This window comes from Topomyia yanbarensis, chromosome 1 (assembly GCF_030247195.1).
Source record: "Topomyia yanbarensis strain Yona2022 chromosome 1, ASM3024719v1, whole genome shotgun sequence".
Taxonomy (NCBI): Eukaryota; Metazoa; Arthropoda; class Insecta; order Diptera; family Culicidae; genus Topomyia; species Topomyia yanbarensis.
In genome coordinates, this window is record NC_080670.1 from 187,061,704 (window position 1) to 187,284,828 (window position 223,125).

Genomic DNA, 223,125 nt, shown 5'->3' on the forward strand with positions numbered 1-223,125 from the left:
AATTTTTTCTGCTTCGTGTATGGCCAATCAACCGTTCGTTAAAAATGTTTCCGACAAAAAACATTCAAAGAAAACACTGCTTTTTCTTAAATAAAAAAACTGGTTTTTTAAATTATTTGAAATTCCATCAATCCAATCAAAACCAGATTTTATAGATACCTTGGAACTTGGACTGAAGCTCTTCTTAACATTGTGAACTTCTGAAGAATTGTCCAGTGCTTCAGAACATGAGGGAGCTTTTGGTAAAATCGCATAAATTTCAATCTTTTTTTCCTGGAGGCATTTAGTCCTGAAATGCATTGAATTCATTGTCTCTTCCGTAATGAAAGCCTCGTAATACGAATCAGACTATTAGAATGAATCATCAGCCCCAACAGAATATCGTCCAAATCTTCGTTCTCAGATGGAACATATAAATAAAACTTTCTTCCAAATAAACGTCGCTATCAAGACCGCGATAGCGGTAAAAGTACACAATTCAAATATACATTCTCTGCGGTTTGGTTACGTTTACAGTTGTAATGTCTTCTGCGATAAGAATAAATTGGAAAGCTACAAATGCCGACCGACCGACTAGCCACACGTTAAACCCGACGGGGACCTTCTATAGGGTGACATTTTCCCCTTTGACCAACGCCGCCCATCTCCCCTGCGATGGTCAGCTCACTTGTCCACGGCGGTGGTTAATTACAAGATAAGCCCATATGGGTGATTGCACATAAAATCGCTGTGAAATCGCTCCTTCATCGCTGCCGCCAGTTGCCAGGAAATTAATTAAATTGGTTCGTTCTGTTTGGGGTCTTGCTAAAAATGTGCAACAGCACTTAAATGTGCCCGGGGAAGTGCCATTTGTGCGCGGCTCAATTCGATTGCAATAAATTTTCCCCTTCGCTAGTGTCACTTCCCGTTTTCTGCTTCTCCTCGTCCGAACTATCGTCCCGAAAGGCTGCCATGTCAGGCAGGCAACCCCGATAGAAATCCTCGCGAACGATGATGGATCAAATCCAAAAACGCTTTGCTGCTTGCCACCCAGTGCAAACATATACATTTTGGCACTTTATGAGCCCCCATAACAATAATAATAATAGTTAAATACAAGTTTCTGTTTTGGCCAGCCGAAGAAGATGCCGAACCCGTTCCGGCAAGCATGTCGTGATGAGCTGGACCAGCAGAAGGCGCGGTGGCGGCGGCGATGAAAATGACTTTTGCGGGGTGTCATCGCGTATATGAGATGGCAATTTTGTTATGTTATGTACATTATTAAAAATTATAAGATTAATCCAAGCTTCGCTTTTTGGTGCCCCATCCGTCGCCATCCGCCCGCTCGCCCTGGCCGTTGGTCTGGCAGCCGTCGCATGCTTGAAATCGTTTTGTTTTAGTGGCCCGAATTGCGTTGGCTGCGATGAAACGTTTTCGTTTAAATCTGACACTCGTTGCCAAATGAGCTCAAGCAATGAGGCATCCCGGCTTCGAGCATGAGCACTAATGATGTAGTTAAGGTGAATTATATTGTCGAGAAATCCGGAAGGATTTCAGCATACTATTGAAAATGTGTATGGTTATATTTACTGTTGACCAGTCGGCTAAATCGTGCGCAGGGAGGTGAATGTAGTTAGAATACCAGGACTGCATAGTTAACCCTCAAAAAGGCAAGCTAAAATTGTGACTTCAAGAAGCATCGCTCCTGAGACCCAATGAAATCGAAAACTTCTTTTCTGTAGTTTTATCAGTGAGAGAATCGAAAGCACGAAAACACTCGATCATTTGTTTTTTTTTTTTTTTTTTTTCAAAATACAAGTGCATTGACACTAGAGAATTGTAACTAGCTGGACCTCTGAGACCCGTTGCCTTTTTGAGGGTTAATAAAAATTGTCGAGAAAGATCCGGTTCGCGGTGACATTTACTTTTTCCGCATTGCACGTCCTGTCACAAAATTTCAAAAATCTTGTGCAACAGCTCTGGCAAAGACACTTCACTTCTAAATAGTAGCAATCTTGAGATTCAGAAATCATGAATGTGCATGTCTGCTAGTGCTACCTAGTGGCAGAATCGTAAACTATTCAGTGTATCACTTCGTAGGTTTTTATCTCTTGTGCAATTATATCGAAGACACCGCCATGCTAACAAATCAGGAATTTGAGATACAGTAGGCCAAAATGGCCTGCTCGCTAGCGCCACTTAGTGGTAGAATATAGAACTATTTTGCACCTCGTAGGTTTTGATATCCAGAACAACATTACCGAAGAAACATATCTGCTGAAAAATTAGACACTTTAGATACAGTAAACTGAAAAACAATTAATGCTTTCTAGCGCCACCTGGTGGTAGAATTCCGTCTTATTCATTAACACATCCGAAGGGCCATAATCTATTGCCTAAGTTTGCAGAAGAAAATAGTGCTCCAAATGATGCGGATCACGAGGTATACTAATAACTATCTATGTTGTACGAAGTGAAATCTCATGGGGATGGTTCCATTCCTTGAACAATGGATTTAAGATTAGAATCGGATTTCTCTTCGGCTATTTTGACGCTTGATTTTAAAACATCCAACGTCATACGAATCAGATGTCGGTAAGCCAAGTTGCGATAGTTCGTTTCGTATCACTGGATCATACACTACCTTGAAATCCATACACAGATGGTGAGTCCGCAAGTTGTATTCCCGGGATTTATCCAGCAGTGGTCGCAGATTAAACGTATGGTCCGTCATTGATCATCCTTCTCGAAACCCGCTTTGGTATTTGCCGACAAATGATTCAGCCAACGCCTCTAAAACCTGCTAAACAGAACACGAGAATAGTTATTACACGACATCCAAGCACTTCGAAGGTTTTTCTTCTTCCTCCCAGATCATCCCAAACACGCAGTGGCTTGTTTTGTGCAGCCAGTGGCTTCCGAGTTTTTAGAAGTCGGGAGTGGCGTTGTTACGATATGTTAAGATTTGACTGTAAGATACACCCTAAGCGAAAAATTGCAACTGTTATATTTGCCGTAAAACCGTTCAATCAAAACACCCAGCTCAACCGTCAATTCAAAATGCTATATCGAATGTGTTACGATTTGCTTTACGACTTCTACGCGGACTCACATTTCACTATATTTAACGGTACACTAAAACACGAGCATTTGGGTCGTTTTACCGCGGTCTCCTGGAGAATTTCACACGGGTGGACTTTCAACCCTACCGATGGTCTCTGGGCAAAGTATAATTATCAAAATGAACAAAATAGCAGACTAATTCACTTCAAGGACGTCACTAATTATACAAAAACAGCTTATATGGACAAGACCTTACATTTTATTTAGACAGACACAAAATACTTGCGCATAATACAATTAATTCCACTTTAGCTGTGTGGAATATCGTTGCGGCCGGGACGAACGTTGGTCGACTTGCTGCTGCGATGGGTTTCCGGGGACTACGAACTGGTACTGGAACTGCAGACGAGTGTTCAGACCGGGTGCTTCCGTCGGTCGGGATCCAGATGCGGCGGCAACTCGGCCGTGTAACGTGTGGCCTGCGTTTCAATAATGGTCCGGGAGTGGTACAATGGCTCTACACTTTCGCGCACTTTTCGACACCTATTGTGGCATCTTTTGACCAATAGTGCACTCGCGTCGCTTGTGGTTTTTTTTTTGCCTTTGCCAGCGAAACACTATACTGGGATCCTAAACCGTACCGAAAAATAACGGGGGGATCGTTCTTCGGATCTGTCTGATCCCACTTTTTGTGCAAACTACAAAACGGATGAAACGCACAGTCCCGGTATTGCGATGGGACGACGCTGCCGCGGTTCTTCACTCCACGGACCGAACTTTAGAGATTGATCCCGTTTTCGGCGCGGGAAGCCCTTTTTATTTCCCCGCGCCCCCGGAAACCATCTCCACTCGCGATCGATAACCTCTTCTCGTATATCGCGTAGCAAAAGCAAAACATTATTTACAAACATGTATGGGTTGGTGCCCCGATAAAAAGTTTATTTGAATTTTTAGATCGGATTGGTTGCATGCATAACCTTTACATTGTATAATTTTCACAAAATAAATAAATAAATAAATAACAAGCAAATAAATAAATAAATAACAGGAAAATAAATAACAAGCAAATGAACAAATAAATATATAAATAACAAGAAAATAAATAAATAAATAACAAGCAAATAAATAAATAAATAAATAAATAAATAAATAAATAAATAAATAAATAAATAAATAAATGAATACTGACGGGCACCAACCGAAGACTACTAAACATGAAATAAACATCCTTCAAACATGTAAACATGGAAGCTATGACATTTATTTCACATTCAGACATTTACTGACAATATTTACAAATATAACAAAATTTCTAGGGGTCAATATTAAGCTGGCCCAGTGACCACGGATTTATTGTGACCAACGAAACACAGGTCACAAATGCAAAAGGCCTTTCACAAAACGCCATCAAAAACACCGCAGCGAAAACATAGCATGAAACAGAGCGAACAAAAAACACTCACACAACCAACGATGCATAACGATGGTGCTAGAAACCGCCTCAGCATTTGTGCACTGCCGCCAAACGAAAAACGTACGCCGCTGAAGAAGGACGAACAAATTTGACTCTGTTCGTTTCTTAATCCGCAGTAGCGCGGCAAATGATTTTGCGGTTTTTTCACGAACAGCAGCCGTCGGGGAACCAGTACGGACTAGATTCACGGAGACCGGATTTGGTCCACCAGGCCACAGAAGCGGTAAGAAAAATAAGGACGCAATGAAAACCAATCTAAAGCTGTACAATTTCCAGCACTTAAACGACGCCGTCTAAAGTGGCTTGCCTCGAGTGGCACGAGACAACGAAAGTGCACGTGAACCACACCAGGCTGGAAATAACCAGAAAGGATGCGGCAGAGCCAGATCGACTGGCATTCCGCAATTACAGTGAGAGTGAAGACTCCTTCTTGAAGGGTGAGTAAGCGAAAAGAAAACGCAACGCGGAAGACTAACGGCATGTGCCCAATAGGGTCTTTTTTCGACCATTGTTTTCTAGCATTCTGCATTTCGTAAGACGGTCAAGGTTACAGAGCCAAAAGTTCGACGAAGGCGAGTTGGTGTTAAAAACGGAGGCTGGCCGGACTTCTGCTCGTGAACAAAACGCATAATTAGAGTGCGAACGGATGGAAAAGGAAGCATAAAGGCTGCTAGTCTGCGAGAACGACGTACAGAAACGCCAACGTCGTACAGGAACACGAACGACGCGCAGGAGCGTGGGCAATAGGAAAATGGCGGAATAGTAAAATGTAAGAAGAGTGCAGTAGGAAGAAGAGAAAAGGCATGAGAAGAGGTTAGGGTGTAAGCATGGTGGAAGAGAGGAAGTAAAAAGAAAGAAGTCATGGTAGAGGCATAGTAGATAGGAGCAAACAAAGCGAAAGGAATAAGAGGAGGAATCGTGAAGATGGGAATAATATATGTTTATTGATTTGAGTAACACACATTCTTTTGATTTAAGTTGGTGCATTTTGTCCTTAGTGTTTGCGTTTGGATTCGCTTTTGGTAGTTCTGCTCTACCCGCAGCAACGTACCCGCAACAGCGTCACTGTTTTTCAGCTCTTAAATAGCCTTTCGCACTATGTCTAGCCTTGGTGAATCCACAGCTTGTCTAGCATCCTCAATCCTCGTTCTGTATGTGTCTTTTCTACTCGATTTTTCGAGCAAAGTAGGTGCTACCTTAGGCCATTGTCGTTGGCGATTGAGTGGAAGCTCTCCATGATAATAACTGATCGAAAAAATTCCTCCCTTTCAACTACCAGGACGGAGAGTTTTATGTCGTGTTTTAAGCATTCTCCGTGGGCCTTCTCAAGAACTCATGTCGTGTGTAGGTGCGCAGTATATTTCCTTTTACTGCCCATTCCGGGACAGACACTGTATAGAGTCTCCCTTTCTTGTCTGCACTAAGGTTGCTCGTATTCCAGCAGGCACCACGTATCAGAGCTGAATGATCACATAATAGGGTCTCATGCGGCACAAGATACAGGTTCACTCTCCGACCTATGTAGTACAAAAATGCCTCGATTTCTTAATACATTTACCACGATAGAGAAAAATGATTTTAAAATTTTTTTGCAAACATTATCGAATTACAAAAGCAATCCGAATATTCAAACTTACAGGTAGTTCGATCTTGGGCCGCCAGACACTTTTGGCGAAATCCAATATCGGTGTTGCTCTCGTTAACCTGTCAACGAACCGGCGCCAATAACTGCGTTATTTGACTATCATCGCACTCTTTTTTACTGCTTCCAATGTCACGTACTTTCTGAAGTTGTCAGGCGTTCCAACCTCCAAGAAGACTTGTTCGTGTAGACGCCTGAGCGTTATTTGTCCTTTGTTTGAGATGCGACACCGTCCACGGATGTTCACGTAAGGAACGCGTTTTGTTTTTGTTTGGATGGCGCAGTTGAGTATCAAGCTATGCAAAAGTGCGTACTCTAGAGGAAAGTTCTTAAGTGCATTCGATTTTGTTCGGATATCAAGGTCGCGTCACTCTTCCACTCAATGTTTCTTAGTGTGACTTAGTGTACGTGGCCATTAAACTGCCTCAAAAAGAAGGCTTTGAAGAGAATCAGATATATTGAAAACTGTAAAAATTTAGTCCACGATGTCAGAAAATTGCATTAGTCCATTACTGGACAGAGTATATCTGTTTTATTTTTGATGTTCCTGGAAGTGCTGCGAGTACTCCTTATTGGAACTCAATTACCGAAGTCCGGTAGTAACTTGCTTCGAGTTTAAGCTAGTACCTCCATGGAATGTATTAGGTATTCCTTACGAAGCCGTCCAGGAGAGGAAAGATTTCTTCTCATCCTAGACATTCCCGGGATAAACAAACCATGTTCTCTCATATGGATCAGGATATTGCTTATTAACACGAGTCATGAACGCATAGGGGTTTTCGGAAAGTACGGGTGGCACGGCATTCTTTAGCAATTCAGCATTGGAGCGCTTCAAGTGTTCCGTAACCGTTTCATGCGTATTTCTAGGGCATATAGGACTTCATAACTAATTTTCCGTAAAACTGCAAGCCAACGAAATGGCGAACGAACCTCATTTTTCGCCGTTAACTGAAACTGTGCCTGGTGCACCATACGAACTGTGTCATGGATTAGGATATGTTGATCGCCTGCCTCTAATCAGAAGATAATAATGTCTGCACTGACTTCCTAATTCTTCCGAATCTTGTAGTTAATGTTAATATTCTTATCGGTCACGGCACGGTAAGTTTGGCGCGCTCTTATCACACAAACCATCAGGCACTGCCTTAACGAGTATTGCAAAGACTGAGATTCAAATGTCTGGATTTTATTGTTAGAAGGAGATTCTTTGTCCCTGTGAGGTGCGCATAAGAGCTTCTACTTATGGATCCAACCCCTTTTGGGCCCTTCATACGGCGATGAATTGAATGTAGTTTGTTAGAAACATTTGGCTTTGCTATTAAAAGCAGCTGCAGCCACAGGCGTAACTCTAAAACTTCCTCTGGCAGCACTGCTTCAACGAAGCTCAACCAGTTTTAATACAATAACTTCTGTTCTACTGATAATACTAATAACGGTGTGTGCTCAAATGAAAGCCAATAGCCGCAGTTTTCAGCCTTACTTGTTTCTGTAAACAAATTTTGGCGCAACCAAATATTATAGCTGTTTTTGTTTACAATCCAGCGTTCCTTGAGGGAGCGCCTGATTTTATCCCCACTAGAGTGACAAGAAAAAAATGACTCCTATCGGCCCATCCCTGAGACGATTTTTAGTCCTACCAACAGTGCTTGCTCCAAATTTGAAGCAAATCGGACAAGTTTAGCTACCGTACCAACGTGCCTGAAGTTTGCATGGGATTTTTCGACAATGTATATGGAGAAAACCTACTAGCTCACATTTTTGCCGCTAGGTGGCACTGTATGCATTGAATTATCACTATAAGTGAAAATAAGAAAGATAATTCTCTACAACTTTGTTGAAGACTGCTAGAAAATCCGCCCTTGTTAAACTAAGTTATTAACTTTTTAGTGAAGTGATGACTGATTCAGTTTGGCATGGGGCCTAGCAGTGTATCAGAACTCGATTACCACGAACTAAACATGTTTGTGAAATAATGGTTAGGTTTAGCTCAATAGCTTGATCAGAAGAATTATAGCAAATAATACGAGCAATGTCCTGGTTAGAAAATTTTAGTTCCACCTGTTACCGCATAGAGGACGCTAATACTAACTTTTCAATGGGTAGAGATAGAAATTAGGTGTCTTCTACAAAGTTGTATAGCAGGCAATTTTCAATAATTCTTTCGAACATTCGATTTTTTTTTGGTTCAGTGTATTTCTACCGATTAATTGTTTACATAAATCGCTCCAACTATTTTTACTTTTTGACGAGATTTGTGAAGTTTTTATCGTTGTTTGTCGTGTTAATCGACTGAGAATTTTGTTTTTAACATTGTTATTGTGCAGTGTGAAAGTGTCTCCTGTTTGTCTTTGTGTTGCGAAAAAACCAGCGAAGAACGGAATTGAGTGAACTTCTGTGACTTAACCACCAAAACTTTCCACTGAACGCAGCGCCATCTATATTTCATTGTTCGCATTCTCAGATCGGTACGCATTATGGCAAGTGCATGCGATCACTGCGCGAAAACCGTCAAATCGGATGACGACTTAATCGAATCGGTTTTTACAAAAATGTGGTGCATATGCAGTGCGAGAAACAACTTAACAAGCCGTTTTTGAAAAAATTTGCGGAAAACCCAAATTTATTTTGGATGTACAATGAATGTGTCAAGCTGATGAAGTTTGCTCGCTTTCGCGACACCGTTTCTTCACTTGGATGTGTTATCGCTGCTATCGCTGGGAAAACGGATGACGTCTGTGCTGAACTAAAGGCAGAGTTATCAAAAAATAACCAGCAAATTTCGCACCTCGCCAGAAAGGTTTCAACAGCCACTCCAGTCCGGCTAAATTCCGGTACATCTCGACCACCTCAGAAACGTCGTCGCAAGGATGGCCCTGATCCGAGCAGTATTCTTGTCGGCGGTCGAAAGCTAGTCGATAATAGCAACATTGTTACGGTTCCACCTCCCGCGCCGTTGCTCTGGGTGTATCTTACCCACTTTCGTCCTAGCGTTAGCAAAGAGACTGTCGAAAAAATGTCTAAAGAAGGACTAAATTGTAACAAGGAGATAAAGGTTATTCCGCTTGTTAAAAAAAGCATAGACGTCAGTACTTTGAACTTCATATCCTTCAAAGTTGGAGTTCACCTAAAGTGCCGAGAAGCAGCTCTTAACTCTGACACATGTTCGCAAGGCATACTGTTCAGGGAATTTGAGGACAGCCCACGTACCCAAAACATTTGGAGCCCGCCGACTGATTTTCCACCGCCTCCAGCTCTAATGCAACCCGGCCCATCACTGGTTCTGCAGAGGACTCCGCAACGATTGGCCAAGCTACACCGCCCTTTTGAAGGAGTATCGATGCCGATCGCATACTGGGATGCAACGCAGTTGGTACTATGGAGCCTACAGTCGAGCCCTTGCCGCCAGCGTTCAGCAGTCGTCCCGGTCCCGTGTGTGGGATGGGGAAAAGGGTCTTCCAACCTGCCGCAAATGGCAAGTATACATCTGTTCCGAACACTTCAAGCGCTGATGTATTCTTCGCTTCTAATTTTTTGCATTTTGTTCAGACATGTTGTTGTCAGATGCCAACCATTTCTCTCGACGACGACGATAGTAGTATTTTGTGGCGCGACGCAGTTGATTCGGGATGCCTCGAATCCCTTACCACAGTCGACCAAGCGACCGTGAGCCGTTCCAATATTGTTCGTGGGATTGACGAAAGGATCTTCCTACACGGCAACATGGCTTCGCACTCTGCTGTACCTGATCCGTCCTCCAACAACATCGAGGTTTACTACCAGAATGTTGGTGGCTTAAATTTATTAACGGACAGCTATTTTCCGGCGACCACGGGTTGCTGTTACGACGTTATCGCCTTGACCGAGACGTGGCTCGACAACCGTACTCTGTCTCACCAGGTCTTTGGTTCAACATTCAATGTCTACCGCCGTGACCGCAATGCCCTCAACAGCCACAAGACATCAGGCGGTGGTGTTCTTATCGCTGTTCGCCATGGTATAAAAGCGCGAGTGATCAACGATGACCGATGGGTGAGCTCTGAGCAAGTGTGGATATCAGTGAAACTTGCCGATCGCAATCTGTTCCTGTATGTTGTGTATTTTCCACCTGACAGAATTCGTGATTCCAGCCTGATCGATGTACATCTTTACTCCGTTTCATTGATTGTCTCGATCGCCGCCCCGTCTGATTATATTGTTATATTGGACGACTTCGCCTTACCTGGCTTGACTTGGTGCCAGGAAACTAATGGATTTCTACGATTGGATATCGAAAAATCTGCGCTTATTAACAATGCCTGTTGTATTTTGGACAACTACAGCAGCGCAACTCTTCGGAAAATTAATAATGTCACCAACGATAATGGACGTACATTGGACTTCTGCTTTGTAAGTGCCCGGGACTACGCTCCGTACTGCTGCACTGCACCGACTCCCTTAGTCAAGCAGGTGCGTCATCATTCCCCACTACATTTTGTATCCGCTGGTAACCTAGGAGTGAATTTTGAAGACGTCTCAAGATCATTCGTCTACGATTTTAATAATGCTGACTACGACAGCATCGTTAGCACGCTGTTTGATACAAACTGGGACGAAAATCTTAACAATGACGTTTTTTTCCAACGAGCGCCTTCCACCACAACAAGTCGCTGCTGCCGCCAATTTAACTCCTTCTGTAGGACAAACCATCAACCGAATTTGTGTCGATAATGCTGCCATTCTTGCAGCAAAAGTCAAACTGAAAGCATCTTGTTCCCCGGGTCTAGATGGCGTTCCCTCAATTTTTGTCAAAAAGTGCATCAGCGTGTTTCTTGAACCACTTCGGCGAGTCTTCGAGCTATCACTCACTACAGGTACATTCCCTTCCTGCTGGAAAGCAGCGCACATGTTTCCAGTTCATAAAAAATCGAACATTGACAATTATCGGGGAATTCCATGTTTAAGTGCTGTATCAAAACTGTTCGAACTGGTTGTTTAAGACCCTATTTTCTCTCACTTCAAGCAATACATTGCAGATGACCAACACGGCTTTATGACTAAACGATCGACAACGACAAACCTGCTCTCGTTCACAAAATATGTAATGGATGGATTCGCTGACGGATTGCACACCGATGCTTTTTACATGGATCTATCTGCGGCTTTCGACAAAATCAACCATGATATCGCAATAGCGAAGCTGGACAAACTCGGCATTCATGGACAACTTCTGCGCTGGTTTCGTTCCTACCTCGATGGAAGGCAACTCGAAATCAGCATTAAGGACTGTCTATCTGCACCATTCTTCGCTACATCCGGCATCCCACAAGGAAGCCATTTCGGTCCAGTAATATTCTTCCTCTACTTTAATGACGTCAACATCAAATTACAAGGACCCCGCCTTTCTTTCGCCGACGACATGAAAATTTTTCGACAAATGCGAGATAAAACCGATGCCGAGCTGGTTTAGAGGGAACTGGACAGCTTTAGTATGTGTGATCTAAACAGAATGGTTTTAAACCCGAGCAAATGCTCAATCGTTACGTTCACGCGAAAACGCCATCCGACTCAGTTAATTTAGCATTTTTTCTCATTAAAGATCTCGGAGTCATCATGGATTCGGCACTAACATTAAAACCACACATGTCATACATCGTGGATAAGGCATTACGACAGCTTGGGGTCATCTTCCGAATAGCGACTTCAGGGACGTATACTGTCTTAAATCGCTTTACTGCGCGCTGGTTCGCTCAACACTGGAATATTGTTCTGCTGTTTGGAACCCTTACTACCAGAACGGCGTTGACAGAATCGAGGCCGTCCAACGCCGGTTCATACGATTTGCACTCCGACATCTTTCTTGACAAAACAGATTTCAGCTGCCAAGCTACGAAAACCGTTGACAGTTAATACAGCTCGATACTCTAAGCATCCGGAGGGACTGCTCTCGAGCCCTGTTCGTCTCGGACTTACTGTCTGCCAGGGTGGATTGCCCTACAATCCTCGGACGCCTCGATCTTCAAGCTCGCGTTCGAGCTCTGCGCAATAACTCTCTTCTGCGAGTCCCGTTCAGAAGAACCAACTATGGGCTCCAGAGCGCTGTTACCGGACTCCAGCGTGTGTTTAACAGTGTGGCGACGGCGTTTGACTTCAACCTGACAAGGAATTCGATAAAAACTAAAATAATGCGTATTCTGAAATGTAATTAGTTTAAGTAACCACCATTGGGGCCAAGGGGTCTGTTGGTGACGGTACAACAAATAAACAAATAAACTTCCGTGTCATAGTCGTGGTTACTGCCTGTATGATCGCGAACATCTGAGAGATCACCACAGTAAGAAGGTTCGGGAAGAAGCAGAAAGCACACTGCGTATCGTAACCGATGTTTTGGTGGCTCGAGATAGCAATCTTCCTAAACATTTTCTCATTAATTTGTTCAAAGCAAATGAGATATAAATTTGTGAAGAGTCCGAAAAACATGTTTATTTAAATTATTTTTCAAAAAACTGCAGAAGCGCCCCCCCCCCCTCCACCCAACTCTCAGGCTACGCGCCTGTTAATGAGGGTGCCGTACTATTTTGTTACTACTCTGCGATTTGTTCGTAAGAAACAGGTTAAAAACGAGTGATCTGAACTTTTTTCTGGATGTCCAGAGTGACTGGTCGTACGAAGCAATCCACTACGTGTTTGAGGTGATCTGGGTGAAATACAAAAAAAATATCGAGCCATATATTCTCAGACTACTGTCAAAATTGAACTATCCACGACGAGACGAGCTTCCTTACAAATTCCGCGTTGGCTTTCTTATTCCACTCGAGGGAGACGACACTCCTTGATTTGTTGATGGAATAAGCTTATAATTTATGATTCAGAACGGAATGATAAATATTGGCAATAGTTAGTTCGGACTGTATTCGATTTCAAACAATGCTTGAGAGTGGTTTGATATGTGTCATGTAGAATAGAAATGAATTCTTGAGCGTTTTTTCAAAACGTCATATCTGCAATGAGTTACTCTCTTTGTTTACTTTCTCTTTCGATTTTTACGGCGTCACTTCAACACTTTTCACTTATTTTACAGTACAGATCGAAAGACGGTGGTTTTAACTAGCATATTATGCAAAGAGTTGAGGGAAAAATGTTAAAGTGACCGAATTATTAACAGAAGAGAAAGTAAACAGAGAGAGTAACTCATTGCAGATATGACGTTTTGAAAAAACGCTCAAGAATTGCTCGAAATTCAGGTTTTGACAGGTTCAATGCACAATGACATCAAAACAAAACATTTCCAGTAGCATATCTGAAGAAAGAAATCAAATCGAAACAGAAATGTTGTTGCCAGAATTATTAAAAGATTCGGACATAGAGTATGCAAAGTGGCCAGTTACATCAAATTGGTCGGAACTCGAGCAAAACTGGATTGTGATTGAATAAAATTGTTGTAATTTCTTCGAATTTTAGAAAGTTGTTTGAATGTTCTAAAATTAGCGGAAAAATTCAACATATATAGGGTAAGGTGGGGCAAATCCGACCGTTGGGTAAACCCGTCCCCCCTCTGTTACCGAAAATCAGAAGCACTACGCGAACTAATATCAATGTTGTCGTGTAGAGCATCGAAAATAATCATGATGGTGGTATGACAGCATTTTATTAGTCTACATTAAGATGCTCATACGACAAAAAGTGTGTTTTTACAATTTTTGATTTGACTTCTGTGCATCATTGACTACAGGATATTTCTGATTCTTAAAGTGATTACATAATAAATGCAAGTGGATTTAAATTCTTTGATTTAAGTTCTACAAAGTGCATAGATGAATTTAGTTCAACCTTTTTCATGTATTTTTTAATTGCATCGTAATGAAAATGACGCGGTGGGGCAAATCCGACCTCAAAATATTGGGGTAAATCCGACCGCTTTTTTGCTAAGAAATTTTTTATTTATCACATTGAAATATCTTTTTATTGGTATTATTTTTTATTTTTATGCAAAATGATTCATAATTACAAACGAAAGACACAAAAACGTGATGATTATAGTATTCGTCGAGCAATTGCTCCGATGGAAATGGGAATATCATTACGTGCTACTGCTCGTAATTTTAGCATTCCAAGATTGATATTGAACTCCATTTTCTTCATGTTACAATTCAATAACACAACATTCATTGATTTATCATTGAAAACCCATAAAATTTGAGTAATATCTGCACTAAATCAACCAAAAACATAGGGGGTCGGGTTTACCCCACCATTTTTGAAAACAGCAAAAATGAACATTTTTGTAAAACGCTTGTATCTCAAGATATTCCGAAGATTTAAATTAAATGCTATATACAGAAAGTTGCCCAGGAGTCTAACCTTTAATTTGGTCTATAAAACGACTTGATCCGATGTAAAATGAGCATTTTACAGCCAAAACCATTTACTAGGTCGGATTTGCCCCACCTTACCCTAACAATTGTTCTGAAGTGACGTTCCTCGTTCATATGCATATGGTACCCGGTATTCACATAAAAAACTAAAATACCTAAAATTTCAACTTTCTATCACCATAATAGTCTATCCTGCGCAGAAAAGCCTTCCAAATAACCATGTAAAAATTACGGACTGAATCGTGTACGGAGCGATATTGTTTGGTCAATATTTATTTATTTTGACATTCAAAAAACTTTTCTATGCTAAACAAATATATGTTTAAAAAATGCGCAAAAGATAATTTGTTTCTCTTGTTGCTTTCATGTTCAAAAAAAAACGAATGAACCACTTTTTTATGAGTCACTAATGAGGAGACCTTCTTAAGCGTCACAAATTTACTAGTTTAGATTTATCGTCATTCTATTTTGTTTCCTTTACAGTGTAAAACATTTTTGAATAACTGTAATCTGTTTTGGAGTAAAAGAGAATTTGGTGGCTTAATTTGTTTGTTCCGTCAAAAAGTGACGGCTCTTTTGTATCGGACCATGGCGTATTTACTCTGTATTTGATCTTACTTAGTTTGACCTTAACCAAAAACCGCATGAGATTGTCTATGTTTCAGTTTACCAAGTGAAGAGGTTATAAGCCTATATGGGTTTGAAGTTTTTATCGGATATACTTTTAAATAAAATTCATATACTGAAATCCCGTTAGTTGCGATAAATGCTACCATGACTGTACGTGGCTAATGACCGTAAGTTACCGAATCCACTACTCACTCATCACAAACCAAGCAGTAGAGCTTCTTCCCGAATGGAAGAAGAACCAGAAATGGAACACCAAAATAAACAAATGACACTTTCCCCACTCTAAAATTTGACAATTAACCAAAGAGTGCGGCGGCGGCGGCACGCAAGTGGATGATGCTCAAGACGCGCACCAATTTGGTGACACTTTCCCACACGCAAACGCAAAGCCAGACAAGCAACCCTCGCGCAGTGAACTGAACATAATTACGAAACTGCGATATTGTATTTAAAAATGGTGGAGTATGTTTTATTAATTATCGAATATATTTTCCTCTAGCGTCACACACACGATATTTTTCCATACGTGGGCTCTGGTGAAGAAATCAAGATCGAGGTGCTGATTGTTGCATTGTGAAAACGGCAACAAAGCAGTCCTCAGCCGTCACCGCTTGCTGAGGTTTAATTGAATTGCTCTGTCCACGAGGTGGCACGCGACGACACAAAAGGATGCTGATTCCAGTCGTCTTTTTTTACCGCTGGCAGAAGCAGAATGGAAATGAAGGAATAATATTTACCCTAATTTTATTGTTTGTATGCCACGATGGAGGTAGCTAGCACGTGATATAAAAAGATGGGTAACAATACGGTGGTTGTATCTCTGTGATGAGAGTGAAGGTACAGTTTCGCAGCCCACGGACACAATAGCGTCAATAATTGCAATAATCTGTCGCAAAGCCAAAGCGTCACAGCAGGAGAGCACGAGACGCGAAGGAGTCCCTGGCGCTTGTGTTCGGCATTTGGGTGACAGACTGGATTGGAGGGTAACCGGTACATTCACCTCCGGTAAAGCCATGGGAAATATGCAGCCGCACGAAGAATTTCATCCAGCCCGCAGCATCTGGGATCAGGGACTTGCTTCACCCTTCTTTCACCCCGCAAAGGTACGTTCACGCACACTAGCACGGAACGGTGTACCGCAACGCAGCACAGCAGCAAGGTGACAGTGAGGAATCCGAGTGTCACCCTTTACTTCAACGCTAATGGAAGGACACGGTAAATAGCATTCTCTGAATTGTTTGCCTCTTGAAAGCCGATGCCACGCACTGTGTACATATAGTGAGGGGTGTAGAGGAAATCTGTCCCTTTAAACGCGACCCGATATTGTCATTTGTTTTTTGGAGGACAGGATCACACGGTGCTTCAGGAGTAGATCAAAAGAATCCGTTGTTGTAACGATTGGAAGAGTTTTGAGCCGATATTGGTTCAATTTTTAGAAAAAGTGGTCGCAATTTTTCGACGAAAATGATTCGAGAGTAGCAGTTGTTGTTACTGTAACAAACGTCAATCATTCTTCCGTGGTTGATTTTGAACCATCTCTTGGGATTGTGCTTCAACGCATTTTGACAGGAACAGTTTCATTCCGGAATGTAACGACAGAACCGGAAAACAAATTGTTTGCGTTTATTCATCTTGTTTTGTTTTTCACAGGAAAGACGCCCTGGATGTTGCATTGCAGTAAGGAAAGGAAGTACTCTCATGTGATTATAGAGTGACAAGCTTGCTTGATAAAGACAACTCCCCCAAAGTAACACGACAGAACATCCAGGAAATATGATTGGCGAGGCAGCTGCGGGAGTTCCGTGTAACGGAACAGCTGACCTGTTATTTTCCCAAAAAGGGAAAAGATGAGTTGATAAACCTTGGATTTGAACTAAGAATCAGAGCATCAATCCATCAAACAACCTGGTGCCATATGTGCAGTTTCACACCCCCCGAGGGATTTCTCCCCTCGTACATTTTTGCCAAATCTTCCAGCCCCGGCTTGGCTTAGCCCGGGAAAGAAGCGGGTCCCGTGACAGTTTTTCGGACTTTCATCCCTTGACTGGAGAGCTAGCTAGCTGGGACAATAAGAGTGAAAAGGTGTTCAATCATCTATCCCGCGGGCGTCACGTGCCACTGTTGATTACTAACCTGGAGGGTCCCGGCGAAAAACCTGAATAATTTCGGTGATAATTAACACCGACGTGTGCGGCTCACGTCCATTAGCTGTCAGAACTGGATCGACGTCGACGAGCATTAAATTGAGAGTCTGGCACGGCGACAAGATCTGCTGGTTCCTATCATACACAGGTTAGGTACTAGCCCCGGCTGATGAGTGGGAAATCTTGTCTTGCTTTTTGAAGGGGACCGTAATTGAATAATGATCCCTCGTCTTGTCGTGGCACTGCTGGAACGGACAAAGGTTTATTTTTTTTTTTTTCGTTCGTTGCCGCTGGTGGCACTTGGGTCTGACAGATGAGGTGATGCTGGTCCGGTGGTCGTACCTGTTTCCCTCCGGTGGATTATGACACCGTCACGGCACCGCGTAAGACGGGGCTTCGTTGTTTTGCGACGAGATGCGGGTGGCAGAGAATTATTGTTATACATCGTATAGACGAATGAGGGACAGAGGTAAATTAGATCACAAGACGAATATGCGGGATCCGCTCGGGGACGCTTTGTAAGGATGGTTAAATACCTTTAATTGATTTCAATTAAAGTTCACGGATCGCTGAAGCACAAACAACAGGGAAGTCTGGACAGTTGTCGCTTTTGAGCACAATTTTGGAAGGTACTGCTGCATCACGGAGAATAAATCAATATAAATGAATGACTTGTTTGCGTTAGAGCGGCGTGTGTTTTGAATAATCGAGGGGATCTGTTTATTGAACCTATTTCCTTTTTTGTTGCCTCAACCTTGACACCAAGATAAATATGCATGCTGTAAAACATTTTAAATTTTCTTATACATTAGTAGATAATGCTATTTTTTCATTTGCCAAAAGGTCTCCAAACCGGCGTTAGACTGCCACGGTCGCTTCACAATCTAATTACGGTAAAATCAACAGAAGGAGTAACCGAAATTTTCGAGACGCCACCGTCGACAAAATTAACAACAGTCACAATAAAGCGCATCAGCTAAAGTTGGGAAAATTTTTGCCCCGACTGCTCACGGTACGAGTTTTATCTCCGCGAGGAACTTCACGTGCCAAAGTAGAAAAACAATCAAAGGGTTCTGAACGGCGTTTTTTGCTCTTTGCTGCTTCTTTACTTTTGCAACGTTGGAGGTGGCAGTGCCGAAGTTTTCTTCCGAAAATCTAATTATCTGAAATAAATTAAAGAAAAACATCTTGCAAACAGATTCGGGTCTTACCTCTCCCGAGCATTGTTCTTAGGTAGTCGGTTCCAACGCCCCCATACACACATATCTAGTGAGCCGTGCATAAATTAAATAGAATAGGTACCCAACCAGTGTACGGTGCGCGTTTATGCTACTCGACCTTTTTCCTGGGCGATTCCAACCGAAAAAGGAACGCTCGTCGGGAGGTCCAAGTAGGCGCTAGAATGCGATAGTTCACTTCACACATGTGTTGCACAGCCTTCGTTGACTTTCGATGCGGATGCAGTTTTGCACTTTTTGCTGACCTTCGATATATGCGTAGCTACCTACCACCATCACGTGCGGAAGTGTAGCATTCGAAGCGAGTCCCTCGATTAGGAGCTAAGTTAATTTTAAGGGTCTGCGTCAGATGTAAACAAATGATTTTCCTTTCTATCGAAGGTTTTAATTTTGCTTAATCCTCAAATCTTGAGCGTTTTTTCAAAACGTCATATCTGCAATGAGTTACTCCCTTTGTTTACTTTCTCTTTCGATTTTTACAGCGTCACTATAACACTTTTCACTTATTTTACAGTACAGATCGAAAGACGGTGGTTTTAACTAGCATATTATGCAAAGAGTTGAGGGATAAATGTTAAAGTGACCGAATTATTAACAGAAGAGAAAGTAAACAAAGAGAGTAACTCATTGCAGATATGACGTTTTGAAAAAACGCTCAAGAAATCAGTTTGTTTTGGTTGCTTGCAATGATGGTTTACGATAAAGTTTTCATACAAACTGGAATGTTTAAAAAGCTGAATTCATAAAAATGTAGTGGTACAGATATTGCATTTCCTGGTGCGCATTATCTCAGTCTTGTTCACCTTGTTGGTGAAACTCGCTTTTTTCTATTCTTTCTCTAGTTTGTTTCTTTCGACTTCTCTAATTCTTCTCGACATTAACTGAACCAGCTCCTAGAATTTGACCCGAAAGTGTCTGAACGAATGTGCCGCACCGAACGAAATTATGACGAGGCAAACAAGTGAAAGGATCTATAGTGCTCGGCAAGTCAGGGCCGTCTTAAGACCACTTGGGAACCCTGGGCACAACTGAGCTGAGGGGCCCCTTTAATTGAACAGATTTAAACTGCTGTTAAGCAGGATGATCAAAAAATGATCCCCAGCATCAGGGAGCTATGCCACCTTGAGATTTATTTTTCAAATTTCAATCAAATCATTCAACCATGTAAAAGTATTAAACATATCGTAGGAATCAAAATATATGGAGAAAATTTTTTAGATTTCCATCACTATAGAAATGTAAATGTCCAGGCACCGTCGGAAAAAGGAAAATGATTTTGAAAGACCTTAAAAAGATATTCGCATTTCTGACCAATCTGACCGAAGGGGGCAAAGGGCCCAACACACTGCATGCGGTTGTGGGAGTTCGAAAACAGGTGAGCTGCGCACAGTGTTATGGACTTACCAGTTTGCGCTATTCCCTCCCCATATGATATAATCTGACCTTCCTAGCTGTAAGACGTTGTTTAAGACAAAAGAGTGCCTCCGTCAATAATGAGGAATTATGGAGTTAGGCGGGTTAAACGTCAACATTACATTGTCGACGATTTATTCAATAACTGTCCTTACACTATGACAATCTTGGAAAAATAGACGACGACTACGTGATTTACAAAAGTTACAATGATTCGCACAACGTTGTTCTCAATTTCTTACTGTTCCTGATATGATGCAGCTGGAAAAGTCAATTACCAGCTTTAAAAAAAGCCATATTTGTTTCAATCATAATTCAACTACATTTACAGATGACAATATCGAATATTGCAGTCATTGAAATCAATCGATATTATATTGAATCTGAGTGCGCGATTCAAGGTTCATTCATTTAGATATTCACATTTTTCGCTGCAGGAATAGAACGATTCTTTGAAATAATGTCACTTCATGCACAAATTGTTGGTGAGGTAGATTTTTGTTATTTGTTCTAGCAGAAGTTTTGTGTTTTCTTTTATAGTGAACGGTTCAGAGAGGCGAAGATAACAAACAAGTGCATTATAAGTAATATTTACATTTTCATATTCAACGGATTAGTATCTTAAAGACGGCGCCGGTAGTTAAGTGGCAAGTCTAGGGTTTTGATGGAAGATTCGCGTCTCTGGTGTTGGTGATAGGCACTCAGTGCAGAAAGAGACTGCAGGAAACAAAATAAAATAATAACAACAATTACCTTTTTCACCTATGTACAAATGTGCAATACCTTTATTGTTATGTAAACAAACAGCGAAACATAAAAATTACTCGAATCTATTAATATGAGCAAAACAATTCATTTCAACAACTCACACCAAAACTAGTGTCACCACAAACAGAAATGCAACCATTTACCAACGAAGCTCATCAAAGACGAAAAGCAAATGCTATAACACTTATAGCCGTAAGCACAAAGCCGTACTAACTGTTTTTAAACCGGACTAACTTTTAACCCGGCCTAAAATATTTGGTAAGCTTTAATCGAACGATGCTGTCATTTATATGGCTGCGTTCTGATCTGCGTTACACGTCAACGTTAAAAAACAACAAACTCAAGTTAAAGAAAATGAGTAAATTCATTCCGATATTTTCTTGCAGTAAAATAGCTTTTCTTCGTCAAATATCTCGTTCCATAGGGTTTGAGAACAATTTTGTCAACTTGTTGCCGATATGTTTCTGAACATAGAACTTTAACGTGCTGGATAGTTGAAAGTTGGCCGATGATGTGCAGTACTTTGTAGTGACATAATATGCACAAAAGAAAATAAATTGATATACATATGCATGTTTTTATTCAGTTTGAATAGACGCTCGTCGAGTTAGAGGTGGCTAAATATCTGTGATTGGAGAGTAACGGTTTGTCTGGAATTCCCTTTCAAAGAGAATTTTGACAGTTGGCTTTTAAGCCGGAATTATATGTTTGTCGAGATTTCATACTTTGATTAAAAAATTGGTTAAAATATTTCAATTTGAATTTAAAATGAACTGTGAGTGTCATTCTAATTGAACATGATACCTATCGACGTGGAGGAGAACAATTATTTTCGTTTCAAGTGAATTTTCACAAGTTTGGAATAAAGATCAATTATCAAGGTCTGCGAACTAAAATTAAACACGTTTTTCAGCGAGGTTTAAATAAAAAGTAAACAAAGATCAAACAGAAAATTAAACTTTGACAGAATGATCATTTATATTCACGAGCGTTATATTAAATTTTTGTTTGCACTGTGGCAGACAGAATATAGATATATTTCTATAATGCATCAATGCAAATTGGAACGATTTATACCAAAAATCGAAATAAATATATTGATCACCGTTGTGTTCACAATAAATTTCAAAACATTTTGTACTCAGAAGTTTTATGTGATTTTATTCTTATTGGAACATTGCACATATTTGAATTCAATTATTTACTCTTAGCTTAGGGTATTTGTGGGGCTAATTTCTAAGCTGTTAACATTCTGATTCAATTTGCTAACAACCAGTGTAAGTAAATTCATAAAATATTGCATTTTACGATCCATATCCAATTGTCATTTGTTTGGATCTATCCCCTAAAAACAATAATTTTCTTCCGTTATTTACTTTCTTTAATGTGTGATACAATAGATATATGGGCAATCATTCGTGAAAATATGTTATCGATTTATATTAACGAATTAAATGGTCCCGCTTATTCTCTTAGCGTTAAGCAAAAAGAAAAGAATCAAAACAATTCTTATTGTAGTTCTGTTTCTAATTCACAAAAACAACTTTGATCTGAATTGATTGAACAGATCTCAATTTATTCAAACGTGCTCTACTGTAACCCTTTGATGTGCAATTGGAATCAAGCGTGTAGAGAGAAGGAAAGAACGAGGAAATAAAAAAAATGCGGGTAGATAAACACGGTAAAAAACTTTACCCATTTTATGTATTCAAATTGGCCATTTTCGGAAGTTATTCGAGTTGTCAAAAAATGGGTATTTTATTGCTTATAACAATTGGTGCTTTTTATTCATTTCACAACTACTCGATGAGATAATGTCAATGGATATACTGATCTTAATAATGAGTCATTAAGAATTATTTTAAGCGAGTTAACCTGCAAATTAAGGTTCGTAGCGGAAGCTGCAAATTAGCGGCCTGCATCTGAGTACGTGGCGGAAACGGAACATTTCGGCAATGCTCATAAAAACGGCTGTTTAAACTACTGAGGATGTTGCAAATATGCGTTTGGCATTTTTAGAGCAGCCAAAAGATCCAGCCATTAAAAATATATCCAGTTGACGGTTTTATTTTGTTAAGTAGTTAAGGAGACAATAATGTGAAATGAATGTTATTTTATGTTTTTTTTTTAATTCAGAAATAATTCTATTGACAGTATTTTTCATTCTGGCGCGATTTTCATGAATGGATATTTTTACGCGTTTTGTTGTAACAGTTCTGCGAAAAATAAAGGGTTAAATATACCCAGGTTGACGTGCAAGATCTGTATTCATTTATGGATACGAACTCTTTACCCACCTAATGGGTTATTCCACTTTTATTGAAAATGCGTAGTTTTCTACGCATTAATTGGCATTTTATTTTATTAGTGTAGTTCGACAGTGCTTGTCTTTCCTACCTGATAAACTGGCTTATTTATTTCCATCTTTATTGCGAGCAAAGAGAGCCATATTTATCCAGAAAAAAGCCGAAGAGAGGATTGAAAATAACGAAATGTGTGCAGGAGAAGCATCACAAATTTTTGCATATTTTGTCTTCTTCCGGTAACATGATGCTGCCATTTGCATTGCTGCGTTCTGATCAGCAATACACGGCTATGTTAAAAAACTGTACAATAAAGTTAATTTAAAATTCACTGTTTGTGCCATTTAATAGTCTGATTATTTCGAGAATTTTTTATTGCTCAATAAAATGGTGAATCGAGAATCGACATCTTGTTGAATGGGATTTATAACATAAGTATTGTATCAAATAAAATATTTTTTTCGAGCAATTTCATCACAAGATGGCGGCTCTGCAGCATTTTCACCTCATGCGCGTTTTTTTGGAAGGGGTCCACGGTCGGAAATCTATCCGTGATTTTTAACCTTGCGCCTAAAACTAAAGTTTTTCTGATTCCTTATGTCAATAGCGATGTACGTAGGATTTTTTTCGATATTTTGATTTTAAGCGAAATGGCGCAGTTTTGAGTGAAAAAATGTAGATAATGTCATAAAAATCTACACAAAATCGTTAATCAATAAAAAGGTAAGCAATAAAAAATTTAATCCTGCGTACGTGACTAGAAAAACCAATTTTGAATATACTGTGAAAATTTCAAAGCTACCAAAACTCATTTGCTCGAGTTACATTTCCGGCCAGTGGTTTCGAGAAAAACGCGGTTAAAGTTTGCAGTACACATGGGTTATACATAAGAAGCGTTGCGGCAAAATTGAAAATTATATTTTTGAATTGTGTTCGTTCTCCATGTTTTGGGATATCCTTTTTTACATCCTAAAGCACATTTTAGACTAATAAATAAAAAATCGATTGTTTTAAAATTCTACAGTGGAGTAACCGCTTAAACAATTTATTATTTAAGATCCATAATTGACTAAAACGTTATTTTGCTAATAATGGTGCATACTATCGAGAACGTCATAGAGTTGTATTGTTAGGCGCTAGGCACTCCAAGGGCTTGAAGAGCTTTTCTAACATTACACTTAGTAGTTTGTCAGTTCAGCCAAATCTGACTGTTCCAAAATAAATCAAATGCTTATAGAAAAACAGTGGAAGCTTACATCTTTTGAAAAAGTTTGTATCAGTTGCTGTTCTGCAACACATGAAAAATGCCATAAAAATTATTTATTTGCTTCAAATAATTATGTCGTCCATGGAATGGAAATCTGAAATTTTAGCCTGGTGGGGCTTATTATCCTACCCAACTAGTCTACTAACCATGCATATAGAATTTGGCAGACCTACTTTGCTGAAAATGAAGTAATTCAAATTATCAGCATGATTATCCAATCATGCCTGAATTACCAAAAGTCCAGTAATTTTAATTAATAAAAATTATAATTAGTTACTTCCTATAGTCTGTCATCTGTCTGATAATGAATTGACAATTTTAAATTTACAAATTGAACCTGATACTGGATGCAGATCAAATTTCTTGGACCAATCGTTCTGAATTTTGCACAATTCTCCTTCTTCACATCATTGCCCAGGCAACTACAAGAGCTTTTTGCAACCTGCTAAATATTATTATTTTACAATAACATGTTAATAGCAATAATCGGACTTTGGTTTCAAAGTACTACGAAAAAATCGAAAATCGACCAAAACATAAAAGCTCCCTTAATTATTGTGAAATGCTGTGAAAAACAACTGTGCAAATTTATCAACGTTTGTCCAGTAGATTTTGAGTTATGGTGTATACCGCAAAACAAGATTTCGATTTGGCGCCTGACTGAAAAGACAAAGAATCTTTGCATAAAAAAAAATTAAAGTGTCCAATTTTTTGCCGATAACACTTACACAACCCCCCTTAAGTTCCGACACGATTTAAGCGATTTTTCCGTATTCAACTTTTTGCGTCATTTTGCCAAGTCATCTGTCTAGTCTCAACTTTCACAGCTCTTTCATACCCTGTGCATATCTGTTCTATCATAAAGAATTAAACGAAAATTTTTACTACAGCGGAAATGCAAATCGTTCAAGATATGCTAGAAAGTTATAAATTACGAAACAATACAAGCAAGCTCCGATAACATTTAAATAACGATCAAAATGAGAATATTTGTAACAGTTTGTTTGCCGTCATATTTAAAAGTGTTACTTAGGTTATATGGCATGGCTTCATTTACAATTTTTTATTCAATCTTAGTTTTGAACTCTTTCAAAAGCAGTAAAAATATAAATAAACTTCCACTTGCTTATGGTGTTCTGTGTAAGAAGATACAACTAGAAAAGGGAACAAGTCGTGATTATATATTCTTTTCCTCATGTAAAAATAACTAAAAAATTTTGAGCAAATTAAACTTCACTCATTTTGATAGCCATAGGTAAACTAACGAACGAAAACAATTTTCATCTCTGGATCCAATTATAAAATTTCGTTCGACAGTTTGTTTCAATATGATTCGACTTCTGCTAACCTGCAATATAACTCTTCGATGTGGCGTTTTGAAATGAGCGTGTAGCACCTTCTAGATATAGGACGATAAAGAATATTTTAAAAAATGCATTTAAAATTCGATTACACCTGTTTTTCGTACGGGATAAAACTTGTTTACTTGCCCTTATATGATTTGTGTGCAACATGGGCCATAATATTGCACATAAAGTTCGAAAAGTTGATTCAAACTATTGAGATGTATGCAAGAGGAACATGGCGGCCTTTTACACTGTTTTCATTTGGCTTCAGGATGCAGCCATTTCTGCAATGACAGGTACTAACGTCTTAGGCCGGACTAAACTCAGGCCTAAAATCAAAGATAGTACCGTGTGGCGGTACCAACTAGATTCAAGCTTACCGCTATTAGACTGCAATATTATACAAAATTTTACCCAAAACATAAATGAATAAAAAGTTAAGTTAAAAAAATTCATTTCAATACCAGTCATGTAAAACACCTCGTATGCACGCTGCCGTGAGGCACAAAACCTCGATTACCTACAGGATACGTTCCATTCGTGTCAGTATATTCTGATTCCTGATTCTGATGGCCTAACATATTTTTGATAAGGTGGAGTGTCGTACAGAAATAACATTATTGGTTCTGTACCAGACTACGACGGCATAGTGGAAAATGCCTAAGCTGGCCCGAAATATCGTGAGACCTTAAGTAGTCCAGTGGTCATTTTTAGAGGTTTTCATGTAAATTTGTCCATTCACAATCCCTCAGAAGAATTTGAAAATTTGCCACATGCGCGGATCTCTTGCTGAACAAGGATTGTGTAAGGTGCAATGTGCGAATCCGAGTAACTGATCCATTGTTACCCATTGCTAAAGAGTACTAAACAATAAAGTGCTACTATTTTTGGAACATAGCCTTCAGAATGATTCTATATTCATCCAGTTGGGGGCCCCTAAAAGCCCGGGGCCCCTGGCCCTGGCCCAGTGTGCCCATGGGTAAAGACGGCTTTCAAGCTCATTAGCGAATGTCAATTTTTCTGAGCTCTGCACCGGATGTTATTTTTTGCTTCTGGGGCTTTCGGATTATGGCTGCGTATTCGCACGGTTTTTTTTGCTGGTGGGGCTGGCTGTTGGTTTCAAAGTACTGGACGCAGCCCTTGCTAGATGTGCACTTATTGAGCAAACAGAACACACTCAGAAAATATGAGAAATAGTATCAATATTCAATAACTCCACTATTCGTTGAAAAATTGACCGAAAGAGAATTATGTGCATTGAAAATATCTCATGAGTTGTTTTGCATATTTCAGCCCAAAATTTATTTTATTTTATTGATTATCTAACCTAGTTGGTCTTAATGAATATGGGGATGGGCAAAAGCCAATTTGAGTGAAACATTAACTCTTCTCAAATTGGCATAAAAAACCCATATCTTTTCAATTGAATTTACACAATACAGAACTTAACATAAACAATAATAATTTAAAAATAAAAATAAAATAAAAAACTACAAGGGGCAGCCCTATGGGGTTGCACGAACTGTAGACGTAGGACTATACTACAACGTGTAAAATATTTATTTTCTTAGTAAATTTAGAGTAATAATATATTTCTTACGTATGGTTTAAGCCCAACCAATCAACATCGAATGCTACATATTGAACCAAACCTTCTTGGTTATCAGGCTATTTCCTCTGTAGTAGGTGATCGAATCCAAATAAACTTATTTGAGAAGATCTGAAGAAAGTAGACAGAAATCCGCGACCGAACTAACATCTGGAACTAAATCTTTACAGCACAAGATCAGCTTCTAAAAATTGTAAAACCATTTCGATAGAGTGTGGTAAAAACCCGGACCGGTGAACAAAAATCAAATTTTAGACAATATAATCACATTTCATGTATAGACCAAGCATTCTAGTTATATTTTGCCATTATTGTAACTTTCCTAAAATACGCATACAAATGTAGCGAAATCAGTGGTCTTAATCATATATCGAAACTATAAATATACAAGAATCGAAAACAATTTTTTATATAGGCTAAGATGCGTTTCTACAACGGTTTTTCGAGTGGCAGTGTATTCATTAATAAATATTCTGTACCTATTAGCAGAATCGAAATAAAATAGGCTGAGTGCAAATAAATCACGTGAAGTGGAAATGAATCAATAAATTGATCGAACGTAAATAAAAAACTTTCGTTGTGCTTTCCATCGATCCGCGTAAATTTGTTGCCAAGAAAGTTTTCGTTGCGCAACGAAAGCACAAATTGCTATCATGCATGCAACCACTAACAAACAGGGATTCCACATTGAAATCTATGTTTCGGCCAAAAATATCTTTTTACCATCTGTGATAACTGAAACAGGAAAAAAAAATCTGTGATAAATTTTCAAACAATCTGTGAAAATCTGTGATATTTTCATCAAAATGCCAAAAATCTGCCATCTGTGAAAAAGAATCTGTGATCAAAAATCTCCGACATTTCAGAAAAATCTGTGAATATGTTAACCATAGCAGGCTTACCAAATTATATATACCTACCTACACATTTGCCTCAAATATTGAACCCAAGCGCGCAAAGCAAAATGAGTCAACGCTGATGATGCTGGGTAGAGCGAAAGAGGCAACTAGTACCACGACACTATGTTAACCGTGTTTGCAAATGGAGCTCGAAGGTACAAGGGATTTTGTGTACGAATAATTGTGTTCGAGATTGTACATAAAATTGTGCTGGAAACGAGCACAACACAAAAACAACATACTGTTTGAATGGACAAGCTCAGTCGCGCGTGGGACGACACTGGGTTACGTACCTCCACAGCCAGTGTAACGGACTTCTAACTCAGTTACACTGGCAGTGAAAATACACAGCGTAGTGATCTGCTCTGCCTGCCGTTCAAGAGGCAACTGAGCTTGTCCGACCAAATTCGTTCTTTAGATAGTCGATTTATGACGTCATTCATAGAAGCGTAGCGCGCTAGGTACACAAATCTGTCGTGCCGGACTTGGGAAGCGCTATCTTCTGTATGTAAATGCGCGATATTTTGACTAGGTTGTACATTATTTAAATTTTTAATGCCATTATATCAAAAATGTTTGGGTTTATCTATTGTAATCTATTCTTAGAAGTATTTTGGGGCGATATGTGCAAAAAAATCGTTATCGTGAGATGGCTGAATTATATGCGTTTTAAATTGGACTACTTTTCGTTACACACCATTTTTGTAGAATTTGCAACGTGCACCCTTGTATCGAAAACAAAGACGTAGTCCTACGTCAAAAATGTAACAAAACAGGCTAATACAAAAAGGTAAATAAAAGTAATAAAATATAAAAGAAAAGTAGCAAATTAAACTACAGATTAAAATGCGTCGGTAAATATCTGTCAAGTCAGAAACTTCTTAGCAGCCGGTTCTTGACAGTGGTGGATGACACGTTGAAATCGAAATCCGCAAACACATCGTTGAATATGGCAGACATAAAGCGAATGGGATCATCACCATCATATATGGAGTTTCTATGTTCCAACAGCAAAAAGCTTCGTTGACGGAGCACACGTTCCGGTGCATAGATGTGGAGTTGACCCAATAATTCCGACTAACTTACCTAGAAGAATCTTAGCGACAAAACAGCTTGGGCTACTCTCCTTCTTGTTTCAAGCGTGTGTAGACCTTATAATCTACAGCGGTCTTCGTATGGCGGAAGATTAGTAGGGTCCTGCCACGGAAGGCGAATTTTCTTTGAATGGCTTCAATTCATGCTATCCATGTTGCTGGATACGGACACCATACTATGGAGTTAGATTCCAATATCGACCGTACCAATGCGCAGTACTGTGAGCGAAGACAAAGAGGGTCGTTAAATTCATTCGAAATTTTAAACATGAATCCCATCTGGCGGTTTGCCTTGTTAATGATATAGTCGAAGTGAGGTCGGAAAGTGAGTGCAGAATCCAAAGTTACTCCAAGGTCACACATTTGTCGTACACGCTCAAGATGCTGATCTTCAATACAGTAGTCGTATGAAATTGGCTTGTGCTTGCGATGATACGATATTACACTGCACTTGTGAATACTAATTGTAAGCGAGTTTAAGGAGCACCAGTCATTGAAAGTGTCCAAGAGCTGTTGTAAAGCTAAGCAATCCTTGATGCACTTGACGGTCATGTATAATTTGACGTCATCAGCGTAGAATATATGACAACCCGCTGGTACCATGTGAGTGTAGAGTGTGAATAAGAGTGGGCCCAAGTTACTTCCTTGGGGAACACCCGAGCTGTTCGTCGAAGGGGCAGAGAACACACATCCAATTTTTACTGCAAGTGTTCGATCTCTCAGATATGATTCGAGCCAACGAATCAGATCAAGAGACACTCCTAATAACTTCAGCCGTTCCAAAAGTATTGCGTGATCAACTCTGTCAAATGCTGATTTCAAGTCGGTATATACAGTGTCAATCTGACCACCAGCGTCCATATTACATAAGCAGAATGACACGAATTGAGCGAGATTCGTGGAGGTTGATCTTTTTGGGATGAATCCGTGTTGATCCGGGGAAATGTAGTTTTGGCAGGATGCAGAAAGCACATCGTTTATTATGATCTCAAAAACTTTGGAGCAGGCACACACTCAGAAATCAGCTCGATGAAAGTCAAAACCAAGATCATTCGGGATATCCTCAAAATAACAGGTTTCTGGTGGATGATTTGCATCAATAACACAGATGGATTCGGCAGGTTCGCGGATCTGACAGTCGGCAAGTGCTGTCTCATTCAATAAGGCAAAGTCCAAGATACGACCGTAACGGTTTTCCATTAATTTGTGTGAGACAGTTGAAGCTGAATCCATCTAATAGCGCAGCGCAAGCGGTAGAAATGTAAGATCGAAGTACGTTGACTACTGGTGCGACATTGTCATGTGTGTCCCAAATGAGGCCAGACTGATTGTAGTCTCCAAACAATAATGCGCAGTTATTACTTCCGAGGCAAGAAAAACAGCATCAATTGATCGGACATGCTTGTTTGCACTGACTATAGATCACTCTTACGATCTGTTGGTAAATAAATTACACCTATGCTGACAAAACGATCATGTAACTTCAGTTTAACGAACAGCTGTTCAAGCGAAACGTCAACAGGTGTTGGATCAACGAAACTATTCAATGCAGTAGATACGGCGATGAGTACACCCCCTCTGCATGATTTACGGCTGTTCACAAAACTGCGATCGTTTCTATAAACAACATTTGTATCGTCAAAAAGCTGACGAAAATGAATTCTATCATCTAACCAAGTCTCGATGAGAACAATTATGTCGCAATGGAAGGAAGAGATTGCTAGGAAAACTTCATCAATTTTTGTGCGTAGGCCTCGGACGTTCTGGTAATAAATCGTCAGTTTACCATTCAAGTCTGCGTCGAGAGTCAATTCCTCAAATTCCTCCACATCACTCCAAAGATGATCGCCTGACGGAGTAACGCTGCAGGCTTGAAGACCAAGCAGATCTGATTTTTAGTGCGTCCCGGTGAAGATAAGTCTGCCAGCTCTAAACGTCCAAATGTGACGGCTCCAGCGCCGGCTCCATATGCGATGTGGGTTTCCTTTCCAAGGGTACCGCCGATGTTAAATTCGCTAGTTTTGTAAGACATAACGATGGTAATTTTGAATTAAATAAAATAATTTCAACTCACTCGTTTTAGCCCGTTTCGTATTGATTTGCATTTCTATATTTACCAAATATGCGACTCTAAACAAAGGATGAACTAGTCACAACTTATTTGTAACGGTTCAAACTTGGTGTTTTTGAGTAATTCTAGTATGTTGAATTAAATTATTGATGTAAAAGAATAATTACAAGTAAACTTTAAGATACTTTTTTGGATGCGTCGCATAATAAATATACCATTGCCATCCTAATGGATGGTAAAAAAAAGTGGGTAATGTCATACAACCACAATGAAGTAGAATACAGTTAAGTTTTTCCCTCAGTCTGCTTCCTCAACCCGTACAGATCAGAAGCCAAAAAGCGCACCGCTTGCGAACAGCATACAAACAAAAAATACTACCCGCGCAACACCGCTCTAACGTGTAACATATAGCTACAACAAAGCTCCGTTGCGCCTAACTGCGAGTGAAATGAGTGAATTACAAGATAAATTTCGCCCAACTAAGGGAGAACACAATCGCGATTGGCTTTACGCAGACCCGTCGTAGACCTGCAGTGCGCGAGATTGAACAATTGATCAAGGTGAAAATGGAATTTGTGCTTACAGAAGTGTCACACATACAGCTACATCATACGAGGCATGTAGTACTAATAACTTTTAACTACTTAGCCGAGGTAGAAAGCTTCGTAGCGAAGAACAACATACCACACGACATCGAATACGAAAACGTCAAAACCAAGATCCCCGTGTATATGGACCATGATCTTACGGAAATTCGCCTCTACGATTTGGCATCGTGCACTAGTACGGATTATATCAAAATGACAAATGACACTCAGAGAAACTTTTTTCCTTGGCATAGTTACTCAACGGTGTTCGGGTGGTGCGAATGCGACTGAACCTCTCCTATACCTTCTTATTTGACCTTCGAGGGCAGATCATCTCAAGCTGTTAACTACATCCAAAGAACACTATGCACATATCCTGAGCAAACGCTTTCATGTCAGTTCTGAAACAATTAATACAACCAACACTAACAAACCGCCTTCGATATCTGCTGATAAGCCACATACAGCCAGAAAAACGACATTCCACGGTATCCCCAAACCAATAGCTAGATGTGCTAGGTGTGGTAAGTTATAGACAAAAACGAAGACGGCTATACCAGAGTCACTCGAAAACACAAAAAGCATCAAGCATCTAACAGCGAAAATCAAGGCTCTAGCGACGACAACATGGACACAAACACAAGCGAGGGAGAAGGCAGACGGAACGATCAGCAAGCAGCAGAGAGTAGAGCTGACCATTGCTCACCGCCGAGAAATAAATGTAACACAAAGAGTGGAAAACAAATTTGATTATTCATTTGCGTTTTTATCTGTTTTGAACTGTAAATTGTATTGTATACTGGAAATGTGAAGTATTTTCAATAGGGACGAATGGCCTTCGAGATTAAAGCCTTAAAAGATAAATAACAGGAGATGAACCACTGCGATCAGTATTTAGATCTATTGTGGTAATTATCCAAATTGCTCAAGACTCCAGATAACAATTTACTTTGAATTGTTTCTAATTTCTAACAATTTGCTGAGTTTTCTTAGGATTTCGCTTGACGATTGCTCAATAGCTTACTTAATTCTGATAAGTTTGGATAAGTTTTGTTCTTGGGCACGTTATTGGAGGGTACTATTCCTGACTATTTTCCCGTAGTGACAGCAACCTAGGTCTGACCAAAACAGCGCGGAACAATTGTTTTTCCTCAAAAAAGATAACAAGAGTTTTTGCATAAGCAAATCACGTACCAAACCAAATATTTTCTGGAGAACTTTGACAAATTTTTCGCTTAATTTTGTTTTGAACCTCTCCTTCTCCGGTAGTCGTGTAAAACTCTTGAGGTGGGAGTTGTTCGCATTGACGTATGCTTCATCGTCCATTACGACGCAATTAAACTTGGTCAACAATGTTGAGTTAGCCGTGGTGTTCTGCTTGTTATCACAATTAGGTGTCACTTACATCTTTTGCGTAGACAGCCCGGTACGTTCCTTGACTCGTCGCACTGTTATGTAAGTGATATCCCCAATTTGGTACCGACATCTCCGAAGGAAAGGTTGGAAAGGCTGGTCATCATTTTTCCAGTTACAGCGAAATTCTGACTTTGATCTCTTCCTGATCGTGGTTCCCTAACAATCGCCAGACGTTAGTAATTTTTGTCAAGGTCGATTTGATGTGATTTTGTCAAATCTGGATGGAAGTATTTTGGATTTTTCTTGAGCGCGCACAAAAATTTGAAACGCTGTTGATCATGCTTCGACACCATTTTAACAAGTGAATTGAAAGCCGTCAAAATAAAATAGAGGTAACATTTCGTACACACTAACCTAAAAATGATCAAGTTTTTAAATGCGGGATAGAAAAACACGCCAAATTTTTTGCCGTTCCACCATTTAGAACAGATTCGATCAACGGGGTAACCAAATAACCGAGATTATCCACTTTTTTAAGATGCTCTGACAAACAAATTTGTTGTAATTTGTAAATAAGGATTTACCCACAACATGGGTTCTTATTTTTACCTGTCCGGCAGACCCTAAATGACAGGGCGGCCAAGATATCTTTACCGGTAATTTCGGTTTTACGTAACCACGAGAAAAACAAGGAAACAATCTATATTATATATTTTCTTAGTGGGCAAAAATTTAGGTAATTTAACTAAACTCATTTTACTCTACCTTAATCTGCTCCTTTCTCCTCTGCTATGTCGGATAGGCGGGACAGATTCACAATGTTACCCAGTGGACAGTCTAATGCGATCCGGAAAGGCACCGAACCACGCGTGTCGTGAAAGAAGGAAAGAATCGTTTTCGTCTATATTGTACGGGTTTCTCTAATGCAATGAACTTATCTAAAAGAGCTTTTCTCACGCCACTTACAACCGGGATGCCAGTTAGTCAGCCAAATGCATATCGTTGTCGGCGGGGATTAGGGCATCGCAAAAAAAATTTTTTTTTTGTATTCTCGAAGGCCCCCCCCCCCCTCTCATATTGTGACAAATGTCAAAGCAAGCTCAGATGCCAAATTTCACATCATTTGGACAATTTTAGACCCCGCCCACTTCGCTTGAAATTTTTTGAAATGTACCAATTTATGGGAAAATATGGAGGAAAAATACATTAAATGCTATAACTTTTGAAGTAGTAATCAGAAAATTACAATTTATAACTCTTTTGAAAGAAAATAATCTTAGTATTTGAATGGTTATATTTTTGTTTCTAGAAAAATACGGGAAAGTGGGGTACTCCGTCATTTTTGCCCCAAAATCCCCTATTTTTAATGATTTTTCTGCTCCGTTATGCAAATCATACATATTTTGTAGTTTTCTAATGTAAAAAATCGATCGGAGCTTTTTTGACCTTTGTCCAAATACGAGAAGTTGGGGTTAAATGACCTTTTGTCATTCATATTAAGCTTCATTTTCTCGTCAATATATCTCTATTATTCTTCATTCAATTTTAATAAACTTTACCTTGTTGAATGTGGAAAATCCTTAGGATTATAACAAAAATAGATTCGTTACCGGTAAAATTCAGAAACATCAAATTATCTGACATACGGCGTCCATTTCACATTTTTATCATAAAATCGCACACATTAACTCCATTTAACAACAAAATTATTATTTAATTTACTACTTTTAGTGTAAAATATGCTTAGGGATCACATGAGAAAAGTTTCATTTCTGGAAAAATAGGGGAAGTTGAGGTATTAGGACAAGTAATGAAAAAAAAATGAGATTTGTAAAGTAAATATCAAAAAGTTTGATGTTTCTGAATTTTACCTCTAACGTTTTTATTTTTGTTTTATTGCTCAGAATTTTACACGTTCAATAAGTTACATTTTATGAAAATTGATTGAAGAATAATAGAGATATATGCATGAGAAAATAATAAAATTTAATATGAATGACAAAAAGCCCTATAACCCCAACTTCTCGTATTCGGACTAAGGGTTCCGTTCGATTTCGGAGATTTTTTCACATTAGAAAAACTACAAAATATGTACGATTTGCATCATGGAGCAGAAAAATCATTAAAAATATGGCATTTTGGGCCCAAAATGACCCAGTACCCCACTTTCCCGTATTTCCCTAGAAACAAAAATATCTCTATTCAAATACTGTGATTATTTCCATTCAAAAAAGATATAAATTGTAATTTTCTGATTGCTACGTCAAAAGTTATAGCATTTAATGTATTTTTCCTCCATATTTCTTGAGCGTTTTTTCAAAACGTCATATCTGCAATGAGTTACTCTCTTTGTTTACTTTCTTTTTCGATTTTTACGGCGTCACTATAACACTTTTCACTTATTTTACAGTACAGATCGAAAGACGGTGGTTTTAACTAGCATATTATGCAAAGAGTTGAGGGATAAATGTTAAAGTGGCCGAATTATTAACAGAAGAGAAAGTAAACAAAGAGAGTAACTCATTGCAGATATGACGTTTTGAAAAAATGCTCAAGCTTTCCCCATAGTATCAATTTCAAAAAAATTCAATCGAAGTGGGCGGGGGTCTAAAATTGTCCAAATGATGTGAAATTTGGCATCTGAGCTTACTTTCACATTTGTCACAATATGAGAGGGGGGGCCTTTGAATGTATTTTTGAAATTTTTTTGCAATTCCCTAGCGGGGATATATCGCACAGATCATAGACCTCCAACATTAACGAAAATCCAGAACGAACATAGTGAATAGTGATGAGTTATGATGCATAAACATTACACTCTACAGAGAGTGTAACACTAATTTGGGTATTTGCTCATCCAATGCCAAAATGTTACCCTGATGGGTTACAAATTATAATGAAATTTTATTAGTCTATATTTACATTTGCTTGAAATGAAATTTAGAAAAAAAAAGCAAAAATTCTTTCTACGTCCTTTTTGGCACACCGAATTTTAAAAGAAGGAATGGATTAGATCCTAAAGTTGTCCTAATCTCTCACTCGTGTATTTGATAACAATAAAAATGCAGTAATTTTGCCAAACGTGAAATATTTTACTCAAATTAGTTTTAACCAATCAAAACTACTCCACAGAACTCATGTTGTCCTTAAAAAGACAGATTGTATTGATGGGTTAATCCAGTTGAAGATGATATTACTCACTCGAGAAAATTGCTGTAATTTACATAAATTCAATTTTTTTTCAAACCAGTTTTAAATGTTAATTGTCAATATTTTAAAACTAATGCTAGGCTGCAAGATTATGTTATCTTGCAACATCCAATCGAGTCACCGACCGCTCCTAGTTAGAAGCAGTCCCAATCGTGACACATGTGTGTAATCGCGATAATGAAATTTGTACTCACGTGCCTTAATGTGCGGCACCCTCATCGCAGTCACTATTAATACCTGACCCTCCTGCTGGCCGTGTATCGGGAAAATTTTAATCGAGGGAAACGGTGTGTACCTTTACTCTCACCCTCATCCCGTTGGCGTTTGCGAAGGATTTACAGCATCAGCCGGTTCGAAGCCGGTTCGAAGCCGGTTCGGTCCTGCACAGCAGCGTGCGGGCCGTGAATGAAGACAGTTTGGCTAAACACCTCTGCACGTAACACTTCGGTCCCCTTTTTTTCCCCCGAACTACAAAATAAAGTACACACAAATGTTCAAATACAGGACGTAAGACCTCACAATATTCGCTCATTCAAAACTGCACTCTAATCGCAGGAATAAAAGATTTATACGTGAGCGAACTCTGACGACTCTGCATCCGACGATAACAACAACAACAACAACAACAGCAACGAGAGGGAAAGGAAATCCAATTACTTGCTCGGCCAGAGCCAACTACGATTCCTGTGTGCTATTATAGCAATAGGAAGCGCGACGCAGCTCACCGGTGGCCATTCATTCATACGTGGAAATTGAACAGATGACGTTTATGGGTTTTCCACCTTGGGCTGCGATGTGCCCATGATGCCGCACCGGTATTCGGAACCCGCTATTCATCGGCTTCGTCACGGCCGGGTGGTGTTTACGAATGAATTTACCGAAATTACAAGTTTACCGATGACTTCTTAGCCATCTGTCAGGATTGCGGGTGACTCGTGTTGGGATGCACTGTGGCAGGTTGGGATGTACTGGGTTGATTTCAGGTTGCGGAAGATGATACGACGTTTATAGGCGCAAGTAATTTTGCTTTGTCGGATCAGTACAAAGTCGATTCTTGATTGATGGCGGCAAACGCACATCGACAGAAAAATGAAGAAAGATTCTGTTGTTGTTCACGTTTCTGCTAGCTAGGACCGCCTTCTTTTTTATTCTTTTTTTTCTCTCTCGCTGATAAGAGCTGTCGTTAGTTTGCAAGCCGCTGTCGGTTCGTTGGGCGATTGGAATGCATATTTCACCGGTCCGATCCTTCATTCATCGGATCGCTTGTCGTGTGTTGTGCAGATGTTTACTCCTCACGCGCGCTGTGCTTATTTTGACGCGCGAAGCCTCGTTCTTATTCTTTCACGTCTTATCGCGTCAACACTTCCGCTACAGGGTTGTTTACTTTGGTTCCTTCTTTTTAGATGCAACAATACAAACGATTGGGTTGTAGTCCATTACTCTCCTGTTTCTTTCTTTATTGCGCTATCAATAAGAAGAAAGAAAAAAATGAACACGACGGAAAGGAACAATGCTCCTGGCATCTCATTAGTATGAGATTGTGGTCGGGGAGGTTGATTACACCCGTTCGAACAGAGGCAGTAGCCGTGCCGAGGTACACAATGAACAAAACATACAATATATGGAGTGCACAAGGTTTCTTTATCAGTAAACTACGTTTCTGTTTTACATTTCCCGGAATTTTCGCTTCTTTCGATTGTGTGTGGTCGACTGAGTCACAGGTTGCACTTTGTGTAATAAGAAGAGCTTTTATTTTGTTTTAACTGGTCGAGTGCATTACGGTTTGTTATCGTCCGATTCGTCATCAGGTTTGGAGGACCATGGCAAATAAATCTAATATTACCATTTCAAATTGAATGACTTTATTTATTTTATCACAGTAGGTCATGCCTAAAGAAATTGTGAAAATTGTTTCGAAACAAGAACTTTGGTTTCCCTCTATATAAAGACTTCTGTTTTGGGGAAAATTTGTTTCTAAGCTTTGTTTAAAAAAAATTTCATTGTCAAACGCCTTTCTGGTGTTTTTGGGAGGTAGCTAGAAATTAGTGGCTGGATGTTGTTGGGAACAGCATTTATGGTGGTGGGGGAGATGCAAAAGCGTGTAATCGGATGATGGCCGGTCAGCGACAGAATGTGCAGGTTGAGGATCAAGGGCCGGTTCTGCAACATCAGCATAATTAACGTGCATAGTCCCCACCTCGGATGTAACGATGACGACAAGGACGAATTCTACACGCAGCTGGAGCGTTAATACGATCGCTGCCAAAGAAATGATGTCAAGATCGTTATCGGCGACCTTAATGCTCAGGTTGGCCAGGAGGTGGAATACAGAACGGCCTAAGTCTAATCGATTTCGCCACCTCCAAGAACATGGCCATAAGAAGCACCTTCTTCCAGCACCGCCTCCTGCACCGATACACCTGGAGATCACCGCAACAAACAGAGACGCAAATGGATCATGTTCTGATTGATGGACGGCACTTCTCGGACATTATCGACGTAAGGACCTATCGGGGCGCTAACATCGACTCGGACCGATATCTGAAGATGGCTAAACTGCGTCCAAAACTATCCGTAGTGAACAGTGTATAACCTAGACCGACTGAGGGAAACCAACGTCGCGACAACGTACGCACAGCATCCTGAAGCAGCGCTGCCACCAGAGGAGGAGGAGCTCATCGATGCTCCCCTTGAGGACTGCTGGACTAGGACTAAAGCAGCCATAAGCAGCACTGCGGAGAGCGTCTTGGAATACGTACAGAGGAGTCGACGGAACGATTGGTTCGATGGCGAGTGCCAATAGATAATGGACGAGAAGAATGTTGCTTCAAGCCACTCGTCAGAACGTGGAGTCATATCGACGGAAGCGAAAACAGCAGAAGAGTCTGAGAAAAGGAGATGGATCTGCTGTATCACTCTCAGGAAACACGGGCGTTCTTCAAGGAGCTGAATGACTCTCGCAAATGTTTTGTGCCACGGGCCGAAATGTATAGAGACAAGGACAAGGACAATCTTGACGGACGAACGTGAGGTGGTCGAAAGGTGAAGGCAGTACTACAATGAACATCTGAATGGTGCGCAGGTGGACAATCGGGCGTTCGAGGAGGACGATTATGTCAGTGTCGCAGCCGACGGGGATGTACCGGCGTCCACTATGAATGAGGTTAACGAAGCTATTCAACAGCTCAAAAACGACAAGGTAGCTGGTAAGGATGGCCTAGGAGCGGAACTCTTCAAGGTGGGTCCAGAGAAACTGAGGGAATGCATGCACCGAATAATCGAAAGAATCTGGGACAGAGAACAGCTACCGAAGGAGTGGAAGGAAGGGGTCATCACCCCGATATACAAGAATTGTCGCCTTTCTTGGACTGTGAAAACTACAGAGCGATCACAGTGACAAATGCCGCTTACAAAGTGCTATCCCAGATTCTGTTCCGGCGCCTATCACCGCTGGTAAATGGATTTGTCGGGAGTTATCAGGCCGGTTTCATCAACGGCAGATCAACAAACGACCAAATCTTTACTATACGGCAAATCCTCCAAAAATGCCGTGAACCAGGTCACCAACACATCACCTGTTCATCGACTTTAAAGCCGCATATGACACGGTGGACCGTATGGAGCTTAGGAAAATGATGGACAAGAACGGCTTCCCTGGGAAGCTGACAAGACTGATTAAGACTACGATGGATGGTGTAAGGTATGGTGTAAAAATTTCGGGCGTCGGGGTTAAACATGCAGGGCACGATTTTCACGAGGTCCGGACAGTTCGTGTGCTTCGCTGACGACGTGGACATAATGGGTAGAAACAAGGAGACGGTAGCAGATCCGTATACCCGACTGCAGCACGAAGCAGCACGAGTAGGACTGAAGACAAATGTGTCTAAGACGAAGTACATGCTGGCTGGCGGAACCGATCGCGACAGGAAACGCTTGGGCGGTAGTATTACGATCGACGGCGACAAGTTAGAGGTGGTTGACAAGTTCATCTATCTAGGCTCATTGGTGACTGCGGACAATAACACCAGCCGGGAGATCAGAAGGCGTATTATCTCTGGAAGTCGTGCTTACTATGGGCTCCACAAAACTTTGAGATCCAGGAAGCTTCACCACCGCACGAAATGCGCCATGTACAACACACTGGTTAGACCGGTGGTTCTCTACGGGCACGAAACGTGGACAATGCTCGAGGAGGATCTGCAACCACTCGAAGTCTTCGAAAGAAGGGTGCTGAGAACGATCTTCAGTGCTGTGCAGGAGGATGGCGTGTGGAGGAGAAGGATGAACCACGAACTTGCGCGACTCCTTGGTGAACCAAGTATCCGGAAAGTAGCTCAAGCTGGAAGGGTACGGTGGGCGGAGCATGTTGTGAAGATGCCGGACAACAACCCCACCAAGTTAGTTTTCACCTTCAACCCGGCAGGTACAAGACGGAGAGGAGCAGAACCTGGCGAGTATCGGGCACCTGAAAGGTTGGAGACAAGCAGCAACTGACAGTTTGCTATAAAATTAGTGACACGTGTAAAAATCCTTTAAATCCAAAAATCCTGGCTTTATCAGAGAAAGCTGTCAAAGTTTCCGAAAAAAATATTTGGTTTGGCAGGCTATTTGCAAATGTAGGTTGAAAGCGAAATTTTCGTGAAAACTGATGCTGTCAAGATTTCAAATATTTATGTCAAAGAATGCTTCGCAACGCTAGTTGCAATTTTAGAAGAAACACAGTTGTTCCGAACTGTTTTAGCCAGATCTAACCACTTGTCATTACGGGAAAATGGTTCAGGAATGGTACACGCCCGACAACGTGCAGGTCATACCCAAGGACAAAAAAACGTCAAAACATGGCAGATTTACACCCAATTAAAAATATTGCGTAATCGTTGGGCGGGACCATAAGAAAGCTCATAGTTTGTGCTATAATCAAGGAATCCAGAATTCCAGGAACAGCGATCACTGGGTCCATGAGCTCCAGTAGTTCCAGAATAATAATACACCAGGGTCAAGGATCCGAACCAGGTGCCTCAGTATCGAGTAATGTACATCTGAATCAAGGAACTGATCCTACTGTATGCGATCCTGCGGTACCAGAATCAAGAATACGATCGTGGTTTACCAAGATCAAGTATTCTATCATGGTGTACCAGGATCAATGATCCGATCCTGGTGTAGCAGAATCAAAGACCCGATTCTTGCGCCAGGATCACGGAACCGATCCTGATGCACCATAATCTAGCATTCTAGATTCTGATGTACCAGACGCAAGTATCCGATCCTTTTGCAACAGGATCAAGTATCCGATCCTAGTGCACCATGATCAAAGATCCGATTCTTGTCCTCCAGGATCAAGAATCTGATCCTGTTGTACCAGAACCAAAGATCCGATCTTGATGAACAAAGATCAACGACCCGATCCTGTTGTACCAGGATCAAGGAGCCTATCCTTTTGTAGGATTCGATCATAGTGTACCAGAATCAAGTATCCGATCCTGGTACACCATGGTCAAGGATCCTATCCTGGTGCACCAGGATAGGATAGGTCCGATTCTGTTGTACCAGAATTAAAGATTCGATCCTGTTGAACCAGAATCAAGAATGCGATCGTGGTGTATCTATCATGGTGTATCATAGTGATCCGATCCTGGTGTAGCAAAATCAAGGATCCGATTCTTGCGCCAGGATCAAGTATCCGATCCTGGTTCACCAGGATTATGTATCCGATCCTGATGCACCATGATCTAGCATACGATTCTGATGTACCAAAAGCAAGTATCCGATCATTTTGCACCAGGATCAAGGATCCGATTGTGGTCCTCCATGATCAAGGATCGGATCCTGTTGTACCAGAATCAAAGATCCGATCTTGGTGAACCAAGATCAAGGATCCGATCCTGGTGCAGCAGGATCAAGGTTTTGATCCTGGTGTACCAGGATCAAGGGTTCGATTCTGTTGTACCATGATCAAGGATCCGAACCTGGAGTACAAGTATCAAGGATACGATCCTGGTGTACCATGATCAAAGTTCCGATCCAGATGTGTCAGGATCAAGGATCCGATCTTAGTGTACCAGGATTAAGGATGCGATGCTGGTGTACCAGGATCAAGGGTCCTACTATTTCAGGTTCAAGGATCACCAGGAAAAGCCAGATCGCGATGTGATGGAGTGTTCGCTGAAATAACGGTAGAAAATCCAGTTTTGTGTGCTGCTTGGGAAGAATTCAACAGAATCTTATTGAATGGTTCAAGAGGCCTTTTAGGAGTCATGCATTTTAAAATCTCATTGCAAGTGTTCAAGGCGGCCCGAGAAGAAGTCACTGACAAACCCTGCTATGGACACACAACAACAGCTCGAATTGAAAAAAGTCCAATGTGTGAGGGAAATTTTATATCTTAACAAGACGTCTTCAGGTTCCACCACGACAATGCTTCCAATCACACGACCTCCTTCTTCGCTAACATCCTAATTCGGATGAAGACCGCCGTTGTGCCCCACTCCCATTACAGCCCTGACTTGGCTCCGGTTTACTTTATTTTGTCCCCCCGATTGAAGAAAGCTGAAGGAAATGCAGTGGAAGTCGGTGGATAATATCTAAGCTCATGGTACAAGGTTCCTTAAGGAAGTGTTCCAGGGTACGTCACAGGCGTGGTAGAATCGTCTCATCAAGTGTATTGACATAGGAGTACTTTTTGAAAAATTTCAACCATTTGTGCCAATAGGGTCAAAAAACCTATTTTTCCCAGAATATGCGTACTACTTTTATAAAGCATACTTATTTCTACACGAACACTTAGAACATATTGCAGTATTCGGTAATTTTTTCAACAGCTGAACGTTCGGTACTTACTTCGGTTAAGTGAGTTATTTACAGAGCGTTCGGTAATGCATTTTTCAACTCATTTGTCAAAAACTACCAACTAGTTCGGTAATTCCAGAAAATAGCTACCGGATCTTTTCGGTACTTTTAGTTTTCATTTAGAATTAAAAACGCATAAATTCAAAGGTTTTTCGGATTTTTGTTTAACATTAACTATCTTTGAAATTTCATCTTTTGTATTTCTTTATACTTTGGCCAGAATTCATGAATTTAAAATTATTGAACACAATTCACTATCATACAGTTTACGCGTGCATACATGATTTGTTGAAGTTGTGTCGAATGTTTAGACACCAATAATCTACTCAAATAACAGAAACTTATTTTTTTTTGCTGATTGTTGATGTGCTGGTGTGATTCAGCTACATATTCCCAGCAGTTAAAACATATTATCACGGCCTTGAAGAAAATAAGAAAGATAGAAACAATAATTGAGTACTTACGGAAACATTGGATGAGTTGCTTATTTTGCTCCTTCTGTTCTATTTCCGGCACTCACCCAATATAAAAACCGCAGCTACTAGCACTAAATAACAAAAACGAACGGAATCTACAAAACAATTTACAACTTTGCAAATGGCCGCGGTTTGACAGTTCATTTTCATGAATTCACCAAATTTCGGTAATTGAGCGTTAGTTTTACAATCCGTTTGGTTACTTTTTACCGTATTCGGGAATAATCTGGTTTTACCGTATGCATTGCAATTTTATTTACAGAATTTGGTAAAAGAGATTGTATCTAACAGACTGTTCGGTATTTTTTTACGAAACGTCTGTAAAATAAGTCATGGTTACCGAATCATCTGCTATTTTGTCTATTTACCAAAATATTCCGTCAAAAAATTTACCGAACTTCAAAATCAAATCTGAGTGTGGCAGCTTTGTTAAAGAATAGCGAACTACTATTATTAAACATTGTTGCTGACATGAAGATGAAAAGATCCACTCTTCGCAACGTAGGTTAGTAAAAAAAATTATTAACTAATGATTTTATCGAGGATTTTAGATTATCAAATAAGGTTCTTTTGATTCGATTAATTAAAAGGCAAGGGAGTATCACACGATTCCCTAGGAAATGGCTTTTTTTTCCTGAATCCCGGGAAGCTGATACCCGTCAGCTCTACCTCGGATTGAGCTGAAGAACTTCGTGTCGGAGGCCTTCTTTTGGTATTGACCTTGGCCTCTATTCTTCCTTCACGTACTTCGGGATTTTTTTGGTTGTCTGTGATTTCTGCTGTCTAGTCGCTACATGTGCTTTCGGTTTACCAAGAGGTCTTGGTGACGAGCAATTTCGCTACGTAATTTTTCCCTCTTTCGCCTGCTTCGTTGTTCGAATCTATTCCTGTTTTCCGACCAATGAAACCTTTGACCGGTTCACTTTACACGATTCTAGCTAATTCCTTGAAAAATAAGCTTTTAATATAGTTTGAAATGTTTTTCGCAAAAAAAATATCCGCACAGCCTTGCGATAATCTGATCAGAATCAGATGTCACAAATCCAAGTCCTCTTTTATGTCACTTTGTTTTGCATATACTGCAATAGGCTTACTGATTTATCCTACACTATTACTAGTGATTATTCAAAAAATTTAAAAAGCTGCCAAAAAATATCCGAACGTTTAGTCGCAAGGCTCAACCGCCGATTTATAACGAAGGCTTTATCAAATATCAGCTTCCAAATAAACTAGAAATCTGAAACCGGCCCTCTCATCAGTGTTCGTTACGCTTCACCCTCTAACTAAATACACAACGATGAACGATTTAGCTAAACCTACATACAAACATATTCGAAAAGGTTTCACCGGTAGTGCAGTATCACCTTACCATGCTCTCTCTTCTCTAGCTGATGCATGGATTTATGTTCCAACGCACGAAAAAATAACCTCCAACAGCTTTCAACCCTCATCTGCGTGCACCCTGGATGTTGTAGCGTGCCTATTCTATCGAAAACATAACGGACGGGACCAATTCAATACGATTTATCGCCAATTTACCTACACACTTTCTGGCCGCATGAAAACGAGAAGTTAGGAAATATATTTTCGACTGACCGTTTTACCTTGCGATCGTGTTTTGCGCTGAACAATAACCTGTGCGCAGTGATGGAGAATGGGGATGTTCAAATTAGAGTGCGATATGAGATTCAACTTCCAAAAACTACTATGGAGATCACGTTTAAAGCAAAAAAAATACATTCTTACCGAGAAGCGGGCATCCCTAACCATCAAACCACCCCTCACCTGAAAAAAACGCAGCCCGCAGATCACGGCCTGCTCCGATCCGATCGGCGTTGTTTGTTACCCACGACGGACGATGAGCAACTATTTGAAAAGGAATAAATCATCCCTGTTCTGTTGCAATGCAAGCAAGGTAGGGTGCAACCGTGATACGACAACGACGGTCGACGACGTCAACGACGATAACGGTGGTGGTGGTGGTGGTGGCGGCGGGTGAACGACTTTCGCCTCGCTCCCGCGTACAGTGTTGTATACCACCACACCACCGTACTAGATACGTACACCGGCGAGGTCTCTTTTTGTGAGGGATGATGGGATTTAAATTTTTACCGGTTTTAACGACCACGATGCTGATCGACGGTCGTCGAACGGGGTTGAGGGGGACAGGGAGCAAAAAATAGCAATACCGATCTACACAACAATGAGTATTCATTCAGATGTGGCAAATCAGGCATTCAGCGGCCAAGTCGACCTGACGCACGGTAGGTAGAAGTTGACGGTTTGGTTTTTAATCGGATGGTTCTGCTATGTGAGTGTGTGTGTGTGTGCGTATTTAAAAGGTAACCGTTGTGCACAATGCCAATAAATGTAAACTGTAGAAAGGACGCGCGCCGCCGACCCGAAGCCGACCGAACACACGGGGGAAGGTGCATCTAGTAGGCCGTGGTAGATGGAGGGTGAACAAACGAGTGAGATATTGGAAATTGATGGGATTGTTGGCTGGGATTTGTCTGCCAAATGCGATCAGTGCACGGTGTGAAAGGTATTGTCAGATTTTTTTGGTGTTGTGTTCGGATGACGGCAACGACGACGAGGGAGCATTTTCGAAATTATAACGCTTCCGATTCGCATTGTTCCGCTTCACGTGGATGTGTGTATGGGTAAGACAAATTGGTTTGTGTTCGCTTTTGTTCAAAAGAAGAGCACGTGCCACGTCCGTGTAGCGAATTGATTGCTCTTTGAGCTGCGTGATAATATGGGAAAAAAGGAATTCACTTTTCTCGTGAGACAAAGGTGTACTGAGATTGACTGTTGGTGTAGTATAAAGGTAATATTTTATTAAATCAGAACTGCACTAATCAATATTCATTTTAGCCTTAAAGGATTTTTTCTTACGGAGTAATTTTTGATGTTTTCTTCCCTGAACTTGAACTTCAGGTTCGGGTGGAGAAAATTGACTTAAGTCACTTTGTTCCAGCGTCAATTACCCTAGTCGACGAATTATTTACTGTCAGAAACCTACCCGAGTCAGATCACATGGAAGCTTCAAAACTGTTGTCAGTGATTTATAAGGTAAGTATCGCAAAATGGTAAATTTCGCAATTCCTGTTTCTTTTACGAATACAGTGTTCTATAAAATTAAAGTCAAAATGAAATCGTAAAAACAATCAATTCAATTCCCACAACTACACTCTCAACGAAAGGTTTTTTTTTGAAAAGTACCCTCACATCAAGAGGGATAGCTAATCGAAATTGATAAACACTACCCATATTTCAGTAGGCAACGGCACCGCTTCACTCACGATTCCGTATAGGATCACTCAAGCAGATGACGATACCGTCTTCCATTTCTTTTCTTACCGAATGTCACCGGTTTCGACTGCAGAGAACAAGAGCCGCACAATTTGTTGAATTCTTCTCTACTGGTGTGGACGATGTGGTGTATGCTGGATCAGCCACGGGAACGGCCTGCCTGCCTGCTGCTGCTTATGTTGCTGCGGGAAAATATGCTGCTGGTAGGAAGTACACTGCTGGTTCTGCAAGCATCCCGAAGTTGCCGCACGGAACGTGAGAGTGGAAGTTAATTAAATTCAATTAAAATCAATTTAGTACTAAATGAAGGTATACTCGTAATCATCAATAACCATTCCGGACAAAACGGAGACCGGGTTTCAAGAGAGAGAGAGAATCCCTTTTTCAGGCACATACACACAGTTTTCCCCCCGTTCACTAACGGGTGTTTGCCTAGGACGGATCATTGGCGGTCATTGGCACCGTCACTGCAGACACTCGGATGTGAAAACGGCGAACCTGACTGTTGAGTTAATTGGCAATGCGGGATCTTTCGTTTCGTAGTTGAATTGGCTGAACAGTGAAATCAGATATGAAACTTTGTTATTGAGAAGATCGGACACTCATGTTCGATTGAGTCTCCGATCTAACCAAACAAAGAATGTTGAGTGCCGAAAGAAATGACCTTAACGAATTATAGTGAGGAACACGTTACGTGTCTGGATTTGTGATTTAAATCGCCGAACGCTACATATTCACATATGTTTCCAAGCATTAGAGCAACGTGCTCATGGTGACAGTAACTTCTACTATTATGCCGAACTTTGCCGGCATTAACTGTATCCTGATGTGTTCAGTGTTAATGATTCCAAAAAAAACTATCTGACTGTAATAATAATAATTTTTAACACAAGATTTAGGACTGTTTATGGCTTAATATTTCTTTCCCAATAAATTAAAATATTTCGCTTCTGAACTAATGAATGCATATTCATTATTCGAACCTCGTTGTCAACGCCAGCAAATCTACGCATTTCATTTGAGCTTGTTTTCGTAAATAAGGAACATTCTTCAGGGGACCTTCTCTTGGATTCGGCAGAAAATCAAAGCAATATTGGAGAATTTTTTATGGAAAAATGAAGATATGCGAACTTCTACTTTTGATCTTTTATTCGTTATTTACCGATAATTAGAAAATAATTTATTTTCCAAAATTCAAAATGGCATTTTTCTCGAAACCATGTTTTTCTTCTAACGTCAAAAATAGGACTCAATTGATCTGATTTCCTTTATTTAAAAAATGTATGGAAGTATACACTTTTTATGTCTGACTTGTACCTAACGTTGGAATGAAAAATTATTTATTTATAACTTTTAAAAGAAAGTACAGGAAAAATAGAGCCAACTTTCACTTTTGGCTTTAATGTCTACGAAATTGTTTTTTTTTCATCAAAATTTATTGAAATTAGGTGTCAGTCAGAAAATTTTATCTATTTTAATAAATTATACCCATTTCTCATTTCAGTTAACTACGAGAGGCCCTGCACTTGACAAAGTAGGACTATATTTCGTGTGCGGAGGCCGACGGTATCTGCTTTTTGAAGACGCCTTTTTGAGTTTTTGAAAAAAACTCATTTTCCAATTATCGATCAATAACGAATAAAAGATCAAAGGAAGAAGTTCGTATGTCTTTTCATGTCAAATATTGCTAGATTTTCGGCCAAATCCTGAAGAAGATCCCTTTAATAATTTTCAGCAGTACGATTTACATCTGCATTCAGAACTTTTTTATGTTAGTAGATTAGTAGAAACCGGTATACTTTCGTCTGGTAAGCCATACCCATGTTCTATTCGTTGCTAACAAGACGTCTGAAATTAAATTTTTCTAGCCCTCGTACTTCAATTCTACCTAAGGTGATAAAAAACACACACACTCTTTAAAGCAAACAATCACCAACAGGGATTACCTACACGGTAATTATTTTAATCGAAATTCCATAGTTTAGATCTATATATCGCGACGGAGCAGGACTTTACATCACTACATTTGAAGTTTCTATTCCCATGTACTAGACGGCTACCGTGATTCATCAAGGCTCCGGTACATTATTTTTGCGTGCGAAATAAAGGAACTGTTTTGAACTATTACCGCTCAACACTACTGCCCATTGTTTGTGCTAGCTACTAGTGTTCTGTCAGCGACGAGTTGATTGATATCAACAACATCCAGTTGTTCATCCAGTAAAGATGATTTACTTTCCCCTGATTCGTCTTTTAATTTGTTGTATCTTCCACAATTCCTGTCTCTCCGATCACATTATTTACGTTCCCACTTTGTGCCGGGTTCGCATATCTTTAGCAAAAGACCCACCGGATAGTGAAATGGATGTTGAATAAGATTCATCATCAAGGGCTCCATTAAATTAAGTATTCCGAAAATCTTGAAAAACCTGACGAGACAATCAGCCCGATTCTCTATTCCGACGGATCCGTGTTTCGTTCGAAACTAATATTTCGTTCGACTTCGAAAGTGGTACTCTCTATTCCGTTCGTTTAGCATGTTTCGATCGATTCATTTTCGGGAGCACTGCAAATTTCGAACACGTTTGGAAATGTCAACAGGTTCTCATTTCGTTTCGTAAATAAACCAACCGCAACAGTGCCAAATTATTGTTTTGCATTAAAAATAGAGAATCAGGAGCAAAACTATCGATATTCTTGATGGATTCGTTATTGATACCGATTTTGGCAGCGCAAGAAGAAATCGGTTTACTTCGCCAACACCGGAGAAACCTCCGTTTATCATCCGATCCGATGGAACTTTCAGATGATGCGTAAGTATCCATTTATTTCTCAACTAAGTATTTTGATATATTTTGTCTACGGATTTCCTTTATACAGATTCATAAAAAGTTTTCGATTGAATAAGGAAGCTTTCCGGTACGTTTTGACTGAAATTCAAGACGAATTTACTTATGCTAGAAAAAGCAGTCTATCCGCAAAGGAGAAGTTGGCAGCGTGTTTCAGATTTTTTGCTGAAGGAAATTATCAGCATGGAGCGGGACGAGATTTTCATGTTTCGATTGCTCAACCAACATTTTCAAAAGTACTGGCTGATATGCTCGAAATATTGGAACGAAAACTTTGCCCAAAGTGGATATCCCTGGAAATGTCTCCAGAAGAACAGTGTCGTGCCAAACTGAATTTTTATCGGAAATCAGGGATTCCAGGAGTAATAATGTGCGTGGATGGGACACATATTCGAATCATTCCGCCTGCGCAAGATCGCAATTTGTTTTATAACCGGAAAGGTTTCTACAGCCTTAATGTTCTTGTTGTAAGTTGCGCTCCTATATACAACACACTTTTGAAAATATTTCCTTTTGAACAGGTATGTGATGATCAACAAAGGATTCGTTTTGTCGATCCGAGCTTCCAGGGATCTAACCACGACTCTCACATATGGCGAGTAAGCCCAGCTCGAGCCTATTTTGAGCAACAACATCGAAACGGTGAAGTTAATACAAAGATTCTAGGTGAGTTGAAATTGAAACCTCTATCAACTGACATCTACCTGTATATATCCTACACAGGTGATGCGGGCTATCCATCAGAACCATGGCTAGTAACGCCGTTTAGAGCTGCTGAAGAAGGAAGTGTAGAGAGCGACTTCAACCGTAGACATGCATTAGGCAGAAATATTGTCGAGAGAACTATTGGTGTTCTCAAGAATCGCTTTAGGTGTATCCTGGGCGCCAGGCAGCTCCATTATGCCCCAAAGAAAGCTGCGCAAATTATAAATGTCTGTTGTGCGTTGCACAATATATGTTTGGAGTTTGGTTGTTATCAGTAATTTTTATGAAATAAACCTTGTTGTTCTATTATATATAAAGTTGAGTAAAACGATCGTACTTGAGTATGTGGGAGAAATAAAAATCAGAATTCAATTTCGAGTAACTCTCTGGTTACCATTTGGGCCCATCTATGTATCTGAGTTAGGAATTGATCCACTGCTTTCCTTCCATTTCCCAGTAGATGACAAACCACCCGGTAAGTCCAATCCTGAATAGAGTCAGTATGGAACCTCGAATGCAACAACCGATTCCGAAATGGGTATAATTGGGCAGGAGACACTAAATCTAGATGTACCCATGAAATTCACATACTAGTTGTATTTGTATGCTTATTTGTGACAATAGCCTGTTAGCGTATTTACGTTATATCAGGTCAAGGAAATATTAGTGGATGTATTTAACCCATTATAACCCAGCTATGTTAAAGCTTTTGGCAATTTATAAAATACTTCGTGGGCCCTCATATTATGCCGAATTAAGTATGGGAAAAATAAAATATCCACTTTGGAACGTTTTGTTGCGAAAAAAACTATCGTATGAAATTTCATACGCTGGGCTGATAGGGTATCAAAAAATCATTAAATGAAAAATTCGGCTAAATTCTTTATATTCAGCATAACATCGAATAATATCTTCAACCTTGCGAGATCATTCATTTAGCAGCTTTTTTGAATGATTTTAATACTTCTCTCCTCTCTCGTGCCGTTTCGTCACATGATTGGTTCGTTTCACCAAACCATCTTTCCCTCAAACTTTGTAATTATTTTAAGAAAAAGAACATTTTCCAACGAGAATTTATATAAAAAATATTCTGGGTAGAACCAGGTATGATTTGCTACGTATTAAGCATTTGTTAGCCTTGAATGCACTGACTCAACGTTAAAATCAGCGAGAAAGTTGTGAATCCCCTCCTGGTCCTAAAGAGGATATTATTTTGCCTTAGGAAAAAAGATATCGGTTCAGCCTAGCGTATGAAATTTCATACGTTGCACTACCAGCAGAATTTTCGCAATTGTTTCACCAATTTCTTCCATTTTTTCGCACTGAGCCACATCTTTCACACCTCTCATGGCCATTCGTTTACAATCCGAAACAAGAATTAGTGATTTAGAAGAGAAAATTAATAATATGTATTGTTCACATTTTGGTTTGAATTTAGTCCAACTTTGTCATTAGAAAACACAATGGAATTTTATAAAAAAAGATTATTGAGCATACACAATTTAAACTATAGAGTATTAATTGACGTTCACAGAAGACCAGAAGTTTTAAAAAGCCTGTATTGTATAACAAGTATGATCCTGAAATGTGTTGTTTTTGCGTATGAAATTTCATACGCTAGGACATAATGGGTTAATGGTTTACATTGTGTGATTACAAGGAATCAGTAGCAACTGGCTCAAATGGCACGTTCCCCATGTTGATCGGAGATTTGTCATGATTTGTCCTTTCATCATTTCCCTGATGGGAAGGATTGGGGAAGGTAAGGTAAGGGGTAAGGAAAATAGCGACACAGAACAATTAAAACGGAGCATTCTGCACCCCCGGAAAGGTGCTGAACGATCTGCAGTTGCTACAATAGTAGGAATAAAACTTCCAACCCCCGCAGGGATTTAAAATTTTTATGTAAACAGTGGGCGGAATATCAACACCCCCGAGGGCATATTGAGTTAACAGAACGACAACACCCCCGAAGAGACATTGTCATTCAAATACGGCTTAAACTATAGCTCAATACCACACTGGGTTAGGAACAATACCATATCCTTGAGTTTCAGCTCTCTGTACATAGGTTTATCTATGTATGGAGAACCACAAATCTTTGATTGAACTGTCAATTGAACTTCTCCCTTCTGCCACCAAACAAGACACCCCTATACCAGTATTGGTATAACAATTGTTGTGTACATCCACTGAATATACTTGGGTTTGAGTCCCCAAGATTTGCCGAAAGCCCGTCTACATTGGCCGAAGGCCATGCAAGCTTACTTGATTCTGAAATCGATGTGAGCTGTCCAGTTAAGTTTTGAGTCAAGAATTGCCCTTGATCTGCTACAACAACTTCAGAGTTAAAGACGGACGAGCTCTGGTTGTAATCCTTCGTTGCGTGAAAAGTACCATTGATATTTAATTTGAATTAAGTGATAGTCCAACATGACACCATTGCTCAAGGCTTGTTGCATCATATCAAAAAGTGTGTTAATGCAAATACCGGTGAACACTATATGATAATCATCTGCGAAACCCAAGCTCAATAAGTTTCCTCAACAAGCCATCGGCGACAAAGTTCCTTAAAAGTGGCGACACGCTCCACCTTGAGGACATCCGCAGACACTCAGTTTCCTTATCTCTAGTGTCTTAAGGGGTTGTATATGTTGAGATGCAGGAAAAAAAAGGAAAAGTTTGAATTTTTGTTAAGGGATGTAACCATATTTTTATAAAATACTTGTTATACGTCTAGCGTCGTACAATGGTCAATTTTCAAAATCCACTTGAGAACATAAAAATATTAATAATTGTCCAAGTTACAGCAATTTCTGCAAAACGAGTTTTTTTAAAAGAGGTTTGCTGTGACTACGATTCCAGTCCAACAGCTCAAAAAAAAAGAAAGAATAAAACTAAAACAAATTCATTAGTATATGTACCTGTGGCATCGTTGAAGGATTGATTAAAAAAAAATTCTTCAAAAGCAATGAAATTGAAAGACGGATAGGTATTCTAAAGCCAATCAGCTATAAACTTAGAACGGAAAACTAGGACTAGGCAGGCGCATATGGACATGATCGAAAGGAAATGTGAAGAATCGTTTGCCAGGCGGAGTTGGGCGTTGCACCCAAGTCTACCGCATGATTTTTGATAGAAAATAGCTCATCATCATGTTTTACCGCCGACGGCCGTTCCAAGTTTATAACTGATTCGCTCTTGAATACCTATCCGTCTTTCAATTTCATTACATTCGTTTATCTTAGTCTTAAATTTGCAGAAAACAGCCAACAAAATCGATACAGTAGAACCTTGCGGCAATTAAAACATAGTAACAAAGACATTTTTGGGATACACGATTTCGAGATAATCGCGTTTAAAATTTCAAGTATAAGCCACACCTCCGTAAGGGAGCCAGATTGAAAACGCTATAACTTTGCGTCCACTGCTCCGGTCTCTATAAACATTTGAGATAACATTCTTAAGAACCTAAACTTTACGATAGAAGAATAAATATTTTTTTGAGTTTTTGACCTCAACATATATAACCCCTTAACGATGGGCACAGACGTCGGTTGCTAAACATTGCGTGGTATATGGAGGTACTCCATGACCATGTGCTGCTTCCAAAATGGATTCGAAAGACACGTTGTTAAAAGCACCTTCAATATCGATGTAAACTCTGGAGAAAATTTTGAATAGGACGTAACAATTAGAGATTCACTTTGGGGTCTTTCTCTACTATTCATTACTCGGTCGTTTCAACATTTAGTACTCAACTCCTTGCATAATATTCTAGCAATAACCATCGGCTTTCGATATGTACTGGAAAATTAGTGCAAAGTTAACACTGACGTCGTGACGTCGTAATGAACGAAAGAGAAAGTAAACAAAGAGAGGCTCTCAATGTTACTTACGTCCTAATCTAAATTTTGCCACATGTCCTCCAAAATTGTTTTAAATGCCTACACCCAGGCAAAACGTATAACGAAATTCATAAGATATATCTTATGATGCATAGAAAAGTAACAAAACTATGTTTTCATAAGATTAACATGAAAAACATACGGCTTTTATGATTATCTTATTACTTTATAAGGTATTGCATATGCCAGTCATTTGAATTTCATACGAGCATCTTATGATTCTCATAAACATATGAGAAATATATAATATTGTCTCATGATAAATCAAAGATGCCTTATGGAACATGAAATCATAGCAAACCGATTTGACAAAATAAATGCCGTTTCATAAGATAATCTTATGATTTTCATACGTGCTACTTGTGGCTAAAAAGTATACGATATTCCTATGAAATTCGCTGTATTTTTTGCCTGAGTGTGCGATCATCTTGCAAAGCTCAATAGATTTTTTTTGACATGTCGCATGGTGATGGTTTGCGATAAGATAAAAGTGACCCTTTGGGACCATATTCGGAATTCACCGAAACTGACCACCGCGGTCAAATGGCCTCGAAACTTGTTTTAAATACTTTCGTCCATCTTGTGAAGCTCATTAGATGTTTTTCGATACGTCTGAAGATGAAGATTTGCGATTTCGTACGACCATTTAGGACCATATTCCGGATTCACCGGAATTGACCACCGCGGCTAAATGGCCCCCAAACTTGCTTTGAATGCTTTCAAATATCTTGTGAATCATAACCCTCCGAGCTCTCGATCGAAGCAGTTCGTTTTCTGGTGCTGTGCATAAAGTGAACAAGAATAAATTGTCAGTGAAGGTCAACCATTGTTCGAGGCAGTCTTTGTTCGCCGGTGCCCAGGCTGGTGAAGTGAATACCAGAATAGCCGGAATCGCCGCTATATAAGCTAAGTATTTTTTTTTCTTTCATTTCCCTTTCCCCGATCGGTCTCTACTTCTGCCCTTTCCCCTGAATATAAGTTTCATCTCTCGTTTACACCACGTGTTATCCTCGTGCCTAAATGGCCGAGGGCGAAGTAACATTGGATGGGAATGATATTCCCATGGATATACCGGATAAACCCGAAATTACTCCCTCCCCTGATTCCCCCAGTCCTCCCCGTATTAAAACATACCCAGCCAGTTCGACTGGACCCTGGGTGGTGTATTTCCGGCCCAACACGAAATCGCCCAATATTCTAGAAATCTCACGGGAGCTGACTGCCAACTACCCGTCCGTGGCTCAGATAACACGTGTTCGAGCTAATAAGATACGCGTTATAGTAAATGACCTCGACCAGGCAAACCAGATTGCTCGCAGCGAACGTTTTACGAAGCAATTCAAAGTGTATGTGCCTTGTAGAGTTGTGGAGATCGATGGGGTCGTCGCCGAACCGGGTCTAAAGTGCGAAGACCTGTTGAAGTACGGGGTTGGCTGCTTTAAGGACCCTTCACTTCAAAAGGTGAAAATTCTGGAATGCAAGCAATTGTATTCCGCAAAAACTGAAGATGATAAGACAACTTATTCTCCGTCAGACTCGATTCGGGTGACTTTCTCCGGATCTGCTCTTCCCAACTATGTCCTCCTGGATAAGGTTCGCCTACCTGTTCGCCTATTTGTACCGCGGGTAATGAACTGCAGCAATTGCAAGCAACTGGGCCACACAGCCACTTATTGTGGCAATAAAAAACGGTGCGGCAAATGCGAGGGAGAGCATGAGGATGACGCTTGCGGTGGAGAAACTGAGAAGTGTATTTACTGCGGGGGCCCTCCGCATGCTCTTAAGTCATGCCCGGCGTACAAGCAGCGCGGGGATAAAATTAAGCGCTCCCTTAAGGATCGCTCGAGGCACTCTTATGCAGAAATGCTAAAGAATGCTTCGCCATCTGTCCCTTCCGAAAATTCCTTTGCTCTTTTGGCTGGCGTTGAGCAAGAATCTGACGACCCACAAGAGGGAACATCATTGGTTAACCCAGGGGAATCCAGGAAGAGGAGAAATCTAGCCTCCCCTACATTGCCTCGTAAGGGTGCCAAGGTGTCGTCCACTCAGAGTGCGCCAACCGCAATCAATAAATCCAACGGAAGTGATGCACAAAAGCCGAAGCAATTTGCTCCAGGACTTGGAAATATTAATTCTAACAAGGAGTACCCACCACTTCCAGGGACACCAAAAACCCCAAGTGTCCCCTTTTTTCAAACAGATACTCAGTCCAGTAGCGGACTAATGAAATTTTCTGACATAGTGGACTTAATTTTCACAGCTTTCAATGTTACTGATCCTCTTAAAAGCATTCTGATACATTTTCTCCCTATGGTGCAAACATTTTTGAAACAGTTGACTGCTAAATGGCCCCTCCTTGCAGCGATCGTATCCTTCGATGGCTAAGTCATCGAACGAGGTCACCGATTCGATCACTGTTCTACAGTGGAACAGCAGAAGTATCCTCCCGAAAATCGATTCCTTTAAATTTTTACTAAATAGTCTAAAATGTGATGCTTTCGCATTATGTGAAACTTGGTTAACTTCCGATATAAATCTCAACTTCCACGACTTTAATATAATTCGTCTGGATCGAGAAAACCCCTATGGAGGAGTACTTTTGGGGATCAAAAAGTGCTATTCTTTCAACCGAATTAACCTCCCTTCGACACCAGGCATTGAAATTGTCGCTTGTCAAGTTTTAATCAAAGGTAAAGACCTTTGCATTGCTTCCATCTACATTCCTCCTAGAGCCTCGGTAGGGCACCGAACGCTTTGTAATATCACGGAATCCTTACCGGCACCGCGGCTAGTTCTGGGAGACTTTAACTCGCACGGTACGGTATGGGGCTGTCTTCATGATGATAATAGATCAACATTAATCTAAGATCTTTGCGATAATTTCAACATGACCATCTTAAACACGGGAGAAATGACGCGGATTCCTACACCACCAGCACGCGCAAGCGCGTTGGATTTATCGCTTTGCTCGACATCGCTACAGTTAGATTGCATGTGGAAGGTGATCCCTGATCCCCACGGTAGCGATCATTTGCCTATCGTGATTTCAATTGCTAACGGTTCAAGACCATCGGAAACAATCAATGTCTCGTATGACCTCACACGGAACATTGATTGGAAGAGTTACGCGACCGCGATATCCGTTAAAATCGAATCCACTCAAGAACTTCCTCCGGAGGAAGAGTACAGGTTTTTGGCTGGCTTGATTCTCGACAGTGCGAATCAAGCTCAGACTAAACCAGTACCCAGCGCGAATACCCATGGACGGTCTCCCACCCCGTGGTGGGATAAAGAGTGCTCAGAGCTGTACGCGGAAAAGTCCACTGCATATAAGGCCTTCCGGGAAGACGGGTTACCCGCTAGCTATCTACAGTACGCGTCGTTAGAAAGGCGAATGAAGAGTCTAATGAAAGCCAAAAAACGTAGTTATTGGCGCCGGTTCGTCGACGGGTTAACGAGAGAAACAGCGATGAGCACTCTTTGGGGTACGGCTCGACGTATGCGTAACCGTAATAGTACCAACGAGAACGTGGAATATTCAAACCGTTGGATATTTGCTTTCGCCAAGAAGATCTGTCCGGACTCTGTCCCGGTACAGAAAACGTACCGCGCCGCGTCTCCTCACGATACCGCGAACGAAACACCGTTTTCGATGGTGGAGTTCTCACTTGCTCTCTTATCATGCAACAATAACGCCCCAGGGTTAGACAGAATCAAATTCAACTTGCTGAAGAATCTACCTGACACTGCAAAAAGGCGCTTGTTGAATTTATTTAACAAGTTTCTTGGGGGCAACATTGTCCCTCATGACTGGAGGCAAGTGAAGGTCATCGCCATCCAAAAACCAGGAAAACCAGCCTCCGACCACAACTCATATCGGCCGATTGCAATGCTGTCCTGTATTCGGAAGTTGTTCGAGAAAATGATCTTGTTTCGCCTCGACAATTGGGTTGAAGCAAATGGCTTACTGTCAGATACACAATTTGGCTTCCGCAAAGGCAAAGGGACGAACGATTGCCTTGCGTTGCTTTCTACAGAAATCCAAATGGCCTATGCTAACAAAGAGCAGATGGCATCAGTCTTCTTGGATATTAAGGGGGCTTTTGACTCAGTTTCTATCAACATTCTGTCAGAGAAGCTGCACCAGCATGGTCTTTCGCCAATTTTAAATAACTTTTTGCTGAACCTGTTGTCTGAAAAGCACATGCACTTTTCGCATGGCGATTTAACAACATCGCGATTTAGCTACATGGGTCTTCCCCAGGGCTCATGTCTAAGTCCCCTGCTCTACAATTTCTACGTGAATGACATTGACGATTGTCTTGCCAATTCATGCACGCTAAGGCAACTTGCAGACGACGGCGTGGTCTCTGTTACAGGGCCCAAAGCTGCCGATTTGCAAGGACCATTACAAAATACCTTGGACAATTTGTCTGCTTGGGCTCTTCAGCTGGGTATTGAGTTCTCCACGGAGAAAACTGAGTTGGTTGTTTTTTCTAGGAAGCATGAGCCGGCGCAACTCCAGCTTCTATTAATGGGTGCAACGATCAACCAGGTTTTCACATTTAAATATCTCGGGGTCTGGTTCGACTCTAAAGGTACCTGGGGATGTCACATTAGGTATCTGAAACAGAAATGCCAACAAAGGATCAATTTTCTCCGAACAATAACTGGAACATGGTGGGGTGCTCACCCAGGAGACCTGATCAGGTTGTACCAAACAACGATATTGTCGGTGATGGAGTACGGGTGTTTCTGTTTCCGCTCCGCTGCGAACATACACTTCATCAAACTGGAGAGAATCCAGTATCGTTGCTTGCGCATTGCCTTGGGTTGCATGCACTCGACCCATACGATGAGTCTCGAAGTGCTGGCGGGCGTTCTTCCGCTAAAAAATCGATTTTGGGAACTCTCATATCGATTGCTCATCCGATGCGACATTCTGAACCCGTTGGTGATTGAAAACTTCGAGAGGCTCGTCGAGCTTAATTCTCAAACCCGATTTATGGCCTTGTACTTCGACTACATGGCACAGAGCATTAATCCTTCTTCATATACTCCCAGCCGTGTTCGTTTCCTAGATACTTCTGATTCTACTGTATTCTTCGACACATCCATGAAGGAAGAGATTCGTGGAATCCCGGACCATATACGCCCGCAAGTGATCCCCAATATATTTTATAATAAATTCCGAGAAGTCGACTGTGACAAAATGTTCTACACTGACGGATCAAATCTCGATGGGTCCACTGGCTTCGGTATCTTCAACAATACTATCACCGCTTCATTCAAGCTCAATGATCCCGCTTCAGTTTACGTCGCAGAGTTAGCTGCAATTCAGTACGCCCTTGGGATCATCGACACTCTGCCCACAGATCACTACTTCATCGTTTCGGACAGCCTCAGCTCTATCGAGGCTCTTCGTGCGGTGAAGCCTAAAAAGCAATTCCCGTATTTTCTGGGGAAGATACAGGAGTCCTTGTGTACGTTATCTGAAAAATCTTATCAGATTACCTTTGTTTGGGTCCCCTCTCATTGTTCTATCCCGGGCAATGAAAAGGCCGACTCATTAGCAAAGGCGGGCGCATTAAATGGTGACATATACGAAAGACCAATCTGCTTCAAAGAATTTTTTAGTATTTGTCGTCAGAGGACACTCAACAGTTGGCAAACCTCGTGGAGCAATGGTGAACTTGGACGATGGCTACATTCCATTATCCCAAAGGTATCAACGAAGCCTTGGTTCAGGGGGATGGATGTGGGTCGGGATTTTATTCGTGTAATGTCCCGACTTATGTCCAACCACTACACCTTGGATGCGCATCTGCGGCGTATTGGGCTTGCGGAGAGTAGTCTGTGCGCTTGTGACGAGGGCTATCACGACATCGAGCACGTTGTCTGGGTATGCGCCGGGTACTTGGACGCCAGGTCTCAGTTAAAGGATTCCCTTCGGGCCCGAGGTAGACCACCCAATGTCCCAGTCCGAGATATACTGGCAAATCGTGATTTCCCCTATATGTCCCTTATTTATACTTTCATAAAAACGACAAATATCCCAATTTAGCCCCTCTCTTTTTATTTCTCGTTTTAGAAGCTTTCTCTTGCCTTGTGGGACCGATCAGCTCCAGACTGCAACTATGTAACCGCCGTCGCACTTACCACTACGGAAACTGAAGCGAGAGCGACTCAAGGTCCGATGACTTTTGAAGGATTCCCCGCGGGTCCGAAGAATACCATCCGCTAATCCGACCTACTAGACTGAGGCGGTAATCTTTCGCTGATCTCCCGTTTGAGCGAAAGTTGCAAGTTTTGCTCTTCTCTCCTGGTCACCATCTACGCTTTCTCTCCCCTGTCCTTGATACAACTGCTTCTACAGCCCCCCTCTGAATATCTTGACCAAGCATAAATCTGCGCTAAAAAAGTTCAAATTTGTATTCTGTATTCCTAGTTTTAAGATAGTTGTAATTTTACCTCTTTGTTAAAACTATTGTCCCCCATCTTGTAAATAGAATTGTATCCCTAGTCTTAAAACACCTGCGAATTTTCTCATAAATATTTGTTCCCCCTTTTGTGTACCAAACTATATTGTTAGTTTTAAGATAACTGTAAATATTTCCTAAAAATTATTACTATTGAATTCCTTGTTTTAAAATTTTTTCATAAAAAAATCTTTCGCCCCCTCTCTTGTATATAGAATCTTATTTCTAGTCTTAAGATAGCTGTAAAATTTTTCTTTTTTAAAAAAATATTTCAACATTGTAACCTCCTAGTTTTAAAATATACAAAATGTAAAAACAAAAGAATTTGGCACCGCCAAGCTAACGCATTTGTGCCTATCAAATAAACGAAATGAATAAAAAAAAAAAAATATCTTGTGAAGGTCTTTAGATGTTTTTTTATATGTCGCATGATGAAGGTATGCGATTTCGTAAAAGTGACCCTCTGGGACTAGATTCCGGATACACCGGAATTGACCATCGCGGCCAAATGGCCTCCAAACTTGTTTCGAATGCCTTCAATTATCTTGTGAGGCTCAGTAGATGTTTTTTGATATGTCGCGTGATGATGGTTTGCGATTTGATCAAAGTGACCCTTTGGGACCATATTCTGGATTCACTGGAAATGGCATTCGTGGTCAAATGGCATCCTAAAATGTTTTGAATGCTTTCAAATATCTTGCTAAGCTCAGTAGATGTTTTTTTATATGTCCCATGATGAAGGTTTGCGATGTGATGAAAGTGATCCCCGGGACCATATTCCGGATTCATTGGTGAACCGGTCAAGTTTCCTCGTAGTTTGAAAATGGTTGGAATGATTCTTAGACTATCTACTGCCACCTACACTGTTTTTGTCATTTTTGGAGTCATTTTCTCTGTGGATCCAATGAGCAATGAGCATTCATTATTGGCCTTTTGTTATCGGTTCCAGGGTCTTCGGGGAATATTGGCCAAACCTCAAATTACTTTATTACGTTCTTTAGTAAATCCTACAAGTTTTAAAACAGTTTAAGGTTAGCCCCATAGAAAATTTCTATGTTATTAATGAAAAACCCCAAATGTCAAATGTTTGGAAAAGGAAAGTCGCTTTGGTTTGGTCAAAATTTATCAACCGCTATGATTTCGTTGCCGTTCCGCTTCCGTCGCCAGTGCATTTTGGCATTTAATTCACAATACAATATAAATCTCTGGATATGTTCCGATGTATGCATACATACAAATACATACATAATCTACGGACAACAATGTCCAGAAACTGCTGAGGAAAGATCCTACAAAGAGAAATGCCAACACCCACCAACTCAACAGCTAATACTATTAGTAAGGAAGCTACTAGCAATGACGGAGGATTCACGCTCGTGACCCGAAAGGGAAAGAAATTAGGAAGAACATCTGATCGCGAACATCATAACTACAATGATATGTGCGACGGTGACAGATATATGAATGACCCCCAAGATACAGTTCGCGTGGGCGTGAATGCGAATATTTCCCCGATGCGAAAAAAGATCTATGCTAGATCTGATAAGGCAACCTATAAAGTCGTGCAAGTCGCATTGGTTTGGATGTGTTATTGTCCTAAAAGGAAACAAACTAAAAAAATTTTTTTTTTTTTTTCAATAGTTTCGGGCCTAACAATTGGAAAAGGACTGAGATATTAACTCACGGTACTAATCTGTACCAAAATATGCCTTAACTCGAACACCCCTAAAGATCCCTATTGTCCTATACAACAAAAATAACCAAATAGAAGCTAACGTTCCTCATCTTAGTATCACTGCTGGCGGAATCCTCAACAAATTCTTATGCCCAATTTAGTCGAAAAAGAACCGATTGTTTGATCTCTTTCAAAAAATATATTTAGAATGAATATAAGTTTTGCGAAGTTTTGTCCAGATATCCTTAATTTTTCCAGAATTAATTTCTGTCGAACTAAAGGGAAAGAAAATAAGATAGCAAGCATTTTATTGCGTTTATTTAAGATATCAACATATTATTAATTTGCTTCCGAAACATAAGCTATTTGCATTTCTAGAATTCTTCTCTTCAGTTCAAGCTTCTCTGAGGTAAGCCTTTCCATCTCCTTGTTGTGACGCTGTTGTTCATGTGATTGTTGCTTAAGAGTCGCATCAATGGATATCAACGCTTTCGCTGATTGGCGCTGGTAATGTATCAGATCATCCAACTTTTTGTTTGAGGAACTCATAACTGATTTGACATCTGCGTGAAATTGTTGTTGTTGCTTGACCTGCAATTCTAGTAATTTGCCAGTAGTTTGTCTAGGCCGTCTAGACTGGGAATGCTGAGAAAGACCAGTCTCATTAATTCCACTTATGGATTCCTCGGAACAGCCACTGTTAATGTCAACATTCTCTTTGTCGTACGCCTTTGGAGCACCTTGCGAGGAACTACCTGCTATTCCATCCACCGTTGCTGTTAATCCGGTTAGCTGCACAGCCTGTTCCTCCAGCTCAGATAAATGGATCAACTTGTTGGGTCCTCCACCGGTCGCATTTAGCTCCCTTTTATTATGAGACAGTTTATGTTTCAATGCTGATTTATAGTCAGCCCACACCTATATAAAAAAGGTATTACCGTTGTGTTTTCGGATCAATTTTAGCAACAATTACCTTTTTCCATCCAGTGTCGTCGCGGCTGGGCGGTCCCAAGCTGTTAAGTTCGGCTCCCAGATCGTCCCAAAAGGATACGGAACTCGCGGAGTTTCCACGAACAAAACCCTTTGCAATATCAGGTTTTGCATCCAGTAATTGCACCATCCTCTCGAATTGTTTTTTGTGGTTGTCCTGTTCGTATGTTTTTCCCTGTAATTGTAGACAAACGTTATGTTGAGCGGAAAAAATAAATGATAATAATTCAACTTACATCTTTACATTCACTGTTCCTTGACCAGTGTGAACGAAGAGAACCGGACTACAGCTAAGATTTCGATTATGCAAATCACACGAATCCGCAATAAAAGTTTGTCGGATAAAATTGACAGCAACCAGTCTCTCGAACGAAAACAGGAATGGGTCTGGTGGTCGAACGTATGATGTTCGAAAAATTACCAGCTCGAACGGATGATTTTCGGATTTCAAAATAACTCGAACGAAATGTAGGATGCAATTTAACTACTCGATCGAAATATTTCGATTCGTTCGGAATACAGAATCGGGGTGAATATTCGACCGTGACCGAAGTTTCAAGAGTTCATCCGAATAAGTTCAGGATTGTGGTTTTCTATCTAAAGCAGGCAAATGGCATTGCTGGCGATAAGTGTTTCGCGAAAGACTATCGCGTCTACGTGTCTGCTTACAAAGTGTAGATCGATGGAGTAGTGATAGATTCGAGTTCAACATGCTGAGGTTGGGATTGACTGTTTCAAGGACCACCTACTCCAGTCAGTGAAATATTTGAATATTAAAAAATTGCATTCAGAACCTGTCTCACAGAATGGGACAAAATCAAATACTCATTCAGTCTCGTATCGGGCAACTTTCGCCGGGTCTGCTTTGCCAAATTTTGTCCTCTTCGAAAAACTTCGTCTGTCTGTCTGTTTGCAGCTGTGTCGAGTCTCAGAGTTTACATTACTGGGGGGCCTTCTATACACCTACGTTTCTAAATTTTGAATAGGGAAAATGTATGCATTCAACTGTTTAGATCAAACGTACTGTTACTGTTACTGTTGAGCAGATTCTTATTGTGCTAGTATATAGTGCTTCCTTATAAATGAAAGAGTTCAAGGAACAAAAGCCAAACATAAGTATATCTGCGATTGGTTTTAAAGGCTTCGCTACCTGTCCATCAATAATTGGCCAAAATTTAACTAAAACCTGAGAATGTTCGAAAAGTAATTACATACATTTTCATTCCTTACATCCGATTCACTTCACTACTGTACGGTTTGGCACTGAACCTTCTCTCCCAACCTAAACGTCTTCAACCTTATTGAGTTTAGGGCAATGGTAGGGCCAACTTGTTTAGCCACTTTCGACCACATTCTTGACGATTGTCGAATGTTTGCCTTTATGATCGTCCAAAATCCCACGTATTGGGAGGGTTTTACCTCTCATAGTACTAATACTAATTTATTGATTTTATACAAATCGAAGACTGTCCGGGCACAGTGGGAGAATAACAAATCAATTCAAAACTTCGTGAAACCTTCCACGTCTTCCATCTTGTTATTCAACGGGCTGATCGCAGTAAATCTGATAAAATTAACTATGAAGAGCTACATCACGTAACTGACACTATTCCTCATCGGTCCAGAGACCTTTGAAGGCAGTTATCAATTGATTAAGCTACATAGATATGATTAAGGTTTGATTCAGTTTGACACAACCGCAGATAACTTGCCAGATAGGCGAATTTCGACAGCTCCTTGTTCCGTGGTAGTAAAATCAGTAAAAGTTGCCATAGTTTAGAGTTTTTCAATTAGCGAGTATCCCGGTATACTGTCAGCCTGTTTAAGGTTTTTTACGAACAAAAAACGTGATTATAGGTACGCTATGCCAAATCGTGTATTCGCACCTCGATTGTATCTTCGCCTATATATATACAGATACTGACACAGTGCTGCATTTTGTTTCACGTCTATTACTATGTTCACACTACAGAGTTAAAACACGTTATAATAATTGGCAACAAGAAAAATGTCATCAAGACAGCGTTTAAACACGTTTTAGCTCGTAGTGTGAACGTAGTATATGTCTCATGTGGTAAAACTGAAAAAAAACATTTATGTTATTAAACGATACCCCAAAATTAAGTCAAAAGTGATTTAATATCTAATTATTTGAAAAATTTTCATTGCCGTGTAGATATCACATTAAGGTTACCGGTATTTTGATGAACAATCTGGTAGACCATGCACGTATCTGGCGAAATCTGTCATTTCCCCATATTCTCAAATTTTACTTCCAGTCTACTCTCTCATAGCTCAATCACGAAAAATCAGCTTAACAGTCCTTTTTGCAGCACGTTTTAAACTAATCTGTCGATTATCAGTGATAAGTTTGTGATTTAATGTCTATTTCCGCCTGGTGAATCCGGCAGCCCTAATTATAAGACACACATACACAGCCGTGAGAATAGTATCTTTGTAATGGATCTCATTGTGTTACCGACCAACCTTTCACAATTGCTTCGTTAAACACTCAAGGCCGATCGATCTAATACACTTCACGAAAATGCTAAGCAACGCTCCTCAGTCCCATTGCAGAAGTTGAACTGCCTCGAAGTTGACCTCTTCCAAATTCTCTGAAGAACGTAACATTGACTAGTCTCTCTTCCGGCATTCGTGCTACATATCCAGCCAACTGCAGTTTTCCATTTTTACCTCGAAAACAAAACTCGTCGGACTGCTTTGTTCTCTACCGGCTATCATTCACTTTGGCTTATAAAAGTTAATATTCAGTCCGATACGCGATGTGAGCTGTGAAAAGAATGGGACGTTTCGTTGTAATCCACAAAAAGATGGAGAGTTTGCATACCTATACCTCTCTCGCGAGTTGTGCATGCAATGTCAATTCAATATTAATTCGTCAAAAGGGCGAAAGTGTTTTTTGTAAAAAAAATTGTTTCGCTCATTAGTCTGCTGCAGAGTAGAATTTCATGAAAAATATGCGTTAATGTAAATTTTTACCCTTCGTAGAAGTAATTTCAATTGTTTTCTGCTTTGAAATTATAGTAAATTAAGAGAAATCATCAAAATAAAAGTTTGTTTACAAATCTTATTCGCCCTTTTGCAAATTTAGTATGGAATTCTTTCCGACTTCGGAGAGTAACGATCCCAGTGAAAGTGAGCATCCTCTCCTTTCCCATTAACCTTCATAAACCTAGGGATTTATCCTCTCACCATGCGAACATCAGGAAACTTTTCGCTACTTTTCGATCCTAGTACCAAGTTACCCAGTGTTGCAACCGTAAAAAGTAAACCTTCCTACACTGTCGCAAGCACTCACATTCGACTCTCTTTCCGTGTAAGTTCTCACACTGAGACACCAACATATAATTGAATACTTTACGGTGACGTCACAAATGAACTGAGTGTTCATTTCTCACAGTTCGCTTGTACAGTTTACATGGACTTAGAAAAATTCTTTACGATTTGCTTTGAGCGTAAACAAGCGAGTCGGTGCCTATCAACGTGGCTTCCACATATCTTCACCTTAACCTTACTTTTTTCATATTTCAGTAGTTCACTAGTACTATTTACATGGATTCGATTTTTTATCGACTATTCGTTTTGCTAAAAGCAAATCGCAAAAATTTTGTTCTAGTTCATGTTACCCGTACTGGTGAACTGTCAAGCATGAACATTAGCCTGTGCACGTTGACGCAAGTCGACATAAAATGACTTTTACTGTGAGCCATGTTCATCAGCCTAATGGCAGTGTTGGTAAACACGGCTCACAGTAAATGACATTTTATGTCGACTTTTCAGTCGACTTCGTCAGCGTGCGTGCTAATTCGGGTTCATTTAACAGTGCTACCCTACAGTTAAAATAGATTTTTTTTACTGTGTGCAACCACGAAATCAGCTTTCAAAAATTGTTTGAAGTGAAGCATTAGTCGTGATTGTTTGCGTACGCATATTCAAGTAATCAAACATATTCCATGTTATGATTAAAAAAAACTTCTGCTTGCCATCATCGTCTACGGAAAAACTCAAAAAACTCAGTAAGCTTTGAATGGAAGTGACGTTTCGGCGCATCTTTGCTGCCCAACAATTTTTAGTGCCATTTTAGCGTGAAAAAAATTAATCGTTTTCCCTGGAACCAGTACATACTTACTGTTTTCCACCACATCCGGCTTGAAAGAAAAGAAAGAGTGAACATTGTAATGTCATAAGTTGTTATCTGGACGCAGCTTCAAGGGAATCAGTATTTGCGTTTCATCGACAAGGTCGAAAAGGAAAGAAATGCAGTGTGAGGTATTGAACAATCGAAGTGGATTACCGATTTGCAGGAAGCAAAAGAAGTTTCTGAATTAGGTTCTTTACAGACACAGTTAACCTCACATTTCTTGACAGTTCGCTTGTACTGTTTACATGGACTTTACGTTTTGCTTCGAGCGAATCTAGTCGTCCACAAATTTTTCTAAGTCCATGTAAGCAGTACAAGCGAACTGTCAAGAAAAGTGAGGTCAACTGTGTCAGTAAAGAACCTAATACTGTGACGTTATAATACATACAAAGAAGTCAATCCTTCATCCTCCTTCATCCAAAACCTAAACAATAAATTAAGTTTTCCTAAACATTTGAGGAATCAGGTACGTTTCAGATTTGCCTTCGGTGGCCGATCTGAAACTTAAACAAATTCATAAAATAAACGGAAGAGCATACGGATCTGCGCGCATATGGTCAGCACATGCCGGAGCCTTCCTTTAGCAAGCGGAAGTTGGCCGAACAAAAACAACAGAACAAGGCAATGCAAGAACGGACAACAACCTTGAAATTTGTGAATGGAATTTTCAATACCTAATTTACCTACCGTGGCTTTCAGGAAAGGTATCACCCGCAAGAGGTGTGAACATAATAATTGACTTAAGAATTACTGTAGTCCCTTTAGGAAGGCGCTTAGAAGCGCCTTTTTTACCTGCCGAGGCGCTGTTTGTTTATAGCATCCCGACTTCTAAGATCAATATTTATGATTTTACTTTTTAAATTTTGTTTGCACAGCGAAATTCGTTTCTTCTTCCACGATTCTTCACACGATAGGACTCTAGTTAGAAGGCGAGAACCGACATTTAATGTTGGGCGACTTTCAACATCTGCCGTCCGCTGCTGTATAGAAGAACATTTCGATGGAACCGCTGATGAATCAAGTCGTAATAACAATGAAAACTGTGTAGACAATCTGCGCCTTTACGTTTCTGGGTCCTGAGCGATAAGCGCTTCGTCACGCCTGTCGTGGTTTGGATTGGACGGTGGCAGCCAGCGGCGAGCGATGCCCGGCTTTCGTGCGATGGTACAATAGTTTGGCTCTCAACTGTCCATGCTGTTCGGTTTACGATTATTCTACATCGGGATGAATTTTTAGTGTCAGTATAGGATCATTACAACGGTAGCGGTCGGTTGCAAAATTTGTCGATATAGAAGGGCACAATTTCGCAACGGGATCGTAGTAGGCTTTGCACGTTTGATTTATTATGTCGTTTTCACTTGAGAACCCGATACCGAAACAACTGTCAAACAGATATTTTCGATGAAACTGAGTTGAGTTCCTGCAAAAGAGCTGTGCTGTAAGTGAACCGGAGTGAAGATCAGGTGAGAACCAAACATTGTCATTTTTTGAATGGATATTGTAAACATCGCATACAAAAACGAAAGTTTCACCCTCATTCAAAGAAGAGACAACTGAATTCATCTCAATATTTTTTTTACTACTTCAGCCCCGAACAGTTAAGGGTTAAGAACACACGCAAAGCGAACGAGTTGAAAAAGTCCCGGTTCGCTGGTTCCGCCTCTCGCCTGTTTTTTTTTCAGACGAACACTGAATGATAAGCGGCCGCTGCTGTTCGGCCACGGGGGAAACGCTGATAAGCCGACCTCCGCTGCCAATCGCCAGCAGGAATGCACAGCAGAAAGAGGAGGAATTTTGTTTCAGACCGAGCCGATCCGAGCGATTTGAGCTGCTTTCAACATGTTGGCTGGTTGGTTGGGGCACCACCGTTGCTGCCTTGCTGATAAGTTTGTGGTGGCTGATAAGCTGACCGGAGCAGTGTACCTCGTGCGGTAATACATCTGAATGTTACCTAGTTCAATACTTTCTTCGCTCGATAACTCACTAAACTTGGTCCAATCAGTATCACCGCAGGGAAGACACGGCCATATTGCCAATCCGTATGCTAATCGTTGTGGGAAATCGCCCGGAACACAAACACAGTCCTTCGATTGGTAATCGGCGTTGAATGACCATCGGACACTTTAAAATTAATTAAAGGCAATGAACATACGAGAATTAATAGCCAATTACGTACAGAAGGAACCACGCAGCTTTCAGCAGTGTCATTAGAGAACGGCGGCCGACCGGTTGTGCATTGCAAGATGCATCTCAAATTGTTGCAATTCCAACAATGGGGAATCAGCAAGGGGGGAGAAGACCTGTTCTATCTGCTTGAGCGAAAGATGTTTCACTCTGGTTGTGGACCGAGGGACAACGCAATTCAGTGTCATCGCGCGTTCCATTGTTGTTGTTGTTGCTGCTGCTGGTGTGTATCGTCGTCGTCGTCGATGTCCAACGCATTAAACGCGTCGATTTCTCCGGTCCCATACAGATGAGCCTCGCAAAATCGTACGCGAGATTTTCTGTCCTGTCCGGCAACATACGAGTGTGGAAACCTTTTCAACTATATCTGAGGTCAGCGGTGGCCCTGGACCGAAACCTATACCCGAGAATAAAGACGTAAATTTAAATTTATGAGCGACTATAAAATTAATTGTTATTCTATTACACACCCAGCTCCGGCAGGCTTCCTTTTGTGGGTGTTCACTTTCCGGGTTAGTTGGCGTGCTGATGAAATCCGGATTAGAGGATCGGATTGCTTGACTCTGTGCTCGCTTCGGTAGGTAGGTTCAGATTCACAATCCTGGCGTAGTTAAGCGTTCATAAACCGAAGTCATCTTTTCTGCTCCTGCCGACAGGACTTTGGCTAGCGACGATGTTGCAGATCGTCCGCAGGTTAGGTTTAATTGGTCAGTAGTTTCATTCCGAGCTGGGTATAGGGGAAGGAAACTGGAGACTCTACCGAAGTTCCATTTTCCTACACACTGATGCCCGTGTGTACGATACGGTGGCGGTTTCGAATTTCACGCACCGGACGATGATGCGTTGTCCTCTCCTCGCATATCGCATAAAACGGCCACCGAAAGTTTTTATCTAAAGTGGTAATCATGGTGGTCATTTCACGAGACTATCTTTAATGTATCCAATTAACGGGGATGCGAAGCCGTACGGTATCGGTGCGAGTGTTGCGTTTGGTCAAAGAAGTTGGAAACATTAAACTTGTAGGAAATTATGGGGGGGCTGGCAAGAAATTATTGGCTGCGGCATCCTTTGGGAGAGATAAATTAACTTATCGCGGTTCGCTAGTGATGTTTCTAATGGAGGATAATCCTTCGAACATAATATTTTTTGTTTCATGAGTCACTTAATCATGGTAAAATATTTTTTTTATAGCATAGGTTTTTTCTCTCATAATTTTAGTGTTTCAAACTAGTTCAAGTTCATAACACGCACTGTACACTAAAAAATCACCATGCTAGTTCTAGGTGAAACATCAAATTTATTTAATTTCGAATTCTATATATTAAATATTATATCAAAAGCATATAAAAATGTAGTAGTACGTACGATTGAAACAGGTAGGATTTATATGATAATTCAATTTGATAATGTGCTTCAATAGAAACACTCGAATCGTTGACCACACCGTCGATCTCAACTCTATGACCGGGCGTGTAGACGCGATAGACCTACATGAAAAACTTGTCGCCTGTAACGTCCTTTGCTTGCTTTTGACAGAATATCACAATTTTCAGCTTATCTAGGCGAACTTTAGAGATATTTTTCAAGGCTGAATATTTCTGCGTCAGTTCTTTCGAATATTTCGCATATTATCAGGAATCAACAATAGCTCATAAAAGAATCTTTGTTTCACTCACAAGTACAAATCGATGGGTGGATAATGTCTGGGAAATAACCGGAATGTCGTAACGGCACTTCGACAATCCACCAACCAGCTCACAGCTTCTAAAAATTTTCTCCTTATTATACTGGTGTTGATACACAATCTCTGACACACTGACTTCACGAATGTAATTAAATAAGTAACAGTATAACACTAACTTCGGGCGAATCTTTCGGAAAAGGGTTTTTCGGTATCTTTGCAAGTTTCCAACCATCGGAAATAAATATAACGATTGAAAATATTCAACGAAATTTCCCGGATTGTTGAATGATGGATGCGGGTTGAATTCCCTAATAAATCGACTGCCCATTAAACCGACCAGCACAAAGTCTTCCGAAAAAAATACTCCGTCCGTGAACAGAATCAAACTGCATTACTTTCAAATAGCTGAAACTTTTGTTTTGCATTGAAATGTTGGGTGAAATTAGAACTTTTGACCGTCTGTAGGAAACAAAATGTGGCAAAATTTGGCACTTTTCAATGTATTAATTTTATACTTGTAAAATTAGGCGTGGCGTTCGGGTCCCTGGAAGTAAATATAAAACATCCGGGCAAGCGTTCTGATTCTTTGGAGCACAATTAAAAGAGAGAAAAGGCCGAGCATCACCTCGGATCTTCCAATTCGAACACTTAGTGACACTTTTTATTTCGAAACTACCGATAAAAAATAATTAGTACCGATCCGAAACAAAATTTATGGCAACAGAAAATCCCACTACGTCAGTTGTTTACGATTTAGTTTTTTTTATTTATTTCATCCATTTTCATTAATAAAAATAGCAACACCGTTCGGAAGACTTCGGCAGGGTAAAAATGTGCGAAAAGAAGAATGTCGAAGGAAAAACAAGCAGCAGATTGTCACGTCTTGTCTTAACATCACACTTCCCATAAACATCGACAAATTTTGTACCTGTATGTTTCGTGCACGCGTTCAACCTCAAACCAGCTTCGTCTCGATGTACAGGTTCGCCTTGAACATGAAACCCAAACGAACGGTGTACAAACTCTAGTTCAAACATTCATGTACGTACACCGGGCGCATACACGAGAACGATTTGCGCAAGGCAAAAGGAATAAACGCTAGTGATGATGAGAGTCAGAAAGAGAAAAGTAGTGTCTCGAACCTACGTTTATGCACACCGTGTAATATCTGGCAGAACAACTAAAAATGTCTAGCAAAATATGTCACTTAACAGCGACCTCAAAGTCATCGAAATTTATCAATCGATTTTTGATAAATTTGGGAAAATATGCCCCAAATTTCCAAAATGTGTGCGCAAACATTTCTATAATTTAAAAATCTGGTAGAATGTACCGTTTGTCTTTTTGTCTGGAAGCTGCAAAAAACCTCTGGCTGTGCCAGATAAATCTGGCATAATGCCATCGCTATGTGTACGTACATGGGGTTCGGTTGTGCAGGCGAACATGTGTACGTGTTTAGGTAAGTGTGTGTACAATATGAACACAGAACCAGAGCGAGCATTGTGTACGATGTGCATATGGGAAGACTGCTTAACATGCAACCGCAAACAAATTAGGTAGGTATACAACAAGACGGATATTCCTTTTCTCTTCAACTTGTGGGTCTACCCATTCCCATTGAACCCATTCGAACGGTGCCACGTATATGACACCCCTATCCCATTTGTATTGAACTGACATAAGTCAACATCTCAGCGGGCACACAAATTATGGGCCCCACTGACAGTTCATATTGTTCTGCTCGTTTTGCTCGAAGCTCGATTTTCACTAGTCAGATACCGTACGGCATGACTCAATTTTTAGACAATTGTTAAAAAGCGAAAAAATTGGACAGCTAGTTGAAGAAATGTTTTGTTTTGGACATGTCAGTGAAGAACAAAAACTTTATACCATGGAGCACCAACAAATTAAACGAACTTGACTATCACAAAATTATGTCGAATGAAATTGTTTCTGTTTATTGTGGATCGCCACGTTTTAGATGTCGGCTTTGAAATCATGGCGGCCTAGCAGATACCTGAACGGTGCACAGTTGTGCAATTGACCTTTCTACTCCCGTTAAAAAAGAAACGGTGCTGAATTGTTTCGTGAGAAAAACAAACAAAAATTGCACTGCTAAAACCGGTTGAGGTTAGGTATTTCGTGAGGCAAACAAATCAAACTCCTTTGGTTTGACTTTACATCTGTGGTTGTAAATGAGCTGTCAGAAATATTAATGCTCGAACTAAACCACTGTGTGAGTACATCGTATCCGCACGCGAACGGAAGATACGCTACGCACGCAGGGTGGCCAGACCTACCGATTTATCGGTAGTCCTACCGATTTTGAGCTTCCCTGCCGATTCACAGACGACTAGGGGAAAACTACCGATATTTTCTTATTCCTACCGAAAACTACCGATTTTTCTTGATTTTGGGCACAGCCTACACAAACATTCATTTTTGAGTTGTATATAGACTTATCCAGCTGCGTTAGTATTGTGCCGTTTTGACGTTTGAATTGGGAGGAAAACAAATCGTTTACACGGCGAATTGGGAGGAAAACAAACCGCTTCTGGGCTTAAGGGGAGGGCGGTAGTATAAAAATGCGAAATCTCATTTTAAACGTCAGATATCTCAATGGTCTGAAATCTTTTTACAATTCTATGTCAACACAACGTTTTTGGGACAAAAACACGGCCTACCGATAAACTTTTAGTGAGACTACCGATATTAAGGAATTCTATCTGGCCACCCTGACGCACGCAAGCAAAATGAGTCAACGCTAGTGATGATGGGTGGACTGAGAGAGACAACCAGTACCACGACGCTATTATGGTTTTCGATGGCAATGCACCGATGTAGTGCAGTGTTTGCTGGATTTACACTTTCGAGCAGAAGTGTCAATGGAGCATTGCCACCCAACTTTCTGCTCGAAAGTGCAAATCCAGCACACACTCCACTACACCGCTGCACACAATCGAATAGTCCATATGTTGCCCGACCAGGGTTTCCATTCGAAGAGTACTGTCTCGCGACAGTATTCCAGTGGCTGTCGTATTCTTTTTACTTCGACGGCCTGATGAACGAGTCATCGGCGACAGTCGTTAGTAAAATTGTAATGCGAAATGCCACGTTGCCGTCTTGAACCAAACACGACCGTTTACGCACACGTACACAGCTTTAACTAATTTTGGGATGACAGCCTCCGTTATTATTACGTGACCCACTGATAGTTCTTCGTGGTAGAACTTACACGTTGCACTATGGGATGACTAGGCCTAAAAGCTGGACAAAATTATTTTGTGTTTGTAATTCAGGGGAAACTTAAATAATTGATATTGGGCACATTTTCCATATAAAAATCCACCTAACAGTGTGAAATTTGTTTTCTTCTGATACTTCTTTTCAAACCTAACCTAATTTAATCAATTATGATTGGTGGCTATAGTTACATTTGTAAACCATTTTATAACTGATTTTATTTAATTTATCTTGGTTATGGGGACAATACAAAAACTAGCTTGCTTGATTGTTAACCGTTTTAAACCTTGTTATATTATTTTTCTTTTTTTTTGATTTTCAACTGAATATGTGGAGACTAAAGCCTTGTAATACTACGGTTATAATAATGCTGTTCGTCATTGTGTACGGATGGTTTGTTTAAAAATCGCGGTGCGGATATGAATGACTGCACACAGAAAATATTTGTGACGACGTAGAGGGGGAAATCTACGGGGAATCTCATTCATTCTCGTGGGAAATAGTAAATTTAAAACTCTTTCTGTTCGTCAACTACGAATAAAAGTATTAGGAAAGTTTTTTCGGAAGTACTACCGTATAATCAAGAAAAGTGTGTAATGTTAATATTTTTCGATGAGTCATTGTTCCACATCTCTTCAAGTCCTACCGGTTGTCAAAGGCGATGAGAGAGGGAGGTATTGATTTGTCGATACTAATAGATCGAAAATATATGACCACTATACGGTAAACTATATACTAAACTGAGACAAGACGCGGTGTCTTTGTCGAACAACTTTATTCAGAAATAAAATTCGGCCTCCGCGAAACAATTTTTCATTTTAAAGATTTTTGTTTGAAAAGTTAAGTTTTACAAGGAAACTAGTCCACATTTTTGCCACTAGGTAGTACTATGGACATTCAAATAATACTAAAATTAAAAATGAAAATGAAAAATTTTATTGTCTACAGTCTTGTACAATAAAAAAATCGATGTAAAATCATCCGAGAAAGTTATTAACATTTTATCAGTACCGTGAAACGGGGGAACATTGATCAATTTTTTTAAAGTTTTTCGATTAAGATTCTTCAATTCAGATAGATGTAAATGTTTGGATTTTTATGACAAGTACTGGTACCCATAGATTGAAAATGTTCACATTGTTAGGTATATTTCTTTTCATTTTACTATAAAAATAAAATAACTTTGTTGTAAATTTTCATTTGTTGTTTTCGGGGTAACTTTGATTAGCAAAATATGTGTATCGAAATGAGCGATTACGCTCGAAGTGTTATGTAAATTGCATAGCTGTAGCCAATGTGATGGTCCGATATTGTGACGTCTCGAAGGAAAACAATATTCCCTAAAGCTGACTTTTATCGAACTTTTACAGGAAAATAGTCAAAATTAAATAATTAACAACAAAAATCTAGGATTTTCAAAATGAATTGTTGGACAAAAATACTTACCGTTTTGCGTTGCGTTGCGTTGCGATGTGACGATGATTTTGGTGGATTGCACACTGACTTCATCATGTTTGACTGCTGATTATCTAATAAGAGTTGCTTAGGAAATGGTAAGTAGGAATTCATACCAATCCGACCCATATTAAAACCTCAACAGCATGATAGCCATCATTGCCGGCCACCCCCATCTTCATCGTTCACGGGGAAGGATAAAGGATAAGGTAGACAGGAAGTGTTGATGCTCCACCTACTTAACGGAAGGACGACGATTCATCAGACTCTTCCATGGGTGTCGCGGAGTTGGTGGATTGGAAGGGTATCAGGTCTACGATTCGCTCCAAGCAAACGATGCGACCTGTAAAGTATATTTTATTAGGTAGTTGTTTAGTTAGTCTTCGAGTGCACGATCACTCGAAAAAGAAAAGATCTTGTGTAGTTTTTGGTTCTTTTTTAACTCTGGGCAGCCGGCTACCGAGAGTATACTATGTTCCGTAAACAAAAGCAATTTGAACTCCACATAGCCGACCGTGGGAGTATTGTCTAGAAAAGCTAATCTTATATGCGTAATGGGCCGGATCACTATGTATTGCAACAGTATTTAGACAGAATTCGCTAGTTCTTCTCTACGATATATTTATTGGCTTGAAAACTACCGAGTGATAACACATTATACAGGCAAAGATAGCGCGAGATGTTATATATCATGGAAAGTATTTCTTATTTTCCATATTGGATTGTTTGTGGAATACAAGTATACGAGCGATAGTAACGAACACTGAAGGGAAATATAAAGGACTGTTAACCTGATGCACGGGCTTGTTAGCAATAACGGAGCTTGAAATTAGGTTAAAAAAAAACAGACGCGGCGAATTTTCAATACGTATTGACCCGTGATAATCGATACTAGTCAGATTAGTCGTATTGGGGCTAATTTCATTTTTACGGCAATGTTTTCTCGACTAGATCTGTTCGCACCCTCTCATTCTGCTACTATCGGCAGAAGGCTGATAGCACCCAGTCGTCGCCGGTCTAAGGACCAAATGTCATCAATAGACTTAGACTCGCGTGGAGGCATGAGATAGGAAACTTGTGAGAATTTTGTTATCCCACCGTTTGACGACCATTGGACAAAAATACTTACCGTTTTCTAAAAAAGTGATCAGTTCAGTTGAAGTCGATTAAATTCATTAATATACCAGAAATTACATTAAATGACGAATGAATTGTTGCTGATAGATGCCGAACATGTTTAGATATAGTTTGTATTTTGTTTTGATGATTTTGCTAAAGGAAATCAACTTATCGTACATTACTGAAAAAAGTCTCATTTGATCAACTTACAGCGGTGATCAAAGATACCCCGTTTTACGGTATTTAGATTTTCGCGGGGCCTACTGGTTAAGACGTCGATTTGCAAGGACTCACAAAAAATTGTTGGATTAATCTTAAGTGTTTACAAAGTCCCATTTTTAAACGGAAAAAATATATTTTTAGATTCCCTCGGTTCTTGGGCGCTAATGATATTTATGATCATGGAAGTATAGAGAAATGTTGATCAGACTTATTCGATATTCTTACCTTTTTAAAGATGTTGATTAAAATAGTAAACAGATTTTATTTTTTCTATCGTGTATTCCTGTCTTCTTTATAATATCTTTTTTCATTCTAAGGGATGGCTATTGTAATCTACAATTACCCTCCTTCCTGAACAGATCCTGCCTAAAAATACAATTGGCCGAAATTCAAAACTTTGTATTTCAATGAACTTAATCAGACAATTCGATTCGTTGAAACAAATGATGGATTTCATTGCAACTTTTAATTGAGAATCCTGTTAGTCCTTTTCAATATTAAAAGAAAGATGATTGAAAAAAGGAAAAAAAGTTTTGGGTATATGTTTGATAACATTTGGGGTAGATTCCATTCATCAGAATGTATAAATGTAGGATTTCGCTTGGACTCAAATCACATTTCATTCCCGAAAGTAACGCATTTCACAAAGTCTTAGGAAAAGTCATCAAAATCAAGTTTCATAATTTCTTTTAAGAAGAAATTCCGGTAGCGTTTCTCGCAGAACAAGGATCACAACAGTAAACGAACCAGAAAGCATCGTCTGTTTATTGAAGATGTATCGCATAATATAAGAGCGAACACCGCATATCAAGAAATTCTGGAAACTGTGGTACTTTCAATATCTACTTTTACGTTGAGCTCCCTATTATCGTTTAATAAACAAAACTTTTATTTCTCTTTGACTTTTGCGATTTCTGCTCAGCGTATAGCGATTCCGGACTTCTCCCCAACGAGTATTATGACAGTAGGCTTTGACACATTCCTTCTAAGTCATGAGAAAATTGTTCCTTTTGCAACCAAAGTGTGATTGGAGTACGAGAAAATACTTGCAGCTATATCTATCGATGAACAGCAGCACTTCAATTTTTGCGAAAAAGTTAAACTTGGACCTAAAGCCATAGAATTATTTTTCTATCCATTATTTTTATATTAATTTTGAAACGGCCGATCAGGATTCTCAAATAACTAAATATTTAATCGAGTTTGTGCCATCCTTCAGAACGAGGGAAGAAACGAAAAAGAAGAAACGAATATATTTTTGACGGAAAAAGCTGTTACTTTTCACAAAATTACCCTTCATCTTTGAAAAGAGTACACACCAATTTCATACAAATTTTATCTACTCTTCTCTATATATCCTTGATCATACGACAGACTTCCCTTGAACATCGACAAGTTTGTACTATGTACAAAATTTCGTGCTCACGTTTAATTTCAAACATGGTTTGTCTTGATGTACAGGTTCGCCTCGAACATCGAACCCAAGCGAACGATGTACAAACTCTAGTTCAAACATCCGCGTACGTACACCGGGTGCGTACACGAGAGCGATTCACACAAAGCAAAAAGGGTCTACACTTGTGATGATGAAAGTGAGAAAGAGAAAACTAGTGCCACGAGCGTACACCGTGTACGTTGTGCAGGCGAACATGTGTACGTGTTTGGGTACGAAATAGCGTGTTTGAGTTCGTACACGAAGTGTAGGTTTAATATGAGCACAGAACCAGAGCGAACATTGTGTACGATGTTCATTTGTGAATGCTGTCATACGATATCATTGGTGTGCAAGAACCAGTGGAATTTGGAATTATGTTTCTTCCGCTTTAATTGGACGTTGTCAGCACTCAGATTTCTCTGAACACACTGTTCAACTAAAGCAAACCATTTTTCACAAATGTAAATGTTTTTGCCAATCTACTTCTTATCCAGCAGGTGTGAGTCGAATTGGCGCCAGTGAAAGTGTCGCGGGTGGCTTTGTTCGTTATCCAGAGATAACCAAACCATACCATACGTTAAACCAAACCCACTGAAACTGGGATAAAAGAGTTAGGAGGGATTGAAAAGAGACACCCCTAAAGATCTTTTAACAGATCATCCTTCAGCGCACTCGAACCTTTCTTGCACTCGATAAGTATTTAGACTCTATAGAATGAGCCGAAGCATTGTTCTAGAAAGCACCGCTGCGATTGGGCTTGTTTTCTTTAATTTTCATTAATTTTTTTACCCATTTGAAGGGATTCGAAGCGTGCTTCCCACAACTCTCAGTATTCACACATTCAATTTGATTTTGTACAACCACTTATTCAAAATTTAATGATTCGAAAGTAGACCCGCAAAAGGGTGCTACATTTAGACGTTTAAATGATCAAAGCCTATGTATGTATGATCAGATAACGACGGTTCGAGCCCGTTGGGTACGAGTCAGTTTGCCAGCACATACATAATACCGTCAGAACAAAGGGTTACATCTAACACCTAATTAGTAATTTCCTACATTAAGTATATGCAAATTTGTGCTGCTTAACTAGTCCATTAATTCGGTGCCTGATATCTGATCATGACCATCATTCGAATCCCACGATTTGTGAAGCACGACTACTGTGTCAAAGATTTGCTTAACACAGTAAGACCTACGATACTCCGTGCGCGTATGGCATATTTTGGACAATCCAGCCATTCAGTCCTCGGCACGGAGAAATACTTCGCCTTGAGGGTTCCTGTTCCAAGTCGCCTCTCACGACATGGGAGCAGGAACCCAGTGGATCAATTAATTAGCTGAGAAACTTCAACCCGATGGATGCCACACAGCCTTTAGACTGATTTTGTCCGGAGGCAGATAGTAGACTGTTATCAACATCGTAGTGGTCCTCAGCCACATTGTCATCTGAAGGGTGAATGTTCTGAAAAGTCTGTGGACAATAAATTCAAGAAGAAGTGGCAGGTTGTTTTTCTCTTGTTATTTTCAATTTCTAAAAAATCCTAAAAAACACCTCTTTATGATGATAATTCAAGTGTTTATGCTATTATTTCCGATTCTTGAGTGCTATAAGCTGCTCAATTTTTACATTCCAATGCTCAATACAATTCTCCTAGAATATTAACAATAGTCTATTTGCGTGGAAAACGTAGCCAAAGACAGTCTAAATTGATAAGTTTTATCAGTTTTCAATAATATTGCAACATGATGTAGATATATGAAAAAATTCATTTTCCGTCGTCAACGTAAACTGTCCCTGGCAGCACTGTTCCATCGGCAGCCAATCAGACTAATTACAATAACTTCAGTTCTAGAGATGATCCTTGTAACTGTTAGTACTCAAATGAAAGGCAATAGTCACATTTATTGGTCTTACTTGTTTTTGAGAGCAAATCTTGCCGAAATCAAAAGTTATAGCTGTTTGAAAACGTAGTTGTCCACAAACAACATGGGCATGAAGGGGTTGACTGTGTCAGTTGAGAACCTAATATGCGAAGGGTAAAATGGGCCCACACCCCATTCAATTCCCATCACAAACTGATAGGTAACTCTCAAAGTTCGTATCTACTAAAATGATCGAGCAGTACTTGTGCAATCCACTATCGGTTTGCACATTATCTCCGTTTCAAAAGATTTCAAATGTTACTATGCTATCTTCAAAAATTACAACCAGAGTTAAAAACACTCGAAGCACTTTTTTGATGGCAAAAATGAACCTGTTTCGACTCATGATGAATATAAAAAAATATTCATTCAAAAATCCGTGTTATTCAATCAAATGAAAATCGTGCAATAATATTCATTCATTTCGCTAAATATCTGGGTAAATATTTTCAAAAGTTGGTAAAGCATAAACAATTATTATCATCGCTTTCATTGTGCCAGGGCCTACTTTGATGCATTTGATTCGTTCTTGCATGTTCGCTTCGTGCAGTATTCGGAGACGAATAAAAACCTGCATTGAATGAATAAGCGGCTGGTTCATTAGACGTTTTCGTTAGCGTTGCCTGAAAATTGATGATGAATGCGGCTAAATATGGTCAATTTTCATTCAATGAATTTGAATATTTCTAATTTTTCTTCCACAGAAAATGCAATAATTGGATTTTCGACGATTTATTTTCTCGCAAAAAGTGCCCACTCAAGATGTGTTAACAATTGAATTAGTATAGAGTTAGATACTATCCAAGAATTGATATGAAGATACCAATCCTACATTTACTTTACCATGAGCTTCAAAGGAAGCTTTCATATCCGAAGCTCAGTCAAAGCACTACACTTCAAATCCATTCTGCAAAAAGCTTCATGATGGACCGTGCGTGTATCAGAAACTGCTTTGCCCTCAACAAGACGTGCAATAATAAAACGTATTCCACTCTTTTTCTTCTGTATCTTATCCCACGCATACCACCACCTTAAAAGAATAAAGTAAAATAGAAATAAAATGCACACCCGTGCACCTTGCCCGAAAGAAAAGATTAGCATCCCCGAAACGTGCACAACGGAATGCGCAACTTCTCCTTCTTCGCTGTACCGACAGTCACTGTACGGATAAGAAAACCGCCACACAGTAAGAAAAGCGGAGAAGATCACCCATACAGCTAGAACAAACTCCACCTTTCTTTCGCTGATGAATAATACAAAAGTGTAAACACTATGCGAAGAGCAAGCGAGAGTAGCTTTTTGCACGGCAATCAACACAGTCGGAAATGTTGAATGAAAGTTCACTCACCGCCTCCCGTCCCGTACGCTCACAAAAACCGACCCCATCGTAGTAAACGTAGAAGGGTTCTCTGGACCAACAGTCGTAAAAGTGTGCGTTATTTGCTTACTTGCGGATGAATCGATGAATGAACACTCAATGAATTGTGAGTGACTTTTCCCCCGTGAGCTGCTATCGGGCAGCAGCGATGAGTGCTAGCATAGATTGTACATTGTACAATGCGGTTCAGTTAGGCTCAGGCCACAGGCAAAAAAGGGGCATCATCTGGTAAATTACTTTTCTGCCGTCTCTCTGTACATATACTACACTGAGGCTACTCGGGCAGGCAGGATCGCGAAAGATGAGGGTGCTGCTGCACACCGGTGCTTCCACACACAGATACATACACGTAGGCGACTAGCGCAACGGTGGATTGACTCTCCCGTACACACAATCTCGTCGGAAACGTGTTTTTGAGGCGTATTGGGAAGAGGCGCGCAGCAGGAGAGGACGATCTGATGGTTGCTTCGTCGTCGTTGCCGTCGTCGTCGTCGTCGTGTGAGATATATGCCTGCTGTGCTCTGGCTGCTGGCGTTGGTGCGGTGTGTCGTACCTATCGTACATACAATTTAGTAGCGACTGAAACGTCGCAGCGTAAACACGAGATTACGGGTTCTCTACGAAAAGGCACACAGCGATTAGTAAGGTGTAGAGTGTGTCTCGAGAGTGAATATACATAGAACACACAACAGAGACAGACCCGTGGAAGTTAAGGTGGTGCGCCACGGTTTTTGTCGGGTGCTAGGTGAATACACCTACCTACGGTTAATCCGTTTCCGGTTGTTGAGTTGACTTGATCCAACGGAAGGGTTCGCGACGCGTTAGGACGTTAGAATCCCGCCCGCTAGTCAAAGGGAGAAACATCCATCCAAGTGAGCCGTGGAAAAAATGGGAATGCTGGTTTAACAAAGAGAAAAGCGCACACCTTTGCTGTGCTTGGTGCCACACTTGGAACAAAGGAATACAGAGTAGAAGAAGTACAAATGATCGAATGGTTTTTAGTGAAAGTAACAAGAAGATCGAAGACAACGAAGTTTTACCGTCTAATGACAAAATCCTGTTTTACACATTGATAACAAAACAACGAAAAGGTGATCGATCCTCGGCTCAGGCCCTCCACCAAATAGTAGTGTCCAACGGTTTTGTTGTGATACACGGCGGAACGACAAACGAAGTTAGACAGTGGAATATCTAGTGACTTGTTTTGGGATAAAATTATCACAAAATGGAATCTACCCGTAGTGAAGCGAAAAACTTTGACCCTAGTGAATGGTTTCAGTTTGATTTATGATTGTTAGCGGAAAATTGATGGAAGGTTGTTTTTCCCCTGTCCCCGGTTGGTCTCGATGAGCGGGTTCCACAATTACAAACCTTTGGTCGGGGAAGGCAGCAAACGGCAGTAGTGAGTTTGATAGTTATTGATTGACCTTCGGAAAAGCGGTTTTTGTTTTTGTTTTTTCGATTTTGTTCGGCAAGCAAGTGAAAACGGTGAAAATATAGTGAAAAGCCCGTGAAAAGGTGCAAGCAGAGAGGGCAATACCCTAAACAAAAGCGGTTCCAAATGTTGTCTTGCCTGGTGCCGCCCCGTTTCGGACAAGAAGACAGTATCATGCCATCATCGGCCAAGTTTGCGCTGCAGTGTATGTATTGATCAATTTTTTCTACTATTATTTGCACTAAATTTTGGGTGTGTTTGGGTCCCTCGTTCTGCCTAAGAGAGTAGTTATCAACAGAGTCCCCAATTGATCTAGTAGACCATGGACAGGAAGAAAATGAAGTATCCAAAACGAGCGGCAAATTTTAATAGGAATCAATCCAATTTTAGCTTGTTTGGATACATCAGGATACATTAAAAATCACCTTAACCAGCTTCTCACAGATGAATTTCTATTTATTTATAATTTTCAGTTGAACTGATGTAACAGCTAGTTGATTTTGCTTGAAAATTTGTGGAACGCTGAGATGGATTTTTCAGAATTAAGACACTCGCAAACTTCTGTTGGAAATGTATCTGAAAATGAATCTTAATTCTGAACGAAACTGAATCGGTTGACTTCTAGAAATAATAACACCGAACCACATTATTTAGTAACTTGTAACTAGAGGCAGTCATGATTATATGTACTATTATCACTCTGTTTTAAACAAGAAAGTAAACGAACTAATTTCACTTTCGATTTGTTTTTAATGCTGTGGAATTTTCTTACAGTTCACGAATATTTTGAACAATTTTTGGGTTCTTCACCAGGTTGGTGCTAGTTACTGATGAAAAGAATTCGAAACTCAAAAATACAATTTTATCTAAGTTTACCTTTCATGTAGAAATTGGTTTAATCCAATTTTTCCCGGTTTGTAGTAAATTTTGCGTTAGGTTCTCAAGCAAATAAACAAGAGCTCATTTTTGGTTACTCATAAGCTTCTGTAATAGCTTCCCAAGATATCACTCAGGACGAGCAGAATGTTTAACGTGTTCACACAAGTTACGTCACTGTTTGATTTTTTAGTCTGCTAGGTGCTTATAGTCTGTAGGTGCTAGTTACTGATGAGATGAATTCGAAATTCGAAAATCTAACTTTATCAGCGATTTTGCTTTGATTTTATCATAATCATTTCATCGGAAAATTTCGCAATGATTTCTGTTAATATTATTTGTAATTAGCGGTTTAGTAACTACTCGGATTCTCTATTTATCTACCCGGCAGACCCTTGGAGACAGGGCGGTCTAGGTACGTGCCTACCAAGAATTTCGAATTTTCATACATAAATTAAGAAAAGAAAAACAGATCCATATAAACTCTTAGTCTGTATATTTTCCTCCAATTCTTCTCCCAGTGCTTTGGTTTGCTACTGAGTAGACTAATCTGCTGTAGATATGGGCAAACTGATTCAGTTTCGAGAGTAAACCGTGTCTGATTCCGTCACAAGAAAGAATCGATTCTTTTGATCGGTTTATTGACTCATTCGAGGAGATTAATGAAAAGTCTGTTTGAAGTTGATTTAGAATAGATTTTTAGTCCATTGATGCAAACAAGTGTACACGCGTTTCATGTGGTTCATAACCTAGGTAAGCTGACCACCTAATTCATTCCATTCGTATTCGTTGCGTATTGTTAGGATCATAATGAACAAGTGAATCGCAACTCATTTAAAAATTCAAATTCGTGATTGTGTCGCCCATCTAGATTAGTGGATTGGTTCTTTTGTTGGAATTTTCCTAGCAACAGGGTGAATAAACACCTGGCCTATTGCCACAGATACCGCAGTGCTTTAGGTGGAACTGTTGCCCCATCTGTTTCTTCATCCGAAACAATTTGCTGTAAATTAGAACAAGGTTAATCCAACTAGAGCTCTCTAGGTAGAGTCTGAACAGGAAAAAATCAGGTGAAATGGCAACCGGCAGCCACAGCATAGTATTTTCATGGAAGTTTGGCAATGCTTGAAGATGTTCAAGAACTCAAGTGTACTCGTGAAAATAAAAAAAGTTAGTAAAGATTACGATCGTCGTATAGTGAAAAAAATGTGTGAAATTTTGTAGATTTCCGTATCAAATCAGTTGAGATTACACTAGAAAATTGCTGTATTTATCGGTTCGACCGGTGGAACAAATTTTGCTCTAGAGAAAGTGTCTAACCTTAAACAGAATGTAGGATCCGTACTCACACAAAGTTTGGTCAAACGTTGGATTGTGTTAGCAGCAGACAGGTTCGGTTGGCTATGTTGTCCATGTTCGCTTACCCGATCAGAAACACATAACAGGAATATTTCAACTATATCTCGCATTGTTTCTTGTTATAAATTTTTGTTATTTTAACTACTAACGAGACCTAATTTATAACACAATATGTTACAGAAATTGTGTTCTGTTATAATAATAAAAATTGTTATTTCATTCTGATCGGGTAGAGAGTCGACATGAAACACTTTCATAAGGATTTTTTGAGAATGACAATCGTTTTCTGTTTTGGCCGGAGAACAATAACAGATCTCGCCAAATGCAACACAAAACGAAGTTTGAAAAATGTTGTATACCCCCAAATCTTAATTTATGGTAAAAAAAACTATTTTTCGGGACTTTCCGCACCAAAAAAATGTCATTTTGCTAACGATTTTCAATATTTAAGTGTTCTAGAAAGAAGAAGATATGACATTTCCAGCGGTATGAAAAGTAATGTTTTTCGCTAAAATTATTTTGCGGTTTTGGGGCGACAATATGAAAACAACCAGAATTTTGGATTTTTTTCATGAAAATTGTGGAAATTGCTCAACAATATTCTAAAGAAACGCCTTTGTTTTAATAAAAAAATTAGAGAGAACCCTTAATTTCGCATCGAACGATCTGTTTATATTAAAATCGGTTAAAAAAAGTTATTTTTTTTAAATTAGGTTTGATTTTTTATGTTTCGAATTCATCTTGTCAGTTACTAGCCCCAACTGGGTGTCTAGTTAGATGATGTATCTAAGCTAGTACCCAAATTAGCACTAGTTTGACACAAAAAATCCAAACAGCTCAAACGACACATGTGACCGTCTAAAGCAACTGACTTGTCCCGGGTGATGTTTTTTTTCCCAAATTAGTAATTTGCTCGAATGAATTTTTAAGGGGTTAGTGAGGTATGGTCGCGCACTTTAGAACTCTAGAATTATATGTTCCGTTATTTTTTACAATTTTAACTTTAAAGTTCGCACACATACCTTTGAATGTACACGTAATCGAGCAAAAATATCGATCTTTTTTTTTTAATTTTATATGAGACAGTTCCCTTAAAAGTTCATATGAGCACGGTTCTAATTTGGGAAAAAATAATAGCTCCCATTTTTCAACCGTTTTTGATATTAAATAGATCGTTGGATACGGAATTATACGTTCTCTTTAAAGTTCTATTAAAACAAAGACACTTCTAAATACAATGTAGAGAAATTTCCATATTATTCATGACAAAAATAGCAAAATAATGGTTACTTACATATTTTTGTCCCAAAACTGCGTAGTATTTTTAACTAAAGAACATAACATAGCATACCGTTGAAAAGGTAATTTCTTTTTTTTCTAGAACACTCGAAACATTTAAAATCGGTTAAAATCCGACCGCGTAGAAGATTGCTTAGCGACGAAAATCCCAAAAAATAGTGTTTTTGGTATAAATCTCAAAAATATTTTTTTTTTCTGAATCGTTCTTAAAATTTGTGTATATTAATTTTCGTGTGTTAAATTGTTTTTGATATCAACATTTGTAAAAATAATCTCATTGTGTATTAGGGTGGCTCAAAAATAATTATTTTGTTTGAGGATTCAAAATTTTTTTAAGACATTTTTGTGTGCTGAATTCCTATGTTGGATATAAAAATAGAAATTAACTTTATTACTTATTAGAATGGCTCAAAAGTAAATATTTTGTCTTTTATAAAGATTTCTTTCAATTGTAACTTTGGAATTTATTTTCCGTATTGAAACGAATTGATTGACATCTCATTATGGGGTTTCAGAAATGACTATATTATTTTTAAGTATCAAATAAGATGTGATCGACTTGTTTTAGAACGTTTAATTCAATAGTGGGTTACTTGGTTTCATACCAACTACATTTTCTTTCATTTTCAAAACAAACATTTTGAGCGTCTTAGTTGAATATTGATTTACATTCACTAATCAAGAAGATGGTTAACGATTTTGTTTTCGCAGATGTGTTTTAAGTTACTTAGATTGCTTATTTCATATATTAAATAAAATAAATCCAAAATGTTTATTTCGCGTATATGGTTCATTAAAAATGGTCTTATTTTATTTGGACAATATCGCATACCCTTAAGCTATATCAGTGCTATGCAAACTCGGATAAAATAGTTTCACCAAATGACTAGAACTCAACTGTGTTCACTCAATTTGACAGTTATTGCGTAAGTTAGCAAAAATAGTTCATGAAACATTTTATGACACATTTCAGATGATTGAAAATATTTACTGAATTTTAAACATTCTTAATTTCTTTACCACTTAAAACCCTACTTCTCACTCGGCTCCTTACTCTTGATCACTAGTAAAACCCTTGTAGATCATGCTCTAAATGCTATTTGGAAGTTGTGCATAAATTAGTGCCATTATTCTAGTCATAAAGTGAATATTCAAATTACATATCAGTAATAACCATGCGTCTCCATTCACAGTTTTTTTTTCAAATTTTGACTACTTATCGCAAGTTTTCGCAAAACTACCATAGGCTCATTTTAAAGAGAAAATGAAAAGCTTTCGAATGAGCATAGTGTGATCGCGGGCATTCACGGGCGTCGTTGTTGTTATCGCTTTAGAAGTTCGAATTCAATAAAAATTCATGACAAACAGTTATCTAAGCACTAACTAAACCAACTAGTGACTTATTTTTGTCGATTTTACGATGTAATTTTATCACACGGATAATTTTGGTGAAGTAATGCAATTCATAAAATCAACCGTTTCTTTGAAAATCGAGAATAACCGTATGTAGTTCCTATGGTCAAACAATGCAAAAAGCACTTGAGTTATGCCCTTCAAAAATCTGTCAAAAATTCATTTTGCATTCAAATTACCTAGAATCACGCAAAAATATCTCTGATGGCTCAGCTGATACGAGAAAAATACTAGTGAGAATATCGCATAACCTTCATATATGGACTTAAGTCCGGGCTCGTCCCACTGTGCAGTACCCAAGTAAACAATAAGCATTATAACGTAATATCTGCTTCAGACCCGCGTATAGGGCAGTCTTAAAGGACCGTTAAACCCTATATTCTTATATAATGCCAGAAAAGGCAAAATGTTGTGCAGAGATTGACAGCCCGTTTGCTGCATTGCCTATGCTATTACATAGCATCAATGTATGAATGTCAAAATCGAAAGCCGCATTACGGCACTACTCATGCTATTAGAAATCCCCGATAGGCTGTCATTTTTCGCAATGTTTTTGTAATTGTTGAAATACTGTTTAGAACTGTTATTCACTTCCTTCTAATGCAGTGGTTTTCAACCGGGGGTGAATTTGGCTATTGTAGGGGGTGAATTATGCAGGGCAAATTCCAACTTGTTATCCTAACATTCCCGTCAGATATGTGTCCTTATATATTGTTTCAGTGTATCATGAATTGAGATGCTTACTGAGAGTGTTCAGGAACAAGTTTCTACTTGGAAAATTATGGTTATTATCCTTTTTTCCGACGGAGTAATGCTGGTAAGCAATTTTCAGAAAGGGGTACATGAAACGAAAAATATTGAAAACCACTGTTCTAATGCAATGGAATAAATAGATTAATCTTGACGGAATTTGGTTCTGACACGATACTGTTTTACCACAATTACCTTTATAGTAAGTCTCGAACATAGGTACCTTGCCTCGCCCTTCACGGCACGTGCGCTGCTTTTGCTGCCTAGGCTATATGTTACATATGTTCGCATGCAATGAAATATGCCGAATATAATTCTCAAGAGAAAAACCATAATGGATAATCGAACAGCATTATATTAGAATCAACGTGCTCGATGTCGTGATAGCCCTCGTCACAAGCGCACAGACTACTCTCCGCAAGCCCAATACGCCGCAAATGCGCATCCAAGGTGTAGTGGTTGGACATAAGTCGGGACATTACACGAATAAAATCCCGACCCACATCCATCCCCCTGAACCAAGGCTTCGTTGATACCTTTGGGATAATCGAATGTAGCCATCGTCCAAGTTCCCCGTTGCTCCACGAGGTTTGCCAACTGTTGAGCGTCCTCTGACGATAAATACTAAAAAAAATCGTTGAAGCAGATTGGTCTTTCGTATATGTCACCATTTAATGCGCCCGCCTTTGCTAATGAGTCGGCCTTTTCATTGCCCGGGATAGAACAATGAGAGGGGACCCAAACAAAGGTAATCTGATAAGATTTTTCAGATAACGTACACAAGGACTCCTGTATCATCCCCAGAAAATACGGGAGTTGCTTTTTAGGCTTCACCGCACGAAGAGCCTCGATAGAGCTGAGGCTGTCCGAAACGATGAAGTAGTGATCTGTGGGCAGAGTGTCGATGATCCCAAGGGTGTACTGAATTGCAGCTAACTCTGCGACGTAAACTGAAGCAGGATCATTGAGCTTGAATGAAGCGGTGATAGTATTGTTGAAGATACCGAAGCCAGTGGACCCATCGAGATTTGATCCGTCAGTGTAGAACATTTTGTCACAGTCGACTTCTCGGAATTTATTATAAAATATATTGGGGATCACTTGCGGGCATATATGGTCCGGGATTCCACGAATCTATTCCTTCATGGATGTGTCGAAGAATACAGTAGAATCAGAAGTATCTAGGAAACGAACACGGTTGGGAGTATATGAAGAAGGGTTAATGCTCTGTGCCATGTAGTCGAAGTACAAGGCCATAAATCGGGTTTGAGAATTAAGCTCGACGAGCCTCTCGAAGTTTTCAATCACCAACGGGTTCAGAATGTCGCATCGGATGAGCAATCGATATGAGAGTTCCCAAAATCGATTTTTTAGCGGAAGAACGCCCGCCAGCACTTCGAGACTCATCGTATGGGTCGAGTGCATGCAACCCAAGGCAATGCGCAAGCAACGATACTGGATTCTCTCCAGTTTGATGAAGTGTATGTTCGCAGCGGAGCGGAAACTGAAACACCCGTACTCCATCACCGACAATATCGTTGTTTGGTATAACCTGATCAGGTCTCCTGGGTGGGCACCCCACCATGTTCCAGTTATTGTTCGGAGAAAATTGATCCTTTGTTGGCATTTCTGTTTCAGATACCTAATGTGACATCCCCAGGTACCTTTAGAGTCGAACCATACCCCGAGATATTTAAATGTGAAAACCTGATTGATCGTTGCACCCATTAATAGAAGCTGGAGTTGCGCCGGCTCACGCTTCCTAGAAAAAACAACCAACTCAGTTTTCTCCGTGGAGAACTCAATACCCAGCTGAAGAGCCCAAGCAGACAAATTGTCCAAGGTATTTTGTAATGGTCCTTGCAAGTCGGCAGCTTTGGGCCCTGTGACAGAAACCACGCCGTCGTCTGCAAGTTGCCTTAGCGTGCATGAATTGGCAAGACAATCGTCAATGTCATTCACGTAGAAATTGTAGAGCAGGGGACTTAGACATGAGCCCTGGGGAAGACCCATGTAGCTAAATCGCAATGTTGTTAAATCGCCATGCGAAAAGTGCATGTGCTTTTCAGACAACAGGTTTAGCAAAAAGTTATTTAAAATTGGCGAAAGACCATGCTGGTGCAGCTTCTCTGACAGAATGTTGATAGAAACTGAGTCAAAAGCCCCCTTAATATCCAAGAAGACTGATGCCATCTGCTCTTTGTTAGCATAGGCCATTTGGATTTCTGTAGAAAGCAACGCAGGGCAATCGTTCGTCCCTTTGCCTTTGCGGAAGCCAAATTGTGTATCTGACAGTAAGCCATTTGCTTCAACCCAATTGTCGACGCGAAACAAGATCATTTTCTCGAACAACTTCCGAATACAGGACAGCATTGCAATCGGCCGATACGAGTTGTGGTCGGAGGCTGGTTTTCCTGGTTTTTGGATGGCGATGACCTTCACTTGCCTCCAGTCATGAGGGACAATGTTACCCTCAAGAAACTTGTTAAATAAATTCAACAAGCGCCTTTTTGCAGTGTCAGGCAGATTCTTCAGCAAGTTGAATTTGATTCTGTCTAACCCTGGGGCGTTATTGTTGCATGATAAGAGAGCAAGTGAGAACTCCACCATCGAAAACGGTGTTTCGTTCGCGGTATCGTGAGGAGACGCGGCGCGGCACGTTTTCTGTACCGGGACAGAGTCCGGACAAATCTTCTTGGCGAAAGCGAATATCCAACGGTTTGAATATTCCACATTCTCGTTGGTACTATTACGGTTACGCATACATCGAGCCGTACCCCAAAGAGTGCTCATCGCTGTTTCTCTCGTTAACCCGTCGACGAACCGGCGCCAATAACTGCGTTTCTTGGCTTTCATTAGACTCTTCATTCGCCTTTCTAACGACGCGTACTGTAGATAGCTAGCGGGTAACCCGTCTTCCCGGAAGGCCTTATATGCAGTGCACTTTTCCGCGTACAGCTCTGAGCACTCTTTATCCCACCACAGGGTGGGAGACCGTCCATGGGTATTCGCGCTGGGTACTGGTTTAGTCTGAGCTTGATTCGCACTGTCGAGAATCAAGCCAGCCAAAAACCTGTACTCTTCCTCCGGAGGAAGTTCTTGAGTGGATTCGATTTTAACGGATATCGCGGTCGCGTAACTCTTCCAATCAATGTTCCGTGTGAGGTCATACGAGACATTGATTGTTTCCGATGGTCTTGAACCGTTAGCAATTGAAATCACGATAGGCAAATGATCGCTACCGTGGGGATCAGGGATCACCTTCCACATGCAATCTAACTGTAGCGATGTCGAGCATAGCGATAAATCCAACGCGCTTGCGCGTGCTGGTGGTGTAGGAATCCGCGTCATTTCTCCCGTGTTTAAGATGGTCATGTTGAAATTGTCGCAAAGATCTTGGATTAATGTTGATCTATTATCATCATGAAGACAGCCCCATACCGTACCGTGCGAGTTAAAGTCTCCCAGAACTAGCCGCGGTGCCGGTAAGGATTCCGTGATATTACAAAGCGTTCGGTGCCCTACCGAGGCTCTAGGAGGAATGTAGATGGAAGCAATGCAAAGGTCTTTACCTTTGATTAGAACTTGACAAGCGACAATTTCAATGCCTGGTGTCGAAGGGAGGTTAATTCGGTTGAAAGAATAGCACTTTTTGATCCCCAAAAGTACTCCTCCATAGGGGTTTTCTCGATCCAGACGAATTATATTAAAGTCGTGGAAGTTGAGATTTATATCGGAAGTTAACCAAGTTTCACATAATGCGAAAGCATCACATTTTAAACTATTTAGTAAGAATTTGAAGGAATCGATTTTCGGGAGGATACTTCTGCAATTCCACTGTAGGACAGTGATCGAATCAGTGACCTCGTTTGATGACTTAGCCATCGAAGGATACGATCGCTGCAAGGAGGGGCCATTTAGCAGTCAACTGTTTCAAAAATGTTTGCACCATAGGGAGAAAATGTATCAGAATGCTTTTAAGAGGATCAGTAACATTGAAAGCTGTGAAAATTAAGTCCACTATGTCAGAAAATTTCATTAGTCCGCTACTGGACTGAGTATTTGTTTGAAAAAAGGGAACACTTGGGGTTTTTGGTGTCCCTGGAAGTGGTGGATACTCCTTGTTAGAATTAAAATTTCCAAGTCCTGGAGTAAATTGCTTCGGCTTTAGTGCATCACTTCCGTTGGATTTATTGATTGTAGTTGGCGCACTCTGAGTGGACGACACCTTGGCACCCTTACGAGGCAATCTAGGGGAAGCTTGATTTTTCCTCTTCCTGGACTCCCCTGGGTTAACCAAAGATGTTCCCTCTTGTGGGTCGTCAGATTCTTGTTCAACGCCAGCCAAAAGAGCAAAGGAATTTTCGGAAGGGACAGATGGCGAAGCATTCTTAAGAATTTCTGCATAAGAGCGCTTCGAGCGTTCCTTAAGGGAGCGCTTAATTTTATCCCCGCGCTGTTTGTACGCGGGGCATGATTTAAGATCATGCGGAAGGCCCCCGCAGTAAATACACTTCTCAGTTTCTCCACTGCAAGTGTCATCCTCATGTTCTCCCTCGCATTTGCCGCACCTTTTCTTATTGCCACAATAGGTGGCTGTGTGGCCCAGCTGCTTGCAATTGCTGCAGTTCATTACCCGCGGTACAAACAGGCGAACCGGTAGACGAACCTTATCCAGGAGGACATAGTTGGGGAGGGAAGACCCGGAGAAAGTCACCCGAATCGAGTCTGACAATGAATAAGTTGTCTTATTATTCTCAGTTTTGGCTGAATACAATTGCTTGCATTCCAGAATCTTCACATGTTCAAGTGAGGGGTCCTTAAAGCAACCAACTCCATACTTCAACACGTCTTCGCACTTCAAACCCGGTTCGGCAACGACCCCGTCGATCTCCACTGCCAAACAAGGTATATACACCTTAAATTGCTTTGTAAAGCGCTCGCTGCGAGCAATCTAGTTTGCCTGGTCGAGGTCATTCACTAATATGCGTATCTTATTAGCTCTAACACGTGTTATCTGAGCTACGGCCGGGTAGTTAGCAGTCAGCTCCCGTGAGATCTCTAAAATATTAAGCGATTTCGTAATGGGCCGGAAATAGACCACCCAGGGCCCAGTTGAACTGGGTGGGTATGTTTTAATACGAGGAGGACTGGGGGAATCAGGGGAGGGAGTAATTTCGGGTTTATCCGGTATATCCATGGGAATATCATTCCCATCCAATGGTACTTCGCCCTCGGCCATTTAGGCACGAGGATAGCGCGTGGTGTAAACGAGAGATGAAACTTATATTCAGGGGAAAGGGATCTAAGAAGTAGCGACAGATCGGGGGAAAGGGAAATGAGGAAAAAAAAGATACTTAGCTTATATAGCGGCTTGTCCGGTTATTGAACTATTCACTTCACCAACCTAGGCACCGGCGAACAAAGCCTGCCGCAAACAATGACTGGCCTTCACAATGTATATATTTATATTGATCCACTCTATGCACAGCACAAGAAAACGATCTGCTTCGATCGAGAGTTCAGACGATTGTGATGCGCCATGTATATGTTGTATAACATAGGACCCAGTAAGCTTCCCTGAGGGACACCTTGACGAAATGTGGAAACCTTCGAAGAGTATACCGTTCAGCGTAATCTTGAAGGAGCGTTGCTTAGGGTTATCTTGAACAGATAAATTGGAAATTTGTAACGGTTATTTGCAATCGTGCCAGAATCTATCAAAGGCCATCGCAACATCCAACAGGGGCATCGCGGTGGATTTCACCAATGCCTTATTCCCGAGAATCATGTCCATCATTCTGTATAATTCGTTGCTGAGTTGTTGAATGGCCAACTCGGAATTCGAACCGAACGGCTATTATTGTTGTTCACATGGTTAACAATTCTGTCCTGCAGCATCTTTTCGAAAAGTTTGATTGTCGTAGACAAGACGCTTTTAGGGTGATAGCTTGCGGGAGAGGTCCAGGTCTTACCCTGGTTTTAGCAGTGGGTTAATTTTTACCAATTTCCAGCACGATGGGAAATACAAAAAATCAAGGACACTAGCACTGTAAGAGTATGCTTCAGTGCTCAACTTATTAAACACGAGGATGAAAATAGATTAAACCAAACCTTTGCAGTGTTTGGTTGATTGGTGGTTATTTGTTCGTTGGTTGGAACCTAGCAAGCGGTATTATGAAAATAGCCATTTTGCTACGTTTTAATTGCCGCAAGATTCTACCAAGGCCTCGCCTTCAACGTTTTTTTTTTTGTTCATTGTGGATTCTCCAGTAAATAACTCACGGGCCCTAGAAATGTCAAACCAAATCGTGACGTTTTACGCACATCAGACCAAAGAGGACACTCGTGCTGTCGATGGAAGGTATCTAATGAAAAAAAAACAGCAACAGAACGAGATCCCATAGAAATTTTTACAATTCTTGAGCGTTTTTTCAAAAAGAGATATCTGCAATGATTTACTCTCTTTGTTTACTTTCTCTTTCGATTTTTACGGCGTCACTATAACATTTTTCACTTATTTTACAGTACAGATCGAAAGATGGTGGTTTTAACTAGCATATTATGCAAAGAGAGTAACTCATTGCAGATGTCTTTTTGAAAAAATGCTCAAGAATTGTAAAACTGTACAGTTGGTCGACGAAAATGTATGCTTATAGGATAGCCAACCGTAAACTGCCAAAGTTTGATTTCGTCGGTAAATAATTTACTTCAGTATACTAGTGAACATATTCCCACAATAAACTCTAGAATCACCTACCATACAAAATTTGTTCAGATTTATTTGCCTGTGAATGCAGTCAAACGTGAAGAGATCGGAGTCACTCACATTCTAAAATTGAAGCACAAGCGCTCTACTGTATTGATTTTTCTGCTGTTATCGACTGAAAACTAAGAAAAACAAAAGATAGGTGTTCTAGAGCGAATCAGTTATTAACTAAGAACGGAAAACTAGAGCTAAATGGCTCATATGGGCATGACTGAAAAGAAATAAGAAGAGTGGGATGCCCTTCTCCTACCAGCAGAAGACAAAAGTTCCTTCACATTAGCTTGCCGTTTTAGGTTCATAAGTAATTCGCTCTAGAATATCCGTTTTTAAGCTTTCATATATGTTACTACAATGATTTTAAAACTGGCCATTTTTCAGAAGGGCCTAGATTATGGATCTTACTTATCGGTATCACTGCAAAGCCTATCATTTTTTAGCTGCGACACATGGTGAGCCATGAGTTTGGTCTACGGATAATGCTTTGCCTGTTGCAATCGATGTTTATGAACTTATGAACCACCGGTGACTTTCGAACACATTAGTATAGCTACGAAGAGGGCAGTTAAACGGTGCTTAATCGATGAATTCGGGTGTTTTAATAAAAGATTCGAAAATGATGCAACGAAACTCAATCCAGCTGACATGGTGGCAGTCTTTCTGGAATTGATTTTAGGCCCATGGGCGGCCGTTGCATCGATGCACTGCACCCCTGGATTCAGTGATCGTTGATACTCCTCGGCTTCACTAGATCTAGATGCGTCAGGAAGATGCGGAATGTATAAGGCGCGGTATGTTTACTAGTCAGAAGCGTTGACGTCAAAGTATTCGAGTTGCGTTTCATTGTAGAGCATAGCGCCCGCCTGATGATTTTCCTATAATTCGTACCAACCGCTGAGATCACTTAAGTTTCATTAACGGTAATCATTCGGAAAAAATGTGCACGAATGTTGTATTAGTTTTCGAAGTACGTATGACTTCTATAAAGAACGCAAAAACTGATTTTCAGAAAATATTTCGGGAGCTATGCGGGAAACCACATTTTCCCAGTCTTTTTCAGGCAGAGCCACCAAGATGAAGCACCTAAAGGGCGAACACGAAATTATTGCGACACATTCAACATGGCATAACTTTTTTTACCATTGCGTAAAAATCAACCAAATTTTGCACACTTTCTCATTGATGTGTATTGTTTATATGCTGTCAAACTCGAAGTCGTGTTTTTCGATTCAACGAAAATAGAGGTGAACCAACGCGAGTCGAGAGAACAATTTTTTTCCAAACACCTGGAATTCCCTAACCTGTCGCACCGGCAGTTGGGAAAAATGTTGAACCTTCACCATTCAACCGTCTCCAGAGTGTTGAAGCGGTTCCAGGAACGGTTGACGTTGGACCACGGCAAAGGAGCTGGAAGAAAACCGGGACCGGAGAACAAAAAGACGGAGGGAAAGGTGAAGCGGATGATTAAAGCAAATCCCAACGTGTCAAGCCGTGATTTGGCTAAAAAGTTCGGCATGTCGCAGAGCTACGTCCAGAATGCAAAGAAGAGAGCTGGACTACATACATACAAGGTACAGAACTTCCCAAACCGCGATGAGCGGCAACAATCGACGGCTACAACTCGGGCACGGAAGCTCTACGAGAAGATGCTGACAAAATATGGCTGCTGTGTGATGGACGATGAAACGTATATAAAAGCCGATTTAAAGCAAATTCCGGGGTTGGAGTTTTTCACCGGCAAGAGCAAGTTCTATGTGGACGACAAATTTAAGAAGAAGAAAATGTCGAAGTTCGCCTCCAAATATCTCATTTGGCGGGCCATCTGCTCTTGCGGACTGAGGAGTGAGCTTTTCGTGACAAATGGTACAGTAAATGGCGAGATCTACAAATCTGAGAGCCTCGAGAAGCGTCTTTTGCCGTTCTTGCAACAGCACGCCGAAGCTCCGCTATTTTGGCTAGATTTGGCATCATGCCACTATTCTAAAACTGTCCTGGAGTGGTATGAGGCCAGTTCTGTCCATTTTGTTCCAAAGGACATGAATCCGCCAAACTGTCCGGAGCTGCGCCCGGTGGAACAGTACTGGGCAATGACGAAGCGGGAACTTCGGAAGAGCAAGAAGACAGTCAAAGACGAGAAGGACATGTTAAGAAAATGGAAAAAAAAACTGAGAAACTGGTACCGGATGACACTGTAAAGACTTTGATGGAGAGCGAAAGCGAAAATGCGTTCAATTTTACACTCAAGGCTCCATCGATTAACTTTTCTTTTGATTTTTGAAATAAATATATGTATAAAACTACCCTAAAATTTTGGTTTAATTTTAAACATTATAAGAAAATTGGCATGACATTTTCGATATCGCAATAATTTCGCAATATTTAAATTTGTTCTGAAATATATTACAAAAAATTGTCAATGGTAAGAAAAAAGTTAAACAATTTGAGAAACTAAATATTTTTCACAATCTGATATTTCACAATAAACTTTACTGAATGCATCCAGTTGGTGAAAATAAATATTCTTTAAAAATCCTAGATATCTGCATTCGCAGAAATACTACAAAACTAAATAATAGGTTTTGAAATTGAATTTGGACACTTTTAAGTTTTGTTATTCGTTTTCACCAAAAAAACAAAACATTAAACGGAGTTGAGATCTTCGGTTCACTAAGGTATATTTCTGTTGTTTTAAGTACTCCCAAAATTAGGTGAATTTTCCATAAATTCAAGTATACTTAGCCCAGAATTCAATATTAAAAACAGTAATCAGTTATAACTTTTGCCGGTGTTATCTTCTTGAACTAAACGTCAAGATTGAATCAAAAGTACTAACTTTTTGCAGAGTGAAAGACTATATTCCTACAAAAAAGCATTAAAACATGTATGATAATTTGAACGAATATTCGTTAAAACACTGGTGTCGCCATTCCAGCGCCTGTCAAACTTAGGTGTGAAATTTTATCTACTATTTTGACATCTCTAAATGTGATCAGTTTAAATTTCAATAAAACTCAGTAGCGCACCTGACGGCCACGTATCCAACTTTTGCTTTCGAATAGATTTGTCCTTTATGCACAGCTCAAACACTCGAGATGAAATGCGATTCTCGCTATAGTTTTTCATTTCCGGGCGAACACATCAAAAATTCGTAAAATAGAAACAAGTCGGTAAAACTGGCATCCCTGAGCAGCACCCAGAGAAGACGTGATGTTTACGAGCTACGCCACCTCACCAACGCGCCGCCGTCCCGCAAGCGGCTGGATGCATACGGTAACTCACCTCAAGTCAGGAACAGAAAAAAAAATCATCATGCATGTTTATAGAAACTTGCTCTTCTCGGAAGCCGGCAGGAGTGGCAAGAGTTTATGAATGCAATTCTTTTATGAAAAGCCAGCGAAAAGAAGAAACGGCTAAAGTAATTTCTCGAATAAATAAATAACAAAACGTTCTGAAAGAAGTACACTGCTGCTGCTGCTGCTTCTAAATGGAAAAGCCGTGCATTTTGACGTGTGTGTGATGTGAGAAGATGAAGAGTAGCGAGGTGAGACGGAGAAATAATTAACAGTTAATAAGTGTCTGCCATATTGTTGATTAGTTCGATTGTTTGTTTTCATTCTTCAATGATAAAAAAACGGCGAGCCAGCGAAAGGAGTTTAGGTGAAGGAACTCATTTTTCTTGTCGTCCACACAGCGAAATCGTGCGTTTGTTGTTCGCTGAGTTGGGGTTAGCCTCTTGAAACCGGCCGGACGTTTTTAGTAGCAGCAGCAGCTGCAACCGATTCCGTCGAGGTGTGTTGTAATGTGTAGACGGAGAGAAACCCGACGCCCTGTTGGTGGAAACATGTGGAAAGAGCAAGGTGCGCGCAGTGCCAAGTGTGGGCAATTTCAAGGTAATTCAACTCCTTGTAAACACAAAAGGCGGATCACTTGAACGAATGGTGCAGAAAAGGTGAGAACCCTTTGTGTACTTCAATCCGGTTGCTTTGTTTTTGTGGTATTGGCGGTACTCAAAAGACGATAAGCAGTTTGTGTAAGCCTCGTAAGCGGAGTACGGTAACAGATGGGCGGCTGATATATTGCTAATGGTTTGCAAAAATCCGTAAACAAAAGGTACACTCTTCTGTGGTGAACTTTTTAATTAAACCGATGACAGATGATCGCGTTAGCCGGAAAACAAAAGAGGTGCGCTTGAAGATACCGAACGCAGGACTCCTCGAAATTTAATTAAACCAATTTCGCACTCTCATGAACAAAGCATTAATCACAGGTTACCCATCCCAGCGGAGCAGAAAATCAAAATGTTAACCTACGGTTCTCCTGAGGTTAACCCCCGCTTCTATCCCCACAAAAGTACCCAGAGCCGAGTGCCTTCGTTTCAGGAAAACAAATCCGGCGTCATATGTGTCTCGCTTTTTTTTACGGTTGGCCTGGCTCAGTCGAAACGAACGTTCTCTGATTGAAGCTGGGGATAATTAATTACGTGAACCTTTCCGTACTCGGTATCTTGTTCACCACTCAGAACCATCCGGAGATCGGAGCAGGCCACGGGTCAAGGTAGCTCACTGTCGGAAAAGAGCAAATAACAACAACGACAGAAAAAAAGGTTTGACCAAATCTAATTGCTTCCACTCACAAAAGTGGAAATCGTTAGCCAGACACGCCAGGCAGGATCACTTTGTGGCCGGGGGTGTGAAAAGGTATTATTTGACCGCAAAAGAAAATAAACAACCTCTCCAGGAGTCAGTGAGCTGTATCCGTACCTGACTTAATTTTGCCTACCAACATTCACAATGAATGACCTGTCGACTCCTTGTCTCTTTCCAAGGTTCCCTGCTGGCCGATTCGGGCCGGTACCTTGTGACAGCTCACTTCACACTCAATTATCTGAGGAGTTAGGAAAACAGCTCTCCTTCCCATTTTCCAGTAGGTAGTCATAGTTATTTTTCCTGTTCTGTTTGCTTCGATTGAGGTGATGTCGAAAAAAAAACAACCGCACTCGAAACCTGACCTGAGAATGAATGACGCCGAAGTGACTCACAGGTTGTCCGCAATCAGGCAGCTAGGCGCCCTTCTTAGTCTATTCTTCAGTCCTGTTGTATACGCAAATTGGAGAATCATTTATTTTCCCCCTCACTCACTTACTCACTGACTCACGGTGATGGTCGTGGTAGACTTTTGTCGGATTCGACTGCTGGTACGATTCTTAGATATTGTACCTTTCGTCTTACGTCATCCTTCGTTTTCCGGCACGATACGAAGAGGGAAGGATTTTTCTCGTTATTTTGGTGTGCTGCTGGAGGGAGAGTTTCAGATCCAGACTGGGTGGTGCGAGGGAATAAAATTCGGCCGGGGAAAGTTATGTTGACATACGTATATGAATCGAGAGGAGGATGGGTCTAATTTCGGAGGGTTACCTTGATATCTTGGCTTGCTTTGATGCAGCTCGGTGAGGCGACACGATGGCGTCTTGTGGTGAGACTGTCAGTCTATACCGGGAAGAGGGGGACAAGTGTTTTTTCTGTTGAAGTCTACGACGTAGACAGGTGAATACCGACCGACTGGCTGACGAGGGGTTGAGCCTTTTAAACGCACTGCGGAAGGTAAAGTCTTCCACAGATTGGCGGCGAGGGACTACATTCAAACAGGTTTATGGCATCTGAAACAACTTCACATTAGATATGTAGGGTTGAATTGCCGTTCACGAGAATGATGATGCGATTGCCGGAATTAGGTAGCAACTTTATTTTTATATTCAAATCTACTTTGATTCTCAACAAAAAAGCGGGGATTTATTGCGCTCCTGTGACGCGTGTCCTCATCTGGCTGGCCACGTAACCGAATAAAAGGGCGATAATTTAAATCCGCACACATACGTGTGCAACTCGGCACGCACCTCAATATCGTAGTTTTGCATAAAGATACCCCTCGGAGGAACATTTTATTTCCAGCGAGGAGGGTGCGCAATCTGGAACAAAAGGTATTTTCACGATGTGATTAGAATAGAGATTTAATGAATTCAGTTTCGGTTGAGCGCAACGTTGCCGGAGTAAATTTGATTCCGATTCTAGATAAGGAAAGCCACTGGCCAACGTTCGATTTATTTAGTGACGTCAGCTTTGCAGATTTTGTCCAGAACTCGTTAGGTGAAACGAAACCAGAACTTTTCGCTCTTGCGCCAAACTAAACCCACCCACGTAGAACGCGTTGAACGAAAGCCAAACTCCTCCTACTACCGCTTGGAAAACCGGTTTTACGTAATCACCATCAGTGCGCTTACCTGTCGCAGTTCACGGCACTGCTGCCCATCCCAATTAAATTATTACTTCCTCAATTGATTGTACCAACATAAGCGTGTAGAATGAGCTGAGTGCTCTCCGCCTCTCACGCACACACTGGTCAATCGGACCCGTTGTCAGTGCGACGCGACATACGCACACTTAGATCATTTTCAAAACTTCTTTCATTACGCGTGAAGCATGACGAACAGAAAAAAGAGTAGGGGAAAAGCAAAAGTCATTCTGACCGTATCAGTTTGTATTTATCTGACATAAAATGGACACCCATCCGACAACGCGTTCATACCTGTTTCATCCCCTATCGTTACTCGTCCACCTTATCTTGAAACTCGTATTTTTAACTCCATTACAGAGCCAAACTCTTATCACCTCTCGCTCCAGGAACTATTTGAAATGCGATCTCGGCTTATCATCTAGGCACACACATGTATTCTAGAAGGTTTGCTTAGATGTGGAACGCAAGCATACCTTGCCCCGCTTATCACCACAGTCACTCAGTCAGTGTCATTAAGCGTAACCCCATAACTATATACATAGCAAAACTCAATGGAAGCTCTGACATCAGCCGAGCAATTCCGGGAAACTGTGTCCAGAGGTACATCATCGCCACCCGTTTGCTCTACTCTCTCAATCAATCCTAATTGATCGCTCGTAAAACCTCCGGCGAGGTATTTCTATACCTACACCATCTCTTTCTCTCGAATCAAGCGCCAAGTGTCTTGTGTCTTGTCTATTAAACGAGTGCTCGGTAGTAAAAAAAAATAAATTTTATTACCTTTCGACATAAACACGCGGTCAGGCCGCCACCGATCCAAGATGGCGCGTTTGTCACACTTTACTGGCTCACGTCATGGCGATCGGATCGGGCGAAATCGGGGTGATCAAAGGTAGCTCTGCCTGTACGCGTTTGAAGTGTAGCTTCTACGAGTAAGGAATGCGGCGGTCGAACGTTGCGAACAGAAATTGATCGATCGGAGGGAAGTGTGCGTGTGTGTGTGTTTTGCCATTGCGGTATTTTGACGAGTTCAAGAGGCTAGATTATCTGGAACATTCAGTACACAGCAAACAGGCAGTAATTGCCGGGCGCGACGCAGAGAGAAAATCAAATTTCCGCGGAGATCATCCGAGTTGTCAAGCAGGCGCGGGCGCGTGAAATAGGGACACGGCGGCCAACGATTGGTATCGTTGGTTTTTCGAAGGTCATCCGGTTTGAAGGTGCCCGGCTCGGATCGAATCGGTTTCCGCCCGGTCGCAATCAATTTGGTATTGTCAAAGACAAATTAAATATGCCAAGGTTCGCTTACAAACAGGCTCTCTAAGCAAACAAATTACTCTACTCCGTGTCCGTTGTTTCGGTTCGTTTTGACAGGTTTGAGTTGCCGAAGAAAAATTAAACTGGCAGCGCTTCCAAATCAAATGCCGTTTGTTGATTGTTTTTGTTTGTTTTCAAATTCACAGTTAATCAAATTTAAATGTAAAATTACTTCTAAGTGTGTATAAATCAATCAATTAATTCTAAACAATAATTACTATCGGTACTGTTGAAAACTGGAAAACTCAACAAGCAACAATCAACAACAATTCTATGTAGAAAAACTGTAAAAAGAGTACTGCGAACACTCCATTCCGTGGCGATTGGATTCGGGTTTAGCTGCCAAAAAAACGAATCCAATCGAACACTGTCTATCCTTATAACAATAGACGTGTTGCCATACAACGCCAGAGAATATGTTGTTGTTTCTCTCTCCTCAGTTCTCTTTCTGGAGTTTTTTTTCTTCTAATTCTATGCAAGTGCATCACGTTACAAAGTTTGGCTTGACGTGCGATAACCCCCCAAAATCAATGTCTTGAATTCTTTTGAAAACTTTTATTGTATTTTTCTTTCAATTTGAATAAAATTAGCTCAAAATTTTACGACAATCCGATAAAAATCAATTTTAAATTAATTTTGAAAAAATGTCGTAGCAAACGATGACTTAAAGTTCTGTGCAGTTCAATTCGCACAAATTTTCAACGTATTTCATATATAAATATCCTAAGAACATTTTTTTATGTTTTTAACAACATTTAATTAGCAAGGGACTGGAAGGTGTGATTTTTTTTTTAAAGTTTAGAAAAGCGTGGAATTGGGTCATATTAGCAAGCTTAGAGTTTCCCGGCGACTTAACCCTTTGTCTGCTACCGCAGGGGTCAGGATCTTTTGGCGTTAGAAATGCGAATTACCTGAGTCTGCGGCATGTCCGGACGAACGTAAAGTAGCTTTATACTTCATGCTGTCGGAACCGACCGAGGTTATCTCAAGAACTATACACGGCCGATTTAAGATATTTTGAGTTCATAAGAAATCAGAATGATTGTGTTAAACCAGCAGTTCGCAACCTTTTTCGTATCACGGACTCCTTCGAAATCACCCTAGGATATTACGGAGATTTTTATATTTATTTTTGTTATATTTGTCACCACTAAGCCGTGGAGCTTTCATATTTTAACATTATGTGAAAATAACAGAATAACACAAAGTTACTGCGGACAGGAGGATCTTGTAAGTGCAGCTTGCTGCTACGTGTTGAGAACCTTTTTGTTGCCGGTGATGCGTTAGCTGTGTTGTCCACCACATTTCTAGACCTTTTACTCAAAACGACATACAATGAGTGACTCTCTTTGTTTACTTTCTCTTCTGTTAATAATTCGGTCGCTTTAACATTTATCTCTCCACTCTTTGCATAATGTGCTAGTCAAAACCACCGTCTTTCGATTTGTACGGTAAAATAAGTGAAAAGTGCTGTAGTGACGCCGTAAAAATCGAAAGAGAAAGTAAACAAAGAGAGTCCCTCATTGTAGATATGCCGTTTTGAAAAAACGCTCAAGATTTTAGGAGTCCATTTACCCATTTCCCTACTCTCGCGTTATTATTCACGTCCACGTTTTGATCGTACTGCTTTCATGATGTTCGAAGGCGGAAGTTCTTATTTGTTTCCTGGTCTTACGGGTCACTGTTGTTAATCCGTCTTTATCGGCATTTATTACACTGGTTGTTGGTTTGGAGACACTAGACCAATCGGTGTTATTTAGTTGTTGGTGCAGGAATTTAGTTTCAATGTACACAGCGCATTAGGAATTGTTTTAACGAATTGATTGTCATACTATGTTGCGTTTCGGCTTCGCCTCATCAGAAACCGACACTAACACATTGTCGGAATAGATTAGCGCCGGCTTGACGCAAATCCCTTAAAAACTAAAACACACTATGTGTTTCAATCAAACGACTGATCAAACGTGATGTCCCGTTCGAGCAGAAGTTCTGTTTATGCCGATGAGACACAAGTGAAGCCGAAACTTGTCTTGGCTTAGCAGGCTTATGCGAAAGCACTATGCTATATTTCACCCTAAGGAGAAAAATTTGGTAAAAACCAAAATTTCTCACTAGGGTGAAAATTTGTTGGTAAAAACCAGTCTTTGTACAGGAGGGCACAAATCCTTAAAAAAAAATATAGCATAGAATTGATTGTGTTTTATTAACACCTGTTAAAGACTTTTTTTGGTATTAGTTGTCACAGGTTGATTTTTCTCAGCGACTTCGGAGTATTGTTTTCCGTAATACGTCGTCTGGTTACAAAGCTGGCACACAGGAATCTGGCCAGGGTAGGTGCACGCACAGCGTTATTAGCCAAACGCATTTTAACAACTTCAACTTTTTTCTTCAAGTAGCATTTGTAACGGATTCCAATTCTCCGTATTTCAACATAAATCTTTTAAAGTGTTCTAATGTCTAATGCCCGACGCTAGGTCGTGTAGGCGCACTACAATTTTATCAACATCCGTATATTCAGGATCTTGATGTTAAGGTTGTCATATTCGACACCGTGTTGCATATTTTTCTTCGCAATGAAGTTTTCTGACTGCGTTAAACTTTTAAACGTTATCTATACACAGTTTCTCGCGTGGTGTAACTGTATGTATGTCACTTCCTCCTCCTCCTTAATAATGTCTTGTAAACCAATTTTGCAGAATTTTTTTTTAAAGTGAATCGAAATTTTATTTTCCCGCTCTACCGGTACATTTATTTTTTGTAGCTGATTCATTATGTTGTGCAGCCGGAGGTGACGAATTAGTACTGTTTGTGAAGATTGATCTTATTTGCTATCAATATTTTATTTTCTTTTTTTTTGCGAAAAATCTTTATAATTCAATATCCAACCGCAAAAATATTCATCTTCGTGAGCCTCCAGAAACATTTACACGAGAATTGAGAATTACTGTGTTAAATTATATAAAATCAATTTTTTTCGCGAAGAAATCATTCACATATTTGCTCCAAGAAAAAAGTACTTGAGAAATTAAATAATTTACATTTTAACTGATTAAGGCTGATTTTTGTGTTTCGAATTTATCTTGTCAGTGACCGGCACCAACTTGGAGCCACGATAGACGATGTATCCTAACTAGTATCCAAAGTAGCATTTGTTATTTAAACGACTTACAATTTTTGAAATGGCTTCCCGTGAACAGACTCTTCTGGTGCACTTGATGAAGTCTCAGTCTCCACTCTTTACGGCATTTGTCTAACCAATCTAATCGGAAAGTAATGCCATCGATAGGAAGCACCTAAAACCACTATAGTTTTGTGAAATTTTAAATATAAGTTCGCTGTCGATTTGTGTTTAATACCATTCAAAGTCAGATGACGAACGAAGCATTTTTTTCGGAAGATTTTGAAAAATAAGTTGACGGCGACGGACGGAGAATCGCTCCGCAAGACTGGACGTGTAGATTATTATTGAGCTGACGATTTATTAGGGAATTCAACTCGCTTCTATCACATAACAATTCGAAGACCTCTTCACCAACCATTCGGTATATTTAAACTGAAACTGATAAAAATACAGAAATACCCGTTTTCTAGTAGATTCCACCGATGCTCGTTTGTGTTTGACTGTCATGCTCATTTTATGTAAATTCCAGCCACAAATCCGTATATTCATAAAATCAGTTGACCTTTTGAATATTCAAAATTCGAATTAGTATTTTAGATTATTAGCCTTGAATCACCAAGTCCAAGTGCCATCACGACATTGCGGTTATGTCCCAGAAATTAACAATTCATCTTTTTGAACATACTAGCAAAACAAAGATGATTATGATCTATTGTTGACAAAGGTTTTTATACATACTTCGAATAAAATCGGTAGCATTACATTAAGTGAAGATAGCCGACCAATTTTTTGCTTCACTATTCTCTGTCTTGTTGATCGATTTATTATATCTCCCGTAACTTCTACCTCTTTCTCTTCCTTTTTCACGCTCAGTATCACTCTGACTTTCTGTTTAAATTATACACATTGATGTCTGATCTTCTTTTGGATCAAAGACAACCCGCCAAGTATTCTAAAAATTTCAAACGAATTGACGTATAAATATTTAGCCGTGACAGCTATCTCGAAAGTTCGCCCAGATAAGTTCAGAATTGTGTTATTCTGAATAAAGTAAGCAAACTACTTTACTGGCGACAAGCCTTCTATCACGAACAACCGTGTCTACATACCCGCTCATAAAGTTGAGAACGACGGTGTAGTCACCAATTCTAGTTTGTCTTGCGTGGATCTACTGAAGCACGGAGTGGGCTGTTTCAAATACCCCTTACTTTAACCAGCAAAGATTTTGAATGACAATCACACTGAACGGGACAAAATGATGTATCCTTTCAAACTGTTTCTAATTCCCTTCTTCGTACGTTAATATCAATGTTTTTGTGAACTCCGACTTAGTGCTCGGTACCAAACTGCGTAATTTTACTTCAATTTTATCGGTGTTCATTTATACAGTGACTTTGATTCTAGCATAGTTGTATTCGATATCATGCTGCATGTTGTTATTTACAATGAAACTTCGTTTCTGCCTCGACTAAACTTCTTAACAATATCAGTACCACATTACGCACGTGATGTAGTTGTATATGGAACACTTTCATGAGGATTAAGCTTTAAGTTAACTTTTAGTAACTGTTACCAGCTTGATTAACCCTTTCATGCCCAACTTTTTTCTCAATACAATTCTGCTAGAATATTTACAATAGTCCAATTGCATGACAAACGTAGCCAAAGACAGTCTGAAATATAAGTTTTATCAGTTTTCAAAAATATTGCACCATTAAGAAGATATATGAAAAATTCATTTTCCATCGTCAACGTAAACTGTCCCTGGCAGCACTGCTCCAGCGCAATCCAATCAAACTAATTGCAATAACATGAGTTCTAGAGCTGATCTTTGTAACTGTTAATGCTCAAACGAAAGGCAATAGTCCCATTTATTAGACTTACTTGTTTTTGCGAGCAAATCTTGTCTCAAGCAAAAGTTATAGCTGTTGTTGTCCACAAGCAACATGGGCATGAATGGGTTAAAACATACGACACTGGTATTATCCCGTGGTAGGCGCAATTTCAGTGGCTTTGACATTAATTCAAATCAGGTATACGGTTTGTGCAGTGGATAAATAACAAAGCGGAGATTTCTGCCCGAACGCCTGCTCCGAAAATATTCACTGACCCGGAAGACTCCGAAACCGATTCCGCTGTATCGGCTATTAAATTTGAGCCTGCTTACTGTAAGTAAAGCAACTCCATACTATAACTGAATTAAAACCGTATTAAACATTCCGGAAGTCGTGTCAATACCTATTTGGTAGACCACTACGCGTTGCTTCAAACTGTTTCGAGATGGCTTCATCGTGTGTAGTGTCCAAGCTATTTGAAAAGATTGTTCATTTCATCACCTAAAATTGATTACATATCCAACACAAGACCTAACATGCCCAAATGTTCAACTTCTACTACCTTAATATCATACTTATCCTTCATCATCCGTTTCTTGCAAGCAAAACTACAAGTACCGAATTTTCGGTAGCCTTCGACAAGATCAACCAGCAGATAACAGTTTCGAAGCTAGACAGGCTTGGTTTCGGGGGCCCTTTTTGAATTGGCTTCACCCATATCTATCTGAATGTGAAATGGTTGTAAAACCTGAAGACTGCTCTCCATTTTACGCTGTCAGCTCTGAAGTTTCTCGGAGCAGTCATCTTGGACCTTTCATATTCTTACTCTACCTCAATGACTGAAGCCTCTTAACAAAGTGTATGCAATTATCGTTTTCAGTTGGCCAAATCCCAAGTTTTCTGCATATGGTCTGGTTACCTCATGCAAATAACTTGATTTCGAGATGTAGTAGGTGTTAGCTCTACCGATTTGCCAACGACCCTTTGATCAAAATGACAGAAACCTAGTGGTACATTCCGTGATCATTTGCCCGTCGGCAAGCCCCGCTCAATTATAATACGAGAACCAAATTTATACCAGTAATATAAGCAAACTTTCTATTGTGCAGGAGGTTAAGAATGACGATTGTCAAACATCGCATCCGTGACTGAACAATACTGTTCCTGTCCGGGTCATCAGGTGACGTTTTCTTTTGGGTGTGTTGTCCTGTTTCCCGACGATATATGTATGTCTTCGCACAGTCTGTTTATAGTTTTCGAAATTCAGCGAATATAAGGTTTCGAAATCATTGTTTTTCCTTTCGTCTTTTTGGTGTAGTTGGTAGTTGAAGTCCGCAGAGATTCATCAGTGCTGCTTAATTCATGCATTGCTAACCAAATCTTGAGCGTTTTTTCAAAACGTCATATCTGCAATGAGTTACTCTTTTTGTTTACTTTCTCTTCTGTTAATAATTCGGTCACTTTAACATTTATACCTCAACTCTTTACATAATATGCTAGTTAAACCACCGTCTTTCGATCTGTACTGTAAAATAAGTGAAAAGTGTTATAGTGACGCCGTAAAAATCGAAAGAGAAAGTAAACAAAGAGAGTAACTCATTGCAGATATGACGTTTTGAAAAAACGCTCAAGAAATATCAAATTCAATAGTACCAGTTACCTGAGTGACTGAGAGGGTACTCATATTTGAGTTACAGTTTGGGAATGTGAGTATCTAGTATTGTGTTAAAGGGGTTTTTCCCGTATCAAAAAAGTTTCCACAGGCCATTGATCGAAGCGGCGTGGGACGCTCTCCGCTCGAGACGCGCGCCTCAGGTAGAAACCTTTTCATGTGTACATGGCTCAAAAACGTATTTCACGGCTTAATCTGTAGAGGCAGATTCGTAATCGGCGATGTCCAAAACCTATAATTCCATGTAATTGTTACAAAATCTACATTCAACCACGAATAATTCATCGAAAGTGTTCTCAAAACTTTGAACGCGTTTATTTCAAAAGTGCGTGCAATCTCATTTGAAAACGGTTCATTTTAAAGACTTTATCTTATGATATTTCGAAAGAAAACCTTTTTCATTGGAGGCATAACCAAAAAAATCTACAAATTCTTTGTATTCACTATTTTTAGTGAAGCTTTAAATTGGAAAAGGGCTAAAAATCGATCTCAAAGTTTAAGATCGTACCATCACGTCAAGTTTGAAGTTTTTACACGTTCTTAAGTCATTCCTCAAATAAGATTATTTTACTTTAGAACCATATTATTAGTTTTGTGTTTCAGACAGATCCTGAGGCAGCTGCATTGGAAAAGATTAAATCCCATAAACCCTAAATGTAGTGTTAATTCTCTCCCGGCCCGACGTTGCTTGTTTACTACGAACCTGAGAAAAACACCTTTGAACACCGAAATACGCAGTCAGCTAGCTACAAACGCAGTCAATTAAATTTCCATAAATCACCGCTCTTCCGTTTTCCGGATACCGACTTCATCTCGCACATCTCTTCGGCCACCTTTCATCACACGTGGTAATAAATTTCTTTCACGATTTACATTAATAAAATGGTTCATCTTCAGTTTTTTTTTTTTTGGGAAAAGATTTTTTGCCTCGCCTACGGCTTGGCACCGGAACCAAGTTCCCATAAAGCACCTCCCGACAAACTATTAGCTACCATCCTACATCGTAGTTTACAACGGGGCTGTCGTTCATTTCTTCCGCGTTGGCAATTTCCATAACACATTTAATTTTATGCATTTTTAAATCATTTCTCGGCTAAACAACTAAGCAGGCTTCGCTCATCGATCGGTCACGTCTGGCCGTAATGTGTGTGTGTGTATATGTGACTGGCAGGTGCGGTTTCCAACGCAGCAGGCCGACATAAGCGCCAGCTTTCCTAGACTTTGCAACAGTGCATGCACTTTTCTGTGCGTGTGTTGCTACATTCGCCTGCCATCATCATATTCTTAACTATAACTACCCCCCAATGGCGTTGACCACCGGGTCGGGTTGACCCCACGGAGAGAGAGCACAAGGCGAAGCGAGTAAAAAAAGAAAGCAAAGAAAAAAAACAGCTTACAACAATAAACACAATTGTTAATGGTCAGCCAAGATGTCATCGGTAATAAGCGTCAGCGTCGACCCGAGAGGACGACTACATATTTACTTAGCCTGCTTCGGAGTTTTGCCACCAGTTTGTCAGTCAGCCAGCGCAGTAATGGCCGTCTCGCTGGTGTGGTGTGTCATCTTGGGCGGGTGGTGAAATGGATTTTTAATACTCACGTCAATTTACTCCAAGCTAATTTTCTATCACGACTCGTGACTGAACCCTCGAGTCACCACAATAACGATGATGATGGATGGGAACGGCGGCGGCCGGGAAAGGACACTTAATTAGTCAAAATGTGACGACCTCGGATACCGTTTGCTATCTAGCTAGCTAGCTCTCACACATCAATCAGTCCCCGCCAAGGCATGCTACAATCACCGGCGGAAAGGTGAAAAAACAAACGTCAATTTACAGATTTGTGCGTGGCCGCCCTAGACGGCGCTGGCGACGATCGACATTTGATTGAGGTGACTGACACGCATATGTGCGGTTCCCCAAGCGCGCGGACGGGCAAACTAATGGCGCTTGGCTTTGGCCTAGCGGGTGGTGTAGGACTTTGCGCACGTATGCTGGACCCTGAAGAGCGGGACGGGCGCGCACGCTGAAAGATGGAATGCGAACCGGCAAGGTAAACATGAATACCTACCTCAGAAAAAGCTGACTATTTCTGGAGGCAATCTCGGTGTGGTGAAAGAGTTTGATGTTAGTTTTTTTTCGCCTCACTCGCTTCGCGCAAAAGTCGAGAGGCAAACCGATCGTAAAATAAGACAGGAAAATGTGGTAAGAACGTTGTTTTCTTGCTTGTTATTCTTTTTCCAAACAAATATCGAGAGGACAGACCGTGTGGATATGGATGGGGGTGTCGGGGCGAGAGGCGGCAAGTAGTCCGTCAAGCGGGAAATGTTACGTTTGTTTACACAAGTGGTGGACAACGAGTTTGGCTGTGGCGAAGAAATGGACGGCGCTTGGAGCGGCATCTCAGCTCCAAAAAGTTCTGTTTGTGCGTTCTCCTAGCTTGCGGTAAAGTGGTTACCCGTTAGGAAATAGGCCGTGTTCCGGTTTGGCACTATCGGCCACTAGTGGCCGGATTGCGTCACGCGGTGGAGTTTTTTTTCGAGTTTTTCCCTCGCGTGATTTGAGTCTAAAGATTTCCTCGATTCAAAATTAAATGATTTGCAGTGACAGCTGCACCGACAGTGAACCACGTGGATTAACACATTTGACAGTTTGAGGTTCCCACCACCGCACACGCCACTTGCCGTCGGGAATATTGAGAGGTTTGGCACAGCACGCTGAGACGTGAACGGTAAACAAGCTGCCCTATGCACCTCGCAGAACGTCACGTTTTGTAAACATACCGCGTGTATCGGGCGTAAGATACGCTGCACCACCGCCGGTGTATTCGTTGGCCGTCAGTTCGCTGAATGTGGTGATTAATCAGTGACTCGTAATTGGGTTGCAGCGGCTCACACGGAACATATTTTTGTAAATGATAATAGACAGAGAGCCCCACAGGCGAGAAGCGGTAAGATTTATGTGGTTGCTTTTCGCGACCCTGCGTTTGTTTTCGTCCAACTGGCCAGCCAGTAGCTGGGAATCAGATCTAGTAGGCTTACCCCGTCCTGCGGTGACATAGGTAAATAAATTTCCACCCAAACTGTTTGCCCGGGACACACTCCGCTGGGTTAAACGGCGATAAACAAATAAATTTTGCACCGTGCGCGCCACAGCAGTGCGCGGCGCGGACACAGAGGTCAGACGAACGATTTATCGTCACACTGCGCTCAATGGCAGCAACAACAAAAACAGTTCAATCACATATTGCTTCGGTGCACACACGGACGGTGAATTGACAACCTTTCATTCGAGCCGTGAAAAGCTAGTAATAATCGTTCCTAACTCACACCTCTAAAAAGAAAACAAGTCTCACAAATTGTGTCAATTCCCCGCCGTAAATTGAATCATGTGAAATTCCAAAGATCCCCCCTTCTTTGTGACAGAAAAAAAACTCGCATGTGTGTGTGCGTCAAATCGTCGCTTCGCCTCTAAATAAATAAAAGTACAATTACCTACCTACCTACCTACCCGAACCCGACACGCATCGATCGAGCGAGATGACACATTCGTAAAGATCGTCGTCAGGGACGGCGAGGCGGTGGTAACTCACATCAGCAGCCAGAGCCTGCTTGATCTGTGAGAATCGAATGGAAAATTCACGGCGGAATACCTGTCACGCTCTTGCGTTCAACCGAACCTACCGAAAGCGGGATGGTGGCGGGCGGCGTCGTTCATCACAGTACAAAGCCATATGGCGTGTGAGTGTGTGCGTTGCACCGGAAATAGGAGGCTGAAAAACGGTGCATCTGCGAGCGAGCGAGCGAGGGTCGGTCCAATCATGGGTGATCAGCTGGCTGCACGGGTGTAGCTAGGGGTACTAGCCATAAACGAGACGGAAAAGATAGCTACTTTGCTACGGCCATGGACTGCTCTGAATCTTTTTTTTGTTTGCTAGTTTTCGTTACTTTGAGGTGCACACGCATACGTGAGGGACGCTGAAAACAGACCTATAAAAATCTGCCCGTATTCAGTTACCCCACACTTGCCCAAGTGCGGGATAAGTTAGCCAAAAGAAAGAAGACGGACCAGAGGCAATTGCATCCCATTTAGGCGCGGCTGCTGCGGCGTTGCATATATGTAAGCAAGGCGACGCGACGCGATTCGATGTTTTCACATCGAGAAGGAAAAAAAATTCAAACATGTTTATGTTTATGAGACCGTTGTTGTTGTTATTATGCTTATGATGGAAAACGATGAAAGGGTAAATAATATTTAGGATATGTATAATATTTCGCTTGCGATTGCTCTTCGAGTTTACCTGCGAGCCGGGCAAGAGGGAAGAAGCAGCACCAGGGTTGCCAGATGGACTGAAAATCTAGAGCTTTTATTCTTTTTCGATTTTTACGGCGTCACTATAAAACTTTTCACTAATTTTACAATGTAGATCGAAAGACGGTAGTTTTGACTAGCATATTATGCAAAAAATTTAAAGGGAAATGTTAAAAGCGACCGAATTTTTGACAGAAGAGAAAGTAAACAATGAGACTCTCTCATTGTTAGATAAGTCTTTGGACAAACCCTCGAGAAATGTTTATTTAAATGTGTGCTGAAAAAACCTTAATAAAAAATCGATCATTATCGTCTCATCGCGAAACTCCTTGATGCCCACTTCGAATTCTGTCTTCTTGCAGCTTTCCGCTGCATTTGGTTTCAGTGTTCTTAGTATCTTCTATAACTTGCGATGTATTCATAAATAAGTAAAATGCTTAAAGCAAAGACGAAGTTCTTACAACGACACGACCTGACATTCCTGTTTCCGAAACTATGACTCAAATATGACCTACTCCGCAGTGATTCAGGCTAGAGGTTAGATGCAAACGCGTACGTAGTCTATTTGAAACTGATACTGCCTTCATATTCATTGCGACCAGGACAAAAATAGAGGGGTAGCTAGGGACTGAACAGTCCTTAGGTTTTTTTGCAATACATTGCTGCATACATTAGTACTTAACTGGGATGGGACGAACCTACCTCGAGAAACCTCAGCTGTGCCGAAGCATCATCGTTCGCATCCGTAGACAACTTCACGTTGTTGGCTCATATTGAAGGGACGCAAATTTTTGAAATGTCTCTTTTTAAAGTGTCATCTACAAGTCGAATTTTCTCGTTTTGACCAGTCAAAAGCTCGTAAACTCATCCCAACCCCCATTTTTAGGGGAGGCAGGTTTTCTTCTTTTACTAGGACCAGACTTCCCAAATGAACATCGAACACCATGTTCGCTCTAGTTCTGTACTCATCTTAAACCCACATTTTGTATGCAAACTCGAACGCGCTAATGCGTACCAAAACACGTACACATGTTCGTCTGCACAACCGAACCTCATGTACGTACGCGGTGTTCGTACACACAGGTTCTTGACACTCGTTTTCTCTTTCTACCACTCATCATCACTAGTGTTGACTCATTCTGTTTTGTATGTGCCTTTCTTGTGTACGCACACGGTGTACGTACACGGTGTTTAAACCTAAGTTTGCACATGGTTCGCTTGGGTTCGGTGTTCGAGACGAACCCGTACACACAGGCAAAGCAAGTTTGAGGTTGAACGCGTGCACGAAATTTTGTACACAGGTGCAAACTTATCGATGTTCATGGGAAGACTGACTAGGACCATCATGCCAACCGTAAGTCGCGGAAATCGTTTACAGACCTGGTTCAGGAATCGCCGTACGTGAGCGGTTGTCCCACCTGGAAATATACTGGAGTCAGTGCAGTCGTTAGGATCGTACTCAAGAGAGTCGGGGGGTGACATTACGCATCTCGAAACGAGAAAGATTTTTTGTATACGAGGTTGTATGAAAAACTCGATTCGAATTGGTTGCATAATGTGGCCCCAAGGTTTAGGAATCACCGGAACTTGCTGAATAATTATTTGTTGTTAAGCATAGGTCAAAGCTCAGGTGTCTATAGCCTTGCGAAAGGGATCTTTGAAGGACCGAAAAACCGCCGAAGGTTGGAGAGTACGGTGGAATAAATTGGGAATCTAGCCCTTCTTGTTCAAGTCGGAAGTCACAGTCTCAGACTTCTTTGAACTCTCGATCTACTTCAATGAAATTATTCGCAGTATCAAACATAACTGTGATTTGCCATCTACGGTAAATACCTCCAACTACTTGAACCACATAAGGTTACCAAATTCGTGACAGCTGTTCAACTGCAAACATAGCATCAAGCACCCCTACATGTACAGCCAGCATCTTTCGAGCGGATGTTGTGACGTGTATGCGCAAAAGGCAAGGAAAAACATCCAATCATAAGCGCGAGCACGGTATTGCCGATTGGAGATGGGCAGACTAGTTTTGTAAAAGGAACTAGATCACATGAAGCAAAAACTTCTGGTAAAACAAATACAGGAGAATACTGAAGTGATTCATCAACTAACATTTCAGCAAAACAAGCCGGAGCCTTTATTAAACAAGAATTAATTGCAATCAACAAAAACAGTAGTCTAGCCGGCGGTGTTATTGCAATTGACACGGATCGTTTGAATATCGCTAAAAGGCTGCCTCCGTTGCGAAGCACACACAAAAATGCACACGAAGAACTTCACCGGAGTGCTCAAACGAACCGGATAGCGGAGGCAGAAAGATCCACGAAAGTTGCTTCCAACTTGTAGGAACACTGCTCCAGGTGTGACACGAATGAATTACCATTACCTGCTCGTGAACGCAGAAATTATCATCAACCAAACTAGGATTTGATGAGAGCAATTTGGCACATGACCACTATTTCTACTCCGGAAAACTCGCACACTAAACAACTCGAACCAAAACCATAACAGCTTCACCATATTCCGGCGCGCGTTGCTGCGACTTTCAACGAAATAGTAGTAAAACATAATTTTTAAAACAAATAGCACACAAACACGCGCTATAACAAATGTCTACTACGTTTCAATTTTTACACCAATCGGTTAGGTTAACATTGACTTTTGGATATATAGATTTTTGTACCTTATTCGTTCTTCGGTAATCGAGCGAGCAGCATGTCGAAAATGTACATTTAGATCGTTTAGTAAAAAGAATTTTTGCTCACATTAATTGATACCATGCGGAATATCATTGCGCAGGCTTCGTTTTTGTGTGTTCTGCAATTGGTTCTCAGTAGTTGCACCGACCCTTCCAAGCGGTGTAACAGAAAGGAGTGGTTTTCTTAGCGATATCCCATCGAGCTGCGCATCTTTGAATTGCACCGGATGTTTCCGTAGCAAAGCGTATACATCCTATCTACTACTTTGTAACAGCTCTGGAAGCTCAGAATTCTTCTGATCTCATCGTAATTCCTGATCAACTTATTGCCATGTTTGCAGCGACAGCAGGCACGGCTGCCTTTTCCACTTGACCCTAGGTGCTTCGACGATGATCCGTGAAGCTCTTGACGAACTCATTCATGCTAGCTCTTCCAACTCTTCACTTCACCACACTATTTCCCGAATTGAAAGACTTGATGATTCCGCTACTTCTCACACATCCAATACAATATCTGGTACGGAATCGGTGACCTTGCCATAATAAAACCGGACCCAATCTGGCTTTCCATTCCATTTCTAGATTTTTGTAATGTGCCGTCTGGTTAAAAAACGGGGTTGTAGGAATCTGATCAGGGTAGGTGCACAGCATTAATCGCATTTTAACAACACGAACGCCGCTGAGAATACCACTGATTTTTTTTTCCGCAAGTATTCATATTTTGACGTAAATCTTTAATGTGGTCTGGTCTAATGCGCGGCGCGTATAAACGTGCTTCAATTTTATCGTCATCCATATAATTAGGATCGCTGGTTCGCTGAGTGTTGAACGATTATTTACTGGAACTGCACACGGATATTTTTCCACTGATTTGCTGTACAATAAAGGGTACTTTGCATATGGAAATGATGCATATTAACAGGACTTTCCATGAACAGAGGATGCGCCTGACACCGTTGTCGCCGACTGGTATGACGGTCGCTCTGATTGGATCACGGCTGGTTCTGATCACGGATACCTAAGCGACCCGTCATTCAATTATGTATTGGGAGGTTCTATGAGACTCTCATGTATTTTTTGTACCCCATTCGTCACTCGGCAATTGAGTGCGGAGCATGTGGAAACTGTATGTTTAGACCATTTAGTACGAAAAAGATACTATGGATCGTCAAGAAACGCTATTGCGTTGATGATTTTACTCCCAACGTACAAGATGATTAGAACAATACGGTGTAACACTGCACGGATTTCGCTTTTGTGTGCATTGCAATCGGATCTCTGTAGTTGCACTGATCCTTTTCCAAGCGGTGTAACAGAGACTGGTAGTTTCTTTGGTAATTTGCCATCGAATTGCGTATTCTTGAATTATACTTGTCTTTTTCCATGATAGTCTGTCACTTTCAACCGCTCTGAAATTGTCATTCGCAACTAATGAGCAAATGATCGATTTATTTGAAGAGCCAGCATACACTGCTACCTTTCCCACCTGACCCTCCGTGCTTCAACGATGATCCCGAAGCGAAAGAGTTGAGATTTCCACTATTTCTGACACGTTCGACGCAAAGTCTGTTCTGAGATCGATGAACATGCTCGATCGAGTTTCTACTTTTGCAACTTAAGCTTGGCCCAATCTAGTTTACCATCTGGTTGCGTATAAGGTTATTCATACCTGCTGATTCCAAGTAGTCACAGAACTGTTCTACAGTGACTCTGAAGTGGATAAGTCTCTAGCTCTGGATTAGCTCTTCGCACCCGCTGAGGAGGGTTCCTAAGTAGTTTGTACTGTTTTTCAAACGAACTTCGTAGGTCTTTTATTACACCCGAAACTATATCCGGAAACAACTTCGAGCCGTTTCGAGTGCATTCTCTTCACGACTATCCAGCTATTTCTGCAGATTGTCCAGGTTGGTTAAACCGCCGCAGTAGCGTCCACGAAGCTACTAATAAACTGTAGCTATATTCCCCGTACACCGTCGCACGGCGACAGATTCTTTGACCTTGCTTGCCGTACCGCAGTTACTCCTTGTCACACTTCGAAACGGATTTCCCAACCCATCTAGAGGTCGACTTCTCGGTGGAATTTAGCCAGACAGTACGACCGAAAATTTGCCTCACTATTGTTGCTCTCACCAGTATCGGGATCCTCTTCCAACTGATTCAGTATCGACTTCGGTCTAGTTAGATGATTTTCGAACTGATCGAAACTTCTCTTCCATCAACAGATCCCCTCCTTTACCGTACGTTCCTCGTACATCTCCAAATATCGGATGGTGGGCAGATTTCTGCTCCTGCAGACAATTCTGCATCATCTCGTCTCTGACAGTTGTCACTAAAGTACTTTTATTGTCGGCCAGCATTCTAATCTTGCTGTCGTTCACCTGCTGACGAATCTGTTCCAGTTTAGCTGCCAGTTGATGCTCCAGCAATTTCTATTATTGCATCAATTTCCGCTTGTGCTTCTACAGATTCTTCTCAATCCACTCCTTCTCCATCATAATCCACATACTTGAACAAAGTCTTCTGGGTTCAAATACTACACAGCGTAATGAAAAGGCCCAACATGTGGTCTGTGTCACATTTTATAACCATCAAAAGACCAATTTCTCATCTACATGCAGTTTGTTCCTAATCATGTCTTTCCCAACTCTTGCCAGGAAATCATCGAGTGTACGCAATGGGTGCCTTTCCCTTAGAACCGATCCATTAACTCTACGTAAGTCCAGGCAAATTATTGGTTCACAACTAGCGTTACCGACAATGACAAGCGTTAAAACAAAGGTTGCAGGTCCAATTTTCTTTTCAATGCTATCTCTATCTTTCAACTCGTCCAGTTTCCGAAAAACCGTCTGTTCTAGAGCCACTGAAACTCGTCGTACTGATTGAAATAGCGGCTTGGCTTGAGAATCTTGATGGATATGTACTTGTATTCCACTGCTGTTTTGATTGAGCATCAACTTGGTCAACACTCACTCTTAGTATATATCCAACTGTTCCGGGTTTGTCACCCAATAAACATCGTTGTCCACCTTAAACTACAATAAAAACAACGCAACTGCCGATCTTACACTCGCCGAAATGTTGGAGTTAAATGTGTCCAGCACTTTCATTGTGCTGTCACTGGCATGCCCTCTGTGGATACGATCACGTTTCGAAGAACGAATCACGTGTAAACCTTCTCCAGTCTTTAGTATACTCCATACAGAATCCGGGATTAAATTAGCTTCCGCGCCAGAGTCAACCAGCAAGTCAATTTCTACAGCATCTACTGCACAACGTATCACATCCGGAATAGAACACTTAGTCGATCTTTCGATCGCCATCATCTCTTTTGTCACATACCACAGATCGGACCTGCTAAATCATTTGTGGTATTGGTGATTCCTGTACCGCACGAACCTTCCTAATGTGGCAGCGATCGCTGGGGCTCCTCTGCAAACTTCCTCTTCCTAAAACGACACTGCTACTTATCAAAATGGCCAAACTTTTTGCAAACCGGATACATCTTACCTCGCGCTGGACAACCAGCATCTGTAGCAGCTAATCCAAATTTGAAATGCGAATATTTAATCATTTTTCTATAACTCCGTACATTAGATGAGCTTAACCAACGACTTAACGTTGGCTTAACCCTTAAAAAAGCAAGTTAGAATTGTGATTTCAAGAAGAATCGCTCATAAGACCCAATGAAATCAAAAACTTTTTTTTTTGTCGTTTTATCAGTGAGAGAATCGAAAACCCTAAAACGCTGGATCATTTGTATTTCAAATTACAAATCCATTGAAACTAGAGAACTGTAACTAGCCGGGCTTCTGAGACTCCTTACCTTTTTGACGATTAACTCACCTAGACGATAGGTTAAAATTGAAGACGCTGAATCTCTAGAATAAAGACTCCACCTCTCAATCTTTTGTTTGCCATCTATTTGACAGCGCCATTCCAATCGACCGCGAGAGCTATGCGAACTGATGGATTCCAAGAAATTTTGCCCGATCTGAATACTTCGGACAAGTCTTGTGCTCGATTAGAATGACACTGACCGATAAATGGTGAACGAAAAAATTCAGATTTTGAGCTTTTACTCGAAGATACAGCGTCGTTATTTGAAATAATTGCGCGATTTTTCGTTTTAGTCCTACTTCTAATGTTAGAATATCAAATGCCACACACACATTTTGTCAAACTCGTTTTATGTCAATTCTTACATATCTCCGTTTTCTAACCTCGTTTCTAGTTCACGTGAAGCGGTATCTCTTGGTAAATTTTGCTTCACCTCGATATGTTTTCAATTGGCCTCCTTTTGCACAATTTACGATAGTTCAAACTCCTGTGCCGTTCTATCTTCAAGAATATTTTTCACCCTGTACTAATAAACCCATTCACAATCCACTTTTACCATGCAAAAACAATTTCTAACTTTTATTTTCGACTAAACTTTTCCTCTGTCTACGTTTATTTACCATCGCTTCCTCTGTCTGACGTTTACACCTCAATCCGTTCTCACTTTCTTAGTTGAAATGCCCTATCGGCATTATTGCTGCTCACGGCATCGGTTTTAGATGTCATCGCATCCCAGTAAACGAAAAGGCGGCTAGGCGGGTTTCAATAAAAGAAGAGTTAATTATTTCTCAAATTCAGTAGCTTTACTCACTTTTATGGATTATAAAACTTCGAAAAATGTTGGTTGCTTACCTTTTGATCATCGCGCTTCCTGTGAAAAAGTTTTGTTTGATGGGATCGTCAACTACCACGTTGAGTTTTTTTGTTTCCATTAAAAAAAATCGTGTTGCGTTCCATGAAATCTGTGAAATATTCTTAAAATTCTGTAGAAATCTGACATTTTGTCAGACAAAACGAAATATTGTCGCATCAATAACCAAATTTTCTTGTATTTTATCAAGCGATTCATTCTTTTATTAAAATAAAACTCCCGCGCCTAATTTTTTTTCCAGTAAACAGAAATTTACGACGGGTAGCGTAGAACAAAATTTTAATAGCCGCTAGTCAGCGTCTATTTAAACCCGCCTAGTCGCCATTTAGTTTACTGGGTAGCAACCAAAAAATGAGTGTCAAAACAGGCGCTCTCGCATATATTTTTCAAATCGCTCATCTGGCCTACTTCGATACGCAGTCAGTTCGATGCTCGCCCTTCTCCGCTGCCACAAAACAAAGAATGCAACATAATTCCGCCCTCCTTCAACGCGGCAGAGAGCTGCTGCCGAAATTACAGCCGACTACCAAGAATGCAAGCAGAAGCAGCAGTTCAAATTTTTCCGACTAACCATTTTAGATTTATAGTCTTGAATTCTGTCGAACGGTGGCTAGTAGCTACATCACCACAGCCAATTAATTTCCCCATTGATCACTTTACGCGAACCGACGGCGGTTCTATTTCTGGTCTACAGACACCCGGCCTGTTCAAAACTCGACCCAACCGGTGCTTGAGTTGATGTGATGGCTACCAACCAACGGCAAAAAAAACAAACCAGCTCATTCATCATAAAACTTCACCACACCCGGCTGGCGATGGCAATTTACGGCGCACAGATACGTGTAATCATTTTCGTCATCATCGTGTCAACTGCCATCGCATCGGCCGGGTATCGTGGTGCTGGCGATCATCCTATCAGCTATCGCTGCCGGCCGACTTCATAATCGTCAATCAAACCGCTCTGGGTCTATTTGTCCGAGTACGTGTCGAAGAAACTACCGAACGCGGTTCCCCGTGCGTATCGGGTGCGTGCGTGTGTGTGTGCGTGTGGAACAAATGAAAATAGAGGTCATTGTTCGACACATTAGCACGGCCAACTTGAAGCACTGATAACAAATGAGTTTTTTTCTTCTTTTTCGACTAATACATATCTATGACGTCACGACAGTGAAGGGGTTCCTCCACATTCATTTAGGCCTGAAAAATGGCTGCCAAAAATGACTTCCATCAGGGACAGCGGAAAAAAGATTGGACGGAAGAAGCAAACGCGACGTGAGGTCAATTAGGCAGAACGAACTGTAAACTGACAGACAGGTATTTCTGAACGAAACGAAAAAAACGGGAGGAGGATCCACGTAGCCTTGAAACCGGTTCCGTCCGTCGCTGGGACGACGACGGGCGAAAACAAAGAGAAAAATGAACAGCTTGACAGGCGTATTTTTAAATTGGCTTCAACCGTGTGTGTATGTATGTATATTACCCGCTTTCGTTTTTGACTTGGTGGCCGCCGGCCGTGTCGTGAATTGGATGCGGCAGAGCGAGCAATGAAATATTATTACAAAGTTTTATTAGAATATTGAAAAATCTACCGGAGAGAGTGGTTGTCCAAACAAAAGTTTGCTGCCGCCGCCGCGGCCGCTTACCATCGGCAGTTGACAGATGCTTTCATTCCGCTTGTAGAAACTGCAATCAAATTCGTGCGTTCGAAAGGGGGGGCGGACCAAAATCAGTAAATAATGAGCTTCATTATTCAACTTTCTCGGTTGCTGCGTTTGGTTGAAGATTCTGTCTGTCCCCCGCTGTCTGCGCGTGTGTGTGGTAAGAAAAGAACAAATCGGTTGTTGTCTATGCTAAAGACAACAGATTTAATCGACTGTTGATGTCTCACGGGGAAAACAATAACAGCGGGGCGGATCTCACGGGTGACTGCGAAAAGTGACATCTACCGATGACTCCCAGTGGTGAGAATATAATCCGAACTGTCAAAATAGGCTTTATTTGCGTGGAGGGTAACATTGTGGTGGCGAATTCAGCTTCAAGGTTGACAATTCCTGACAAGGAACGTCGACGAGACGCCCGCATGTGAAAGTTTATGGAAATAAATGATTTTATATTATTATGCTTTACCCTTGCTGTTCGGTTTGGTCGCGTATATTGGAACACACGGGAAGTTTTTCTGTCGTTCAACCGACACTCCAAGGGTGCGTCGTGTTCAGAGAAAAGTTAAGCTTGTTTCAACTGCGGAACTTTTCAAATACTCGACCGAATTTTGGGGTTTTCTTTTTCGCAATCAACAAGTTTAACCTACCAGCAAGTAAAACAGTAAACAAACAGATTGTCCCTGAGACTGTACTCTTCCCTCGCTGGTTCAGGGTAGGAGGGCTGGAGGAAAATCGGAAAGTGAAACAATAAATGAAAACGAAGACGTGGCAGAGTTCTCTAGATTGGTACCCTCATCGTTCAGCCAGCATATACCAGAGAGAGCATGACGATGATGACGACCCGACTCTTGTTGCGGTCCAGTTAATTGATATAAATTAAGGTGGTTGCGTGTGACTCACTCCTGGCCGCCTGGTTTGAGCAGGAGGAGGAGGAGGCGGAGGCGGTCCCGGACCAAGAGAGCACTACAACAGCAAGTGGGTCGTGGAATTTCAATAGACAGACAGAATAGCGAGGTAGATATGGACCCGGACGAAGAGGGAGAGAGAACAAGAGTCAAGAGCCCTCCTCGTAGCCGTGCATCCACGTTCGTTTGATGTCGCTGATGCGAAAAGTAAAAATATGAGATTATCATTATATTATATGATTGCTATCATCATCACGAGGCAGTCAGTGCGCGGAATTTGTAGTGGTGTGCGAATTGGCGTACCGTGGAATCGAGTGTGATTCCTGCACATGGACAGCAAAAGAAAGGTTGTTGATGAGATCATCGGCCACCGGGTTTCAAGTCCTTTGATTATTCGTGCTTGCGACAGCCGCACAGCAGCTGGAAACTGTTACTTATGACGCTTTCGTTTTTTTTTTCTTCTTGCAGTTCCACCATTGGCATCCGGGCTTCCGAAAGACGATGAAAGTAACACACCGCAAACCGATTGCTTCCTACAATGTCCGCAGTGTCACACAACACTGCAGGGGTTTCAGGTGAGCTCTTTCTTTCATTCTCTAGTACAAGACAAAAATAGTAAATGTTACTCTCGTCTTTCGTTTTGACAGGCACTGAAGGAGCACCTCGAAACCGTGCATTCCATGATTAAGCAGGAGCATGGCTCGGCGACACCATCCCCACCACTGTCAGCCTTCTACCAGCAATCGTTCCAATCAATAGGTGCTTCCCTGCCATCGCCACCGGTCTCTTCCTGTGCGCTGGACAGCAGCTGTAACGAGCCAACATCGCTGGCGACGAATGGCAGAAGTAGTAGTAGTAACAGCAACAGCAGTACCAGCAGCAATAGCAGCAACAGCAGTAGTAGTAGTAGTAACGGTAGTAGCAGCCGAAGTACCTCGGCAGGTGGTGGTCTCAGTGCCGCCACCGTTGCCGCAATTGCTGGCGAAGGTGGGCGGTCTATTAGTCCGGCGAATAGCAACAGCAGCAGTATTTGTGGTGGAAGCAGCATCGGGGTTGGCGGAGGTGCTCACGGCATCAGCAGCAGCAGCAGCACCGGCAACAACTGCGGAGAACCCTACGCATGCTTACAATGCTCCGCCTCATTCCCAAATCGTGACTTACTTGAGAAACATGAGCTGATGCACGTACCTAATGCTCTGGTGGTAAGTTCTTCTCTTTCTGTTACCTCTACACTATACCGCCGTCTGAACGACCGGTGAATATTTATCTTACAAAACGTGTCGAGCGAGAACAACTACTACCTACTAGGAGAGACCACTTTTCTATTTTATTTAAACCTTTTTTTTTTGCACTTTTTCGTTATCAACTCGAGAAATCGCACCCCGCGAAGAGGGAACGAACCCAATTGCGTTATCTACTCTCACACTCTTTCCGCTCTCAGCCGCTCACACTAGAAACGCACGCTAATGCTATATACGGTGTTTCGGATTTCACCACTCCCATCCTCACCTATACACCTTGAGTAGTTCTTATATACCTTCGTGAGCGACGGACCCTTTCGTATGGCAAATTAAAACCTAACGAAAACTTGATGCTTAACTTCGTTAAAAAAAACTGACAACTAACCGGTAAGAAAACTAAACAAAATGATACGCTGTCGCAGGCAGCTGCATCAGACAGAAGAAAACCACCTTTCATGAGCAGATTTTCTGTCCACCGTAGTTGGCTGTGAAAAACGTAACTCCTTAGACAGTGAGGGATAGGACAGCGGCGAAAAACATCGTCGAAAGAAGATGGAAAATAAATGCAAACTAGAAAGAATTGAAAAAAAAAACACACAAAATGAAAATGATGATGGGAATTATGTGAAATATGCACATACACACACACACCCAGGCCAGGATCGAGTCGTGGCAAGACCCTCGGCGAGGAGATACTTGTCGCCCGGTTTCCCGTGAAGTCGCCGCCGCCGCCTCTAGATAGATGTGCAGTGCCAGTCGAGCGAGATGAGTATTCCCACTGAAGTGCGTTCGACACGAGTATGGGATGGGTATGCCGCCCGAGGAAGGGCAAGAAAATTAATTAAACATTTCCATGTAAGATAAATTAATTTCAACAACTAATTTCTCGCGAACGAAACAATGGTGTTTCATCGAAAGGCGACCTTTCGCTTTCGGTGACAAATAATTTTGTCGACAGGTCCGAGACGAGATTTTGTGGATGGCTGGGCGAAATTGATACCGATCATTAGTTAATTACCGAAGTTTGCTCGGGCTAAAGCCCCCGCGCCAACATCCACCGGCACCGGCTGAACCGGCGCGACACTAATGACCCGTAACACCCGTGCAGAAACCAAGTGCAAAACATGCCCGATGATGGTGGTGGTCAGCGCATAAACAGGCAAAATTAACCGTCAAACAAACCGCGGCCACTACAGCAGCAGCAGCGGCATCTGCCACCACGGGGGTACACTTTCAGCACTTCAATTAACATTCAATTTGACTTTATTTACGCAACACAGTGAAACGTTCGTAGGGAAAGCCGAAAGAGTAACATTTGCGGGCACCGGATAATTGCTACTAATTTAATTTTATTTTAATTTAATGAATCCGTATCAATAGCATATCGACACTGCTGCTAAACTGTGGTACCTTGTATGCGCTTAGGATACCATTAAAAGCATCCACAGGCCGCCATATTGTTTCAGACACAACGTCCTCCGCGCGTAGCCACTCTCCTGCCCAGCAGCTATGGCTGGCGCGTGGCTGCGAACGCTCGATTGGGCGCTAATCGTTTGTCACGCTTATATGGCTTGGTTGGAGCGCACCGAGAGTGCTTCATTGACGCCACTCGCTCGCTTGCTCGCTCGCTCGTCACTGGCATGCCCCCCTCCCACACGCACATACACCACTAGTAGTTAGTCGCCTGGAAGATAGGCAATCAGCGGTGCGCTACGAATCGAATGAGTGCGGCTAATTTCAGTTTCGGTCGCGCTACCGCGGCTGTCCTGGGTCTGTGTCAGATGATCTATGACACGGGTGAGTGTGGATGGAATTCTTCGGCGAATCGGTTCGATATGAACAGAAAAATGACACAATGTAAAGAATAGATTCGTAGTTATAAATTTTTGTACTTATTACGATTGTTATAAAACGACAGATCTCACTCCGTCAAAATCCTGTAAAATCTTTGGGTAAACGTTACCCAAAGTAATTTTAACCTTAATTTGAGTATAAGTATAGTATAAAAATAACAATGAGTTGAGAGTTTTCCCGTGGTTAAATGGAAACTATCTTCTTCGCGGTCTTCCTAAATTTATTTTAGTGAATAAAAATCGCAAAGAACTCAATTTTGGGAACTTTTTTCCTTGTAAATATCACATTAAGGTTATCACAATTTTTTATGAAAAATCTGGCCATATCTGGTGAAATCTGTTATTTCTCAACATCCTTAAACGTTACTTACATTCTACCCTCCCATACTTCAATTTAATATTAATTCTTCAAAAGGGCTAAAGAGATGTTTGTAAACAAACTTGTTTTGCTTATTATTCCGCAGCCGAATGATATTTTATGAAAAATGCACATCAATCTACATCTTTACCTTTCGCAGAAGCAACTTCAAATGATTTCTGTGTTTAATTTAAAAGAAATTAGCTAAACAAAAGTTTGTTTACAAGTCTTATTAGTCCTTTTCAAAAATTAATATGTGATTTAGAAAAATTGGCATTCCTTCCTACAGCACGTTTCAAAGTAATCTGTCGTTTGTCAGTGATAGATCTGTGATTCAATTTCCGTTTAAAAAAAAATTGGCAGAATGAGAGGCTTGCCTGGATCAGACTTACAAATATTCGAACTCATTGAATGAAAATCTATCATATTCACCCGCACTCATCTTCAATATTCATTGACGCTACTGAAAACGTCAAACGAACCGACTGGGCTTTTCTTCAATTAGTAAGCTCACCTGTGTAACATTTCGTTACTTGGCGAGCCCCAGTTTCGTCCGAAATGACGTTTGCTGCATTCTTCGTTTACTGTTGCTGGAAGTGGCTTTTCACATTTTTCTGAAGAACAGCTGAACAGCAACAGTTAACCGAGAGCGCATTTTATGGCATTCCAGGCAAACTGAGGCTCGGAAGGTAACGCTATGTAACACCACGTGTTTTGCATAATTCGTCTCCGATTATTGCACGAAGTGAACAATTCAAACGCATCAAAGTAGACTCTGGGCACAATGTAAGCGGTGATTATTATTATTTTGTATGCTTTACCAACATTTGAAAACATTTATCTCGGTATTGAGTGTAATGAATTGTATTATATTCAATTGAATTAATAACATTGATTTTTTAATGTTTTTTCTACTCATCACGAGTCGCACCAGGTTTATTTTCAGCGATCAAAAAAAAAGTTTCGATTATTTGCAACTCTGCGCTGTGGACGCTGTGGAAACCATTGGCTTTGCCAAATGAGTCCGGCGTAGTAGCAGCCCTGATGGCAAGACACAGCCGTCAGAGCGGTACAATGGAGCCGATCGTGTGACCGACCGATCGATCACAATTGTTTCGTTATTTTTTTATGGTCGATCGATCAAGTACATTTCACGTAAATTCAAAGCAACGCTCTCCTGTTCCATTGCGGAACTTTAGCTTTCTGTTTCAGTCGTTTTACTGCGAACTCGAGTATCTCGATCCTACTGACATCGGATCGTTCCTGTTTATCTTTTCAAACATACTAATAGGTGAGTTGAAAATTATTGTCACACTTTAGATTGATTAGTAAATTGATTATAATTATCCAGGGAAAACGAAAGTTCTACAGTAGCTCAATATATGTATTTATTTAGGGATAAGTTTAAGTAAAATAAGCGACATTTGCGATTGACGCCCTCCATCAGAGCTTGTACAGTAGAGTTCAATTTTTGACTTTTAGCTCCACCAGGCTTTTCTGATTCCTTTCATAGTCCTTAGTAATTGTGCAAATTTTGGTACCGATTGGTTGTGTCTACGGACCCTCCAAAAACTTCAAAGTTTATATGGAAGCTTGTATGGAAAATCGGGTAACATTGAAAAAAAATCTTAAAAAATCATCTTATCAATCAATTAATCAGAACACTATATATTTCTAAAGGTAATCTTCTACTGAACACATTCGTGGAACATTAAAAGTTTATGAAAATTCTCTGAGAAAAGTTATTAACTAAAGAAGCCGCATGACTTCGAAACAAGTGGATTTTATTATTAACCATAGCAACCCTGTTTGAATAGCTGTATCTGCCATACGCGAGCGGTGTACACTGGTATAACGATGTCCCAAATAACCACATGCATTATATTGAAGCATTATTTTAACATCGATAATGTTCATTTGCTCTAAAACTACTTTCTTAAAACGGTGCTGCCATAACACAACATCCCAAATGTTTCAAGACATTGCCTCTTATGAGCAATGTAACAGGCATTATACATACCTTTAGAGCAACGGTTTAGTGTTTGATCGCATTGCATTTACAAATGCTTTGACGCTCTACTGCGCTACACTTGAAAAGCATATAATGCTTGAACTAAAAGTTATGAAACATTAAAATAATTTGACGTTTATGAAGAAAATGTTCTAATCAAAAAATATCAACCTGAAACAACATGGAGAGTAGTGTGGCAAACGGGCAATTTTCTACGAATGGGGCAAAAATATCGGAGCACTGCACCGCCAATAGCTTTTGACCAATCCTATTTCCGTTGAGGAATACATGAAATTATACAACACGAGTATGCATTCCTATAATTTGCAACTCAGATGAAGCATATCATAGAGAAACCACTAAATGCTCATAATTTCATCTGCACAATTTGATGTCAATATTAAGTATGTTTCGGAATCTCTACTAAAAACTGATCTCTGCTTCGTGCTACTCAAAAAATGACAAATGTTTGCACCTATCCTTCTATACCGACGTGTCATTGCATTAACAAAGGCTATATAATGTAAAACGTTATTCATATATTGCAAATATCATTCCGTCGGCAACTATCCTCCACAGATAAGAGTGCTAACGGCCTACCTCGTATGAAGCTGATGTCAGATGATCATGGTTCGGATCCCATAAAATTAATTTAAAAATCTGAAGGAATTGGAATTTTGTGGTGATGGTAATGTTGTATCTGACTAATAAGAAGAGGTGGAAAATGGGAAAACGTTCATTTTTCCATTTTAATTATTTTCATTTTGGCATTATATCAGCTTTTTGTTGTGTTATATAACATCGATCTGTCAAAACGAAACAAACATTATTGCAGCATCTAGTAATGCTTTTAACAGACTAAAGCTTCATAAGAGCGTTACTAATGTAAAATAAATGCTTTCTTTGACAGCTCTTACATCAGTCGCTTAATCGCCCTTTTCCATTTTATGAAAGCATTGGTGTTGCATTTACAGCAATGAAGCATTTTATCGCATTCTGCGAACGACTCATTTAAGACTTAACTTTACATCATTTGAAGCGTCGTGGTTACTTGGGGTAGCTATTCAAACAGGGTTGCTATGGTTACTAATAAAATCCACTTGTTTTGAAGTCATACTGCTTCTTTTGTTAATAACTTTTCTCAACGAATTTTCATAAACTTGCAATGTTCCCCGAATGTGTTCAGTAGAAGATTACCTTTATAAATATATAGTGTTCTGATTAATTGAATGATGAGGTGATTTTTTAAGAGTTTATTTTCAATGTTAACCGATTTTTCATACAAACTTCCATATAAACTTGGAAATTTTTGGAGGGTCCGTAGACACAACCAATCGGTACCAAAATTTGCACAATTACTAAGGACCATGAAAGGAATCAGAAAAGCCTGGTGGAGCTAAAAGTCAAAAATTGAACCAGTCTATTGTACAGTCATTTCCGGTACGTTTATTTCAGTGTTTTTTCCACTTCCTCATCATTTCCGTTTTGACCTTCCTTTTTAGTATCATGATGGAACCAAACTAACGGTTTTTGATCTTGTTGGCACTCAGTTTTGTAAATCTCACTGCTTATTGTGCCTTTGGTCACGGTTTGGTTCACTACGTTTGCCACATGTACATATGACTTGCCAAATCAGATATTTCGAAGCAAATTTCCACAGCTTGCCGTTACCCGTGAAACATTTCTGTCCCGGCAACTGTCTAAAACCCATTTTGATGTAGATCTCGTTATCAATGAAGCAGCACCGGTATTTCGTTTGCAGCGTGGGGTACAGTTTCCGGACGCGCGTTTTGACAACACTCTGTTTTATTTCGTCGCGATTTGGGAAATTTGGTACCTTTATCCTTATCGTTTCTTGGCTCCCGGGACGAAAATTTGCGAAACATCAAGTTTTGTTTGGTTAAATCCCGCGTCGAAATGTTCGGATTCCGCTTGAAATGAGCAATCTTTCGGTTTTTAAGCACGTTGTTCCCAGTATTCGTCCATCTCATGGCTTGTGGTCTACTGCCATCCGTTTCCTGGAAATATTGAAGGACCTTTGAGATGGTTGAATGATGTATATTGATTAGTTTTCCCAAGTCGCTAGAATTTCTCATTTGGGTGGAAACTTTTGGAGGTATATTAAACTAGCCAAACGTGATTTTGTGTTGCATTTGAGTACACTTTCAACCTATATGAGGTTACTTGAAAAGATCATTTAATGTTTGATTTTTTGTAGCAGCGTGTTATGTGTCAAATTCATGCAATGTTCCCAGTTTTTTATACTTGTACGGTTGAGAAAGTTGAATGCGTACTTTAACCAACCTTCTGTCATGTCGTGCGTCTCTGTACAGCCAGCATCGCTGCCTTGAAAATCAAAACAGCAATGACATGAGAATTTGATGAACTTGATGAAGTTATGTCGTTTTTCATTGAAAAACACCGGGGCAGTGGATTGCACTGGTTTTTGAACTTTCTAGCAGAAGTGGGAATGAAACACGTCTAGTGGCCTGCTCTGCTGCTAGAAAGTGCAAGTCCAGTGCAATCCACTGCCCCGGGATTTTTCAATGAAAAGTCCTATTACCCAAGTAACCTTAAGCATTAAACCATTGCACTATATTGGCTATATATTTGAACTAATGTTGCATTGAAACTTCATTACAGCATTAACAATGCAATGATGGTCTATATTAGCATCAATAATGCATAACTGCACAGCCGACATATAGCATTATCGCTTGCTCTATATGCGTATATAAAGCTGATATAACGCGTACATGCTTCAAGGATCTTTAAAGCATGTAAGCTTTACAAGTGCATTTAGTGCTATTATAGAGCAAATAAAAAGCCGATATAATGCTATTGTAATGCTGTGGGTTTATTTGTTATGCAACTCTTCTTGAAGATTATATTCGGCATATTTCATTTCAATCGAACATGTGCAATATAGTCTAGGGAGAAAACGCAGCGCACTTGCCGTGAAGGACGAGGCAAGTTACCTCAGTTCGAGACTGACTAAAGGTAATTTTCGTAAAACATTCATATTATGTGAGAACGAAAACCCATTAAGGATATTCATTAAAGGGCGAACACGAAATTATTGCGACATCGAAAATGTCATGCCAATTTTCTTATAATGTTTAAAATCAAACCAAAATTTTTGGGTAGTTTTATACATATATTTACTTCAAAATCAAAAGAAAAGTTTATCGATGGAGCCTTGAGTGTAAAATTGAACGCATTTTCGCTTGATGCCCTCCATCAAAGTCTTTACAGTGTCATCCGGTACCAGTTTCTCAGTTTTTTTCCATTTTCTTAACATGTACTTCTCGTCTTTGACTGTCTTGTTGCTCTTTCGAAGTTCCAGCTTCATCATTGCCCAGTACTGCTCCACCGGGCGCAGTTCCGGACAGTTTGGCGGATTCATGTCCTTTGGAACAAAATGGATAGAATTGGCCTCATACCACTTCAGCACACTTTTAGAATAGTGGCATGATGCCTAATCTGGCCAAAATAGCGGAGCTTCGTCGTGCTGCTGCAAGAACGGCAAAAGGCACTTCTCGAGGCACTCAGATTTGTAGATCTCGCCATTTACTGTGCCCTTTGTCACGAAAGGCTCACTTCTCAGTCCGCAAGAGCAGATGGCCTGTCAAATGAGATATTTGGAGGCGAACTTCGACATTTTCTTCTTCTTAAATTTGTCGTCCACATAGAACTTGCTCTTGCCGGTGCAAAACTCCAACCCCGGAATTTACTTAAAATCGGCTTTTATATAATACGTTTCGTCGTCCATCACACAGCAGCCATATTTTGTCAGCATCTTCTCGTAGAGCTTCCGTGCCCGAGTTTTAGCCGTCGATTATTGCCGCTCATCGCGGTTTGGGAAGTTCTGTACCATGGATGTATGTAGTCCAGCTCTCTTCTTTGCATTCTGGATGTAGCTCTGCGACGTGCCGATCTTTTTAGCCAAATCACGGCTTGAGACGTTGGGATTCACTTTAATCATCCGCTTCACCTTTCCCTCCGTTTTTTTGTCCCGGTTTTCTTCCAGCTCCTTTGCCGTGGTCCAACGTCAACCGCTCCTGGAACCGCTTCAACACTCTGGAGACGGTTGAATGGCGAATGTTCAACATTTTTCCCAACTGCCGGTGCGACAGGTCAGGAAATTCCAGGTGTTTGGAAAGAATTTGTTCTCTCGACTCGCGTTGGTTCACCTCCATTTTCGTTGAATCGAAAAATACGACTTCGAGTTTGACAGCATGTAAACAATACACATCAATGAGAAAGTGTGCAAAAATTGGTTGATTTTTACCCAATGGTAAAAAAGTTATGCCGTGTTGAATGTGTCGCAATAATTTCGTGTTCGCCCTTTAATGTAAATAAAACGACGGTCACTTTCAATTCCTCTCAATAATGATTCCAATAAGTAAAATTCGAGTGAGAACCACTTTAATATTGCCAATTCATTGAAGTGAGAATCGTAACTCGATAAGCATCTAACGAGTAGGTCCAAAGCTAACTCAGTTTTGGACCTACTCGCTGGCAAACCGTTTGTTTGAAGCCAGTTTCGTACCACTGAACTGAAAATCGGGTTGGTTTCTAACCTGAAATATATTTCGGTTTTGCTCAAACCACCGCTCTTTTGCGGGAACCCAACTCAGTTCCATTAAAAACGTTTATTTGAAGCAACTATCTAAGTTTCTCAATCGAAAACGACATGAGTCAGGTTCTAACCCCAACCGCTGTCAAAAATAAAAACAAAAATAGTAAAAATTATTGAATTTTTTTCCGCTCATTGTCTCAGTTTCATAGAAACAAGGGGAACGGAAATGTGGTCATGGGAAGTAAAGTAGACCTTCTTTTTAAAGCTGTAGCATAGATCGTAGAGTAAGCTAGATTAATTATCATCGACAAAATAATTCCAAGCCGTGCGTAAACATTAAAGTCTCCTGAATGCCGGGAGGAGTTCCTCCAAAGTTTCCAACCTAGGTCCAACCAATCCTGCGCTAATTTGAATCTCCGGTTGAAATGCCACGTGAAATTTTCGATGTTCCTGGAAGCGTTGGGAACTCCTTGTTTCTTCTCAAATGTCTAAGACCAGATACTCTCTGCTTCGGATTTGTGGCAGAGCTTCCTCTTGCTGGTATATTGATGGCCTCTTAGGAGAGAAAATTGACGGTCTCTCAAGAGAGAAATGAAATATTGCTACAAAAACCCATTTGCTTGTAATTAGTGCATTACTACATGGATGACGCGCGGCACAAACTACCGATCATGCAGACGATCCTTCTCGAAGAAGACGCAAAGCAGTCTCGCCAAAAGTCACCCGACACCAGTTTGAAGTAACACACCATTTTGTCCCCGTCCAGGTGCAACTGCCATTCAAAATCTTCATTCACTGGAGCAAAGGGTCTTTCAAACAGCCTCCGTCCTTCAGTAGATACACGCATGCCAAGCTCGAATCGATAACTGCACCATCGATCTCAACTTTGTGAGCAGGTATGTAAACGCGTTAATTCTTCATAAAAGTCTTGCTGGCAGCATCGTCATTTGTTTGCTTTAGACAAAATATCACAATTTCTGAGCTTACTTAAGCGAACTTTCGAGATATCTGACAAAGCTGATTTATTTCTGCGTCTTGCGGAATGTTAGAATACATACCGGACTGTCTTTGATCCGTAAGAAGATCGAATACGGTTGAACCCAGTTCAATGTTTTTTATGTTAAATGGAATCTTGGAGTCTAGCTGCGTGTTGTTTTAATTTGGAGGAAAACAAATCGTTCACGCGGCGATGTCAGTCAGTAAAACTCGTGAAAAAATGTCACTCCATTGGGTGTGATTATAACCTAATATGCTTAGTGACTACGGCGTTAACTCATTGCCCCCTACAAAATGCGAAGAAATAACAAACCTGATTAATCCAGAATCATTCATCAGAAGTAACACAAGGATTCAATCACACAGCGAATCTGCTTTGGGTGAGCCCAAAGTTCTAGAATGTTTTCCATCAGAATTTAGAGAAGTATTCAATCAGTAGAGAGAGAGAGAGACTCTACCTCGAAACACAAAAAATAATGTATAATGTATGTAGTGTAGACTTACCAGACTGTCCCTTCCTAGTATCAAGAACATGTTCGAAAATTTAGTTTTGTGAGCAAATTGGATTTTGAGAAATGGTTTTTGAAAAAATATTTTTTTGAAATTTTTTTTTGTTTTTTCAAAATTTAAAATTTTGCCTTTTATTGAGGCGAAAATCTATTTTACTTTAAGTGTTGATCTATAAAGGTTAAATTTGTTTTTTGTTGTATTATTGTCTTCATATTGTACATTTGATTGTAAAACAGAATTGACACGTGGCGATCTGATTGACATACGTAGATTGCGTTGTCTGAGCATATAAATTACCATTGTCGAGGGTCACGAGGAAAAAGAATAAGGCCGATCGATCGAAGGCATCGATCTTCCTCCTCATGCGTTCATTGTCAGTTCCCAGCAGGCTCTTAGAAACGTGCTGTTTGACTGTTTCTATCCTTCCTGCAGCATCGAGGGCTCCAGTCTGTTCCGCTCGCCTGTCAAAAATAAAATGGATAGCTTCTAAGTCGGTGTTCGTTAGGTGAAAAGTTCGAGCCTAAAACAAATACGGGGCTTAATCAACCGATCAGAGCGTTAGTTTCGAAGGTTTTTTTTAAACCATATTTTCTTTTGTTTATTCCAATTGTACAAGCTTCAAAGATGAATAAAGTATTCGCCTAATTTCGAGCATACAAAAATATTCCATTCCGTTTAAGGCGTCGGGTATCAATAACGTTCAACTTCTCACACATTGAAATTGAGCTCCTTAGAATGTTATTCCTGAACCATATTGAAGCATAGTCCTGTTACTAAGTTAGTGTTGGATTCTGAAGAGACGAAGTCGAAACGCAAATTCCATAACTAATTTCATATTGAAGCTGTTCGAAGCAATAAATTATTTTTTGGTTCTATGAGTTACGACCAAAAAGAAGCTTCATTATAAATTGAATTGAAATTCATCTCACCTGTCACATTCCTGCAGTACAGCTGCCTACCTAAATAGTGTATCACCACCATCTTAGAAGAACCCAACTATCACTCGTGCAAGCGTAAGCCATGTCGAATTCCGCGACAAAAACAATCGCAACCAAACGACATTCCTCAAATATATGTACGTTCAACCATTGCCGCTCCGTGGAGCACGCTGCGACACCCGAACATAGGACAAAAACCGACCTAGCATCCTCCTAGCGATAACGATATAAAGATTTATTACTATTCGCCATAATTTGTGTGGTCGATGCCACTAGCCAAGAGTAAACGCGAACAGAAAAAAAACTTTGTTGGAATGTTTTACTTTTTCTACTGGCGCTTCCTTCTCTCTATATATATAGTAAGTGTGGCCCTTTAACTACCATGGTTCACCATTCGTTGACGTTAACGAGGGACCCACCAAACTGGACGAAACAAAGTATCCGATCTACCGAAGCAAGCGCAATTGTTCATCTCTAATCGCTCAATGAGGCAACGCGGCCAAGCCAGGCCCGGCCCGACCAGACCCGTCCAGTCCAGGACGATTATCGTTAAAAATGATTTAAATTTCCTTTACCGTCCGTCAACCAACAGCCAAAACCGAGGTCGATTACGGGCGACCAAAAACAAACCAAAAAAAAAATCGCTCGCTCGATTCGTTAAGGCCATATTTTTCTTCGGCATCATTGCTCGTCCAATTTTTTTTTGTTCGTTCTCTCGCTCACACAAGATCCCAAGACGCACTTCGCCGTAACCCGAACGAGAACAAACAGTTTGATTCACATAAAAATCCCTTAAAAATTGATGGCCCCCGGAGAGTGAAGCGGCGAGAAGTTTCCAAAGATGAACGTCAGAGAACGCATTCAACATTTCGCGCTTCATATAAGTTTCCCTGCTCTTTGCTTCGCACAAGAACAATAATCGTTTTGAAGAGCTGGAAAAATATTTTACTGCCTTTATGATGATTATTTCCAGTGCGCTCCTCCGCCTCCGGATGGTACCTCCCCGCCGCGAGACAAGGTTCTCCAAAACATAAATGGCCAACGGTTACACCCCGTAGTCTGGGAATGGTCTAATTTAATTTTTAATAAACACTTTTAAGTGCTTCCACTCCGCGTGGAACGCCACTTCGTTGGGCTCAACGAAAGCAGCATTAGTCACGCACCGTGTCCGATCGTTCCCATCCCATCAATACGTTGGTTTGTTTTGGGAACATGATTTCCTCGAAACGAATACAGAATCCTCCGATTAGTCAGCACAGCATCAATCGCCGAAAGGGAAATTCCTGCGATAGGTCTAAATTTCACCCGCGGACAGCGGCCGATGATGAAAACTAATCACCTTCTCGGTTTTTCACTCTTTAACTAGAACTTCAACTACTTACCTATTACTACTGTACTGCTTGCTCTCATCTGACAGAACAGGGTCAATAAATTATAGATTTTATATATGTTTATTTGCACACTGTGCTGTAGGTAGGATATGTTTCAGAAATCGTGCGTTCGATCACTACACTCTGGCCTGTTCTGTCACTTCTGTCGTCGCCTACTGTGTGATGTGCAACATGGAAGTGCTTGCGAAACTAGGAGTGGCTTGCGAGATACACCGGCAGGACAGGGTAGCTATCGATGCTGGCAGTTGGCAACTTGTTTCGTTAAGTTCTTTTTCCGACATCTTTTTCGCACCTCGCGTCGGTTTCGCACCGGTGTGCGACATTTATAGATGTCGGTGTTATAAATAATGTTCAATAAAATACTGCTGGACTGGTGGCAGTGAGTGTGAATCGCCTTTTTGACAGTACTAATAAATGTGTATAGGTTTATTTGTAGCTGGCCGTGTTTCAGGTTAAGGGGTTTGATTAGAAGATGGAGCCATTCTCATAGTCACCCCGGCTCGTTAAGAAATATTTCGTAACGTCAACAGATGAGGTGACTGATGGCAATAACTGACTATTTTATTTTAGACAAACAACTCGAATTTACCTTCACATTCAGTTTGTGACTTTTGTTATAGATTGACAAATTTAGCGATATATTCCACTAACTTCGCTAATTCTCTCACGATCTATGATTTCATTAAAAGACATTCTTGACATTTACTTTTATAAGTTCTGACAGTTTGGATGGATGCTGCTTGAGCAATTTCCGCGCGAGACGTAACCAAAATTGAAATGTTTGCCCTGATTGTTGGGAAACAAAATTATAACAACAAATAAATCGCACAAGTGAGGTTGCATTTGTCTAGTTTTTATGGGATACGACGCTTGTGTCTGTAAGGAGAGCGACGAAACTGTCAAAATTAGAATAATGATTATCTGTCAGTGCAATTCCTACAAACAAACGACCTCTCAAATCCGTGACACTAATCATGTGGGACGGGACTTGCGGATGCGAGAAAAAACTTTAACGTCAATGGCAGCCAGTTAGAACTGCAAATGCAGCCAGACCGTTTGGAATATATGAGACGAAAGATAAAATAAGTAAAAATAAAGAAAATAAACATTTATCCGCGAATCCCATCTCTGCTAATAATTATTGCTCCATTTATGACAGATGTCCTGGGGTGGCATCTCGAAACGAAAGGTTTATTGTATGCAAGCTTGTATGAAAAAGTCGATGCAAAATGGTTCCATAAATTTTTAAACGGACATGTCAAATTGAAATAATTTTAGAAAATTGGATGAATTTTTTGTAATTCATATCCGATAACCTAACTTTAAACTCTTACCTAAAATTGAAGTGTCAGCTGTGTTCCCATTGTCCAGTTAATCAAAATCGGTAATGTTTCTAAACCAAACTCAACGCTTCCAAACAACGCATCACATTTTTAATCGTAGCAAACCACCACACAAAGTATAACGACATCCAGCCGTTGTTCTTGAAGCCAAATCAACATAGTATGCGGTTTTGTGGTTGCTTAGATATCTCGCAGTCCTGCCAGATTGCGCGCCTGAACCGCAATTCACATGATTTAACTCCCTCCAGACAGCTTGATCAAAGGAATCTAGTTGCGCTGACTGCCAATGCTGCGGGCCACGTTCCCTAATTCAATGCCCTACGATCATAAATAAGCGAGGAAGTCTCATGTACGTCAGTCGGCTTCACTTCCCATTAGCCCGGTCAGGGCTCCTTTTTATATACCGAACTACAAACACTTCCGCTGCCGAGCCGCTCCGGTCGGTCCCAATCCCCATCGGTTGATTTACCGGGCTCGAAAGTAAGCTCACGCAATGAGCAAAGTTCAACCGAAGGACTGAATAATTATCGCAGCGGAAGAATTGGCCGAAACATTTCAATAAAAATCCCATAAAATTTGTGGCACATTTCGTTTCTTTCGCTCGGCTGGTATCTGGTTTTGGCCAAGTCGCACAATCAAACGAAACAAACAAAAAAGCGAAAGCTAAAGTTAATCAGGATTTCCGGCGATGTCAATGTTTCTTTTTTGTTTTTGCTCGCTCTCGTTACCGTGTTCAGATTCCACCGCCACCGGTTTTTTTTCGCAAAACTAGTCTCCAGCCACCGTCGACGCCATTGGCCGCCAGTGGTGGTGTTCGTAAAATTGCGTTGGACGTTTCTTTTTATATAAACTTTAATTTCATATCCGCAACCGGTGTGTTTATTTTGATAAATATATCCCCGAGAAAAAAAAGAAGACCAAACATTTCGGTAACGTCCGAGTCTTGGGTGCCGCCACCGCCGGCACACAGAGCGCACTACATATATTCCGCCACCGGGGGTTTGCTGACCGGGGAAAGGGGAACAATCCGTTGTTGTCGTGTAAATCAAGTTTTACGATGCATCGCGTCTTCTACACCACCGATCGCTACTTGGACGGATGGATCGGGTTTTAACGTTTTTCAGTGGAAAAAATTGATCGATGTGGAAGTATGTCACCTATAGGCCTATGCTGGTCGGTATGTATGGTGGGGTTTTTGATAATGAAACTCTATAAACAAATTGATGTGACAGGCCCAGAGATGCTTTTTCTCGTTTCTCAGAATTCAATAAAGTTCTAATTTGTTGGTTGATGTCGTAAGTCGGCAGTGATGTAAACTGTGTCCGTCGATGTCACTGATGTGGAAATCTCTGCAAATATGGAGCAGCTCCAATCATACAATTGGGTCATTGAATAAAGAATAAAATTCTTCTTTTCTTACCTGCAATGAATATTTCCAACTTTTGGAACTTCAGAACAACTTTTAATTGATTTTCTTCGAAAATGTAAACAAGCTTACTTTCGGTTTCACTTGACAATGATTTCAGCCACAGGCGTTTGTACTTTTGACAGTTATCAAAGCAAGCCCAGTAAACGAAATGGCGGCTAGGCAGGTTGAAATAGACGCTGGCGAATACTTGACTATTGATTTTTGTTTTTCTTGCCTACCTTATTGACGCGATGTTTGAGTTTTATTAACTATTGAAAAAAAAACAAAAAAACTACGAACTGCTCATTTAACCCCATTTGTTGATGATCTATCTTGTCCCATTTACTCATATTTTTACCTCATTTGGATGAATTTCAAGTGGGGAATTTGAAATCATGTGCCTTTTTAAGTTATTCCAGAAAGATTTGACTCATTTCCTTGGGTCGTTTCGTTTTACCTGACATTCTTCTCACTTTCATTCCACTTCGAAAAGAACGACACTATCGAAAGCATTTATTGAGTTCTATTAGGTTCTTTACTGAAACAGTTAACCTCACTTTTCTGGAAAGTTCGCTTGTACTGTTTACATGGACTTAGAAAAATTTGTGGACGACTAGATTCGCTCGAAGCAAATCGTAAAGAATTTTGCTAAGTCCATGTAAACAGTACAAGCGAACTGTCAAAAATGAACGCTCAGTTCATTTGTGACGTCACCGTAAAGTATTCAATTACCAAACGGAGTTCATCCGTCTCATTTTGTAGGGTTAGGTTTGTTGGTGTAAAAGCCGAGGGAAACGTTACTTCAGAACAATTGTTATATTCCACTGAAATTTGCATAAATTCGCATTTTTCCGTTAATTTTAGAAAATTTAAATTTATTTAGAAATTTAACCGATTGGTTAGAATAGCCAAAAAAATCGAAGAAATTGCAACAAATCTATCAAATCTCAATCAAATTTTGCTCGAATTCCGTCCAATTTAATGTAACTGCCAACTCTGCATACTCTATGTTTGAATCTTTCAATAATTCTGGCAACAAAATTTATGTTTTTATTTTGATTCGTTCCTGCTGTTACGTTGCAATGTTGAAAATGCGAATCGATACCGAATTAACCAATGCCAATCTTTATCAATCCGTTCAGAGATATAAATTATAAGTTCGCCGAGGAGTAGGCATCGTGAGGCTCGAGGGCATCCTCGCGGAAATCATTCTGAGGCGATTTCTGTCTGGGTAGGGTGACCATATCAGACGAGTAAAAAAAACCAGGACAGTCGAAAGGGTACTGCTTCCCCCCGTTATCTCTCAATCGGCATTGCCTTTTCGGCATGTTTTCGGCATTTAAAAAGTTCTGGGGTCTGGCAGGCAGAGCTTCGACAGTAAAAAAGTTCTGGCAGTCTGGGAGGAAGAGCTCTGTCAGAAAGTCTTTCAAAGTCGGAATTCGATCACCAAGAACTTTTTTCGGATTTACACAAAAGCAGTTCTTGCTACACCACCATCAATAAACGTTTCTTGCTGAGATGGTCTGTGCAGGACCGGCGAGGAGTTTTCAGTACTCAAAACACGACATTAACGTAAATCAGAAACATCAGCGATCCCAAGTAGCTTCCCTGCGCTATGCCTGGCAATCTACAATGACAACCATTATCTCACGATTTGACAGCTGTAAAACCTACCGTTGTTACGTAAAATTTCTCCGTTTGATAGATTGTTGTATGAAAATTGGTGTAAATAATATCAGTTTGAGCCCTAGCTTGAAAAAATTGACATCCCTGCGTGAACCTAAAAGAAAACAAAATTCAATTCGTGCCCGTCGCGATGAATGAAATGTTTGGTTCGTTTCCCTCGTCATTCGTCGTTCTCCCGACACAGTGCATTCAGGTTTGGACATGTTTGGCTTACAGGAGAAAAACCAGGACGAATCAAGCATTTTCTTCGACTTCCCAGTCTCTGGGTGACAGTGAAATCGATCGACTGCATCGCACCATGGGCATCCCTGATAAATAACCACTAGCCCAGAGTTTCGCAACTGGCAGATTACAAGGCGCAGGATCTTCCCGACACCTGGTAGTTTACAATCCTACCAATCGAATATCGGCAAGTAGCGCGTACGTACTGCCATACTTCGACGACGTGGAGCTAGTTGCGCCAGAAATATTGCATAACTTTTGGCGGAATTGGTTGAAGTTCATTATCCCTAGAACGTTGCACTGGGGTACAAATGTACCCCACGCCTTCTTTGGAGCCGTATGAAAACGAGAATTCGACGTTTACCGACCTGGGACCCTAACCATAATTCAATTTAGAGTTCCTAGTAAGAGTAGGAAAAGATGGTATAGCCAGTTTGCTTCTAGTCTTTGTGGAAGCAGGTGTCAAAGTTGGCGTGGGGTATATTTCTACCCCAGTGTACGGCTGCCGCTAGTGTTTCGTCAGGTTTCGTGCTCTCAGTGGAAATGTGATTGGTGACAATATCTGTTTAAATACTGGTTGTTTTACTACGTAAGTAACAATTAGTATTATATGATCGTTTTTAATCATTTTTTTTTTTGCTGCAACAGTAACATTACCAATGTATTACTGGTTATAGTTATTTTTGTGAAAAAAGTCATGGCGGCGATTTTTTTACTTTTTATTTTGTTCAAACCATTTTATGTATCATTGATTAAATAAATTCCGTACTTTCACTTACACAGCTGTTCTCGCAATTCAAAAAAGAAGAAAATGATGTATTATACATTTCTTTTGTTTGCATTTTTACCTCCAAAAATAGCGATCAAACGCGTGGGGTATATTTGTACCCCAGTGCAACGTTCTAGGGTGGAAAACGCAAGTGCAACGTTTGTCGTACTTAAACTTGTTTATTCTACTCTTAATACCGTACATTGGTACATAACTAGCATGATTTAGAATTATTCATTCGTCCAATCTTTTCTTTACCCACCTGCTAAGTTCTCTTAGTGAGCCTATTTCACCTGTTTGCTTTTCACATCCATCAACTGCTTAATGCAACCGAGTCATGATCGGACTACACACTCGGTTCAGTTCCTGCATGTTGTGCTCAAACTCGTCCTTATTGAACATCGTATTTCCGTCCAACCATCGGAGTGTCTCGTTATATTTGTTTCGAACATTGTTTTTTTCCGCCTTACTCAGATTATCGCCGCCTGACTCCAACGACTGTTTCAACTGGAAACACTAATCTTCGAGCTATATGGATGACCTGCTCTCGCTGTCATCCCTGCGGAACTTTTTAGCCTCAACCAACCTTTAATCATTGTCTGCACAGGTCGAGAGCGCCCGAGTTTTTAGACTATTGGAGGGATTAGACTATTTCGCTCGATAAGCTTAGTCATCAAAAATAATTTATTTTTTTTTGGTTTTTGACGTAAATCCCAATACATTATTCAAGCTTTTTGGTGGCATCCAACGGAAAAAAACAGATCGAAATGGTAATTTTAACGAAAGCAATTGCGCGAAAAAATTTCCACCAGAGGCAGAATTCGAACCTGCAACCCTTGGGACTTCGGCCCAATGCGCAAACCTTTATGCTATCCCTGGACGTCCCAGGAAGAACACATGATTATCGCGGCAATGATCGTATCCTTCCTCTTAAGATCACACATAACCGTAGCTATTTCAAACAACTTTGTTGAAGAGATGAATACTCCATACATTCAGAGTATCAAATTGTAGTAGACTATATGTCAAAGAAAACCTTTAAAACAAGTTACTCTGATATTACAGTATTTGATAAATCTTACAGAACGGTTTATAGATAATAAAATCTACATTGCATTCAAGATATGAGTCTTTGAAGCTTACAAAAAAGTTATTTTTAACAGAACTGGCTTTAAAGAAAAGTCCCAAATATTTTTAATATCTATATCATGTGCTGCATTCATGTAGCCTTCATATTTTTATCAATATTATTTAAAATGACTTTATCAACAACTTTGTTGAAGACACCAAGTCTCTTTCTATTTTGGAAGAATTAATTATCCATGAATACTTCTAGGAGGAAGTTGTTAAACCTTCAAAGTTGATGATTTCGAAATCATGCGCTCTTGACCATTGAAAAGTTTTTGAACATTTATCCTACTTTAAAAGTTCACATTCTATGACTTCAATGACATTATACAAGAAAATAATTTATAGAAGTTTGAAAACTATTTCATATTGATTCTCCTTGTTTGAAGACCGGATTGGCATCTGTTAGGCTACTTTGTGTTTCTCAATTTTCAATAATTGATCAAACTCATTAAATTTTAGCATTTTCAAAAAATCATCGATTTTCATAACCCCCGCCACCCCATACACCGAATTTCTAGCTACGCCACTGTGAAGATATATATCCTATTTTGAGGAAGTTCCTCCATTGATTACTTTTTCTTCTTAGGTACAATGTGAATTAACTACTTACTTCTAATTTAAATCCAGCTACACAATTCACCGCCGGCGTCACTGGGAGCAAAACTGATAGGAAAATAATTCAACCCTTGCAGCGCTCCGGCCAACAAAATCAGTGAAAGGAGCTTCCTTCCAGTAACAGTACCCCTGCGGCACTCATGTTCAAAATATTCTCCTTGCGCTACTCAGAAACACACTCTGGATAAAGCCAAATTGACACCTTACCGATCCGATTCTGTGACAGGTTCTTTCATACATCTCAAATACGATCAATTATACTTTTCCGTCATGGTGTCTACATAGGTGTTTTCGCTCTACACGAATTTTATGTGCACCTGGTCAGCAGACCCTTTATGACAGGGCGACCAAGATGCTTCCATCACAATTTTTGGATTTGCGAACAACAAAAGGTTTGTTTACAAATTTGCCGACTTTTATTCTCCACTTCAAACTCCCCTCACATCACCGTACATTGTCCTGCTGCTGAAATTGAGTGGAAAGACTACGGTTTAGTCCGACCGGTCGAGACAGCAACTGCCGAGTTCTGGTTTTCTATTAGCTAGGGAGGCAAGCATTCTTTTCTTCGTTGAGGACCGGCGAAATACTTTTTTCCCGAGTGGATAGTAAGATTCGGAGTAATTTCTACTCGTATTGATGAAAGTTTAGACATGGCGTGTGTAAGTGAAAATGAAAACCACAGACTAACAGACATAACACTATGAGGGAATTACCTAAAAAACATCGATCCGACAACAAAACGCTAGCTCCACTTTTTAATCACGGTCCCAAACACTCATTTACTGGTGGGTTACCCCTCAGGTTTGGGAACAATTTTTCACTAGTGGTCTATCCCCCATATACGCTTGTTCATATGTCGCTTGTTCATATAATTTCAAATGTGGCCACAGTCCCAATTACAAATATATTTAAAATAACCGTTAAAGCGGGCGAAGCTTTGTTTTTGAGTGTTATGTCTGTTAGTCTGTGTGAAAACTCCCTGATAGTAGCTTGTATTCATTCGAAAATACTCTTTGTCAAAGGGCTGTATGACCGACGGCTCAGCAAAAATGTATTTATTGATTACTGATACATTTGTACAGCTAAGTACCAATCACTTCTTTCTTTTCAATTTCGTTGCATTCCCTGCGATAGAACCTTCTTTGGTGGATACTGAAGCCCGCATGATAATATTGACTAATGGGGAGGTATCTCCGACGACCGACAAAGAACGATTTGAATGTTTATCCGTCTCCTTTTCAATACAAACCACATCCATCTAAAACAATCGGCCCCTAGATGGTCTCCTTCCGGACCAAAGATAAGCCATTTAACATCATCCATATATCGCGTGAACCAACCAAATGACACTCGGACGTGTACGAATAAGTATTTGTATACGTACCCGCCCGGGAAGTAGAGATATATGGTGTAGTCTCCGGGAGGGGTCTTAATTGCGAAATATGGGATTTACTCCTTCCAGAACCCTTCGCTTCAGTCAATTCTGGTATGCAAGCAATTGCGTTAAGCAGCAATCGAGGAGTATGAGAAAACAACTTATTTTCCATTGGCCTCATTTCGAGCCTATAACCGGATCTGTTCTTCCAAACTTTGTCCTTTTGAACGGGGCTCGACTAGTTCGCTTTTTGTGCATGAACTACCAACGTTGTAAACAATAGGTTTATATAGTTACACATTGTAGAAACAAGGAACGTAGCTGGAAATACGGAAAGAATCGTGAAATGTTTTTAGAGAGAATCCGCATGAACTGTCCGCTTGAACCGTCGACATATCCCACATATGAATTAGACGGGGAAAAATTGTAGCATTCTTTTCAGGTCCACTCCGAGAAGAAATGCTAAAGAGGGTTACGAGATTCTGACAATCTTGTGCCTAAAAATTTTCGAAAGTGAAGAATCATTTCCTCTCCTGAGCTTCCTCGTAAACACCTTGAAGTGTCCTGTTACAAAACCGTAGTAAGTGCGTCACTCCTATTATTTTCCCAAGTTTTACACAATGTATTTGCATTATCGAAAACCTGGTTATCTTTCGAGGTAGCTGTAACACAATTTAAACATTATTCGCAGAGCCGCAAATACACTACGCACAAAATATGACGAAACGAAAAATCGTAGCAGATTACCAGATACAAATATTAGTTTGAGTTCTTTCGCATTGCTTCATTCCGGGTAATGAGAAGACGGACACTTAGGCATTAGAAGGAGATATTGTGGGGCAATGGAAGTTTAGGAATCCGAAAGATATCAGCAAACCTTGGTTAAAGGGATGGATGAAGGTCGTGAGTTCCTTTGGGTGAAATATCGGATCATGTCCAATCATGGTAGGTTGAATGCGCATCTTCGGAGTATTGGGGTCGGGGAGAACAGTCTGTGCGCTTGTGGTGACGGTTATCGCAACATTAAGCATGCAGTCTGGTCGTGCGGCTAGTGTTCTGGCGACAGTTTTCCGATCCTGTTTGTCTCTTATACACATATTTTTAAACCCCCGATAGTATTTAGGTCGCCTCTCTTTTGGTTGACATGTTAACAGCTGCCTGGAAATCTGATCCCGAGTTCCCAGCGGATCCAAGGAGGCCAGTCGGCGATCGGATCATGATGTCCGGACAGTGATTTTTTGATTGTCAAAAAACTGCAAGTTTAATATAAAATTGTTGTACATCGAGAATTTCAGACGCATGCATTTTGTGCGCGAGACACTACGTGGTTAATTTCGGGTTGTGGTTTATTCCAAACTTTCGAGTGGGTAATTCCCCCGCCGCTAATTTTCGAGTGGGTAGTACTACCCATACTACCCACGTGTTTCGCCAGCCCTGCGTTGGAACCTCCCTAGCGATGTTGGTAAAGAATCATCGTATTCTCTATTCTCTCCCGCAAAGAATCCCGGAAGATATCACGGTTTTCTTTCCAAGCAGAGTCGCTGTCCTACCTGATTTCCACTCCTCAGCTGTAGCTGTAGAGAGCAGGGCCCGTTCAGTTTATCCTCCACAGTGAGAGCAGCGTCTGCTTCGGAACCTTAACCGTTAGCCGAGGAAGCGAAAACTACTTTGAAAATTCCTTTTCCTAATGGTAATCCAGCACCACAATTACTACGAGCGTTCGAACCACGAACTGGCACTTTTCGACGAGTTTACTTCTATCGCACACACTCACTTCACAACTGTTCTTGTGGCGGAAAGCTGTCTCGAAAACTATCAACGACGTCTTTCCGTTGTCGGTTGTCTGTCACTATAACTACCAAATTAAGATGGCCGTCTTCGCCGCTCGATCAAAACAAAAAAACACCCCGCTCACGTCACCTGTCAGTGTATGACGTCGTACTTTTTTATCAGCAAGATGAAATTGTAGCCTATCTAAATCTATATTACTTGTTACTACACAAATATACAACAACGATTGTCTAGTCTACCTGGTCAGTGTTAAGTCAGACTGGGCCATGTCGCAAAACACCAAAAAATGAGATAATGATATCACTGGATAAAAAATTTCGTCAGCTACATTTGCCTTTTGTCAGATTTGAAATATGTAACAATGAACAAGAATTATGGCACAAATTAATTGCCAATCATAATGTAAAGGATGCTGCGATTCAAACTTTAAACTCGTTTTTCTCGAAATCAATATTTTGTCACTTAGTCCGGTCTGACTTAACACCGACCATCTAATCCGAGAAAATCGTTCTCAAACTCGAAAACAAAAAAAAAATAAAATGGTTTTAAACGATGAACGGTACAGAACCAAGATGGAGAGAAAGGTGGGAACATTTGACACTTTTGAGTGTATTAGTATTATACTTTTAAAATTAAGCATGGCGGAGGGCCCCTTGAAGTAAACATAAACATCCAAACGAGCATCCTGATTCTTTGGCGCACGATGAAAAGTGAGAAAAAGCCAAGTTTCACTTCGGATCTATCGATTAGAACACTTATGGACACTTTTTTTTCTCGAAAAAAACCGAACTATGACCGAACTTCATCAAAGAAAAATGACAACCGCACTCACACAGAAAAAAATAACAGTGACCCAGTAAATTAAAAGGCGACTAGGTGGGTTAAACTAGATGCTGGCGATCGGTAGACTATTGAAACTTTGCTGTAGGCTATCCTCCGTAACTTGCTTTTTACTGTAAAAGTAAAGACGCTGAATCCCTCTGGATAAATACTCGCCAACTCTATCTTATTCTTAATATTTATCTGTCAGTGTCATTCCAATCGAGCCCGAGACCTGGAAAAAGCCCGCAATCCGAAAAAAAACGCTTCGAATCCTTCTGGATCGAAGGCCATTGACAGGTCTCGTGCTCGATTGGAATGACACTGACAGATAAATGATAAACAAACGATAGACGTATCGAGTCTTTATCCAGAGGGATTCAGCGTCGTTATGTAAAAGTAGTGTGGGGAGTATTCTGTCACAAAAACAATACACTCTACGGAGTGCATACTACAAACTAGGGTATTTGTTACCCTGACGGGTTGCAGTTAACAGAGTTTTATAAGAATTTCTGCTGCGAATGGAAGAAGTTCTAATCCTAGAACATGCAAAAAAGCTTGCCCGTAAATTTTATTGAGTGCAAGCGATACCGTCGTACACTAAATATTGTAGTGTTTGAAGATAATAATTAATAACTAAAGAATATCGATTTTTGATGCCCGATCGAAGTAAAATTTATAGTCGATTAGTTCTTCAACATTTTTCCGTCAATTCACGCTCGCTGACATTTACAACTCGAAAAAGAACTGCATAAAAATTACGACATCGTTGACTGAAAACGCGTACTTTCCATCGACATAAATCAATTTTTTTGGCCACGTCTAGTTATTAATACACTCTCTCTCTCTCTCTCGCTTCCCTACCCACATATCGCTTGAACCGATTCCGACCAGAGCTCTTCGTCGTGCACCTGCAATCGAGTTTGCTGCCTTTCCATTCCATTCAACCGTAACTCAAGGAGATGGAGGTAATATTTTTTTCCAATACGACTTTATGGAAGTGAAGCAAAACAAAATCGAGACGTCTAAAAATAAACTCTGATCGTCTCTCGATGGTAAAACGGATGATGTTTGGTATAAGGTTTTCCCTGCGTATCATGGAAAACCGAGTTTAGTCTTTATGTTCCCGTTGTCTTTTTATAAAACAAACCAAATCGGCACTTTCGTGTTGTGCTGGATGCTGGAAAAATTAGGAACAAACCGTTAGGGGGACGATTCAAGTAGTGAGATCGGTTCGCTATCTAACGATGAGATCTTACAAAGTTTTCTGTTGAGAAATTTTCGTTAGAGTGAGATTATAAGTCAATTTTCTGACTAGAGAATATGCTGGTGGCAATGTTTAACCAATTTTGGTATTTTTTATTTCGAATTATCATCGCGAGCAAGCCAGCAACTAATCCATTAACGCGAGCGTTAAGAGAAATTCAATACGCCTTCGATTAGCCTATGACAGTCTTTCGAACAGAATGCAGATTTGTTTACAAAATTATTGCAAGCCAAAAATGGAAACAAAAATCGTAGAAACAACTGAAAATTGCGTTTTTAGTTGAAAAAAATAAAAAAATTTGCCGTTGGAATAATATAAATAAACTGTCTGACGAAAAACGTTAGTTATTCAACTTAATCTTTGTTTTGACAGGTGCAACGCATAACATGCTACCAGTCCAACAAGCCTTGCTCCACCATAACTTCCAGCACAGCGACGCAAAAAAAGCGTCAACTTCCCCATCCCCGAGTTTCCTTGTTTCCTTTTCCGCAATGATTTATACTTTCCGTGCTCTTTGGCCACAATACTTCTACTCTATTCGTTCGAAGATCGGCAATAAATTGAACCTTCAAACCAATAAACACCAAAGCAAGATGCCAAACGTTCGCTGATGGACCCAATCAAACGAAAGAGGTTTGTTAACCTCTGCGTGTCCCCTGGACCAAGCTGGTACGCTATCACACGCCAAACCCCCTCGCAGAAACAACCGCGTTCCCGACAACCCGCGATCTTGGAGTGGGGACCGACCCAAGCATAATACCGTATAGTTTACCGCAAATGATTTAAGCGTTTTACCACCACTCGTAGCACCCGGTGTCAATTATTTTCCCTCGCGTTGCCTAATTTTCCAACCGAAAGCGCGCGCCGCCACCGCCTGCTCGGATGGAAGGAAAAATGGAGTCCGCCGGCTGTCATAAATAATGCGATATTTTGTAAATAATCGTAACACATAATCATAATTAAGTAAATATTAGGCAAATAAATTTGATTTTTTTTTGTTTCCTTCGGTGTGTCCAAGCGGGATACAGCAACCGCCGGCGCTAGGTAACTGAACTACCAATGACAGGAGAGGCAAACGTTTGTAAAAATTTTCCGAGAAAAATCCTTTTTTGTTTTGGAAACGCATCGTGCCCGTCCGGCGTGTAGGTATGTATATCCGAAAAAAGAGACAGAGACGGTTTGGATTTTTATTCGCGCAGCTTCCCACATCAAAATAAATTAACGCTGCTTTCTCGGATTCGATGCAGTTTTGTTATGTTGATACACCTGCCTTCGTTTGGCGATGAAAAATTACCTAAATATGCAAACAACGTTGGGAAAGTTATTGCGATGTCAGAGTTGGTAATCGTTTGTGATTCCTTGGTTTGTTAGCTTTGTGGTTGGTTTGGTTTTATAGGGATTGGAGTGTTTAAAAACTTTTCTGTCACAAATTGAAATTACTTGCCACGCAAGTAATTTTTATCTGTTTTGTTACAGAAATGTTTTGACGATTTCTGAATAGAAGTCTGATTCGGAGAGCAATGTTTTATCATGAACAATGGATCTTGCGTCCAAGAATATTTAACATTGCTTTCCGGACCATACAAAGGTAGATATTGTCAACTATCATCGATACAGTACGAGATATAGCATTCTAGTCGTTGTGATTTAGAACTGTTATTTTTTTGTAAGATTTTAGCTTTAATCTCAAAGGATGTTTGAATTCTGCACAAATTCCGAGGCTATTTTTTTTGTCCTAGCATTTTTATTCCCTCTATCAGATATGCTTTTATTGGTTTGTTAGGATAAGGAAGACAATGACTGCAATATAGCAATTGTGGAATCTTCCACATCCAAGCCAATTCGTGGAGAAATTTACTTCAAGTAAATATGGAAGTCTCCTAATACAATTTTCGGTTCAATTGAAATATTCCTCCAATATGTTTGGTAAGATATGGAAAAGTAGGTTATTTCTGGAAGATTCCAGAAGAAATCTTCCAGGAACTACTTGAGGAACCGCTTCGAATATCTTCTAAAATTAGTTTTTTTTGTTTTTTCGAAAAAAAAAATCGTGGAAGAAATTTTCGTTTTTGGAAAAAGTTTTCCGAAATTCGTAGAAGAATTTTCTTGGAATCTGTTGAAGAGCTTCTGCAAGAGTCTCACTAGCATCCAAGGAGGAAACACCGGGGAATATTATGAAGGAGAAGAGTTTATTTGGCCGCACAGATAAATAAATTTTAGCGAAAATAACGTAACGGCCATGTTTTGGAGGACTTTCGAAATCACCGAAAGAAACTCTTGAGGGATCTTCTCGGAGTTCGTCAATCAATTATCCAGTAACTACTACTGGAGGAATAGTAGTTGTTCCAGGTATCTTAGCTCCTAGTAGAACACCTAAATGCTTAGAATTCTCTCGTTGCAAGAATCTTTCTAAAGTCTTTTGACCTTTTTCAAAAAAATTTTCTGCGATTCTAGCAAGAATCTATAAAGTTTTTAACGGATTGATTCTGAAGCAATTTCCTTGAAGTGTTCAGGAACCTGTCTCGCAACTAATGTTGTAAAAGTTTCTAGAAACTTTCTAGAGCAGTTTCGGTGTACACAAGAAGCTTTTTCAAATCTCTTGAGTCTTTCGTATGAAGCTCTTTGTATTATGTAATTTTAAGAAGAGTCTTTAAAATTCCCGAATGATTTATTCTGAGGCAATATCTGTGAAGTTCTAAGAATTTGAAACAAATACTTTAAAAGTTATTTAAGAAAAAAAATTCTTGCAATCTTTGGAAGAGCTATTGAAAACCTTGGGGGAAACACCATCAAATTGAATTAATGAGCCTTGGAAACTCATCAGAGATCTTCTCAGAATGCCTCCTTTTCTATGAAGATACAAGAGTCATTTTAAATTTTTTGATTAATTGCAATATTTTCCTGAAAATCTAGAAAGAATCTGTACAGCTTTAGAAGGAGTTATTCTGAAGAAATCTCCTTGAAGTTCTGAGAAATCTTTCGAGAGACTTATATCCTACTGTATTAGTAGTTGAATTGGCCACAGTTCGACTACGGTGTTGATTGATGTGTGAACTCGGATGTCTTCCACCCAGATGTTTGAATATGGCGACCGATTCAGAAGGTGATTTGTTTTTTTTTTCAGGAGCCGAATGGCTAAGCCTGTCATTATATGTCAGCAAGAAAGTATCCAGAGCTTCAGTAATTGATCATCTTCCATCTCGGATTTTCTTGATTGCCGTCTTGAAGGTATTCACAAAACGCTCAGCCTGGCCATTGGATAGTGGATGAAGTGTTCGATACTTACATCTTTGTAAAGCTTGCGATAACTTAATCCTCTTCCGACTAAACGTGTCGCTTGATTGGACGTGACAACACGTCACACAACGTGAATCTCTTTCCGAAAATCATTTTGCGGAATTTGGCAACTAACAGAGATATTTGCCAAATCTTTTCGCGATCCGGTTGGCTGTAGTTTTGCTCTGCATTCGTGGGTGCTCTGGGAATATACCGGACCCCCTTTATTAATCCATCGAAGAATTTTACATTTATCATTGTTTAGAGGCCAACGGATGATGCGTCTACTCAAGGAGAGAACCTGCTTAAATCGCTAGAACACCAGCTGGGACTCCGTATTCCCGACGAGCTTTGTCTCCATTGGGCACGAGTTTGCCGTAATAATTGATCGCGCCAGGGAAAGAGCGAATACCTGAAATGTCAGTGAGGTTAGCTTGGTTATTGTCTCAATATCTATTGATTCAGGTTGCAATGATTAACTGTCGAATAAATGGTCCAGCTATAGAATGTGTTGCTTACAAAAGATGCATTTATCGACTCGGATGATAATGCCAAATTTCTGAATACGCTGAAGAGTTGTTTGTAGATTGCCACCAATGATATCGTCGTATCGTATTCAGAAGTGGTATAGGTTAGCTGCTCATGCGCATCAGGTACTACCTTAACACCAGGTGGAAAAAGGTTGTAGTTATTGAGACCAAGAAGCGTGTTATAGTCAGCATAGGACGGTACTGCTCATCGATGTCCACCTGCAGAAAGGCGTCCGAAAAACCAATCTAGCTGAACATTTTGTAGTTGGTTTTCTTCCATTTTGGCACTGGCGTCTTTGATCTTTTTTTTTTAGTCAAAACCGATTACTGAAGCGATTTCGCTCAAACACGTCATGGAACTCGTCCCAGATTTGTTTTGGATTCTCCTTGTCCTTAACATGCTCTGCTACATACTTCATACAGCATGGATAAGGTACCAACGCGGCTTGGGTTCATCTTCCGAATAGCGAAAAACTTTGGGGACGTTCGAGCTCTACGCAATGACTTTCTTTTGCGATTACCGTTCAGGAGAACCAACTATGATCTCCAGAGCGTCGTTACCGGACTTCAGCGTATTTTTAACAGTATGGCGACGGATTTTGACTTTTTTTAGAATTATGGACATGGACACACCCCTCTCCCCTGCCTAACCATGTATCTGATATGAGCAAATAAAAAATACGTTTTTCAATACACTAACCTTGCCGGTGTACCACGCAACTGTTACTTGAGGAAGTTAAAAACATTTTTCTATACAATCAACCCGAGTTTTTGACGGAATTCCATCTGTAGCTCTTATTTTGTGCGAAAATATCACCCCTCTTCACTTGGTGTTTCTTTTCGAAACACTCTTATTTTCCTTCTTCTCATTTTCAGAACAGTTTTTCAAATGCACTTTAATCGTTTACTAACTAAACTTCAAATTTTCTGCCAATGTGCAGATGACGGAAGGAAAATGTCCGAAACCTCTAATTTGTGCGTTTGAATTTTCACTTCGAATTCCATTTTTTCTCAATGTAAACAAGCGCGTCGGTGCCTAGCAACAAGCGTGCGTTCCTGGCTTCCACATATTCTTCACCTTAAGGGGAACTTGGGACATAGAGCTTCTATGTCGTTTTCGCTTGGGAGCCATGAAACCAGCCCAGGTTAGTTGCTTCAAACTTTTAAAAAAAAACTGAGTTGAACTATCGAGTGTGAATGATCCTTGAATATATGAAAGTGTTAGCTGTTTACGATTAACGAACCTTCAAATTCGCAATGAATCGAAGAAACAGTCTAGCACAAAATAAAAGAAAACGCCGCAGCACCTGTTGTCTGAATCGAAGTAAACAACTCGTCCCGGTTGTAGCTCATTATAACCATTCTCTCTCGTAATCAACTTTTCATCAAACGCTCCATTTGGCGCGGTGGATGGTCCACAACGCTAGCTCCCATCATCCCGTATTGTAGTCCGGCAGCAGCGGAGAGTGAAATGATAAACATCCATTTTAGAAGTTCAATCCGTGTCTTTTTTCGACGGTTGATTAATCAAAGCTTACTTCGTCGAGCTCATTTGTTCCGTCACACCTCCTCTGGGTTGACGACCGCGGCTCCTAACGGCGGCGTAAGTGTTCATATTTTTGTTAACACTTTTCACTTAGCTGCATTTTGGAGGTTCCCTAGCCGTCTCTGCCGTGTGCCGTCACAGAGACCGTGCGTGAGTACCTCTTCGCCCGGATCACGCCGGAGTGTCACATGTGGCGCTCTGTGCCGTCGTCGCGCACCAGCCGGCCGTGGAATCTTGCTGGGTCTGTTTATAATTAAAAGTGGAAATAATTAGCGTGAGGTGTGAAGTGAAAAAAGAGCACCCATACCCGAGGCGGTTTTGTGCTTTGGTGCCCGGCGGGAGGGCACATACATATCGCTTACGGATGACGGGGCCAGTGGAAAAAGATTGAAACGGTTGCGAGAGAGTGAAAGTCCCTAGCAGGTGGTGAAATGCGATGAATTATAAATTGGGGATAAACGTTTGGCCGGTTCACGCACCCTACCAAAGCGATGGCATCCTCATCTTGACGAATATGACAGGTGGTAGTAGGATGACGACGCCCGGTGTAAGACGTCAGCGTCAACGAGTGTGTAACGTGTCCAACATGGCAATTCGTGAATGAAATGGTTCTGCACTGGCCCCAAACCTGTGCTACGTGGGTGGCGTTTCGACGAACAATTTGTAGCTTGTTTTTTCTTGGATCATCTCGGCTGATAGGATCGAATCAAAACAAAAGACAATGACGAGATTCTGAGCGGTTCACGCATTTCTGGCTGTCGCCCAAAGACACTTCAAAAACGAAAATATGTTGATCTAGATAGCCAAGCCAGTTGCCAAGCAAATGCCGGTATGCCGCAGCATGAGTTTTCAGTCGGATTTAATCCTTTGTTTGACTGTTTCTTTCTCTCCGTATCTAGAAAGAATTTCGTTCTAGACTTGTTCTCCAATGGAAACTAGAAGCTAATTATAGGCTTGTACACATGTCTTAACATCATCTCGTCCCCCTGTTTCAGCTTATCCCCACTTTTTTTACCTATTCAAATTCTTTCCTCTGAACCGCGACTCTATCGGGAAAGCAGCATTTACGGCGCTCCTATTCCCGATACATTTTCGTGGTCCGGGCTCCCGGTCTGGTCCAATGTTTTCCTCCGCGAACACGTCTTCCGCTGGCTGCGCGTATTGCTTTACCACCGACCGACGCTGCGCTCGTGGTGACCTTCTTTTCCCCGCATGTCACCACCTATCAGTCTCAGCGCTGCGCAGTAATGAATTAAACTAAATTGGGAGATTGAAATTTGTTACTTTTTATTGGCCCACATTTCTCGTCGCACCTCGCGAGACGAGCTAGCGTGCGGATGCGTGCGGATTAGAGAGACACAAACTGTAATCGATCTAAAAATATTTACGCGCTACCTACTCTCTACTTCGAGTTCTCTACCTTTCGTGTCTCGAATGCACGCGCGACTTCGCCCCGGAACCGCATCGATTTGATGGTGCATTCCAATTTGACGGAATCGGACGGAATTTCGCCAGTGCGGTGACAGCGACAGGCGCAGCGCAGTAGGCCGTGGCTGGCGTTCGAGCGTGATAGATGGCGATTGTTTTGAATTGAAAGTATACGCTGATTCAGCATGGTTTTGCCGATGAATTAAGTGAATAAAATAGTCCAAATTAGCACGATTCTCAAGTTCCATTAGTTCTTTTGTTTGGATTGCAGTTAAGCCAGACTTTTTTTTCATAAACAGACACTCGTTTATAGGTTGATCAAATATAGGACTTGAAACCATTTTCAGATGCGGAATGCCGCCGTCACCTTTGGCGTATCGTGTCGAGTGATTTCTATCTAGCTGTCCGAATACATTTCAAACCAGTCGGTGGTACTGGTGGCTAAGCTCCATCTACTAATCGCCATCATTGTGACTTGGAAGGCATCCGAGGAATTTACATTTTCTATTCCCGCGTGGACGGCGTGCGGAAAACCATTTTTCCACGATTTTTTTTTTTCTGCTGCTGCTTCAATACCCCGCGCCCGCCAGTGCGAAGTTGGTGGCCGCAGGCTGTCGTTTAGTTCAAGTATAGTTGTACATCCCGGAATGTGACTGTCTAATTACAAAACAGAAACGCGAACGAGAACCAAGAATGCGGGAGCCCAGCTCGACTCGACTGGCAGCGGTGCTCATTTGTGTACACCGAACCGGGACACGCGTATCCAGTTTGCGGTCGGTATAAGATCGCGAAGGAATTTTTTCATTAGCATTCAACGCTCTTGTCTTGCCGCTTCGCCGTTTCATACATTTTCAACGTTCAGGGAGCACAATTACTTGTCAAGTGCATCTTTGTGTTTTCTGTGGCGAACGGGATTTTCTGGGAAATTTACAAACATCGATAAGATAAGACCGGTCTCGGTCAATGCGCAGGTACTTACTCTGCTCCACCCATTTCTCAGGCGCAATTGATTCGCATTTGTTTACAAATACCAAACACTGACCCAGCTGAACGAAAACAAAACAGTTTTGGGCGACGCAAACGTCATCGCATATTGATCAGCTTCGCCTGCTACCTACATACATGTATGTAAGTACGGAATGCGGGAAAAGGTGGCCATGAACGGTCGCTCAACTGAAGAACGAGCACAGAGATAACCTCATTTGAGCCGTCTGTTGACTCTCGATCCGATCGTTCTCGGAGCCTTTGTTTACAACTTTCTCATCAATAATCATTTTGTTCTGTTTATCGCACGTTCGGGTAGATGCAAGCGTAAATATTTCCTGTTGGCTTGCCGAGGGGAAATTATCGATGAGTCAGCAGCGGAGTCATTTTGCACGAAATTTCAGGTTCCCTTATCACTCTGGTGTGCCAAACAGACAGTACCAGTGGGTGGTCGAAAAAGATCACCTTGAAAACACTTCACCAATATCAAGATGGCCGCTGCAACACAACGACGCACGAGCCGCCATGAGTCAGAGGGCTCAGGTTTTGTATTGAGCACGGAGAAGGCAAAAAAACGAAGATTAATGTATCCTTGAAAGTGAATCAGACCTTTTCTTGTGTGCTCTTATTTATCAGACATCTTTCGGAAAGATAGACACCAACACAGCGGCGACGAACGCGCCACAAGCGCGCAGCCATATGCGTCTGAATGGCCATCTTTTTTTTTCACTCTGTTGCTTGCGAGGTTATGTCTACCGTGAGCTGAAGAGAAGACGATATGCTGGGCAAAGGTTTCGGTGTAGAAAGAACGGAGAACAGCGAAACGATAAATAAATCACTCAATAATAAATTAAAAATGAAAATTCATTAACTTCTCAGAGCATGGACCGTGTTGCCGTGCTTCTTTCGATGACGTGTGGTCGACTTTGCCAGAGCGGTGTGAGACCCTCATAAGTTGAAATACGATCGCTGTTCCCCCTCAGAAGAATGCGAGAGCTGGTCGAAATCTAGCCGATTAGTAGTATCGATCAATGATGGCGGCGATCCATGGCCAGCTGCGAGCGATTACTTTATTGTTGACCAGTATTACGTACGGGGAAGGAGAAAAAAATGGAGTTATGCTGTTGGAAGATGTGAACCATAATTAAAAATAATTAAGTCAGGAGCGGAGCACGCATTTTATCGCACGGAGGCCTGGAGCAAGTTCTAAATCATCCTGTCATGTACAGAGTGAGTTTTTACTGTACCGAAAGATTGATTGCATCGAGCGGTTGGAATCGGACTTCAACTATCATAACGGCGAAGATATGGTCAACGCGGCGAATCATTGTACCTCGCAGAGCTCCTGCTGTGTGTACCACCGCCACAGGATGAGGTCACCGAACGAAATTCTGCTCAATTAAAACGCGACGGTTAACTGGTAGCAATTTAATTCAATCAAAAGCTTTGGTATGCGTGCGCGCTCAACCGAGCAAAGCTTCCTCGAAGGTACCCCTCGCTTGCTCTTGGCCAACCGCCCGCCCGGTGCCAAACAAAGAGTCGCAGTATGACAAACACAGACGAAACAAAAAACAGAAAACGTCATGATGGGGTTTCAGTTAATTAGACGAATGAATTTTTAATTGACGATTACTGCCGCCGGACTCCGGCGGCTGGACACGAAGCTATTCCGAAGACCCCGCGGAGAGAGGCAAGTTGGTGATGAGTACGACGGATCGAGTTTCCCGTGTAATTACGGGAAGCCACATCGTATGCCGTCACATGAGTCTCTGCCATGACATACTGTGATCAGGAAAGTTTCACTCGTCCACTGATAGGCTATTGTTGTTTACCTTGTTTATGGAAAGTACGCCCCTCGATATCACAACATGTCTCTTTCTTCCGAGAATCTCTCCCGGTCACTTACAAAGAAAATCAGTTCCAGTGAAAAAAAAACCCTGGGTAAGATTCCAAATCCACCGGAGTAAACAACAAATAACAAGAACGCCTATCACGGTGAATACGGATAAGAAATCCAAATGACCGTAGCGCCTCGAGCAATTGAACGCGGAGACGGCGTGTGTGTGTTATTTTTTATTGGCAAATTCTCATATCATCTCGCCCAAAGGATTCTGGCCATTTCACCTTCACATTTCATTGGAACTGACGACAACGGCGGCGACGGCGACGACCACCACTCTTTATTTGTTCAGTTGGAAGGGGGCAGCAATATTTTGTCCTCCAGGCAGATCACCGTTCCATGCACCACAAACAGTAAGTTTGTGCAGCACGGAAAAAAATTGACGTGAATAAAGGGACGTAACGGATTGTTTATATATTAATAAATATTTTTTACGATTATTGTTATGATTATCATCTTCTCTTTTTCAGTCTCTCTCTCTCTCTATTTGAACACTTGCGCGGTCGTTCTAATGGCGTGCGATACGTTTCTTTTTTTCATCTTCTCGGACAGTCCAGCTTGCTAGACAGTATGATTTACAGCGGCCAGGGCAAACTGTCATTCAACTGCGATACGTCTGACTGTCAAAATTCACCCGCACACGGAGCGGCAGATGAACCACCCCTATCTCTACTTTTTGGTGAAATAGTTTATGATGATAACCGTGACCGTTTGGGAATGCTTTTTTTGCTGTTGTTGTTTCTAAACCATGTTGGCAAGGGAAGCGCACAAAGGCACCAAACACCAAAACCTGAGGGAGTTCTGTTCAACTGCTCCAATGGTAGGCGATATTCTTTATCGAACCATGGATCGGTAAAACCGCTTACGCTTCAGTGCCAGTGAGTGAGTTTCTCTCCGCCCCCTGATTTTGAGCCGAGTCGGTCGGTCGGTCGGTAGTCAATTGGCTTTTTTTACTGTTTATTATTTACACGCCACCACTTACGGCTTGTACACACGGCCGGTTTGGTCACTGGGACAACGTTATCAGCTTGTTATCGTTTTCCCCGCAGCCCTGTTCAAACTTGCCCCTTTCCAGTCCGGTCCGGAGGAAACTGAAAAATACCCCCGCAACTGACGGACTGGACGGACGGACTCTGGGATTGACGGGTTCGATACGCCTACACAGCAAAAACAACGAACGCTCTCACCTCGTCGCCCTATAGGGGCCAGGGCAGGAATCGGAAACGACGACCACGTTTTTGTTTATTTTACCACCGACCGACCGATTGACCGTTCAGGAGAGATATCGAGAGTTCTTTTCGGCACTTTTAGAGATGGTTTACCGTTGTGAACTCGATTCAGGTTCTTGATGAAGTACAGTAGTGAGGAGGGTTGAGTTGAATACGAACCTTAACGGTTAATTGAGCGGCTCATTTTTCCTCCTGGTTTAACCCGAACAGGAGAGTTCATTTCAGTATCTGTTTCAGGCGTCAGCTTGTTGGTTGAAGGTTCCAGAGTGTCACGAATCCATCAGACGGAATCAGGTTTAATTAAAATTGATATGAATAAATACTTCCTTCAGGCGGGAAAGTCTGTAAAGTGTAACAAAATACATCTGAAACTGGATGGGCCTATCAGGGCATTTGTAATATTTCGCGATATATCATTAGTGTCATCCTTCTGTTTTTTTGATAAGTTTCCATAGGTGCATTTAAACATTGTTGCAATAGTTCTTCCAAATGGAAAGTCTCATAACATTTTTAATAACTCTAGTTTCCACCAGAACTTTGGAGTCGTTATCGATTGTGTCATTTGAGCCGAAATTCCTGCTGAAGCTTGTTTTTCGGCTGGACTAACTGGGCATTCTTGGATGGTTAATACAATACGTTGAATAACTTTTCCCTTTTTGTTTAGAAGGTGTTAGAAATTACAATTAATCTAAACCAAGTTTCTTGCACTGCGGTGGAACTAAAAAATGTCGAAGCCCATGTAAACAAGCTTTCTGAATTGTCAAAAAGTAAGGGTAAACATGTTCATGCAATTAGCCTAACGTATGGCGAAATTCTGGTGTGATGCTGGGGCTTTAGAATAGTAATACCAGCAACTAATCGCTCAAAATTCTACGGTCAGTATAACAGCCGGGTGGATTTTCTATTCATAAAGTATTTACGGTGAAGTGTACGGCAGCAAATTGGTATTTCTCGAATCGTGTCGCTGTATATTTTGATGCTCGCTTACGTTTATGATAAATTATGTTTACAGCGGACAGTTGAGCTTTTTATAGTAAATTTTTGTGCCAATTTGCGTGTTGATTGTCCAACCTTGTTTTAGACCCTTGAAAGCGCCCTTGTTCTGGCTACTGTATTGTATATCTATTTTTCCGTTTTTTACCATCACTATAATCCTCCAAACATTGAAAATAGTTTCACGCGACATTGCCTTGTTTTTGGACATCTTAAGAATTTCTTTTACCATGTCATCCAAACCGGATAGCGAAAGATTCATACATTTTGGGAGCAGTTGGGGTTAGAATCTGACCCAGTTTCGCCTCAAGCAAAAACAGTATAAATGTAACAAGTGCATTGATAGCCATTTTTGTGCTTGTTCACGCGGTAGAATAAACGCCTAAATTTAGTCCGAAACTATCCGAATAGGTGTGTTAAGAGTGCACAGTTTTTACGTAAATCGAGAAATTTAGCAGTGACGCGTGCGAATCTTATTACCGCATATTTTAATGTATGAAGTTGTCTCGAGTTTTCCCAGTGGGGTAAATGCCTAAAAATCTAGACTACGGTGAAGTGCAGGTTCAGTACTGCAGAATAGGAGTATACAAAACGAATCGAAAGGCTTGTCAAAGTGGTGATAAGAAGCGTAAGAAATAACTACAGCAAGAATAAAAGAATTGATAATAAAGCAAGAATGGTATGCGGAGGAAATGAAGAATCGAAGAGACTATGAACTTATCCAACTGGTATTGAGCCGTGTTAACGTTAGAATTTGATGGAAAACCAATCATTTACTCCGCGAATTTGGTGGTAAGCAAATCACTTATTGGCTTAAGGAAAGAGCGGTTGTAAAAAAATTAACTTGCGATTTCATGCGAATTTTAAACGTCAGATATCTCAATATTAAATAATAAAAGTTCATAGAAGCAAGATTAATATACGCGAGGAAAAATAAAGTGAACACATACTTAATATAAAAATAAAATTGATTACAAACAGCAGATAATGGTGGATCATAGTAAACAGGAAAACAAGCGGAAGAATAACATGAACTCATGTTAAGAAGAAAAATCAAATACAGCAAGGAAGAACAAGGAAACAGCGAAGAAAACTTAGAAGTTTTCCATCCCATCTCGTTCACGTCGGTCGAAAAGAATAAAACAAAAACCGGTGGAGAGAATAAAACAAAAACAAAGGAAGAGACAATCAGCTACCAGATACCCCGAGTATCAAATTGGCCATCAAAAAACCAAACTGGGTCAAAATTTAGACAATGTAGACAATGCTGGAGATTTTGACACGGGATCAAGCACTGCAAATCCAGACTAAGATTCAAAAACTGTGTGTAGTGTAGAGAATAGAATGAATGCGTAAATTGTGGACGGAAACACAATACACCCTGTCGAATGAGTGTCTCGAACAACCCGGGGACAATTTGACAGATAGTGCTCGTTTCATATATGTACCACTGATTTGATAGTGGCGCTAGTATACCTTTTCCATACGAGTACCCTGCACAACGAAACGAATTTAACTGAATTAAGAACGTTGAAAATGCTAGCATTTTAGTCGGTAATATAAACAACATGTAAAAATTGGTTTTGGGTGAAATATATGTGCATTTTACCAAGCAACAAACCAGTGCCCGTTTTTAATTTTGATAGTAATACTTGTTATTTGTGTAACCAAAAGTGATACATAGTGCCACTCTGTTGGTAACTAATACATATATTTTTTCCAGCTGGTAAAATTCACGGGAAATAACATTTTTTGGATAATAAACAGTTGGTGGTAAAATGTATCAGTGTTCCCCATGGGTAGGAACTATGAAACACGATGTCGTCTATAGTGAAATATTCTAATTATAAATTTTATTCTTTTGTTTTGACAAAGAATGATTCTAACGCTTTGAATTAAAGTTATATTGAGGCGAAAATCGTTTGTTTACGAAAGAATCCACTATATCATCGCGTAACATATATGCATATTAGCTGCAATCCTGAAATAAGAGACAATTTCTACAAAACTTGCCCAAATTTACTAATTTTGCACTATATGGGTAGTATTTACTGTGGAAAATCGGAACCCATTCACATTTTGAGACAGACCACAAAAACAAAAAAAACACTGTTCCCCATACGCCATCGTTCCCCAGTTACCCAATGGGTCTATTCATGAAAATTGTGAATTTACACAGAACCATGAGAAGTTACCAAAAAACTTTGTTCGCGGCAAATGTTAAGCATAAAATTTGCTATAAATAGCAATAGACTAAACATTTATTCAATGAATGGTAACTCATAAAGATGGAATAATGTTTTTCATTGCAAATTTACTCTGGCTATCACAAAACAAACAAATATCCATTAAAAGAGACAGAGTTATCAGATCTCTTCCAAAATATAGCAACACGTGTAAAGAATTAGAAATCGTGAAATATGAGGGAATGAGATGATTCTGATCATGCATTATGATTTTATTGCGAATGTTTCATAGTTCCTGCTGATCCACTGTTACCCTCTCTCCCCTACTGCCAGGAATGTAAGTTTTTGCTCGATTTACACCAGAGCTTTAATCGACTCCGGAAACTCATGTCCAGAAGATATTTGGATATTTTTGCTAGGGCTCCCATTAGAATTCTTCTCCCGTTTTACTGAGTGCCTGTCTGACGGAATGGCATCTATGGAGGATTTGATGTCTAGGGAGATGTTGGCTCGATCCCAAAGATTTTCGGAAATACTAGAAGATGACTTTCAAATTGGGCTCAATATTATAAACACTCATAGTAATAGACTTGCGGATGTAAAAACCGTAAAACTGGCAACCAGAAAAACAAGCATGTTAAACTGACATCACCCAAAAACGTGCAAGCTTGAACATGCTCGACTGTGTTCGATCATCTGTTTTTATTAAAATAATTTTTCAAGTGGTTCAACATATGAATTAAAAGAGAAGTTATACGTTTGATACTGAGCAACAAGGAATTAAGAAAAGAAAAAAAATCCAATTTCTTCAAAAACATAAAATTAATGAAAAAGTGCATGCTTTTTATGCAGTTATAGTGAACACAATAAATATCTTTCTAAATAACGTAAAATACTGATACGAACAAGAAAAGTGAAGCCTACTGTGAATAACAAAATATATTTTTTTAAATAAAATCGCAATACTTGTTCTGTTTGTTGGCATTGTGTGACGTCATGCTCGTTTGGCTCCGGATTTTGACAGTTTGGCTCGATAAAAGTACTTTCGCTGGTCTATTACTATGAGTGTCTATAGTCAGTATAAAGTTCTATGCAAATGAATTCACCCACACTACTTGGGGGTTTGTTTTCCTCCAGCTGTCATATGTAAAACTGTCAGTTAATTTAAACGTTTGAAATCGCTTGCCTAGAGTATTTATAATGTTGTTTAAATGCTCTGTGTCACTGTGAAACTTATTCCGGAGACTACAATATCGGATGGGTTCGATCCACCAATCCGACCGAAAAGCATTTTTTCGATTTGTTTTCCTCCAGCTATCAGAAATTATGACAGGTGGAGGAAAACAAATCGTTGAACACACTAACATAGTTACAGATTGTGAAGTACTCTATAGGCTCGAATTTGAATGTCATTTTCTGTAATTTCCAAAAGTCGATTTGTTTTATCTTGGATTCAAAATGGAACCTATGTTTCTGTTTAGGTCTGGTTAAACAAGGACAGTCTCTAATTGGAACGGTGAAATAAGTTTGGTGATAGAAGTGCTTAAATTATTCATTTTTATGCGGCTATGGAAAATAATAAATGAGAAGACCACAAAATTTGCTTATGAGTTCAATATATGGGACCTGTCAGGTCGTCCCCGGGCTGGTCTCGAAAGAACCTCGAAAAAATAAGACAGGGAGCTACGTACCAGTAAGCAGAAAACAGCCACTCAAAACAAAGATGTCGAGTAAAAGACTAGGAATACTGTGCAGAACAATAGACAACGCATGCACCCAACGGAAACGACAGGAACCACATTACTATATGAAACAAAACGAAATAGCGATTACTGAAAATATGGCTAAAAAGAAGGAACATTTCAAGGTTAGTGAACTACAGCACGGAAACGAATAGACTGGATGCAGGTTGTGGCGGGGTAGCATTACTAAATAGAAAAGATGTTAATAACGAACAAGTCGACATTGGGTGCTTCTTGCCAGGAACATGAACTGAAATAAGTTTGATCGAAACACACTTACAGTTCTCTGTGCTTACAGCATCGTGGAATGTAGAGGAATAGGAATTTGTCCGAATTCATCTAGCAATATCCATCGAAATTGACAGCTTTATTCTAGTGGCGAAGAAAACGACAAAACGGTTTAATCAAGAGAACATTCATATTCAGAGCCCGCGAAATGTTAAACGAAAGTTTTGTCTCTGAGGAAATTATTGGAAAATGAAAGTCGGATGTTAGAGCGATACCCAAACGCAACGTGAACCTAAATCTTATCTAATCGCAAATGCAAATATGTTTGCAAAATGTCAAGCTGATAAATCAAACATCTGATCCCGAAGAACTCCTTCGAATTCTGCGAAAATTACTCAGCTATGTTACATTTTAACGACATTCAATTAGCTAGAGATTACTGGGTAGGGAAAGTTATGAAAATTAGAGCCATAGTACTCAAGCAAGAGCAAGGATGTGAAGTATACAAATCGGAAAACTAGAAGTGGCAGGGTCATTAGAACAGGCTTAATACCTTACGGTATTAGCTTTTGTCTTCTACTGATGAGGGTCGAGCTTAGGCAGCATAACTACGAATCACTCGAGTTCACAGCATGTCTCCTGGCATAGACAGACTTGTCCCTCTCTACCGTGAAAACCTGTCGAAGATTAGCATCAACCTATGACGATTGCTGCTGTTCATCTTTGTTTACCTTACGAATGCCGGGATAGATTTTTATTAGACTATTGTCACTGCGCTTACAGTCGTCGTGTAATGTGCGTGAACTACCTGGGAAACCGGATCTACCAAGCGACATAAAATGGTCAAATCATCGTTGCAGTCTTTATGAATATGAGTCGCAGTCTTTAGTATTTGACTCCGTGAAGACTCAAGTGGTCCTGAACGAGACAACGTGAATGAACGTGCCACGAGAACTGATATTATGACGAAGAAACGGATCTTTATATCGATAAAGCTTTAAATATTCGTATTTTTCGATTTTTGGATCTATTCAGATATTTTGATTTTGGGGTTATTTTGAATTTTTGGATCTTTAAATGTTTGTATTTTTCATATTCATATTTTTGAGATCATTAGATTATCGAATGTTTGAATTTGTATCTTTTACCTTTTGGATTTGATCATTCAATCGTTGGATTTTTGGATCTTTAGATTGTTGGATCCTTCGAACTTTGGATGAATTGGATTGGATTTTTGAGCCCTGGCATCGTTGGATTCTATTGGATCGCCTTTCAGGATTTTGCAATTTTTAAACCGCCGATGTAAACAAACCATTCGCCTTCCATCACTGCAATTGCTATCAACTAAGGTACCGCGAATTCGACACACTTTCAGCCACAAATTACTGCATCTATCTGGACCTAGGATAGGATCCGCCAGCTCTGTCCCCTGTTTTTGAACCAATTCTGAACCAGCTCGTGATTGGACGAAAGTGACATAGGCAAACCTTCGGCTTGGAAACTAAAAGTACTAAAGGGCTGCTTGGAAGTGTTGTCATATTGTGATATCAAACATAAAATGACGATTGTTAACTGTGTTGATTTTTTTGTTTTCTCGAGATACCGCTTTCTTTCTATAACATCCGTCTGTAATTATGAAGTGCAGGCATTATTTGGCAGACGCAATCAAACATATTATCCAGAACTGAAGTTCCCGAGAGATCCGGTAGCGCGGTTATCGTGGATTCTGTTCTATGTGCGGAATAATGCGGAAATGCCTCTTTTCGAAATCAACAGGCTGTGTAGCGTAAGTATGAAAATATTTTGAACTTCATGTAAAAATTGTCTTTGTTCCAGTACCGAGTAAATTGGAAGTACTGAGCAAACAGGGAGAAAGTTATCCCGGAAGTCGCTTCTTGTTCTTCCTTTGGTACTATCGATACAGTTGAATTTTACAGTTTTCAACTGAATCGATCATCGGTGTAAATAGGAGCGTGTATTTTCTACTGCTGTTTTCACCGAAACGATCACATGTAGTACTGGAACAAACCTATACATTGCTCCAAAACAAAAATTAAACCTTGCAGAAAAGTAGTTTTAGAATATTTAAAATAAATCCGAACAGAGAAGATTATTCTTGTGACAGAGGTTGCTTGACTCAGAGAGCAACTTACAAAAATGAAGAGGCATGAAGATATTTTTCGTAATGTCCAACAACGAATATATATTATTTTGTTTTGCTGTATTCCGATGGAAAAAAACGTTATGATCTAAACGATCGGATCGGATGCGGATATAAAGACTAAATCTTTGATTTTTCCAGAAGCATGAAATTGGTACATAATATAGAATATTTTAATCAGAACAAATATACGACCGAAACAAAACCAATATTTTGGCAACATTGGTCGAGTGGGGGTATGTCGTTTTCAGCAGGGATTAGTAAAATATAAGAAGAAGCCAGCTGGCGGATCCTATCCTACACCGAGCAAAATTTACATTGAATTTCCATAAAAACGTCTTATGACTTTCAGACATAAGGATTTTAAATGGATTTTATAAATCTGTCTTATGATTTGGAGGGGAAATTTTCCAAATCCATCTCTTATTATTTTCATAAGACAGTCTTATGAAATATATGAAAATGTCCGAATGAACGCCATAGGTGCCCATTTACGAAAATTGCTGACATTTATAAGTAGAAAACATAGTAGAAATAACGATTTCCATAGAACAGTCTTATGAAATTCATTACAATGTTCGAATGAATGCCATAAGTTTTTTATTTATGGATATTATTGTGCATTTATATAAAAAAAGAACATGGCTGACATTTCTCGAGCATTTGTAGTAGACAAAAAATCAACAGTAAAAATCAACCTTTATTAGGTTTTACACCAACCGACATAACCCCACAAAATGAGCCGAATGAACTTCGTTTAACAATTCTCGGTGGTTTGTTTACATGGGAGTTACGTGAGTTTGAATGTAACAGATGGCCACCCGTTGCACTCCAACTCACGCAACTGACAAAGTAAACAAATCACTGAGAATTGTCAAACATGAACGTCATTCCTCATGAGTTCATTCGTGTGGTCATCTTGTAGAACTCAATTCGGGACAAATTAACCGCCAAGTATAGATCCCTTCAGAAGATTGAAGAGAAAACTCTCCTTAAATATTAAAATTTGTACATAATGAGCAACGCTTCGTCAATATTTCTTGGAAAACTGGGCTTAGACAACTGGGAAACTGGACTTGACAACTGAATGATAATAATTGTTACTTCTCAAATGATTTTGATTATTATAAAATACGCGTCAGACACTAATTATATGCACAACATTTCATTTCAAATAATCGGATATCTTCTGTAAAAATCATAACCATGTAAACAGATTTAATGCTCACAGTAATTTATTCAATAACATAAAAACAATTTAAAAATTGTTGCAATTTGACTGAAAATCTCACTTCTTTTGTTTCAAACAGCGGTAATCAAAAAGTGCTGAAACTATTAACACCTGGTTGGTCGTCCAGGCCAGTACTGAATTCATAAGAAACAATTATGAACTTTTCACAAAAGTGACGTTTATGAAAAACAAAACACAATTTTATAGAATCAATAACAGATCTCATATGGGTTTCATGAGAAAAACTTATGAAATTCTTAAAGGCATATATTGGAGCGAAGTCATAAGACTGTTTTATGAAAAACATTATTTGTACGTCTATGGAGTACATGAATAAAGATCAATGAATTCATAAGCCTGCCTATGACATTCTAAAGCGTTCAATGACATCGTCAGAAGGTTGGTTCATATGCCAAGACTTATGAAATTCTCAGATGCTTTTTGCTCAGTGGTCTGACTTAAGGCTCAAGTTACCTCAAGGCTTGGTAGTGTGCGTAAGAAAAATTGTGCTCAGCTTTGCCACCAGATTATCCATTTAAACCTTTTCAAAACTCAAAAAGAAGAATATCAGTCGATTTATTAGGTCATCACGATTCAATTCATGCAAAATACCTGCTGGAAAAACCATCGGCTTAGCTGAATGGTGCTTTTGAAAATGTGGCTGTGGTTTTTTCATTGCGCAGTTGTGTTGCGTACCCCAGTACGGTGTGGTAGTGTGAAAAAAAATCACAGCCACTTTTTCAAAAGCACCATTTAGCGAAATCGATAGTTTTTCCAGCAGCTATTTTGTATGATTTGAATCGTGATGATCTAATAAATCGGCTGATATTCTTCTTTTAGAGTTTTGAAAAGGTTTAAATGGATAATCCGGTGGCAAAGCTGAACACAATTTTTCCTACCCATAATACCCAGCGTTTAAAACTAACACATGCTCAAAAAAGGTAACTTGAACCTTAATACCGACCAAATAGACGTGGCACAACACACGGTTTGCTATTGTTCGGAACCAAAAATATGTAAACAATTCAGAAGTGCAACGGGTCGCCGTCAAAGCGTTCACACGATTCAATAGGGGCTGAATGAGCGGTATGACGTTGCCAAGTCGATTTATTCTGATATCACTCCAGAGATGCCAGATTTGCAGGCAAGTCTGCAAATTGGCAGATTTTTAATTTAAGCTGCAGATTTTTTCGATGACGCAGATATTTGCAGATTTTTTAGTTTGGTTGCAGATATTTACAGATTTTTGAATATAAAGGCTTTTGGTTACACTAGCTTTCCTGGCATTTTTTGTTCTTCCCAGACTTTTAAAATTATTATGGCAGACATTTGATAAAAGTACCTGGCATCTCTGTATCACTCACACAACTCATGTAGGATGCATCTTATGAGAATACCAAAGTGGCATCTTAGCCCAATCTGTATATACTACGTTACCCGGTTGCGACTTCTATTATTCGATTGGAATAGCATTGACAGAAAAATAGTAAACAAAAAATTGAGATGTCGCGTCTTCAAGTAACGGAACAGTGTATTCCTTTGTGTTCCCGAACGGCAACAATACGCAAATCAAGTTCCGTAAATTTCAACAAACTCATCGCAAAACTACAGTTCAATTTATTTATTGACTTCGTTGAATTTTTCTACCGATTAGACAATATATCTAATTACCTACATATAACTTCATGGATTGCTTCATTTTCCTTACGTTTAGTATTTACACGCATGTCCATCACCTCCGAGAAATGGTCTCGTACGGTCTTCATGAATTCTAATGTGTCGAATTTGACTGTATCAAATTTAGTATTAATATGTATGTAATAAGACACTTTATCAGCAGGATTGAAGAATTCAAAACCAGGAATTCGGAGTCCCAAATTTGTAAATCGAATCTCTCAGTAATCCGTTTTCTACTCAGCTGGGAGCAGAAACTCCCACGTGAGAACTGTACTTATTACTCGATAATATAACGAGATCTCAGCGAATTCAAAGGATTAGAGGATTCCGAACCAGGGATACGAAACTCTGATTGTGAATTGGAAATTCTCGGCCCACGAAATTTCTAACCGAGAGCCGTGTTTTCGACGTATACGAGATACGTCGATCATGGATTCGAAGTTCAAGAATGAAAACCACATTATCAAATTTTTTCTTATTTTTAATTATTTTATTTAAACTCGGAATTCTGATGCATTCACAGTACATTTGAAAACTTTGAAACAGATCCGTCTAGAGCTTGCAGTTTCACTCAAATCTCCCGTGCATTAGTTACTGAAATTTTCTCGCCGGATGTTCGGTATATCTAGGCGGAGCTTTCAGTTCAAGACACGGATTGAGGACCGGATCTAACGACTCGGAAGGGAAAAATTACGAATACTGGACCGATAACCATACAGGATCATTTTTCTAGTATAGTTTCGTAATTGAAAACTACTCGATAATGTGACAAAATATAAAGATACCTATGGAGCTCTTTTAACGTCATTATCCGGGAGTCGAATTTAGTGGTTTGTTGCCAGCAAAGATTTCTAACATAGTTCTCAGAACTGCAATTCCCAGGCTTTTTTGCATGATTATAGTACTGAGTACATGTGAATAAAATCAAGACAACCCGAAAAGTATCTGAAAATGCACTGGTTTGTTTTATAAATAAACATTTTCAGAATTTCGCTGAATTGTGTTAAATACGTTCCGAATCTCAGTAGACATTTGTTGTCAGAACTCAGAAGACGTTTATTTGATTACATCATAACATACCAAGAACAGTCGCGTCGCAAATCGATCCGATACGCTGCCGAGAATCCCAGGATGTACTTACCATTTGGTTGAACCGTTGAATTATCCTAAATCCACGGCTTGTAATGTCCAGAAACTCAAATCTATTGAAAATTGTAGTTCAAAACTCGATTCCAAAATCCAAATGTATACAAAAACCTGAATATTAAATTATCCTAAATTTCAGATGAAAATGTAGAAAGCACCGCCTTCCATTAATTTCGATTCCACTGGAGCATTTATGAAGTACACTGTTCCGTAACACCGTTCGCCACACGAAATCAGCATAAAGAAAAGGTGCGACACCAACGCGAGCATCCTCTACCGTACTCACGCCTTGTTCCATAGTTCTTGGATATTTATTTTTAAAAATTCTTGAAGAGCACGGCAGCAAAGAAAAAAAGATGCATTAAGAAATACGACTCACATCTGCTTTGTCTCGAAGCCGCAGCCGTTGTCTGGAGCATACATATTTTTACCTTTTTCAACAGGTTCAGGCACCCTTTTTCCAACATCCAGCGCCCGGATAGGTTGCTTTTGATTGAAGTCTAGTCTCTTCGAGCTTCATCATTCCACTATATCGAAAATAATGGCCGCTCCATCACGGTTCGAGTTCGAGTTCGTCCCGCCACCTGCTTCCCCTTCATGTGGCGTCGTCGTCAGCGAAAGGATCAACTTGTTTAATTTACAACATACAAAAATCGAACGTGTAAAAACAAAAATATTTTGATTGCAAACGGAAATTACTGGCGCATTGCTGCGTTGCGGTAGTTTGCGCGCCAGATATTCGTAAAAAAGTATTTTTTTTTGCTCTCTCCGGATTTTTTATTGTATGAATTTTATTACATTTTCCCGTCCATTTGATCATCGATTTGAGCACACACACACAGCGAGTCGTTACGCGCTGTGCGATGCTGCGCCTATCATCGACACCCCGAATCAACCCGGTCAACCAACCGTACACACATGGGTGCATTTCACGCGTGCTTGAAAGCCGGGCCGGTAATATTACTATCGCTCGCTTCATATAAAATTTCCATCATAAACCAATCAATCAGTTCGCGTTCGGGGTTTTTTTCCCTCAGCATCTCCATATTCCCTCTACAACCACAATTCAACATTGCCATACAACGCGCACAATGTTTCTTCTCTCGCACCTCTCGGAATCTTTCAAAACAAATCGCTGTTTTTTTTATAAATAAATCGACCTCACTCTACTACTCTCAAATACCCGCACATCCACACGCCTAGTAGGTAATACTTGTTCTCACCGCATCCACCCTACTGCTGCTGCTGCTAATCAGGGCCTTGGCAGGAAATTAGTTCAGGTTTTTTCATCCGTGCAGCAGCGACGATTAAATGGCCTGATCTTCCTCCAGCCGAGCCGAGCTCTGCTTTTAAAAGCATACGGCGAAGATAGCGGTTTATAAATCAAAAACGTTTCAGACATTTCTGACAGCTAACCAAAAATCACTTACCCACAACATTTACTATTCTTTTTTTTCTCTTTTCATCCACCCGACAGTGCTGCAAAGTATGCCACAAACAGTTCGCCAACGTGTACCGGCTCCAGCGCCACATGATCTCCCACGACGAATCGACACTGCTTCGAAAATTCAAATGCACCGACTGTGATAAGGCGTTCAAGTTCAAACATCACCTGAAGGAACACGTCCGTATACATTCAGGGGAGAAACCGTTCGCGTGTACCAACTGCGGCAAACGCTTCTCCCATTCGGGTTCCTTTTCGAGTCACATGACCTCCAAGAAGTGCATTAGCATGGGTCTCAAGCTAAACAACAACAGCTCCGCTGTCGCTAACAACAATAACAACAACAACAACAACGGTTCCGTATCTGTAAAATCGGAAAAACACAACCGACGATCCGGATCGTATCTGCCGGGAGGTAGTCCAGCTGCCGCTGGTTTAAGCAACGGTCAGCTACCGAACGGACTTAATCCAAGCAGCGGCACTAGCGGCAGCTCAACGAATGCCAACGCATTTCTTCCAATGCTGCCGAAGTATCCGCCAAACTACGAAGCGATGAACGCGGCTTTTCTGGCTTCCTTCCACAATCCGTTCTATCCGATGGCCGCCCTTAATCCGAGCAATTCAGCATTTAATCCGTACAGTATACAGCGCCTGCTGGAGCTCTCGGCGGCTGGTGCGGGTGGATCAACCCTCAAAACGGAGTCGATGGAATCGCTGATCCTGAAATCACAACAACAGCTGAACGCTGGTCTCAGTCAAGATGTCCAGCGAGCTTCGAAATCTCCCAATACTCATTCCGACGCTGAAGATATGATCGACGAAATCGTAGATGATGGTAACGAAGAGGAGGAAGAAGAGCCTAAATTAGTGATGGACGTCGATGACGATGAATACGCTCACGGCGATCCTGCTGATGATTCTGATAGGAAGGACATTAAAGTGGATGAAGATGACGATGAGGATGAAGAGGAGGAGGAGGAAGACGAGATCACTGTCCCGATTGACGCACAGCCGCTTCGGGTGTCACCGGTAGAAAGGGAGGTACGGCAACAATCGTTCCCACAGATCTCCGCTGAAAACGGCTACCGCAACATCCTGGACGACATGAAGCAGAAAATTCTCGACGTAGCTCATCGTATGTCAGCCGGGGATCAACTAGTGCATAGACAAAGTGCAACTTCAGCGAACGTAGAACACGAACAGATTAAAGTTGAACGCCCTGAAACGGCTTCCCCCGAGCTCAACATAGACACCGATAATCCCAGTCCGTGTGTGATAACTCCTCCGTCGCCGCCAGTGATTGAGATTAAGCAAGAAATAAAGGAACCAGCAGAAACCGAAACGAACATGAAATGTGAGGCTCCCGTACTTCAGTGTCAGCAGTGTAAAGCCACGTTCAATCATCAAGCAGAATTAGTACAGCACGAGCAAGTCTTGTGCCAATCTTTGTTGTTCCATAAACAGATGGCAGCAGCAGCAGCGGCTGCCGCCGCAAACAACTATCTCCCGATGAATAGTAGCAGTGAAGACGACGGAGATTTCGACGGATCCAAACTGGCTTCGGAACGAAGTGGGAAGGTTCGTGTACGAACTGCCATTTCCGAGGAACAGCAGAACGAGTTGAAAAAGTATTACGCTTTGAACAATAAGCCGAACCGGGAAGAGTTCCAAATGATTGCCAAAAGAGTCGGCATGGAGGCACGAGTCGTACAAGTGTGGTTTCAAAACAACCGATCACGGGAACGAAAAATGGGTAATCTAGTAAACGTGCGTCCTCCCATACCAGCGGAAACAGAGGGAACCATACTGTACCCCTCCGGAACACATACAAACGGACAGATCGTCGAGGCCGAACAACCTCTGGATCTGTCAATCAAAAAGCCAGATTCTATCCCTTCCAGTTCTCCCCGCTACGGAACAGCTCCGCTGACTCAACCTGACACCGCGACTTTGCTGGACGAAGCGATGAACCTCAGTGTGAAGTCTTCCCGCAGTTCAACACCGTACAAGGGCTTCTATCCGTACAACCAATTCTCCACCGAAATGTTGATTCGTCAAACTCCCTCTCCGAACGAAGCGGCGGTTCATCCTCGCCAGCAGCAAATCCGACCGCCGACTATACCCAACTATCCGTCCTTGACACCGACGGCAAGCGGTTTTGTTGGAATGGATCGATTGCTGCAGCAGTTTTCTCCGGAAATTGCACGAGCACCGGTGCGGGCGGAAAGTCTTAGTCCCAGAGGGGAAAAACGGCCCTGGTGTGATCTGGAACAGTACGAAGCAGCCGTTAAGCTACACAGCCAGTCCCCCTACGACGAACAGAAACTACTCCAAATGCAGTCGATGCTGAACGTCCCGAAGCGTGTGCTCTACTCGACGGCAAACCATGGCGCCAAAGAGCAACCGGATGCCGAAGGACAGTACGTGTGCGATCAGTGCGATAAGGCATTCAGCAAGCACAGTTCCCTCCAGCGGCACAAATACGAACATTCAGGTAAGTGGTTAATTCATGCGCGCAGTACGAATCGGGGTGTGTATGTATATAGAAACTAGAGCATGACCTCTGGCTGCTAGCTGATAAGCGGTTGACCTGGACTTGTCACTTGCTAACGGCGTACGACGTCACCGGGACAGCTATTTGCGAGGTTGTAAACAAGTGCAGCACTGAGTGATTGTACCTAGTGATTGTTTCGACGTAATCTGCGCGGTATGTTATTTACTCCAACTGGTTCTGTGACCGATCGAAGTGGTACTTTTGGGATTCTCATAACCGCACGTGATAGCGTTTGACGGCATAGTAGGGGATTTTTTTTCGGAATAAATTTAGATTAGGTTTTTTTTGCTGGGACGAAATTCGCGAATAGATGTTTCCTTTATTGCTCACATACTATCTCATTCTGGCATTCACATTCACAAAATCAATGGCTGCTTTTAAAATTGAGTTTTCTCATTTCGCGAGTCTCGCCTTAGGTTTACTTCAGAACTTTTTGTTTGTTACTTTTCGGTACAAAAAAATCATACTTTTGTTTACTCATTATCATCATCGTGACCGAAAAACGGGTTTTCTTCACTTGAATGTGTACCCCCTTCTAGCTCGAGATGAACACATAAACAGAAAGTATGTGTACAAAGCAACTTTTATGGAATATATAGTAATCCTGAAGCATATGTAATTAATGGACAAGGGCTAATAAGGGGAGGGGCGTACACACCCGATAATGCTGACGTCATCAATTGTCCGGGTCGCCTGAGCTTTCCAGTAGTTCGTTCTCCGGTTTCAGATCCCGATGGTTTGTGCCAATATCGTGTAAATACTCCAGTGCTAGGATGATTTCATCCCGGTAAAAGCAAGTGGTGTCCTCCAGAAAGATTCCTTCACGTTTCCAAATGCGTGAACAGCTCGCCGCCGCCAAGATGCTCCAGGATTAAACAGAGTTTTGCACCGTGCGGCCGAGGAGGAAAAGGGCGATCGCGCTTACGAACAAGCACTGCAACGAGGATGGCAACGACCAGCCTGTTGTCGGACGAGATTTTGGCTTTTATTCCACACACAACACCGATTCCTCACTTTCACACTTTTTCTTCTCTGTTGTCAACGCCGGAAGTCCGTCTGCGACCCGAAATACCTGAACGTGCTCGAGCGGGGCCCCAGAAAACTCCGTTACCAACCATAAGTTGGGTGTCCCTTTGCCGCAGAAGCAATTTTTCCACTCGAAGACGTCGCGAGGACAACTCCTATTTCGGCAAACACAAAACACAATCTTCCGGCGAACTTTCACACCGGTTCAACAAGAAAAACAGCCTAGAAATTCATCCTTTTCCACGATGGACTTCGACCCGTCCGCACACTCGTGGTTGTTTTCTTCCTCCTCCAGCCGGGAGAAAAAACCGCTCCCGACCATCAACGGTCAACCCTGTTTTCAGACTACCCATTTTTATTTGCTGTCACCCGTTTTTCGGGGAATTTGTTTTCAAGCAAATTTTACTATGACCTTTTGCTTCAAAGCAGGCCGTCACCTCTTGCAGTACACACTAATCTCTTGTTCCTCCCTTTTAACATTTAAATTACACATTTTACTGTAACAAAGCTCAGCAAGAATCAGCCAAGTATACAAGAGGAACACGCAGCGAAAGTTATGTCGATTTTATCAACTGACGCAGACGGTCGTGATCACTGAATTATTTGTTTTAGCACTGCTGCCAATGGTGGTGTCAAATCTAAAGGAAAAAAATGAAAAATTGCACGAGGTAGGAATACAAATCGATTCCGATTCTCACACGTCTCCTAATAATGTACCAAGGTCCTTGAATTTAAGCGTATGAAATAGGTTTTTTACTGACACAGTAAACTTCACTTTTCTCGACAGCTCACTAGTACTGTTTACAATTTAAAATTTTATGGACGACTAGATTCGCCGAAGTAATGTACGTTTCATTGGAAACGAGCCTTTCGATCATTTAGAGGCGATGAATTGAATTTACGCATTTGATAATAAATGCTCAAAAACGTCGAAAAATATGTATTACCCAAGTTTAATGTGTGCTAATTATTTACTTTAACTGAATTTGTCAATAAAAATGACTGGTTTTTACACAAAATTGTACCACCTTTTATTAACGTGTCGTTCATCCCATAAGAAATACATTGCAACGAATCGGGCGCCGAATAGCGCTACGAGTCTTGCTGCAACAAAAAAAATATTTTGGGCTTCAATTTTCCGCAACGTAAAAAATGCGACTAGTATTAGTAAACCACCTATTAGATTTTACACTAACCGACATAACCCCACAAAATGAGCCGGATGAACTTCGTTCGACAATTCTCGGTGGTTTGTTTACATGGGAGTTACATGAGTTCGAATGAAACAGTTGAGCACCCGTCGCACTCGACCTCACGCAACTGACGAAGTAAAAAAACTACCAATAATTGTCAAACAAGAAACTCAATTATCGTGAGTTGAAGCTGAGATTCCGCTGGGCGAGGTGGTCGCCGCCCCGCCGTCGGAAGCAAGCGAACCTGTGATCCACTCGTTTGCCCGGCTTACTCAAATCCCTAGTTTAAGTCCGACTGAGCGGTACGGACAGCACGCGCAAAAGCGATGTGGCGTAGATGTGGTGGTCGAAACAAAATAAAATTGGCAACGCTAGAAAAATGTAAACACAAATGAACACTCCGGATGAACGTATCGTCAATTGACATTTCGATGAGTTTTGATTCGAGCCAATAATTGAATGCTTTACGGGGGCCCATATTATTGGCTCGAATAAAAACTCGTCGAAATGTCAATTGACAATAGGTTCATCCGGAGTGTTCATTTGTGTTTACATTTTGCTAGCGTTGCCAATTTTATTTTGTTTTCACCACCCAATGTGGCTACGGCACATCGCTTTTGCGCGTGCTGTACGACTTCGCTACCGCTATGTTTGAGTATGCCGGGCAAACGAGTGGATCACAGGTTCGCTTGCTTCCGACGGCGGGTCTGTAACCACCTGGCCCGGCGGATCCTCAGCGGCTTTGCGCCGCTTCGGTTCCTAGATCTCCGTTATGCGGCTAAGCGAAGTGGTACCCCTTAAACAGAGGTTCCTGAAGGGTATCGGATGGTTACCGGAACCCAATAAAGCTCAACCGTAAATGAGCCGGAATTCTAGCTGGCTCAAATTCGTTTTCCGGCACCAGTAACACAACCGATTCTAACTAGAATCGGTTGGGTCACTGGAGCCGGAATACTAATTAGAAGCAGCCAGCATTCCGGCTAAGCTTAACTGGGAAGTTTCCTAAAATTTAATATGGGAAATAAAAATTTTCTGGCAACGCTCCAGCACCCCGTTGAATTCTAACCATTTCACCACCTGGGCGCCAGTTTGACGATATGAAATGAACTTTAGGTCTGTTCCAGTACCAGGAGAAACTGGAAGTACTCCGGAGAAAATCGTTCCTGTACTCTCTTCTTCTCTTTTTTCTTCTTCTGGTAGCAAACCGGAGTAAAAAGGAGCAAAGATTTTTTGCTCCTGTTTACTCCGGAGTGACTTCCGTGTACTGGAACAAACCTTTTGTTTACTTTCGACAAGTTTTGATTCGAGCCAACAACATCCAACCTAATAGGGGCCCGTCACCAAAGATTCTGCCAGATTTCTGTCAGTCTTGGTTTAGCAGTCCTGTCAGATTTCTACGCGCATCCTGTCAGGTTAGCTGAACTAGGGCGAACTCGATTTCGTTTGCGTTTTCTGGCAAATTCTGAGAGTAACCGAGCAAAACCCTGGCACAACTCGGAAATAAACCGTGCAAAGATCCTGACAATTCCTACCTGGTAGAATTTTAGCACGAATCGTGCAAAACATCTGACAAAGTTGTGGCAGGAAGCGACCAGAAATCCCGGCCGTACATTCGTGGCTGGATTCTGGCTAAAAGTGAATAGCACCGGTTAGTTTAACCGCTTCTGCTAGAAACTCTTGTTGCATTTGAGCGAATTTTTTGCCAGAATTCTCGCACACATCGCGCAAAATACAAGTGTCAATGGAACATACCCAGTTTTCTGCACTGAAAGTGCAACACTAGTGCACTCCACTACACCGCTGCACATCAATCGAAAATTCCATTTTTTCATAGCACATTTCAAACCATCCTTGGCCACTTCAAACCATTATCAGGTAATGTTGGAAATTCGAATCCTTTCCGAACTAGCTAATGCCAATCTTCATCAATACAATCAGCATTCTTAATTATAAGTTCATTTCGTCAGCAAATCACGGAGTGTGGTTACCTCGGTCTAATATTTTGCGTTTAGTGCAAAATAGTGTTTTTTAAATGTTATAATTGTAATCCCAACAAACAACGAAAGCTGAACAAGCCTTTCATACGAGAGAATAAGCTGAACAAGAGCAGTTTAACCTATTATCCAGCTAAATTGTTTGTTGGGATATCTTGCAAAGTATTTTAAGATCCACTCCAAAATTTTTACACAATCTTTTTAGCATGATTCTTAGAATTTTAAGAAAAAATAGCAAAAAAATCTGGTCTAACTTGAAAAAGCTTCAATTTTTTTATAAAAAAAGCAAATCACGTAAGTTATTTAACAGATAAAAAATTTCGTAATTTTTTCAGTTGAGCTCATAAAAAATATAATTTTCAGCCAACACAAAAATAGGGTTTCTGCGCCCAAATTCATCTTAGCTCCTCTATTCGTCCCACCCATTCTAACACATTAGTTAGCGCAGTATCTGCTACCTCTATTCAACGCATTAGCTCAAATGGTAGGATTAATAAGGGTACGTTGTACTTGGCTTATCGATTCGCTCAAACGCGAGCATTTTACATTTTCCAGGCAAAAACTTTAAGGTTCTACCACAGACTAACAGACATAATACTCGAAAACAGTTCTTCACCCGCTTTGACGGTCATTTTAAATATAATTTTAGTTGGGACGGTGGCCGCATTTGAGATTATGGCGCAATTGATATATGCACTGAGAAACAAAAATATGCATAGTTAGCATACTTTCTATTCCCGTCTCTTTTCTTCTGCTGTGATTTTTATGCATTTTCATGCATATTCTTTTAGTAAGCATTCAGTGAGTGGATAGACCGAATATGTACAATGCATAAAATTTACAGCAGAAGAAACGAGAGGCAGATAGAAAAGTATGCTATCGATGCATAAATAAAATTCCGCGTGTGCGCAAGTATACGGGGATAGACCACTAGTGAAAAATTGCTCCCGAGCCTAAGGGACAATTCTTTTGCAAATGGGTGGTTGGGATCGTGTATAAAAGGTGCAGCTAGTGTTATAGTAAAATTGGCGGATCGATATTTTTTAAAAAATCTACTCATAGTGTTATGTCTGTTAGTCTGTGGTTCTACTGAGAAACCCCCGGAAAGAGGCCATCTTTGAAAACAATAAAAGCAGTTTTATTGCACATCGTCGGTAGAATTTTCGTAAAAACCAATCAATATCATTCTAATCACGCTACGAATACGTTGATTAATTTTCATAAAGGTTGTGTAAAGACTAGCTAAAAAACTGCTTTTTTCGATTTTGAAGATGGCCGCTTTTTTAGGCTTTCTCAGTTGAACCTTAACTGTACTGCTCCTTAGGAACGAAGCAGTAGCAGAGATGATGATACCTATTTAAGGCTAGTTTACAGTTCGGGAAATGGGTCACGGGATTTAATCAGTGAAACTTTTCCGACGGGATCTCCAAACTGTCAAAACAAAAGTTCTGCTGCTTCTAAAAAACACCAATAGTATCAAAATAGCACTGAAGTTTAAACCTATAATAAAAATACAATTTTCCCCATCGGAATCAATTTGTGTCATATTGTTCCCGGCCGCATTTCTGTGTGGAGAGTTTGAAAATCCCGTGATGTTTCCCGCGGTTGGGTTACACTTCATGAAAACTGTCATTTTTGTGTAGACTCATTTCCCGTCACGGGATTTGAAATCCCGAGCTCCATTTAAAATACACAGGGACCCAAATCCCGTGGCATGTTTTCCGAACTGTAAACTTGCCTTTAAGCGCAATCCAGTCACTCTAAGTTGAGTTATCAACAAAAATAATGACATCCTGACTAATTAGATGAATATGGGCTCGTCTACCCTACGTGCCAACTATTGTTAGCTAAAGAATGCAAGAAAAACTTTTGGAAGGAATTAAAATTTTGGTTGTAAATCGAAAACGAAAACAGTTTGCGTTCGTTGTCAAAGATTGCTACGATTCGTTTTCGATAATCGTACATCTTGAGCGTTTTTTCAAAACGTCATATCTGCAATGAGTTACTCTCATTGTTTACTTTCTCTTCTGTTAATAATTCGGTCACTTTAACATTTATCCCTCAGCTCTTTGCATAATATGCTAGTTAAAACCACCGTTTTTCGATCTGTACTGTAAAATAAGTGAAAAGTGTTATAGTGACGCCGTAAAAATCGAAAGAGAAAGTATAAACAGAGAGTAACTCATTGCAGATATGGCGTTTTGAAAAAACGCTCAAGACATTTCATTGGAAACGAGCCTTTTTGAAGCGACCCGAGCAGAAGAAAACAATTTCAGAGTATTAAATTCGGGTATACTCTACCCAATACTTGAACACCACAATAAGGTATTGAGTAGCCTTGCATAAGAGGTAAAATACCTGAAATAATAACTGTAACATTTACTACGAATAACTAGTTGATAATGAAACGAGTTATTATAATATCTAAATAATAATAGAACCTTTTCAATCTTCCAATAACAAAATTCACTAATCACGGGAATACATAAATAATACTAAAGTATTATACCTCAATGAGGTATTAATAATCAATTAATACCAGGTTTTGGTTTGATACCACAAAATAGTATGCTCGAGTTTCCAGTTATTTTCTCCACAGTGAGAAAAATGTCAATATTAGAGAAGGGGCCCTGATCAACAGTACGACGCAACTTAGTCGCGATGTTCTCACAAGAGCACTGGACGGCACTGACGTCCATCTTCCGGATACAATTCCGGATCCTAGTAGTCAACTGCTTCGTATCCTCGCCCATTATTTTTATACACTAAAGCGTCAAGAGTACTGCCGCCGTGACCCTAATCGACGTTTGACCCAATATAGTCCGCGAGCAGCGCCACGGCGATAGCCGCCCAGCCGGCGCCGTTGAAGGCGTTCTTCACGTCGATCGTTACCAGGGCGCAGTAGCGATTACCCCTTCTCTTTTGATACGATGCTCTTGTCTGCGTTTGCGATGTCAGTCTGCTGAGTATGACCCTTTCCAGAAGTTTATCAAGAGCATCTAGCAGGTATATAGTATATATAGGTATATACGATGCTGGATCTTCTGATGGCTTTGGCTTCCGCAGTTTTTCTAGCAACACCAGCTTCTGGAGCTTCCATCTATGCAGGAAGTAGCCTTCGCCTAGGCATTTCTGTAGAACTATCCTGAACATGTCCGGAAACGCTGGGACCGTGCACTTCAATACTAGGATGGTGATACCGTCTGGACCGGGAACTTTGTTCGCTCTAAGCCCTTTTACCACTATAAGAAGCTTGTCGTTGGAGACTTGATAAACACCAGCATTTCCACCGTCTGCATCAACGTACAGTGAAGGCGGCCATGTGGACGGGTCGTGCTTCGGTAAGAGACCCGCCACGATAGTCTTCAATTTGTCAGCACACCTTTCAGCTGGCGTCGTTGATTTGATTTGATTTATTGTATTCCTGTAACGTAAGGCATTTTGCCTTGTTTATTGTTACAATTTGGTAAATGAATTCAAGCAACTCAAGATCCTTAACCCTCCGGCAATCGCGCCGTTGTATTTTGTGCAACACCTTCCGAAACTCTAGCGAAATCTTCTTCCAGCACCAGCGGCTGCCCATTCGGGGAGGGAGCCGAAAAACCCCAATGGGGCGGCACTGGGGCAAGTTAGTGGGGTTTCTTTCCTTCGGCACGTACGGTATCTTTTTCTGCTCAAGATACTACAGCGTCTTCTTGGCGTAATGGGAAGACGTCTTGTCCGGCCAGAAGACGTACTTCCCAACCACATGATGCTCCTTTAAGAACGGCAGAAGAATACACTCAAGACACTCCTCCTGGTACACTTGTTGATTGATGGCCAGACCGCTCGACTTGAACCACGGTTTTGAAATTCCTCTGTCCGATATGGCGATGTACAGCACAACATTTCTTTTAAATTTATGGTTAAACTAATATTTTACTTCGGGGTGTGTGGCCGATTTGTCGCTGGAATATTTCCTGGAATGTGGGTCATTTCCTGGAATGTGGGTGTTCGAGAGCGGCGATGTTTCGCGGTAGTTGTTCGTCATCCACCGGCACTACGATTTTCCGATCGCTATCTGCTCGTCCGTGTCGTCGGGGGACCGAGTCTTCTTCCGACAGACGATGTCCTCCATCTTGAGGACTCGGTGAATCAAGGCCGGCATCACGCAAACTCGTTTCGTCCTTGTTGTCGAACAGCGTTTTCAACGCTTCCTTCTTCTTCTTCGTCATTATCTTCGTCGGCGGCCGATACCGGCCTTCCGCTCCACGCTCAGGGAAGCCAGAATTTGGTAAACTGTGCTCATGGACACGTTTTCGTCTCGAAAGTGGTCTACCGTAAACTTTTTCCAAAATGGCCAAGTGTTTCGTAAAACCGCACAACACGCTCGCGGAGTACTTGCTGTTTCGACGCCATCTTTGATTGAACTGACAGCACCCGAGCGAAATGAACCATGTCTCCCATTTATACGAAGTTCAGAGAGTAATTGTTTTGGAGAGAAAAAAAATTACGCTCTTTTCTTTAATCACAGAAAGATATTGAAATAATTCTCATTTTTTATTGAACACTCGTTATATTTCTAATTATTGAGTTTTCGCTTTATTCACTCTGCTCCAGAGTACGACAAACAAAACTTAATACACTCGAATCTCTCAATTGTACCATCCGATGCATTTTTAATCTCTCGATAGTACCTCGTTATTTCTTTTTCCAACTTACTTTTTTACATGGAAATTGAAAAGAGAAAGAGGCGTTCGTATGTACGTACCATATGAATGAGCTGTAGTCTGTTTGCAACAATATTTGGCAATCGAACAAATCGAACCGATTCCAGTTGTGGACTAAACTCTGGTCGCTAGCAATGTCGATGAAACAATGATTCCGGGATCCGAAAAATTTCCTCTAGTGCCTACCTCTAAGAAGACACATCGAAGTTTTGGCGATTCTGCTTCTTCTAGAGTTCTCTTGCAAGTGGCTGTTTTTCGTTTTACTGGAAATCCATTTCATAAAAAGGAAAATAACAACAATAACTGTCGTGGAATAACCTTATTGAGCGCTCTCTCGAGCTGGTAATTATGGAATCCCTTTAGGATCAATACCAGTTCCTAATCAGTCTACTTTTCCATCTCAATCGGATCGGAAGCTACACTCGCGCTAAAAGTGCAGTGAATCATACGAACGCTTCTACATACAGTCTGCCGTCTATATGTAGCGCGCCAGCAAAGCAATCGAAAAATAACAGTTGTCCCAAGCCAGTGTGGAAAATAATGCACCGTTACTTTCATTGATGCGGTATCGATCGTTTATTTAAAAATGATAGAAACTCAGCAGCAAAATTTGAACAATCTTCGATCCAATACAGTGGTCGTTTGTCCAATCCGCCCTTGTGTGCGCGAAGTGGAACAATTAATAAAAGCGCATACTCGTAATGCGGCACTGATAGCATTTAAAACTTTGGCCATGGCGAAAAGTTTGGCTATGGGAAACAACATGCAACACGTCGTTGCGCATGTCAATGTTAGAATCAAGATACCCGTTTAGATTGACGAAGATAAGACTGGTGTGAGTCTGAACGACCTATCCCCGCGTACAACCAATAAATTCACTATTGCTGTCGAAGTACGTAACTGTGAAAGTTTGAAACCTGGAGAAACTTTTTTCCAGGTATATCCAATGTTGTTCGTATCGTGAGAAGCAAATCTCAAATCACGCTGCGCACATATCAAGGACAGATCCCTATGTGCCAAACCATGTGTGAAAGCCTCTAATGAAACAACATCAACTGCGAGCAAACCCAACATTAACTAAATCACCAACAACCGGAGTTGCAAGTCAGCTACCAACGAATGCTGGAACAACAGAATCTACGCACAGCGTGTCCGATCATTGTGATACTGCTTACCAATGATTGTCATTCGAGATTGCCAGATATAGCGCAGGGAAGCTACTTGCGAACGTTGATGTTTCTGCTTTGCTTCAATGACGTGTATTTAGTGCTGAAAACTTCTCGCCTGTTCCTGCACAGACGATCTCATAATAATTCGTCTCTTTTGCTCAATTCAGGATTTCCGATTTCTCCAACAACAGCATGAAACTTTCGCTGGTGGTGGTGTAGCAAGAACTTCGCGTGTGTGTGTTTGTATAAATCCTAAAAAGCACGGTGATCGAATTCCCACTAAAAATTTTCTGGTAGAGCTCTTGCTTTCAGGCCAACAGAACTTTTTTACTGCCGAAGCTCTGCCTGCCCGACCCAAGATCTTTGTAACTGTCGAAAACCTGTGGAGAAAGCACGGTCGATTGATAGGTAACGGGGGAAGGCAGTTCCCTTTCGACTGTCCTGGTTTTTTACTCGCCTCATATGGTCACCCTAATTAGAAGAATCTTACCAAACGTATACATCCATTTTACCCCAATTCTTCACACTACTAAAGTTTGGAGTTAATACTGACTTTATATTCCGGTAAAAGGTTATCGGTAGCTGATCAAAAGTGGTAATTCTTATGCACAATAGTTCTGGTCGTCGTTTGAGTATAGTTAGACTAATCGCCCGAAACGTGTATCCGCTTTATCCCATCTCCCACAATTCAAGTATAAAGTTAAACCTGGCTCTACGTTTCAGAAAGAGGCTGAATGCGGAATGACAGCACGAAACATTTGTATCCGTTTTACCCCTGTTCTTCACATAATACAAGTGTGGAGTTAGACTTTACTCAACATTTCAAAAAGTGGCTCATCAAAAGTAGTTTTTGTTATGCGAAACAGTTCAGGAAGTCGATTGAATTTACTTAGAATGATCGCACGAGACGTGTTTACTTGTTTTACCCCAATTCTTCCTCAAATACCAGTGTGCAATTATATTTACCCCACATTTCAGAGAGAGAGAGACTGAAAGCGACTGTTCAAAAGTATTTTTTATGCTAAATAGTCCAGGGAATCGATTAAATATAGCTGGTTCCTCTCATTACTTAAGTATGAAATTAAACTTGACTATACTTCTCAGGAACGTGGCTGGATGAAAAGTAGTAATTTTTAATGTAAAAAAAATCGCCTTCAGCCTGTTTCCGCAATGTAGAGTCAGTTTTTACTGAGTATACGAGATATGGAAAGAAGTGAGGTTAAACGAGTTCACACGTTTTGTACGGTCATTTTGATTATCTTCAACCGATTCCCCTGATTTATTTATATAAGAATTCATACATTCATTCAGCCTCTCTCTCCGAAATGAAAAGCCAGATTCAACTTTACGCTTGAATTATGAGAAGAATTGGGGTAAAATAGATACGTTTCGTGCAATCATTTTAACTATATTCAATCGATTTCATGGAGATTTTAAAATAAAAAATACTACTTTTAAACAGACACACACAGCTTTTTTTCTAAAGTGTAGAGCCATGGTTAAGTTTAAACTTGATTCATGAGAAGAATTGGGGTTAAACGGGCACACACGTTTCGTGCGCTTATTCTAACTATCTTCCATGGATTTCCCGAGCTTTTTATATAAAAATTACGACTTTGAATCAGCCGTATTCCCTAAATGTCAAACCGGGTTAAACTTCAATCTTGAATTATGAGAAGAATAAGGGTAAAACGGGTTAACACATTTTGTGCGGACATTTCGACTCTGCAGTCGATTCACAACACCTTTTTACATAAACAAAACTACTATTGATCAACTGCATTCCGACTCTTTCCGAAATATATTGCCATGTTTAGGTTCCCTATTGAGTTTTGGGGAAAATTAGGATAAAACGGGTTCACACGTTCCGTGCGGTCATTCTGTCCATCTTCAATCGATTCTTTGGACTTTTTTGCATAAGAAACACTAAATACGGTTGCCCGCATTCAATTTTCTTCCAAGTTCTATAGCTAGTAATAAAAATAAACAGAGGGAAAAAAGAATTAGGACAAAACAAGCATGATAGCGTATTTTGCGGTCATTTTCCAGATATTTTACATAAGGAGTGTAAATTTTCGATAATTGCACTTGACGTCCTACCACGCTTTTCAATAAAGTCGCGTTTTTGATACTTTTTTCCCACTGTGCGACGATTTAAATTGATGCGTTCGGTAATAAATCCTAAAAACGTCGAAAAAATATGTACTAGCCAAGTTTAAAGCGTGTTAATTGGCTACGTTAACTGTTTTTGTCAATTAAACTGACTTATACAGTTGTAATTCGCTGGCTGGCCATTTTTCAATTGGACGATCGCTTTTTAGTTGAACCTTCGCTAGTTGGACCATTGTCCAACTAAAAAGCATCTGAATGTCAAAATCTCGAGTCAAATCCACTTTGACCATCAAACTGCCAATAATTAGAGATGTGAGCAGATAATTCGTTTGTTGGACAGAGGTTTTGGCCAAACCAGCGAATCACGACTGTAAAGTTACGGTTGTTTTTTACACAAAATGCCACTACATTTTTATACGTGTCATTCATCACTGTAAAAAAAAGCATTACAACGATTCGCTCACCGAATATCGCTCCGAAAAATAATCGTCGCGTCTCCCTTGGAAAAGCACGGACAATATTATCAACATTTAAACTCGCCTAGGGTCTGCTCTATATTGAGATACTTTTTGCTCTAGTTTAAACAAATCAAAATGGAGACCGCCAATTACACCATTTCTTCTTCTTCCCTCTCCCTTTTCCAGGACAACGCCCCTACAAATGCGTAGAATGCCCCAAAGCATTCAAACACAAGCACCACCTGACGGAACACAAACGCCTGCACAGCGGCGAGAAGCCCTTCCAGTGCTGCAAGTGTCTCAAGCGGTTCTCCCATTCGGGCTCCTACAGCCAACACATGAACCACCGCTACTCGTACTGCAAACCGTACAGGGAGGGCAAATAAGATGAGGACCAGGGACGGGAAGTTCCGTCCCCGGCCATTAACGGGCTCTACCCGCCGATGGCCGTTTCGTCTGGCCTCTCGCACCACCAGCAGCATCCACACCAGCAGAACCGACCAGGACGACGTGGACGCCGGGCAGGATCGGTTGCCTCGTTAGGTTATCCTGGACCACCGCCACCACCACCTCCGCCGCCGCCACCACCACAACCACCAACGGCACCTGTGTTGGGCACTGGACCGCCCACGGTACCATTTCCACCGGTATCGTACTTTGATCGGCGCCTACTGGTAGACAGCTATCTGAATCCAGGTTTTTTGAACTATGGAAGCGGACTCGGTGGTGTGCACTGAACAAAATTGTATATATCTACTGTAGTAGCTCCGTAGAAGTATCCTTGCCAGTAAGGACATCCTGTAGTTAGTGTTGATTATTGGTTAATAAGTTTTTCGAGGTATTTTTGGCTCGCGATCCAAAGCAGAGAAGTCAACGAATAATCGTACTTAAAATTTGAAAATACGACAACAGAACCAACCCAGCAGTGAACTGATCCCAGTTACTAACATTTGATTAGTATCGTAAACGACTAGGCGATGTATTGCGTCGAAACGTTTTGACGAAGCTGTGCATTTAATTCCTTTATCTAGCGTTTCTTGAAAGCAGTTCTACACAAGATCAGCTTGAATAACCAAACAAAAAAAGGAAAACTCTTAAGCAAGCAACTTGAATCTCATTCCCTTCGGTAAGGATTTTGTGTAGCGTATAAAACTTAATCTGTTACATTTTCCGGATTACTTATTTTTCTGTAACATTTAAGTAATTAGTCTTTAAGCTGCATTGCATTATATATTACACCGAAAAAGGTGTAAGTATAGTGCGTGCAACCTGTAAAATACTCAAGTGAATTCTGTTGCCATACCTGAAAGCAAAATGAAGTTATGTTACAAAATTCGAATAAAAGCGTCATCAAAGGCTGGGTCTAGCAATTTTTTCATTTTGGTTAATTTTATTTTATGTCTACAACCTACGCAACTATCCCTAAGTGAACTAGAAGAAAACCAGACAAACATATACGCATTTTTGGACCACACGGTGTTAACAAGACAATACAATAAAGTAAATTTAACCTTTAAAATGTATTAATAATTAAATTTCCAAACTCTAGAACGCTAACACAAAATAAGCACTCTTTTCCTAACTTTATCTTCCAAATTATTAAAAAAAAAATCCCTACTTCACGATTCCCAATCTAAAATTTCATCCTCTAGCAGCTCTCCTTCGCTAAAAGCTAAATTAAACAGAAAATGATCGAAAAAGCAACAAATACTGTATAGAAAAATTGTTCAAAACTGAGTCTGCCGCAAGCCTTACTTCGACCGACATCACATTATGGTTTCAGATATGCTCACGTGTCGAAGTAGGCCTTATCGCGGACAAGAAGAGAAAAGACGTTTGAACTGTTTTTTTTTCAAAGCAAATGTAAAAACAAAGCTCCATTCAATGCAGATTTATAATGTTTCTATCATAGACCGTACCGTTTGTAAATATGTGCGCAAGGACAAACCAACACAACAAGAGTAATGTAAAGTATCATCGTAAGCTGTATTATACATTTGTAAGGCGTATTTGTCGTGGAAAGCTGGTTGAGAACATGGAAAATAGTACATCGAGTTATATTGAAATCTTTTTTACAATGTGCAGACTACAAGAAGAAAAAAAAAACAGTGTAAGAAATAGCCTAACCGAGCGAACAACGAAACTGTTAATTTAGCAAAACGTATTGCCTCAAGTTCCTCCCAAAGCGGAAAATTTGCGGGCACCAAAACAAGTGTCTTTTAAATTAACATTAACTTGAATTGCTATTTTTATTATTACTACTGAATACTATTATTGAGCATTATTTAGTTATTGAATTATTACTTAAGAAAGGTAAAAGATGAAAACTCACAAAAATATTATATTTAAAGATAATGTACTGTTAAATATTTCTACGAATAATCGTAAAATTATAAAAAAAAACTAAACTTGCAAAACAAGAAAAATAACAGATAACCATTCCATTAAAAAGAAGATGAATTCAACGAAGCTGATTGACGGGGAAAAACTCTCGAGCCAAACAGATAGAGAAAAAAGAAACTTTTCCACGAGCAACAAGTATCGAACTACTTTAGACAAATTACAATACGCATTCTTGCGGCCTGTTGAATGGACAGCTGCAAAACGAAATCTTGTTACCAGACAATAAATATACAACAACAAAAAAAATTAATCGGAACGAGTAAAATGATGCTGCTGCTGGCGCTTGAGTGTGCCAGGAACACTCCGACAAAGCGCAGCCAAGGTGCGAACCCTAATGCAAACGCTTAACAACCGCGAACCGTTTCACCGTGAAGCAAAGAAACGTTCAAAACCAGCACCGGTGCACTCTCTCCTGCATACGTGCGTGCCGCTGTGTGCTAGTGGTGGAAGCGTATCAGTTATTGTGTACCAATCGTAGCTAGCTTTGCCTTATTTAACAAGTTTGCTCAAGCGTTTATCCATGTTCTTTGTTTTACAAACAGCTACCAGAACCGGGTTTCCTAAACAACGAATTTCTCCCGAATTTCAGCGGCTCACTTTGAAGGGATGCTTCTTTTTAAGCATGTTTTGAATTTACTGCTAACTATAGTTAGACCTTAAGAATCCGTACACTTAAGTTACAGCCGAGTAAATTGTTTGTACAAACAGAAAGGAAAAAAAACTTTTCGGACTTTAAAGCTAGCAATCCAAAGAAATTTTTTTAGTGCTCTTCGTATGATTTTGACCATTGTTTTCAAAATTCACTGTACAGAAAAGGGAAAGAAAACCAAGAGCCTACTAGAAGGTAGAACCAATGCCAAAAAAACGTTTAACTGTAATTTCTAGATTAGTTTAAGATTTATTTTGACTGTACGTATATTTTTTTTAGTTGATAGCATCCCGTTGAAAAATTGTATTAACTTTATTAAGAGGTTTATTATTTCATTCTTCCAAAGATTAGTTCACTTACTAATTAGTGTGCAATTTGTGCCAAAAATAAAACAAGGTAGCGTTTCCAGCAAACTATTATTCTTGTGAATGCAAAGAGTAAAGCCGGGTAACGCCGCCGAAAAAAGAAGGTAAAATGCAAACAAACGAATCAAATAAATACAAGTTATTCGTGTATTTTGCCGATATTAAGGAAAATGTAACTCTGAAATAAGAGAAAACCGGAGAACAAAAAGTATGTCCCTAAGTATATGAAAAAAATAAAAAATATATATACAAATATAAAATAATTATGAAAAGTTTTGTGGAGTTGTTAATTTTGATCCGAAAAAAATATTTAGGTATTTCCCTTTTGAGTTTTTGGAAGTTTTTACTCGCAGAATTGATGCGCGATTTGATAGGAAATAGTAACACAGTTATTGTGTCAAAGATTGCTACGATCGTTTTCCAATGTCAATAATGGCGCGTTTCATTGGAAACGAGCCTTTCAATCATTTTGAAGCGACGATTTGAATTGCTACGTTCGGTTGTTTGCAGTTGTCGAACGTTGGCACTTGAGTTTGTATCGGTGGATTCACTGTAGCTGTGGACGAGGAAATGAACCTGAATGTTGAAACTGGTATTGAAGCAACACACTTGAGCGTTTCTGGAGACGGTTCTTGGAAAAAAACGAGTGTTTTCGTCTCCTTTTGGGATCTCATCATCACTGATTGGGAAGTATTCCTTCAAGGTTTTGGACTTCGTTGTCTAATCTTCATTCTGTCAATCTTGCGCGACCTAGCGTCGAAGAAAGGGACGGCAGAATACAACGAATGGCTGGACTCTCATGGCAAAAGCTGCGCTGCGAATAATCTTGACAATACAGGGAAAATGAAGGTGGACGCTATGAAAGAAATGGTGAAGGCGACTCGAAAACCTCTGTTGGACTTGAACCCATACTCAAACTCTGCTAAAAAAGGAATGCGTGGGTCATGTGCAAAAGGGGATGCTAATATCGGATTCAACGACATACTATGGACCGTCGATTAGAAGGCATCCCGACTCTGCATCGAACATGATGGATGCTATATGGACAACTTTTTTCCACAACTGTTCAACTGACAAGGATCCGCAGCTTAGGAAGTGTCTAGAAGGTGTCAACAACTGGTGCAAGTTGCGTGCGGCGGAGGCGAAAGGCGAGCTGGATTCATTCAAATACGACCATCCTCTTCAAAAGAACGTTGAAGATGCCATTAAACCCGCGTATGAGTTTCAGACAGGTGCGGATGATCTCGGATGGAAACTTTTGATTTGATAGAGCCTGGTTGAGTGTGCTTCGGTACGGTGACAAATTCTTTTTACTAAAAATTTTGCAATTTAGTTGTCAAATTGACAGCTCAATCACCGATACGGCTTACATATTCAAGGCTAGCTCGTTCGCTCATATATTCTTTGCTGCTAATGGATGATCGGTACCTGGTAGATCACAAGGAAGCTATCCCGATGTCCAAAACCTTTGCTGGGAACAGAAAATTACGATTAGATATGTTTTCTATGGCAGCAGCCAAATTCCCGTTTTTCGCTAATAAACACATAGACGCACTGAATATCTCCTGTGTCTAGTGTAATTATGGCGTAATTTACATCAAGAATCCATTGCACATTTTTTCCCCGCCGTAAGAGCTTACATATTGTTAATTATCAACTTTCGAGAAATCCGTTTGTTTATCTCAACGATTTCTCTGACGTCGCCAAAAACTGTCAATTCGCGGAATAGCAAGCCTTGTTTCTGTGAGCCGTGAATCGCCGACTTTTCGATAATCCAGCCCACTGCCATTTTGACAAATCAATTGCTGAATTTTCAACAAAATCAGTCTGTCAAATAGTTGAAATTAATTTGCTGAGCTTTACGCTTTTTGATTTGCTGAGTTTTCATCCCAAAGTTTTAGTGTGAATGAAACGCTAATATCCTGCACTCGAAGTGTAACCAACTTCAGACCGTTCGCGCAGCTGTCTAAAATTGGCTGAATAACACTTCGGAGTATTGTTTACAAACGTACAAAAGGATTTTGCCATAAATGAATGCAAAAAAAAGTGATCAGGGATGGAATACAAACGTGATAGCGGAATTGCTTTTTATCTAGCCGAAAAATCACAATCAGCGATTGTCCATGAGCTCAAACATCTTGCTGTGAATGTAGCATCGCAAAACGCAATGTGTCATCCAAAGACTGCAACGTCACCAGAGATGGTTCGAAAAGTGAAAAAGCGACTTGAACGAAATCCACGACGAAAATCAAATCGCTAAAGAACTGAAAACTATCCGACTGCTGCATCCGATGCATATTGGAAAATAAGCTCACGGTCAGCCCTTGCAAGTTCCAAAAGGCACAGAGCGAAGAAGTCATTGGCCAAAAGCGGTCCAATTCCGAACATCGTGGTCCTTATTCTCATAGTCACGTCACCTAGTGATTAGAAGGAAATTTTCTTCTAGCCACTAAGTGACGTGACTGAGAATAGGGGCCCCTGTTTTCTTACGATTTTTTTTTAAATTAAGCAATTCGTAAACTCTCAAAACGATAGCGTTTACTTGACCCACCATTCATATGAGCATTTGAATCATCAGTTGGCCACCAGAAGGCAGCACCCGACACAAACAATGGTTTATGCCGCTGGAACCGCAGATAGGCGCTCTCCAATTGTTTGCATCTGTCCTGGTGAAGAAAATAATAATATTCCAGACCAGAGTTAAAAATATTCAAATTTATTGAAAATTGATTATATTCAGCCGCATTCATTTTCAATATTCAGTGACGCAGCTGAAAACGTCAAACGAACAAACCGCTCATTCTTCCATGCAGATTTTCATTCGGCTCCGATTATTACACGAAGCGACCGTGCAGCAACGAATCAAACGTCAAAAAAGAGCTTCGATTATTTTTAACTCTATTCCAGACCGAATTTATGATCTTTTTAATTTAAGGTTACACTTCGAGTGTCGTACCCTGTAGTGCAGTGTTCCGCGGCGTAAGAATCGGCACTCACGGATTGGGTACCGTTTCCGCTGACTAGCGTAACAAGCATACCCAGTCGAGCAAAGAACCCACTGAAAATATTGATGGCTGATGGTCTATTTTATACGGATCGTTTCAATCCTTCTCCAAACTGCTAGGGACAATTTGGAGAAGGAATCGACGGCGATCAGACTGTCATAATTGATATGTGATAGTTATCTAATTTATTGTATAAATATCAAACTGATGCTTTCTCACATTAGTCATGGCTTCTACCAAAACTCCGGCTCCAGTGACACAAACGGATTCTAATTAGAATCGGTTGTGCTATAAGACCCTGAGTTCTGGCTGAAGAGTGCCGGAATTCCGAGTTTTTTTTTCTTTTCCTACAGAATCCAACAATCTGAGTTACTTGTGGTGAGGCTTCATCTGGTTCCCCTGTGAAGCATGTAGAAGCGATTACAATATCAGTCCCCCCTCTCGTTATCGATATATTTAACTTTATTGCAAGTATGTTTATTTTCATCAATTCAGTAATTGGTGTAAAGTTAACATTCGCATTTAATAGAATAGCTACACGCGGAATATTCACCGACTCGTCAATGGTTATCTTGCCCGTTGTGTGGATACTCCAAGCATATTTTTTCTAGGTCCATCGTTCCACGTCTATATTTCATTTGTGAATCTGCGACAACGGATTCCAGGTGCATCTTTCGATGCAGATTTTCTTGCATATTTTTTATGTTTGTAGTTTATCTTGAGAGAAAAAAGGCTCGCTGACCCACTAACAAAAGCGAACAGTGCCTGAGGTAAGATGAGAAATGTGCAGACTTACCGCTTAGCCGTTGAGGTTCTTCGTCCGTACCTTGGGTACAGAGGTTCCGGCGTTCGGCCAGGGCACAAGATTATCCGCCACCTCCCGCACGTGGCAATTTTGCTAATTTTTCTGCTTGTCACACTCGATCCGAGAGCGATTCTTGACGTTCGCCGCCTCCCAGACGTTGTCTCGTTACACAGCAGCGCAGACCACCAAAATTTTCTGATGACTTCTCCGATGTCGTCCCGTTGAACTCGTCTCTTGATTACTTTTAGTGCGTGTGTGTGCGCACCATAAAACGGAGCGGTCACCTTGAAATCGGGTGAACAAAAACTGGTTTCTCCCGAGATTCGCTTCCCTTCGCCTTTTCTGGCACTAATTTCACACAAACACAATATCGTTGTTTTAATTAAACCATGGAGAATACAGCACCGTCCTCGCGCACATGCTCCTCCTCGATATACCGACACTGGCGACTAGCTTCACGAGCGCTCAACCAAAAGACCGAATTTTCACGTGGTGTGCCGTCCACACTCCACCGGCTCAGAAAATTTATGACCATGCGGTTTGCTTTATGACAGCTCCAGTGCTACCGTTATTCCGATAACCCATCGCGGGTGGAGTGCGTTCACGCGCGTGCTACACACTCCCGTCTAATACCTCTTTATTGCACTTATAATTACCATTTTACCCACTTTAAACGTAACAAGTTTAACACAGAAATGGGGCTTATGGCATTCCGTTTGCGACTAGCATATTTTAGTCACGCCAGCCATTCAATCCTTGGCACGGAAATACTTGAAATTAGGACTCGAGTTTTCTCGCGCCTTTTACGACATCGGAGCAGGTATCCTGCAGATCCATTCTTTGCGAAGATAATTCTAGTCGCAGGATGCCACACGGCTTCTAGGCTAATTTCGTCCGGATAAAGACAATAGACTGTTACTAACCTCTTAGTAGATGACATGCCGTAAACTGCACGAAATTTCGCTGGGACTAGCGACTATAAATCTGGCGGATGTTCGCATGCAACCACCTAGCTCTTAGGCTTCGATGTTATAATTTTCAGAGAGGCACTGATTGCATTCTGGAGTTTTGACATTAAAAATGTCTTACTCCACTATCTGGGGCTAGGTGTCATTCTAAAATCTAAACTATCTCCCATGTAACGAAACTATGTAAGGTTTGCACGCTTATAACTCCGATATTACTAGATGGATTTTAATCATTCATACACCAACCGATTCAGAAACACCTAACTTAAATATTGGTAATAATTTAATATCTCCCCAATAAAAGTAGACTTTTGGAAATTGGTAAAATTAAAAAGTTCACAAAAAACGGGAAAAATACCATTCGTGAGGCAGATTTCTCAGACACAGCCGTCAAAAGAGGGCAGCTTAGTTGCTCAATGAAACACGAAAAGTCATAAATAGAAGCAACGCAAGTCCGTTTAAATCAGTTGTTGCTCTTATCCCACACGAGCAACGTCGTCTCCGGGCGATGCAATAAGCGCTATCGATTTTCGGTAACGTTGGCATTTGCACACACTCGCACCTAAGTGACTAAACCATATACGGTTAGTTTATAAATAGAGGTGACGCGTACCCGTTTGAATCAGTTTTTGTTCTTATGTCGAACGGGTAAGATCATGACTGCAGCGTCTGGGCACTACAATAAGCGGTAGACGCTATGCATTTTCGGCACCGGTGGCCGTGTGCGGATTTGTCGGGTACCAGCATGGTGTCACAGAATGATTTGCAAAGTGGGTGGGCGGGGTGGTTTGGATTTAATTCAATACGGTGTGTGCTGCTTAAGAGTGTTGCGTTTGAAAAAAATATATTTATTTTTATGCATGCGTGTGCGTTGTAACTTGTTAATCCATGTTTACGGCGCTTTGTAGCTGCGTAGGGTAAAGAGCCAATTGGTTTTCATGTTTCATATTTCGGTTATATGTTTTTTATCAGTAAGGCATCTGACAACGTGCTTCTGTAGTTATTACACTGTTCAGCAGCGTAGTATTTTATATAGGAGAGTACACTCAGGTTTTTTACGCGGATTTTGAAATTTACGCGGTTTTCATTAACGCGTTTTTATAAAATTTACGCGGTTTTCATTTACACGGCCTGTATCCCCTGCGTGAAAAATCTGAGTGTAATTGCATCGGAAACAATCACATTCCCAGCAGAACTTTTTGTTTTCTAATTTCAAACACTTTTGTTTCGTACTGCACACAACGGAAAATTTTAAAACAGAACTTACCGTCCCAGCAGCAGTTGAAGCGGGTGTTCTTTTTCGATTCAAATTCAAGCCATGTCTTAAGCGTTACTGGACTTAAAATTGTTTTCCCAGTTTAACCAGTCAGAATATCTGTCCTACCCTATGTATTTAAAACACAGTTCTAATTGCGTTTTAAGGTATACAACAAATACGGTTGGGTATACTAATTTAAATTTTAAAATAAATCTGTTTTAAATTATGAAACAAACCGCTGTACTGAAGATATAATTATGTCAGTTCTATTACCACATAAAACACCTATATAACATAAAACGCTGCAGAATTGGTTTAATAATACAATGTTTACACTACAGAGTTATAACACGTTTTAATAATTAGCAACAAGAAAAATGTCACCAAGATAGCATAAAAACCCGTTTTAACTGGTAGTGCGAACGTTGCATAACAATGTAATTTATCAAATAATTTCATTTTCCCACCACTAATCGATCAAGAAATACTTACACTTAAGATTGTTTACTTAAGTTCATTAGTACATTATTGAAAATTTAAATGGAAAATGAAATTTCATATTTTATGGAGAATCTGTATATTTCCGTTGGCGGGCGTGGGTTTCCTCATCACGGCTCTCAACATGGAACTTTTCTTTTGAATATATTTTCTGGACAGACCAGCCTATTTTTACTAGATGGATCAGCCAAATAATGCCAGTCACCTAGTGAGATACTTGATTAATTAATAGATTACCGTTAAAAGACCTTCAATAAATTATGTTTTAATGGGGAGGGTATATAGCAAATTGTAACATATGAAAACAGGCGAGTGAACAAGAATGTGTGTCGATATGTGTGATAGATAAAAAAGCTATATTTTTAATGTCACCGTGGTCGTGTCCTGTACACAACCCTTTAATTTTTGTTACGGTTGATGGATAAATTATAGACACTCGTTGTAATAAACTCGTGGATGTAAAAATCGCAAAACTGGCAACTAGAAAAACACGCATGTTAAACTGGCAGCACCAAAAATGGTGCAAGGTCGAACGTACTCGACTGTATTCGATCATCTGAAATAAAGAAAAGCAATAAAATTATCCAATTTCTTCAAAAACACTAAATTGATGAAAAACAGCATAAGTAAAATGTTTTTTTTATGCAGCAATAAACATCTTTCTAAATAACATTGTTAAATACAAATAAGAACATGAAAAGTGAAGCCTACTGGGAAATACAAAATACATTTTTTCAACGAAATCTTAATACTTGTTCCGCTTGATTGCATTGTATGAAGTCATGCTCTTTTGGTTCCGGATATTGACAGTTTATCTTTACTCATAGTCTATAGGATAAACAAGTGCACTTGGAAACACACTTCTTTGTCTTACGAGATGGTTTTTTATCAATTCATTGGTGAGCTATCCATTACAACGCCAAGGAGCGAGCTTGTTTAAACTTAATTTGGAAATTTTGAAAAGCACTACATTCTTCGGTGCGTCGTCGAAAATCTCTCAAAACGAGGTCAAAATTGTGAACAGAGACAACGGCTCATACACTATCCCTAAAAAATGATTGTAATCCATTATATTACAAGTTCAGCAAAGGTTAATCTCTAGATATGATATTTCAGTGTCGTAATAACCGGGGGTGTTTTAAGGACAAAACACTTCCCACCAAATTTTTTATGTATTGAAAAATTTTATATGTTCGTCAAAAATGTGCCTTATGTTTAAAATAGAATTCGCTAAGTTCCTTTTGAAAAAGTTGTCCTCTAAGAATATTTTATAAGTTACTTTTAGTGAAAATTGGCGACAGACTTCGGTACCTACCGGTAAACTCGTTGAGTAGGCTAGGTACACCGCCGAGGATAATTGGCTCACTAAACGGACATAGGTGCCGAGAGAAAAATCCAAAGGAAACGGGTACCGGTATCGGGAGAAATTCCGCCACCGTGGAACTCTCAGTCGGAGTAAGGTGAGTTCACCTCCGGGAACTGTCCGAGTAGATCGCGACAAAGCTGAGATCGAAATAGCTCACGAAAATCGAAGCCAAATAGCTTATGGAATCCGGAGCTAAATGGCTTGCGGTAATTTACCGCTGGAGAAGATCCGAGTAAAGTGGCTCAATGGCCCAAGTACGCAAAGCATTGAAATGACGTTATAGATGGAGAGAATGATGGAATGCAAAAAGAAACAGCGGGAGCTAAATATATAGATCAAGCGAGGCTCCGAGTCAATCCTGGAAAAGTCGTCAGTAAAACAAAGAGGTGACATGAAAGCACATCGATAATATCGTGAACGGGGCCATGCCAATTTGTGTCCGTAACCGTCTACTTTCTTCCAAAAATTGAAGCTTGATTGTCTGTCACAACAGCCAAGGCCTGCTAGTCTAAAATCGTTCATTCTACTTGATACCCTAGCATTACAGGATATAGGTTTGTGTGCAAGTGTGAGTCATGTGATTAAGCGTTACTACCAAACTCTGAGCATCGAACGAAAGAAGAAATGCGGTCAGAATGGATGTACTTCAGCGATCAGTGTGTAGCGAAAGCGTTTAAGCGGAATCCCAATGCTTCGGTCAATGTTGTGTCCAAAAAACTGAATCTGTCCAAGCGATTCGTTCAGAGCGTCAAAGACCAGGAGGGACTACATACGTACAAAGTGCAGAAGGTTCCAAATCGTAACAAACGGCAAAATACGGTGAGAAAGTGACGGAAACTGTACACCTAGATGCTGACGAAGCCTCATTATCACATCATGGATGATGAGACTTACGGCAAGGCGGACTTCCAGCGGCTTCCGGGGCTACTGTTCTTCACCGCCCAGCACAAGTTTGGTGTTCCGGAGGAAGTAAGGAAGCAGAAAATTTCAACGTTTGCCAACAAATACTTGATTTGGTAAGCGATCTGCTCACGGGGTGCGCCGTTCGCGACTACCGGGACTATAAACGGGGGGACCTCAAGGAGTGTCTACAGAAGCGTCTGGAGTGGTACTAAGCCAACGGGGTCATGAGAATTGGTTTTGTTTAGATATATTTTAACGATTTGTTCCCATCCATCCAAAAAGTGTCGTAGTCAGCGTTTTTAAAATCGTAGACGAAATTTACTTCAAAGTTTACTTCTTTACCACAGTCGAACAAAAGGTGATATTCCAAAACAGCAAGCATTGAACTGCATAACACATGTATTCCGAATATAAACATTTTATTTTGATTTGGACCTTAGCATTTGAATGGACTGCATGATACTTCAATAATAACATAACATGTTATCTAAATTAACAATTGATGATATGTCGAAGAAGTCGTGGTGACGGTCTAAAAATAAATTAGATATGGTATGAAGAGCTAGCAGTACCTTATCAATGATATTTGGAACAATACTCAACAGTGGTACCCCAGAGAACAAACATCAATTTCGAGTGTTCGAGTTATGGTTAAATTAACGATCTTTTCAAATTTAGTTTGGTACAAGCTTGAAAGCTAATCAGATAGAAAAGTCAAAATAACCTATAACTTTACCTTTTGTTCGGGATGTACTGATATCGTGGTGCTAGTTTTTTTTTAGTATTTGTGCATTCAGATGATTTTATACGTATTACTTCGGACAATGGACATGGTAGCCGGTTCTCTGTACAGGTAGCACGTGTTACGTAGTACGGTTTCCAGAAGATGTTTCCATAATCGAGTCTTAACTTTCAACGAAATCTAAGCAGCGGTAGCAACCCGCTACACGATAGTGTTATCAGTATCGTCATGAGAAAGCTGCCACTCGACGTTGCTCTCCAACTAGGTGCACTATTACAAAGATCACCCTGGCAGAAGCACATATACACCTTTTTATAGTTGTACACCGTATAGGCACACCGATCTTCCGAATCCGATGGACCCCGTTGAACACACATTCTCTGAGTGGCCATGTCGTAGTCTGCAATCGGAAATAGAAATAATTAACCTGTTTAATGTAATTAGGGCTTACAGTCCACAATACAACTCGTTTCATTATCATATCAAACGTTATTTAACCTTTTAATAGCAAACCGTAAGTTTTCTTTGTATTATTAAATGGAAAATAGTTACTAAAATGTTGTATTAAATTTTAGAATGTATAGGACTATTATAAATAAATGAAAGAGTGGGTTTTATATTAGATCGCAAATTTTTCTTATCCAACGAGTACAACCCAATTACTGGGTTAGGTTTTAGATAAATTGAATTGATTGTTTGGCAGCAATTCGTCCATTCAAACCTGGCGATAATCGGGGGGAAAATAAGATAACATGAAGGAAAAAACCCTTTGAACGTCTCGTTCTTGGTTGTTCGTAGAAAGACAGTAAATAGCTTGAAGTAAAAGGGTCAGAATCATCTTTCACTTATAATCAAAAATACTAGTTTAAAACAAAGATTAGATGTCCTAGCAAGTGAACTGGTGGATTTAAGCTCTAAAACGTTGCTGAAGATACCATATTTTATCTAATTAAAAGTATTGCTTAAGTAGCGTTAATATGGTTGTCATTTCCAAAAAGTCTTCATCTCTACTAGCCGATTGAATTCGCTAACAAAACTTACCATCCTCCCTGAACGATCCTTGGCCCTCGATCACCTTTCCGCACCAGCCGGAAGCACACGGAACGGCCGTCACACCGTGTTCGCTTTCTGCCTGCGTCGCATTGAACGTGAACGGATCTTTACAACTTCCAAGCTCTCCCCGCGACCGGCACTGGTAGCATCGTTTAATTAGAGCTGCAACAAAACCAAAAAAAAAGAGGAAAATCAATATTCTTTATTGTATATTAAAGAATCGAAAATCAGCGATCAATCGTGCGCGCGTTCAATACGTGTGGAATCGATCGTCGACTGCATGTAAAGCATAAGCAGAGTGCGATGGCCTTGAGCAATTTTAAGGTTTGGTTCATTCGCTCTCTCACGACTGGTGGTGATTCGAATGATGGGGCGCTTGTTCAAACAGCGAACCCGTCTAGTAAGAATTTTTCACTATATGAATCATAAAATGACACCGTACTTAAACGCATTTCTGAACTAAATTTTGCATCAGTTTTTGGCATTGTTACAGTTTCTTACCATCCGTTTGAGCAATGTAATTAGAAAGTAGCACGAATCCAAACGACAAGAGGGCAAATTCCGACGATTTCCACATTACTGCTTCGACTGTTTTCGAATCCGATGCGATTGGTTTATCACAGACGTTTGAAATGGAAATGGTATTTTTTTTTTCGAAAATATAAACACGTTCAGTCACAATTTTGAATCTTATTCTGTGACTGATTCTGCTCCAGCGATGTGTACCTTTCTATTCGTGGTACGATTTCTTCTGACAAGTGAAGTGATCGTACACCACGCATACAGACACGATCGACACAAAACAAAAACAGAAATGAGAGATCTGTGTGGAAGGAATTCTACCTGTTAGCGGACCCGAGCAAAAATATGTATCGGATCAGAAAAATGTATTAATAACCGCACTTTTAGACACTTATCGGTTAAAATGAGGTTATTAAGATTAGGAGATATCCAAGACCACTTGACGGTACGGGTAACCTCGTGGAACTCTTTTTTCTGTTCGCTTTAGACATTATGCGATTTTGCTCGTCATGATAGACTAATATTCTTCAATGTGTTTGTCTCAATTTAGTATTGTTTTGAGGGATATTGGTTTTACGAGCTTTATATCAAATAATTTGTGATATTTGTGTTCCGGATTAATTCTGAAATTCATTGCAAAGCAACAATTCCATTCATCGTAAATTAGATCGCGTACCATCGAACATGAGAGAAGCATTGCACTAGAATAAAACAATATTTTTACCTAGAGTATTATATTTGGTTGTAGTAATCTACTCGTAAACAGAGTTAAAAATAATCAAATTCTTTGAATGAAAATTGATCATATTCAGACGCATTCATTTTCAACATTCAGTGACGCAGCTGAAAACGTCAAACGAACAAACCGCCCATTCATCCATGCAGATTTTCATTCGTCTCCGATTGTTACACGAAGCGACCGTGCAGCCACAAATCAAACGTATCAAAGTAGGCCCTGGCATAATGTAAGTGATGATGATTGTTGTTTCATATACTTTACCGGCATTTGAAAACATTTTCCTAGATAATTAGTGAAATGAATATATTGTGAACTGAATGAATAAGGATGGATATTCGAATGAATATTTTTTCTATTCACCGCGAGTCGCGTCAGGTTCATTTTCAGCCATCAAAAAGGAGCTTCGATTAATTTTAACTCTGCTCGTAAGCACTAACTACTCGAAACTTTCGATAGAAGTGGCTGGCGAGCTGTTCCTAACTCAGCTTGTACCTGCTTAATTTGTCGTTTTTACCGTTTCTCTCTTTGTTCTTATTGCTCCATTTTTTCGATCTCACCTCGTTCAACATCGTAGAAGTTAGCTTCTCGTACATAGTCTGGATATCGATTATTTTTGCTTGTTTGTTATTTTCGTCGTTTTGATTGTCGTACTCAGCAGCAGATCTAAAATAATGTAGAGAAAGGTATTTTTATTCATTATTGTAATGAATCTTAACGTACCGTTTTTTATAGTGAAAGATAGCAAGCGGGACGAATTAAAACTCGGCGGACTGCAATATAATGGAAATGGACTGAACATTTATTTTGTTTAACATTCTTATTCACAGCACGTTATTTCGACTGGTTTCCTTGTGCTTTCTATTAACGAAAAAAAAAAATTTTATGTTGGCAGCGCGTGGTGACGTGGTTTGACATCCGATTATGCGAGGGGTAAGACCTCAAACGAAAGTCTGGTTGAGCGCAGGGCTGAACTGCGCGCGGATATCCATCCGGCGCTTGAGTCGAAAGCCTCAATCCAGGGAGAGTGGAACTAGTTTCTGTACCGGTCGCTGATATTCATTTTGTCCTCGACGTACCAGTGACAGTGCGTACGACACCGTAATGATCCGGACGGGTGGTGACTATCTTGGCATCTTCCCACGTCGCAGGTGATGCGTTCTCATTTTTAATCAGGACAAATTGCCCGGAATCTAGATTCTGTTGTACTGCTTACCGCTTGTTCTAGGCTGAAGTGTGGCGGCATATTCGTCCCTCCATTGTGTCCATATCTCATCAACTGGATGTAACAAATATTTGATTCTGGCAGCAAGTTTAGAAGCTGATAGATAATAATAAGCTCCGGAGTGAGGGCCAGCGTGGCAAGCAGAAAGTTAGCAAAAGTTGAGCAAAACGAAATGGATGCTGGCAGAATTCGAATTCGTTCAAACGCAACAACCGTTTCTGACAGAAGCGGTTAAACCAACCGATGCTGCTCACTTTTATCCAGAATCGCGCCAGAAATGTACGGCCAAGATCTCTGCACGCTTCCTGCCACATCTTTGTCAGATGTTTCGCTCGATTCGTGCTAAATTCTACCAGGTAGGAATTACCAGGTTCTTTGCAGAGTTTATGTCCGAGTTATGCCAGGGTTTAGCTCGGTTCCTGTCAAAATTTGCCAGAAAACGAGAGCGAAACCGAGTTCGCCTTAGCTCAACTAACTCGAGAGGATACGCGCAGAAATCTGACAGGGCTGCCAAACCAAGACTTACAGAAATCTAGCAGAGCGGTCTCTGCCAGAAAATTTGCTCACTGGGTGGTAGGTGTCTGTCGATTTGGAGAGTTGACACAAAGAAAGTGAATTTAAACAAGCCTCGAGTTGTGTTAAGACGGTCGAAAGGTCCTCGTACGTCAACGTCGTATTTTTGAGAGTCGCGCGGAAATGCTCCTTCATGCTTTTTACCGCCGTCTCCCAAATTCCACCCATATAAGGGACAGAGGGAATGATGAACATCCTCTTCGGCCACAGAAGCATTTAAGAACTGCTAAAAAAGCGCTTGTGGACAAATTCGTAACTTTGCGGTAGAATGCATTTGTTCCGAGGCAATCAAAAACAGCCACATAACCCTTTATTATTTTTGCAGTTCGTAGATTGGATGAACGGAGAAGTACCGGGCCCGCACAATTCACACCTCAGTATATGAACGGACGAGCTGGAGTCGTCCAGATTTCATGCAAACTTCCGATTGGTATTGCAGTTTTCCCAGCGCCTGCAGTTCGCTACACAAACCCGCACTGCCGTTTGACAGCTTTCGATCCAGTATCTCTGGTTTAGCATTGCGCTCATCAAAATTGACGCTGCGTGCAAATTTTGAAACTTCTGACAGAACCAGTGTGGTGTATCGATGTTCCTTGGGTAAAAACGCTGGATGGGGGACGTCGTACGGTTGGCTGGAATTTTGGAGTCGACCACTTAGATCTTAGAAGTGCGATTGGCCACGCATGTCTTCCACTTTTTCGGTAGCGACGAAAGCCAGTGGAGCACGATCTCCGAAACGCTCCAAGCAAACAACTCCATCAGCTCTAAGCGTGGTAGTGGTACCTGAAGAATAGGAGCTACTCTAGCCTTGGCCGCCACTAGATTCGATTAAAATCCTTTCATTTTGGTCAACCGAGCGTGCATAGATGACAGCGGCATACGCAGCTTTAGAAGCATCTGCAAACCCATGACGTTGCAGCTTTCCTTCAGAGTGCGGAATCCATCTCTTGATTCGAATCCTTTCAATGTGATGCAGCGTTTCTTTCAAAGTAATCCATTCCCCCAAAATGTACGCTAGAAGTGGGTCGTCCCAACTCATGTCATAGAGCCATAGGTGTTGGAACAATATCTTCATTCGTATGATAACCGGCGCATCCAACCGAAAGGATCGAAAAACTTCGACGAATCGGACAGCAGCTGACGCTTACTATTCGCGCTGCCGGAGGTGATTTTGAAACTGAATGTGTCTCCATGAGGATTATTTGATCCCGAAAGCCTTGACGGAATCGCCCTCTTGTTGTAGCTTCAACGGAATAGGTTTTTCTTTTATAGCATCGCACTCCAAAAGCTGCGGAACGTTAGAACACCACTTTCGTAGAACAAAACCATTGCTTGCCAGAACTTCAGTGATATCGCTGCGAACAAGCTTTGCTTTGTCGATGGAATCCAGAGAGCAAATAATCCTAATAGAAGTTTTTCAGAATCCCTTCGGCTGTCAGCGCAACCTGTTGCAAGGCCGCCAAGGCTTGGTACGCCGCGTTCGCCGTACCGTAGGTAACGGTCAGCAAACGGTAATGTTCTAGAGATTATTCCAGAATGATGCGCTACGTTGCGTTGGAAATCGGAGTCTTCTTTGGTAACAAGAAGTTCCCGGCACAAAATGCAATCTTGTACGTACGCCAGCGGGAGAGTACGTTGAAGAGCGGCTCGTTCACATTTGGCCCCACAAGCAGACAATCATTCAATGACACTCCGGAAGTACTCTTGCTCGACCCGTCGAACATGACACGAAGTTTTGTCGTCGTACTATCCATCTTCCAGACAGCGTGATGCGGAAGGTAGTATGATTTCTCCGGTGCAACCGCCGCCTCGCATGGTGCTACTTTCTCCATGTGGCCGAGAGCTACATACTCAGCCATAAACTTTAAGTGTAGTGTTGTTTTAGTTCTGTATCGATGCTAAATTTTCTCTCCATTGCTTTGAAACGCCGGATGCCAGCAGTGGTCGATTCGCCCAGTTCCGGCGGCTCCATAGAAGGTGAAGGCCACTGTCTGAGTGCCTGTATCGACGTTCTCTCTTCCCTCCCTCTTGGAGGCCACTGTCTGGGTTTCTCTGTCGGACTTCTCCCGACATTCCACCCTCTTGGCATAAGCCTGCTGTTTCTGTCTTGCGACACGAACAGTTTTCCGGAGCTCCAGGAGACTCTGCTTTAACTCCTTGCTTATGTTTTGCTTTGCGCTAGTGAACTCGATTATTGAATCGAGCTGCTCCACCACTTTGCGCATCGCGGATAGTGGCCCGTCCAGTGCGATGGTAGGGCTATCTCCTACCACTACTGGGGGGTCACTGGTGCTATCAGATGCAGCACTCGTCGCTCCACTACTCTCCCCACGGGGGGGAGACCTCGCCAAACCACCTCTAGCAAAGGGGTTTGGCACCTCCGTTTGTTTGTTTTTGTTTTTAGTTGATTCCATTTTTGATCCCACGAGAAGCGCGAGAATAAATGTCCGCCACGCCAGAGCTCCGCATTAACGTGGTAAGGGACGCTTACTGTGGGGGTTGCACAGGTACCCCACAGGCTCCGTTAACGATCGAGCATCTTTTTCACCCCCTCGATCACTCATCCCTCGGCACGGGTCGCTTCACGCCTTGGAATTGGGGTTATGACCTATCTTGCTTTACGTGGTGACCGCGGCCCAGATCATCACAACCATCCTCCTTTACCAGGGCTTTGGACCTGTAGCTCTGGTTCTCAATAGTTCCATGTACGTATATTATTACAGACATGCTACTATTGAGATCCGTCATTCGCTAGCGGAGTTACGGTCGAAGGGTATGCAAACTACGAACCGTCCTTCTTCGTTCCGGGATATGGTGGATTTAAAATGCTCAGCTGCATGAAGCTCGTCTGGGGTGAGCTGCTTGGTTTTAGTTATCTCCTCCACTTCTCAGAATTTCCGGAGTGTTTGGTCCAGGTTGATTGTTGTCGTTAAGCCGAGTACCGCACGACGTTTGTTGGTATCCGATGTATTGAAATGACCACCAACCAGGCAGCCAAAGACAGAATTCTGTACTATTGGTATGCCTCAACCGTCATACACCTTACCCGGTTCTAGAATAGAAAAAAAGAGCTTCTTACCCAACAGACTGTCGATCTTACCGCACATGTTGTAGCTTGGATCGGCGAGAGGCGCCTCAGTCAAAGCAGTAATATCAACGTCAAACTGTTAACACAGACTAACAGACATAACACTATGAGGGAATTCCCTCAAAAACATCGATCCGACAATTTTCCCAGAACACTAGCTCCACCTTTTATTCACAGTCCCAAACACTCATTTACTGGTGGGTTAGCCTTCAGGTTTGGGAACAATTTTTCACTAGTGGTCTATCCCCCATATGCTTGTTCATATGTCAGTGGCGCCATAATTTCAAATGTGGCCACAGTCCCAACTACAATTATTTTTAAAATGACCGTTAAAGCGGGCGAAGCTTTGTTTTTGAGTGTTATGTCTGTTAGTCTGTGCTGTTAACTCGGATGATCCGGAATCAGATGATTTAAAATTAAAGCCTCCACCACAATGACGATCGAATCGCGATGATATTTGCAGCATGACTGCTTCAATTATCTTGCTGGGTTTCACGGTGGTGATACCGCGCAAAAGAGTGTTGGCATTGCGCCTTTCCAGGCCAAGACGTTTAAAGGCTGATCAGTGAACTCATGCAAGCAGGGTCGATCAATGCACGTACTTCGTGAAAGACGTTGTTTTTACCCAACACCTTAATTACAGTCCATGGTAAAAACTCAGAAAGTTCACAAAGCAACTGGTTCAGAGATCCGTGATATATGCTGTTTCAAAATCCGCTTGTTTTACTTCTTTCACCTTGGTTGACTTTTGATTCTTCGCAGCTGTTGATTCATTACTGATCTGGCTGGAATCGGAGGCAGACCTGGCACCACTTGTGCAAAGCAGTGAATGATGCTTTTGTACACGTTTTGAGCTTCGTTCAATTAAACTGGACCTAAACGTGAAGAACGTTGAACAGATAAGTAAGTTCTCCATATAGAAGTGAATTTCAAGTCCCAATAGGGACCCTTACACGCGCAATAAAAGTGTCATTACTAAGTAGTGTCATTACTGGAATTGTATGGGAATTCCACATTACTCGTCTTACACGTTCATTAAAAGTGGCATTACTGCTCAGTAATAACATTACTAACGCCTCGTGTACGGGGCCCTAATATAAGTAATTCCCCATAAAGGCCTTCAGTTTTTATTTTAAAAGCATAGTTTGATGCAATGAGAGACGAGCAGGCCTATTGAAGGTACACCTTTACCTCATGCCGACACCGTTGTTCCGGGTATTCCGGCTTGCCCGCGACGGTTGGCCGACGACCAAGGGTGCCAACCATCCTTGGTGGGGCCCAACGAAAACCAAGATCACCCCCCCCCCCCCTTTATCGGTTTCAATGCAGCAGACAGTAAAGGCCATAGACGCGGTTGAAAGGACATCGGGAGTTCAACAGCAGAAGAAGAACCAGGTTATGAAGGAGCAACATAAGGGGCCCCGATAAAGGTCAGATTGATATAAGAAGCGAAAGAGGAAGAAGTAGAATAGAGGTTTGTGGAAATGTAAAGAATAAAAGTAGAGTTTGCATCGGCTAATCAGGCATTTCCTTGCCACCAGTGAAACTCCAGGATAAGCGTGCCGACCTTGAGGACTTTGTTTCAGAGAATCTCAGCAGTGCAGGGGTACATACACAAAGCGATACAGAAGGAGTTCGATGAGTTGAGTCCCCGGCGTACATGCTACTAAACTTTAGGCGTGGTCATCAATCCCAAGAAGTCATCGAAAATTCGGATCATCTGCAAGGCCGTGGCCAAGTTAGATGGAATCGCGCTCAACACGATACCGTTGAAAGGGCCAGACTGACCAGATTCGAATTCGGCGAAAACATCGACTGCTTTGGCGTCATAATCCAACAGACCCTATATGTACATTTGATAGATGAGTCTTCATGTGGACAAGAACAGCTCAGCTGAAGGCATGCTCGCCAGTTTGTCCGGAAACCCGTATTCGTACGTTATTTGCTATAACTGATCCCGATCGATAGTATCACATGCAGCTATGAACAGGTAATAAGTGATGAATGGGCACGTTTTATTCGCATTTTACAGAATTTGTGGAATCACGAATATTTGGTCCGTTGTGGCGCATCAGTAAAAGTTGTTTGATGTCGGCCTACGAACTCCCTTGCTAATGGTGATAGACGGCGACGAATAATTTGGGAGGGCACCTTGTATGCAGCGTTCAGCAATGTTTATGCTCGTTAATTGCAGCAATCCAGCTTAGCACCCTCTTTATAGAGGGGAATACTCCCTCCATGCAATCCTCCAGTAAAACCTCCTCATGCCAGATCTTTTAATTCACCCAGGTAAGTGATCTAGCCAATGCCTCTCCTCTTAAGTTAACATACCGCCCTCGGTTTGTGAAATTTTGAAAAGGTGCGCTTATAAAACAATATACGGTCCGTCTTAAAGAGAGGGTGGCAGGTTAACGGTTCAATACGGTACTTTTTACTTCACAGTTTGCGCCTCTCTTCCTATTCACTCTGATGAACGATAGGAAAGCTCTGAAAGCTGGAAGCTTTCACCTTTATTTACATCCTCGTTCTATCTGTCAAAATAGTCCAACAAAATATTTTATATGCAAACTAGAAACGTATAATCACTATTACGAATAAGGCAAGGAAGTATTTTTTTAGTTAATGTACAAACTTTAAAGGAAATAAATGGAGAGAAGGTTTCATCGGAATAGAGGCCGTCAATGCCGATTGTGCTTGCGGGAGTACAACAAATCCCAGCTAGAAGATATCTTTGCCAAAGGATCCAAGTTTGAGAGCAAAATTGAAGCTGCTGTTGCTGTAAAGGTAGGTTTGAACTTTAATATAGAAAATAGTTAGCGTTGAAACGAAACTGTTGCCAACATAAAAATGCATCTTTCAGCCTAGTCAACAGGATCGTACAACCCGTATTTGTACCAACTGCAGAAACCTTGTAGAGCTGATCGAATGCTTCAAGGAAGCTTGCCGGCAGAGTGAAATCTTGCTCACAAATGAAGCCTGTGTGCTTCAATCGGACACTTGGACGTGTCCGGATAGTGGCAACATCATTCGACAAGCCAAAGATTTAGTTAAAGCACATCAGCGAGAAATCGATGCTTTTATCAGCAGGCATGATAGCTTGGGCTTGATCGAACAGGACCACAGAGCCATAGAACTTATGCCGACAGTATCAGAACGAGCCACTGACGAAAAATCAGCTGAGCTGTTGGTCTGCGTCAAAGAGGATGAAGAAGAACCTGTTGGGGACTCTATTTCGTATCTATTTCAGCGCGATAATCAAGATCAAAACACCGTACATGAAGATGAATCAGACGACACTGAATCTGATGGAGGAAACGATCCGAGTTCTAACGCTAAAAGAACGGAACAAGAAACATCTGAACGAGCTAAAGAACGACCGGAAAAAGTCGTATGTTCAACGTGCGGTGAATTGGTTTCCCAACAAGTACTGGAAGGGCACATGAATCGACACCTTGGAGTGCAACCGTTTTCCTGCGACTTCGAAGGTTGTGATGCGAAGCTCCATTCCAAGTTTGCCCTACAGCAACACCGAAGCAGACACAAGACTGCAAACCGGTACTACGATTGCGAAGTGTGCGGCAAGAGGATCAAAGGGACGGCCTACTGGTTAATTCATCGGAAGATACACACAGAAGATCCTCGCTTTTCATGTGAAATTTGTGGCAAAAAGTTCAGACGGAAGTGAGTAGCCCGGTCGGATGGGTTGATGAAATGAATTGTCATCGTCTTTTTTTGTTTTTCAGATGCAAGTTGAAGCTTCATTCTACGGTCCATTCGGGAATCGCAGAGTTTCCTTGCCTATTCTGTGGGAAGTACTTTACGGTGAAACATAATCTTACCGCGCACTATAAGCTGCATGTGAAAAATGGGACGCATCCACCAACGGCGAACAACGAGTAAGAAACCAAAAATGAACGTCCCGTCAAACGTGGTCTTGTGTTACGATCGTGTACTGGTAATCTAGTCTTAGACTGGTTCTATTTTTGCTAAGATTTTTAATAAAAATATTTGGCGGAGTTTGGGAGATTCAACGCCTTTATTACAGTCGATAATTCGTTAGATAGGTCATAGCAGAGAATTTCAACAGTTCGAAATCGAACTTTTAGCCCATAAAGTGAGATGAAACGACGCGTCCAGCCATTCGGCAGTTTTAGAACACCAAAACATTAAATTTAGAAATCAGATTTCTATATTGAGCCTAGCTTACCCTTACTTCTTGTAGAATCGCTCGGCCACTTTGGCCGCCCACAGCTCCGGATGGGCCACCTTCTTGTGGGTGTACATGTTGGAACTGGAATTACACGTTCTGGGACAGTACGGACACGAGTACAGTACCTCACCCCGATGGTTCGCCTCGTGCTCCTTTAACCGTAGGATTCGTTTGAACTGCTTTCCACAATAGCTGCACGCGAATGCGGGTCGCTCTTCGTGATTGAACCGTTTATGACTAGCCAGTGCCAGTTCGTTCACTGCTTCCTTGCCGCAAACGTCGCACGTCACGGGACCACCAGCGAGACAACGTTTCCGATGATTTTGATAGGTGTCTCTATTTTTCAACCACTTTTTACAATTTTCACACTGCATTTTCAAACTAGCCGCACCCTCCGGCGAATGGGAGATTCGGTGTCTCTCCAACAGTGATTTGTGTACGAATCCCTTGGCGCAAATATCACAAACCCAGCTGGACACAGCGCCATGAATATTTTGCTGATGGGCTCGAAGTAGGACTGCTGTACCAAATCTGAAATTTTAACCTTCGTTAACCGATCGGATCATGTCAATGGAAAAAAACTTACGACTTGTCACATTCCTTGCATTTGAAAATTTTCTGCTCCATCGATATGTGATACTTCATATGATTTCGCAGTAGATAGTCTTTATAGAATGCAGCATCACAAATTTCACACTTGAATGGTTTTTCCGAATCAGGTGTGTGAACCCATTTATTGTGCTTTTCTAAACCCTTACTCTCGGTAAACGATTTACTGCATATCTGGAAGCAAAGTACCTTTGCAACACAACAGAAATTATGATTGTTAATCTACCGAAAACGTACCTCACAACGAAACATGTCCGGATTGATGTGTCGCTGGCAATGCTCATACAGTCGTCGTTTCTTACAAAATTTACGCCCACAGCAAATCGCATAGCCGCGCATATTATGATCGGTTCTAAAGTGTTTATCGAGTTGGTAGTAGTTTCTTCCTGCAAAGTCACACTTGTCGCAAACAAGAGTACAGAACCGGCGAATGAACTCATCTTCCTTTGCAACTTCTTCGGCGGATTTTCCCCCTTTCTTGGGGGGTTCTGAAGTTACACTCGCGGCTATAGATATCACATTTGGTGGCTTTAGCGTGGCATACTCCATTGTAGAGTCTTGCTCTTCACAAGCTATAATAGGTTCCGGAATAGTTGATTCAGCTGTGACGCTGACTGTGTTGGATAAATTGGCTGATGATGTCAAAGCTGTTGCGTGGTGTGCCCGCATGTGCGTGTTGAGTGTACGAATCGAATTGAAACTGTAAAAAATCGAAAATTAATCCCAACCTGAATTTATTAAAAATTATTTAACTGAAACTTTTGATTTGAAGTATACTCACTACTTATTACACTTGTCACAATGAATATTCAAACTAGCCACGTTCTGATGCCAACTTTTGTGCCCCGAAAGATGCCACTCACTGCTGAAAGCCTTATCACACTGGTCACATTGGAAGGTCTTCTCCTGTTTGGAGTGATATATCACATTGTGCAGCTGTAGCCCTTCTTCGTCCTTGAACGTTTTCGAAGCGTCACATAGCTCGCACCGGATCTGTGGCGGCGATGGTTCCCTCGCCCCAGATTCGTGCCGACTCAAGTGCTCGAACAATCCAGACTTCTTCTGGAAGGCCCGATTGCAACAGGTTACATATCCTTGAATTTCGTGTATTCTTCGATAGTGCAAGAGTAAACGTGAAAAAGTTTCCGACTTGTGTCCACACAAATCGCAAACAAGCTGAACGTATTTCGCTATCAAAGCGTTTCTCTTGAGGTTCATGCTTTTTAGAGATTTAACATGCCGTTTCTTTTGGGCCGGTTCCTTTAGGCTGGCTGACATCATACGAGTAAAATTTCGTCGTTTTCCAATTGGCATAGACGATTCTTCGGTGGAATCCTCCGACGATTCATCTTCCTGTTTAAACTAACGAAAGGAAGAAAAAATAAACAGTGGACTACCGACATTGTCAAATGCATAATACCTCTGAATCGATAGCGTCCTCACCGATTGGCACATAATCATCATCATCATCTGTAACATTCTCATCAATATTATTTTCCTCTGATTCGCTAGCATCGATAATAGGTTTCAATTTTGTGTTCTCTTCTTCCACCTTTATCAGTTCGCAAGTAAACAGCTCACTCTGTGCTTCATTCTCGTCGAAAAGTTGCTCAGTCTTTACAACAGACTCCAGTAAGTCAGATTTGCTGCACCAACGTTCCTCAACTTCGCAGTAAAATTTGTGAAATTCATCAATCTTCTCCCAGCAGCTGATGCAAAGAACCCTATGTTCGTATTCTGCCGTCTTCAAAGATCAGAATGTAAAACTGATTCTGTGCACAAAAAAGCGTACAAACTTACCTTAAACCAGAAATGCTTTGTTAGAATAGCCTCTACATTTTCCACATTGGATTCATCCAGTATTTGAAGGAAATTTTCTGTTTGTCGGCGGCAGGTTAAACAGTTCTGTAAATTATCGGTCATTTTCGCAGTTGATTCGGAAAATACATCCGATTGAAAACCATGTAAACAACCGTCTTCTTTTTCGCTTCGTACGGGCAGTGTTGCCAAAATGGGCTAAGCTTTTGACACAACAGTGCACGTTTGTTTTATATTACTCATTTTTGCAGGAGACATTTTTTTTTTGCATTGGAAACGCGTCTTTCGACGAGTATGCATTTTTATGACAACTCTTGAACGATCTGTTGGAAATCATCCAAAATTGGTACAACCAAATACAAATTGTGTGCCAATAACGTTTATAATGTATCGAACTTTAAACGGTGTGTAGTTAAATGATAGAATTTGTTGATTTGCACGCAATAAGATATTTGGGTGTCTAGATGAAGTAGCTTTTATGAGAGTTGTTGTTATTAGTCATTTCAAACTACACTGAAAAAAATCCAAACGTTAATTCTATTTGCTTCAAACCGCTTAAAATTCATATGAAGAAGAAATGCTATTGTTATCACGCGCACACATATCTTCTATGTGTCAACTGTATAAACTATGTATGCACACACATAAGTTATATGTGCATATTGTTATAGAATGGGGTTTTATGTGGCTAATAGTTATGAAATGTGAATGTAAGATTAATATTTCTTGTAAATACACACATTAGGTTTATGTGCCAGCAAATAGTGTCTATATGCCTCCGTTAATTGCAAAAATCTATGTGTAAAATCAATAGGCATAACGTTTACTTTTTTTTGAGTGTATGTATTTTGAAATATGATACAACATAGTTATAAAACTTTTCAACTCTCTGTACGATTATTATTCAATTGCTGTCCGATGCACATATTTCTCAAGAACGAAAAATAGTATTTTTTAAATTATTAAAAATAAGCCGATTCTGCGACGAAATGCATGGAGTGACAAGATTGCATGCAAATTGTAGTAACCAAAAAATGAATATGACAAAAATACGAAAACAAGTGAAATTCACTAATGGAATTTTCGATTGATTGACACCGATGTAGTGGATTGCACTGGTTTTGCACTTTCTAGCAGAAGTTTCAATGGAACATACCCAGTTTTCTGCACTTCTGGTAGAAAGTGCAAAAACGGTGCAGTTTCAGTGCACTCCACTACACCGGTGTCAATCAATCGAAAACCCCATAAGATTCATAGTTTTATTTAAATTGTTGGACTGAGGATTTGTCCAAAGTCCATTATTACGATGAAGCGTCCATTCAAAAGCATGCGTTATACTTGGTCAGAACATGCTTGTACTGCTTCCTGGTATAGTTTTGAGCAACCACGTTTTGTTGTCATGCTTGCTGACATACTACGACTGACAACCTTCTCACAAACAAATTTGCCAAGCTGGAGTGTACGCCAAAGTGAGATTTTTAGTCAAATCACAGCATGAGCACCCAGTATTCTTTTGCACTACTCTACTGATTTTCGCTCGTAGAATCCAGTCATATATTCCACCCTTAGATTTGTTTTGTTTTGCATGACCAAACGTCATAGTTTTCTGGTAACGTTTAACCATGGTATTCGTAATCGATTTATGAAATTTGGAACCTTTGGCGATCACTTCAGACCTCGTTGGTTTTCAATATGAACGACCAAAATTATTCAAATCTTTTGCGTTCCACTTTTGATAACTTTTGAAAATGTTTATGAATCTTAAAGAAATTTTCACCACTAAGTACACAATTCTTCCTGTTCAAAATGCAGTATTGTACGACTCGCTATGACAACCGGAGGTGCAGCAGTAATTAAAAGGACGAGTCTAAATTTTAAACTGAATATCTTATAACCCGTCTCCATCTTCACTTAATCAAAGATTACTCAAAAACAAAGTATTTCAATAATTTAGCAAAAATAAGTGCTGAAACCGTCTGCCACAAAATCGTGAAAGTTGTTGACATTTTCTATAAACAAACAAAATGGTATCTTTTGACATACATGTAAATAAAGTACGTACCTTCAGCATAACCTTTCATTATTCCATATTTCAAACCGGTAGTTTTATCATAATCCAGCTACATTTGAATAATATGTACTAATATTTCGTGCGCTCGATAAAAAAATATGAGAATAACGCGATGGTTTAAACTGTTTGGATGCGCCAACACATCAAATATGGCAATTTTGGAGCGTTTCACTTAAAATAGCATGCGGCAGCACCATCTGAATGACAATATATGTACTAGAACCCAAAGTACTACCATGCAATTTTCGATTTTTGGCCAGGTTTTTAAGCAAAACCACCACTGTGCGTCGGATAAAAAGTCTACATTTCATTGTTTCGGACAGCAGCTCAATAGAAGCTGTCTGTTCGATGAAACCTAGAAAGCACATTCCATCGGCCTTATTCTGCGCGGCATATGACGTGAGACGACTAAACTCACCTCTCTTTATGTGACTTTTTTTTCACCCGATTCTGAGAGTCGACTCGGGTGAGGTGAGATTCCCCATTGCGGTTAAATGAACGTCTCACGTCACCCGAAGTGACTCTTCAGAATTGGGTGAGAAAAGTCACGTAGAGTGAGGTGAGATCAGTCGTCACACGCCGCGCAGAATAGCGCCGCATATTTGGAAAATATAGTTTACACGCAGCGAAATTTCAATCGGTTAAACCAACAAAATGGGTTTTTGATTTGAATCGTCACTCTATTATTGATTCAAAACTCAGCGATTTTTAAATATACATTATTTTATTGTTGAACTAAAAATATTATTTTTATTTCAATCAAATTTGATTTTATGTTGGTCTTGCATAGTACCAAATCAGCGTGTATTGTGTATTTTTTGTGTGTATTCTATGCATGGTACATATTTTTTTCCTGATACATGTAAGTAAGAAAAACAAATCAAAAGCATCACAATTCTTTTACTAAATGTAAAATTTCTATTTCCACAGACTTACAACGGTCATAACATACAGGCCAGTTGGGGTGCTAGTGCTACAATTGTACTGACGTAAAGGATGATCTCTGCGTAAGTGTAAATATTAAAATAATTTATATTGACAGTAACATTATCTTTTTAACTTACAGAACAACCCTGAAATGTTGAAAGTTGTATGGCAACTGATTCTGTAAGTTTTAGAACGGTTTTATTATAAATAAAAATTAAACCCTTGCAAAAATTGTTTTATTTTTATTGGAAAGAAACCTAGAAAGAAACAAACATTTCAATAGTAATTGTTTACTATAATAATCGTTGTTTCAACAACAGAATATTGTTGAACTAATCGTGTTCACATCATTCGATCAATAACACAGTGCCGATCGTTTCAACAATTTTATTGTTGATTCAACCTATAATGCGATTAAAATCTAGAAACGTCAAAACCAGAATTTGTTGTAGAAATAACAATATTATGGATTGAATCAAGAAAAGAATATTATTAGCCCTGAGACAATAATAATTATTATTGAATTTGAACCGGAATATTGTTATATCTACAATACATTTTTCTGCGTGTAGCTTTATAGTTTGCGTTCCCAGGTAATGACGAAGCGGACTCTTTAGCTAAGGGCGTATGCTTTAGAAGGTGACATTTATGAAAGACCAATTCGCTCCAATGAATGTTTGAAGATCGTCTCGGCTCATGTCCAATCGCTACACATTAGACGCTCATCTTCGATGTATCGGGCTCGCGAATAGCGGTATCTGCGCTTATGGTAAGGTACCGCTATTCGCCCGTCTGTTGGCGGACGTGTGCGATTAGCATGCCCAGCGTTCTTCATCGTTCACACCCAGATAAACCAAAACCGCTAGTGGGAATCTAGTATGTACCGCATGTCCAGGAAGCATTACTCGCGCATGCTCGTCTGCTGTGCTACCTCGGTAGCGAGAAATGCATTGAAAAACACAGGCGAGTGTGAATGCTCGAAGGGCATGGACCAATTTCTTCACTGGATGAAAACCGGTTTTCGCTGAATACTACTGAATACGGGTTTCCTCCAAGTGAAGAAATTGGCTGTAAGAGTGTTTTCGCTATTTCGCGCGAATAACATCACTGGCTTTCAGTATTGTTCTACCAGATTTCAACTACGGGACTCCCTTCGGGCCCGAGGAGGATCACCCAATGTCCTTATTTGGAATGTACTGGCAAGCCACGATCTCTTCAATATGTCCCTCGTGTACACCTTCCTAATAACCATCAATATACAGATTTAACTACCCCTTTTAATTTTTCTTATCATATTTAGAAGTGCCCTCTTCCGCCCGTACACCGCCGATGGTTTGATGCGACTTCAAGGTAAAACCACGGATTTCCAACGTTTATCAATTTCAAACTTTACACAGGTTTTTAAGGGTGTTTTGTGCTAGCCTGAATGTCTGTTATCTGTGGTTTTAGATTTCGATGTTATGCATGAGACCGGGTTTTCCAAATTTATGCGTAGTCAATGCCTTGGTGCTAAAATCCATTGCGAAGCTTGAGTTTTCATTTCGACAAATTTCAAAGTGTTTTCATTATCATTTCTGGCTGGGACTCAAACATACAACGAGTGGTTTAGGGACCATTCATAAATTAAGTAACGCGTTTAGGGGGAGAGGGGGTACGACAAAGTGTGACATGTTGTGGCATTAGGTTCTTTACGGACACAGTTAACCTCACTTTTCTTGACAGTTCACTTGTACTGTTAACATGGACTTAGAAAAAATTTGTGGACGACTAGATTCGCTCGAAGCCATTCGCAACGAATTTTTCTAAGTCCATGTAAACAGTACAAGCGAACTGTCAAAAATGAACACTTGAGTTCATTTGTGACGTCAGCGTAAAGTATTCAATATGGGGGAGGGGGAGTAAGCTAGAACGTTAAGTAACATGTTTTTCCAGAAGAAAAATTTTTTTTTATGGATTTGTTACGTAATAATGGAGGTGAGTATAGAGAAATTTGTGACAATTTGTTGCATGGGGGAGGGGGAGTCAATTTTGAGCAATTTTTGCGTTACGTAATTTATGAATGCTCCCTTATGTATAAGACCAGACTAGAATATGAGGTTGTGCACTAAATCACAAGTGCGACACACTCTCAAGCCAGATGCTTAGTCACACAATCTCATAAAACATGAAGGCCGATTTCAAGAACGAGCTGATGCGTCTAAATAGTTTGGGAAAGTGCAAGCAATCGGGCGGGTCATGGGTGGTGGATAATGCTTAGTCGCAATAGCAACTAGTTGTGATTCGCGACCCGATCCAATAGCGGGGGCTGACTGCGGGTGTGGTAGGACGAGATAGTGGGCCCTACACGTTCTAGGCCTAATACCACATGCCCCAAAGCAGCCCTGACAAGGCGAGCCAGCGCCGCCTTTAAATAAGCGCTTAGCCCAAATTTCTCTCCTCCCGTGATCCTTCAGCGTTACTGCAAGATTGGCGCAGGCCTAGCTTGCCGCCCATAAAAATAGCATGCTCAGGACGTTCAACAGGAAATTTCGGATGGACAAAATTGGCACAGACGTACGCAACGGAAACGGACAAGAGACTGGAAACTTGGGACATGGAACTGCAGGTTGCTTAACTTTATCGGGAGTACTCGCAATCTTGCCGATATAGTGAAAGGGGTCTACGGTGCGGGTCTTTCGCGGGAACCACACCATCTACCAGAACTGCGGCAATACACACGAGCTGGGAACAGCTTTTATGGTGGTGGGGGAGATGTAAAAGAGTGTAATCGGATGGTGGCCGGTCAGCGACAGAATGTGCAGGTTGAGGATCAAGGGCTGATTCTTCAACATCAGCATAATTAACGTGCATAGTCGCCACCTCGGAAGTAGCGATGACGACAAGAACGAATTCTACGCGCAGCTGCAGCGTGAATACGATCACTACCCAAGACATGATGTCAAGATCGTCATCGGCGACCTTAATGCCCAGGTTGGCCAGGAGGTGGAATACAGACCGGTAATTGGAAGGTTCAGCGCCCACCAGCAGATGAACGAGAGCGGCCTAAGACTAATCGATTTCGCCACCTCCAAGAACATGGCCATAAGGAGCACCTTCTTCCAACACCGCCTCCTGCACCGATAAACCTGGAGATCACCGCAACAGACGCAAAATGATCATGTTCTGCTTGATGGACGGCACTTCTCGGACATT

General features: G+C 40.7%; 7 protein-coding genes and 1 long non-coding RNA gene across 17 annotated transcripts; 5 read left to right on the forward strand and 3 right to left on the reverse strand.

Annotated features, from left to right (window-relative positions):
• Positions 1-45,990: 45,990 nt before the first annotated feature.
• LOC131676447 (uncharacterized) lies at positions 45,991-48,696 on the forward strand. Of its 9 annotated transcripts, XM_058955514.1 has the most exons (4): positions 46,179-46,588; positions 46,647-46,670; positions 46,750-46,844; positions 47,053-47,988. In XM_058955514.1, exons 1-4 carry the CDS (start codon positions 46,528-46,530, stop codon positions 47,341-47,343), a joined length of 471 nt encoding a protein of 156 aa, XP_058811497.1. In that variant the 5' UTR covers positions 46,179-46,527; the 3' UTR covers positions 47,344-47,988. The 9 variants fall into 9 exon arrangements, 3 of the variants coding, with proteins under 3 accessions (XP_058811497.1, XP_058811496.1, XP_058811498.1); XR_009303184.1 differs by lacking the exons at positions 46,179-46,588; positions 46,647-46,670 and adding an exon at positions 45,991-46,033 and having other exon boundaries at positions 47,050-47,988; XR_009303182.1 differs by lacking the exon at positions 47,053-47,988 and adding an exon at positions 48,589-48,696 and having other exon boundaries at positions 46,179-46,599; positions 46,647-46,844.
• Positions 48,697-49,716: 1,020 nt separating this feature from the next.
• Positions 49,717-50,980, forward strand: LOC131676448 (putative nuclease HARBI1). The gene is made up of 4 exons (XM_058955516.1): positions 49,717-49,897; positions 49,965-50,400; positions 50,455-50,599; positions 50,657-50,980. The coding sequence occupies exons 1-4, from the start codon at positions 49,785-49,787 to the stop codon at positions 50,914-50,916; spliced, it is 954 nt and encodes a 317-aa protein (XP_058811499.1). The 5' UTR covers positions 49,717-49,784; the 3' UTR covers positions 50,917-50,980.
• Positions 50,981-63,039: 12,059 nt separating this feature from the next.
• Positions 63,040-63,820, reverse strand: LOC131676123 (uncharacterized). Its single transcript, XM_058955248.1, has 2 exons — positions 63,674-63,820; positions 63,040-63,618 (listed from the first exon to the last, which is right to left on the reverse strand). Exons 1-2 carry the CDS (start codon positions 63,818-63,820, stop codon positions 63,040-63,042), a joined length of 726 nt encoding a protein of 241 aa, XP_058811231.1.
• Positions 63,821-82,731: 18,911 nt separating this feature from the next.
• On the forward strand, positions 82,732-191,754 carry LOC131684455 (zinc finger protein 1-like). The gene is made up of 5 exons (XM_058967362.1): positions 82,732-84,138; positions 125,386-125,492; positions 125,565-126,119; positions 174,958-177,418; positions 190,326-191,754. The coding sequence occupies exons 1-5, from the start codon at positions 84,060-84,062 to the stop codon at positions 190,523-190,525; spliced, it is 3,402 nt and encodes a 1,133-aa protein (XP_058823345.1). The 5' UTR covers positions 82,732-84,059; the 3' UTR covers positions 190,526-191,754.
• Positions 191,755-202,768: 11,014 nt separating this feature from the next.
• On the reverse strand, positions 202,769-204,888 carry LOC131684480 (protein quiver). Its single transcript, XM_058967409.1, has 3 exons — positions 204,656-204,888; positions 204,143-204,316; positions 202,769-203,501 (listed from the first exon to the last, which is right to left on the reverse strand). The coding sequence occupies exons 1-3, from the start codon at positions 204,729-204,731 to the stop codon at positions 203,272-203,274; spliced, it is 480 nt and encodes a 159-aa protein (XP_058823392.1). The 5' UTR covers positions 204,732-204,888; the 3' UTR covers positions 202,769-203,271.
• A 7,948-nt stretch (positions 204,889-212,836) lies between these two features.
• On the forward strand, positions 212,837-214,337 carry LOC131684477 (zinc finger protein 567-like). Its single transcript, XM_058967395.1, has 3 exons — positions 212,837-213,082; positions 213,159-213,979; positions 214,042-214,337. The coding sequence occupies exons 1-3, from the start codon at positions 212,945-212,947 to the stop codon at positions 214,196-214,198; spliced, it is 1,116 nt and encodes a 371-aa protein (XP_058823378.1). The 5' UTR covers positions 212,837-212,944; the 3' UTR covers positions 214,199-214,337.
• A 132-nt stretch (positions 214,338-214,469) lies between these two features.
• Positions 214,470-217,117, reverse strand: LOC131684463 (zinc finger protein 85-like). Of its 2 annotated transcripts, none has more exons than XM_058967382.1 (6): positions 216,918-217,117; positions 216,538-216,861; positions 215,899-216,479; positions 215,355-215,817; positions 215,095-215,291; positions 214,470-215,039 (listed from the first exon to the last, which is right to left on the reverse strand). In XM_058967382.1, the coding sequence occupies exons 1-6, from the start codon at positions 217,038-217,040 to the stop codon at positions 214,508-214,510; spliced, it is 2,220 nt and encodes a 739-aa protein (XP_058823365.1). In that variant the 5' UTR covers positions 217,041-217,117; the 3' UTR covers positions 214,470-214,507. The 2 variants fall into 2 exon arrangements, with proteins under 2 accessions (XP_058823365.1, XP_058823357.1); XM_058967374.1 differs by having other exon boundaries at positions 215,095-215,306.
• Positions 217,118-219,839: 2,722 nt separating this feature from the next.
• On the forward strand, positions 219,840-220,158 carry LOC131676449 (uncharacterized). The gene is made up of 3 exons (XR_009303186.1): positions 219,840-219,868; positions 219,937-220,013; positions 220,073-220,158. It is a non-coding gene; the product is annotated as an uncharacterized LOC131676449 (long non-coding RNA).
• Positions 220,159-223,125: the final 2,967 nt, after the last annotated feature.

Bases quoted from the DNA above. Each gene is read 5' to 3' on its own strand.
- LOC131676447 (XM_058955513.1), top strand. From the start codon at position 46,528: ATGGGAAAAAAGGAATTCACTTTTCTCGTGAGACAAAGGTGTACTGAG. The intron at 46,600-46,709 runs GTAATATTTTAT...CTTGAACTTCAG, and splicing joins ACTGTTGGTGTAGTATAAAG to GTTCGGGTGGAGAAAATTGA. The intron at 46,845-47,052 runs GTAAGTATCGCA...ATATTTCAGTAG, and splicing joins TGTTGTCAGTGATTTATAAG to GCAACGGCACCGCTTCACTC.
- LOC131676448 (XM_058955516.1), top strand. From the start codon at position 49,785: ATGGATTCGTTATTGATACCGATTTTGGCAGCGCAAGAAGAAATCGGT. The intron at 49,898-49,964 runs GTAAGTATCCAT...TCCTTTATACAG, and splicing joins ATGGAACTTTCAGATGATGC to ATTCATAAAAAGTTTTCGAT. The intron at 50,600-50,656 runs GTGAGTTGAAAT...TATCCTACACAG, and splicing joins AGTTAATACAAAGATTCTAG to GTGATGCGGGCTATCCATCA.
- LOC131676123 (XM_058955248.1), bottom strand. From the start codon at position 63,820: ATGGTGCAATTACTGGATGCAAAACCTGATATTGCAAAGGGTTTTGTT. The intron at 63,619-63,673 runs GTAATTGTTGCT...TTTTTTATATAG, and splicing joins ACGACACTGGATGGAAAAAG to GTGTGGGCTGACTATAAATC.
- LOC131684455 (XM_058967362.1), top strand. From the start codon at position 84,060: ATGTTGTCTTGCCTGGTGCCGCCCCGTTTCGGACAAGAAGACAGTATC. The intron at 84,139-125,385 runs GTATGTATTGAT...TTCTTCTTGCAG, and splicing joins GGCCAAGTTTGCGCTGCAGT to TTCCACCATTGGCATCCGGG. The intron at 177,419-190,325 runs GTAAGTGGTTAA...TCCCTTTTCCAG, and splicing joins GCACAAATACGAACATTCAG to GACAACGCCCCTACAAATGC.
- LOC131684480 (XM_058967409.1), bottom strand. From the start codon at position 204,731: ATGTGGAAATCGTCGGAATTTGCCCTCTTGTCGTTTGGATTCGTGCTA. The intron at 204,317-204,655 runs GTAAGAAACTGT...GTTTTGTTGCAG, and splicing joins TTACATTGCTCAAACGGATG to CTCTAATTAAACGATGCTAC. The intron at 203,502-204,142 runs GTAAGTTTTGTT...TTCCGATTGCAG, and splicing joins AGGATCGTTCAGGGAGGATG to ACTACGACATGGCCACTCAG.
- LOC131684477 (XM_058967395.1), top strand. From the start codon at position 212,945: ATGGAGAGAAGGTTTCATCGGAATAGAGGCCGTCAATGCCGATTGTGC. The intron at 213,083-213,158 runs GTAGGTTTGAAC...TGCATCTTTCAG, and splicing joins AAGCTGCTGTTGCTGTAAAG to CCTAGTCAACAGGATCGTAC. The intron at 213,980-214,041 runs GTGAGTAGCCCG...TTTGTTTTTCAG, and splicing joins GGCAAAAAGTTCAGACGGAA to ATGCAAGTTGAAGCTTCATT.
- LOC131684463 (XM_058967374.1), bottom strand. From the start codon at position 217,040: ATGACCGATAATTTACAGAACTGTTTAACCTGCCGCCGACAAACAGAA. The intron at 216,862-216,917 runs GTAAGTTTGTAC...TGATCTTTGAAG, and splicing joins CAAAGCATTTCTGGTTTAAG to ACGGCAGAATACGAACATAG. The intron at 215,818-215,898 runs GTGAGTATACTT...GATTTTTTACAG, and splicing joins TGTGACAAGTGTAATAAGTA to TTTCAATTCGATTCGTACAC.